The sequence below is a fragment of the Sus scrofa genome, chromosome 15 (assembly GCF_054392235.1).
Source record: "Sus scrofa isolate SSC_HxYL_T2T_F1_AM1 chromosome 15, Sscrofa_HxYL_maternal_Yorkshire_Landrace_v2.0, whole genome shotgun sequence".
NCBI classification, from domain to species: Eukaryota; Metazoa; Chordata; class Mammalia; order Artiodactyla; family Suidae; genus Sus; species Sus scrofa.
This window is the reverse complement of record NC_139397.1, coordinates 68,447,030-68,690,958: the sequence shown is the minus strand read 5'-3', so window position 1 is coordinate 68,690,958 and position 243,929 is coordinate 68,447,030. Positions and strand designations below refer to the sequence as shown.

At 39.9% G+C, this 243,929-nt stretch overlaps 4 protein-coding genes and 1 long non-coding RNA gene across 26 annotated transcripts; 2 read left to right on the top strand and 3 right to left on the bottom strand.

The window, feature by feature from the left end:
- Window positions 1-776: 776 nt before the first annotated feature.
- GSR (glutathione-disulfide reductase) lies at window positions 777-52,230 on the bottom strand. 3 transcript variants are annotated; one of them, XM_085000181.1, is made up of 13 exons: window positions 51,983-52,230; window positions 36,581-36,607; window positions 31,751-31,839; window positions 28,744-28,813; window positions 23,749-23,896; window positions 20,396-20,450; window positions 17,964-18,063; window positions 10,608-10,694; window positions 8,835-8,993; window positions 7,538-7,649; window positions 4,437-4,568; window positions 3,305-3,438; window positions 777-1,687 (listed from the first exon to the last, which is right to left on the bottom strand). In XM_085000181.1, exons 3-13 carry the CDS (start codon window positions 31,834-31,836, stop codon window positions 1,538-1,540), a joined length of 1,233 nt encoding a protein of 410 aa, XP_084856307.1. In that variant the 5' UTR covers window positions 31,837-31,839; window positions 36,581-36,607; window positions 51,983-52,230; the 3' UTR covers window positions 777-1,537. The 3 variants fall into 3 exon arrangements, with proteins under 3 accessions (XP_084856307.1, XP_003483683.3, XP_084856308.1); XM_003483635.5 differs by lacking the exon at window positions 51,983-52,230 and adding an exon at window positions 51,424-51,734; XM_085000182.1 differs by lacking the exons at window positions 28,744-28,813; window positions 31,751-31,839; window positions 36,581-36,607; window positions 51,983-52,230 and adding an exon at window positions 26,431-26,544.
- Window positions 51,160-92,135, top strand: UBXN8 (UBX domain protein 8). 18 transcript variants are annotated; one of them, XM_084998108.1, is made up of 9 exons: window positions 51,160-51,528; window positions 52,113-52,326; window positions 69,051-69,173; window positions 73,012-73,085; window positions 76,958-77,080; window positions 80,911-81,048; window positions 84,161-84,202; window positions 87,767-87,841; window positions 91,522-92,135. In XM_084998108.1, exons 5-9 carry the CDS (start codon window positions 77,000-77,002, stop codon window positions 91,687-91,689), a joined length of 504 nt encoding a protein of 167 aa, XP_084854234.1. In that variant the 5' UTR covers window positions 51,160-51,528; window positions 52,113-52,326; window positions 69,051-69,173; window positions 73,012-73,085; window positions 76,958-76,999; the 3' UTR covers window positions 91,690-92,135. The 18 variants fall into 18 exon arrangements, 12 of the variants coding, with proteins under 12 accessions (XP_084854234.1, XP_084854232.1, XP_084854240.1 ...); XM_084998106.1 differs by lacking the exon at window positions 52,113-52,326 and adding an exon at window positions 63,067-63,182 and having other exon boundaries at window positions 51,316-51,528; XM_084998110.1 differs by lacking the exons at window positions 51,160-51,528; window positions 52,113-52,326 and adding exons at window positions 67,582-67,685; window positions 68,422-68,459.
- A 5,537-nt stretch (window positions 92,136-97,672) lies between these two features.
- LOC146395889 (uncharacterized) lies at window positions 97,673-129,513 on the top strand. 2 transcript variants are annotated; one of them, XR_014829950.1, is made up of 4 exons: window positions 97,673-97,964; window positions 101,286-101,519; window positions 101,681-101,865; window positions 126,843-129,513. It is a non-coding gene; the product is annotated as an uncharacterized LOC146395889 (long non-coding RNA). The 2 variants fall into 2 exon arrangements; XR_014829949.1 differs by lacking the exon at window positions 126,843-129,513 and having other exon boundaries at window positions 97,737-97,964; window positions 101,681-103,798.
- PPP2CB (protein phosphatase 2 catalytic subunit beta) lies at window positions 109,215-138,323 on the bottom strand. The gene is made up of 7 exons (NM_001444823.1): window positions 138,176-138,323; window positions 123,685-123,894; window positions 121,732-121,905; window positions 119,272-119,361; window positions 119,002-119,163; window positions 116,679-116,797; window positions 109,215-109,920 (listed from the first exon to the last, which is right to left on the bottom strand). Exons 1-7 carry the CDS (start codon window positions 138,275-138,277, stop codon window positions 109,848-109,850), a joined length of 930 nt encoding a protein of 309 aa, NP_001431752.1. The 5' UTR covers window positions 138,278-138,323; the 3' UTR covers window positions 109,215-109,847.
- Window positions 138,324-156,817: 18,494 nt separating this feature from the next.
- On the bottom strand, window positions 156,818-224,294 carry TEX15 (testis expressed 15, meiosis and synapsis associated). 2 transcript variants are annotated; one of them, XM_085000171.1, is made up of 12 exons: window positions 223,330-223,559; window positions 223,066-223,140; window positions 209,682-209,757; window positions 198,744-198,894; window positions 188,072-188,237; window positions 184,209-184,446; window positions 181,687-181,833; window positions 179,890-180,052; window positions 168,392-175,758; window positions 165,979-166,037; window positions 162,659-163,932; window positions 156,818-159,133 (listed from the first exon to the last, which is right to left on the bottom strand). In XM_085000171.1, the coding sequence occupies exons 4-12, from the start codon at window positions 198,880-198,882 to the stop codon at window positions 159,096-159,098; spliced, it is 9,591 nt and encodes a 3,196-aa protein (XP_084856297.1). In that variant the 5' UTR covers window positions 198,883-198,894; window positions 209,682-209,757; window positions 223,066-223,140; window positions 223,330-223,559; the 3' UTR covers window positions 156,818-159,095. The 2 variants fall into 2 exon arrangements, with proteins under 2 accessions (XP_084856297.1, XP_005671867.3); XM_005671810.4 differs by lacking the exons at window positions 223,066-223,140; window positions 223,330-223,559 and adding an exon at window positions 224,104-224,294.
- Window positions 224,295-243,929: the final 19,635 nt, after the last annotated feature.

The window sequence follows — 243,929 nt, the reverse complement described above, 5'->3', positions numbered from 1 at the left end:
TAAATTCTTTACCACTCCTTCACTGCTTCTTAAATCCTTCATAACTTGCTTAACTGAATAACACATAGCATTAGTGACATTCTAGAACTTCGGAGAATAGGTCATAAAGCTTGCAGCAGCTGTCTGAGAATCTAGAACAATCTCCAGGAGCCCTGGGCTTCCTTCTATGTAAGTTGGTGAACTTGGAGACCACCATGCTGGAGAGGCCACATGTGTGCACTCTGGCGGGAGTCCCAGCTGAGGCCAGCCTTCAGTCGGTCATCCTTGTCCAAGTGCCCAACTTATGGATGACTGTTTTAGATTCTCTAGACCAGCCCATCTTCTCCTTGAATACCACCAAATGATTTTTATCAATATCAATGACAGGAGAGTCATTCTTGCAAGCTCAGTTTTCCTCCAACTCCTGACCCACAAAATTGTGAGACATAGTAAAATGTCTGCTATTTTAAGTCACTAAGTTTTCAGATGGTCTATCAGGAAGTAATATATAACCAGATTAGAGTTCCTGTTGTGGCTCAGTGGGTTAAGAACATGACATAGGGTCTGTGAGGATGCGGGTTCAGTTCCTGGCCTCGCTCAGTGGGCTAAGGATCCAGTGTTGCCCCAAGCTGTGGTGTATGTCACAGATGTGGCTGGGATCTGGCATTGCTGTGGCTGTATTGCTACAGCTCCAGTTCGACCCCCAACCTGGGAACTTTCGTATGCTTCACATGTGGCTGTAAAAAGGAAAAAAAAAAAAAAAGAAAATGAATAGTCACTAATAAACTCGTAACAAATTTTACAAGAAGACTGTAATTTTATTTTCAGATTTTTAGAAATTTTTTCAAAAAATAAAATGACAAGAACAGATACAAAAGTTGAAATCATTCCTTGAACTATGAACTCTTAGCAGAGATGGGGACTTTTGAAGTATCTGAATCCCCCCCTTCTGAAAGCAAGAATCACTCCTAAAATGTCCCTCACTCCTTAAATCTTTCCCGAATTTGATGTACTTCATCTCATAAAAGTAGCACAAACCATTTTTAATCATTTAGAACAAAAGAAAGTATAAAATATGGGAGGCGGGCCTTTCAAGTTATATGCTTTTAGTGAAAGGTCGCATCCCTGAAGCAGCTTTGCAGTCTTTGCAATCTGCAAAGCACAGTACTGGCTTCAAAGAAATATAACAACTCTGTACTTGGATTATTTAAGTATGAAGAGCTGCTGTCATCTTTGTCTATAAAAATCAGCAAGTGCTATTTGTTCAAGTGCATTCATTTAACTGTACTTCATGTAGTTTTATACTTGGGATGAGGCTAAAACAAAACAAAACGATCACGGAGATATTAATAAGAAAAAATAGTAATTAGTGAGACATGTGAAAATCAATCCTGGATGACAAATTTTCTAACTACATAAATAAATTTACTGAAAATTTCCACTATTGGAAGATCCTGATTACAATAATGAAATACATAAAATGGGAACGGTAAGTAAACGTGACGATCTGGTTCCTTTTTGAAGGTTTACTGGTCCAGCTGCCAGCCATAGGAACTTCTCAACGAAGTGTGACCAGTTCTTCTGAAGAGGTAGGATGAATGGCAACAGTGTTATCAAAGTCAGATTTTGTTGCTCCCATTTTTACTGCGACTGCAAAACCCTGCAGCATTTCATCACACCCAATTCCTTGCATATGGATCCCAACTACCTGCCAAAGGAAAAAGAAAAATTCTTTAAGTAAAAATTTTTACTTCGCAGGAAGGAGTTCCCACGGTGGTGTAGCAGGTTAAGGATCTGCCGTTGTTACTGTGGCAGCTTGAGTCTGATCTCTGGCCTGGGGCAGTGGTTTGAGGATCTGGCATTACTGCAACTGTGGCTTAGATTCAATCCCTGGCCTGGGAACTTCCACGTGCTGTGGGTGCAGGCAAAAAATAAATAAATAAAATAAAAACAGTAAGGAAAAAAAACCCAAAAAACAAACATATTCCAAGGAGTTCCCATTGTGGCTCAGGGTACCAAACCCAACTAGTACCCATGAGGATGTGGGTTCAATCCCTGGCCCTGTTCAGTGTGTTAAGGATCTGGCATTGCCATGAGCTGTGGTGTAAGTAGCAGACTTGGCTCGGCTCTGGCGTTGCTGTGACTGTGGCGTAGGCAGGCAACTGCAGCCCTGATTAGACCCCTAGCCTGGAGCTTCCATGTGCCACAGGTGCGGCTCTAAAAAAGCAAAGCAAACAAACAAAACCTATTCCAAACCAAAATCACAATGAGATACCACTCTGTATCCACTTGGATGGCACAATAAAAAAAGGCAGTAACAAGTGTTGGTGAAAGTGTGGAGGAACTAGAACATATGTTGTTAAAGGGAACATAAGATAGTGCAGCAACTTTATTTATTTGCTTTTTAGGGCCGCATCCACAGCATATGGAAGTTCCCAGTCTAGGGGTCAAATCCGAGCTGCAACTGCCAGCCTACACCACAGCCACAGCAATGCGGGATCCAAGCCATGTCTGGAACCTACACCACAGCTCACAGCAACACTGGATCTCCGACCCATTGAAGGAGGCCAGGGATCAAACCCGTGTTCTCATGGATACTAGTTGGATTTGTTTCTGCTGCACCACAACGGGAACCCCCCAGGTGCAGCCACTTTAGAAAGTAACTTTGCGGTCCTCAAAAAGTTAAACCAAAAATAGATAATTATTTCAGAACATTTTATTAAATAAACCTCCTCTTCCTTGCTGATTGGTTATATTAAATCTAAATGTATCATACATTAAATTCTTTGTGTGTGTGTGTGTGTTTTGTCTTTTTAGGGCCATGCCTGCAGCACATGGAGGTTCCCAGGCTAGGAGGTCTAATTGGAGCTGTTGCTGCTGGCCTACGCCAGAGCCACAGCAATGCCAGATCTGAGGTGCATCCAAGACCTACTCCTCAGTTCATGGCAATACCAGATCCTTAACCCACTCAACAAGGCCAGGGATCGAACCTACAACCTCACGGCTCCTAGTGGAATTCATTTCCGCTGTGCCACGACAGGAACTCCATTATCGTACATTAAATTCTTAAATATTCCTGAGTTGCCTATCTATTTCGGCCTATTAGGTCCATGACAATCTTTCCCTTTTAAAAGCAGTTGGAATCTTCTTTCTACGTGAAGTACTATGAAGAGCCCCAATGTACAGAGACAGATAAAAGTGAGACTGTGCCAGTTGCATCAAAGAAAGCTTAACTACTTGGTCTCTTCCCTTCCCACTTTACCGAAATATCCCCATCCCTGCCAACTTTGAAGACACTCTTAAGCTTGATGGATTTTTCCCATACCTTTTCCTCTTTGTTGGCACACACCATTTTCATCACACATTTTGTTTTCCTTTTGGTAACAGCATGATACATTGGAGTAAAGGTGGTGGAATAAATCTTCACATTTTCTTTTCCATATTTACAAATGGCCTCATCTATAATGCACAGGGGGAAAAAGCATCTATCAAAAACTTAAACAATTCCACTGAGCTGTTAGAGAGCTGACCAGAAATACATAACCTGAGTCAAATCATGAGGAAACATTAAGCAAAAGCACAGTGAGCGGCATTCTACAACACAAATGTCAATGTCATGAAAGACAAAAGACAGGCTGAGGAATTCTGTCTCTTGACTAAAGGAGACCAAAGAAGTATGAAAACTAAATATAATGTGATATCCTGAAATAAATCCTGGAGTTAGAGGGGAGGAATGTTAATAATGAAATTATTTTAGATAACTGGCAAAATTTGAATGAGGTCTAAAGTTTAGATAATATTGTATCAACTTAAGTAGTCTCATTTGAAAATCATATCATGCTTCACTAAGGGGATGTCCTTATTCTTAGGAAATTGATACTGAAGGGTGTGTATGTATAAAGAGAAAATGACAAAGCAAAAATGTTATCAGTAGACAGAAGTCCTCTGTAGTATTTTTGCAACTCTTCTTTAAATTTGAAATTAGTTTAAATAAGGAATTACCATCTCAAAGTATTAGCAGTTGGGGAGGAAACTGGAGCTGTGATAAGAGGCTACTAACTAAAAAGAAATATAACTCAGGGGGCTGAGATAAATTTAGTCAGCTGACAAACATCTAGTTTAAAATTAGCAGAGGAGGGGAGTTCCTGCTGTGGCTCAGTGGTTAACGAATCCGACTAGGAACCATGAGGTTGCGGGTTCGATCCCTGGCCTTGCTCAGTGGATTAAAGATCTGGTATTGCTGTGAGCTGTGGTGTAGGTTGCAGATGCGGCTCAGATCCCACGTTACTGTGGCCCTGGTGTAGGCCAGTGGCTACAGTTTGATTCAACCCCTAGTCCGGAAACCTCCATGTGCCTCGGGTACGGCCCTAGAAAAAGACCAAAAAAAAAAAAAAAAGAAAAAAAATTAGCAGAGGAGGGAAAGAAACCATAAACGACCTTCGTTTTTAAACACCTACCTTCTGTGAGTCCCACTGTCCCAATAGGGGGGTGACTAAATACCACTGTGGGGATGTTGTCATAGTCTAATTTGGAATCTTCTTTGCACTCAAAAAGTCTATGGGCAAGTTTCCGGCCAGCAGCAATCGCAACTACAAAGATATTTTAAAATCAGCGTTTAGCTTAGTGTTCATCATAACACAGCAGAATTGTTTGACTAACCATTTACCCATCCAACTTAACATACATGTTCTGACAATTTTCTGTCCAGGCTCATTACAATAACTTCAATATAATGAAGACCTATCAATGACTTAGTTAATAATACAAAACTACTGGCTTAGGCGACTTCTGTATATTTTATAACGACCACCCCCCCAAAAGACACATTTACAAGTTCCCAACCATCGTGCAGTTACTTCTTAATGAAGATACTAGCTTTTTGGTACAACGTTTATGGAGTAAACAATATTAGTTTTGAGCATCTTCAGTTCTACTTTTTTTTTTTTTTTTGGTATTTTAGGGCCCACACTCTCAGCATATGGAGGTTCACAGGCCAGGGGCTGAATCGGAGCCGTAGCTGCCAGCCTACATCTCAGCCACAGCAACATCAGCTCCGAGCCATATCTGCGATCTACACCACAGCTCACAGCAATACTGGATCCTTAACCCACTGAGAGAGGCCAGGGATCAAACCTGAGTCCTCATGGATACTAGTCAGTTTCTCTTCTGCTCAACCACAACAGGAACTTCCAGTTCTACTTTATAACCACAGCCATTTCACAGAAATATTTTAAAAATTATTTTTCTTGGTAATGTCTTAAAGACTTTATCCTCCTTAGCCTGTTTTTATTCCTAACAGTCTTTTAAGAAAAATGCCTGAGTTCAGCAAATACATGAGTTATTTTGTTGACTTCAAAGGGACAAAGTTTTTTTTCCAACATAAGCTATCAGTAGGCATAAGAAATTTTCCTTAGATGACAAACTTTTCTTCAATTATGTTATGTTTTGTTGTTGTCCGTTTTTTGTCTTTTTTAGAGCTGCATCCAAAGACCTGTGGAATTTCCCAGACTAGGAGTTGAATCCGAGCTACAGCTGCCAGCCTACACCACAGCCACAGCAACATGGGATCTGAGCTGTGTCTGCAACCTACACTACAGCTCACAGTAATGTCAGATCCTTAACCCACTGAGTGGGACCAGGGATCAAACTCACATCCTCATGGTTACTAGTTGGGTTCGTTTCTGCTGAGCCACAACGGGAACTCCAATTATGTTATGTTTTTGAAACTTTGCTTGTTATTTTGCTTTTGTTGAGAGGGCTCCCTAAAGGAACTAAAAGGCTTTGGGTGTATGACTTGATTGGGAGAGTGAGTTTCCATTCTGAGCAAGACCCAGGGCCATTTTGGAAAGGCTGGTAAGGCCCCAGCGAGATACAGAGTAAAAGCAGATAGAGGGGTGTCACTAACAGAAGAGAGACAAAGAGTTTGAAGATGATGCCAGTTAACAAAGGAAGGAGGCGGAAGTATGGGATTCAGAGGTTGGGATTCAATCTTGGATTGCATCAGGACTAAACAGGCTTATAAGAATGCCATTCTAGGGAGTTCCCATGGTGCAGCAGAAATAAATCTGACTAGGAACCATGAGGTTGAGGGTTCCATCCCTGGCCTTACTCAGTGGGTTAAGGATCTGGCATTGCTGTGGCTGTGGTGTAGGCTGGCAGCTATAGCTCTGATTAGACCCCTAGCCTGGGAACCTCCACATGCTGCAGGTATGACCCTAAAAAGCAAAAAAAAAAAAAAAAAAAAAGAATGCCGTTATAAAAAACTTCTTCCAAAGCCACTTCTCTCCACTGTCACCAACATAACAGGGATTCAAATTTAGAGCATTTTTCAGAGGGAGACCATATCATCTATATAAAAATCCCAGAAGGGAGTTCCCGCTGTGGCTCAGCAGGTCAAGAATCCAGCATAGTTTCTGTGAGGATGCGAGTTCCATCATGGGCTTCATGCAGTGGGTTAAGGATCCAGCACTGCCATAAGCTGTGCTGTAGGTTGCAGATGCCACTCAGATCTGGAGTTACTGTGGCTGTGTCATAGGCCTCCACTGAAGTTCCACTGTGACCCCTGGTGCAGGAACTTCCATATGCTGCAGGTGTAGCCATTTAAAGAAAAAAAAAAAAAAAATTCAGGAGTTCCCTGGTGGCTCAGCAGATTAAGGATATGGTTGTCCCTGCTGTGTGTCAGGTTTGATCCCTGGCCCAGGAACTTCCCCATGCCATGGGTACAGCCAAAGGGAAAAAAAGAATCCAGGCTTCACTAAGCATTTTAAAAATCCTTTAAAGGAAAATGAATACAATTCAATGCATTTTCAAAGCAAAAATGATGATTATTTAGAAAATGTCAGGTACCCAACTAACATGTATTTCAACCCATTTTTATCACTTTGATAACATAAAAACACTCATCCTTTTTTTTTTTTTCTTTGTCTTTTGTTTTTTTAGGGCCACACCTGCAGCATATGGAGGTTCCCAGGCTAGGGGTCTAATCCGAGCTGTAGCTGCTGGCCTATGCCACAGCCACAGCCACAGCAACAGCAGATCCAGGCTGTGTCTGTGACCTACACTACAGCTCACGGCAACGCCGGATCCCCAACCCACTAGGCAAGGCTAGGGATCGAACCTGCAACCTCATGGTTCCTAGTCGCATTCGTTTCCACTGTGTCATAGGAACTCCAAGACACACATCCTTTTAACTTTGCTTAAGCTGATTTGACTGTTAGGAGCTGACCGGTTTTATGGTTTTACACAACACAAAGAGCCTCCCTTCTCCTCCCTAAAGAAGAAACCTTAGGAGTTCCGTTGTGGCTCAGCGGAAACAAATCTGTCCAGGAACCATGAGGTTGCGGGTTCCATCCCTGGCCTCACTCAGTGGGTTAAAGATCCGGCATTGCCATGAGCTGTGGTGTAGGTCGCAGATGCGGCTCAGATCCTGTGTTGCTGTGGCTGTGGCATAGGTCAGCAGCTGTAGCTCCGATTAGACCCCTAGCCTGGGAACCTCCATATGCCTCGGTACGGCCCTAGAAAAGACAAAAAAAAAAAAAAGAAGAAGAAGAAACCTTACCTGGAGTAAGAAGCGCTCTTCCACACACGTCCCCAACTGCGTAAATGCCTTTTACATTAGTATTCTGGAATTCATCTACTATGATATGACCTTTGTCATCAGTTTGAATCCCCTAAAATTGTGAAAGGGCATCATATAAGTACTTGGCAAAAATGGCAAAATTTCTACAAATAAGGGCAGCACAAGCGTTTGGATCTACCTCACTTCAGGTACCTCTTCAGCCTCAATCTCCAAGAAACCACAAGACTCAATCACAAAATGAAAAACATCTTAGCAAACTGGCAAGTTTCAAGTCTTTTGCTTAATTTACAAGGTAAGTATTTAATCCAATTTTGAGAAGTTTTAACAGGATTTGAGTTTGCATTGTATGATTCAGCTGGTCAGGTAAGCCTGAAAAGGAATCACTTAACTATTAGACATGGTACTTGCCATCCCTGTGGAGTCCATATAAGACAGTGATTTTCAATTTTTCCCTTGGAAGCACTTCTCCTGAAGCATACAAACTCGCACATTAGAGGGGCGCAGCCAGAAGCAGTTATCAGAAGCAGATTTCTTTGAGGTTTACAGTTTTATCTTTAAAAATCCAAGGAACCCATTCATGGGCATATATCTAGACAAAACTTTCATTCAAAATGACAGATGCACCTCTATGTTCATGGCAGCACTATTCACAATAGCCAAGACATGGAAACAACCTAAATGTTCATCGACAGATAACTGGATTAAGAAGACAGAAGATGTGGTACATGCACACAATGGAATATTACTCAGCCATAAAAAAGAAAAAATAATGCCATTTGCAGCAACATGGATGGAACCAGAACTTCTCATACTAAGTGAAGTCAAAGAGGAAGACAAATACCATATGATATCACTTATATGTGGAATCTAATACACGGCACAAATGAACCTATTTACAGAAAAGAAACTTACGGACATGGAGAACAGATTTGTTGTTGCCAAGGGGAAAGGGTGGGAGTTTGGGGTTAGTAGATGCAAACTATTGTATCTGGAGTGGATAAGCAATGAGATCCTGCTGTACAGCACAGGGAACTATATGCAATCACTTGTGATGGAATATGATGGAAGATAATATGAGAAAAAGAATGTTTATTGTATCTATATAAGACGGATGCTAGGTGAACCTACTATGGCAATCACTGCACAATATATATCAATCAAACCATCATGCTGTACACCTTAAACTCACACAGTGATGTATGTCAATTATTTCTCAATAAAACTGGGAGGGGTGGGGGGAGAAGAAATATCTTAGGCAGACTAGGGGTCAGCTTACCAGTTGGCTTAAATTCAGGCCCCTGGAGTTTGGGTCCCGCCCAATGGCCCAGAGCAAGCAGTCAACACCTGAAATGGTGCTAAAGGTGGGTTTCCTACCAGGAACTGAAGTAACCATGCAGAGTTCCAGGCCGGAAGAAGTTTTTTTGACTTCCTTGACCTGTTATCAAATAAAATTTGTTATTTGGGGGTATGGGCATGGAAAGAGAGCAAATAAAGAGGAAACTAAAATTCTTAACAATAAAAAAAATAAAAAAATCTCCACTGAATCCCATATGAGTCCTACACACTAGCACCTTTACTTCTGCCCAAAGGCCATCAACACTAGAACTCCTTGGAGCCAAGGCGGTACCCTAGGTGGCCCCGAATCAGCCAGCCACGTCAACTCATGTTAAGAACCTAAAGCTTCAGCTTAAAAAACAAAGAGAATATTTTACAGTGTCCTTTTTAAAAACTGATAAAATTTTAAATCACAAATTTAAGCACGGTGATTTGTAACTGGGGTACGGAGAAGAGATAGGCTGTAGCAGCATCAAGTGAGGGGTTTTTTTTGTTTTTGTCTTTTGTCTTTTTAGGGCTGCACCTGCAGTACATGGAGGTTCCCAGGCTAGGGCTCGAATCGGAGCTATTGCTGCCAGCCTACACAAGAGCCACATCGATGCGGGATCCAAGCCGCATCTGCAACCTATACCACAGCTCATGGCAACGCCAGATCCTTAACCCACTGAGCTAGGCCAGGGATCCCAGGGATCAAACCTGCAACCTCATGGTTCATAGTAGGATTCGTTTCCACTGCGCCACGACAGGAACTCAAGTGAGTTTTTTAAACTACATGATCCTTGCTTCTTCCTGAACATTATTAATCAGGGTGGGGATGGGGCTGAGATCAGTGCAGGAGAGTGAAGTTACCCATAGTTTACTAAAGATTCTCAGGTGATTCTGATATTGACCTCCACCATCAGTCCAGCTCTTTGGCATTCACAAAGCAGGTTGACACTTCTTTCACTTATGATATAGCCTATGTAGGAAAGACAAAACTCTGGGGGGAAAAAAAATCTTTTTTTTTTTTTTTGGTCTTTTTAGGGTCACATCTGTGGCATACGGAAGTTCCCAGGCTAGGGGCTGAATTGGAGCTACAGCTGCCAGCCTATACCACAGCCATAGCAATGCCATATCTGAGCTGCATCTGCGATCTACACCACGGTCACAGCAATGCCAGATCCTTAACCCACTGAGGAAGGCAAGAGATAGAACCTACATCATCATGGATACTAGTTGGGTTCTTAACCCACTAAGCCACAATGGGAACGCCAAAAAAAATCATTTTTGTAAGACTAATGCTCCAGGAAGAATCTGACATGTAGGTGATTCTTTGAGAATAAAAAGAATACAAAGTAAAGTGCTTTGTCATTCTTTCCATCTACAAAACCTGAAATGGTATAATTTCAGTATAGATTCCGTAATAATATTTCCTGAAAATAAATATAAACCTGAAAAAATAGGATGTTCAATGAGGCCTTTGTGCACAAAAGTTACAGTGTTAGTTTTAATTAAACTAAATTCAGCTAACAGATTTCTAATCTTTTATATCTTGACAACATTCAACCATTAATGTGAAACACAGCTTCTTTGAATAAAGAAAAGAATTGATATACTCGAGAAAGGAAATAAATAAGTTGACCAGGGGAGATGTAAGGTCTGTGTTTGTTAAACTAGTGGGGTTCACGACAGATGGATGACCGTGGGCGGTAAGCTCGCCTGGGCTGGCTCTTACCTGTGAGTACTTCAGCACCTCTATGCCAGCATTCTCCAGCTCTTCAGTACAGTTGGAGCTGATGATTGAATCAAAACTCCTAAGCACCTGTATACAAGCAGCCGAGGGAAAGAATAAGAATTAATTAAATACATGCTATAGGAGTTCCCACTGTGGCGCAGCAGAAACGAATCCGACTAGGAACCATGAGGTTGTGGTTTGATCACTGGCCCTGGTCAGTGGCTTAAGGATCTGGCATTGCCGTGAGCTGTGGTGTAGGTTGCAGACTCGGCTTGGATCCCAAATTGCCATGGCTGTGGTGTCCAGTTAGACCCCTTGACTGGGAACCTCCATATGCCACAAGTGCGGTCCTAAAAAGCAAAACAAATAAATGTTACAAACCTGGGAGGGAAATTTCAGTATCAGGCCCCTCTCTGACCTCCTTCTTTATTCATGGCCTCTCTTTAAGTGGAGGGTTTTTTGGGTTTCTTTTTTTGGCTTTTTGTATTTTTAGGGCCGCACCCACAGCATATGGAGGTTTCCAGGCAAGGGCTCGAGTTGGAGCTACAGCTGCTGGCCTACGCCGGAGCCACAGCAACGCCAGATCCGAGCCGAGTCTGTGACCTTCACCACAAGTAATGGCAACACAGGATCCTTAACCCACTAAGCGAGGCAGGGATGGAACTCACAACCTCATGGTTCCTAGCCAGATTCGTTTCTGCCGTGCTACAATGGGAACTCCTGTGAGTGGAGTTTTAAATCTATTTTATTACTACACTGCCACACTATACCCAACATCACCAACTTCTGTTCTCAAGTTAAATCCCCAGGCAACCAAGGCCTTGACTATCTCTGCCATGCTCCTCTCCTCTAAAGCTCTTCTCTTTTCCATAAGTCAAGGGACCAGATATTCTTTCCCCTTTTAATATTTCAGGGCCAGCTTTCCTGCTGATATGATTTAAGGGAAGATGCTCTAAGAAAACAAACAAACAAAAAAACCTCTTTATCTAGGCTGAAAAGTCAACAGCCTGGCATTGGAGATTTCTTTCTTTCTTTTTTGCTTTTTAAGGCCGCACCTGTGGCATATGGAAGTTCCCAGGCTAGGGGTCAAATTGGAGCTACAGCTGCCAGCCTACGTCACAGCCACAGCAATGTCAGATCCGAGCCACATCTGTGACCTACAACACAACTCACAGCAACACCGGATCCTTAATTCACTGAGCAAGGCCAGGAATTGAACCCACATCCTCATGGCTCCTAGTTGGGTTCACTGACTGCCGAGCCATGAAGGGGACTCTGAGATTTCTCTCTTTTGTTCCTTCTTTCTTTCCTTCTTTTTTTTTTTTTTTTTTTGTCTTTTTGCTATTTCTTGGGCCGCTCCCGCGGCATATGGAGGTTCCCAGGTTAGGGGTCCAATCGGAGCCGTAGCCACCAGCCTACGCCAGAGCCACAGCAATGCAGGATCTGAGCCGCATCTGCAGCCTACACCACAGCTCATGGCAACGCCAGATCGTTAACCCACTGAGCAAGGGCAGGGACCGAACCTGCAACCTCATGGTTCCTAGTCAGATTTGTTAACTACTGCGCCACGACGGGAACTCCCTTTCTTTCTTTTTTGCTACGTTTTGCCATACCCATAGCAAATAAAAGTTCCTGGAATAGGGATCAAACCCACACCACAGCAGTGACAATGCTACATCCTTAACCCACTGAGCCACCAGGGAATTCCCCCTTCTTCTTCTACTTTTTTTTTTTAATACTAGTCTTACTATTTAAGATTTCAGGAGTTCCCGTCATGGCGCAGTTGTTAACGAATCCGACTAGGAACCATGAGGTTGCGGGTTCGGTCCCTGCCCTTGCTCAGTGGGTTAACGATCCAGCGTTGCCGTGAGCTGTGGTGTAGGTCGCAGATGCGGCTGGGATCCCGCGTTGCTGTGGCTCTAGCGTAGGCCGGTGGCTACAGCTCCGATTAGACCCCTAGCCTGGGAACCTCCATGTGCCGTGGAAGTGGCCCAAGAGATAGCAACGATAGCAACAACAACAACAACAACAAAAAGAGACAAAAAAAAAAAAAAAAAGATTTCAAACTACATACTTTCGGGTTCTATTGGGTATATATGGGATCCATTCTAATTATGGTTCCTGATAAGGCTGAAAACACTATGTATTTTTTTTTTCCTGGAATGATAGATGTTCTAAAGACTGTCTGTCTATCCATCTACTTATCTTTAAATCCTCCTAATGGTCTTATGGGGTAGAGTGTTATCCCCATTTTTTTTTTTTTTTTTTTTTCAGATGAGGAAGCTGAGACTCAAAGAAGTAGAGTGACTTTTAGAAAGTTCTAGAGCCCAGGACTCAAACTGACATTGGTCCAATTCATCTAATCAGGTTCTCTCCAGGACACTGTGAACTTCTTCCCACCTCCTGATCGTAGACACCACCAAAAGGCACCACTGGGGCCATTAAGAAGTGACCAGTGAGAGTCTACCAGGGCAGACAACTATAGACTCCAGAAGGCAGAGAGGACACAAGAGGACAAGGTGGAGAAAGCCATTCTCCTCCCACACCTCTCAGATCAGTTTATACTCGTCACTAAATGGGAAACAAAGAGCTATGTCCTCTTCCTACTCTCAGAACCAAGGCTCATTAGTGCCCCTTCCATACATATGGGGGTACTGTATTTTTTCTTCCTTGAGTTTAGGAGGCCAAGTTGAGGTGGGAAGTTCAGGGCAATTGATGGGTTAAGGTTAAAAGTCATTTATAACAAGAACAATAATAAAAAAGTCAGTTACATTTTTTGGGACATTTCTGCTATAAAAATATTCTTATATTTCACCTTTTTCACAGCAATCATTCATTTAGTCCATGTCAGAATACTATATTGTAAATTAGCCGCTATGCAGTGAGTGTCTGTTTTGTGGGATTTACCCTAAAGGGTACCAAGAGGATATAAATACACCTAGTGACACTTTTCTCTTTCCAGTGGGGAAGAAAGACAAGTAACTTCTGAAAGCTGAATGGAGAGCAACACTATAAATGTGCTTATTCATTTACTCCAAATATTTATGAAGCTCTACTCTGTGGAAGACCAAAAATATTAGCATAGGGAGTTCCCACCATGGCACAGTGGATTAAGAATCCAACTGCAGCAGCTCAGGTCACTTGGAGATGCAGGTTCAATCCCTGGCCTGGGAGAGTGGGTTAAAGGATGCGGTGTTGCCACAGATGCAGTGTAGTTTGCACCTGCAGGTGGGATTCAATTCTTGGCCCAGGAATTTCTATATGCTGTGCATGCAGCCATTTAAAAAAAATTAGTATAAAGAGCATATTGATAATTAACTTGAAGGATGTGCCAATAAAATGGTTTGGAAGGGACAGAAATTACAAAGAGAGCAGAGAAAATCTCAAGCAAAATTCAACATTTGCAATGGATCTTGGTAACTTGGGAAGAAAAAGCAACTTAGGTAGAGGAAATCTGCACAAATACACAGATATGGGACCAAGTCACAGAAGGGGAACAGCAAACAGGTAAGTCTGAATGGAAAAATTCTGAAGAAAAGAAATGGAGGAGTTCCTGATGTGGCCCACTGGGTTAAGGATCCTACTTGCGGTGGCCTCAGTGGTCATGGAGGCGCACATTCAATCACTGACCCTGTGCAGTGGGTTAAGTATTCAGCATTGCTGCGGCTGTAGCATAGGTTGCAGCTGCAGTTTGTATTTGATCCATGGTCTGTAGCTTCCATATGCCATAGGTGCAACAAAAAAATGTAGGTGATAAAGCTAGGGATGGTTAAATTCCTTCTGAAAGACAGGGACCATGTCTGACAAGATTGCTTTATGAGATCGCTTTATGAAGCCCTCATAAACCTCACAAATCACAAGAGTAGACGAAGAGGCCAGAAAATATATTTGTGGAGGACCTGGTGGTGATGACAGAGGGGATGATGACTATGGTGATGTGGTATGACAAGGGTGATGGAGCAGGAAGACGATACCTAGTAAAAAGGCAGATTGTTAAGAGTTCCCGTCGTGGCGCAGTGGTTAACGAATCTGACTAGGAAACATGAGGCTGCAGGTTCGATCCCTGGCCCCACTCAGTGGGTTAAGGATCTGGCATTACCGTGAGCTGTGGTGTAGGTTGCAGATGTGGCTCTGGCCCTAGCCTGGGAACCTCCATATGCCACAGAAGTGGCCCTAGAAAAGACAAAAAGACCAAAACAAAAAACAAACAAACAAAAGGCAGATTGTTAGAAAAGGAATAAAAACCACACATTTTTCCTATTCCATGTTATTGACAAAAGTTAACCCTAATTCTACTTAAGGAATACAGGGTCAAAGATAGTATTAGGTATAAGGGACATGATGGAATTTATAACAGTAGATTTAAGAGTCAGCTTAACTAAAGAAAGAAATGAATCTAATGAGTGATCAGGCCTCTTTCAAACAGAAAACCCAATTAAAGACAAGTAAAACTGGTAAGAAATAATCTAAGATATATAATAAACCTGTAAAACTTAGTGTCACAAGGTAAAATTAATGGATAGCATTAATTTAAATAGGACTCTAAGATTTAAAAAGCATTTGGGGAGTAGCAGTTCTGGCTCAGTGGGTTAAGAAACTGACTAGTATCCATGAGGATGCAGGTTCAATCCCTGGCCTCACTCAGTAGGTTAAAGGTCCAGTGTTGCCACAAGCTATGGTGGAGACTGCAGATGCAGCTAGGATCCAATATGGCTGTGGCTGTTGCACAGGCTGGCAGCTGTAGCTCCAACCTGACCCCTAGCCTGGGAACTCCCACATGCCGTCAGTACAGCTATTTTTTTAAAAAACAAAAAACAATGGAGTTACATCAGGACAGGGAGAAGATGGTGAATGAGCCTGATGCACTGGAGTTTGGGGAGGGCAGGAAGCCCAGATACATGTGGTTCTCTGCAACCAAGCATTTTCCAAATGCAGGAATTATCCACTCTATTGAGAAACTGATGTGGTTTACTTATTTGTTAGATTCAGTAGATTAAGAAGATGTGGTACATATATACAATGGAATACTACTCAGCCATAAAAAGAGCAAAATAGCATGTGCAACAACATGGATGCAACTAAAGATTATCATTCTAAAGTGAAGTAAGGCAAAAAGACAAAATAAAATAAAATTAAGTGAAGTAAGTCAGAAAGAGAAAGACTGATACCTTATGTGTTGAATCTGAAACATGGCACAAATAAACCTATCTACAGAACAGAAAGAGACTTACAAAACACGGGAAACAGACTTGTGGTTGCCAAGCGGGAGTGGGAAGGAGAAGGATGGACTGGGGGTTTGGAGTTAATAGATGCAAACTATTACATTTAGAATGGATAGACAATGAGATTCTACTGTATAGCACAGGGAACTATATCCAACTCCTGGGTCAAACCATAATGAAAAGGAATATTAAAAAGAAGAATGTATATATGTATATAACTAAGTCACTTTGCTATTCAGCAGAAATTAGCAAGCACAACACTGTAAATGAAATATAGTTTAATTAAAAAAATATATATATACATACATTTTCTTTTTATATGGAGGTTCTCAGGCTAGGGGTCCAATCGGAGCTGTAGCTGCCGGCTGTGCCAGAGCCACAGCAACAAAGGATCCAAGCCGCTTCTGTGACCTATACCACAGCTCACAGCAACGCCAGATCCTTAACCCACTGAGAGAGGCCAGGGATTGAACCCATGTCCTCATGGTTGCTAGTTGGGTTTGTTAACCACTAAGCCACAATGGGAACTCCTACATATATTTTTATATATGTGTTAGATTCAGACTACCTATCCCTCTGCTTTTCTCCTGCCATCCAATTTGATGGACATATTCTAGCAATGCAGAATAACACTAATGTATGAAAAACATTCTTTTTTTTTTGGTCTTTTTGCTATTTCTTGGGCCGCTCCCGTGGCATATGGAGGTTCCCAGGCTAGGGGTCCAATTGGAGCTGTAGCCTCCGGCCTACGCCAGAGCCACAGCAACTCGGGATCTGAGCCGAGTCTGCAACTTACACCACAGCTCACGGCAACGCTGGATAGTTAACCCACTGAGCAAGGGCAGGGACCGAACCTGCAACCTCATGGTTCCTAGTCGGATTCGTTAAGCACTGCGCCACGATGGGAACTCCTGAAAAACATTCTTTAGGACATAAATCTCCTGAGGGTTAATTACAGAACAGGTTTCAAAGCTGAAGAGAAAGTTCTCTGGAGTACACACTGACCAGGATTATCAGTTTCCCCCTTCTCTCTCCATTTGCTCAAATAATCAAGAATTCAAGTCATAGCTTATGAGTGGTCAGGCATCTGATAAATGTCCCTAGTAATGCCTAGTCCCAAAGGCATTAATGACTTGCCCAAGTCATACACTTGTTGGGGACAGCCAGATTCACAGGGACCAGATTCTTAGGCCAACACTCTTATTACTGCCCCATACCCTATCTCTGAAAGTCCCAATCCTGTGCCACAACCTAGGGGTGCTCAGTCACAATTAATCAATGAAAAATATAAAGCAATACTTCATCAACTAATAGGAAACATGGAGGCTAAGGTGTTTTTGGGGTTTTTTTTTTTTTCTTTTTTCTTTTTAGGGCCATACCTGTGGCATGTGGAAGTTCCCTGGCTAGGGGTCAAATCCGAGCTATAGCTGCTGGCCTATGCCACAGCCACAACAATGCCAGATCAGAGCCGCCTCTGTGACCTATACCACAGCTCACGGCAATGCCAGATCCTTAACCCACTGAGCAAGGCCAGGGATCGAACCTGTGTCCTCATGGATACTAGTCAGATTCATTTCAGATTCATGACAGGAACTCCTCATCTTTTAACTCTTACATATGTCTTATTAAGACATCTGATACAGGGAGTACCCGTCGTAGCTCAGTGGTAACAAATCCAACTAGCATCCATAAGGATAAGGGTTCCATCCCCAGCCTCGCTCAGTGGGTTAAGGATCCAGCATTGCCATGAGTTGTGGTGTAGGTCACAGACACAGCTCAGATCCCACATTGCTATGGCTGTGGTGTAGGCCAGTAGGTGCAGCTCCAATTGGACCCCTAACCTGCGGACTTCCATATGCCACAAGCTCAGCCCTAAAAAACAAACAAAAAAAAGATATCTGATACTATCTACCACTTCATGATGGAAATGCCAACCAGTCTGATCAAATGAAAATCATTTTTATCCACTAGCAGCTAACTCAGACAGCTTCTCTGCAGCTCCAGGTGGAACAGACCAACCAACGCCACATGCCCTGCACCCTGGTATTTAATGACAACGTAAGAGAAAATTCTCCCTGTGGATTTTTCAAAAGATTAATATCAAGGAAAGGGAAGGGAAAAGGACAGAATTTACCTTATCATGTCGTATCATCAGTGACGTCTTAGAGCCCAGGGCAGAAAGGATTCCAGCTATCTCCACAGCAATGTAACCGGCCCCAACAATGACACTGCGGCTACATGAGAGCAGAGGGTTACAACTGTTAAATACACTTACTTTAGAATAATTTTAGACTTACAGAAAAGTTACAAAGATAGTACTGATAGTACACCCATGACCAGTTTTTCCTGAGGTTAATGTCTTATGAACCAGGGCACCGTGGTCCAAACTAAGAAACTGACATTGGTACATGACTGCTGCCTAAGCTCCCAACTTTACTCAGATTTCACCTGCTTTCCATTCATCCCCTTTTGCTGTGCCAAGATCCAGTCCAGAATAACCTAGCAATTTTAAACAGAAATAATATCTTTTTGTAGAAGGGAAATATATAAGTTAGCTGTTTTAAAAAGTCTTTGGTTTCATTTCTTCAGAAGGGAAATAAAAAGCCTTTGAAACCAGGGATAATTCTTTTGTTTTGGCTGCCCTAAGGCATATAGAGGTCCTGGACCAGGGATTAGATCCAAGCCGCAGTTGAGACCTAAACTGCAACTGTGGCAACGCTGGATCCTTAACCCACTGTGCTGGGCCAGGGATTGAACCCGAGTCCCAGCATTTCCAAGATGCCACCAATCCCACTGCACCACACTGTGAACTCAAGGGAGATTTTTTTTTTTTTGCTTTTTAGGGCCACACCTGTAGCATATAGAAGTTCCCAGGTTAGGGGTCGAATCGGAGCTACAGCTGCTGGCCTAAACCACAGCCTCATCAATGCTGGATCTGAGCTAAGTCTGTGACCTACACCACAGCTTGTGGCAACACCAGATCCCTAATCCACTGAGAAAGGACAGGCAACAAACCAACCCACTGAGCCACAGTAGGAACTTCCTAGAATAAAGCTTCATTGAGGGCGAGTCTAGATTGAATTCTATCATTTAAACATGATGATTCATGACCACATTTCTGGATATTATCTCACACGTCTCGAATCCTTCACCCCTAAAAAAAACAGATCATGAAGAAAGAAAGGCTGTCTCTAACAAGCTGCCATGGCTTCCAGACAACAAATCTAAAAAGGCTGTTTGCAGAAGTTCCCTCGTGGTGCAATGGTTTAAGTGGCATCATCACTGCAGTGGCCTGAGTCTCTGCTGTGGCACAGATTCAATCCCTGGCCTGGGGACTTCCACGTGCTGCAGGCACAGCTAAAAAAAAAACAAAAAACAAAAAAACAAAACCAGTTTGCTTTTCTCAGAGTCATAAGATTACCTGGTCTGAATATTACAAGACATTTTCACAGCAGCCACAGAAATGCAAAGACACCCTCCTGTCCCTGATTAACTGTCTGCAGGGCCAGGTGAATTAAGGTAAAGGTAGGAGCAGGGATTATTAGTCACCCTTCCGTAAAGCCTTTATGTAAAAGCACCGGATTAAGACCTCACAGTGGATTGGCAGTGCCTGCTGAGGGAGCAGCGAAATTGAGCAAGGATGACTCTACAGTGAGCTAAACTCCCAAGGAAATAAAGGCCAGTCTCCAGTAAACAGCCCCTCCCCCACTTCCCAGGTGCCATCTCTTATGAGTGAAGGGAAGGGCCCTCTAATCCAGGAAGCCTGCAATTGGCAGCTTCTTTAAATTAGAGACAATCCTCATCATCCCTTTTCCTCTGTGTGTATCTAAATCCAGGGCAGAAGTTTAGTGTTATTTGAACACACACCTACAAAAGACAATTTCAGACATTCCTGTCGGGGTGCAGCAGAAACGAATTCAACTAGGAACCATGAGGTTGCGGGTTCGATCCCTGGCCTCGCTCAGTGGGTTAAGAATCTGGTGTTGCTCTGCGATGTGGTGTAGGTCGCAGACACGGCTCGGATCTGGCATGGCTGTGGCTGTGGCGTAGGCCGGCAGCTACAGCTCTGATCAGACCCTTAGCCTGGGAACCTCCACATGCTGCAAGTGCAGCCATAAAAAGACCAAAAAAAGAGACAAAACAAACAAAAAACAACAAAGGGCAATTTCAGAAAACCTATTTCTGTAAAACTGACACAGTGTTCATTTATTCAGTTGCCTCTGCACTAGGTGCTTGGAAAACCAAAATCCCAGTTGCTTCAGACACATTATCAGTGGATGCTCTAGCAAGCTGTGGAAATAAGGTAATTATAGGTCTCTAGTGTTTATTCTCAAAACTACCCAGCATTTGACTCTGTTTCTAAAAATTTTACAATGGCCTTTGACCACAAGCATGAAAGATCTGAGTCATGTACTGCGGGCTACTCGTGGCTGAGAGACCTAAGGTCATCAAAAGAGAAGAGGTGAGAAAACATAATTCAAGAAATGCCTATATTTAGTGGGAAGGAGAGGTGGAAGAAATGTTTGCATGGGGCAAACATGAGGGTAAGGAAGGAAAGCAGCTTACCTGGGCAATTCTTCCAGCTGAAAAAACCCATCACTGGTAATTCCTAGGCTGGCACCTACGTAGGAAAATGCAACATAGGTCACACAGATGGAGCTTTCTCTTGTAATCACATTTTAGGCACAAACCAAACACTTTCTTAGCTTTTCGTGTGTGTGTGTGTGTGTGTGTGTGTGTGTGTGTTTAGGGCCGCACATGTAGCACATGGAAGTTCCCAGGCTAGGGATCGAATCACAGCTGTGGCTCCTGGCCTGCACCGAAGCTCATGGCAATGCCGGATCCTTAACCCACTGAGAGAGGCCAGGGATCGAACCCAAATCCTCATGGATACTATTTGGATTTGATATCACTGAGCCACAACAGGAACTCTCTCAGCTCTCATTTCTGACAACTTTTAGAAAAGTCTCCACTTGGGAAGCTGACAATCAAATCTTCCCTGAGTCAATATTTTTATTTCCTCCCTAGAAATAAGAGCAGTGACAACTAAATAACAGTTAAATTTCTCTGAGTAACTAAGATCTCAGCTCTCATAGTGAGACTCCTTGCTGGCTCTGCTTCACGCTCCCACCCTCAAAAGGAGGTGGGAACCTCTGCCCTCACCATTGATTCTCTTTGCTATTTTCCTTCAAAGGTTTCATCCAACTCTCCCTTCATCATGGGAGGCTTCCAAACACACAGTTCCAGTTCTGACCTCCCCAGGTTCTAGTTTCATATTTCTAACTGTCCTGCTACACAATCCTACTCTGCTTCAAACTCAGGATATTTAGAGTTGAACCTTAATGTATTTTTTTGGCTCACAGCATATGGAAGTTCCCCCGGCCAGGGACCAAACCGTTGCCACAGCAGCAACCCGAGCCACTGCAGGGACAATTTCAAATCCTTAACCCGCTGTGCCACCAGAGAACTCTGAATTGAACCTTTTCTCCCAAACCACATCCCTCTCTCAGGTTTACCGCTTCAGCTGAAAAGACTACCTTCTACCAAGAATTCTAAGTCTTTGAGTTGTCAGTCCATGGTTCCTTCTATCAACAACCCCATCTCATCAGTTACAAAAACCATTGCATTTCATCAAACTGAACGCACCGTTACGGACACATCCTGACTTCAGAAATGTTGAATATCTTTTTAAAAAAGGTGTCTTGGAATCAGTGAAATACAGTAACTGACTCTCCCTTCTGTGTCTCTTATGTCTGTTCTCTTCTCCTAGCACCCAGCACATAGCAATGGCTCAGTTCCTGTCTGTAGAGCTGAACTGAGTTTTTCCAACACATTTCAGATGCTTACACTGCACTTAAGAACTTATCATCATCTCCTATACATTCTACTGTAACAACTTCCTTTTTTTTCTTTCTTTTTTTCTTTTTTTAGGGCCACAAAATGGAAGTTGCAAGGCTAGGGGTCAAATCTAAGTTGCAGCTACACACCTACACCATAGCCACAGCAACGCCAGATCTGAGCCACATCTTCCACCTCTGCCACACCTTCTGGCAACACCAGATCCTTAACCCACTGAGTGAGGCCAGGGATAGAACCTGAATCCTTATGGATACTATGGATTTCTAACACACTGAGCCACAATGGAACTCCTGCAACAACTTTCTAACTGGACTTTCTCCTCTGTAAGTCACTGTCAGATGTCTCTCAGCAGTTTACAGGTGTTCTCTTACAGGAGTTCCTGTGGTGGCGCAGCAAAAACAAATCCGACTAGGAACCATGACGCTGTAGGTTCCATCCCTGGCCTTGCTCAGTGGATTAAGGATCTGGCATTGCCGTGAACTGTGGTGTGGGTCACAGACATGGCTCAGATCCAGCGTTGCTGTGGCTATGGTGTAGGCCAGCAGCTACAGCTCTGATTGGACCCCTAGCCTGGGAACCTCCATACACCCCGGACGCAGCCCTAAAAAGACAAAAATATAAATAAATACATAAATAAATAAAAGCTGGTGAAATTTTAAGGCTCTTCTCTTCTAGAAAGAAAAAAATTCATAAATAAATACACATATTTTTCCGTATAAATTCAGGTTTGTCGTGGATTTAAGAAACCAATCCATCGAGAAAATAAAAGATATATAAAATGTGATTGCCATCCACAAAGATCTTAAAAGCCAGTTGAGGAAAAAGATATGGACAATATTTCCTGCCTGAGAACAAGGTGGTAGATTGTGATTCATCCCCACATATGCAATACAAAGGCAGACATGACTGTTTCAGACTCATTACTGCTTTATGATCAGCCACAGAAACACCAGATCCAAGCTGCGTCTGTGTCTACACCCCAGCTCATGGCAACACCAGATCCTTAACCCACTGAGTGGGGCTGGGGATCAAACCTGTGTCCCCACGGATACTAGTTGGGTTTGTTACCGCTGAGCCACGACGAGAACTCTGCTTTAATGTTCTAATTCTTTATATGAGAGAAAATTATGCATATAAAGAAGGTTTAATTAGCTGATGAAGTTATATCTACAAGATGTCTCTGATTTATTATTTTTAAAAGTACTTTATTTTTCATTTTATTTTATTTACTTTATGATGGCACCCTCAGCATAAGACTGAATCCGACCCACAGCTGTGGCAATGCCAGATCCTTTAACCCACTGCATCTGGCCAGGGATTGAATCTGTGCCTCTGTAGTGATCTGAGCTGCTGCAGTCAGATTCTTATACCACTGTGCTATGCTGGGAACTCCAAGAAGTGTCTCCTTTAAACAATACAGTAAATAGATGCCTCACATATCTTATACATAATGACCCACCTGATGAAGTGACACTGGAAGTAATCTCCACTGTGCTGAGAAGGGAATGGTGTGGCTTCTGCTCATTCTTTTTTTTTTTTTTTTTTTTTTGTCTTTTCTAAGGCCACACTTGCGGCATATGGAGGTTCCCAGGCTAGGGGTCTAATCGGAGCTGTAGCCACCGGCCTACACCAGAGCCACAGCAACACGGGATCCGAGCCACGTCTGCGACCTACACCACAGCTCACAGCAACACTGGATCCTTAACCCATTGAGCAAGGCCAGGGATCAAACCCGCAACCTCATGGTTCCTAGTCAGATTCGTTAACCACTGAGCCATGACGGGAACTCCTTTATTCTTTATTCTTATTTTTTGTCTTTGCTGATTTTCTCCTTGTGTCACCTGCAGTTATGTCTGCACCTGGAACTGGACAATATACTTTCCTCTGCCCCATCAGCAGGCACTGCTTAAGCAAAATACCTTTAGGTCTGCAGAGACCTTCAACTAAGTGTCCAAGACAAAGAACTGGTAGAGGGCAAATCCCCTGGCAAGGCTTGTAAAGCTGGAAACAATGGTGGATTCCTTCTGTTCCTAACAAGGGTCTGCCTTTGCAAGACTCACCAGGGATCTGGCTCTCCGGGGGGACCGAGGGTACGCCGCCTGTGGCAATCAGGATGTGAGGAGCTGTGTACTTCTTCCCGTTGACCTCTACTGTAGGCTGGGGGTCGCTCGTGAATGCTGCATGGCCGTGGATGATTTCTATGTGGGACTGGAGGAGGGAGCATGGCAACGTTAGCTTGTTTTTTGTTTTTAATTAATAATTTAAATTTTGGGAGTTCCCATCATGGCTCAGTGGAAACAAATCTGACTAGCCTCCATGAGGACACAGGTTCAATCCCTGGCCTCGATTAGTGGGTTAAGGATTTGGAATTGCCATGAGCTGTGGTGTAGGTCACAGACATGGCTTAGATCCAGTGTTGCTGGGGCTATGGTGTAGGCCAGCGGCGGCAGCTCCAATACGACCCCTAGCCTGGGAACCTCCATGTGCTATGGGTGCAGCCCTAAAAAGACAAAAAATTAAAAATTTAAATTTTTATTCATTTATTTTTTTGCTTGCAGTTCTGGGAGAGGAAGTTAGGGGCATACCAAAGAAGAGGAGGGAAGAGTTAGAATCAGGATCAGGAGGAAATCCCCTTAAAATGGGAAAATTTACAAAATAATCAAATTGTCTTTTTTCTTTTTTTTGTCTTTTTAGGGCCACACCAGCAGCATATGGAGGTTTCCAGGCTAGGGGTCAAATCGGTGCTGCAGCCACTGGCCTATGCCACAGCCACAGAAATGCAGGATCCGAGCCACGTCTGCAACCTACACCACAGCTCACGGCAAAGCCAGATCCTTAACCCACTAAGTGAGGCCAGGGAACGAACCTGCAACCTCATGGTCCCTAGTTGGATTCATTAACCACTGAGCCACAACGGGAACTCCCAAATTAAGTCTTTTAAGATGAAATCCATGTTGTTCATATCAATAGTGAGTATGGCATGGTATAACTGTTGCATTTTTGGAAATTAACCTCTTTGTATAATTAATATCCATATATTTCAGTAAATATAACAGTTAAATAATATTAGATTTCAAAATGTCTTCTGTTTTCTTTCCATATTAGAGTTTTTTTTTATTTTTATTGTTTTGCTTTTTTTTAGGGCCATACCTGAGGCATATGGAGGTTCCCAGGAGAGTGGTCAAATCAGAGCTTCAGCTGCCTGCCTATGCCCCAGCCCCAGCAGATCCGAGCCGCATCTGTGACCTACACCACAGCTCACGGCAAGGCTAGATCCATAACCCACTGAGTGAGACCAGGGATCGAAACCGTAACCTCATGGTTCCTAGTTGGATTCATTTCCACTGTGCCACAATGAGAACTCCAGATGAGAGATGATTTTAAATGCTTGGGTGTAAATCGTTAATTTTTTTTTTCTTTTTTGGAGTTCCTGGGCCAGGGATCAGGTCCAAGACCCAGTTTCAGCTTATGACACAGCTACAGCAGTGCTAAATCCTTAACCCACTCTGCTGGGCCAGGGACTGAACCTGTGTTCCAGTGCTGCAGAGACGCTGCCTATCCTTTGAGTCAGAGCCAGACGTCCAAATTTTTATTGTAGTTGATTAATGTGTTAATTTCTGTACAGCTAAGTGATTCAGTTATATATATGCAAGAGCTATGCAATAGGCTTTTGCTGTTTATCCCCTCCATGTGTAATAGCTTACATCTGCTAACTCCAACCTCCCACTCCATCCCTCTCCCAACACCCTCCCCCTAAACATAAGCCTGTTCTTGGGTTTTTTTTTTTTGCCTTTTTAGAGCTGCACCCAAAGCACATGGAAGTTGCCAGGCTAGGGGTGGAATCAGAACTGTAGCTGCCAGCCTATGCCACAGCCACAGCCACAGCAAGGCCGGATCTTTAACCCACTGAGCAAGGCCAGGGATTGAACCTGTGTCCTCATGGATACCAGTCAGGTTTGTTACTGCTGAGCCAGGATGGGAACTCCAACATAAGCCTGATCTTAAGATCAAAAACAAAACAAAGGAGCTCCCGTCGTGGTGCAGCAGAAATGAATCCAATTAGAAACTATAAGGTTGTGGGTTCGATCCCTGGCCTCACTCAGTGGGTTAAGGATCCGGCGTTGCCATGAGCTGTGGTGTAGATCACAGACGCAGTTCAGATCCCGAGTTGCTGTGGCTGCAATGTAGGCTGGAAGCTGTAGCTCCATTTAGACCCCTAGCCTGAAAATGTCCATATGCCTCCAGTGTGGCCCTAAAAAGCAAAACAAACAAACAAAATAAAACTTGCTGTGACTTCTCAGATCTTTCCATGTCTCTATCGAGGACTATGATTTTTGGTTTGCTGATGCCAGGACAACTTTCTGAGGTTCCAGTCTCTGCAGAACTTGTGATTGTTAACTGATACTTAGGTAAGGAGGTTGTCCTTTGATGCTGGAAGCGTAGAGTAAGAAGAAATAAAGGTGCTCTTTGGGGCCCAAACCCAGAGGTTAAAGAGATATAGATGCAAGTCACTCTCACAAGGAAGAAGATTCCATCTTTATCCCCATGAGTTGAAGGAGAAAGCCTCCCTCATTTAAAAGGAAACACATTGAAGAATGATGTATCTGGCAGAAAGAAGTCTGAGAAAAACAAAAGGATGAAGATGTCGGGAGTGGAGGCAAAAGAGAAAAACTCTGACCAAGGGAAGAAAATGCAATGCTTCTGTTTTCTTAACCAAAAGGGGAAGAATACTAGAAAATTACCTACTATGAAGTTCTCAGCTAGAGGTGTGAGAACTCAGATGTGATCTGCTCTTACTGGCAGCCTCTGTGCCTGGGCTTCAGTGTCAGGATCGCTGGAAAGCTCCTGTCAGCTACCAGACCTGCACCAGCACACAAATGCAGGTGTCTCAAAGACTGTGGAACCCTGTAGGCACCATTACAGAATGGAATGTTTTAACATTTTGGGACACGCCTGGTTCTGAATTGAGCCATTTCTTCCTTTTTAATCAGCCCTCCAGGCCTGTTCTGCAGATGCCCTGATTAATCATGTTGACTTGAGATTGATGCCAAGGAGTTCCCTGGTGGCCTAGGGGTTAAGGATCTGGTGTTGCAACTGCTGTGGCTCAGGTCACTGCTGTGGCATGGGTTCGATCCCTGGCCAGGGAATGTTTGCATGCCATGAGCACGGCCAAAAAAAAAAAAAAAAAAATCCATGCCAAAAGCCATGAGGCTTCTGAAAAACCTTTTTCAGGAGGTAATGATTTCCTACGGGTTTCCAGATAAAAAAGGAAATGAGTCAAGTGGCAATAACATAGGTAATCATCTGGGGAAAGAACTGATGAAATTTTTATTTTCATTTCCTAGGATTTTGACAGAAAGTTTCCTATTCTGAATTTCTGGATCAAGTATAAGTGACTCTTCCCATAAGGTCAGAGTAAATTCTACAATACACCAAGATTTGTCAGTATTTTTTTTTAAAAATGCTATTTCCTTAGTAATTTTCCTATCTCTTTGGCAAAAAGTATTTTAAGCCAGCGCTACTAAAAAATTTTTTTTGACTTAGGTGTTTTAGCACAGCAAATGGCATCTCGTGTTCATGCCTAGCAGCTTTAAAATCTTTTTTTTTTTTTTCTTTTTATGGCCATACCTACTGCATATGCAAGTTCCCAGGCTAGGGGCCAAATGGGAGCTATAGCTACTAGCCTATGCCACAGCCACAGCAATTCAGGATTCAGGCCATATCTGCGACTACACCACAGCTTGTGGCAAAACCAGATCCTTAACCCACTGAGCGAAGCCAGGGATTGAACCCGCATCCTCACAGGGACTATGTCCAGTTCTTAACCTGCTGAGCCACAACAGGAACCCCAGCTTTAAAATCTCTTGAACTCAGTACATAGGGGTCCTAAGAACCCAAAATATTTTCCCTTTGAATTGGAGGTTAAAATAAAAAAATAAAATAAACCTAATGAATGACAGAAATCAATATAAAAATACATGAGGTTCAGAGTTCTTTGTGATGCAGCAAGTTAAAGATCCAGCGTTGTCACTGCAGCAGCTTGGGTTGCTGCTGTGGTGTGGTTTTGATCCCTGGCCCAGGAAGTTCTGTATGTCCATATACATATTAGCCATCTGCAGAAGTAACTTACCCTAAAAAGTGTTTTTTGTTTTTGTTTTGCTTTTTAGGGCCGAATGTGCAGCATATGGAAGTTCCCAGGCTAGGGGTTGAATCAGAGCTGCAGCTGCTGACCTATTCCACAGCCACAGCAATGCCTGATACTTAACCCACTGATCAAGGCCAGGGATCAAACCCTCATCCTCATGGATCCTAGATGGGTTCATTAACCACTTAGCCAGGAAGGGAACTCCTAAAAAGTGGTTTTAAACATGCTGCTAATGAGATTATAGTATCCCCAATATCACCCCAAATATACAGATCTAACATAACCTAGGCTATGCTGAAATCTTAGAAACAACCACGTGAGACCACAATGACAAATGAAGAGTCAGGGGAGGCAAGCTGGCAAGAAAAGGGATAGTCGGATGGCACACAATTTGTCAGTGTCCCCAGCACAGTCCCGTTGGAAGGGGAAAAAGTCTCAGATAGCAAAGAACAACATGTTTGCTAAAGGCAAACACACCTTTGCCCAATTTTCTTAATCAAACTTTATCCACAAAAACAGCCTTCTGAACCATGACATGGTGTCCTGAGCAATCTAGCCAAGCATCAGATGAGCAATGGTAGGTTTCCAGCCAGATTATGGTCTGGTTTAAATCCATCAACTGACACATTGTGATTTCTGGAACTAAGTGGAGGACCATACAGGTGCAGGCTGGCATCAGGTGAGACCTGGTACACCGACTTTGGCACATAGTGCCCACTCTCTGTGGAACTAGAAACTAGATTGGCCTATGGAATTAAATTTGGGCTCTGCCACATCAATATCAAAACCACTAATCACAAAAGAAGTAAAAGAAACAAGAAAGAAATAAAGGCTGTGTTTCAGTCCATCCAGACTTGGCTCTCCAGCAGAGAACAGCTCCTTCTCCAAATTCGAAACCCTGCACACTCACCTTGGTCAGATTATTTTGATAGATGGTGTTCAGTCGGCTCACGTAGGCATCGCGCTTTTCCTTTATAACCCTGCAAGGAAACCAGAGTCACGGCTGAGGGCCAGGGGTCTCCTCTTTCAGATGTAACTAGGGCCTCTGTCCCTGAACATCATTCAGTGGAGAATCAGACTGTCACTGAGAGCCCCAGGAGTGAATGTCTGTAAAGCAGGCACCCCTTCCCCTGGGTTCGTCTGCTTTCCCGTATGTAGAAAATCCTTATTCTATTGCATGGAGAATGTTCAGTTGGCATGTACGGGACATAACTTTCTTTCTGCAGAGAACACAAGGAGAGGTGTTTTGCCACAGTGCCAAGTATGTGATGGACACTTATTAGCTGCTGAATAAATGAATAAACTTGCTGAGTTTTTTTTTTTAATTTGATGGCTTCAGAAAGTTTATGGCAATTCCTTAAAAAGTTCAAACATAGGCTGGAGCTCCCTAGTGGCTCAGTGCATTAAGAATCTGATGTTGTCTGCTGTAGAGAAGGTTTGATCCCTGGCCCAGGAACCTTCCCATGCTATGGGCACAGACAAAAAAGAAAAAGTTAAGGGATCCCCATTGTGGTGCAGTGGTGACAAACCCAACTAGTATCCATGAAGATCCCTGGCCTCGCTCAGTGGGTTAAGTATTTAATGCTGCCATGAGTCACGGTGTAGGTCACAGATGAGACTCGGATTCAGTGTTGCTGTGGTGTATGCCGACACTGCAGCTCCAATTCGACCCCTAGCCTGGGAACTTCCACAGGCCACAGGTGCTGCCCTAAAAAGCAAAAAAAAAAAAAAAAAAAAGTTAAATATAGGAGATTAAAAGGTACAAACTATTATACATAAAACAGATAAGCTGCAAGGACATATTGTGCAGCACAGGGAATATAGCCAATGTTTTATAATGGCTATAAATGAAGTACAACCTTTAAAGAGTATGAATCACTAGGCTGTACATCTGAAACATATAATATTGTACATCAACTATACCTCATTAAAAAAATTAAAGGTAGGAGTTCCCATTGTGGCGCAGTGAAATGAATCCAACTAGAAACCATGAGGTTGTGGGTTTGATCCCTGGCCTCGTTCAGTGGATTAAGGATCCGGTGTTGCCGTGAGCTGTGGTGTAGGTTGCAGACGTGGCTCGGATCCTGCATTGTGGCTGTGGCTTACGCCAGAGGCTACAGCTCCAATTAGACCCCTAGCCTGGGAACCTCCATATGCCGTGGGTACAGCCCTGAAAAGACAAAAAAAAAAAATTAAAGTTATAAAAGCTTCCAAAAAAGGGTTAAACATAAATTGCCAGAGTTTCCACTGTGGCACAATGAGATTGGGTCTTGGAAGTGCTGGGACACAGGTTCCACCCCCGGCCCGGCACAGTGGGTTAAGGATCCAGCATTGCCACAGCTGTGGCTTAGGTCTTGACTGTGACTCAGATCTGATCCCTTGCCTGAGAACTCTATATGCTGTGGATTGGCCAAAAAAAGAAAAAAATAATCAAAACATAAACTGCCATATGAACCAGCAATTCCACTTCTAGGTATAGATTCAAAAGAATTGTAAATAGGCACTTTAGACCAATATTCATAACATCATTATTCACAACAGACAAAAGATGCAAAAAACCCAGAGGTCCACTGAAGGATGAACAAATGAAATGTGATATATAAATATTAGGAAATACTACTCCACCTTAAAAAGGAATGAAATTCTGACTTATGTCACAGCATGGATGAATTCGGAAAATGTTATACAAAGTGAAATAAGCCAGGCATAAAAGAACAAATGTTGTATAAAGTAGCTAGAATAGGAAAATTCAGAGACAGAAAGTCAAATAGAGATATTAGGAGTTGAGGGAGGAAAGACTTTAACAGGTACATCAATTCTGTTCAGGAAGGTGGAAAAATTCTGGAAATGGACACAGTGATGGTTGCACAATGCTATGAATATTCTTAATGCCATTGAATTGGCAGCTTCAAAATATACAGATGCAGCTCAGATCTGGCATTGCTGCAGTTGTGGCGTAGGCTGGCAGTTGTAGCCCAATTCAACCACTAGCCTGGGAACTTTTATATACCACAGGTGCAGCCCGGGAAAAAAAAAAAAAAGGCTAAAATGGACCTTTTTGGTGGGTGTGTGTGCATTTTTTTTTTCTGTGATCTACACCATAGCTCACAGCAATGCCAGATCCTTTAACCTACTCAGCAAGGCCAGGGATCGAACCCCCATTGTCATGGATACTAGTTGGGCTTGTTACCACTGAGCCACAATGGGCACCTGCATATGTGCGTGTGTATTTTGTTTTTGTTTTTGTTTTTTGTCTTTTTGCCTTCTCTTGAGCCGCTCCCACGGCATATGGAGATTCCCAGGCTAGGGGTCGAATTGGAGCTATAGCCGCCGGCCGACACCAGAGCCACAACAACATGGGATCCGAGCTGCGTCTGTGACCTGCACCACAGCTCATGGCAACGCCGGATCCTTAACCCCCTGAGCAAGGCCAGGGACCGAACCCACAACCTCATGGTTCCTAGTCGGATTCATTAACTACTGAGCCACGACGGGAACTCCTGCGTGTGTATTTTAAAACTACTTTATTGAGGTATGATTAATACACAAAAAGATATACAGGAGTTCCCAATGTGTCTAGAGAGTTAAAGATCAGCATTGCCACAGCTGCGATACGGTTCACAGCTATTACTCAGATTCAATACCTGGCCCAGGAACTTCCATACGCCTCAGGTGTGGCCAAAAAAGAAAAAAAAAAAAGGTGTACATATTTAATGTATACAATCTGATGAGTTTAGAGGTAAGTATACACCTGTGAAACCATCACTAAAATCAGTGCCATAAACATCCATTACCTCCAAAAGTTTATGTTGTATATATTTTACCATTAATAATACATCCTCTAAAAGTTTACAGTTCATTTCATTAAGAAAACTATTTACATTGGTAAATAGAACCCTCTCAAGATTAACACTTACCGCCAATTGAATTTACTCTCACAACTCTGAAAGCCATAGTCAACATGATCATGCATAAACTCAGAGTGGACAGCTGTGTTCCACATCACCTATTAAAAAAAAAAAAAAGTACCCCAAAAAGTAGTGCATGAGTCCCATGAGAAAATAATTTTTTTTCTACAAAATGGTAAGTATACAATAGCAGATAAAAACACTGACCTTTAAATTACAAACAAAACTTTTTTTTTTTTTTTTTTTTTTTTTTGGCTTTTTAGGGCTGTAGCCACAGCATGTGGAGGTTCCCAGGCCAGGGGTTGAATCAGAGCAGTAGCTGCTGGCCACAGCCACAGCAACACAGGATCCGAGCCATGGCAATGCCGGATCCTTAACCCAGTGAGCAAGGCCAGGGATCAAACCTGAATCCTCATGGATACTAGTCAGATTCGTTAACCGTTGAGCCACAACAGGAACTCCAAAAACTAAACATTTTAGAAGAGAAAATTCAGAAATATGATCAAATAGATTTTATGGTGAGGCTTCTGAAATGTTGGAGGAAATTATTTCTACTTTTGAATTCCCTAGTTTACAAGCTCCATAAAAGCAGAGTATCATATGCCTCACAGTTCTTCCATTAAAATGTAGTATTGCTTCAGATTCCTTTAAATCTTGCCTTTTGTGCTTAGTTCAGGGAAAAGGAATTACATTTGTAACTTTAGCTATTTATTTTTCCTGTTTGGGTTGCCTGCAGCATACGGAGTTCCCAGGCCAGGGATCAGATCCAAGCTGTAGTTGTGACCTACATCTCCTCTATGGCAATACTGGATCCTTAACCCACTGTGCCATGGATGAACATGCATCCTGGTGCTGCAGAGATGCCATTGATCCTATTGCGCCACAGCAGGAAGTCCTGCATCTGCAACTTTAAAGTGATTTAGAAAGAAGCTATTAGATCAAGTTGAGGACTGGAAACTTTAAGAGAATGGATTACTTGCGTTCCTGTTTGCTTCAGCAGTAATGAACCCAACTAGTATCCATGAGGATGCAGGTTCAATCTCTGGCCTTGACCAGTGGGTTAAGACCTGGCGTTGCTATGGCTGTGGCGTAGGCTAGCAGCTGCAGCTCCAACTCGACCCCTAGCCTGGGAACTTCGAAATGCCATGGATGCCGCCTTAAAAAGAAAAAAAAAAGAATAGATTCCTCTTATTGTATTCAGTAACTACAAACAAGTCCCTCTAAAGATACATGTAATCAGATATCTGAGAACTTTTTTTTTTTCTTTTTAGGCCTGCACCCACAGCGTATGGAGGTTCCCAGGCTAGGGGTCCAGTCAGCTGCTGGCCTATACCACAGCTCATGGCAACGCCAAATCCTTAACACACTGAACAAGATCAGGGATCGAATCCGCCATCTCATGGTTCCTAGTCGGATTCATTTCCACTGCACCACAATGGGAACTCCTGTAATCAGATATCTGGAACTCAAAGGCTGGATGCATCTCCTGTGGAATGTAATCTACACTGTGTAAAGGCTTTTTATGCCAACAGATCATCATGATAACTGAAACTGGCATCCAGAACTCTAGATGACAGACAAATTACTATTTTTTTTCTCAGATGTGCCCAAGACTCCTTTTTTTTTTTTCTTTTTTCATTTTGACCACGCCCAAGGCATGTAGAAATTCCCAAGCCAGAAATTCCCTTGCCACAGCACTGATAATGCTGGATCCTTAACCGCTCCCAGAGCAGGAACTCCTGAGACTCCATTTCTGACAAGCTTTTGATTCCTTCTTTGCACTTTTCACCCTTTATGCCTAAGGATGACTAAACTGATGACTGATTCTGCTGGATTCTTTTTTTCTTTTTGTCAAGGTAACTTTCTTATAGAATTAGCCTTTTTTTATCTGCTAGATTCTTTATTTTAAATAACACAAATGAAAGATTTATCAATAGCACAAATAAATTATGTTATTTAAGAAACAACTTGGAGTTCCCATGATGGTGCAGCAGTAACGAACCCAACCAGTATCCACGAGGATTCGGGTTCAATCCCTGGCCTTGCTCAGTGGGTTAAGGATCTAGCTTTGCCGTGAACTGTGGTGTAAGTTACAGATGCAGCTCAGAGCCCATCTTGCTGTGGTGTAGGCTGGCAGCTACAGCTACAATTTGACCCCTAGCCTGGGAACTTCCATATGCCAAGGGGGCAGCCCTAAAAAGAGAAACACTATACCTCATATCATCCTGAGGTACCCTACTTATTTACTTCCAATTCGTATGGTGTACGATGCTATGGCATCAAACATCCCCTGGGGAGGGTGTCTCTATGTGAACTGCATTAGGCTTTAGGCTCAGACCTAATAAGCGTGGCATCAGACTCAGCCATCTAGTTCCTTCCCTACGGCTGCTCCACTCTACCCCTGTTGAGAGGGCTCCACTCTAGGCTTCGGGATTGTTCTACAAAACAAGAGGCAAGGAGTTCTCTTGTGGCTCAACGGGTTAAGGATCTGGTACTGTTACTGCAGCTGCTGGGTCACTAATGTGTAGGTTCAATTCCCAGCCTGTGAACTTCCACAAGCTTCGGGCAAGGACAATTTAAAAAAAAAACAAAAAACAAAAAAACCCACAAGACACAATTACTAACTGATTTTCAAGAATGCAAAAGCATTCTGAAATCATTAGAACCATATAAAAATATCAGGTAAATATCTATCACAAGTGATCAAAACAGAAGAAGTAAATGAAACAAGATATATAGGAACAAAACATTACAAAGTCAGGGAACTATGCAGTATTAGCTCAAAAGGTAGTTTAAAATAATGAGGCAGCTCTGATCAATACCAGATTGACTACCATGATTGGTTTAAGCAACTTAAAACCACGTTCTAATTTATATATTTCATAAATTCATAATTGTATGATTACGAGTAGAAGAGATTCCAAAATCCAGAACTAAAAGGAAAGAAAATAATTGAAGAAAAATGTCTCACAGGAAAAAAGTTTCCTAAGACCAAAAAAAAACATACACACACACTAGAGAATTTTTTTTGACTCAAAAAAAAAAAATAAAAGTTCTTAAACTCAGGTGTGTCACTGATGCGATTAGGATATTTGCTTACATCACACCAAAGAGCTGCCAATTTAAAATGTAATCTCAATAACAAAAGGTTGTAAATTTGGGATTATAACATGTTTTGAAAGTACATTCATATTAGGAGTAAAATTACTTGCAAGTATAAGCAAGAGGTAGCTGTGGAAACAAATGCTGCCCACATTTGTAAAAAGATGAGCTCATTCAATGTGACCTACACCATAGATATTAGGGCCGAAAATTAATTACTACGGTAACCAAGAGAATCCATGAGGCTACAAAACTGAATGGAAATACCTGGGAAGATTCTATTCAATGATTTGGATTTCCAGCTGGGATCTCTCTACTGAAAACAAGCTACCCTATGCAGATGACCAGTCCTAATTACTAGGCCCAGATAAAACTTCACTCTAATAAATTAATGTATCGCTTTGTAACACAATCCCTTGTGATACCAGGTAATCAATTTAATAGTCTGATCACTCCTGAGTGATGCAACAGATCCTGGCTGGATCTCCCAGTAGAGAAAAAGTTATCCTGTGCAGATGGAAAGTGCTTTTCTTTTATGCCATGACTATAGATACTTTGTTGGTCTTGGGTCCTTCTAGACCATCAGAAGTTTGAGGCCAGACACTACATTCCATTCCTGGTTGCCTCCCCACTATGTCCTTGCAGGAATTCTGTCACTAGGAGAACTTAACCCTAAGGCCAATGGCCAAGATGAATGTCCCTTGTATGTATGATGCAATTAATATCCAGGAGCTAATATTTCTGTGGTTCTCTCTCCAGCAGCCCCTCCCTCCCCCTCTTGCTAGCTGAAAATGCCACTCACTTGCTCAGTGTCCCCTGCAAGGGCAGCTGACTCCTGGCCAGGAGAATCTGAATCAATCTGCAGGGACAGTGCTAAGTGAGAACATCCTGCCTGGGGCTCCACAAGCCATCTTGTGGCCCATAAGGCAGGGTGCGGGTTGGGGGTGGGGGTGGGGTTATTGTCCAGGATACCCGAAGGAGAGAAGCCAGGGTTCTTTCAGATACCCTTAGGTTCTAAGCCCATCTCAGAAGCTGCCTATCTCTAGGCATTTTGTTTGTTTCCTCTGAGCCTCTTATTTAAAAACACAAATAGGGAGTTCCTGTTGTGGCACAGGGAAAATCAATCTGACTAGTATCCATGAGGATACAGGTTTGATCCCTGGCCTCGATTAGTGGGCTGGGGATCTGGCTGTGCCGTGAGCAGCTGTAGCTCCAATCTGACCCTTAGCCTCAGCCTGGGAACTTCCATATGCCACGGGTTTAGCCCTAAAAAGCAAAAAATAAATAAAAAATAAAATAAAAACACAAATAATGGAGTTCCTGCTGTGGTTCAGTGGGTTAAGAACCTGACTAGTATCCATGAGGATGCGGGTTCAATCCCTGGCCTTGCTCAGTGGGTTATGGATCTGGTGTTGTTGTGAGCTGCAATGCAGGTCGCAGATGTGGCTCAGCTCTGGAGTTGCTATGGCTGTGGCGTAGGCCAGCAGCTACAGCTCCGATTCAACCCCTAGCCCAGGAACCTCATATGCTACAGGGTACGGCCCTAAAAATGAAGGAAAAAAAGGAAAAATAAAAACACAAAAACTATCTTATTGTTTAAACCACTTTTAGTAGGTTTCTCAGTTATTTTTTGCAGCTAGATTTTAACTGGCATCTTTTTCTGATATACATCCTACTGATCATGATTTATCAAATATGTCAGAGGAATGTGGAAGGAAGGAAAAATAAAAATTCTACCTTTTTGGGTACACATCCGACATTCACCTAGAGAAAAAATAAAAAAGGACAGATTTTAACAATATTTAACTCAAACCAGCAAACAAACTTGCAAGAAATGAACCTCAAGCATCAACCCAGGAGACTTACTTGAGTTCTAGATCACAATTTGCAGCTATTTCATTTTTTTCTATTAGAGTTGGAAAAGATACGAACATGATTTTTCCTGTGTGACGAGGCAGAGAATTTTACTCATCAGCATCTTCTCAAGAAAAGCAGTTGAGAGAGAGAGAGACTAATTCCATTTCCAGAGCGGGAGGGGGTGGGGGGGGTGGGCAGGCGCTGCCAGAATGGTACAGGTCAGGAGGCAGCCGAAGCCTGAGCTCACAGAGAGCCCAGAGGGACAAAGCAGAAGAGAAATAGCACGAGGTGAGAAGACACACTAGCTGAATAAAGGCAACTGAACAATTTGAGCAGCTATCTTGGAGGATTTCTGGGAAACTTAACTACACCCAGAATGTCTCCTCTGAGAAAATCGCTAGTGGAAAACTACATTATTTTTCAAGATCAAAGGACAGTGATGAATCAAGCAATCAAGATCATCCACACTATTATCTCTCTCTCCATGCTTATAGATACTTGTTAAAGAACACAAACTTGACTCTTAGCCTTCCAGCAGCCAACACACAAAGGAAAACATTTACGAGATTTCAGAGCTCCCATCGTGGCGCAGCAGAAACGAATCTGACTGGGAACCATGAGGTTTGGGGTTCGATCCCTGGCCTCGTTCAATGGGTTATGGATCTGGCGTTGCCGTGGGCTGTGGTGTAGATCACAGATGCAGCTTGGACCTGGCGTTGCTGTGGCTGTGGCCTAGGCTGGCGGCTGTAGCTCTGATTAGACCCCTAGCCCGAGAACCTCCATATGCCACCGCTGTGGCCCTAAAAAGGACACACACACACACACCCAAAAAAGATTTCATATGAAAACTAGTTGTTTAAGAAGGTAACTACTCATACCCCACAGACTAGAGCGAAATCCCTCCCAACAGCCCTTGTAAACTCTGATGTTTATGTTTACACACACATTTTTGTTGACATGTATTGATTTCCTTTCAATCACATCCTAAAATATAAGAAACACTGGCGTTAAGAATAAAATTAATTAATTAGAATTTAGACAATAATATTGTACTATATATATGCAACTTGATAAACATCTCTACATGGGCAATCATTATTAACATTTGCGTCACTTAAAAATGTATCAGGGAGTTCCCATCCTGGCTCAGTGGTTAACAAACCCAACTAGTATCAATGAGGACTCAGGTTCAATTCCTGCCCTCACTCAGTGGGTTAAAGATCCAGCATTGGGGAGTTCCCGTTGTGGCTCAGTGGTTAACGAATCCAACTAGGAACCATGAGGTTGCGGGTTCGGTCCCTGCCCTTGCTCAGTGGGTTAACAATCCGGCGTTGCTGTGAGCTGTGGTGTAGGTGGCAGACGCGGCTCAGATCCCGCATTGCTGTGGCTCTGGTGTAGGCCGGTGGCTGCAGCTCCGATTCGACCCCTAGCCTGGTAACCTCCATATGCCTCGGGAGCGGCCCAAGAAATAGCAAAAAGAAAAAAAAAAAAAAAAAGATCCAGCATTGCCCATTAGCTGTGGTGGCAGACACGGCTCAGATCCCAAGTTGCTGTGGCTATGGCGTAGGCCAGCGGCTACATCTTGGATTCAAACCCTAGTCTGGAAACCTCCATAATGCCATGGGTGTGGCCCTCAAAAAAAAATTTTTTTTTAAAGAGTAAGACTATTAAAATTGTACATACCATTTAAACTTAGCAATTATAAATTTAGGAATGTATTGCACAGAAATAATCACATATTATGTTCAAGTGTCCAAAGATGTGCATTCACTGTCTCAGTAACTGGAAACATCAGTAGGGAAACATTCCCATGAGTAGGGAAACATTATTTTTCTTTCTTTTTTTTGTCGTTTTAGGGCCACACCACATCATTATGGAGGTTCCCAGGCAAGGGGTTGAATTGGAGCTGTAGCCGCTGGCCCACGCCACAGCCACAGCCACACCAGATCCAAGCCATGTCTGTGACCTACACCACAGCTCACGGCAATGCCAGATCCTTAACCCACTGAGTGAGGCCAGGGGTCAAACCTACTCCTCATGGATACTAGTTGAATTCATTTCCACTGAGCCATGACAGGAACTCCCTGGAAACATTGCTATAGGGAAATTATTGTACATCGAGCCTATGGAATACTCTGCAGCTGTTAAAAGGGATACAGTAGATTTCTATACACTGTTACAGAAAGAGTTCTATGACAATATTAAGTGACAAAAAAGAAAGTTACAGAACATTCAAATTTGCATTTGCATATATTTGCAAATGCAAACATACTTTTAAAACAGTTTTGAGCAAATACTCCATATTATTAATGGTAGTCATCTCTGGAAAGGGAGAAAACTTTCATATTTTACTCTATGTACTTTTTATGTCATTTATTACTTACGTACTTCATTTACACAATGAAATAAACCAAAATAATTTTTTTTCTGGGTAATGGAATTTTCTGGGGAGTGGTAGATGAGTGATTCTTTGATCTCTTGTCTATTTTCAGTTATCTTCTTTAATATAGTTATTTTTCTTGCTAGACATAAGTTAAATGTTTATAAGCTCTGCTGATCATGACCATAAGGAACTAGGCTGGCTCTCTTGGTCTCAGAGAACAGAAGTCTGGTGCCAAGGAATGACTGACTGATTTATTTTTTAGAAGTTTCTGCCTTTTTGGTTGCTAAATTTTTAAATTTGTAATCATTCATTCATTCAGAAGCAGGAACTGAGGGCTCACTCACTAGTGCCAAGGATTCTGCAAAGCAAAACACTTAAAGGACTCAGTTCCTGCTCTCATGGAGTCTGTGGTCTTGACCAGAAAGAGGCACTCAGCTTATCCAAGATGCTGACTCAAGTGGAGGCAACAGAATCACTACATTCCTTAAAACTGCAGTCTTGGGCTGGAAACCAAAGGAGGTGGTAGAAAACCACAAGCTTAGGGGTCCAGAGAATCTGTATTCCAACACAGCACACTTTGGGCCCTGGGGCTATCTATGGCTGAATGGAAGCCCAAGACCTTGAAATACTCCTCCTATTTCGGCAGCTCCCAGTGATATGCCTCCAAGGGCTTCACAGGCTTCTGCTGGTTTTAGAAACACTTGAGTGCCAACACTAGTAATGATCAGATGCTGCTCTGACTTGGAAGGGAAGAAAAGAATTCGCTACCTGCAAAGCTGAGGGAGTCAGGGTTGAAAAGCTCTGTGCAGCGGAGCCTGCATCAGGTTGTCAGAGAGATAGAGCACAGGCCTAGCATCAGACAGACATAAGTTTGAATCCCAACTCTTCCACTTCCTGGCAGTTGGTGGGTATAAGTGTCTAAATCCCTCTGAGCTCAGTTTCCTATAGCATGGGAAGGGTAATACTCATAGGACAGAGGTTTTGAGATTGGTCTTAGGGGGAAACTCTGGACAACAAAGCAGCCATAAAAGTGTCACCATGAGCTACAGATCTGCTCCAGCCCGGACTTGTCACCACCTCAGAACACTGTCAGACATTTCTGTTTAATCTTTGGCCGGCTAAAGATTAAACCTAACACCTGGAAGTGACTCCAACCACCATCCCATGACTATGTGACCCCTGCCCTATAAAACTGAACTCTCCCTAAACGGGGGCGTGGGGGGGGGCAGCTGAGTTCTCCTTTCTCAGTGCTCTTGGCCATCTTTTCTGATCAGTAAAACCTGCTTGGGACTTCACTGCTCCAGCTGACTGCCTTTACTTCTCTCCTGCGTGCTAACATTTGGACAAAATGTATACAAAGCACCTATTTTCCAATTCATAATGGGTCTGACAGTGCCACTGACCCCTCTGAAATATTGCTGCAGTCCACTGGATCCCTGGGAGTTCCTGTCGTGGCTCAGTAGAAACAAATCTGACTAGGATCCATGAGGACACAGGTTCGATCCCTGGCCTTCCTCAGTGAGTTAAGGATCTGGCGTTGCCATGAGCTGTGGTGTACGTCGCAGACATGGCTCGGATCCTGAGTTGCTGTGGCTGTGGTGTAGGCTGGAGCTGCAACTCCAATTCGACCCCTACGTGGGAACTTCCATATGCCACGGGTGCGGCCATAAAAAGCAAGAGAAAAAAAATTGTTGCTCTAGGGCATCCAGGGAACTCAGCCATGTGAGACAAGCTCTTCTAGAATGTCAGTTTCCTCTAGCACCTGACAGCCACTGAATGATACTCGGCTCTCTGTCTCTTGCTCCCCATCCTTTAAAGAAAATGGATCTGGGATCCCACACCCTTTTTAATAGCTTCATGTTGTAATATCCAGTGAATAAATTATTAATTATGGGAGTAAATGATTATTAATTGCTGTCTCCACTTACAAATGTGAATGGTCAATAGCATTTCTATAAAATTTCTTCAATTGCACACTACCAGAAAAATTCTCTGATACTACTTGTTCAAGAGACCTTTTACAGGAGTTCCCTTAGTGGCTTAGGGGTTAATGAACCAAACTAGGATCCATGAGAATGCAGGTTCGATCCCTGGCCTCGCTCAGTGGGTTAAGGATCTGGCATTGCCATGAGCTGTGGTGTAGGTTATATACGTGGCTCGGGTCCTGTGTTGCTGTGGCTGTGGTGTAGGTTGGTAGTTGTAACTCCAATTCAACCCCTAGCCTGGGAACTTCCATATGCCTCAGGTACGACCCTAAAAAGCAAAAAAAAAAAGACACCTTTTACAAAGAAACAGGAACTCAGTGATTAAGAGGCAGCCTTTCTTCTTCTGGCCCTGCAGATTTAGTGGGTTCTGAAGCAGATGGCAAAGTAATATTATTACTAAGGCTGGTGCAAAGGATTAAACAACCAACAAGGTAAATCAAAACACAAATTTCAACAACAGGATATGCCTGCCTCAACTAACCCCACCTGTTCTGATCACTCCTTTCTTGGCACTTATGAACATAGGCGTGCCACATTTTATGAAACTCTCAACCCACAAAACTATTAAGATAATTTTGTTTGGGGGAGATTCTTGTCAAGCTGAAAGAACTGAGGGCAGGGCTCCGCAAAGTGCAATCTCCTTTTAGCAGATGTAAATTTTAAAAATGCACTGTTGGGACTTTCAGTAGTGGCTCAGCAGTAACAAACCCAACTAATATCCATGAGGCGGCAGATTTAATCCGTGGCCTAGTTCAGTGGGTTAAGGATCTGTCACTGCCATGAGCTGAGGTGTAGGTTGCAGATGCAGCTTAGATCCCAAATTGCTGTGGCTGTGGTGTATGCTGGCAGCTACAGCTCGGATTCGACCCCTGGGAACTTCCACATGCCATGGGTATGGCCCTAAAAAGACAAAAATAAATAATTTTTTAAAAAATGCATCATTCAATCCTGCTGTATATCACGGGGAACTATATCTAATCACTTGTGAGAGAACATGATGGAGGATAATGTGAAAAAAAGAATGTACATATATGTGTAACTGGGTCACTCTGCTGTACAGCAGAAATTGACAGAACATTGTAAATCAAGTATAATAAAAAAATTAAAATGAATAAGTAAGACATGTTCAACCTTCAGACATACTCAAATAAGTGACTAAAAAGGCAAAAAAAATAATAATAATGAGTGAAATAAACCAGTTACAGATAAATACTGCATGATTCCACTTACATAAGGTATCTCAAATAGTCAAATTCATAGAGTCAGAGAGTGGAATGGTGGTTGCCTGGGAGGGAGGGTGCAATGGACAACTCCTAATCAGGAGGCTCAAAATCTCAGGTAAGCTGGATAAATTAGACAAAGCTGTTGTACAATGCTGTACCTACAGTCAATAATACCATACTGTGTGCTTAAAAATTTAAGTGGGTAGGTTTCATGTTATGTGTTCTTACCACTGGGAGGGCGGGGGGGAATGTTCAGCCTACTGGGGACATAGACATCGTAATATCGGGGTACACGCTATCACCGCCATGATTTACACTTTGCTGAGTAACTGTTTTCAGCCTAGATGAATACAAACAACTCTCTACCAAGTGGCCTTTCTCTTAGGCCTCTTTTAAAACTCCCAGTTCTGGAGTTCACATTGTGGCTCAACGGTAACAAACCCTGCTAGTATCCATGAGGATGCAGGTTTGATCCCTGGACTCAATCAGTGGGTTAAGGATCCGGCGCTACCATGAGCTGTGGTGTAGGTTGCAGATGCAGACTGGATCCAGTGTTGCTGTTGCTATGGCTGTGGTGTAGGCCAACAGCTGCTGCTCTGATTTGACCCTTAGCCTGGTAACCTCTATATGCTGCAGGTGCAGCCTTAAAAATTAATAAATAAATAAGACCCCTGGTTCTCCTACAGGCCTCTCCAACTGTGTAGGGCACCGTTCCCAGTGACATTCATGGTCAAGAAGACTTTTGCTAGGTACAAACTCACAGTTACACTATAAATAAGTCATGCGGATGTGATGCACAACATGGTGACTCATTACCTGCAGGAGTTCCTGTTGTGGCTCAGTGGTTAACAAATCCGACTAGGAACCATGAAGTTGCAGGTTCGATCCCCGGCCTTGCTCAGTGGGTTGGGGATCCGGCATTGCCGTGAGCTGTGGTGTAGGTCACAGACGTGGCTCGGATCTGGCGTGGCTGTGGCGTAGGCCGGTGGCTACAGCTCCAATTCGACCCCTAGCCTGGGAACCTCCATATGCCCCGGGAGCGGCTCAAGAAATGGCAAAAGGACAAAAATAAATAAATAAATAACACTACTGCATATTTGAAAACTGCTAAGAGGGTAGATCTTAAAAAGTTCTCATCACAAGAAAAATTTGTAACTATGTATGGGGAGAGATGTTGACCACATTTATGGTGGGGCTCATTTTGTAACATATACAAACATCAAATCATTATGCTGCACACCCAAAAGTAACACAATGTTATATGTCACATAAACCTCAATTTGAATTAAAAAAAAAAAAAAGTTCTGGAGTTCTGGTCGTAGCTCAGTGGTTAACGAATCTGACTAGGAACCAGGAGGTTGCAGGCTTGATCCCTGGCTATGCTCAGTGGGTTAAGGATCTGGCGTTGCTGTGAGCTGTGGTGTGGGTCACGGGTGCGGCTTGGATCTGGCATGGTTGTGGCTGTTGCATAGGCTGGCGGCTACAGCTCCGATTAGACCCCTAGCCTGGGAACCTCCACATGCCGCAGGTGTGGCCCTAGAAAAGACAAAAAAGTTTTGTCCTGTGATCAACCCTTACTAACCAATCCTCACTGGCAAGAACCTCACGCCTACACCACAAGAACCAGGTTAGTCTTTATCATGGAATCAGTACACTCAGCAAGAATGGGAGCCCATGCTCCCACAGGCCCTGGGGCAAAGTGAACAGTAAGCCAGAAAGAAATTTTTCCTCAAGCTGACTCTTTCCACATCTGTGTGGGCAGAGAACTGAACCGCAGAGACAAAGCTCCCAGGAGACTCTAATTCACCTTGGCTTTGGGCATCGGTGCATTTCCCTCTCATTATCCTTGATCATGAGAGAAGCATATACAGGCAGACCTTGAAGACAGGGCATTTTGGGCTCCAGACCACTAAAATAAAGTGAATATCGAAAAAGAGTCACACAATTTTTTTTTTGGGGGGGTCTTTTGAGGACCAAACCCAAGGCATATGGAGATTCCCAGGCTAGGGATCTAATCAGAGCTGTAGCCGCTGGCCTACGCCACAGCCACAGCAACGCAGGATCCGAGCCACGTCTGCGACCTACACCACAGCTCATGGCAATGCTGGATCCTTAACCCAATGAGCAAGGCCAGGGATCAAACCCAAAATCTCATGGTTCCTAGTCAGATTTGTTTCTGCTGAGCCACGACGGGAACTCCATTTTTTTTTTTTTTTTTTTTTTTTTTTTGTCTTTTTAGGGCTGAACCCAAGGCATATGGAAGGTCCTTCCTGGGCTAGGGGTCAAACTGGAGCTGCAAGTGCCTGGCTATGCCACAGCCACAGCCACATCAGTCCCGAGTCACATCTGCAAACTACACCATAGCTCACGGCAATGCCGGATCCTTAACTCACTGAGTGGGGCCAGGGATCGAACCCGCATCCTCATGGATACAAGTTGGGTTTGTTTCTACTGAGTCAAAACGGGAACTCCACAAGAGTCACACAATTTTTTTCGTTTCCTAGTGCATATAAAAGTTTTATTTACACTATGCTGTAATCTATTAAGTGTGTAATAGCATTATGTCCAAGAAAATGCACATGCCTTTTAAGAAACACTTTTTTTTTTGGTCTTTTTGCCTTTTCTAGGGCTGCTCCCGTGGCATATGGAGGTTCCCATACTAGGGGTCTAATTGGAGCTATAGTTGCTGGCATACACCACAGCCACAGCAACACGGGATCCAAGCCGTGTCTGTGACCTACACCACAGCTTACGGCAACACCAGATCCTTAATCCACTCAGCGAGGCTAGGGATCGAACCCGCAACCTCATGGTTCCAAGTTGGATTCATTAACCACTGAACCATAATGGGAACTCCAGGTAACACTTTATTGCTAAAAAATGCTAACACCTTCAGCAAGTCGTAGAAGTAACATCAAAGGTCACTGATGAAGACCACCATAACATAGTAATAATGAAAAAGTTTGCGATATTGTGAGAACTACAAAAATGGGACACAGAGACATGAAGTGAGCAAATGTTATTGGAAAAATGGAGCCAAAAGAGTTACTCAATGCCGCGTTGCCACAGACCTTCAATTTATAAAACATGCAGTATCTGCAAAGTGCTTTATAAAACGAGTTATGCCTGTATTTACCTTTTGGAGACTGCAAAAACTCATCTCAAAAATTATTTCACGTGCAGCTCCCATTGTGGCTCATTGGAAATGAACCTGACTAGTAACCATAAGGACACAGGTTTAATCCCTGGCCCCACTCAGTGGGTTAAGTAAGGATCTGGCACTGCCGTGAGCTGTGGTGTAGGTCACAGACGCAGCTCGGATTCCTGCATTGCTAAGGCTGTGGCGTAGGCCTGCAGCTACAGCTCTGATTAGACCCTTTGGAACATCCATATGCCTTGGTTCACCCCTAAAAAGACAAAAAAAAAAATTATCTCATGTATTTTTCTGCCCTCAGAAATGACTTAATCATAGCAGGCAATCAAAGATTACTTTTTTTTGTCTTTTTAGGGCCACACCCGTGGCATATGGAGGTTCCCAGGCTAGGGGTCCAATCAGGGCTGTAGCCGCTGGCCTACACCAGAGCGACAGCAACGCCAGATCCAAGCCGCATCTGCGACCTACACCACAGCTCATAGCAATGCTGGATCCTTAACCCACTGACCAGGACCAGGGATTGAACCCGAGTCCTCATGGATGCTAGTTGGGTTTGTTAACCACTGAGCCAGTGACCTACACCACAGCTCACAGCAATGCTGGATCCTTAACCCACTGACCAGGACCAGGGATTGAACCCGAGTCCTCATGGATGCTAGTTGGGTTTGTTAACCACTGAGCCAGTGACCTACACCACAGCTCACAGCAACGCTGGATCCTTAACCCCCTGAGGAAGGCCAGGGATTGAACCTGCAACCTCATGGTTCCTAGTCAGATTCATTTCCACTGCACCACGATGGGAACTCCAGTTTCCCAGTTTTTTTGTTTGTTTTTAGCTTTTAGGGCCACACCAGTGGCATATGGAGTTTCCCAGGCCAGGGATTGAACCTGCATCTTCATGAATGCTAGTCAGATTCATTAACCTCTGATCCATAATGGGAACTCCCAGTTTCCCAGTTTTAAGGTCTAACGTAATACTACTATTTCAGTTTTTTGCCCAATGCAGAAAAATAAAGACTAATTTAAGAGTAAAATCATGTTATTAGAGCTATAGATGACTCCTTTTTTTTTTTTTTTGCTTTTTAGGGCACATGGAAGTGTCCAGGCTAAGGTTCGAACCAGAGCTGCAGATGCTGGTCTACACCACAGCCACAGCAACACCAGATCTGAGCCGTGTCTGCAACCTACACCACAGCTCATGACAACGCTGGATCCTTGACCCACTGAGCAAGGCCATGGATTGAACCTGTGTCCTCATGAATAATATTTGGGTTCATTACTACCGAGTCAAAACTACTGAGCCACTACGTGAACTCCCTAGAGCTACAAATGACTCTTGACCTAGTTATCCATAGAAATTCAATAGGAGTACTGGCTCCCATTGCTTTTTTCACTTTGAACTTGAGAGGATCAGAATACATTACCCCGAAATATGCTACTTTGGCATAAGGATTATTTTGAGGTTAAGACAATGAAGAAACAGCAGACACAAGAGGAACGCTGCTCCACCTCTTTCTGCCTAAAAGCAAAACTGACCTGTATAACTGTAGGTTCACCAGATTTACCCTAATGTTTCCAGAAGGTTAAAGTCTTTGCATAGTTCCCACTTCCCATGAAGCTGCCACTGCTATGTTTGGCTCATGTAAACCAGAATAAGAATGGGGCTCTTTAAAAATACACAGGCTGGAAGTTCCCTTCATGGCTCAGGAACCCGACTAGGATCCATGAGGATGCAGGTTCTATCCCAGGCATCACTCAGTGGGTTAAGGATCCTATGTTGCTGTGAACTGTGGTGTAGGTCACAGACGCAGCTAGGATCCTGTGTTTCTGTGGCCGTGGCATAGGCCAGCAGCTGTAGCTCTGATCCCACCGCTAGCCTAGGAACCTCCATATGCCACAGATGCAGCCCTAAAGAGCAAAAAATAAAAAAAATTAAAATACACCTGTTGGGGCTTCCCTCCAGATCTGCTAAACACGTGGCAAATTCTAAACCAAGTGTTTTTACTTTTTTTGGCCACACCCACAGCATGTGGAAATCCTGAGCCAGAGATCAAACCCACACCACAGCAGCAACTCAAGCTGCTGGAGTGACAACACCAGATGTTGAACCCGCTGTGCCACAAGAGAACTTCCTAAACAGAGTGTTTTTAAAGTAAATGATGTCTTGTTCCTAAGAGGCAGGAGTAAGAAGGTTCCTACACTGCAGTTGAGAATAATGCTTAACAATGTTCATTAAGTTATAAATTATCCCACACAACTACACCAAGCTATGGTTTCTGATGGCTGGGTGGCTAATTCCATAGGTTATTCTACTCCTGGTTTGTTTTCAACCACATTTTTTTTCCTTTGTCTTTTTTAGGGCCGAATCCTCAGCTTATGGGGGTTCCCAAGCTAGGGGTCAAATCGGAGCTGCAGCCACCGGCCTACACCACAGCCACACCAACTCAGGATCCAAGCCGTGTCTGTGACCTATACCACAGCTCACAGCAATGCAAGATCCTAACCCACTGAGCAAGGCCAGGGATCAAACCCTCGAATTCATGGATAACAGTCAGGTTTGTTAACCACTGAGCCACGATGGGAACTCCTGTTTTCAACCACATTTTAGTTGCCACTCAATTTGTTCCTTGGTAAAAATGAGGGTCCTGGGTTAGAACAAACACTGCCTAAATTTCTGTAAGGATCTGAATCCGATCCTTAATGAAATGAAAGCAATGGGGCCCATGCAGTGTTTCATAATGCTAAGTATTTGATTTAAGGAATTGTCCTTTACTTCAAATTATAAGCTTCCTACTTTTTAGTCAAAGAAAAATTCTTGATAAAAATGATAGTGACAGAAGAATTTTTCAACAGTCATAACTCTAGAGACGTTAATTCAGCAAGCTTACGTTAGTGCACCCTATTAAAAAGAAACAAAACAAAACTATAATCAGATTGGATTAGTAGATCTCCAAAAATCACTTCCAACCCTATCACTGCTTGAGTCTAAACTTGCATGGAGAAAGGCTAAAAACAAAAACTTGTAATTTTCTTATTCGTTAAAAACACTGCATGGAAAATTGAGAAACTACAGATAACAAGTACAATGTAAGCTCCATGAAGATGGGGGTTTTTATCTGCTTTGTTTGCTGCAGTGACCCCATCATCTACGAATATACCTATATAGGAATTCCCATTGTGGCTGAGTAGGTTAAGAACCCAACACAGTCTCAGTGAGGATTCAGGTTCAAGCCCTGGCCTGGCTCAGCAGATTAAGGATTTGGTGTTGCCATAAGCTGGCATAGGTCACAGATGCAGCTTGGATCTGGTGTTGCCATGGTTGTGGTGTAGGCTGGAAGCTGCAGCTCTGATTCAGCCCCTAGCCTGGGAACTTACGTATGCCATAGGTGCAGCTGTAAAAAGGAAAAAACAGAAAAATTTTGAAAGTAAATTAAAATGTACCTATATACCTGGCATATTAATGAGTGAGCAAATAATAGTAAAACAATTAAAAACAAAACATAACCCCACTCCCTGGAAATAACCACTGCTACCAGAAGGCTTTAATTTGAAACTTCCATGTAAATTCATTCACGACAACTTAAAAAACTTATCAAGATTTACAATCAACATATTTTATCTAGGGAAAAAAAATTGATTGGAGTCAATAGTAAAGAAACTTCTGTTTGACTTTCCCAAGGACTCTCTCAAGACTATCATGATGATAAAACCACTTTTACTGTGTCACTCACCTGTCCCAAACAATTCCGCAGTTCACTGTGCTTCCAGAAACTCTCCATTTTGACTACTACCTGGCTATTGGCTTCCATCCCTCATAGGAGACTCCCTCTGTGCCAATCAAATTGAATTACATGATATGCCCTGTCTCTGTGCCTCTGCCCCTGATGTTCCCTGTCAAAAAAGTGATATTCATCCAGCTCAAGTTCATAAAGATACCATCTCCTTCATCAGCCATCTAATATGGCCAGACAGAAGTGATAGTTATAATTCTTCTCTCAATGACAGTAATTCGTTATTATCCACAGCAATTAATACAGACTGCCCCACTCTGGGGTTGACTGTCTACATTCTGTTCTCCCATCATGTTATAAATTTCCTGAGGGAAGGGATCTTAGTCTTACAAATGTTGATATCTACCCTCTCCTCTCTGCCAGCCCCAATCCAAACACTTAGCATTTAGAGAATTAAGGACACAAACTAATGAAGTGCTTTGTTCAGAATGCCTCAAGTGTCCCCATACCTGCTTAGAAATCTCTGCACATAAGAAGTTTATTATCACACCAGTGGACAGCCCAGATAACTAGAAACCTGGAACAAATCTCAACTCAGGTCTTATCAATTAGTTATATCTTCTGATATTCAACGCATACCACGCCCTTCCTCGCAGTTCAAAACCAAAATGGAGTTGAAGAGCCCAAATGGAATGTCATAAAAATGTTAGAGGATTTTCCCCAAGAGATCAATGTTTACTAAAAAATAAAAGTTGCTGCAGCAGAATGAGATAAGCAAGACCATGCACTATAAGGAAGCAGGAAATGGCTGATTCTCCTGAGCTTTTCTTTGCCCGCATTCTCCTCTGGGAAGCAGTTTATCTCATAATGTTAACGTATTCACATTTCTAGCAGGAACCTAAGAACAGGGTGAACCCCTTCTTGACTAGTATCAGTGGAACTAGGCAATGACCATGGATGCCACAAACTGATTATGACATACATGGGGAAGGAGGAAAACAGAGGAAAGTAGAGAGGGACAAAGACAAGAGGTTGTCAAGTGATCTCACCAGTTGTGGGGGGTGGGGCACACTTAGTGGTATCCCTCCACCTGCCTTCTGCAGAGACAGACTTCTAAGAGTCTGTCTAAAGTGTCAAGGTGTTAAGTTGATAATTAACAGTCTTTTCTTTCCTCGTTCCTACTTTCATTTTGAACTTAAAAACCGAGCACTGGACACTAGAGTCAGCCCTTTCACAGCTGTTAATTGTGAGCTTAATTCACATACGGTTACAGAGTAAGGTCTTTGTTAAGTGGTAAGAGATTGCAAACATATGAACATGTCTGCCCTTAAGGGGACATGTAGTGTAATTTAAGCATCCACCCCCACAGGAACGCATCCCCAGTGCCAGGTTACTTTTGTATACAATATTTTAATATTAACAGAGCAAGTACCTCACCCAACTCTTATGATATAAAAGGCCACACCAATAACTTGGGAACGAAACCTGTTCTTGAAAAGTTTATCAACTGCAGGATTTACAACCCTCTTTTTTGGGGGGTGGGGGATAATTTTAAAATCTCCCCTCCAACGAGACAGGACAAACAAAAGATCTGAGAACTCCTTTAATAGTATATCCTAAATCAATGCAGCCTGTAATCAGTGGTTCTCAACCTTAATTGCAATTCAGAATCACCCTAGGCCGAGGCTACCCACAGGCAGAACTTTTTCAACTCCTCAGGTGATCCGAATGTGCAGCCGAAAGTGTGAACCGCTGCTGTAAATCATTCTGCCCTTGAAAATGAAAGGAGAGGACCGCAAGTCAATGACATAGGCTCCATCCTCCCTTTCCCCCCTTCCCAGAGACGCAGGCAAGCTGCAGTTATTCCAGGTGCAGTTTTGGGTTCATAGATTTGGTAATGAGATAGAGCATGGACTACAATACCCTTCCGCCTTGAGGACTGAGGATGCAGGAAAGTTACGTTAGATTTAACCACCTCCTGCCAGCGTTATTATTGCACCTGCGCTGGAACAGGCGCAGGCTTAGCTTCGGGGGCCGCGGAAAAAAAACTGTACACTTCTCTCATCTAAACTTGCTGGGATCCCGCCTCTGACTCGGGTGGGAAAGCGGAAAGGGCAGCGCCAGAGCTCACTAGGAAGGAGCACAGAACGTTTCTGCAGAGAGAGGAGGAAAGAAAGCGGGGCCTCGGGCGCGGTGCTGCAGGGGCCGAGGCGCAAGGAGCAGCACCGGGAGAGCGCGGGTACTCACGCAAGTGCCGCCCAGCTTGTGGCTCTCCACCACCGCGGCCCGAGCGCCCAGCTCCGCCGCCCGGCGCGCGCTGGCCAGCCCGCCGGAGCCGCCCCCGATCACCAGGTAGTCGAAGGAGGTCGCGACGCTGCGGGCTGGGGGCCAGCACTGTGGCTGCGACTCCTGCCTGCTCGCCATGGCTCGGGGGAAGACGCTGGCGGGTCGGGTTGGAGGCGGCGCGAAGCGGGAGAAGGCGCGCGCCGCCTGCCGCCAGCTGGGGCCCGCGCTGGCGCTCAGGGTCCGGACCAGCAGGGCCATGCACGCGGAAGTGTGCGCCGCGGGGGTGCGGCCCGGGGGCGGGCCCCGGGGAAGAAGGGGGGCCGCGCGGGCACCCGGCCGGCGCAGCCTCACGGTGACTAAGCACCCGACCCGAGCGAAGGGGGAGGGGGAACGGGGTGGGGGCGGGGCTCGCTGACCGAGGCTTGGCGGGACTGGGGTGGGCAGGCGCGGAGGGGCGGTGTTGCCCGCCCCCCGTGCCCCTGGGTGCAAACCAGCCCGCTCTGCCCCAAATGGGGGTCACCTTTCCTGGATCTCTCCGCCTGGGTCTTCACCCCAGCACGAGTCCGCGAGCCCGAGTGGCATCAGCCGGATGTTGGTTTCTGAAGTCCCAAGGGGCCAAGGAGGATGAACACCTTCTTTTGTTCCCCCAGCCTTTTCTGAGCGGGCCCCTTGGGAGATGCCAGGGGCAACGAATTCTCAGGGAAGGGAGATTTGTCCACCATCGTTTTTGAGGGCGCTGTTTCTCACGGTTTGAGCAACAGACCACCTGAACCCTGGGTCTTAACCCGGATCTACTAAATCGGAAGCTCTAGGTCAGGACCTCAGTAATCTACATTTTAAACACCCCTTCTTTCCAGCTCTCAGGTGAGTTCTAAACATACTCTGTGAGACATTGGGACAGAAGTTTTTGTGATCCATGGATGAAGCATAAAGATAACAAACGTAGAGATAGAGACACAAAGAGTTCCCCCTATAGCGCAACCGGATGGGCGGCGTCTTGCGAGCCCAGGGACGAAGGTTTGATCTCTGGCCCAGGGCAGTGGGTTAAGGATCCCATGTTTCCCTGCAGCGTAAGTCACCAATGCGACTCAGATCTGATCCCTGGCCCCGGGAACCCCATTATGCCACTGGGCAGACAAAAAAGAAAAAAACACCCAGCACTTTGCTCCCAAACTGTCGAGACTGGGATGTCATTTTACAGTGTTTGGACTACCAGTTGGTAGTTGTAAATGAAGTTGGAGCCGTCAGTGAAGTAGTAAGTAAATAAATCTGTGTGGCCTGAGCCTATCACCCACAAGGCTGAGAGCACTGCAGTCAGAGGACTAAAAGTTCAGGTTGAATCACAGAGAAGCTAGGCCCAGCACCCTGAAGAGGAGTGGGAACTAAGCACTCTCCAGTTAGAATGGTATCCAGTTATTTTAAGGTGTTTTGTTTTGTTTTTTTCCTGATTAAAATGTAATGGAGGGAGTTCCCGTTGTGGCTCAGCAAGTTATGGATCTTTCCTTCTCTCTGTGAGGATGTGGGTTTGATCCCTGACCTGGCTCAATGGATTAAGGAGCCAGTGTTGCTGCAGTAAGTCAGAGATGCTACTCCAGTATTGCAGGGGCTGTGGCATAGGCTTCAGCTGCAGTGACAGTTCAAACCCTAACCTCAGGTGCAGCCCTAAAAAGAAAAAAAAATGTAATAGAGGGAAAGGAAGGAAAGTTCCTCCTTCCACCAGGCTGCCACATAATAAATGTACACAAAACAACAGAGTTAGAAAAATCCCATTTTAGGAGTTCCCATTGTGGCTCCAAGGGTTAAGACCCTACATAGTGTCCATGAGGTTCAGTCCCTGGCCTCACTCAGTGGGTTAAAGATTGGCATTGCTGCAAGCTGCAGCATAGGTTGCAGATTCTGCTCAGATCTGGCATGGTTGTGGCGTAGGCTAGCAGCTGCAGCTCCAATTTGACCCCTAGCCCGGGAACTTCCATATGCTGCAGGTTCAGCCCTAAAAAGAAAAGGAAAGAAGAAAAAAAATCACCATTTTACAGCTGTCATAGTTATCATTATGTCATTAGATATCAGTGAATATTAAAACCACTGGATGCAAGTTTGACAAGGGAAGGTGTATTTACACAATCAGAATATGTCCCCACAGATTGCTTATTAATGACGAAAGGGAAAATGGTGACTTTACAGTGGGCCAGATACCACCTTATACAAGTGATCAAAATTGAGCATTGCCAGTCATGAGACAGCCGTCATTGTGTGCCTGGTGATGTGTGACAGAGTTAGCAGTACACAATTTATGTGATATTCCTACTAGAAATCCATAACCTGAATCTTATCTTGAGTTAGCACTCAGAAAAGGACACATTGAGGGAAATTTTACAAATAACTAGCTTATACTCTTCAAAAGCTGTCAATGTCTTAAAAACAAAGGCTATGGAATTTTTCCAGGCTAAAAAAGTTGAAGAATTATGAGGACTAAGGGCAAGGTTTGATCCTGGATGGGATTCTAGATTGGGGAAATTTTCATATAAAGGATGATTGGTGACATTTGAATATGACTTGTATAATATGTCATGATACTACAACAGTGTTAAGTTTCTGGGCTTGAGAACTGTACTGTGGTAAAAGAAATTGCACACATGTATTTAGGAGTAAAGAGTCTGAGTCAGAGTAGCTTGGTTTCATATCCCCCCACAGGCACTGTCATAGTCACATAATCCCTCTGAGAGTTAGTTTCTTCTTCCATGAAGTAGGAAGGCTGACAAAAAGGAGATGGGCATATCAAAATAGGGGAGGAATGAGCTAGCAATAACTGGAAGTAGTAAGTAGTAAGCAGAGTGGTGCCGATTGGCTGGATGGTAGGCAGCTCGAAGAGGGTAGTGGGAGATGGGTGGAGTCCTGGAAAGCCTTGCTAGTAACCAGGCTCAGGCATTTAGACCTTATTCCATGGGCAATATGGAGTCTCTGGAGATTTTTCAGAGATGTCTTTCTCTGGAATTAGATGAAATGGATTGAAAATAGTGAAACAGGCAGTGTAGGAGGCAAAGGTAATAGATGGTTGTATTGAGAACAGACTGAAAGAAACAGATTGGACACATTTAAGGAAGTGAAATTGACAGATTGGGGGAAGGGTACAAGAGTCAAAGATGCCAAGTCTTTTTCTTTCTGTTTTTTTTTTTTAGGGCCACCTGCAGCATATGGAAGTTCCCAGGCCGTGGGTGGAATCGGAGCTGTAGCTGCCAGACTATGCCACAGCCACAGCAACACAGGATCCTAGCTGTGTCTGCGACTTAACACCACAGCTCATGGCAGCGGGGATCCATCCTTAAACCAATGAGAGAGGCCAGGGCCTGAACCTGCATCCTCATGGATCCTAGTTGGGTTTGTTAACTGCTGAGCCAAGAGGGACCTCCCAAAGATGACAAGTCTTGAACCAGGAAATATGGGAGGAAAGTGGTGCCTTAAAGCAAACATAAAAACGATAAAAGGAGATAAAGGTCGACATCCTGCTAGTTTTATGCAGGAAAGAACTTTTTATTGCATAAGTGCATAATCCCATGCAATATGTTGAAACTAAAGATAAGGTGTTATTTGGGACTATAATATTTTATGTTTATATAAATGCTTTTCCTTTTTACTTCTGACTTGGGTGGGAAGAGGAACAGGTAGCCATATCCTCAAGCCTTGAAGATTTCAAAATGTATTTAAGTTCTCTTTTTTGAGCAAAGAAGTATGAGCTAAAGTAAAATTTTAGTCAATGTCGTTAATAAGAGGTTATTTTCAGGATGATATTAAATGCTGAGAATGAAAATCAACTTAGTTACCATTCAAGTGTGGCAGTCTTACGACATCATTATAAACTAACATAATTTGTGGGGAACAGCAGAGCCCCAAGCAGACATTTCACATTTTAATAATTTCATCATTAAAATCTTCTTTTGAACACTAGACAAACTTAAGTGATTTCCACAAAGACACTGTGGATTATTTGTCAAAATAATAAGCCAGTGATTAATATGTGTTGGACTAAGCACTGTGCTTAAGAGCTTTATTAGGCACAATGCTAAGGGCTTTCTGTTGTGCCCTCCTCAACTCAATAAATAAATACCGTTTTTATCTCCATTTTATAAATGAAGATACTGAGACTCAGAGAGTAAATAACTTACATAAGATTGGAGTTCCCATCGTGGCTCAGTGGTTAACGAATCCGACTAGGAACCATGAAGTTGCGGGTTCGATCCCTGCCCTTGCTCAGTGGGTTAACGATCCGGCATTGCCGTGAGCTGTGGTGTAGGTTGCAGACGCGGTTCGGATCCCGAGTTGCTGTGGCTCGGCGTAGGCCAGTGGCTACAGCTCCAATTCGACCCCTAGCCTGGGAACCTCCATATGCCACAGGTGCGGCCCAAGAAATGGCAAGAAGACAAAAAAAAAAAGGATTACATAGCTAGTGAATGGCAGAGCTGGGACTCAAATCCAAGGTCTGACTCTGAAGCCTCTTCTTTTAACCCTTAACTGGAATGAAACTATCATATATACTGTCCTATGGTGAAAATACAAGATTCAAGTGTTTTTGCTTGTTTGTTTGTTTTATGGCTGCACTAGAAGCATTTGTAAGTTCCTGGGCCAGGGATTGATTGAATCTGAGCTGCAGTTGCAACCTACACCACAGCTGTGGGAACACTGGATCCTTTAACCCACTGACCTGGTGGGGGATTGAACCTGCATCTCTGCAGCGACTGGAGTCTAATTGGCCGTAAAAGATTTTGTGCAGCGAAGGAAACCACTGACAAAACAAAAAGACAACCTACTGAATGGGAGAAGATATTTGCTAATGATATGACAGATAACAGGTTAATATCCAAAAACACAAAGAAAGAGCTCTGACAATTCAATATCAAAAATACAAACAAACAAAAAGATTACGAAATGAGAGTTCCTGTCGTGGCTCAGCAGAAATGAATCTGACTAGCATCCATGAGAATGCAGCTTCAATCCCTGGCCTCGCTCAGTGGGTTAAGGATCCCGCGTTGTTGTGAGCTGTGGTGTAGGTCGCAGACATGGCTCAGGTCTGGCATTGTGATGTAGGCCAGCGGCTACAGCTCCGATTTGACCCCTAACCTGGCTACCTCCATATGCCGCAGAAGCGGCCCTAAAAAAAAAAAAAAAAAAAAAAGTTGGGCAGAATAGAGTTCTCTTGTGACACAGTGGGTTAAGGACCCAGTGCTGCACTGCAGCAGTGTGGGTTTGATCCCTGGCCTGGGAACTTCCATATGCCAAGGGCAAAAGACCTGAGTAGATATTTTTCCAAAGAAGTCAGACAGAAGGCCAACAGGCACAAGATGCTGAGAAATGCAAATTAAAATCACAATGAGATATCACCTCACACACCTGTCAGAATGGCTATTATCAAGAAGACCACAGATAACAAATGCTGACAATGATGTGGAAAAATAAGGGAACTGTATTAAACTGTTGGTGTGAATGTAAATTGGTGCAGCCACTGTGGAAAAAAGTATGGAGATTTCTCACAATACTAGAAATAGAATTACTGTATGACCCAGCAGTTCCACTCCTGGGTGTATAGATGGAAAAAAAAATGAAAACAGTAATTCAAAAAGATACCTGCACCCCAAAGTTCAGAGCAGTGTATTTCGCAGTTGCCACAGTATGGAAGCAACCTAAGTGTCTATCAACAGATGAATAAAGGAGATGTGGTAGGAATTCCCACTGTGATGCAGTGGATTGTTGGCATCTTGGAAGCTCTAGGACACAGGTTTAAGTCCCTGGCCCAGCACAGTGGATTAAGGATCCAGCATTGCCGCAGCTGCAACTTAGGTCATAACTGTGGCTCAGATATGATCCCTGGCCCTGGGGACTCCATATGCAATAGAGCAGCCAAAAAAGAAAAGAAAAAAAGATGTATATATCATATATATATAAATATTTATCATATGTATATATAACGGAATAACTACTCAGCCATGAAAAAGAGTGAACTTCTGCCATTGCCACAATATGGATGTACTTGGAGAGTATTGTTCTAAGTGAAATAAATTAGATAAAGACAAATACTATATGAGGGCACTTATATATGGAATCTAAAAAAATAAACTAGTGAATATAACAAAAAGGAATCAGACTCACAGATATAGAGAACAAACTAATGGTTACCAGTGGGAAGAGGGAAGTGGAGAGGGGCAAGATAAGAGCAAGGGATTAAGAAGTACAAACTGTTGTGTATACACCATAAGTAAGCTATGAGTTCCTATGGTGTAGGCAGCTGCAGCTCTGATTCAACCCCTAGTCTGGGAACTTCCATTTGTCACAGGTGGGGGCCTAAAAAGAGAAGAAAAAGGAAGAAAAAAAAAAGCTACAAGGGTCCATTGAACAACACAGAGAAAGTAGCCAATATTTTATAATACTATAAATGGAGTATAACTTTTAAAAATTGTGACTAGGAGCTCCAGTCTTACCTCAGTGGAAATGAATCCAACTAGTATCCAAAAGGATTCGGGTTCAATCCCTGGCCTCACTCAGTGGGTCAAGGATTCAGTGTTGCCATGAGCTGTGGTATAGGTTGCAGATGTGGCTTGGATCTGGCAAAAAAAAAAAAAAAAAGTGAACAACTGTGTTGTACATCTGTAACATAATATTTATTGTACATCAGCTATATCTCAATTTTTCTTAAAGGAGGAAAAGAATAATACAGTGGGAGTTCCTGTTGTGGCGCAGTGGAAACAAATCCAGCTAGGAACCGTGAGGTTGTGGATTTGATACCTGGCCTCACTCAGTGGGTTAAGGATCCGGTGTTGCTGTGAGCTGCGGTGTAGGTCACAGAGGTGGCTCACATCTAGCGTTGCTGTGGCGTAGGCCGGCAGCTATAGCTCCGATTAGACCCCTAGCCTGGGAACCTCCATATGCCAAGGGTGTGGCCCTAGAAAAGGCATAAAGATGAAAAAAAAAAAAAAAAAAAGACACACACAAAAAGACTAATACAGTGAACATCCACATCTTTCAGCTTAAGAAATGAAGTCTTATCACACTGTATAGCTCCAGTTATCATCCTTTCTCCTTCCTCTCCTAAGAGGTAATCAGTATCCTAAATTTGTTCTATATCATTTCTCTTTTCTTGGAAATAAATGTCCATCATCAGAAAAAAGAGATATTCTCGTTTTTATAATAGAATATTATGCAGAAATGAAAATAAACTAGAGCTAAACAAATTAACTTGGAATAATAGTGTTAACTGAGAAAAGAATATGATATTTATGTGACATTTTAAAATATGCTAAAAATATTACATTACACAGAGATACATAATATGTTAACATTTAAAACTTTATACATTCATAAATTTTAAAAAAAAATCATAATTTAACCCCTCTGATGTATCCACTTTTCCTTGTTTGCCTATTTTATTTCTTCACAGCATATGTAATATCCCAGACCAGGGATTGAATCCAAGCTGCATCTGCAATGTCGGCACGGGGATCAACTGGCAATACAGTTAAAGAGCCATATCATTAACCCACTGCACCACTGTGGCAACAACCCTTGTCCTATTTTATTTTTTAATTTTATTTATTTATTTATTTACTTATTTATTTTGCTTTTTAGGGCTGCACCTTTGTCATATGGAAGTTCCCAGGCTAGGGGTTGAATCAGAGCTATGGCCATTAGCCTACACCACAGCCACAGCAACACCAGATCTTTAACCCACTGAGTGAGGCCAGGGTTAGAACCTGCATCCTCATGGATTCTAGTAGAGGTCTTAACCCCCTGAGCCACAAGGGGAACGAACTCCCTGTTGGCCTATTTCAAAGTCACGTCTGCTAATTCAGTCTAATTCAGTCATCTCTGTCATTTCTGAGCCTGTTTTCATTGATTCTGTTTCTTCTACTTATGTGTCATACTTTCTGCTTCTTCACATGCCTAGTAATTTTTTAATTTAATAGTGGGCATTGTAATATTGCATGTCTGAATTTTTTTTTTTTTTGTCTTTTTGCTATTTCTTGGGCTGCTCCTGCGGCACATGGAGGTTCCCAGACTAGGGGTCGAATCGGAGCTGTAGCCACCGGCCTACGCCAGAGCCATAGCAACGCGGGATCCGAGACGCGTCTGCAACGTACACCACAGCTCACGGCAACGCGGGATCGTTAACCCACTGAGCAAGGGCAGGGACCGAACCCTCAACCTCATGGTTCCTAGTCGGATTCCTTAACTACTGCGCCACGACGGGAACTCCCTGAGCTTTTATTTTAAGTGTTTTTGCAGGAAGTTGTTACTTATGTATCAGCTTGAGCCTTTTGTGACTTGTTTTCTAAAATGTTGTTAGAGCAGGTCTAAAGAAGTTTTCGGGGATAGTTTAGCACCTAAAGTATGACTTTTTTTTTTTTTTTTTGCCTTTTCTAGGGCCCCTCCCAGGCATATGGTGGTTCCCAGGCTAGGGGTCTAATCGGAGCTCTAGCCCCTGGCCTACGCCAGAGCCACAGCAACTCGGGATCTGAGCTGTGTCTGTGATCTCTACCGTAGCTCGTGGCAACGGTGGAGGGATTGAGCAAGGCCAGGGATCGAACCTGCAACCTCACGGTTCCTAGCTGTATTCATTAACCACTGCCCACGGCGGGAACTCCTAAAGTATGACTCTTTTGTGGGTCTCTTAAATGCCTCAGATAAAGGGTCAGAAAACTATGGTCTATAGGCCATATCCAGCTCATGGACTATTTTTGTAAATAAAGTTTTATTGGAACACAGCCATAACCATTTGTTTATTTATTGTGTAAGACTGCAAGCAATTGTGTCCTTGGGCATTCAACCCAAAGAAATGAAAACTTAAGGTCCTACAAGAACTTATAAACAAATGTTTATAGCATCTTTATTCATAATAGCCAAATCTGGAAGCAACCTAGATGTCCTTCAAAGAGAGTGGTTAGTCAAACTATGGTGTATTCATACCGAGGGATCCTATCTAGCAATAAAAAGAATACATAAATAACGATACATATAACTCGTATGGATCTCAAGGGGATTGTATGGAGTAAGAAAAAAGTCTCAAAAGCCAGTCTTAATAATTTTAATACACCCCAGGAGTTCCCCTTATGGCTCAGTGGTAATGAACCAGACTAGTAGCCGTGAGGATTCGGGTTTGATCCCTTGCCCTGTTCAGTGGGTTAAGGATCCGGCATTGCCATGATCCGTGGTGTAGGTCACAGACGTGGCTCAGATCCTGAGTTGCTGTGGTGTAGGCTGGCAGTTGCAGCTCTGATTCAACCTTAGCCTGGGAACTTCCATATGCAGAGGATGTGGCCCTAAAAAGACACACACACACACACAAAATGTTTAGTAAATCTCAGTTTATCTTTTAACAGTGCTTATATTGGAACTCAAGGAATGGTACAGTTACAATGCATGCATTTCACTGTAGGTAATGAATGCTGTATGATTCCACTTACGTAACATTCTTGAAATGACAAACTTAGATGCAGAACAGATTAGTGGTTACCTAGGGTTTGGTGGTGGTGAAGGATAGAAAATGAGGTGACTATGGATATAAAAGGGTAGCATGGGTGATTCTTGTGATGGAACGATTCTGTACCTTGATTGGGGTGGTCACATGAATCAACACAGGTGATAATATTGAGTACAACTAAATACACACACACACACTGTGAGTATATGTAAAACTGGTAAAATCCAGTCTGTTTCAATATAAATTTCTTATTTATGATAACATACTATAGTTATGCATGAATTTGCCACTGGGGGAAACTGAGGATGCACATGATCTCTCTGTATTATTTCCCGTAACTCTATATGAACCTATAATTACCTCAAAATAAAAAGTTTAAAAAATTACAATGTGGACTTCCCACTGTGGATCAGCAGGTTAAAAGCACAACATGGTGTCCGTGAGGATGCAGGCTTGATACCTGGCCTCACTCAGTAGGTTATGGGTATGGCATCACCTCAAGCTTCAGTGTAGTTCGCAGATGTGACTTGGATCTGATGTTGCCATGGCTGTGATGTGGGCCTCAGCTACAGCCCTGGTTTAACCCCCAGCCTCAGAATTTCCTTGTGCCTCAGGTATGGCTGTGAAAAAAAAAAACAATTATGATGTGTACACAAAGCCTAATCCAAGAGTATTTTTTTTTTTTTTTTTTTTTTTTGGCACTGCCTAAGGTATGCAGAAGTTCCTGGGCCAGGGATCAAACCCATACCACAGCAGTAAACTGAGCTACAGCGGTGACAGCACCAGATCCAGGGAACTCCCAAACAGTACATTTGGCATAATTCTATTTATAGAAGTCCTAGAGGAGGCAAAATAATCTATTATGGGGGAAAAAATCAGAACAGTGGTTACTTTCTGGGCAAAATTTTGTATCTTGTTAGGGTTGCATTGGTAAATGCTGTAAGGAGACAAGACCAGAGGTTCAAAATGGAGTTGCTTATGGTAAGCCACATCACCAAATGGAGAATTTGGCTCTCCCAGAAATTGAGTCACCTGACCAGCACTAGTTAGCTAATCTGCTTGTTGGATCCCTGCCATCACTACAGGAAAGTAACCTTGTAATTACCAACCCACTTTTTTGCCTAGAATAACTTCCTTGTTTCTGTTCCCTTCTGGGTAGAAAAGTCTTTCTTTATGTACAGATCCTCAGAGCTCCTTTTTTTCCTTTGTCTTTTTTTTTTAGGGCCATACCTGAGGCACTTGGAGGTGCCCAGGCTAGGGGCTCAATTGAAGCTGCAGCCGCTGGCCTACACCAGAGCCACAGCAACACAGGATCCAAGCTGTGTCTACGACCCACACCACAGCTCACAGCAATGCGGGATCCTCAACCAACTGAGTGAGGCCAGGGATCAAACCTCGTCCTCATAGATGCTATTTGGGTTTGTTAATTGCTGAGCCATGACAGGAATTCCTCAGAGCTCCTTTTTATCCACTACATTGGATGCTGCCTGATTTGAATCACTTTTTGCTCAAATAAACTCCAAATTTTTTAGCATTCCTCAGTTGATATTTTAAAAGTGCTAGTATTAGGAGTTCTCATAGTGGCTCAGCAGTAACGAACCCAACTATTAGCCATGGGGAATAGGGTTCAATCCCTGGCCTTGCTCAGTGGGTTAAGGATCCAGCATTGCCCTGAGCTGTGTATAGGTCACAGGTGTGGCTCAGATCCCAAATTGCTGTGGCTGTGGTGTAGGCTGGCATCTACAGCTCCAATTCAACTTCTAGCCTGGGAACTTCCATAGGCCTTGGGTGCGGTCCTAAAAAGACAAAAAAAAAAAAAGTGCTTGTATTGGAACTTAAGGGATGGTAGAGTTAAGATGTGTGCATTTCAGGGAGCCCTGGTGGCTCAGGGGGTTAAGGATCTGATGTTGTTACTGCTGTGGCATGGGTTCAATCCCTAGCCCAGGAATTTCCACATGCTGCATGCACAGCCAAAAAAAAAAAAAGAAAAGATATGTGTATTTCATTGTAGTTAATGATATGCATGCTGAAGTATATATATCATATAAAGTATGTATATGCATATGATATCATTAATGATATGCACATTGAAGTATTTTGAGGGAAGTATACTAAAGTCTCTAACTTTGAAATTCATCAAGGAGCTCCCATTGTGACTCAGTGGATTAAGGATGTGACGTAGTCTCCTTAAGAATGTGGGTTCAAGCCCTGGCCTTACTCAGTGGATTAAGGATCTGGCGTTGCCACAAACTGCAGAGTAAGTCATAGATTTGGTGTGGATCTGTTGTTGCTGTGGCTGTGGCATAGGTCTCAGTTGCAGCTCTGAATTGACCCCTAGCCTGAGAACTTCCATATGCTGCAAGTGTGGCCATAAAAAGAAAAAAAAAAGTTACATGCATCAAAATAAGAAAAGAGTAGAGTTCCTGCTGCGTAACAGTGGGTTGAGGATCTGACTTGTCTCTGAGGAGGTGCTGGTTCTATCCCTGGTCTGGCACAGTGGAGCAAGAATCTGGCCTTGCGGAAGCTGCAGTATAAATCAAAGCTGTGGCTTGAAGTTGAGCCCTGACCCAGGAACTTCCATATGCTGCAGGAGCAGAGAAAAAAGAAAAAAAATGTGGTGCTGAGTATATGGATAATTATTGTGAAGTTTTTTCATGTTTTTACCTTAAAATTTTCATAATTTGATATCAAAAAACTTAACTAAAAAAAATTTTTTTTTTGGCTTCTCCTGTGGTATGTGGAAGTTCCTGGGCCAGGGATTGAACCTGAACCACAGGAGTGAACCAAGCCACAGCAATGATGCTAGACACTTAACCCAGTAGGCCACCAGGGAACTCCACTAGTTGATTTTTTTTTTAATGCAAAAATTCCAAATGGTAGGTTACAAAAGCACTTTGGATACACTTAATCAATTTCAGGCTACATTTTAATAAACATTTGTCACCTCCTAACCAAATATAAGTATATATAATTTTAAAATGTGTTGACAATCCTACTTTTCCTATACATAAAGAAAACAGGAGTTCCCGTTGTGGCCCAGAGGAAATGAATCCGACTAGGAACAATGAGGTTGTGGGTTCAATCCCTGGCCTCGATCAGCGAGTTAAGGATCTGGCATTGCCGTGAGCTGTGGTGTAGGCCAGCAGCTGCAGCTCTGATTTGATCCTTGACCTGGGAACCTCCATATGCCTCTGCTGTGGCCCTAAAAAGACAAAAAAAAAAAAAAAAAGAAAGGAGGAAAGAAAGAAAGAAAACAAGTAGCTCTACTTGTTAAATAAGAAAAATGTGAAATTTATGTCTTAAGAATGTTAATAAAGGAGTTCTCTTGTGGCACAGTGGGTTAAGGACCCAATGCTGTCATCGCAGCAGCTGGGCTCGGGGCTGTGGAGGCAGGTTCAATCCCTAGGCCAGGAAATTACACATGCCATGGGCACAACCAAAAAAAAAGAAAGAAAGAAAAAAAACCAATGTTTATAATAGAGTATGGCTTAATATAAACTATCAAGATTTAAAAATCCCTTCTTATTTAATAAGGGTATTCCAAAAGACTTTATTGTGAGAACTGAGATGTATAGCCATAGCTTAATTATCATTAAAAACTACGACATGATGGAGTTCCCTTTTGGCATAGCAGGTTGAGGATCTGCAGCAGCTGGGGGTTGCTGCTATGGCACGTGGAAGTCCCTGGCCTGGGAACTTCCACATGCCACAGGTGCAGCCAAAAAAACAAAAACAAACAAAACTGCTTGATCTTACCTCAATCAACATGACTTTATTATTTGTTTTAGGGTATTCTTACCAACGAGGATAGGCTATAAATCAGTATGTTTCTTCATTGTTAGCTTTAGAAACTTCCTGAAAATCCATTTATCTGAACAACAGGTTGCTCATCCTCTCCAGGCACTGAGAAGTTGGATTGATCACGCAACTGGGCAAATCACCTTATCAAAAAGGGACCACACCTGCCTTCAAGTCCCACCTCTTGCTGCATCCACCATCCCTAAACTATTATACCACACACTATGTCTAATCCCAACCAATGACATCCCCACATCAAAAAGGCCACCTTAAACTATTCCAATGGAGACTCCAAAAAGCCTATAAAAATCACTCTTGACTTCCCAAAAAAAAAGAAAGAAAAAAAACCAATGTTTATAATAGAGTATGGCTTAATATAAACTATCAAGATTTAAAAATCCCTTCTTATTTAATAAGGGTATTCCAAAAGACTTTATTGTGAGAACTGAGATGTATAGCCATAGCTTAATTATCATTAAAAACTACGACATGATGGAGACACTACAAAGATTTTGTCACAAAAGTGTTCTTTAATGTAGTAAGTGGAAATGTGATTTTGCTTTAATAGGTTATTCTAATGGTCTTGGGTGTCGGGTGGAGGTTGAAAGTAGACAATTGTAGTGAAGAGACTTCATAATCAATAAAGTTTTGGGAAATGTTTATGGCCCTAAGCAAATCTAGAGTATGTGGGAGCCTCTACTTTACTGTCCTGATATTGGTGCCATCAACAGATTCAATTAGGAATATAAAAAGAGGAAGAAAAATACCTAAAGAAGGAAATCATACCAAAATGAAGATGGTAACCGCTGTAGAACTCTTTCCTGTCTTCATGTGGACAGCAAATGAAAACGTTTTAATGAGTCAATGTAATTAATTGTTTAATTGGTATGTCACATTATAATTTATAGTACTTTACCCAGATCGATTTTGAGATTGTGCACTCATATTCTTCACCTTGAATTCTAGGATAACGTTCTTAGCCTATATACCAAGCCAAGCTCCCTTGGTCCTGGCTCCAACCTACTTCTACACTCTTCCATTCAAAGTTGAAATTGCAATATTTTAACTGTTGGTAGTTCCTATACATTCATAGTTTGTCAAACTTCAAATCTCTTGCCCTTTTCCCCAATTCCTAACCTTTACAAAATAATTTAGACACGATTTCCTTTGGGAAAGCCTTTCCCCAAGCCCTCACTTGGGTACATAGCTCCCTGTGTACCTCTCACAGCACACAAGCGCTGTATTTTTCTCTTTACAGGGCTGTCTTTCCCATGAAACTGAGTTTCTCAAGGACAAAACTTACACATACTTGAGTCTCTATGAGTTCTACAGTGCCAGGCAAATTGTGGAGCTAAATAAATGTTAGCTGAACTAAATTGAAGGGTGAGGCAGAACTGATGGAAGGGTCAGAAAACGAACTTTCAAAGCACGAAAACTTTTATTTTATTTTAGGGCTGCGTCCCAGGCACATGGAAGTTCCCACGCTAGGGGTTCCAATTGGAGCTACAGCTGCTGGCCTACACCACAGCCACAGCAACGCAGGATCCCAGCCAGGTCTGCGACCTACACCAAAGCTCAAGGGAAGGCTGGATTCCTGACCCACTGAGTGAGGCCAGGGATCTGAACCAGATACTAGTCGGATGGCAACTCCCACGAAATCTTTTTTTTTTTGTCTTTTTGCTATTTCTTTGGGCCGCTTCTGCGGCATATGGAGGTTCCCAGGCTAGGGGTCTAATTGGAGCGGATCCGAACCGCGTCTGCAACCTACACCACAGCTCACGGCAACGCGGGATCGTTAACCCACTGAGCAAGGGCAGGGACCGAACCCGCAACTTCATGGTTCCTAGTCGGATTCGTTAACCACTGCGCCACGACGGGAACTCCCTCACAAAATCTTTTAAGAGATCTCCGTAGCTTACACGCATCGGGGTTGGCAGAAACGCCAAAGAGATGAGTCATAGGATGGCAATGAGGTCACAGAACTGGGAGGCCGTGTTAAGTCATTAACAGTAACACCTGCTAGCAAAACTGATAAGGAGCGGAGCAAGGGGTAGCGGGTCTCCATAATTAGGTGCCAGGCCTCACTTTTGAGTCATCTTCCCGCCGGAACCAGAGACCGAGGAAGGTGCCGGGGACCGTTTGGAAGATAAGGAAGGTTCTTCGGCAGAAAGTGGTGCTCAACAGCTCTGACTCAAAAGTCCACAGTCACCCACTACAGACATAGGCCAAGGGCCCAGGCTGCCTCCTTGTAGTATCAGCTGCCCCTATCCTTTCTCCTCTGTTTCATTTTACTCTTTAGAGTTCTTTCTTACAATCTCTAGAGTCTGACAGCCGAAGGGGCAGGGGCTGCCCGCCTCGAAGGAGCCCAAGTTTTGCTTTCACAGGACTTGGCTGGGCGGGTGCCAGCGAGGCCGTCTCCCCTGGACCTCACGTGACGTCGGGAGGTGACCTACACTTGTTTTCAGGTTACAGATTATGAGTTCAAAAGCCTGGGTTTATCTCAGTCTGACCAACGAAACAGCTTTAGGGTCCAGCGCTTTCCTGGAATTCCTCCCTTAGAAAGAGATCCACTCCACCTTCCAAGGGAGGCGTAACCAGAAGGGGCGGAGCTTCCGCCAGGAAGCAGCGCTTCCGCCGCTATGGTTTCTCTTGGGGTGGTTGGCATTTTCCTCCTCTCTGCTCTCCCCCTCTTGTGTCTGGAGCTCCGGCGTGGGGTCCCAGATCTAGGTAAGTGCTGGCTTTTGCCTCCTGGCGTTCACACCTGGTAACAGTCTCACGAACACTACGTGCAATTTCCCGTCCGCGTCTCCTCTGGGCGGCTTTGACTACGATGCCCAGGCTGCACCGCGCCTGCCTTCCTCTTCCCCCGCGGGGTCCCTGGTGGAGCGAGACTTTTGCCGTCCTGGGGAGGCAAACTCTCTTGGCGGAAAAGTGCCCCTCCAGATCTGGTGAAGTTTTGCGGGTAATGGGACAGAGGCCGAAAGCACAGGAGCAAGCATATACTTGACTTTCACATTGTGTTGAGTGCTCAAAAGGAAATAAACAAGCTGATGTAGGCCTTCTGAAGAATTTAAGAGACTTAAATGATAAGGAGCCACTCGTTTGAAAAGCGAGGGCGGGAGGTGGAGGGAGCGGGATGACATTCCAGACAAAAGGAATTGTGACTTGAAGGAAAAGGATGAAGACCTTTGAGGCTGGATTAAAGAGACTAGTAGGGAGAGTGGCGCATGATAATAGCATTCATTGAACGCTTATTGTAAACTAGACTCTTAAGTCGTGGTTATTATCTCCTCTAAATTGGTTTACAAACTTTGAGGATGCGTACTGCTCTAACCTGTTTTACAGTGGAAACAGATATAGGGAGGTTAAGGGACTTCCCTAAGGTTTTTAAAAAGTCTGGATTCTTTGTGGACAAGTGTTTTGCAAGGAAGGTATAGCGGAAGCAGTGAGGCAAATTAGGTTTCTGTTGTTCTTGGCAGATTTGACTATAGGGTGTCTCTCTTCTCTCTCCCCTTTTTTTTTTCTTTTTTTCCTTTCTGGGGCTACACCTGTGGCTTTAGTAAGTTCTTGGGCTAGGGGTCAAATCGAAGGTACAGCAACTGTTGGCATACCTCTACCTGGTGTCTTTTGAGAATTATAAAATAAAACTAAAAATTCCTAGAGGATAGAAACCATTTTTATTCCAACTTCTTATCCAGGATCCCTCATCATTAACAAATTGTATTACACACAGTAGGTACTTGTTACATTTTTTGCTGATTAATTTTCATCTTGGCTCTCAAAATCATACAAAACCAAGTACTGAATTTTCCCTTTTTTGGGCAGATATGTATATAGTAATTTTATTTACAAATGACAGAATAAACATTGAGAACTAGAGAAGTACACAGTTGCATAACTTAACTGTGAGAAATAAGAATTTGTGTTCAGTGGGAGTGACTGATTTTAAATAGAATTTGATAAGATGATACATACCATCATGATTTAGTTCCCAATTAATGTGGATAATTTTCTTTCCTTCTTGGGGCAGAAGGAAAACCAAGATTTCTGCATTATTGATAGTCATATATTTATAATGTAGCCATTCACTTATATTCCTGAAAGATGTTCTAGAATCATTTTTTGAAAACTTGTTCTGGTAATGACAGTCGTGATGAATTTTGGCACCACAGGAAAATTATATGAAATATTATAAGACAGTTGCATACCTTAACTTTTATTATTATATTGTTCTGGTACAAATAATCTGCTAATATATTAGTACTTATTATTAGTTCCAAGAAAAATTGTTTTAAATTTTAATTGTAATTTTTTTAACCTTGTTAAGGAATCAAAGATCTTATTTTGCTATGTGGCCGGATTTTCTTACTGCTTGCTCTTCTTACATTAATTATTTCGGTGGCTACCTCATGGATTAACTCGTTTAAATCTACCCAAGTTTATCTGAAAGGTAAGTTTATAGTTTATGCTACTCTTTTAGAGTTTTCTACTGAAATTTCTTTCCTTTATTTATTCTAGAACTTTGCAAAATGAGAACTATTTTACCATTACTTTTTGCTGTGTAATTTCAAGGATAGTAGTCATTACTTTAGTTACGATTTCAAATGGGCTATAAATTGCAATATTATGAGAAATTGTACATTTTTATTATATATACATTTGAAACTATCATTTCTAACTGATATTCTGCAAATTCTCTTGTTTGTTTTTGTTTTTGTTTTCTTTTTTTGGCCACCCCGAGGCACATGGAGTTCCTGGGCCAGGGATCAGGTCTAGGCCACAGTTGCAATCTATACTGCAGATGAGGCAATGCCAGATCCTTGAACCCACTATGCCGGCCAGGGATCAAACCCGAGACTTGGTGCTGCAGAGACACTGCTGACCCCATTGCACCACAGCAGGAACTCCAAATTCTCTAATTTTAAATTGCCTCTGTGTTAATGGAGCACTAACTGCTATTTGGTACTTAGAGCTTATAAACTATTCGACAGATGGTAAATGTATCTACTGTTAAGAGTTAAAGAAAATTTGGAGTACTTTTGTAGTGTAGTGGGTTAAGGATCAGGCCACTGCTGTGGTGCAGGTTTGATCCCTGGTCCAGGATCTTCCATATGCTGCTGGCACACCAGGAAAAAAAAAAGAGTTAAAGATAATTTATTTTTTATTACATTCTGGTAGTTTTTATTTTCACACTTAATATATAGTTAAGCATTCTTAATTTTAGGAAATCATGCTTGTTCTTATTTTCATTTTGTTTTTTGTAAGTAAAAGTTTGTGTTACAGACCTTTTAAAACAATATTGTAATTCACCTCAGGACAGATAAATCTTAAAAGTAATGACTACATTCTTATATCCTATTAGAAAGAAGGGAGTTCCTGTCGTGGCTCAGCGATTCACAAACCTGACTAGCATATGTGAGAACGCAGGTTTGACTCCTGGCCTCGCTCAGTGGGTTAAGGATCCAGCATTGCCATGAGCTGTGGTGTAGGTTGCAGATGTGGCTTGGATCCCCCCCTTGCTGTGGCTGTGGCATAGGTCAGAGCTGTAGCTCTGATTCGACCCCTAGCCTGGGAACCTCCATATGCTGCAGGTGTGGCCCTAAAAAGACAAAAGACAAAAGACAAAAAAAAAAAAAAAAGTTTGTCAGTAGTGAATTTGGTGCATTATGTTTTGTTTTACTGTTTATTTAAATGTAAATAAATGAAAGGAAAATCAGCAGTGTTTAATTTATAGCCCTTTCAAACTAACTGTGAATGAAAACATAATCCTAAAAGGTTACACTATTCAACCCAAACATAAATGACAGTGTGGATGTTTCAGGGTCTCCCAATCATAGATTTTTGGAAATTTTTTTCTTCTTTTAGTATATTATTTGATCTTTTATACTTCAAAGTACTCAGTTGGAAGATTTAAATGACTCGTTGTAACTTCTCTTAAAAACTTTGTATTAAGTGTATTTTGGTATGGGGAAGATATTTGCTGCATAGATTAGACTATGGGCAAATATTCTGTGTTTTATTTTGTTTTGTTTTTCTTTTTATGCCTGCATATGGAAGATCCCAGGCCAGGGGTTGAATTGGAGCTGCAACTGTGGCCACAGCCATGGCAACAGAGGATCTGAGCCATGTTTGCAACCTGTGCTGCTGTTTATGGCAATGCCAGATCCTTAACCAATTGAGCCAGGCCAGGGATCGAACCTGCATCCTTACAAAGATAATGTCGGGTCCTTGATTTGCTAACCACAACAAGAACTCCATTCTGTGTTTTACAAATAAGGGAAATATGCACTTGCCATAGTTTTCATACTTTAAGTTGTACCTTTATATTGAAGTGCAAGTCATTTCGGAAACATTTATGGTTTGATAATTTTGAGATGTAATCATCATTGAAGACAAAAACTGTCTAATAAGTAATTAAGACTGTACATAATGCCTAATTATTGTCAGATTTTCCACCGTCTCTGCGGCGTTGCCAGTTTGACCCCTGGCCCAACACAGTGGGTTAAAGATCCCGTGTTGCCACAGCTGTGGCGTGGGTCACAGCTGTGGCGTGGGTGTGATCCCTGGCCTGGGAGGTTCCTTATGCCTTGAATGTGGCTGAAAAGGGGGGGGGGGGAGAAACAAACTCATAGAAAAAGATAAGATTTGTGATTACCAAAGGCAAGTGATGAGGGGAGGGGGGAATTGGATGAAAGCAGTCAAAAGATGCAAACTTAGGAAGTTCCCTTATGGTGCAGTGGGTTAAGGATCCGGTGTTGTCATTGCAGCGGCTTTGAGTAGTTGCTGTGGTGTGGGTTTGATCTCTGGCCTGGAAACTTCCACATGCCATGGGTGCAACCCCCCCAAAAAACAAACTAAATTAGTAGTACTAATTTAGTACTTAATCCCTAGTGCTAATTAATTTAGTAATCAGTCCATAGTAGGGATATAAGGTACAATATGATAAATATTAGTGACACTGCTGTACATTATATATGAAAGTTGTTAAGAGAATAAATCCTAAGAATTTTCATCACAAGGAAAAAAATTGTTTTTATTTCTTTAATGTTGTGTCTATATGAGATCTTGGATCTTCACTAAACCTACTGTGGTAAACATTTCATGATGTATGTAAATCACATCGTTATGCTGTACACCTTCAACTTACACAGTGATGACTGTTAATTATATCATTAAAACTGGAAGAAAAAAATATGTATATATTCTTTGATTCAGATCACTAAGTTTGATCACCTAGCAAGTTAGAGGCCAGACTGGACCTTCTGATTTTCTTTGTGCTTTACTGCCCTAACTTTTCCTTAATAATCTTGAGGAAATATCTGCTGCCAAGAAACAAGTAAAGCTGTTGACAGAAAGGAATGCTCCTATTCAAGGATTGAATTGATTGATTTTTTTTTTTTTTTTGGTCTTTTGTCTTTTTAGGGCCGCACCTGCAGCATATGGAGGGTGCCAGGCTAGGGGTCTATTTAGAGCTGTTGTTGCTGGCCTACTCCAGAGCCACAGCAACGCCAGCTCTGAGCTGCGTCTTCGACCTATACCACAGCTCACAGCCATGCCCGATCCTTAACCTACTGAGCAAGGCCAGGGATCCAACCCCCAACCTCATGGTTCCTAGTCAGATTCATTTCTGCTGCACCAAGACAAGAACTCTTTAGGGATATATTTAAAAGATTCATAATTCTTTGGGAGAATACAATTAAATGAAATTAACTTAAATGAAATTTATTCTACCCCCGCCCTCCACAAAAGGTCTATACAACAGCAGAAATCCCTTCTCTTGACATTCAGTAGATTATAAACTAATATTGGTTCAGTTACTATAGGAGTTGCCAGCCACACCCTGTCTTTGGGATCTAGGCATGTTGCTTTTACTGTCATTTCCAGGGGTGACCAGTGGCTGCAGCATAGCATACCGCACCTCGTGTGAGAATGGGCTTCCATGCTTTATCTTGGAGCTGCTGAAATGCTGTAGGTGGCTGCAGGAAAAAAATCCACATCATTATTCTTGAAGCCTCCTCACCAAAGCTGTAACACAATATTACTACATGTCAGAGAATTTTCATCTCAGAACAGACCTTTTCTTTACAGATCTTGCTTGTGGATTTCTTTGTTTCAACTGTCTGTGTGTATTTCATTTTCATTATTTGAAAAATGCAGCATATTTTTTTTTAAGGCTTGTTTCCCCCAAAATGTTAAGATCTACAGAGTACTTTCAGAGAAGATAGCATTCAACTTTACCAATACTGAGGAATTAAAAAAAAAAGCACTTTTATGTTTTGGTGTCTTAGAAGAAGAAGAAGAGAAGAATGAGAAAAAGCAAAAACTTGTGAGGAAAAAACAACAAGAGGCACAAGGTGAAAAGGTAAAGCTACTTTTGGGGGAATAGAGAATACAGACATTTCAAATTTAGGTCTGTTGGTTTATGTGTTTGTGTTCAGATTTTTATTGTTATTATTTTAATTTTTAAATTTTTGCATTGTAGAACTACACCTGTGGCATATGAAAGTTCCCAGGCTTGGGGTCCAGTTGGAGCTATAGCTGCTGGCCTATCCCACAGCCACAGCAACTTGAGATCCAAACTACATCTGCGACTTACACCACAGCTCACGGCAACACCGGATCCTTTCACCCACTGAGCAAGGCCAGGGATCGAACCTGCCTCCTCATGGATGCTAGTCAGATTCATTAACGACTGAGCCACAACGGGAACTCCCAGCTTTTTTATATCAACGAGGTCAAATTCACATGACATAAAATTAACCATCTTAAATTGTATGATTCAGAATATTCACAATCTTGTACAATCATTACCTCTGTCTAGTTCCAAAACATTTTCTTCACCCCAGAAGAAAACCCTGTACCCATTAAACAATTACTTCTCCTTTCCCCATTTCTTCCATCTCATCCTCTGCTTTCTGTTTGGATGGATCTATTCTGGATAATTCATATAAATGGAATCATACAACATGTGACATATTGTGTCTGGCTTCTTTCACTTGCATGATGTTTTCCAGGGTTCATTCATGTAGCATGTATCACTACTTCATTCCTTTTCATGGATGAATGATATTTCACTGTATCCATGGGTCATAATTTGTTTATCCTTCATTGATGGACATTTAGGTTATTTCCACCTTTTGGCTATTAATAGTGCTGCTCTGAATATTTGTGTGCAGATACTTGAGTACTGTTTTCAGTTCTTTTGGGTGTATACATAGAATGGAATTGCAAGGTAACATGTTAATTCTATGTATTAATTTTCTGAGGAATTGCCAAACTATTTTGCACATAAGCTATACCATTTTATATTCCCACCAGTAGTTTCTGAGGGTCTGAGTTTCTACTTCCTCAACAGCATTTGTTATTTCCACGCTCCTCACCCCCCGCATACTCGTCGTAAAGCATATGAAATGGTATTACGTGGTTTTGACTTGCATTTCCCTAATGACTAATAATGTTGAACAAATTTTCATGTGCATGTTGGACATTTGTATATCTTCTCTGGAAAAATATCTAAGGTCTTTGCCCATTTTTAAATTGGGTTGTCTTCTTTTTGTTGAACTATAGGAGTTTTTTTATGTATTCTGGGTATTGAATTCTTATCAGATACCTGATTTGCAAGTATTTTCTCCTAGTCTTTGGATTGCTTTGTAGTCTTTTTATAATGGCCTTTGATGCACAGAAATTTTTAATTTTGATGGAAGTCTAGTTTTCATATCTTTTGTTACTCATGCTTTTGGTGTCATAATCTCAGAATCCATTGCCAAATCTAAATTCATGAAAATTTACCTCTATATTCCAATTGTTGTATAGTTTTAGCTTTTTTTTTTTTTTTTTAAATCTTTTTCTGGGGCCACACCCGCGGCACATGGAGGTTCCCAGGCTAGGGGTCAAATTGGAGCTGTTGCTGCCGGCCTATGCCAGAGCCACAGCAACTCCAGATCCAAGCCTCCTCTGCAATCTACACAACAGCTCACGGCAACGCCGGATCCTTAACCTCCTGAGCGAGGCCAGGATCAAACCGGAAACCACATGGTTTGTAGTTGGATTCATTTCTGCTTCCGCCCTGATGGGAACTCCTTTAGTAAGTTTTGAAATCAGGAAGTATGCGTCCTCCTACTTTGTTCTTCTTTTTCAGTAGTTTTGTCTATGGGGACCCTTTCCAATTCTGTTTGAGTTTACGGATTGGCCTTTTCATTTCTGCAAAAAAGGGCTTAGGGATTTTGTGAAGGATTGCACTGAAATCTGTAGATTGCTTTGAGTAGTATTTTTTTTTTTTTTTGTCTTTTTGTCCTTTTTTGTTGTTGTTGTTGTTGTTATTGTTGCTATTTCTTGGGCCGCTCCCGCGGCATATGGAGGTTCCCAGGCTAGGGGTTGAATCGGAGCTGTAGCCACCGGCCTACGCCAGAGCCACAGCAACGCTGGATCCGAGCCGCGTCTGCAACCTACACCACAGCTCACGGCAACGCCGGATCGTTAACCCACTGAGCAAGGGCAGGGATCGAACCCGCAACCTCATGGTTCCTAGTCGGATTCGCCACTGCGCCACGACGGGAACTCCAGCTTTGAGTAGTATTGATATCTTATTTAGTAATTCTTCCAGTCTGTAAACACGCAGTGTCTTTCCATTTATTTATGTCTTTAATTTCTTTCAGCAGTGTTTTGTAGTTTTCAGTGTATATAACTTTCACTTTCTTGGCTAAATTTATTCCCAAGTATTTTATTCTTTTAGATGCTATTATAAATGGATTATTTTCTTAATTTTCTTTTTTGATTTTTTCATTACTAGAATATAGAAACACAAATGTTTTGGGTTTTTTTTTTTTTTTTTTTTTTTTTTGCTTTTTAGGGCCATACCCATGGCATATGGAACTTCCCAGGCGAGGGGTTGAATCAGAGCTACAGCTGCCAGCCACAGCCACAGCAATGCCAGATTCAAGCCACTTCTGTGATCTACACCACAGCTCAGGGTAATGCTGAATCCTTGACTCACTGAGTAAGGCCAGGGATTGAACCTACATCCTCATGTATCCTAGTCAGGTCCATTAACCACTGAGCCATTTGTGGGAACTCCAAAACACAAATAATTTTTGTATTGATCTTGTATACAGCAGCTTTGCTTATTGTTTATTAGCTCTAGTTGTTTTTGTGTGTGGATTCCTTGGATTTTCTATGTATAAAATCGTATCATTTGAGAGTAGGTATAGTTTTATTTCCTCCTTTCCAAAATGGATATCATTTATCTCTTTTTCTTGCCCTGTTGCTCTAAAACTTCTAAACAATGTTAAATAGCAGTGGTGAAAGCAGAAATCCTTGTCTTGTTTCTGCTGTTAGAAAACTTTTAATGTTTAATCATTAAGTATGATGTTAGGTATAGATTTTTTTTTGTAGGTTCCTTTTATTATATTTTTTTTTGTCTTTTTACCCACACCATATGGAGTTTCCCAGGCTAGGATTCGAATCGGAGCTGTAGCCGCTGGCCTACACCACAGCCACAGCAACTCAAGACCCGACCCGAATCTGCAACCTACACATAGCTCACGGCAACACTGGGTCCCCATCCCACTGAGTGAGATGAGGTTTTGAACCTGTGTCCTCTTTGGATACTAATCAGATTTGTTTCTGCTGAGCCACGATGGTAATGCTGGTGCGTGTTATGTTTATCAAGTTCTCTTACTCATTTCTGAATAGTTTTATCATGAAAGTGGGTTGAATTTTGTCACATGCTTTTTATCCATCAATTGAGATGATCATGTGCTTTTTTCTCCTTTGTTTATTAATGTGTTTACATTGACTGATTTTCTTATGTTGAACTATTTTGTATTCTTGGCCTAAACCACACTTGGCATTGACATATAATCCTTTCAATATGCTCTTCAACTCAGTTTGCTAGTATTTTGTTGAGGATTTTTACATCTATATTCATAAGGATTATTGGTCATAGTTTTCTTTTTTTTGGGCACACCTGCAGCATATGGAAATTCCCCGGGGTGAAATCAGCGCTGCAGCTGCCAGCGTGCACCACAGCTCATAGCTACACCAGATCCATAATCCACTGAGCGAGGCAGGAATTGAACCTAGAATCCTTATGGATACTAACTAGTAGGATTTGTTTCTGCTGCACCACAATGGGAACTGCTCTTACGTAGTTCTTATTTGCAACCTTATAGAAAATGTAAAATCATAAGGTTGTTAATGGATGGTAACAACACCTAATTTATTTTTTTGAAACAGGCCAGCAGATACATAGAGAATGTTCTAAAACCTTACCAGGAAATGAAATTGAAAAGGCTGGAAGAACGCTTTTATCAGATGACGGGTGAAACCTGGAAGTTAAGCAACGGACATAAACTTGGGGTTAGAAAATACTCTCATTTTATATTTTGGATTCTGCTATTATTTGCATTTCCTTTAACATATATTGATTTTTTTTAATTGCAAATGATTAGTCCACTCTTTTTTAGGGGTCTTTATTAATAATGATTGTACATCAGTTTTTGTTTAGCATATTTGCATGTTGAATGGTTAGGGTGGCTTTTGGTGCCTAAAAAGCATATATAACTTAGATCCTAAAAAACCTCTAACATAGGGCAGTTTTTGAGAAAACTGTTGACTAAATCACATCTTTTGTATGAGAGAATTCAGATCTCTAAGGTATTAAGAGCTGCCATTATATTCATTCTGTTTGGCTCTTTTTTTGTAAAGCCAAATTGACCTTTGACTCTTTTTTCCTTTGGCATTGAGTATAATTTTGTCATTTGCTAGCAGAAGTTTGCAACATTAAGTTTTCTTCTTTCTTTTTCTTTTTTTGCTTTTCAGGGCCTCACCTGCAGCATATGGAGGTTCCTAGGCTAGGGGTCCAATCGGAGCTACAGCTGTTGGCCACAGCCACAGCAATGCCAAATCCGAGCTGCGTCTGTGACCTACGCCAAAGCTCACGGTGACACTGGATCCTTAACCCACTGAGTGAGGCCAAGGATCAAACCTGAAACCTCATGGTTCCTAGTCGGATTCACTTCTACTGCGCCCATGACGGGAACTCCTTTTTTTGTCTTTTTTTAGGGCCGTACCTGCAGCATATGGAAGTTCCCAGGCTCCAATTGGAGCTGTCCAATTGGAGCTGTAGCCGCTGGCCTACAACCACAGCCACAGCAACACCAGATCTGAGCCGTACCTGCGACCTACACCACAGCTCACAGCAGCACTGGATCCTTAGCCCCCTGAGCGAGGCCAGGGATCGAACCTGCCTCATGGACACTAGTCAGATTCGTTTCCACTGAGCCATGACAGGAACTCTGCAACATTAAGTTTTCTTACAGAGAAAAAAGGATATTCATAAAGGAACTCAGTTTCACAGAGAAACTGGCCATACATTTTTTTGTGTAAGATCCTTTCTGTCTCAGATGGTTTTTTGTTTTTATGTGTTTGTTTTTGCTTTTTAGGGCCACACACAATGTATGGAAGTTCCCAGGCTAAGGATCAAATCAGAGCTGCAGCTTCTGGCCTACCCCTGACGCAGAAATGCAGGATGTGAGTCACATCTGTGACCTGCACCACAGCTCTTGGAAACACTGGCTCCTTAACCCACTGAGGGAGGCCAGGGATCGAACTTACATCCTTATGGATACTAGTTGGATTTGTTTCCACTGCACCACAATGAGAACTCCCCAAAGACTTGTTTATTTATTTATTTATTTATTTTTCCTGTTTATACTGCATCTTTGCAGTATACAAAGAAAATGATCATTTTCATTTACAAGAAAATGATCCGGTAGTGGTAAACAGGATTCTGACAGTGAAGCAGAATTCGTTTATATTCATTTCATAATGGTAAATATGTTGTAAAACAACAAGGGTGGGCAAGAAAATTATCATGAAAGTTGGCCCCATAAAGTGCAACTACTCTGTGTAGTGACTTCACTTCTGAGTTGTATGTCTTTTGTTAGTTTTGTATGTTAGATGTTGATAGTCTGATCTCAGCTGGCCACATCTCTTTCTTTCTTTCTTTCTTTTTTTTTTTTTTTTGTCTTTTTGCTATTTCTTGGGCTGCTCCTGCGGCATATGGAGGTTCCCAGGCTAGGGGTCCAATCGGAGCTGTAGCCACCGGCCTACGCCAGAGACACAGCAACGAGGGATCCAAGCCACGTCTGCAACCTACACCGCAGCTCACGGCAACGCCAGATCCTTAACCCACTGAGCAAGGCCAGGGACCGAACCCGCAACCTCATGGTTCCTAGTCGGATTCGTTAACCACTGCGCCACGACGGGAACTCCGACATCTCCTTCTGAAGTGATCACGGCGTGAATCATTCTGCACCTTGCTTTTAGGCTATGTCTCCATGGTACAACTAGTGTATATTTTAACCTAATTAGTGGGGACAACAGAGTCAGGGAGAAGGTAGACTATTGGTGTTACAAATTGAGACTCTTAGGACTGTGGAAGAACATGAGAACTGGAATGTTAGAGTGGAAGGAGAAGTGGTCCAACCCGTTGTTTGCAGTGAGGCAGCCCCAGTTTGGCCAGTAATGTTCAGCATCACTATCTTTTGACTCCATTCCCCATGCTCCTTCCACCACATTCTCAGGTAGAGTAAAAGAATGGGGAAAACAACTCCAAAATGGTGGCTGTGTTTAGTCTGATAAAAAGAACTTTTTGGAGTTTGTGCTATGGCACAATGGGATCGTTGGCATCTCTGAAGCAGCAGGATGCAGGTTCAATTCCCAACCTGGCACAGTGGGTTAAGCATCTGGCATTGCTGCAGCTGTGGTTTAGGTCACAACTGTGACTCGGATCTAATCCCTGGCCAGGGGACTTGCATATGTCACAGGGTGGCCAAAAAAGAAAGGAAAAGAGAGAGAGAACTTTTCTAAGGTCAGTAGAAATGTAGAAGAAGGGCATTATTGAGCTAATTAGTATGTATTTGAGAATATATTTAAGTGAATTATCTTGCTAAGGAAAAGGTTTTAATAGATAATATTAATAAAAAGTAGTCTTTGTGATTTCTGGAATGAAATCTTCTCCCTCCTAAAGTGATTAATTCAAGTGAAAGATCAACATTTGAATTTGAGAGCTGTAGTATGTATAATGTATGACAGGATACTAGGGCCACAGTCAAGTGTAGAAGTATTGTCTGGTAACACATATTGCCCTGTGTTTTACAGACATGTTCTATTTTCACAGCCTTTTAAGGCATAATCCCTTGCACTGCTTTGCCTCCTTTACTGAAGGGGGGAAAGCATATCATTCAGGTTTTCTTCTCTCTTCTACTGAGAATCTTAGGGGTCAGTTAAAATGGAATGTTCGCTCTTAGCCTTATACTTTCAGAGGGAGCTCCAGAGCTGGATAAGGGTAGTTTCTAAAAGACATTAGTCAAGGAGTTCCCTTGTGGCACGGCAAGTTAAGGATTTGGCATTGTCAGTGTAGCGGTTCAGGTTCCTGCTATGGCACATGTTCAGTCCCTGGCCTGAGAACTTTGGCATGCCGAAGAAGTGGCCACAAAATAAATAAATAAAAGATGTTAGTTAAGCTCCATGGGTTGTTTGTTTATTTTATTTTATTTTATTTATTTTTGTCTTTTTGCCATTTCTTGGGCCGCTCCCGTGGCATATGGAGGTTCCCAGGCTAAGGGTCTAATCGGAGCTATAGCTGCCAGTCTACGCCAGAGCCACAGCAACGTGGGATCCGAGCCGAGTCTGCGACCTACACCACAGCTCACGGAAACTCCGGATCATTAACCCACTGAGCAAGGGCAGGGATCGAACCCGCAACCTCATGGTTCCTAGTCAGATTCGTTAACCACTGCACCACGATGGGAACTCCTGTTTTGTTTTTTTGACCACCTTACAGCACATAGAGTTCCCTGGGCCAGGGAATGAATCTGAGTTGGAGCTGTGGCCCATGTCGCAGCTGTGGCAATATCAAATCCTTAACCTGCTGGGCGGGGCTGGGGATCAAACTCAGGTCCTGCCGCTGCAGAGACACTGCTGATCCTGTTGTGCCACAGCAGGAACTCCTGGGTTTGTTTTGTTTTTTGTCTAAGGAGATAATGCTTTACATTTCTGAGTCTAATAATGACTTTATTGTATTTTCTACTGAAATGCCACCAGGGTAAAAGAAATAACCATTGTAAATAGAATTAGGTAAAAAAAGAGCATCTCTTTAGAAATTGTCTGTTGTTTTTCACCAGGGCGATGAAGATTTGGTGCTTGAAAGTGAGAGTCATACATCTTCTGAAACATCAAACAGAGAAGCAGCAAAGAGACGAAACTTGCCTAAGCTTTTAACCAGAGTTTCACCACCTGCTGCACAGCCCACGCAGAAGAAGGTTCACTGCTTAATGCCTACTCACTGAGCTATATCTGTGTGCAGTAAGAATATTGTTCTGTGGGTGAAATGATATGTGGAGGGAAGATTAGGACTGTCTATTAATCCAAATAGTGTCTTCCCACTTCCTTACAAAGTTATCAACTTCATTAAGAATCACCTTGCCTGTTTAATATTCATATTAATGTTCTGAACCAAACTTAGAAGGTATCTAGGAAGATAAATGATGATGAATTTAGAAAATACTCTTTTGCTTTTTTAGGGCATCACCCACAGCATATGGAGGTTCCCAGGCGAGGGGTCGAATTGGAGCTATATAGCTGCCGGCCTACACCACAGCTCGTGGCAATGCCAGATCCTTAACCCACTGAGTGAGGCCAGGGATTGAACCTGTGTCCTCATGGATCCTAGTCAGATTTGTTTATGCTGGGCCACAATGGGAACTCCGAATATACTCAGTTCTTTCTGAGGAAGTAATTTAATTATGTAGAAACAAAAAATGAAATGTTTACTAAGGGAAACATACCCATGGGTACCTAAGGCATGATGAAGCCATATTGAGTGAGTGGCTAATATTATTAACATGAGTGGATCATTGTTCTCAGTGGCCCTTCCAGGGGATGGGTTAGCAACTATTCACTTTGGAACAATGCCCAGGTTTGTTATTCCTTCTTTACATCTTTAATCCCTGAGTTGACTATGATTTGGAGCTGGTTAAAGTTGAAATCAGTCTTTTTACTGACTCTTGGGGAAATCTGGTAAGCTATCAATTTCTTGAAAGTATTTTCTAATGTACTGCCTTTCAGTCTACAATTTCCTGATCACTTCATGGAGCTTGAGTATAGGAAACAGGTCATTGATCTATTTCTAATCTTTCAAAAAGATCTAGTGAACTCTATGGAATAATTAAAAATTCAAGATTCTTATCTTTTGGTTAATAGTATAAATTATCTTATGCTAATGGTAAATTTTAGTTGACTGTCACAGATGCTTTTGATACCAAAGAAAAACAACTAATTTGTTTTTTTTTAATTTTGTTATTATCATTGAGTTACAATGTTCTGTCAATTTTTACTGTACAGTGAAGTGACCCAGTTATACATATATTCTTTTTCTCACATTGTCCTCCATCATGTTCCATCACAAGTGATTAGATATAGTTCCCTGTGCTATACAGCAGGATCTCATTGCTTATCCACTCCAAATGCTATTGTTTATATCTACTAACCCCAAACTCCCAGTCCTCCCACTCCCTCCTCTGCTCCCTTGGCAACCACAAGTCTATTCTCCATGTCCATGAGTTTGTTTCTTTTCTGTAGGTAGGTAGGTTCATTTGTGCCATATATTACATTCTAGATATAAGTGATATCATGTGGTATTTGTCTTTCTCTTTCTGACTTCCTTCTCTTAGTATGAGAGTCTTGGTTCCATCCATGTTGCTGTAGATGGCATTTTGTTCTTTTTTATGGCTGACTAGTATTCCATTGTGAACAACTGATTTGTTTGATAAATGCAATTTATTTATTTACTTATTTTTTGGTCTTTTTTTTTAGGGCTGCACCCACAGCACGTGGAGGTTCCCAGGCTAGGGGTTGAATTGGAGCTGTACCCGCCAACCTAGCTGCATCTGCGACCTGCACCATAGCTCCCGGCAAAGCTGGATCCTTAATCCACTGAGCAAGGCCAGGGATCAAACCCGCATCCTCATGGATCCTAATCGGGTTTGTTAACCGCTGAGCCATGAAGGGAACTCCAATAAATGCAATTTAATGTTTGTTAGATGAAATGTTATAAAACATGGAATCTCTGGTAGTGAAAAAATAAGCCTTCCTGGCGGTGAAATTGTTGATAACAAGTGCTTTTTTTTTTTGTCTTTTTAGGGCTGCACCTGCAGCACATGGAAGTTCCCAGGCTAGGGGTCGAATCAGAGCTGTAGCTGCCGGCTACACCATAGCTACGGCAATGCCAGATCCGAGCTGCATCTGCAACCTACACCACAGCTCACGGGAATGCCAGATCCTTAACCCATGGAGTAAGGCCAAGGATTGAACCTGCAACCTCAGATAACAAGTGCTTTAATGAGAGAAAATGGTCTGAACATTTGTTTCTTTAATAGATTAACAGGAACAGGGAAACGTGAGTAAATCATGAAAGCAACCAAAGTGGATGGTTGTTATCCTGTCCTCTAGAAGATGCTGATGAAGGAAAATATTTATGTGCTCATCTCTAATTTTTCTACATATGACCCTAAATTATTTGGAGGTCTTATTGAACTTAAATATTCTCTGCTTCCTTAAAAAAAAGAAAAAAAGTTCCCGCTGTGGCACAATGGGATTGGCGGTGTCTTGGGAGCACTGTGATGCAGGTTCAGTCCCTGGCCTTGTTCAGTTGGTTAAGGATCTGGTGTTGCTGCAGCTGTGGCTTAGGTCTCCACTGTGGCATGGATCTGATCCCTGGCCCAGGAACTCCATATGCCACAGGGCAGCCAAAAATGGAAAAAAAAATGTAGTTTATCCATTTTTGTATACTGTCTTGTAACATCATAAACCCACAGTTCTTTAAATGTGTGCTGATTGGTAGCTGTCATCTCAAATCCCACTTTTATGTCCTATTGTTAGCATAAAGTTGCTTACCCAGAAATGTTTATTGACTCTTATTCTCATTGTAAACTTTTAATACATTTATATTAAAAGAATTCATTCAGGGAGTTCCCATCGTGGCTCAGTGGTTAACGAATCCGACGAGGAACCATGGGTTGCAGGTTTGATCCCTGGCCTTGCTCAGTGGGTTAAGGATCCGGCATTGCCGTAAGCTGTTGCGTAGGTTGCAGATGTGGCTCGGATCCTATGTTGCTGTGGCTGTGGTATAGGCTGGCAGCTACAGCTCTGATTCAACCCCTAGCCTGGGAACCTCCATATGCTGTGGGAGCAGCCCAAGAAATGGCAGAAAAGACAAAAAAATAAAAAAAATAAAAATAAATAAAAATAAAAGAATTCATTCATTAAGCTTAGATATGTCCAAACTCCATATTGAAAGAAACTTTCTTAGTGAGATTATATTTTTCTCCTTCAAACTGTTCACATACTTATTACTAAATACTTACTTTTCTTTAGGTTCTCGATTTACCTGAAGAACCTCATGAAACAGCTGAAGAAGTAAGCTTTTTCTTTTTCTTTGAAAAGTATATTTTCTGTTTTCATTAACATTACATAAATATGTCTTACCTGAATTTGGTTTCAGGAAGAAGATAGTATAGTGTTTATGTGATTGTACTGTGATTTGGTCTTGCTTTGAATTTGGCTCCTCAGCTTGAGTCCTGTTTTGAAAGCCTGCTGTCTGCTGAGCTTGTATTTTAAAGCCCCTCCCACTTCATCAAGACAGAGATAGGATATGTGGGCTTTCTAAAACTTTGGTCAGGGAGTTCCCCATCCTGGCTCAGCCTTAATGAACCCAACTAGTATCCATGAGGACACAGGTTCAATCCCTGGCCCTGCTCAGTGGGTTAAGGATCTGGCATTGCCACAAGCTGTGGTATAGATTGAAGCTGTGGCCTGGATCCCATTGAAGCCTTCTTGGATTTAGAGCAGACTAATATAGATGAGTGAACTAATGGCTGGCATGGACTTTTGTGTGTGTGTGTGTGTGTCTTTTAGGGCTGCACCTGTGCAATATGGAGGTTCCCAGGCTAAGGGTTGAATTAGAGCCGTAGCTGCTGGTATGCCACAGCCACAGCAATGCTGGATCTGGCCTGAGTCTGTGACCTACACCACAGCTCACAGCAACACTGGATCCTTAACCCACTGGGTGAGCCCAGGGCTTGAACCTGTGTCCTTGTGGATGCTAGTCAGATTTTTTTCCGCTGAGCCACAACAGGAATTCCTAGGATGGACTTCTGATAGAGGAGGGAGGATCTGAGACATAATCAGTACAATTCTTAAGCATTATACCTTGAATTTTTTTTCTTTTTTGGCTGTCCCACAGCATATGGAAGTTCCTGGGCCAGGGATTAGATCCAAACTGTAATTGCAGCCTATACCACAACTGTGGAAACATCTGGTCCTTTAACCCACTTTGTTGGGCTAGGGATCGAACCTGCCTCCTGGTGCTGCAGAGATGCTGCTGATCTTTTTGCTCCATAGTGGGAACTCCTTAACATAGGACTCTTTATGAAAATAACTGTGGAAGAAAACAGTGCTTTCTATTATTTAAAAAAATCTGGAGCCTCGAGCAAAATGAAAGTAGAAGCTTTTTAAACATATCCTTCAACTCATTACTGCTGGGTCTACTGAGGTTTTCATGTCCTCAGGAGAAGCACTCACTGGGATTGTTGGCAGTCTTTCTTTTTTGTCTTCTAAGGGGCTGGCTTGTGATTTTGATCCCATTACACCAAAGTGGGAACTCCTATACCTTGATTTTTTTTAAGTGCCTGTTAGGTATTTTGTATTATAACCAGCCACAGAGTAAGATTTTTTAATTGAGAGAAGGAACTAACTCATGGTACTCTAGAATTCACGATAGCATAGTCATCATATGTTACTGTCCTACTTTTAAATTGAAAAGACTGTAGAATTTAAGATAATTTGAAAACAATTTTGTACATCATCACAGCATCTCTTTTCATTATCGTACGCTGTCTTATTTCATTCTAAGGAGTACCTGGGAACCAAAATTTAATTATTGCTGCTACTTTTCATTTAGATTTCATTTAACAATCTGTTAGGGATAGTGATTTATTTTTTAGTTTGCATTGTGTCCCAAGCCTTTTACCCATTCATATGGCATTCTGCTAGACTGTCAGCAATATTAGGAGAATTTGCATACCCACCTTTCACACTGATTGTAATAACAGAACAATAGCTAGCATACAAGCAATGATAATGTATTTCTCTCAAGTATTTATCTAATCATAATAGACATTAATTCACTGTATTTAACCCTAGTTTCTCTTAACATATTTGGCTTTAATTCCCCTATTAGGTTGAACATAACCTTTCTGTAAAAGTTGTTTTATTGTTTCTAAAAATAAGCAAAATTGGCTTTTCATCTGTGATTGTTGTTTTGTGATTTCTTTATTATAAAACTTTTCTTTAGTAGAAATAATGACAGCTCAACATTTCACTGATTTGGATATGAGTCAAATACCTTACCTACCCAAATGAAAATATTTTCTAGGGAGTTCCTGTTGTGGCGCAGCAGCATATGAATCCAACTGGTATCCCTGAGGATGTGGATTCAATCCCTGGCCTTACTCAGTGGATTGGGGATCTGGAGTTGCCATGAGCTGTGGTGTAGGTCGCAGACTCTCAGCTCAGGTCCTGAGTTGCTGTGGGTAGGCAACTACAGCTCCGATTTGACCCCTAGCCTGGGAACTTCTGTATTTCACATGTGCGGCACTAAAAAGCCAGAAGAAAAAAAAGGGAAAAATTTTCTAGCATGGCTTTCCTGAAGGGGGTAGGTAGTGCCATAAAACCCCATTTCTGCAAACTGCAAGGTCAACAGGAACAAAGGTCCCAGGACAGTTAGGATAATGTTGACCATTGCAAAGGGTTTTCTGACAGTAAATAATGAACATCAGAATAAATTACTAACTCCTCTTCTTTATATTTTTGAATTTATTTATTTTTTTTGGCTGCCCCTGTGTCATATGGAGTTGCTGGGCCATGAATCAGATCCGAGCCACGGTTGTGACCTACACCACAGCTGGGGCAGCTCCAGATTCTTTAACCCACTGGCCAGGCCCAGGATTAAACCTGCGTCCTGGTGCTGCAGAGACATCACAGATCCCATTGCGCCATAGGGGAACTCCTCACCATTTTTTCTTTTTAGAATGATGTTTCATATGCTAATAGGTTGCAAGGTCTTTTTAGCTGTTTAACTGTTTTATCAGAGGAATGATTGTGGGGAAACACAATACGTAAAGCAGACAAAGCAAGAGCCACTTGCAAGAGAGGATCCCCTAGAGCCTCAGCATCCAGCGCCAAGTCCAGGCTAATCTCTCATTTGTGAGCATGATGCAGGCATGGCACCCAGCCTGCAGTGATGGAGTGGGCTGGGTAACTTGTGTTTCCTTTCAGTCTGGTGTCGGTCTTGTCTGCAGACTTGGAGGTAGCCCTGGATTGTCTTGGTTTGGTGGGTCACTTCCAACGCCCAGCCACAGTCTTGATACTGTCTTGGCAGACAGACACCTTCCGTCTCTGGTGTCTTCTCTGGAAGGCTCTGCCACGGGTCTCCTTAGTCAGAAGATGTTTTTCAGGTTCAGCAGAATTATTTCTGTGGTCAGGGTGAATTTTATATGGACCTTAGCGGTGGCTTACACCTTTCATAGCTATATTCCTAAAAACCCAGTGCAAGCGCTTAGAATTATGAACAGGTGGAAATTCTCTTGTGACACAGCGGTAGCAAACCCAACTAATATCCATGAGGATTCAGGTTTGATCCTTGGCCTTGCTCAGTGGATTATGGATCTGGTGTTGCCATGAGCTGCAGTGTAGGTCACAGAAGCAGCTGGGATCTGGCATTGCTGTGGTTGTGGTGTAGGTTGGCCGCTGTAGCTCCAATTTGACCCCTAGCCTGGGAACTTCCATATGCCACAAGTATGACCCTAAAAAACAAACAAACAAACAAAAAAGAATTATGAACAGGTGTCTCCTAGCAGTTGTGGTTTAGAATTGCAAAGATCAATGGGTTGGAATTCTCATCTGCACACTTGTATTCCTCAGGTCGTGACTGTCGCTCTCCGATGTCCCAGTGGGCGTGTCCTGAGGAGAAGGTTTTTTAAGTCTTGCAGTTCACAGGTGAGGGAAATTATATTTGGAGAAATATTTTTGTTGAATTTGGCTACAGTTTATCCCCATGCAGGGAGGGGGTGCTGTCTGTTTTCTGTCTCCCATCAGGGGAGGGTAAATGGTATTTATAGGTATCCTGCGTGGCAGAAATTTGGATAATTAGTCATGCTGAGCCTTTGAAAACTGTGATGTCTGCTTTCAATTTTTTTCAGTTCTTCCTTTGTTTCTTTTCTTTTTTCTTTTTTTTAAATTATACTTTCATAGCTTGTGGGTAAGATGCTTTCAAATCTTTAGAAAGCAACTGGTATTAACTTTGTTCTTATTATCCCTGATGGAGTATTAAGCTAAGCCCTATAGTTTATGTGTAGTTTTCAGATTATTCTTTAGAGCTTGATTCTTTTTGTCCTAATAGACTTTTTTTTTTTTTTTTTTTTTTGTCTTTTTGTCTTTTTAGAGCTGTACCCCTGACACATGGAAGTTCCCAGGCTAGGGTCCAATCGGAGCTGTAGCTGCCAGCCTACTCCAGAGCCAGAGTAACTCATGATCCGAGTCGAGTCTATGACCTACACCACAGCTTACAGCAATGCCCCATCCTTAACCCGCTGAGCCAGGCCAGGGATTGAACCCTTGTCCTCATGGATGCTAGTTGGATTCGCTAACTGCTGTGCCACAACGGGAACTCCTAGACTCTTTTTTTCTTTTTGAAAACAAAACTGCGTTTATTAACAATAATTTGGAAAATGTGTAAATGTAAGAAAACAATTTCAACCTGCAGTCTGACACCAAAACCAATTACTAATATTTTGGCATATTTCTACTTTTTTTTTTTTTTTGCCTTTTTAGGGCTGCACGAGTGGCATATGGAGGTTTCCAGGCTAGGGGTCGAATTGGAGCTGCATATTCCGGCCTATGCTACAGCCACAGCCACACAGGATGTGTGGCTGTGTCTGTGACCTACACCACAACTCACAGCATTGCTGGATCCTTAACCCACTGAGGAAGGCCAAGGATCGGACCCACATTGTCATGGATACTAGTAGGGTTTGTTAACTGCTGAACCACGACAGGAACTCTGTGCATTTCTACTATTAAGTTTGACTCCTAGCCTGGAAACTTCCATGTGCCACGGATGCAGCATTAAAATATATATATATTATATATTTAAAATATTTAAAATATATATCTAAATGGGAGATCCCCTGGTGGCATAGCAGCTTAGGGATCCAGCATTGTAACTGCTGTGGTTCTGGTGCAGCTGTGGCATGGGTTCAGTTCCTGGCCCAGGAACTCCTGCATTGCCATGGGCATATCCAAAAAGAAACAAAAAATGTATATCTAAGTAATTTTCTATCCTGATTGTTGTATATAGCCCTCTATGTCAAGAATGCTATAAACCAGGGAGTTCCCTTGTGGTCTAGTGGTTAGGATTCACTGCTTTCACTGCTGTGGCCTGGGTTCAATCCCTGGTCTGTGAACTGAGATCAGTCCCACATCAAGTTGCAGCATACTGCAGCCACCCACCACCAAAAGAATGCTATAAACCATAATAGAGAATACTGGTAGATTTGACTGCATAAAATTTTTAAATTCTGTAAAGGAAATTTTCATCAAGTTAAAAATTCAGAAAAATTATTTTTTATAAGGAGCTTATTACAAATCAAAGAAAAATACCTCAGTGGAATGGCAGATAAAAACAAAACATGAAGGATCTCCTATAGAAGAAAAACTAAGTTAGAAAAAAATGTTTGGCCTTACTTAGAATCAAGGAAGTGCAGATTAAAATGGATACCATTTTCTACCTATTAGATTATCAAATATTAAAAAGACTAGTACCCAGTTTGGGGCAGTGTGTGGGATAATAGGGATTCTTTTTTTTGGGGGGGTGCACCCACAGCCTATGGAAGTTCCTGGGCCAGAAATCGATCCAAACCCCAGCTGCAACCTACACCACAGTTGTGGCAATGCCAGATCCTTAACCCACTGTGCTGGGCTGTAGGTTGAACCCGTGCCTCAGCAGCAACCTGAGCCATCACAGAAACAGTTTCAGATCCTAAACCCACTGTGCCACAGCAGAAACTCAACAGGGATTCTTATTAATTGTTCATGTGAATATAATTTGAATCACAGTTCCTGTGGAACAATTAACCAGGAATCAAACCCACACCACAGCAGTGACAACACCAGATTCTTACTTCTAGGCCATCTGGAAACTCTTACCGGTATATATTTAAATATCTTTTGACTAAATAATTTCATTTATATGAGAATTTATTCTTTGGAAACAAGACAGATGATTAACGGCCCAAGTGTTTAGGGATTGGTTAAATTAAGGCATATACATATATTGGAAGATTACGGTTGCTATATGACATAATGTATGTTTATTACAAGGAATAACAGTAGGTTTAGGGATGATGGTAGAAGTCAGGAATTACCTATCACTGATACACCAGCATCTTCGGAGAACATTCTTTCGTTCAGCTTTCTTCCTAAAGCCAAGAACCATCCTTTGGCTGGCATTATTTTTAGGAAATAATAGGTAGAAATCTGGACAATTACTATAAGAATCTTCATGACAGGAAATGCTGTACATTTATAGGGAAGGCTCATTGAAAATTGGGTTGTCGGAGTTCCCGTCGTGGCGCAGTGGTTAAAGAATCCGACTAGGAACCATGAGGTTGTGGGTTCGGTCCCTGCCCTTGCTCAGTGGGTTAACGATCCGGCGTTGCCGTGAGCTGCGGTGTAGGTTGCAGACGCGGCTCGGATCCCATGTTGCTGTGGCTCTGGCGTAGGCTGGTGGCTACAGCTCCGATTCAACCCCTAGCCTGGGAACCTCCATATGCCGCGGAAGCGGCCCAAGAAATAGCAACAACAACAACAAAAAAGACAAAAAGACAAAAAAAAAGAAAATTGGGTTGTTGTAAGGCAGAGTCTCTGGGAGCTGGACAGGTCTGTTGTGACAGTTCCTGGGTGATTTTGATGTGGACTTTGGCTTAGATTCTATTCTAAGTAACTTTTTTCCTGGAGTTTCCGTTGTGGTGCAGTGAAAGCGAATCCAACTAGTATCCATGAGGATGTGGGTTCAATCCCTGGGCTTGCTCAGTGGGTGGGAAATTTGGTGCAGCTGTAGCTGTGGCATAGGCCAGCAACTGCAGCTCTAATTTGACCCCTAGCCTGGGAACTCCATATGCTGCAGGTGGGGCCCTAAAAATCAAATAAATAAGTAACTTCTTTCCCAAATACTAATGTTTTGTTCTTAACTTATTTATTTGTTTATTTATTTTTTTGCCTGTGGTGTGTGGAAATTCCTAGCCAGGTATCTCACCCTAGCCACAGCAGTGATAACACCAGATCTTGAACCACTAGGCCACCATCCTTGTTATTGAATAATCTTTCCATTCCCTGTGGTTGGAGCTTTCATAATTGTTAAATATTCCGCTGTCTGTAGGAGCTGATAGGCCCTAGACCTTCTCTGAAATAAAAGGTATTAAAGGTCATTCACATCTTAAAATTCATGGTATGCTATTTCCCTCTAAACCCTGGAAGTTTCCTTTGAAAGGTCTGAAAGTTCTGTTTCATGACTCTGAGAGGTGTAATTTAACAATGAAACAGTCATGAAGTAGCATCGTCATCTAGAGATGACACACCGTTGTGCACAGTTTTTGATAACTAAGCTTTTTGTCTTTTAGGTCTTGTTTGACTGGATGATGAAAATTGGGTACCACCCATCCCTATACAGCCTTGCCACCTCCTTTCCCAGAAGGCTTCTGGAAGTGGAGGAAGGCTGGTCCCTGCAGGACCTAGGAATAACCGTGGATACCATACTCAACGTGGAAGAGAAGGAGCAGAGCAGCTAGTTAAGAAATGCAGACCATCAGTTCTGCATGAAATCAGTTGTGCTGTGGCCTTACAGGACAATAAAGGATTCACATTAAAATTGTGCCATACCTTGACTTAGCTCAAGGCAGTAAACACTTTTTTTTTTTCATTCTTTTTTTGGCCATCCTTGAAGCATACGGAGTTACCAGGCTAGGGGTCAGATCTGAGCCGCAGTTGTGACCTACATACAGTAGCTGTGGCAACGAGATCCTTTAACGCACCACGCCAGGCCGGGGATCAAAACTGCATCCTGGCACTGCAGAGATGCTGCCTCTCCTGTTGCGCCCCAGTGGGAATTCCCTTAAACACTTTAGTGTTGATCTCCATGGGAACATAAATGGACATAAAGAATTAGAAGAGGATTGCTCTCTTGATATGATCATTTTGCCATCTTATAATAAACCAAATGAGAACTTGGTAGAAATGTATACAGTGTCATTAATTTATATTTTTCTTAGCTGATGCCATTTATCAGTTTGTTGAAAAAGTCATAAGACTGTTTCCTGCCTCATCAGTCTGTCTTGCCACGCTGAACATTTGACAATTCAGTCAAACTCTTTTCAGTCTCATAAGCAGGAATGCTTATTCTGCTGTATTTCTAGAAATTTAAAGACTTTTCAACGCTCTTTTAAGGCTTTAAAGTCTTTTTTTTTTTTGTATTTTTTAGGGCCGCTCCTGTGGCATATGGAAGTTCCCAGGCCAGGGGTGGACTTGGAGTTGGTAGCTGCAGGCCACAGCCACAGCAGTGCGGGATCCAAGCTGTGTCTTCGACCTACACCATAGCTCACAGTAATGCCAGATCCTTAACCCACTGAGAGGCCAGGGATCAAATCCACGTCCTCATGGATACTAGTTGGCTTGTTGCTGCTGAGCTGCAGTGGGAACTCCTGAAGTCATTTTCAATAGTAAACATTGTATTAAAGTTTACTTAACTAATATTTAAGATTTATTTCATTTGCCTTGCATTGAATTGTAACATTTACATTCCAGATGGGTCAATATTTTAAAAAATAAGATAAGGAAAACGCTAAAGTGTAGGTGAATATTTTAAACATGTCTGTCATTTCATTTTCCAGTTTATACTCCTATAATGGTGCATTCATGCAATATTATGCCAAGTCCAAACTCCAGGTTTGATATAAAAGGCTCTTTGTTCTAGCCACTCCCTTTCTCTTTCTTAAGGAATTGGTTTAACTTGGCTCCTCTGTGTATTGCCCTTTACTTAATGTTCCTTTATTTCTATTCTGTAGAATTTATTACACTCTATTACAGCTATGTCTGGAGTTCCCATAGTGGCTCAGCAGGTTAAGAACCCGAGGGTTAAGGATCCAGCATTGCCATGAACTGTGGTAGTTCACACAGACGAGGCTCAGATCTGGCATTGCTGTGGCTGTGGCGTAGGCCGGCAGCTGCACCTCTGATTCAACCCCTAGCCTGGGAACTTCCATATGCTGCAGGTGTGACCCTAAAAATGAATAAAGCTATGTTTTTGTTTTCTCAAATAAATATTTCCTTAAAAACAAGGATTGTATCTCTTTTTTTGTCCCCCTAGAAGTTCCTAATATCTAGTAGCGCTTAATACAAAATGTTTGAGAATAAATTATCTCAATCTTTAACTTTTTTATCTCAGGAATACTTCACATTGAAAAAAACTTTTCTTATTGTAAATCATAAAAAAAAAAATTTATTTATTTATTTTTTTGGTCTTTTTTAGGGCTGTACCTGTTGCATACCAAAGTTCCCAGGCTGGGGGTTGAATGAGATGGATCGCCGCCAGCCTTGGCCATAACAGTATCCGAGATCTGAGCTGAATCTGCTGCAGGTTGTGGCAACGCCAGATCCTTAACCCACTGAACAAGGCCAGGGATTCACCCCGTATTCTCCTGGATACTAGTCAGGTTCTTAACCTGCTGAGGCACAACAGTAACTCTTGAAAAAGTACTTTGAAACAGTTACAAAAACAAAAATCACCCATGATCTCAGTATCAAGAAATGAATATGACTAACATCATGGCAGACTTTTCTATGCGTATATGCTATAGATTAAAAAAACAAAAGACCTCATTTTTAGATGCTTTAAAAAAACTGATTATTGTGAAAGTTACAAAGTAACTATGCTACTTAGGAAATGTGGTGGCAGCCCCCAGGTGGTCCCCAGTGACCCCTATGCCCTGGCTGTCACACCTCAGCATGGTCTTCTCCTACATGTACCAGAATTGGTCTGTGTGGCTGTAAAATTCAACACAAGTGATGTGTTCTGAGATGGGTTACGTAGACTGTGGCTTCTGTCTTGTCTCTTCAACTGCTCACATGGAGGAAGAAGCCCTGGTCTGGGCAGCCTCATGGAGAGGCCTACGTGGCAAGGAACTATAGTCTGACAGCAGTGACAGGAGCAAGCTTGGAGCTGGACCTCCAGCCCCACTTAAGTCTTCAGAGACTGCAGCTCTGGCCAACAGCTTGATTGATTGCAACTTCACGAGAGCCCTGAGCCAGAACCACCTTCCAGGTTCTTGACCGTCACGATTTGGGGTTTTTTGGTTTTTTGTTTCCTTTTTCTATTTTGGCTGTCCCAGGGCATATAGAGTTCCCAGCCAGGGATCAGACCTGAGCTGCAGTTTCAACTTATGCTGCAGCTGCAGCAACACTGGATCTGTAACCCACCGTGCCGGGCAGGGGTTCTAACCTGTGCCCCTGTGCTTCAGAGAGGCCACTGATCCCGTGGGCCACACAGATTTTGGAAACTGGAAGTGAGGTGCTGCCATAGCTAGCCTGAAACTTGGGGTGACTTTGGAACCCAGCAGTAGGCTTTGAGGAGAGTGTTGGTGAATAGCTTAAAGTGCCTTGAAATTGTTGATAAAAAGCTTGTAGTCTTTTGTTTAAAATTTTTTTTCATTGAAGTATAGTTAATTTACAATATTTCAGGTGTATAGCAAAGTGATTTCAGTTATGAATATATATATATATTCTTTTCCATTATATTTAGATTCTTTTCCATTATACATTATTACAAGATACTGAATTTAGTTCCCTGTGCTATACAGTAGTTGCTTGTTTATCACATATATAGTAGTGTGTATCTGTTAATCCCATGTCTCCAATTTATCACTCCCCTTCTTCCCTTTTGGTAACCATAAATTTGTTTTCTATGTATGTGAGTCTATTTCTGTTTTGTAAATAAGTTCGTGTGTATCAATTATTTATTTATTTATTTGTCTATTGGCTTTTTCCAGGGCCACTCCTGCAGCATATAGAGGTTCCCAGGCTAGGGGTCTAATCGGAGCTGTAGCCTCTGGCATACGCCAGAGCCACAGCAACTCGGGATCCGAGCCATGTCTGCGACCTACACCACAGCTCACATCAACACTGGATCCTTAACCCACTGAGTGAGGCCAGGGATCAAACCCTCGAATTCATGGATAATAGGTTTGTTAACCACTGAGCCACGATGGGAACTCCTGTATCAATTTTTTGGATTCTACATATGTTATATACAGTATTTGTCTTTCTCTTACTTAGTATGATCATCTCTAGGTCCAACCATATTGTTGCAAATGACATTATTTTGTTCTTTTTATGGCTGAGTAGTAGTCTACTGTATGTATATACCACATATTCTTTATCCATTCTTCTGTTGATGGACATTTAGGTTGTTTCCAAGTCCTGGCTATTGTGAATAGTGCTACAGTGAGCATAGGGGTGTATCTATCTTTTTGAATTAGAGTTTTCATCATTTCCAAATATATGCCCAGGAATGGGATTGCTGGATCATATGGTAACTCTATTTTTCGTTTTTTGGCTTTTGTTTCAGGGCTGTGCCTGTGGCATATGGAAGTTCCCAGAGGGGTTAACTCAGAGCTACAGCTGCTGGCCTACACCACAGCTCACAGCAACACCGAATCCTTAACCACTGAGCGGGGCCAAAGATTGAACACACATCCTCACGGATACCAATGAGCCACAAAAGGAATGCCTGTTTTTATTTTTTTTAATCTTTTTTTTGGGGTCTTTTTTGTCTGTTTAGGGCCTCACCTTCAGCATATGGAGGTTTCCAGGCTAGAGGTCTAATTAGAGCTATGGCCACTGGCCTACTCCATAGCCATAGCGACGTCTGATCAGAGCTGTATCTGTGACCTACACCACAGCTCACAGCAATGCCAGATCTTTGACCCGCTGAGCAAGGCCAGGGATCGAACCTGCAACTTCATACTGTTCTCCATAATGGTTGCACCAATTCACATCCCGCCAACAGATTAGGAGGATTCCCTTTTCTCCACACTCTTTCCAACATTTGCCATTTGTAGACTTTTGATGATGGCCATTCTGACTGGTGTGAGTTGGTACCTCATTGTAGTTTTGATTTGCATTTCTCTAATAATTGATGATGTTGATCTTTTCATGTGCCTGTTGGCTATCTGTATGCCTTCTTTGGAGAAATGTCTGTTTAGGGCTTCTGTGTAGTCTTTGATAGAACAGCAGCTGAAGGAGTCCCGTTGTGGCTCAGCAGAAATGAATCTGACTAGTATCCATGAGGACACATGTTCAACCCCTGACCTTGTTCAGTGGGTTGGGGATCCCGGGTTGCTGTGAGCTGTGGTATAGGTCACAGTCACAGCTCAAATCTGGTGTTTCTGTGGCTGTGGCATAGGCTGGCAGCTGCAGCTCTGATTCCACCCCTGAATTTCATATGCCACTGGTGTGGCCATAAAAAAAAATAATAGTAAAATCTGGAGTTCCTATTGTGGCACAGTGGAAACAAATCCGTCTTGGAACCATGAGGTTGCAGGTTCAATCCCTGGCCTGGCCCAGTGGGTTGGGGATCCGGCGTTGCCGTGAGCTGTGGTGTAGCTTTTGGATAAGGCTCGGATCCTGCGTTGCTGTGGTTGTGGTGTAGGGCAGCAGTTATAGCTCCAATTGGACCTCTAGCCTGAGAACCTCCATATGCCGTGGGTGCAGCCCTGAAAAGACAAAAAAGAATAAAATCCTTTGTTAAGGGCTGAGAAAGATCAAAGGCAATGCTTCAGAGTAAGACTCACAGAAGACTGAAAGTTTTAAAAACAATCATATCAGCAGTAACCTCATCAGCTTGGACCGAAAGAGGCAGAGAAGTGAACATTAAAAGAGGACTTTGGGAGTTCTCTTTGTGGCTCAGGAGTTAATGAACCCGACTAGGATCCATGAGGTTGCGGGCTCGATCCCTGACCTTGCTTGGTGGGTTGGGGATCTGGTGTTGCCATGAGCTGTGGTGTAGGTCGAAGACGCGGCTCGGATCCCGAGTTGCTGTGGCTGTGGCATAGGCCAGCGGGTGTAGCTCTGATTTGACCCCTAGCCTGGGAACTTCCATATGCCGTGGGTGTGGCCCTAAAAAGCAAAAAAATAAAAGAGTTCTTTGGACCCCACAAATTCTATAGGCGGGAAGCAAGCTGAGAAAAAGCACTAAAGTCAACATGAGCCACCTTTTTTTTCCTGAGCCACCTTTCTTATAAAAGAGTGACTCAGAAGGTGAGGCAAGGCCTCCGAGGGTCAAGTCAAGAGTCATTGGAAAGTCATTTCCTGGTAGGAGCACAGAGCTCTAGTCAAGGATTTTCGAACACTGGCCCAGCTGGATTTAAAAACACGGACCAGTAACTTCTGTGTGCCGTTCACTTTCAGTCCTGCTGAGCAGGACTCCTCCTGATCATCATTTATGTTGGGTATGGGCAGGAGCAATAATATTTCTGTCCCCAGGCCACCAGACCAGAAAGAACTATGCTTGGGAGCTGTGCTAAGAATTACACACACCCTAATCGTCTCACCTGCACCTAGACCTGATTTAGCTAAGATGCTGGATTTGGAGCTGATGCCTTCGTGGGAGGGAATGGATTCTGGGGGGCTAGAGGGTAGGCTATGGGAGCCAGCCGCCCAAATGGCCCTAGTGGTCCTTCTGCCCTAGTATTCACACTTTCGTGCTGTTCCCACCCACAGTGTACCAGCGTCGATCAGCAGGATCAGTAGAATTAACCGGAAGTAATCCTGTGTCCCTTCTTAGACATTATGAAGAACAGCTGCTTCTCTCTTGGTTCTCTCTCTGGCTCCCATCAGTGTCCTCTGATGGAAACACTACAATCCATACCCTGGTAGAGATGACTACGTGTCCAGGAATTGGAGCCTCCAGCCAACAGCTGTGTAAGGGAGCTTGAAGGGAATCCTCCAGCCCCAGTTGTATCCAAAGACCACAGGCCTGGCCAACACCTCAGCTGAAAGCCAACCAGAGACCGTGAGTCAGAACCACCAGCTAAGCTGCTGCCAGCTTCCTGACCCAGAGAAATGGTGGGATGTAACATATGTTTTAGGCTATAACGTTTTGAGGGATTTTTTTTTTTTTTTGTGGCACTAAATAACCAGTACAAGAAATATTCAGATTTCCCCCAACAATATAAAGACGTCCTTAGGAATGACTTTTACTTTTCTGGATTCTTTGGTTCTTCTAGCTGCTGATAGCGCTTCATCCAGGTTCCTTTCAAAGACTTAGTAAGCATCCATTATTCTTTGAAATAGACTCAAACACAAATAGAAATGCAAAAGGAAAAACCCAAACATGTCTATATGTTTTTTATTTTTATTTATTTTTTTCTTTTTTGGCTACCTCGTGGCATATGGAGTTCCAGGGACAGGGGTCAGATCCGAGCTGCAGCAACACGGGATCCTTAACCCACTGAGCGAGGCCAGGGATCAAACCCACATCCTCACCGAGCTTCTGTCAGGTCCTTAACCCCCTGAGCCACAACCAGAACTCCCATATTTACCTGTTTTTATCATAGACTTTTATAGCCTTTATCTTCAGTTTTCTACCCACACACATTTCCAAGGATATCGACTACAGAAAAGAATTACTACCCTTTAAAAAAGATCTTTGTTGGAGTTCCCTTCGTGGCTCAGTGGTTAACGAATCTGACTAGGAATCATGAGGTTGCAGGTTTGATCCCTGGCCTTGCTCAGTGGGTTAAGGATCTGGCATTGCTGTGAGCTGTGGTGTAGGTCGCAGAAGCAGCTCGGATCCCGAGTTGCTGTGGCTCTGGCATAGGTTGGCGGCTACATCTCCAATTAGACCCCTAGCCTGGGAACCTCCATATGCCGCAGACACAGCCCTAGGAAAAGGACAAAAAGACCCCCCCCCCCAAAAAAAAAAAGTTCTTTGTAAGATTTAAGCCAAAATTTCTGTCATTAACAAATAGATCCTAAAATTTGTGGACTAAATATTCCTTCAGTCCCCCACCACTCAATTTCTAACACAGAAACATTAGGGCTATTTCTTTGTGTGGTGGTATTTTTTTCACACAAAGAAAAAACACTATCAGTTGCATGTAAAGCTAAAGGGCTAAAAATAGTTAATTGTTTCCTTGGTTACAAAAGCTAATTCTTCCTCTGAATTTAGGGAAACTACAGATGCCTTAAATCTTTAGATGCTTGGTTAATAATACTATTTTATACTGTAGTCCTCTTGTAGTGAGTTGGTAAAATTAATAATATAGATTAAGGAATTATTTTTCCAGGTGTGGTCATGCTGTTGTGGTTAGAGGGGACGAAGACTGCTTATCTCTAAGTCACATACTACAAGAGTTCTCCTGTTGCTGGCATGGGTTTGATCCCTGTCTGGGAACTTCCACATGCCGCAGGTGCAAAAAAAAAAATCTTTAGGTTTTTAAAAAGAGTATCCCCAGGGCAAACTAACTTGAATCCTATTTCAACTTAGTCTGTTTATTGTTGTTTTTAATAATATCCTTCAGGAGTTCCTGCTGTGGTGCATTGGGTTAAGAATCTGACTGCAGCAGCTTGGGTTGCTGCAAAGGCACAGGTTCAATCCCTACCCTAGCTCAGTGGGTTAAAGAGTCCAGCATTGCCAAGGCTGCAGCAAAGGTTGCACCTGGGTCTCGGATTCAATTCCTGACTTGGGAACTTCCATATGCCATGGGTGCAGCCACTAAAAAATAAAATAATAAGCTTGGAGTGCCCATTGTGGCTCAATGGGTTAATAACCCGACTAGTCTCTGTGAGGATGGGGGTTTGATCCCTGGCCTCACTCACTGGGTTAAGGATCTGTCATTGCCACAAGCTGTGGCATAAGTTGCAGATGTGGCTCAGATCCAGCGCAGCTGTGGCTGTGGTATAGGCTGGCAGCTACAGCTCTGATTCAACCCCTAGCCTGGGAACTTCCATATGCTGCAGGAGCAGCCATAAAAAAGAAAAAAGAAAAAAAAAATCCTTCAGAGAAGGAGTGATACTGAAAAATTTGGGAGACTGACATCTTAGGTATACTAAAGAATATTCCAAATATTAAAATATATCCATATGTATATATACATATATATATTATACATATATATGTATAATATATATATAATGCAGTCAGCATAATTAGGAGTACATTATATAGCAGCTTATTTATCTCCAGCACACAAGCCACAGATCCGTATTTAGAGAATTTCTCCTAATTTTATTACTCTCTCTAGTCACTTTGTAACTTTCTCCCTTACTGTAATGGACTGATGTAGGGAGACCAGTTGAGAAATTGAGTTTAATAATGTAGTAGCTGTCTTGTATCAAAACCCATACATATATGTGTCTTTTTAGGTTGTTGTACTATTATGACATAGACACTCTGGGATATTTTGTTGTGGGGAGAAAAGAAAATTAAAAACATGAGGCCACCTTTTTTCTGAAGGAAATTTTAAAAGAAATGTGACATTCCCCTTCAAAAGGGGGTGGGAGGAGGAAAAAATAAACTTGATCAGTTAATTGTGATCCTAAAAATACCAAAATTTAAACCGTACCGCAGTTTTGGACTTCCATTTAGGATGTAGAAAGTTTCAGAAAAATGTTTCCCCCACCCTAACAGGGGATAGTTGGATGATATCCAAAATTGTAACATTTTTGAGCCCTCAGACCACTGAGGCTCTGAGGGATTCACAGCAACCGAATTTGAGAGTCAGGACACACCAACTGTCTTCCTTTTGGGTTTGATAGGAGAAAAGGCGGCAGCTATGTAAGCAGACAAGAACAATTCAGCCAAGATATTAAATTTCTAAAGGCCAAGTGTGGGCTACTACATCACTTTGAAATGGGATTGACTACTTAATTTGTGTGTCTTAGTGCAAAATGAAAATATGAGAGCCCTCACTCAAAAATGAAGAATTCAAGGAATTCCCATTGTGGCTTAGCAGGTTAAGCATCTGACTAGTGTCCATGAGACTGTGGGTTTTTATCCCTGGCCTCGCTCAGTGGGCTAACAATCTGGCTTGCAGCAAGCTGCAGTGTAGGTTGCAGATCCAGCGTTGCTGTAGCTGTGGTGTAGGCTGGCAGCTGCAGCTCCAATTCGACCCCTAGCCTGGAAACTTCCATATGCTGCAGGATCAACCCTAAAAAAAGAAAGAAAGAAAGAAAAAAAAAAAAAAACCCAAAGGATTCAAGATGGTGCCAGCAGAGCAGGAAACCAGGCACAGAACTTTCTAAGTATGGGCTGTTGCGCATTCAACCCAGTTCTCAGATATAAAGGGAGGTGCCCCTCACCTGAAAGTCCTTTGCCATTCACCTTCACCAGGTGTCCATGAGGAGAGAGGGAGTGCTGACCTCCATGCAAATGAGGAGGTGATCGGTGGTTGTGGAGGAACAAGCTCAAAACCTCACTAGCTTCACAGCTCCTTCTCTGCAGAGCTGAAGTCTTAGCCCACTGTGGGCAGCACAGCAGCTACTATGGCCACAGGACACTGGCAAAGATTGACTGTTTCTGGAGAAGCAGTGGAAGACAAATCTATCTGCTTCTCTCAGGACTCAGGTAAAGATTTATTGGTGTGGGGGGAAGGGGAGAAGCAACAAGTCTCTGCTCCTGATGGAGGGGCCAATACAGATACCAGATGTTTGCTACACTGCTGAGGGGTGGTGCAGAAAACAACCACCCCAGATCAGCTGTTTACAAGGCCGAATTTGGGGCCGCAGGTAGGAAGAACAAGAATGCCAAGGAATCCTCACCTCTGGAGCCAAAGCTGCCTGAGATTGAGGCTGAACTGGGATAAGGGATCTCACCTGCTCCTACCACAAGTTCAGCACCAAGTCACAAGGAATACCAGTCTTCAGCTGGGGAAGAGGAAAGAGCATGGAGAAAGACCCTCTCTCTAACACAGGTATGTGGGGACAATGGAAAGCAGGGGCACAAGAAAACCTAACATTCAACCCTACCCTAAGCACAAGGTAACAGCAGCCAGCCCACAGTTAGTGAAATTTGAGGCCTGTAGGTCCTGAGACCATGATTAATAGAATTTGATATCTGGTGAGAATAACTTTCAAAAAATGAAACATGAACTATTTTTTAAGTCATACAAAAGCTGAAGGAATTCATCACCAGCAGACTTGCACTATAAGAAATATTTAACTAAGTCTTGGATTTCCCATCGTGGCTCAGTGGAAACGAATCTGACTAGCATTCATGAGGATACAGGTTTGATCCCTGGCCTTGCTCAGTGGGTTAAGTATCTGGTGTTGCTGTGGCTGTGGTGTAGGCCGGCAGCTACAGCTCTGTTTTGACCCCCTAGCCTGGAACCTTCATATGCCGCAGGTGCGGCCCTGAAATAAAAGACACACACACACACAGACACACAAAAAACAAGAAATATTCAAGTAAGTTTTTAAGGCAGAAAAACAGTTATACCAGATGGAAATATGAATCTAGGGGAAGGCATGAAGAGCACTGGGAATAGTATATACTTATGCAAGTAAATATATAAAAGTTTTTATTTAGATCCCTTTAATAATCTACTGCTTAAACACAAGTAATAGTGTTATATGGGATTTTTAATATATGTAAAAACAACAGGTATAATAATAGCACAATGTTGGGGTAGTTATAAATGGAAGTACATTATAAAGTCCTTGTACTATATGTGGAGTGGTGTAATATCTTATTTATTTAGTCTTTTTAGGGCTGCACTTATGGCATATGGAGGTTCCTAGGCTAGGGATTGAATCAGAGCTACAGCTGCCACTCTACACCACAGCCGCAGCAATGCAGGATCTAAGCCACGTCTGCGACCTACAACACAGCTCACAGCAATGCTGGATCCTTAACCCACTGAGTAAAGCCAGGAATTGAACCCACGTCCTCCTGGATACTAGTTGGGCTTGTTAACTGCTGCTGAGCCATGATGGAAACTTCTGGAGTGGTGTAATATTAACTGAAGATAGACTGGGTTAAATGTATACCACAGATCCTAAAGCAACCACTTAGAGTAACAAAATAAGCTAACAAGCCACTAAAAAGATAAATGGAATTAAAAGTATTGAATTAATTCAGAAGAATCAAGGAAAAAAAGAATGTATGGAACAAATAGAAAATAAATAGCAAGATGATAAACTGAAATCTAATTATACTGATAATCACATTAAATGTAAATGGCCTAAATAGACCCACTTAAAGATAAGGGTATTAAAATAGATTTTAAAAATAGTGCCCAATTGTATGCTGCCTAAAAGAAATGGTGGTAGATAAACACCCTCCGAAAAATGTTCAGCTAATAGGAAATACTGGTTGCCTTAGCTAAGATGATATGGAAGGTGTAAGAAAAATCATGAAGATTAGAAAGAAAAAAAGCTTTGTAATCACAGACAACATGATTTATAAAAAAAATCCAAAGTAATTTCAGCGCCAGTGTAGGAACTGTGCCTTTAGAATGCATACTGGATACAAGCATGATACTTGAAACATCACTTTTGTTTTATCATCAGTCAACAATTAGAAATTAAAGTAGAAATGTGTGTTTTACAACAGCAAAGTCAGATATGATTAGATGGAAAGATTTATATACTGCATATTATTATACACCAAATAATAAAATACGATGTTGAGAGAAATTAAGGCAGACTTAAAGGAGGTATATGCCATCTCCATGGACTGGAAGACTCAGTGCGAAAACATCTATCCTCCCCATAGTGATAGTTACAATCCTGGTCAAAATCCTAACAGGCTTTTCCCGCACTGTGTGTGTGACTCTACAAGCTGATTCTAAGATTTTTTCTTATTGTGGTAAAATAGATATAATAAAATTTGCCATTTTAACTATTGTAAAGTGTGCAATTCAGTGGCATTCAGTACATTCACAATGGTGTGCAACCATCATCACTGTCTATTTCCAGAACTTTTTCGTCATCCCAAACAACAGTACCCATTTAATAGTAACTGCTCATTCCCTCCTTCCCCAAACCCCTGGTAATCTCTATTCGACTTTCTGTATCTATGAATTTGTCTATTCTAAGTACCTCATATAAGTGGAATCAAAGAATATTTTCCTTTTTGTGTCTGGTTTGTGGCACTTAGCATGTTTTTAAGAGTCATCCATGTATCAGAATTTCTGTCCTTTTTAAGGTTGTATAATATTCCATTGTATGTATATAGCATATTTTATTTATCCATTTGTGGGTTGATGGACATTTGGGTTGTGTTCACCTTTTGGCTACTGTGAATAATAACACTAGTGTGAACATTTGGTACCTTATAAAGATTTAAATGAGTGATTGTTTCTTTAATGGTAACAGTAGTATTTAGATTGCATGAGTCTGTTTGATAAGGTCAAAATACTCCAGCAATTTGCTCATTATTTCTGTTTTTGATTTTTTTTTCTTTTTTTAGGGCTGCACCCACAACATATGGAGGTTCCCAGGCTAGGGGTAAAATTGGATCTGTACCTGCCAGCCTATGCCATAGCCACAGCAACGCTAGATCCTTAACCCACTGAGTGAGGTCAGAGATTGATCCTGCATGCTCATGGATCCTAGATGGGATCGTTAACCGCTGAGCCACAAAGGGAACTCCCGTTTTCAAATTTATTGACAAATAATCATGCATAGTACCCTCTAAACTTTTTGATCACTTCATTTTGCAAATTCATGTTTTTGTTTGTGCCTCTTAAATGTTTTTGTTCATTTTATTAATCTTTTCAAGTACTGACTTTGGTTCTGTTGATCTTTTCTTTTGAATCATTTCTTTTGATATTTGCTCTTTTAACTTTTATGGACAGTGAAGACTTAACTCATTAATTTTCAGCTTTTCCTCTATTACAGTAAAAACATTTAGTTATAAACTTCCCTGTAGGAGTTCTCATTGTGGATCAGTGGTTAATGAATCCGACTAGGAACCATGAGGTTGCGGGTTCTATCCCTGGCCTTGCTCAGTGGGTTAAGGATCCGGCGTTGCCATGAGCTGCGGTGTAGGTTGCAGACGAGGCTCGGATCCCGTGTTGCTGTGGCTCTGGCGTAGGCTGGTGGCTACAGCTCTGATTAGACCCCTAGCCTGGGAACTTCCATATGCCACGGGTGCGGCCCTAGAAAAGGCAAAAAGACAAAAAAATAAAATAAAAAAATAAACCTCCCTGTAAATCCTGGTTTGGTTGCATTGTGCAAGTTTTGTTTCTGTAAACAGCTTCATTAAGTATACTTTACTTATGAAACTTCCCCATTTCAAGGGTACAATTAAAAGCTATTTGGTAAATTTACCAAAAAAAAGGAGCAGTCATGACCATAAACCAGTTTTAGAACATTTTCATTATTCTAACCAGAACCTTCATGCCTGTTTACAGTTAATTCCCATCCTACTTGCCAGTCCCTGGCAACCACTCATCTACTTCTTTCTCCATATATTTGCCTTATTCTGGACATCTCATAGAAGTGGAATCATATGTGTACTTTTTCATGTCTGGCTTCTTTTACTACTATGTTTTTAAAAATCTTTTTAGGGCCAAACCTGTGGCATATGGACATTCCCAGGCTCGGGGTTGAATCAGAGCTGCAGCTGCCAGCCTACGCCACAGCCACAGCAATGCCAGATCCAAGCCCCATCTGCAACCTACACCACAGCTCACAGCCATGCCGGATCCTTAACCCACTGACCAAGGCCAGGGATCGAACCTCCAACCTCATGGTTCCTAGTCATATTCATTTCCACTGCGCCACAACAGGAACTCCTGAGTTCACTCTTTTTTATTAGTGGCAGTTTACCATTGTGTAACATTTTCGCCTATCTATTCAACAGTTAATGGACATTTAGGATGTTTCCAGCTTTTGGCTATTATAATTGATGTTGCTATGAACATCTGCATGAATGTCTTTGTGTGAACATGTGTTTTAATTTTTTTTGGGTAGATACGTAGGAGTGCAATTGCTGGGTCATGACTTAATTTACTTTTTTTTTTTTTTTTTTTTTTTGCTTTTTAGGGCTGCACTCATGGCATATGGGAGTTCCCAGGCTAGGGGTCAAGTCAGAGATGCAGCTGCCAGCCTATACCACAGCCACAGCAATGCCAGATCCAAGCCGTGTCTGTGACCTACACAAACAGCTCATGGCAACGCCAGATCCTTAACTCACTGAGCGAGGCCAGGATTCAAACCTGAATCCTCCTGAATCCTAGTCGGGTTTGTTAACCGCTGAGCCATGAAGGGAACTCCATAAGTTAATTTACATTTAAAAAGCTGCCTTTCCCAAAGTGGCTGCACTATTTTACATTTATCAGTAGCAATGTGTGAGGTCTCCAGATTCTCTACTCTGACCAACATTTGTTCATAAGTAAGGAGAGCTTACTTATTATACCTTTTTTGATGGGTGTGAAATGATCTCAATTGTGGTTTTAATTTACATTTTCCTAATGACTAATGTTGATCTTTTCATGTACTCTTAGCTATTTGCTTGTCTTTGATGAAATGTCTGTTCACATCTTCTGCCCAGGTTCTGACTGGGTTGTCTTATTGAGTGGTAAAAGAGTTCTTGTTAAAGTTTGTTTGATCCACTTTCTAGAGAAATGTGTATGATGAGAGGTAAGCATCTAAGCTGATCCTTTTGCATGTGGATATACAATTTTCCTAATACCATACGCTGAACATAACAATTCTTCCTTTCCTAAGTGAATTGCCTTGCTAATTTTTTTTTGAAAAATATTTGACTACAAATGCAAAGATTTCTGGACTCTCAATTTTGTTGATCTCTATGTCTATCCTCAATTCCCATACCACACCGTTTTTTTTTGTCTTTTTAGGGTCACATCTGTGTCACATGGAAGTTCCCAGGCTAGGGGTCAAATTGGGTCTACAGCTGCCAGCCACAGCAATGCCAGATCTGAGCCACGTCTGCAACCTACAGCACAGCTGACGGCAACGCCTGATCCTTAACTCACCGAGTGAGGCCAGGGATCGAACTTGTGTCCTCATGGATACTAGTCAGGTTCGTTACCCCTGAGCCACGTAGGGAATTCTACACTGTCTTGAAAACTGTACTTTTATAGTTAAAGTTTTGACATAGGGACATGAAGGTACTTTTCATTATTTTTTAGAATTGTTTTGGCTATTTCTGGATAGTTTGTCCACATATTATATGTATTTTCATAACCAGTTTCTCCAAGTTTTTAGATTTCCTTTCCTTCATTTTTGACCCTTGAGTTATTATTTAAGCTTTAAAATATATTTTTCTTCTTTTTGGACGCCCCACAGCATTTGGAGTTCTCAGGCCAGGAATTAGATCTGAGCCACAATTGGCAATTTAAGCCACAGCTTTGGCAATGCCACATCTTTTAACCCCACCCCCCACCCCCCGCCGTGTCAGGCCAGGATCGAACCTGCATTCTGGCACTGCAGAGATGCTGCTGATCCCATTGTGCCACATTGGGAACTCCTATATATTTTAATAAATTTTGGTGATTATCCTCTAAGTTAATTGTATCATAATCAGAGAAATTGGTGTTATGTACCAATTTTTTTGTAAGTTTTGGAGACATGCCATATTGCCTAATAGCCAATTTTTATAAATGTCTCATATAAAATTGACATGACTATGTATTCTTTGTTGGGACACAGAGGTGTATATGTTTATTATATCAATTTTATTCAAATATACTGTGCTGTTTAAATCTTCTATATATTTTTCTGTTTTACTTTATAACAAGAGAAGTTGTAATCTGCCACTGTGTCAACTTGTCTGCATTTCTAAGGATTTTTGTTTTTAACTTACTGAGGCTATTTTGGTATATGCATGACAGGTTTAGAATTGTGAGTTAATTCTATTTATACTTAACCTATGTTCTTAAACTTTGTCTCAATGTCCATGTAATATTTATATATCTATTCCAGATTTCCCTTGTTTAGTATATTTTTTTGGTCTATCCTATCCTTTTATTTCCACTCTATCCAAGTCGCTTTGCTTTTTGTTGTGTCTTGTAATGTTATGTAGCTGGATTTTTTTCTTTAAATCAAATTTGAGATCTTTTAACTAGAGAATACAGTTCATTTACACTGATTATAATTTTTTTTGGGGGGGGGGGCTTTTTAGGGCTACATGAACAGCACTTGTGGAGGTTCCCAGGTTAGGGTCGAATTGGAGTTGTAGCTGCCGGCCTACACTACAGCCACAGCCACAGCCACAGGCGATCCAAGCTGAGTCTGCAACCTACATCACAGCTCACGGTAACGCCAGATCCTCAACCCACTGAGTGAGGCCAGGGATCGAACCCACAACTTCATGGTTCCTAGTCAGATGCATTTCCACTGTGCCATGATGGGAACTCCACACTGATTATAATTTTGAGATATTTATATCTATTCTTACCACCTCATTTTCTTACAGATTTAAAAATTTAGTTTTTCTCTGTGTCTTCCATCCCCATTCCCCACAATGACTCTGTATTTTCCCTTCTACTAATTGGAATTTATGTTATACATTTGAATAGTACTACTTTAAAAAAATTGTATTGGGGTATAGGTGACTTACAATGTTGTATTAGTTTCAGGTTTACACAAAATGATTCAGTTACACATTTATCTATTCCTTTTCCCCCATATAGGTTATTACAGACTACTGAGTAGATTTCCTTGCACTGTCCAGTAGGTTCTTGTTAATTATCTATTTTATATACACTGTGTGTCTATGTTATACCCATTCTCCCAATTTATCTCCACCCCCGCCCCCATGGTTTCCCCTATGGTAACCGAGAGTTTGATTTTTATTTTGAAATCTGAGTTTTTTTGTTTTATAAATAAGTTTTTAAAAATCATTTAAAAAATCAGATTCCACATATAAGTGATATCATATTTGTCTGACTTCACTTAGCATGATAATTTAATAGTAGTACTTTTATTAAACCTTCCTCTGGAGATTAATTATTCTCATTTTTAGATCAAAAGTTAGAGAGAAAACAACATTTTGGTTTCTAAGAGTCTACTCAGCTATAGGATGTCTTGCATTTCAGCATATAATCCATAGTTTAAAATGTGACTACATTAATACAAATTACCTAATGAAACGATGTTTAGAAATTAAAATGTCTTTTATAGCCTAAAAGTTATTATAGGTACTATTAAAATTTTTCTTCTTCTGAAATTAAGTCCTTTAAAAGAACACTATATTTAAAATACCTCAACACAACTATTTATTACAGATAAAGAGGTTTTTATATGAAATTTCAAAACTTAGTAAAACTTAGTGCACCACAGTAAATCAATGTATTTTTGTTTAAAGTGGAAAGTTTATTTGCTCAATACACCAAATAGAATGCAAGCACTGTCATGACAAATATACAGAAATATGCAGATCAACATAAAACAGTAATTTAGTTTAAATGAAGGGAAATCTCTATATGTTATGACAACGTACTCCCAAGAAGAATCCTTTTTTCAGTTAATTACACATTTCGATAAAATAAAGGGTAATGAATTAAGTGGAAGATAGCTTGTGAATTTTTCTTAAAAATAAAAACCCAACTCTATTAATCCATGCCAGTTAAACGCTCTAACTAAAATTTCCAAGTAAGTGCAAAAGGAGATGGAATTAGTTACCTTTTTTGTTTGAGCAGTCCCAAGAAAAATGGTTACTACATATACAGCAGGCAAACTGTTAAGACCGACGAATCTAGAACATAGTGTTGTACTAAAAATTTAGTCTCATATTGTGCTAAATGCTCATCATTAGATTAGTATGGCACATTTTGGTCCATGATATGGTTTAATGCCAAGACAGATCCCAATGTGCTACAGAAACACATAGATTACTGTTGCTTTTTGTTTTGTTTTGAAATATATATATTTTAAAAAGCCAGGTATACTTCCACATATAAAGGTAGGTTTTCCCAGGAAGAATTTACAGGAAGTAGTCTGGGGTGCGCCGGGTCACATGAGGCTCTCCACGACGAGGTGCTGGGTCAAATTGAAGGCTATAAATGGCAAAAAAAAAGAAAGCAGATAATGAAAAGATTTGACTTTGCACGCAAACAAATCAACAGAGAACAGGCCACTGAAGTAGAAAGAGCAGTCCTGTCTTCTACCTCTTCAGCGTTATGACTACAGTGGAGACCAGGTCAGATAACACGTCTGGTTCATGGACTAAATGGTCTGTAGTATTACTACCAGGTGAATAGAAGTAATGGGAACAGATGCGCTTGTTCTAGATTTTAGGGGAGAGTATTGAGTCCTTCACTATTAAGAAAGACGTAATTAGCTGTGAGGATTTGTAGATGATCTTTATTAGGATGAGCGAGTTCCTTTTGATCAGCTGACTACAGTTAACCCTTGAACAATGCTGGGGTCCTGACCTTCTGCAGTTGAAAATCTGAGTACAACTTATAGCCAGACCTCTGTATACAGTTCCTCCCTACTTGTGGTTTCAAGGATCCTGTGGTGCTGCAGTATTTAAAGTACTTAAAAAAAAAAAAAAAAATCCATGTATGAGTGAGCCCACTCAATTCAAAGCTGTGTTGTTGAAGGTTCAATTGTATTTTTATTGTGAAGGGTGCTGGATTTTGACAAATGCCTCTTCTGGCTGTACTGAGATGATCAGATGGTTTTTGTCCTTCATTACCATAGTTTATTAGAGTAATTTTCATATTTTGAACCAACTCTTCATTCCTAGGATATATCCCCCTTGGTCATAGTGCATAATCCTTTTTAGTACTGCTAGGTTCAGTTTATTAATATTTTACTGCAGATTTTTGCATCTATATGGATAGAGTATTAGTTTGTAGTTTTCTTTTTTGTAGGGCCACACCCGCAGCATATGGAGGTTCCCAGGCTAGAGGTCTAATCGGAGCTGTAGTTGCTGGCCTATAGCGATGCTGGATACGAGCTGAGTCTGTGACCTGCACCATAGTTCATGGCAACGCCGGATCCCTAACCCACTGAGTGAGGCCTGGGATCGAACCTCATAGTGGTTGACAACCTAGTCGGATTTGTTAACCACTGAGCCATGATGGGAACTCCAGTCTCTCACAGTTCTGAAGCTGGAAGTCAGACATGAAGGTGCCAACATGGATGGGTGAGTGATGGTGCGAACCCTCTTCTGGGTTGCAGACTGTCAATTTCTAATTCTATTTTTTCAATACAGTTATAAATTTCCCTGCAAACATTGCTTTCCTGTATCCCATAAGTTTTAATACACTGTGTTTCATTTCCACTCAAATATTTTCTTGCTTCCCTTGTGATTTCTTGACACCTCCCCCACTGCCCTGCAGATTATTTAGGAGCATGTTAATTTCCAAATATTTATACATGTCTCAGTTTTTCTTGTTATTGATTTCTAATTTCATCTCACTGTGTCTGAAGAACATACTCTGTATGACTCTAATCTGAAGCTTGGTTGGTAAACTGGCATACAGTCTCTTGGATGTTCCGTGTGTGTCTGAGTAGCCATGTTCCGCTGCTGCTGGGTAGAGTGTTCTGCAGACATCAGAGTGTTTCTCAAGTCTTCTATCTCCTTGCTGATCTTCTGCCTAGTTCTATTACTGCAAATGGCTTAATGAAGTCTCACAAATATTATTGCTGAATTCTCTATTACTCCCTTCACTTCTGTTCACTCTTGCTCCATACATTCTAGGGCTCCACTGTTAAGTGTATGTATTTGTGATATCTGCCTAGCTGTCCATTTTTTGGGGGGTGTGTGTCAAGGAGTAAAAGATAGCTTTCACTGCTTTGCCAGGCAAAGGAGGCCACAGCAGGGTAATGCCTTAAACACTGTACTCCCTAGTCTGACTTTTTATCACTCTGAAATGTCCTTTTTTATGTCTAATGATAATTTTTGTTTTGAAATCTACTTGGTCTGATATTAATATATACAGTGCAGCACTTCTATGGTTACTGTTTATTTGCGTGGTATATCTTTTTTCACCATTTCAATTTATTTTTAATTTATTTTTTAGGGCTGCACCAGCAGCATATGGAGGTTCCCAGGCTAGGGGTCAAATCGAGCTGTAGCTGCTAGCCTACGCCACACTCACAGCAATGCCAGATCTGAGCCATGTCTGCAACCTACACCACAGCTCGTGGATCCTTACCCCACTGAGCAAGGCCAGGGATCAAACCTTCATCCTCATGAATGCTATTCAGATTCGTTTCCTCTGAGCCACAAAAGGAACTCCAATCTATTTGTGTTTTTGAATCTAAATTATGTTCCCTATAGACATTATATAGATCTTTAAAAAAAAATCAACTTGATAAACTCTGCCTCTTAATTGCATTGCTTAGATGACTCTTTAGTGTTATTGATATGAATGGGTTTATTCCTGCCATTTTCTTTTCCTTTTTAAAAAACATGCCTTTGTTTCTTGGTTCCTGCTTTAACTGCTTTTTAAGTAAAATGTTACTTTCTCTTTCTTAAAAATTTTTATACTTGATTTACAATGTTCTATTAATTTCTGCTGTACAGCAAAGTGACCTGATTATACAAAAATATACATTCCTTTTGTCATATTATCATCTATCACGTTCTGTCACAGGTGATTGGACATAGTTCCCTGTGCTGTACAGGAGGATCTCATTGCTTAACCATTCTAAATGCTCCCCCCTGGCAACCACAAGTCTATTCTCTATATCTTGAGTCTGTTTCTGTTCTGTAGAAAGGTTCATTTGTGCCATATTTTAGATTCCACATCTAAGTGATATCATATGGTATTTGTCTCTTTCTGACTTACTTCACTTAGTATGAGAATCTTGAACTGCATCCATGTTGCTGCAAATAGCATTATTTTGTTCTTTTCTTTGGCTGAGTAGTATTCCATTGCGTATATGCATGTCTTAATCCATTCATCTGTCAAGGGACATTTAGATTGTTTCCATGTCTTCCCTATTGTGAACAGTGCTGCAATGAATGTAAGGGTGCGTGTATCTTTTTGAATGAAAGTTTTGCCCAGATATATGCCCAGGAGTGGGACTGCTGGGTCATGTGGAAGTTCTTTCTATATTTAGCTTTCTGAAGAACCTCCATACTGTTTTCCATAATGGTTACACCAATTTACATTTCCGCCAACAGTGTAGGAGGGTTCCCTTTTCTCCACACCCTCTCCAGCATTCGTTATTTGTGGACTTTTTTTTCACGTGCCTATTGGCTGTCCATCTATCTTCTTTGGAGAAATGTCTATTTGGATTTTCTGCCCATTTTTCAATTGGCTTGTTTTGTCTTTTCATGTATTTTTTTTTTTTTTTGTCTTTTGTCTTTTTGTTGTTGTTGTTGTTGCTATTTCTTGGGCCGCTCCCGCGGCATATGGAGGTTCCCAGGCTAGGGGTTGAATCGGAGCTGTAGCCACCAGCCTACGCCAGAGCCACAGCAACGCGGGATCCGAGCCGCGTCTGCAACCTACACCACAGCTCACGGCAACGCCAGATCGTTAACCCACTGAGCAAGGGCAGGGACCGAACCCGCAACCTCATGGTTCCTAGTCGGATTCGTTAACCACTGCGCCACAACGGGAACTCCATTTTTTTTTTTTTTTTTTTTTTTAATGATTTCCTTTGCTGTGCAAAAGCTTATGAGTTTGATTAGGTCCCATTGGTTTATTTTTGTTTTCATTTCTATTGCCTTGGGCGACTGACCTAAGAAAACATTTGGAGGGTTGATGTCAGAGAACATTTCGCCTGTGTTCTCTTCTAAGTTGTTTTATGGTATCTTATGTCCAAGTCTTTAAGTCATTTTGAGTTTACTTTTGCACATGGTGAGGGGGTGTGTTCTAGTTTCACTGATTTACATGCAGCTGTCCAGTTTTCCCAACACCACTCGCTGAAGAGACTTTTTCCCATTTTTATTCTTGCCTCATTTGTTGAAGATCAATTGACCATAGGTGTCTGGGTTTATTACTGGGTTTTCTATTCTGTTCCATTGGGTTTTCTATTCTGTTCCATTGTTCTGTATGTCTGTTTTGGTACCAGTACCACACTGTCTCGATTACTGTAGCTTTGTAATATTGTATGAAGTTCAGAGAGTTATGCCTCCTGCTTGCTTTTTTTTCCCCCCTCAGCATTGCTTTGGCAATTCTGGGTCATTAATGGCTCCATATACATTTTTGGACTGTTTGTTCTAGTTCTGTGAAAAATGTCATGGGTTGCACTGAACCTGTAGATTGCTTTGGGTAGTACAGCCATTTTAACATTATTAATTCTCCCAACCTGGGAGCATGGTATATGTTTCCATTTCTTTGAATCCTCTTTAATTTTCTTGATTAATGTTTTATAGTTCTCAGCACATAAGTCTTTCACCTCCTTGGTGATGTTTATTCCTAGGTATTTAACTTTTTTGGGTACAATTTAAAAAAAATATTTTTCAATAGTCCTTTTCTAGTATTTCCTTGTTAGTATATAGAAATGCAACTGATTTCTGAATAAAATGTTGTTTTCTAACATGCTATTTAAATTCGTTCAGTAGGTTTAAAGTTACTTTATTAGTGGTTGCTCTAGAATGTACGATACACAGCTTTTGAGATTCTACTTTAGGTTTATAAATTCTAGTGAATTAAAAGATTATTTACTCCTAGATAATTTATAGCTCCTTTCCATTTCCATTCCCTTTTTGCTATTGATTTTATACATATACATAAGTTACAAACTCAAAAATACATTATAATTACTATTTTATATACTCTTCTGACCTTAAAGCTGAGAAAAGAAAGAAATGAGGGCTTACCTATAGGTTTTGTTATGCTAACCTTCTTACTTTTGTTTTCTTCATATTCTTCCTTTAATTCAAATTACCATCTGGTGTCACTTCCTTACTTTAGTACAGCTTTATTGCCACCCACCTTCTTTGTGCTGTTACTGTCAAATCTATGACTACATTTTTATAGACTACATTTCTTACAAGACCAATTATACTACAAATAGATCCATAATGTGTCAAGCAACTGGTTTTTAAATCAGTTAAGAAGGTGCAATTCCACTGTCTTTTACAATTACTATCTTATGTGCATAAACGATTTACTTTCTGGTGTCACTGGCTTTCAGTCTGTAGTACTCCCTCTAGTATTTCTTGTATGGCAGGTCTGCTAGCACTGAATTCTTTCAATTTTTGTTTAGCTGGGTATGTCTTTCTTTTGAATTCATTTTTGAAGTTGTGCTGGATATGACTTTGGTTGAGTTTTTTATTTTTATTTTTTTTTAGGGCCGCACTAGCAGCATATGGAGGTTCCCAGGCTAGGGGTCCAATTGGAGCTGTAGCCACAGGCCTACACCACAGTCACAAAAATGCATCTGAGCCATGTCTGCGACCTAAACCATAGCTCATAGCAACACTGGATCCTTAACTCACTGAGCGAGGTCAGGGATTGAACCCATGTCCTCATGGATGCTAGTCCAGTTCGTTAACTGCTGAGCCACAATGGGAACTCCAAGTTTTTTATTTTCAGCAGTATGTTTTAGTGCCTTTCTGAGATGTCAGCTGATTATGCTAAGATTCCCTTTTGTAAGTTATTTTTCTTATTGTTTTCAAGATTTTTTCTTTCGGATCATTGGCATTTTGTGTTTCTTCTAAGGAAACCATTAGATTGAATCTAGGGCTCACCCTAATCCTGGATGACCTTATCTTAGCTAATAATACCTGCAAAGACTCTACTTCCAAATAATATCACATTATGAGGTCCTGGCTGGACATGGATTTGGGGGGTAAACCAGCCAACCCAGTACAATTTATGTGTGGCTTGAAATGTTTTCAAGAATGCCCTAAACACTATTCTGATTGCTCCTATGTGGCTACAGCCTAATATATGTGCTTGTCTCCCAGTGCTGACTGTGATGATCCCAGGAAAGCTCTTCTCAGTTATCTCTTTCTCTGGTTTTATCTGTTAAATGTTTCCTTGCTCTGCTCTTTAGCTTGTTACTACTAGTATTTTGGTAGCTATGAGAGCTTTCTTCATTGGTCTCTACCATAATACCCACTGTCTTAAACAAAATACTTAGGTTTGCAATTCCTGACCCTCTATTCTGAGTAAGGTCAGTTCCCTCAAGCAGGGGTAAGGAACTTTTTGTTCTGTGTTCCCCTCTGAATAGAACTTCCAGGTCAGCGTTCCAGAGTTGCAGGCAGGTATGGGGGCCCCCTTATAAGTGACAACCCCTATTCTAGAGCAAGTGCTGGGGCAAGAGCTGGGGGTACCACATTCTGTGTCTGCCATGCATGCCTGGAAGAGGGGCTCCACCCTAGGAGCCAGGCAGGGGAAAGGAGTCTTAGTCTGACTGCCCACACCCACTGGGAGTAGAGCTTCTGTACCTAGGACTAGGGTAGGTGAGATATGCTTGCACCTGCCTGCTGAGGGAGAAACCACAGCCTCAGACTGAGAGCTGGGGAGGAGGGAAACCCCATCTTCTTGACCACACCCACCCAGGGTAGAATGACTATGCAGAACAGTTTCTGTACAAGGAATCTAGAAATGGGAGGGAACACATTATGGCTTAAATTCCACAAGCTCTGGTGTTATACTGAGAGTTAGTAGATTTTCTAGCATAAGCGTTTCTATATTTGCTGTGTGCCTTTAGGACAATTTCCAAAAACTGGAAATAACTGTTTCAAATAACCTTCTCCAATCCAATGGCTGTTCCTGTTTGCCATGTACTTCACTTCATCACTCCACAAGCAGAAATTCCCTACCTCTAATTTTAACAAATACATTAAAATGTTCCTTCTAAAAATGATTAACTACAATTAAAATTTCAAGTTACTTACAAGGAATATTTCAAAGTGTCATCTAATTCCATGATAGCAGCCTGGTTCCCACAACGATAACAGTAATTGGGTGCACTGAAAATGGTAACAACGTTCCGGTCATGACACCAGTTGTATCCCTGCAGCATTTAAAAATGTGTATTGTCAGTATTTCACCATAAACTGTGTCGACAAAGGTTAAGCTTAGAAAACTATACTCAAAACTGTTTACAAGTTTTCTCTGGAAATATAGTCTCCTGTCTTACCTTATATGGTGTTCATCTGCACTGAACACTCAACTTTGGGCAGAGGGTTCTGTTACATGGAGCTCAGTAACTGTTTTTATGCTTAGTCTATGCTTGAGATCTGGGCTAGGATGTGTATTCAAATTTCTCCCACAATGATGTTTTTTCCTCATAAATTGTGTCAGTTTTTGTTTTATATATTTTGACTCTGTTACTATGTAAATAGAAATTTAGAATTATCTCCTCCTAGGAAACTGGACCAATTTTAATCAGCAAAGCTCTCTTTTTATTTCTAAACATACTTTTGCCTTATATAGCCTTTACTGATTCATATTATTAGCTATATTTTGGATATTTTAATCTAATTGATATACTGATATACCATTTTCCATCTAATTCTAGTCTGTAGCATATTTAAAAAAAATTCCAAATAACAGGTGAATTCTGATTATTTACCCAATTTGAGAACCCTAGGAAGCAGGGTAGTAAAATTTTTCATCCAAATTTCTTATGATTATTTGATATAATTATATTTGTCTTTAACATACAAAGATACAGCTTTTTTCTTTTTTTTTGCTTTTTAGGGCTGCACCCACGGCACATGGAGGTTCCCAGGTTAGGGGTCAAATCAGAACTGCAGCTGCCAGCCTACACCACAGCCACAGCAATGCAGGATCCAAGCCAAGTCTGCAACCTACACCACATCTCATGGAAACGCTGGGTTGGTGACCCACTGAGTGAGGCCAGGGATCAAACTGGCATCCTCATGGATACCAGCCAGATTCGTTTCAGCTGCGCCACAATGGGAACTCCAATGAAGATATATTCTTGATTTACCATGCTGCCACCCCCTCCTGCCTCAATTGGCTTAGTGACGTGTTCTCTAACATCTTGAAGGCACTCCCTGCTGGTTTGGAAGGATCATATTCTATTTAAATTCTTTTCCTGTTTAAAAAATAGTAACATCGAAGTAGAGAAGTCTAGTACGCATCACCTTAACTAAGTGATCCAAGTTAACACCACGAGCAGTGGGATAGCCCTCACGACCTGATATGATACAACGAGAAGGACACAACATTGAGCTGTGGCATGCCGCTCAAAATGCACACCCTGATCAGAAGGATACATCAGCCAAGGCACAAATTAAGACATTTCTACAAAGTAAAATGGCTTGTAGTCTTCAAAAAGTCAAGATTATGCAAAACTAAGATCTGCGGAATTATTTCCACATCAAAAGGGACTGAATACAACATGATCCTGGATTAAACACCCACATATACAATTAAATTTTTCTATAAAGGACATCAGTGAGATAATAAAAATGTGAATAAGGTATTTAGATAATAGTAGCATAGCAATGAAATTTTCCTGTGACAACTATATAGAGTGGTTGTGCAAGAGGATGTCCTTAGTTTACAAAATACACATGGAAATTTGAATATAAAGGGGCATCTCCCTTGCAACTGACATTCAAACAGTTCAAAAAAAGTAATGTGGGGTAGGAGGAACAGGAAGGGAGAGACAGAATGATAAAGCAAATATTAAAATATCTATCTTTGTGGAATCTGAGTGTAGGATACAAGGAAATGTTTTGTTACTATTTTTTCAATTTTCCTCTAATTCTAAATTAACTTCAAAAGTGAATTATAATTTTACTTTGGCCAACTAGTCCTTTCATATTTGCTTAAACCAGCAAAATTTTTTCTCCTTTCATTTAGGTAATGAGGAGGAATGTTTCTGACATTTTAATTCACTTTTTTTTAAAGCATTGGTTTTATTTTATTTGCATTTTAGGGCTGCACTCACGTCACGTGGAGGTTTTCAGGCTAGGGGTCAAATCAGAGCTACAGCTGCTGGCCTATGCCACAGCAACAGCAGCGTGGGATCCAAGCTGTGTCTGCGACCTACACCACAGCTCACAGCAATGCCAGATCCTTAACCCACTGAGCAAAGCCAGGGATTGAACCCACAACCTCATGGTTCCCAGTTGGATTTGTTCCCGCTGCGCCACGACAGAACTACCGACATTTTAATTCATGAACCCTTACTATGGATACGTTTACTTGAAATAGAGATCATCTTATAGGAAAAGGACATACCTCCATTACCAGTTGGTGAGCACGAGAAACCAGTGTGAGGCCATTGGCATGGTTAAATGTTTCAGAAATATCTTGTCCAAATGTGTAGCCAGCACCACGTGGTGAGATGCCCCACCCACCACGATCATCCGGATCCGACCATAAGAGATCACACATTGGGCCCTAACCAAGAAAATGAAGTACGTGGTACAAATTATTAGTAGTCATGTTTAACTAATCTAGCTGTACCACAATGTGGTTGTATTTCTCTCTTATTAAAACTAAGTTTACCTCATGTGGCACTTCTTGTAAACGATCCAGGGCTCTTATATGATCCAGTGTATCTATGGATGGAGAGAGGCCACCATGGAGGCAGAATATCTGTTTATGAATTTAAAATGAACTTATTTTATTAAATGCTAAAAGACAATAGAGTAAAAATAATGGCTACATGTCAATACCAGTGGCTTTTCTTTACAAAATAATGTTTAATAAACTTATAAAATACAATACAAAAACACATTATTAGAGAGAGCTATTAACATTTAAATATACTTCTTTTTTCTTTATAATCCTAGGTATTTTCTATAGTGTATTTCCCCCTTTCCTGTTACTGGTTCCAACAGTTCAATTTTCTAGAATTTTCTAAGTACATAATCATGTTGCTTGCAAAGAATATTTTCTTCTCAATGTTTATACCTTTTAGTTCTTTTTATTGCTTAGTGCACTGGCTAGGACTTCCCAAAACAAAACTGAATAATACTTTTTTCTTCTAGGGTGGGGGGAATATATATATTCCTCCATGGATTCTATGTTAAGAGATAATACAAGTTTTAGAAGGCAATTTTCTCTTGATTTTGATGAGTTTTTTTTCTCCCTCTTTTTATGGTTGTACCTGTGGCAAATGGAAGTTTCTGGGCCAAGGACTGAATTGGAGCCACAGCTGTGGCTCATGCCACAGTCACAGCAACATGAGTTCCAAACCACATCTGTGACCTACACTGAAGCTTGTGGCAATGCCAGATCCTTAACCCACTGAGCAAAGCCAGGGTTTGAACCTGTATCCTCAGGAGACTGTCAGGTTCTTAACCCTCTGAGCCACAATGGGAACTCCTAATAATTAATATAATTAATTTATAATTAATATAAATTAATAAATAATATTTATTATATTTTATTATAAAATAATTTCATCTATTCCCCCCAAATTTACTGGAATAAAGCTGTAACTGTTAACTGTGACATGTAAATGCCTCCAAACTTACAGCAATACCTTCTTAATCCTAGTGTTTTATGTGGCCTTTTTCTCTTTTTTTTTTTTTTTTTTTTTTTTGTCTTTTGTTGTTGCTATTTCTTGGGCCGCTCCCGCGGCATATGGAGGTTCCCAGGCTAGGGGTCGAATCGGAGCTGTAGCCACCGGCCTACGCCAGAGCCACAGCAACGCGGGATCCGAGCCGCGTCTGCAACCTACACCACAGCTCACGGCAACACCGGATCGTTAACCCACTGAGCAAGCGCAGGGATCAAACCCGCAACCTCATGGTTCCTAGTCGGATTCGTTAACCACTGCGCCACGACGGGAACTCCTATGTGGCCTTTTTCTACATCAGTTTTGGGTATTGAATTTCTTTATTAGACTTTCAGAAACTGCTTCTGGCCATATTGTTCAACTGCATTTCTTGGTATCCATTTTTGTTTTTATCTTTTTTTAAGTTTATTTTACTGTTTCATTCCTTCCTTTTGCTTTCTAGGGCTGCACCCAAGGCATATGGAAGTTCCCAGGCTAGGAGTCAAATTGGAGCTACAGCTGCTGGCCTAAGTCACAGCCACAGGAATGGGATTCAAACCACATCTGTGACCTACACCACACCATAGCTCATGGCAAAATCAGATCCCCAAACCCTTGAGCGAGGTCAGGGATTGAACCTACATCCTCATGGATACTAATCGGATTTGTTTCCACTGTATCACAACAGGAACTCCAACTGTTTCATTCTTTAAATATTCATTTCACATTTCTATTTTTCTACAAAATAATCTATAAATAAATGCATTTCCTCGCATTTCATTCCTTATTTACATCCAAAAGTTTTGGTTTACATCATACTTTTTGGTCCAGTCATTTAGAAGTGATTTTTGTGTTAGTATCAGGTTGTGAAAGTTCCCAAGGAGGTCGATTTTTCATTTTCATTTATCCTTTTCTATTTAATTTCTCCTTCTCCCCCTGTCTTTTTAAGGGCCGCACCTTAGGCATATGGAAGTTCCCAGCCTACAGGTTGAATCAGAGCTGCAGCTGCCGGCCTACGACACAGCCACAGCAATGTGGGATCCAAACTGTGTCTGGGACCTACACTGTAGCTCACAGCAACTTAACCCACTGAGCAAGGCCTGGGATCGAACCCGCATCCTCAGGACAGCAGTCAGGTTTGTAAAGCCACAACAGGAAGTCCTCTCTTTAATTTCTAACTTAAGTTTTGTTCTACTACTTAGAGTCAGAGATCTTCATTTAACACATGATATATAAACAGATGGAAAGGAGAAAAGTGAAAGGAAAATGGGAAGGTGGAGAAGGAGGAAAGGAAGAACTTGCTGGTCTCAATGTACATAAAACTAACCCAATTCCTTGTTCTGAAACTTTAAGGGAAAGAGAGAGAAAAGTCCAAGGAGATGCAGAAAGAATGCCATGTAAACCCAGACTACAAATTACTAATCAAAATCCTTTCCTACTTTTATCCACCCTCACATACACACCTGTCCATCTACTAAAGCTGTAAGTGGAAGATAATCAAATAGATCTGTAAAATATTTCCAAACATTGGCATTTCCATACTTCCGCAGACATTCGTCATAAAAGCCATATACTTGGGTAATTTGTCGGCTCTCGTGGTTTCCTCTCAATATTGTAATGCGTTCTGGATACCGCACCTTGAGGAAAAGCAAAAGAAACCCATGGTACATATTTTTATTAGTGTTATGTTTTGCCCATTATCTTCAGACCCATTTCTTTCTTTTCTTTTGTTTTTTTAGGGCCACCCCATAGCATATGGAGGTTCCCAGGCTAGTGGTCAAATTGGAGCTACAGCTGCCGGCCCACACCACAGCAACCAGGGGTCTAAGCTGCGTCTGCAACCTACACCACAGCTCATGGCAACACCAGATCCTTAACCCACTGAGCGAGGCCAGGGATCGAACTTGTGTCCTCATGGATGCTAGTCGGACTCGCTACCACTGAGCCACAATGGGAACTCCTAACCTCAGGCCCCATTTCTTTAAATGGCTCTTTCTTCTTCTTCTTTTTTTTAAAATGGCTTTCTTTAAATGCTATTTCATTAAATGTTAATTCTTTTTCAGAATAAAAAATTTTTTCATTCGCCACCAGGTCCTCTTTAATCTTTAAAATAATTTTTAATAGTCATTCTTCATCATGTACTCACACTCCCCTCACTGAAATCCTTATTAACTGATACCTATATTACTATAATAAAATTGTATCTGATTGTCTCTAACATCTTTTTCATCCTCAGACTACCACTAGTCAGTCTTTCCAGAACACTGACGTTTTAATGTTGAAGGGACACAGATCACAAATCTGGACCCAAGACAAACTCTCTACAGACCAACTTCTCCCTTCCTCTTATTTCCACAGGAAGAGTGTATTTGCCAACAAAACACAAAAACAGGCCCTGACAAATCTGGGCAAGATTATAAATGTATTTAGTCTCTTTTTCATAACAAAACATACAGACATACTTTATGGTATACTATTTAGTTAGGAATGTGTCTGATAAGAAGTATGGAAATGCATCAGATTTTGTAAACCAAAAAGCTGCAAATGCATACTTCATAAATATTTTACTAAGCATCCATCATGGGTCCAATACTAAACTCAGTGTTCAAAACTAGGTGCCAGGTCTGCACAAATACAATACATGAATTCTGCTGGTTAGAGACTAATTTCATTAGGAGGTACGAGAAGTAAATAATACGAGGCAATACACCACTATGTAACATAAATAAAGGATGGGAGAATGAGTTTCACAATCATTTAGAATAGAAGGAGTAAAACTAAAATGGCTTTATGGGAGAAGGAGGACTTGAGCTGAGTCCTGGCAGAAGTGGAAAGAAATCAGACAGAGTAATCTTTTGGAGAAGCCAGAGAAGGAAATATTTGGAGACAGGCAAGAGCACTGAAACTCTTTGATTTGAGGCAAGGGGTTTATGCTACCACCTATTAGCAGCAAATTCAGGCTAGATGGTAGAGGTCCAGCCAAAGAATGTGAGCTTGACTCTACAGGGAACATGGAATCATTGGGAACATTGAAATAACAAGATGCAAGTGTTTAATGAGAGAAATTTAATCCCGTAGTACATGCAAGGTAGATTTGGAGGGGTCAGATCTTGGAGACAGAAATATTAATTACCACACTATTGCACTAATTAAAGTATGAAGTGATAAAGATATGCATTGTATGACAGCAAAGAGAGACACAGGAATGACAAACTTTTCAAGGCAAGAATTAAAAAAAACCTTGTTAAATGACTCTATACAAGGGAATAAATGGCTAGATGTAAAATCAACTCTTAATTTAAAGGCTATAAAATAAGTGGATCATAAACTAGAACAGATAATACGCAATGCCACCACTCTTGCCTTTTGCCAGCTTAAAGATCAAATAAAGGAAAACTGAATTTCATTAATCATACCTTTAATGCCACAAGAAGAGTCACAGTCTCCACCGAATAATAACCTCTGTCTACATAGTCACCCATGAATAGATAGTTTGTGTCTGGTGATTTTCCACCGATTCTAAAGAGTTCCATAAGATCATGGAATTGACCATGCACATCTCCACAGACCGTAACTGGACAACGAACCTCTTGCACATTTGATTCTTTTGTTAGAATTTCCTTAGCCTGTTTAAAAAAAATGAACAATTAGAAAGTATCACAGATTTGAAGGCATCGTTTCTTGTCTATTAAAAGAAAATCTGGAGGGAAAAACCACCTGAAATGTACATTTTAAAATCATAAAACTAAAACCAAAAGAAGATATCACTTTATACCTACTAGGGTGGTTAAATAAAAAATTATAAGTTTCTTTTTTCTTTTTCTTTTTCGGGCTGCACCTGCAACATATGCAAGTTCCCTGGCTAGGGGTCAAATGAGAGCCACAGCTGCTGGCTTATGCCACAGCAATGTGGGATCCAAGCTCCATCTACAACCTACTGATCTACTAACCAGTGTCAGTACAGACTGATACAACGTGAATTTTAAGAGCTAACTTGTCAAATCCCTTGAAAATCTGCAGATTTTGACTTAAACTGCACTGAATTTACACACTTGGAGCAAAAAGCACTTTAATCAGCCTTTCCATTGATGTATATGATACTGATCACCATTTATGCAGGAGTTCCCTCTCTGGTGCATTGGATTAAAAATCAGACTGCAGCAGCTTGGGTCGCTGTAGAAGCTTGGGTTTGATCTCTGGCCTGGTGCAGTAGGTTAAAGGATCCAGCACTGCTGCACCTGTGGCTCAGATTCAGTCCCTGGCCCCCAGGGACTTCCATATGCCACAGATGCAGCTATTAAAAAAAAAAAAAAAACCCAAAAAACCCCACAAAGCTCTGTACCATTTATTCAGATTTCCTTTATTTGTTAATCAACTTGCATAACTAAGAATGTCTACTTGTTGTTGCTTATAGGGTGTAATTCAAGATAATTTATATCTGATATTATGCTGGGATTTTAAACAATTACTTGTTCACATAATACTCTTGCAACTTGAAAACTTTAATAATTCAGAATCTGAGTTCCCACTGTGGCTCAGTGGTAACGAACCTAACTAGTATCCATGAGGACTTGGGTTGGATCCCTAGTCCCATTCAGTAGGTTAAGGATCTGTCGTTGCCTCGAGCTGTGGTGTAGGCTGGCCAGCTGCAGCTCTGATTCAATCCCTAGCCTGGGAACTTCCACATGTTCATAGATTCTCCTGGATTTTCCATATATGAAAATATATTTTCCAAATATAAAATGACAATTTTTTTTCTTTTATGAATCTTATAGTCACTAGTATATTAAATCTATTCAGGCTGCTATAACAAAAATACCACAGCGGCCAAATTTCTAACAGTTCTTGAGGCCAGAAACCTAAGATCAAGATCTCCTAAAACCCAGTAAATTCTTCTGATCTATAAATGCCATAATTCCTTAAATTCTGGGGACTTCTGTCCAAAGATGGATTACTTTATTTGTTGAATTTCCTATTTCAGATACGATTACTTGTTTTTTAAAAATCGTGTTTGTCTGTTCTTTTTGGTTTCAATTGCATCCCTTCTGATTATAGTAAGTCCTTCCTTTCTAGAGACAGTTATATTTTGTCATGTCTAATTATTTCTCTCATCATTAATTTTCACTATGAATTTTGCCCTCAATTTGTTTCCTAAATCTCTATTCATCTCATTGTGCCATGCTATTGTTTTGAGCTTCTTTTATTTAAGTCACAGTGTGTTGTTCTATAACTTGAGCATATGTGAGTAATTTTCTCCTGTTCCTTGGATGAGGTTTGCTTTCTTATTTTGGGTTCTTGGTATCTTATTTCCAAGCTACGTTCCTTTTTTGCTTGCTGGAACCTGTCTGCCATGCTGTTCTGTGTTGCTGAGCTTTCAATGGAAAGCTTCTACCTACTCCAAGAGGGAGAGTGAACTCTAACGTGCTTACCAAGTGCATTCATTTCTGAGGTTTGCTGGGGCTTCTCCTGTTCTCAGAGGGGAATACTCTCAGGTTCTGACCATGTTCCCTAATCAATGAGCAGTCCTGATGCAGTCAGCTACCTCAATGGCAGGTCCGACTGCTCACTCTCCATTTCTATGATTTCTCTAACAAAAGAAGGAAGGAGACAAAGATCCCACTTAGCTTTCTTTCTCCAGAGATCTGAGGAAATGATGAAAACCCTCTGGGTTTTGTTGACTCAACCGCATGGCTTGGAGTGGTGGAGTACAGTGAGGAGGGGTGCCACTTTATGATCACCCTTTGTGTCAGCAATGCTACAGGCAGGAATGCACATTTTCTTCAGAAAACACTTGTCTACAGATAATGAAATGTAAACTGATCTGAGGAGTTCCCGTAGTGGCTCAGCAGTTAAAGAACCCAACTAGCATCCATGAAGATGCAGGTTCGATCCCTGGCCTTGAGCTCAGTGGGTTAAGGATCTGGCGTTGTTGTGAGCTGTGGTGTAGGTCGCAGACACAGCTCAGATCCAGCATTGCTGTGGCTCTGGAGTAAGCCGGCGGCTATAGCTGATTAAACCCCTAGCCTGGGAACGTTTGTATGCCGTGGCTGTGGCCCTAAAAGACAAATAGACCAAAAAAAAGATCACTATAAACTGATCTGAGGCAGAAACTGCCTAACCTCAATATCCACTCACCTCTTTTTCTCAATAATTTAAATATATTCAAGATAGCCATGTTCCCAGATAAAAGACTACATTTCCCAGCTATCTTAGTACAGGTTGCTAGAACAAATACCAGACTAAGGGAGTTCCCGTCGTGGGGCAGTGGTTAATGAATCCGACTAGGAACCATGAGGTTGAAGGTTTGGTCCCTGGCCTTGCTCAGTGGGTTAAGGATCCAGGGTTGCCGTGAGCTGCGGTGTAGGTTACAGACGTGGCTTGGATCCCGCATTGCTGTGGCTGTGGCGTAGGCCGGCGCCTACAGCTCCAATTCAACCCCTAGCTCGGGAATCTCCATATACCGCAGGAACGGAACGGCCCTGGAAAAGGCAAAAAGACAAAACAAACAAACAAAAAAACAAAAACCAACCAGACTAATAAGGTGGCTTAAACAGCAAATATTTATTCTTCACAGGTCTGAAGATAAGGAAGTACAAGATGCAGGAGCCGGGTGATCCAGTTCCTGGGGAGGACCCTCATCCTGGTTTGCCAAGGAACGCCTTCTTGCTTTATCTTCACAGGGTGTTGAGAAAAAGGTTCTCTCTATAGTGTCTCTTCTTATAAAGGGCAATAATCCCATTCCTGAGGGGGTCTACCCTCATGACCTAATTACCTACCAAAGGCCCCATCTCCAAATACCATCACACTGGCGACTAAGCATCACATAAGGATTTGGGGGAGGACACAAATATTCAGTCCACAGCACCAGCCCCTCATGCAGCTATGAATGGCGATAAAACTAAGTTCTGGTCAGTGAGATGTAAGGAGTGTTCTGTGGGAACAGGAAAGTTTCCTTAAGGAGGGTGTGTGCCCTTCATCACCCTCCCTCCTGTTTCCTGGAATGTATATGGACTCTAGGAGCCACCACTGACCGTAAAGACGAGGGCTGCTCCCTATAACCTCTGGACTGCTTGCCTCGGGATTTTCCTGTACACAGGAGAAATGCTGAGACCTTGGTCAAGCCTTTATTATATTGGATTTTCTGTTATATAAACCACACTGACCATTAACTGATACACAGTTACACTACTGTACCAAGCAGCTCCACTGCCAGACATCTACACTATGAATAAAATCAGATAAATATGTATGGATATAAGGAATGACTGGCTTTTCAGAAAAAAAAAAAAACCTGGAAATTATAAATGTACTGAATAATTAATAAAACAAATATGATACATATATAGAATGGGATACTAAGTAGACTTTCAGAATGTTATAGAAGTATATTTGACATATAAATAAAGGCAAGTCATAAAACCATAAGGTCACTTGTTTAGTAAGGAAAACTATACAGGAGTTCTACACCAAGAAGCCGCTCTAGTAATTTTTTTTCTTTTTAGGGCTGCACCTGCAGCATTTGCAAGTTCCCAGGCTAGGGGTTGAATTGCAGCTACAGCTGCCGGCCTAACACCACAGCCACAACACTGCCAGATGCGAGTATCATCTGTGACCTACACTGCAGCTCACAGCAATGCCTGATCTTTAACCCATAAGCAAGGCCAGGGATTGAACCTGCATCTTCATGGATACTAGTCAAGTTCTTAACCTGGTGAGGCACAAGGGGAACTCTGTTTTAGTAATTTTTAGATATAATCAATCATATTAGGTTCTTCAAATAGCTGGTTCAGATTGCAGGGCCAGAGTATTTACAGCCAAGGCAGTTGAGTCAAGCCAAAGAATTATGCATTGGGGCACAGAAAAGTCCTTAATATAAGAACCAATTTACAAAAGCCAAAACCCAAAGTGAAAAGGATCCTACATAAAAGCTGAAGACAGAGAGAACAATTAGCAGAGGTCTTTTTCTGCAATGGAACTAACAACTGGAAAAAAGTCATGGCGAAAAGCTTAAAAAAACTATGTCATCTGCCTAGCAAGCATCAAGTAATTTGTTTTTCAAGTCAAATGGGGGCAAATAACCAACACTTTGCAGAAATATTTAAAAGAGAATCTTCAAGTCAAGTAACGTTAAGAATTTAACAAGCTAATCCTACTAAAGAAAAATTACCAAAAACAGAACAAAGATTATTTAATATGTAATATCCTTACGGACAACAGTTAGCAGGCTGATAAACCCGTTCACCCTGATGTACAACATACACAATCACTTGATATATCCAAATATTCCTGAAGAGTAAGGTTCAGGTCTTCACATAAGAAATCTGTGCCATGTGTCCGTGATAAGCCAGACACCAGAGGTAGAAAGAGGATCAGGTTAACTCTCTCAAACATACTGGCTTTGACCAGCTCAACTAAACACAAACTTCTGTATATAGAAGGAGATAAAAGAAAAATCCAGGAAAATATTTACAGCCCACAAGATACAATTACTGACATCTTCAATACAAATATATTTGTAGAATAAATTATAATATGACTCAAAAAAATAACTGATTTGGTCAATCCTAATTTAGAAGTCAGAGTTTTGAGAAGACCAAGAAACTATTTATATAAAAGCATTTGAAAATATAAAGCTCTGAATTAGCCTTGTTTAAACGGTTAAATGACAGAAAGGTTTTAACTATTTTTTATACCAGTTGATTTAAATTGTAATTTAAAGTTCTATTTTTCTATGTTTTAACACCAAAAAGTTAGTTTTTAAGTCTAGATAAGGAGATTGTCACATTGTAACAATAAGACTAAGTTTTGTTGAAAAACTTTTTTTTTTTTTAAAGCAAGGTCAGGGATTGAACCCACGACTTCATAGTTCCTAGTCAGATTAATTTCCACTGTGCCACGCCAGGAACTCCGAAAAACTGCTTTTATTCACTTACTGTGAATTAATGTAGCAGTTCTCAAGGTGTGATCCATGGGCATGTTCAAACATAATGGACTAGTTATTGCTGTTTTTAAGAAATAAATATGGTTTGGGACTGGCATATGCACACTGAGGTATAGAGAATGACTGGTCAATGGGGACTTGCTGTACAGCACAGGGAACTCTACCCAATAATCTACAAGGGAAAATAATCTAAGAAAGAATGGTATGTATATGTATAACTGAATCACTTTGTTGTACAACAAATTATCACAACATTGTAAATCAACTATACGTCAATAAAAATTAAAAAATATTAAAAAATAAATGTTTTAAATTGCAGTTTTAATTAAATGTCAATAATATAATCCACATAAATAAAAGCTCTTAGCAGTCCTTAAATTTTAAGAGTATCATAAAGGGGTTTTGAGACAAAAAAGCTTGAAAATCAGTTATACAAATGTATCTGTTCTGTTCACTTACATGTAACATGAAAGATAAGAGTAAGCTGGTTCGCATTACTGCAAAGATATGAATCCTATTCACTTCAACTTGTTTTCAGTGATTATTTTGTCCTATTACACCAATCCAAAATACTCATGTTAGAATATGTAAATCAAAATCACAATGAAAATCTCTATACACATTGTAGGAATCACAAAAAATGTTAGTTTATCTCCAGAGTCATCTATGCCAACTGGATGCACCTAGCTCATACCTTTAACCTGAAGTGACTCTAAGCAGTAAGGACAATGGCAAGTTCTATTTCCACACAGGTGTTCTAGAATTCCAGAATGCTTTTTTCTGGCCCCACCCATGGTATGTACAAGTTGCTGGGCTAGGGATCAAACCTGTGCCTCATCTGTCATCTGAGCTGCCAGAGACACACCGGTTCCTTAACCCACTCTGCTACAGTGGGAACTCTCCAGCTTGCCCCTTTTTTTTCTTTTTAGGGCCATACCCTCAACATATGGAGGTTCCTAGGGTAACAGTCGAGTTATAGCTGTAGCTGCTGGCCTACTCCACAGCCACAGCAATGTCAGATCCTTAACCCACTGAGCGAGGCCAGAGATCGGACCCAACTCTTCATGGATACTAGTCGGGTCCATTACCACTCAGCCACGACAGGAACTCCTCCCCAGCTTGCTTTTGATTCTCGGCTGCTAAATATTCTTCAAACAAATGACATTTCTGCTTAAATTAGCCTGGTAGACTTCCAAGAGCTATGAACAGTGTAGTCTATATATTTTCTCTTTGCCTATAATTAGAATGTCTTCCAAAAAAATGAGTTCTCCTCTCAATTTAAATCTAATTGTATAACCCTAAGACCTATCTTCCCTTCAATTTATTCATTCAGACTAGGTGTCTAAGAGTCTGTATTTCTCTAAAAATGTGAAATCTTTCACATATGTAATCTGAAAATAGCTGTTCTTTTCCAAATTCGAATTCTCTAAGGGTTGATTCTTAGTTGTGTAACAAAATATATTATTTTATTATCATTTTACTGAAATATTCTTTTTTTTTGATAGTGGTGGGGAAAGGAGACAAACTGGATTTCTTTTTCTCACATAACAAAAAGCCTAGATGTAGGCAGTGCTGGGCTGGTGTAGCTTCTCAAGCACCATGGGACAGGCAGACTCTTTCCCCCTGCTTTCTCTCATCATTCATAAACAGAATTGCCGTCTCATGGTCACAAAATGGTTGTGTGTCTCTGGGCACTGCATCTGGTATCTTAGTGAGAAGGGAGAAGGGACAAAGAGCCAAAAGGGCACGTGCCAATCTAGTCCAGATGTCTCACTGGCCAGCTGAGACACATGCTCTCTGGTGCCCCAATCAGTCACTGGGATGAGGGCAGAGCTGCTCCAGGGTGAAATTCCAATCAGAACTGCGGGAATTTTAGAGATTATCAAGCATCTTCTATAGGGTCTGTCAAACAGCTCAGAAATGTCCAAGATCGCAATGAAACAACACTTTTACTAAGTTTATTCCATAAGATACTTTCCCAATTTTGTTCAGAAAACAAAAACAAAAACTGAGAAGCACACAAATCATTAGGGTTCAGCTGGACCTGATGTCTTCTATTTATTATTAAAGAAACCCCACAACACTCACCTGATGGTTTCAAACCTGCTTCATATAGGACCATTATTATCATTACTGTCTTACTTTAAATATAGAAATAAAAAGCACCAAAATGCAAATATTATCCAATTCAATTGTTCTTTTAAGGATATATGGTTATCTTCCCAACAGTGGTTTTACAAAACTATGAGGATGAGTTAAGACAGATGATATACAATGTACTTGTGTGTGTGTGTGTGTGTGTGTGTTTGCTTACAGGAATACTTGCTGAGCGCTTATCTACATAGCAGTGAAGAAAGTGCTTTGTCAGGCCAGAGCCACCCCCCTCACATTTTTATCTTTACTGTACAGATCCTGATGTTTTTAAACACGTGATTTATAGCCTACACTCTTTACTGTAATATGATCTTACTGTGAGATCACGTTCCCTCAAGGAAAAATGTGCTGGACTGGCATACCTAATGGAATTCTCAATGTAAAAGCCTTTGTGTGTCAGGGTCCCCAAGACCATCCACAGGTCTGGTGGTGATCCACAAAAGAAAACCAAAGAACTCAGTAGAGCTGTATTCCTGGCTATGACTTATTCCAGCAAAGGATACAAAGCAAATTCAGCAAAAGGAAAAGGTGCATTGGGCATGGCACAGTCTTGTGTAAGTTGCTAGCCCTCGCCCAGAAGAGGTGCACAGAATGCACCTACCGCCTGCCTGCAGCAAGGAACTGTGATTACACGTGTGAAACCAGTCAGTTACAGGGAAGCTCATTAGAGACTCAGTGCCCAAGATTTGTAACTGGGAACTGCTCACATAGGTACCCTCTGCCTAGCATGTACCAAAATCCCAGACCCCAGAAGGCAGGAACGTGTTCAGCATAAATCTCATTGTTCACATCAACAATTTAAGCCCAGTTAGCCATTCTTGACAGGGAACGAGGGGAAGCCTCGTCAAATCCTAGTTTCCAGACAAAGGCAACCTTAAAACGAGGCCTTTCTGTGGACAGTGGTCTTAGGACCGCTATGCTCTACCCTCTGCAATTCTATTTCTATATGTAGTTCTCATTAGTGGGTTTTTTTTGGCCATGCTTTCTGGGCCAGGGATCGAACCCGATTCACAGCAGCAACCTGAGCCGCTGCAATGACAAAGCCAGATCCTTAACCTGCGGTGCCACAAGAGAACTCCTCATAAGTTTTTTTTTTTTTTTGCTTTTTGCTGAGGGCCACACTCTCAGTATATGGAGGTTCCCAGGCCAGGGGTCCAATCAGAGCTACAGCTGCCAGCCTATGCCACAGCCACAGCAATGCCAGATCCGAGCCACATCTGCAACTTATACCACAGCTCACGGCAATGCTGGATCCTTAATCCAGTGAGCAAGGCCAGGGATCAAACCTGCAACCTTATGGTTTCTAGTCATATTCGCTTCCACTGCGCCACAAAGGGAACTCCTCCTCCTAAGGGTTTTTTATCGTGACTTAGCCCCCAAAGTTTAATTATCTCTAAAGCTCTGGTAGACCAAGTTTAAACTATAAAGTGAAGGACTGTGGTGATGGCAAATGCCACGTGGCACAGATGCAACCAGGCAGAAAGCTGTTATTACTGCACGCACTGCTGTATGCCTATCCGTTCAAACTTAGTTCCTTCTCACCCATTTAAAACATATTCTTTCTTGGTGCTATCAAGTCAAATCTAGCTTAGGAAGAGAACTGAAAAAATGAAGCTTTGGGAATGACATTCACATAAAACATTTTCCCTCTACCCATGTTTTAAGAATCAGAATACATAAATGTCAAGTCTCCCCTGCCTCTCAACAGGTGACATTCTATTTCTATTTTTGTGTTGGTGCCCACTGCCAGAGCCATAATACCAAAGGCTACTTATTTGGTTCTGGCAGAGTCAGTATACAAACATTTTTCTTCCCCCCTCTATTTACCTATAAATAATCTGCTATAAAACATTACAGGTTGGTAGATGCAAACTATTACTTTTAGAATGAATAAGGATAATGCTATCCTACTGCACAGCTCTGGGAAATATATCCAATCACTTATGACAGAAGATAATATGAGAAAAAGAGTGTGTATATACATATGTATACTTGGAGACTCCGCTGTGTAGCAGAAACCGACAGAACACTGTAAATCAACTGTAATAAAAAAATGAACTTTTTTTTTATAAAAATAGGTTATTGATATTGACATAAAAAAAAAATCCTACAAGGAGAGGAAAATATAAGTAGCGTGGCCTGTCCTATAGTTATAAGGTTCTTCCATGAATGAAAATTGACATTTTTGGCTGCACCCACAGAACATGGACGTTCCTGGGCCAGGGACTGAATTTGAGCAGCAGCTGCAACAACACCAGATCCTTTAAACCACTGCACCTGGCTGGGGATGGAACCTGAGTCCCTGTTGCTTCAGAGACACCACTGATCCTGTGGGATTCCCACAGTGGGAAATTCTGAGGTGCCCACATATTAAAAAAACAAGTATGTATTACTTTTTCAATCTAAAAAATAACTTTTTAAACTTCAAAACAAATTCCAGATGGCAATAGCTTAGTTATAAAAACAACCACAATGGTATATTCATATAAGGGAATTTTACTCAGCCAGGTAAAGGAATGAATTACTGGTACATGCTATAACATAGATGAATCTTTAGTCAGACATAAAAGATTACGCAGTAATTCCATTTATATAAAATGTCTACTAGAAGAGGCAAATCCACAGAGACAGAAAATACATCAGTGACTGCCAGAGGATGGGGAGAATGAGGAGTGACTGCTGATGGGCACAGGGTGATGGAGATGTTCTGGAATTATATGGTGGCAATAGTTGCAAAACTTTATGAATATACCAAAACCACTGAATTGTACACTTTACAGGGTGACTTTTATGTATGTAAATTATATCTCAACTTAAAAATCTATATGAGGGAGTTCCTGTCGTGGCGCAGTGGTTAACGAATCCGACTAGGAACCATGAGGTTGCGGGTTCGATCCCTGCGCTCAAAATTTTTCTAATTAGGCACTTTTTAATCATCAGAATAAAGATCTGCTAGCACACAAATAGGCTCAATTTTCCTTTCTACATATCATAACCAATTCTTCAGTATAAAAGTTTATCACGTTGAGTCAAAAAACTTCTCTTCCTGAGACTCTACCAAGAATTAAATATAGTTCTGGTCACCAAATGTCCCGTTCGGTGCCAACCCGGCTCTCCGGGCACACCACCTTTCTAAATTACTGTGCACACTGCTGTTGCAGGAACAAATCGCAGATATAATCTCTCTACGCACAGAAGAGGTGTCAAGTGCACAATCAGCTTCAAAAGCTGGACTGCTAACTTAAATTCATTCAGAGCTAGTAGTCTTCTTGGAAGGCATGTCTTAACCATCTTATGCAAACATTTTTTCTCTAGACAGAAATTCACCTAGATGACCAAACATAAAATGCTACTCAAACCCATATTTTTGGTAGTTATTCTCCAACTGGCATTAGAATGGGTTTTACTTTTGCCACTACCTAAAAATAAGGCTTTTTTTTCCCCAGTACCATTCTGGTCTCAATTTCAGCTGACTTCTCTGAGTTAGCTTCTGAGATAACTTTTGTTCCGTTCACTGCTGTATCTCCAGAACATAATAAACACTCAGTAAAGAGCTGTTTGAAAAAATAAATGAAGGCATTCCTGCTGTGGTGCAAGGGGATTGGTGGTGTCTTGGGAGGGTTAGAACGTAGGTTCCATCCCTTGCCCAGCTCACTGAGTTTAGGATCAAGCGTTGCCACAGATGCCGTGTAGATCTCGACTAAGGCTCAGATCTGATCTCTGGCCCCGGAATTCCATATGCCAAGGGGTGGCCAAAAAAGAAAAAAAAAAAGAAAAAAGAAAAAAGATGAATTCTCCTGTGGTGCAGCTGATTAAGGATATGGTGTTGTCACTGCAGCAGCTTGGGTCACTGCTGTGGCTCAAGTTTGACCCCTGGAGTGGGAATTTCCACGTGCCAAGGGCATGGACAAAAGAAAAAAAAAAGGAATTTAATTTTGAGGGAGAAATCACCACCATACGATGTTAACTTTCTATACAATAATATTGCTAATAGATTCCACAAAATCATATTAAAAAACCCCTAAAATCTAGTCACAAAGAATTAAAAAGATATTTGTAATTAAGTATGACCTTTAATTTTTTCTTATATTCTTTCTACATGCCTATCATTCTTGACCTGGAAGGGTAGAGCAAATATTAAGTAGACCAAGTGAGAAAGACAGTTACTTCACAAAATTACTTTGTGCTTCTGTCTGTCTTACAGGTAGGAGTCAGAGGTGCCAAAAGACTGGCAGCTATTAAGTTGCAGAGCTAGGATTTGAACTTGGCTGGCTACTAGAGTTCATTATTAACAAACGCTGCACTTGGCAGGAAAAAGGAGGGCAGAAGTAGGGATATAAAATGGAACTCTAGACTAAGGGAGAAGACAGAATACATGTACCACAGAGATTCGCCACAGTTGCCAAGGGGCTGCCACCGTCACACTTCTCCAGTCCACTGGCAATCCATCAAGGTGGTGGAGGACCAAGACAAATGACTGGGAATTTTCACTTAAAAATTCATGCTTAGTGGGCAAGTACAAATATTCAAAGAAAAAAAGTAAGACATAAGGTTAGATATATCTCAAAGGTCCTAGGGATTGGTAGTTCAATTCAGGAGCTAAAGTTAAAATAATCTCTCTGGACAAACACAGAAAGCTTCCTCAAGTGATTAGGATTCAAGTGTGGTTGAGGGGTAGAATATTCTTCTCCAGAAGACATCTTAAATTTATTAGAGAATTAAAGGGAAAAACTGATTCAACTGCCAACTTTGTCCATAACTTCAAGTCTTTATCTACTGTTCACAGTGAGGTGAACTGACTCAGCTAATTTCAGAACTGAATGTTTCACCTGACACTGGAGCCTAAGAGAGCGTGAATTAAAATGTAAATTCTAAGACATGAAATTACAGGTTATCACACAAGAAAACTGAATGTGGAACTTGAAGTGGTAAGTAAACAGCCTGTTTCAGGGAAACAAAAATACCATTTGCTTGGCAGTTCTATTTACAGAAATACACTCCTGTGTTAACAAATAGTTATTTAACAGACTCACAGATACAGAAAACAAACTTATAGTTACTAAAGAGGATAGCGGGGGAAGGGGGTGAAGAGGTAAGTTAGGAGTTTGGGATGAGCACACAAACACACGACTATATATAAAACAGGTAAAAACAAAAATGTGCTGTACAGCTCAGGGAACTTTATTCAATATTTTTGTAATAGCCTATAATGGAAAAAAAATCTGAAAAAGAATACACATATATGTGTGTAACTGAGTGACTGCTGTATACCTGAAACTAACACAACATTGTAAATTAACTATACCTCAATTCTAAAAAGTTACATATGTATGTAGACCCTAAGCAACAATACATGTAACTAAAAACACTATTCTTGGGAGTTCCCACAATGGTGCAGTGGGTTAAGAATCTGACAGCAGCAGCTCAGGTCTTTGCAGAGGTCCAGGTTTGATCTCTGGCCCACTCAATGTGTTAAAGGATTTAACTCCACAGCTACAGTTTAGATTTAACCCCTGGCCCAGGGAACTTCTATATGCTTGGATGCGGCCATAAAAAGGAAAACAACAACAACAAAACAGCTATTACTCCTCCATTCCTAAGATGCTTAATTTTAAGGGTGTGCTATAAACAACATTGACAAAATCTTTCCTTCTTCAATGCTTTTCGGAGGCATCCCGGCTTACAAACACAATGATCAAGAAAGTCTTATGGGTCATGGCTTAAAAATACAAACCAATCAAAAGCATTAAAGAATAAATAACTTTGTTACTCCTTCATATTGAACCTTTTTACATAAAAATGTATTAATATTATTTAGGCCAAAAAAAAGGTGGAATGAGAAAAATAAACTGTAAAATCTGAAATAATTCGAGGTTAAGAAAACAACGAATATAGGACTCAGAAAGTGGCCTAAAATCACACAATCAACAGCGACTGTAAACAGTTAATTGCCTGCATATTTTACTACTTTTTGGAAAAAAACAACTTAAATATGTAATAGAAATAACTTTCTGAAAAGTGTTACCCTGCACGTAAAACACGTACCCATTGATCATTTCATGCAAGCAGTGTTGCCAAACTTAAGACTAGCCGTCCTGTTTCTGAAAATCAACATTTTTGCTTCCAGAGAGCTTCTCAATTGAAGAAGACCAGTCACCATCTGTCTCAACCAAAGTCAACTTCTATTTTAAAAATCACAGTCCGCCATCACACCCACCTCTCTATAAACAAATGCTTGATACATTTCAACTCGATGATTTCTGAAGGACCGAGTCACCTGAGAAAACGGCTACGTTTATTATATCAAGGGCCTTGAGATTCACAACGTCCAGGTTCATTTTCAACTACGAGATTGCCTAGATTACCCTGCCAGCCAGCTAAAGCGCGGATTGCTAGTCCGCACGGAAATACTGGAGTGTCAGCAAAACCCAGAAAACAGTCGGCGCCCCAATCACTCCAGGAGTGGATTCCGGGTGCCACGTTGCCCCCGCCCACCTACCCCGGACCCCTTAGGCCAGGACTGGGAGCTTCCAACCCCAGCCGGGTGCTGGGTCTCCAGGGGGTCCAGGAACAGCCCGGCTCCTCCCGGGGGAGGCTGCCCGAGTGGGAGACGCAGCCCCGCAGGTCCCAGACGGACGCGCCGGACAAGGGACAAGCAGGCCAGGAGAAGAGGTGGGGAGGGGAGGGGGGGGGAGGAGAAAGGGGGAGGGGAAGGAGGGGGGAGGGGAGAGGAGGGAGAGGGGAGAGGATAGGTCCCAGCCCCCACCCAGCCTGTCGCACGCCGGCCGCATCTCGCCAATTTTCTCTCTTACCTTTTCGCATAGGGTCCGCACTTGGTTCTCATTAAGCTGTTTACACTCGTTCAGCTGCTCGACCCACTGGTCCAGCTCCTTGGTGAACGCCTTGTCGTCCATGGCGACCCGAGCCCCTCCCCCGCCGTCTCCCGCCCCCCTCCCCGCCCGCCCTCGCCCCTCGCGCCGCTCCCCTCGCCCGCCGCCGCCAGCTCCCAGTGGGAGAGGAAGGAGTGGGGGAGCGCGGCCCCGGACCCCGCGCCCCGCCCGAGCCCCGCGGGCGGCTCCTGGCGCGCGGCCTTCGGGAGACCCCCGCCCGCCCTGGCCCGCCGGGCCGCGCGCCCTGGGCGTCACTGGAGGGCGCGGGGAGGTGCGGGACTTCCGCGCAGCTCCCGCCGGATTATGGCCACTTGCCGCCGCCGCCGCCTCCCGCCCGCCCGCTGCTCTGGATTCCCTTGCCCCTTCTCTCTCGCTCTTTCTTTCCCCTCCCTCTGGGTTTCCGTCATCGCCCGGGCATTTCCGCCGGGAAAAGGTTAGCAGGCGGTGCCGCCGGAGCCCGGGACTCGAGGAGGGGTACAGCGCCCCCGTGTGGCTCGGCGGAGAAACGGTCCCTTTCCCTTCCATCTTGCACTTTATCGACCAAGCTCTCCCAGTTCTTTCTTTACATAATTTTACGCGTTTGTACCCACTATAGTTTCCTGCAGTGCTTTTTTTCCCCTTTTTTTCTTCTTTTTATTTTAGCGTTCTGTAGAGGGGATTGGAAAGCTTGTCCCCCTCCTTGACAACATTGTCTCCTCAGAATCTATCACTCTCCCATAGCAGGTGGTCAACATTTGTTGAGAAAAAAAATAAATTCTTTCTAGTCTTACCTCTGTTATGAACTAGCTGTGAGGCACTGACATCTCGAATCCCCCCTTTCAGCATCAGAAAGATGAGATGACAGCTCTGTGTTTTACCAATCAGTGTCCCAGCTCCCTCATCCTCCACGGAGTTGACTGCAGTGTTTACTGAATTCTCATGATTTGTTCATGCAACAGATACTTAATGAGCAACTGCTAACTGCCAGATCTCTTGAACAGCTAATGCTTACCAAGTTGACTTCCTATATTATAGTTGCAGATTATTGCCACTGAACCCAAATGGGAGGCAGCCTCTTGTATCTGAAGGCAAGAACTCCCTCCAGCTCCCTCTTGGCATTGCTAGCCTCCCAGCCAGGTCCTTGGACAATCACCAAAGCTCCCCCAGCCTCAAGTTCATCATCTGTTAAAAGGGGGCAATAAGCCCTTTTCAGGTTATCATGATTAAATTCTACAAGTGCTTATCCAACAGTAGAGTTTGGGAGCCATGTTCCTCTGTTTCTTGCCTTATCCCTCCTAGGCAATAGCTACAGAAAACTTTAGAAGGGTGGCATTTTTTTTCTTTTCCTTTTGCAGTGGTTTGCTGCGGGGTCTCAGTTCTCAGACCAGAGACTAAACCCCAGCAGCATCAGCGAAAGGGCCGAGTCTTAACCACTGGACCACTAGGGAAACCCTGAGAGAGGTGGCATTTCAACTGAATTTTGAACCTTCTCCCTAAGCAACACTTTGGAGTTCCCTGGAAAAGAGGAAAGGAGTTCTCAGGATTTTGGGTTTTTTTTTTGGAAAGTGGCGGAGAACAAATGTGTGCAAGACCATGGTCTCTTTGGAAAGCTACAAATACTCCTAATAACCGAAATAGGTCCTATGGTGGAAAATAAGGCTGGAAGAGCTCCTGTTCTCAAGTGTCTTGTAAACAGCAGCAAACCAACTGCAAGACAGAACATGAAAAGGTGGTAAAACAATACGTACAGAATAGGAGGGGTATCTGTAAGATTGCAATAGATTTGCAGTCTCTGAGGAGGCTAGTCTACAAAGGTTGAAAGGAGGCTGTTTCAGCTACACCTGGTAAGTTCAGAATGAAAATGAGAGTAAGAACATATTTTCAAAGTTCCCAGAGAAGATGGATTGAGAATAGAAAATATGTCTTGAGAAGAAATGGGAACTATGGATAGTGTTGGGGGTGGGTGTCCCTCGACATAGAAGCAGATGTATTTGGAATTAACATGAGAGAATGTTTTTAGACTTGAGAGTAGGGAGGTGTTTGTGAGAATAGTGGTTCTGAAAAGTTTAGTCAAGTTATGCTATAGAGCAAATAAGAGTGTTTTCTGAGTGCTTCCTGTCTAAGTGTTTTTTTTTTTTTTTTTTTTTTTTGTCGTTTGTTTTTTAATGGCCGCACCTGCGGCATATGGAAGTTCCCAGGTGAGGGGTCGAATCGGAACCCTAGGCCACAGCCACAGCAACACCAGATCCTTAATCCACTGAGTGAGGCCAGGGATTGAACCCACATCCTCACAGAGGCTACATCAAGTTTGTAACCCTCTGAGCCACAATGGGAACTCCTAAGTGTTTTTTCTTAAATATTTCTTTTTTTTTATTAAATTATAGTTGATTTATAATGTTGTGTCATTTTCTGCTGTACAGCAAAGTGACCCAGTCATATATATATATACTTTTGCTGAGACCAGCTCAGCAGCTGAGGGTAGGTGAGGGCTGAAGAACGGGTGCTGTGAAACTTAAGAGAAAGTTAACGTAAAACAAGACACAGTGGAGTTCCCGTCGTGGCGCAGTGGTTAACGAATCCGACTAGGAACCATGAGGTTGTGGGTTCGGTCCCTGCCCTTGCTCAGTGGGTTAACGATCCGGCGTTGCCGTGAGCTGTGGTGTAGGTTGCAGACGCGGCTCGGATCCCGTGTTGCTGTGGCTCTGGCGTAGGCTGGCAGCTACAGTTCCGATTCAACCCCTAGCCTGGGAACCTCCATATGCCGCGGGAGCGGCCCAAGAAATAGCAACAACAACAACAACAATGACAAAAAGACAAAAGACAAAAGACAAAAAAAAAAAAAAAAAAAAAAAAAAGACACAGAGACATTTACCTTAATTAAAGGTGGGAACCAGGGGACTCAAGGTCTCAGGGACCAAGAGTGCTGCCTCAAGAAACCACACTGCTTTTATTGTGCTCTTTAGGCTTACATCAAGTGATGAGGGGGTTGTAGGTGCAGGATATAGTTTTTTACCATTTTAAAAGTCACATAGCCTGTAGCTGGTTAAGCTTTTATTCTGACCTTTAGGCATTTAACAATCATTAGCATTGACGAAGCTTGGCATCAACTATCTATGCATAGCATCTAGAGAATCACCATTGTGCTTCTGCAGACAGTGTGCCTATCTGCAGCAACCCAGCTACCTAGGTTTGCACCTTGGTTCTCCTTGCTAATGCATATCCTGTTAACAACCCCTCATAAACCCCTTGGGGCCATGAGGTTCATTTTCCTCTTGTTCTTTAGAGGACATATGCTGTGCAAATGGTGTGCCTATCTGCGCAGGTCCGGCATGCCTAGACCAACACATTGTGTCCTCATTCAGCTGACCATATGAATAACTTATGCCTTTAGGTCTTTGTTCTTAAGCTTAACTCATTTGCCAGCACTGTGACTGTTTTTCAAGCAGGAATATGGGGTAAAGTAAAGCAGGACAAGATGTAATTTTCAGCAAAAAGGTTAAGAAAGTATTGTAGAAACGTGTCTCCCGACATACTTTTTCTCATATTCCATCATGTTCTGTCACAAGAGATAGGATACGGTTCCCTGTGCTATACAGTAGGTCTAAGTGTTTTAAATGTATTTAATCCTTCAATAATCTTATGACACAGGTGCCATTATTACCCACCATTTTACAGATGAGGAAACAGACCCATAAAGATTTAAAAATGTGTTCACATCTCACAGTAACTGGTGGAGCATGGATTAACACCTGAGTATGACTTCCACTCTCATGGTTAATGTTATATGACCTTAGCGGTCTGCAGCAGGGAAAGCATCCAGTCTTCTCAACCCTTCAGATGGCTCAAGCCCCAGGTTCTTTCCACTCCAGCCTCAGGTCTCCTTATTCAGGGTTAAATTCACACTTTTTTTTGTTTTTTTTTTAATCTGTGGAGACCTATCTTATCTTTGCAAGACTATGGAAGCCTCGAAAAACATCTCCTGTCCTGGGTATAGTTGTTTTGGAGCAGACAGTTTTGAGTTCTCCTGTGGTGCAGCAGTTTAAAGATCTGGCATGGTTGCTGCGGTGGCATGGGTTCGATCCCTGGCCTGGGAACTTCTCCGTGTTGCAGGTGCAGCCAAAAGGAAAAAAAAAAAAAGGACTGGAAGAGGCAGTTCTCTTAGAGCTCCTGAAAGTGAGAGTCCTGTTTTAAATAGTTATAAATTTGTACATTCATGTTGATACTTTTCTCTCTGTGTGATAGGTTTTCAAAATAATCTCCACCAAAAGTTTTTTAAAAAGCTGAGATCCACAATATTTTCAGGACTGACACAGCTCAGGTACTGATTTCTCAGTCACAGCAGAGCCTCTAACTCTCTCTCTCTTTTTAAAGTTTTTATTGAAATAGTTGATTTACAATGTTCTGTTAGTTTCAGGTGTGCGGCAAAGATTCCTCTTCTGAAACCTGGTATACTTTCAAAAATAACCACTGGAGAATCAGCTTCAGCCACCTGAATGCTAAGAGCCACTTTACTGCCTCATAATAACAACTTCTGGCAGTGGCTTTTCAGTTACTGTTCTCTCACTTGCTCCACATTTTTCTTGGCTCTTCGTCTTCATTCATGCTTTTCATCCACATGAAGTACTTTTCTTCCTCCTCTGTGCATGTGTAAACCTGCCTCGACCTTTAATGACATGTGTCAGAATGATGTTTCTACATGGAGTCCTTTTTCTTAACAATACCAGTGCAATTCATTGCTCTGAACTTTAAAAGGTCATATCTTTGGGTCAGTCTTTTTTTCATTCCATATACTTCCTAAGTCATGTCAGTTCTTGTATGAATTTTTTCTTTCCTATTAGACTATAAGATTCTCGACCACATGATCCACGTGTATATTATATTTGTAACACTGAGAACGGAGTACAAGGCATTGCAGAGAAGGTGCTGAGTATGTGTTGAGGAAATCTGAAGAAAGTAGCAGCAGCCATAAGGATAGAGGAGAACCAGGAGTCCTAAAAGGATTATCTTCAGTATTTAGGATGGGTCCACATTAGGGAAAGCCTTGATAATCTGCTTTGTTTTCTCAAAATTTACAACTGTATCTATGCTTTCATTTTGATTTTGAAACCATATTTTTCATTTGAGCCAACATTAATATAGCAGAAATTTCTAGTTGTCAGGCCAATATCCACTGGACATCCTGTAACAATTCTGTTTGCAGTGAAAAATGCCCAGCCTGGAAAGTACCTAGAGTAACTATTAGGTATGAATCTGGCAAAAGAGATGGGGAGAAGTAGCTAAGTGAAGCTCCATGGGAAATCTTGTCAGCCACCCCAGTTTGGGCCAGGGATCAAACCTGCACCACAGCAGTGACAATGCCAGATCCTTAACCCACTGTGCCACCAGGGAATTGCAGGATAGCTTGTTAAAGGATGTAAACTCAAATACTCTTACCTGGAACTCACTGCTGGAAATGGAAGAGGCATTTTGTAGCCACTAGGAAAGAAGGAAGAGGCTAAGTCAATGTGTTACAGATGGTTAAGAAGAAAGATAAAAACAGACAGGATTAAGATGGCTGAATAGAAGGACTGGAGCTCACCTTCTCTCAGGAAAACAACAAAATTACAACCAAATGCTGAACCACCTTCAACCAAATGGACTGGAAACTTTCAAAAAGATGTCTTACTCCAGAAGACAAAGAGGAGACCACATCAACAGGTAGGAGGGACGATTACATGATATAAGCAACCCCATACCTGCTGGGTGGGAAGCCCACAGACTGGAAAGTAACTGTATCACAGAGACTCACCTGTGGGAGTGAAAGTTCTGAGCCCCATGTCAGGCCCCCATGTCAGGGATCTGGCATTGGGAGAAAGAGCCCCTGGAGCATTTGGCATTGAAGGCCAGTGGGGCTTGTGCACAGGAGCTCCATGGGACTGGGAGAAATAGAGGCTCCATCCTTGAAAGAAGCACACAGATTTTATGTGCACTGGGTCCCAGGGCAAAGCAAAGGCTCTGGGTCGGACCTGACTGCAGTTCTTGGAGGATCTCCTGGGAAAACAGGGGGTGACTGTGGCTCATTGTGGGGGAAGGACATTGGAGGCAAAGCTCTTGGGAATATTCCTGGCACTTGTTCCTCTAGAGATGGCCATTTTGGGAAAACCTGGCCCCACCCATCAGCACCGAGAAGCCCCAGGCCAAACAATAATCCAGGTGGGATAGCAGCCCCACCCATCAGTAAACAGGCTGCCTAAAGAGGACCCCCCCAGGTGCAGTGCCTCTAATCTCACCCAGAGACAAAGCCCCACCCACCAGAGGGAGAGGAGTCAGCCTGCCTACCAGTGAGCAGGCACCAGTCCCTCCCATCAGGAAACCTACATCAAGCCCCCATACCAACTTCAGGCACAAGGGGGGCATACATCAGAAGTAAGAGAGGCTACAACTCTATTGTCTGTAAAAAGGAGGCCACTCCAAAAACCTGTAAAAATGAATAGGCAGAGAACTATAACTCAGACAAGGGCAAGAAAAAATCCCAGAAAAACAGCTAAGTCATCTGGAGATTATCAGCCTCCAGGAAAAAGGCTTTAGACTGATGATGATGAAGATGATGCAAGACACTGGAAATAAACTAGGGGCGAAGATTGATAATTTACAGCAAACACTGAGCAAAGAAATACGATTTAAAACTTGAGCAAGCAGAGGTGCAAAATACGGTAACTGAAATAAAAAATTCATTAGAAGCAAACAACATCAAAATACAGGAAGCAGAAGAACGAATAAGGAGGTGGAGGACAAACTGGTGGAAATCATTGATGTGGAACAGAAAAGAGAAAAAAGATTGAAAAGAAATGAAGAGAGTCTCAGAGAACTCTGGGACAACATTAAACACACCAACATCCATATTACAGGGGTGCCAGAAGGAGAAGAGAGAGAGAAGGGGACAGAAAAAATATTCCAAGAGATAATAGCCGAAAACTTCCCTCACATGGGAAAGGAACCACTCACTCAAATCCAGGAAGCACAACGAGTACCATATAAAATAAACCCAAGGAGGAATACCCTGAGACACATATTAATCAAACTGACCAAAATTAAAGACAAAGAGAAAATCTTGAAAGCAGCTAGGGAAAAGAAACAAATAACATACAAGGGAACCTGATAAGGTTATCGGCAGATTTTTCAGCAGAAACTCTGCAGGCCAGAAGGGAGTGGCATGATATACTTAAAGTGATGAAAGGAAAAAACCTCCAACCAAGATTACTTTACCCAGCAAGGCTCTCATTCAGATTTGAAGACCCCACAGATAAGCAAAAGTTGAGAGAATTAAGCAACACTAAACCAGCCTTACAACAAATACTAAAGGAACTTCTCTAGGCAGCAAAGAAAAGGCCACAACTAGAAACAAAAATACCACAAATGACAAGGCTCACCAGTAAAGGCATATGTATAGTAAAGGTAGGAAATCATCCACACACAAATACGCTACCAAAATCAGAAATTGTAAGAAGAGGAGGATACGAATGCACAACACTGGAGATGCACTTGCAATTAAGAGACCAACAACTTAAAACTCCTATATCAAAACTTCAGGGTAACTGCAAACCAAAAATCCTCAATTGATATATACGCAAAGAAGAAAAATCAACTCAAATACAACACTAAAGATAGTCATCAAACCACAAGAGGAGAGAAAAAGAGAAGAAGGGAAGAAAAAAGAGCAACAAAAACAAATCCAAAACAGTTAATAAAATGGCAATAAGAACATACACATCAGAGTTCCCATCATAGCTCAGTGGTTAACAAAATCTGACTAGGAACCATGAGGTTGTGGGTTTGATGTGGCCTTGCTCAGCAGGCTAAGGATCCAGCGTTGCCATGAGCTGTGGCGTAGGTTGCAGACGTGGCTCGGATCCCCCATAGCTGTGGCCCTGGTGTAGGCTGGCAGCTGCAGCTCCCATTATTCCCCTAGCCTGGGAACCTCCATATGCTATGTGTCCAGCCCTAGAAAAGGAAAAAAAAATACAAAAAAAATACATATCAATAATTACCTTAAATGTAAATGGACAAAATGCCCCAACCAAAAGGTATAGACTGGCTGAATGGATGCAAAAACAAGATCCACATATTTGCTGTCATCAAGATATCCAACTCACTTCTAGGGACACATACAAATTGAAAGTGAGAGGATGGAAGAAAATATTCCATGCAAATGGGAATCAAAGCTGGAGTATCAATACTTATATCAGAAAAAATATACCTTAAAATAAGTATTTTAAGACACAAGGAAGGACATTGCAAAATGATCAAAGGATCAATCCAAGAGGAAGATATAACAATTGTAAATATATATGCACCCAACATAGGATCACCTTATTAGTCAACTGCTAACAACCATAAAAGGAGAAGTTGAGAATAACACAATAATAGCAGGGGACTTTAACAACCCACTTACAGCAGTGGACATATCATCCAGACGTAAAATCAACAAGTAAACACAGGCTTTAAATGAAGCATTAGACCAGATGGACTTAACAGATATTCATAGGACATTCCATCCAAAAGCAACAGAATACACATTCTTCTCAAGTACCTGTGGACCATTCTCTAGGATTGATCACATTCTGGTCTACAAATCAAACGTTGGTAACTTTAAAAAAACTGAAATCATATCAAGCATCTCTTCTGACCACAACACTACATGACTGGAAATCAACAACAAGAAAAAAACTGCAAAAAACACAAACACATGGAGACTAAACAACATTCTAATAAACAACCAATGGATCACAGAAGAAATCAAAGAGGAAATTAAAAAATACCAAGAAGCAAATGACCACAAAGATACGACACTCCAAAACCTATGGGATGCAGCAAAAGCCGTTCTAAGAGGGAAGTTTATAGCAATACAAGCCCACCTCAGGAAACAAGGAAAAGCTCAAATAAACAAGCTAACTTTACACCTAAAGCAGCTAGAGAGAGAAGAACAAACAAAACCTAAAGTTAGCAGAAGGAAAGAAATCATAAAGATCAGAGCAGAAAATAATGAAATAGAAATGAAGAAAACCATAGAAAAGATCAATGAAACTAAAAGCTGGTTCTTTGAAAAGATCAACAAAATTGATAAACCCTTAGTCAGACTTATCAGAAAAAAAAGAGAGGACTTAAATCAATAAAATCAGAATGAAAAAGTAGAAGTTATAATGGACATCACAGAAATACCAAGGATCATAAGAGACTACTACATGCAACTATATGCCAATAAAATGGAAAACCTAGAAGAAATGGACAAATTCTTAGAAAAGTACAATCTTCAAGACTAAACCAAGATGAAATAGAAAAGATGAACAGACCAATCACAAGTACTGAAATTGAAACTGTGATTTAAAAACTTCCAACAAACAAAAGTCCAGGACCAGATGGCTTCACAAGTGAATTCTATCAAACATTTAGAGAAGAGCTAACACTTATCATTCCAAAAAACTGCAGAGGAAGGAATACTCCCAAACTCATTCTAGGAGGCCACCATCACCTGATACCAAAACCAGACAAAGATACCACACACACACAAAAAAAATTTACAGGCCAATTTCACTGATAAACATACATGCAAAAATCCTCAACAAAATATTAGCAAATTAAATCCAACAATACATTAAAAGGATTGTACCTTATGATCAAGTGGGATTTATCCCAGGGATGCAAGGATTTTTCAATATCTGAAAACTAATCAGTGTGACACACCACATTAACAAACTGAAGAATAAAGCCATATGATCCTTGTGACAGATGCAGAAAAAACCTTTGACAAAATCCAATACCTATTTCTGATAAAAACCCTTCAGAAAGTGAGCATAGAGGGAACCTATGTCAACATAATAAAGGACATATATGACAAACCCAGAGCTAACATCATTCTCAATGTTGAAAACTGAAAGAATTCTTGCTGAGATCGGGAACAAGATAAAGATGTCTGCTCTTGCCACTACTCTTCAACATAGTTTTGGAAGTCCTAACCATGGTGATCAGAGAAGAAAAAGAAATAAAAGGAATCCAAATTTGAAAGGAAGAAGTAAAACTATCACTACTTCACTATTTGCAGATGACATGACACAAAGATCAGAGAAGAAAAAGAAATAAAAGGAATCCAAATTTGAAAGGAAGAAGTAAAACTATCACTATTTCACTATTTGCAGATGACATGACACAATACCTAGAAAATCCTAAAGATGCTACCAGAAAATTGTTAGAGGTCATCAATGAATTTGGCAAAGTTGCAGGATACAAAATTAATACACAGAAATCAACTGTATTTTTATATACCAACAAAAAGAGATTAGAAAGAGAAATTAGGGAAATGATCCCATTTACCATTGCATCAAAAGAATAAAATACTTAGGAATAAACTTACCTAAAGAGACAAAAGACCTGTACTCTGAAAACTATAGGACACTGAGGAAAGAAATCAAAGACGACACAAACAGATGGAAAGACATCTCATGCCCTTGGATGGGAAGAGTCAATATTATTAAAATGACTATACTACCCAAGGCAATCTACAGATTCAATGCAATCCCTATCAAATTATCAAGGACATTTTTCACAGAACTAAAACAAAATATTTTAAAGTTTAGAAGCACAAAAGACCAGAAGAGCCAAAGACATCCTGAAAAAGAAAAATGGAGCTGGGAAAACTGGATAGCCACATGTGAAAGAATGAAATTAGAACACTCCCTAACACCATACACAAAAATAAACTCCAAATGGATTAAAGACCTAGATATAAGACCAGATACTATAAAACTCTTAGAGCAAAACATAGGCCAAACACTCTCTGACATAAATGACAGCAACATTTTCTCAGATCTACCTCTTAGAGTAATGACAGTAAAAACAAAAATAAACAAGTGGGACTTAATTAAACTTAAAAGTTTCTGCACAGCAAAGGAAACCCTAAACAAAACAAAAAGACAACCTATAGAATGGGAGAAAATATTTGCAAATGAAGCGACTGACAAGGGATTCATCTCCAAAATTTATAAACACCTTCTGTAGCTCAATACCAAAAAAATGAAAAACCCCATCAAAAAATGGGCAGAAGATCTAAATAGACAATTTTCCAAAGAAGACATACAGATAGCCAAAAAACACAAGAGAAGATGTTCAACGTCACTCATTATTAGAGAAATGCAAATCAAAGCCACTATGAGGTACCACCTTACACTGGCCAGAATGGCCATCATGGAAAAGTCTACAAACAATAAGTGCTAGAGAGGGTGTGGAGAAAAAGGAACCCTATTACACTGTTGGTGGGAATGTAACCTGGTGCAACTACTGTGGAAAACAGTATGGAGATGCCTCAGAAAACTAAAAATAGAATTACCATTTGATCCAACCATCCCACTCCTGGGCATCTATCTAGAGAAAACCATGACTTGAAAAGACACAAGTACTCCAGTGTTCATTGCAGCATTATATACAATAGCCAAGACATGGAAACAACCTAAATGTCCATCGACAGAGAAGTGGGTAAAGATGTGGTACATATACACAATGGAGTATTACTCATCCCTTAAAAAGAAATAATGGCATTTGCAGCAACATGGATGGACCTAGAAACTATCATGCTAAGGGAAGTCAGTCAGACAATGAGACATCAACATCAAATGCTATCACTTACATGTGAAATCTAAAAAAAGACACACAACTTCTTTGCAGAACAGATACTGACTCACAGACTTTGAGTCATATGGTTTCCAAATGAGATATGTTGGGGGGTGGGGAGATGCACTGGGGGTTTGGGATAGAAATGCTATAAAGTTTGGTTGTGATGATTGTTGTACAACTATAAATGTAATAAAATTCATTGAAAAAAAAAAGAAAGATAAAAAGAAGCTGGTTTCCTAGTGGCACTGTGAAACCAGAAGAGCAGTTCTGCTACTACCTACCTTCACATGTACTGTGAATGAAAAAGAAAACTCATAATTTGCTTAAGCTACTTTTTTTACTTACATTGAAACACAAACCTGGCATCCAGATACTATTAAGTTTTGACTGAATGATAGGTGAAAATTCAAGTAATATTTGAACAATGAGGTTGAGCAATTTTTCATATTTTGAGTGTTCCATCATTTTATTAGCTTTTTCATGTCCTTATTATTGATTTGTCAACTGCTTGACATGTATGTTTAAAAAATTTTACATAATATGTTATTTGGATTTTATAATTGTTTATAAAGTCTTGCCATACAGAAGTTTTGAAATTTTTTTGTCATAATAAGGGTATTTATGTCAAGCACTAATCTAAGTACTTGGATTATTACCTTATTCACTTCATTACAACCCTATGAAGCAGGAACTATTATTATAGTTCCAATTAATTTTTGGGGGGGGTTCTCTCTCACAGCATATGGAAGTTCCCCAGAGCAGTGACAACACTGGTTCCTTAACAATGCATGGCATATGCAGTTTCCCAGGGGTCAAATTGGAGCTGTAGCTGCAGGTCCATGCTACATACACAGCAACGCCAGATCCAAACCTTGTCTGTGACGTACACCACAGCTCATGGCAACACTGGATCCTTAACCCACTGAGCAAGGCCAGGGATCAAACCTGTATTCTCATGGATACTAGCCACGGGAACTCCAGTTCCAATTAATTAAATGAGGATATGAAGAAAAAAATGAGTGACTGGCCCAAAGTCATTCATTTGGAGTTTGGAAATGAAGCCAGGTACACAGCCTGTGGTCTCCAACCTCCCTGTTATACTCTGCCCACAATCCTGTCAATAATTTTGCTTAAGGCTGTTTAAAAATGCTCTTCTACCCCAAGATTACACAGATATTTTATGTACTTTATATACAAATTATATATATATTTATAGAAATATATAAATTACATATATAAATGACCTATAGAATTTACTGCAAATTTTCTACTAAAATCTCCTTTTTTTTTTTTTTTTGTTTGTTTTTTGTCTTTTTGTTATTTCTTGGGCCGCTCCCGTGGCATATGGAGGTTCCCAGGCTAGGGGTCCAATCGGAGCCGCAGCCACCGGCCTATGCCAGAGCCACAGCAACACAGGATCCGAGCCACGTCTGCAACCTACACCACAGCTCATGGCAACGCCGGATCGTTAACCCGCTGAGCAAGGGCAGGGACCGAACCCGCAACCTCATGGTTTCTAGTCGGATTCATTAACCACTGCACCACGGACGGGACCTCCTTTTTTTTTTTTTTTTGTCTTAAAATCTCCTTGAAATGCAATTGGGGGGTTGTATTGTGGTAAAATATACAATTTACAATTTTAACCATTTATTTATTTTTTGTCTTTTGTCTTTTTAGGGCTGCACCAGAGGTATAGGGAGGTTCCCAGGCTAGAGTTTGAATCAGAGCTGTAGCTGCTGGCCTACAACGCAGCCACAGCAATGCTGGATCCCAGCTGCTACTGTGACCTACACCACAGCTTGAGGGAACGACAGATCCCCAACCCACTATGCAAGGCCAGGGATCAAACCCGAGTCTTCATGGACACCAGTTGGGTTCGCTAGCCACTGAGCCACAATTGGAACTCCTTTTTTTTTTTTTTTTTTTTTGCTTGGAACTCCTTTTTAAACCATTTTAAAACATACAATTCGATAGCATTAGGAACATTCACAATGATGAACAACCCTCACCATTATCACGTCCAGAACTTTTTCATTCAAAAGAAACTCGGTACCCATTAAACAATAATTGTCATTCCCTATAATAGCATACACATTTATATGTTATTTACAGTAAACTTCAGAAGAGGTTAACAGCAAAGAAATGCATTAGTGACTATGGATAATGGTCGTTGGGTAAGCAAAGAAGGGTGTGTCACAAACACACAAGTTTATCTACTCAAAGCTCACATACCCATGTGTTCTCACCTGACTATTCAAGGAAATTAAGGTGAAAAATCCAATGAGTAATTAAGATTGCTACTGCAGTGGCAATTCAAATTTTGTACTGTAGCCTTTTCAATAAAGGTTTGTAAAACTAAACAAAACCAAAAATGAAACACCTTGGTGCGTTTATTCATGTGGTCTGGCAAGATAGGTAGTAAATGTCAAGAACCGGATGGGTTATTATTCAATTAAAAATAATAAAATTATTATTTAAAAATTAGGCTTGAGGAGTTGCCTGGTGGGGCAGCAGGTTAAGGATCTGGCATCGTCACTGCTGTGGCTCTGTGCTGTGGTGGAAGTTCGATCCCTGACCCTGAAACTTCCACATGCCACAGGCTCACACCCCCATAAATTAGGCTTGAGTCAAAATCTGAAAGCTAAGTTCTTGGAAATGGGAAACTGGAAGTACCTTGAAAAAAACCAAACAGAAGCACTGGATACAAGTAACCAAAAAGTGGTAACCAAAGTGGAAGAGAATAATGTGGGGATTCTGATTACAACTGTGAGCATCGTAAAGCAAGATATCATGGATAAGAATTAAATACAGGAAATAAATATATTAAATATTGGCAGAAGCAAAAGATGCTTTGCTTGAGATTCTGATTCTGAGAGCTGCTTCTGGGGAAACAGGTAAAAAACAAAAACACACATTTGAAAAGAGTATTCGGCAACAATCTGAGTCAAGGGATACTGAGATGAAATCACCTGACACTGTTCCACGATTCTGTGCATGAATGCATTGATCATAACACTGAAATGCTAGAACAACAGAAGTTACTCTGTGCTTAACTGTTTTTATATATTGTCATTTTTTTTTCTGTAGCCTTAATTAAATCCACTAAATCTGTCATAGGCCCATAATAATATTATTTGTCCATTTCTGGCTTTTTAAAATTTTCTGGCACATTTTTTTTTTTCCAATTTTAAAATCATGGGTTCCTAGAGAGTTTCAGGATCGGGGCTGGTCACCTCAAAGGCCAACCTCATGACCAGTCAGCCAACTGTGGGCCAGCCTGACCTCAGGGGAGGGGACAGGGCTGGACATCGAACTCATCCATGCCACCAAAGATTTAGTAACACGTGCTTATGTAATGAAACCCCAATAAAAACTCTGGTCACCCAAGCTCTGTGGAGCTTCCAAGGTGGTGAACATATCAATGTGCTGGGTGAGTGAGGTGCCTGGATCCTACAGGGAGAGAGGGCACGGAACCTCTGCATATTTCTCCACTCCCAGAGTATTTCTTAGTTGCTCCTGACCTGTATTCTTTATGATAAAGATAGTGTTGCAGTGAAATCAAACAGAAGCACTGGATAAAAGTAACCAGCTGAGTATGGCCATGGATGGAACCCAAAACTTCATGGTTCCTAGTTGGATTCATTTCCGCTGCACCACAATGGGAACTCCACCTTCTGTTTCTTTTCATTAGCAGTAATAGTTAAGAATTTGCAGTCATTGCTTAGAATTGTATTCAACAAGTCTAACTTTTTTCTTTTTTTCTTTGGCTGCTCTGTTGCATATGGAGTTCCTGAGCCAGGGATCAGAGCAACAGTTTTGACCTAGGCTGCAGGATCTCTTAACACAGTGTGCTGGGTTGGTTGGGAACCTGTGTCCTGGCACTGCAGAGACACTGCCAATTCTGTTGGGCAACAGCAGGAACTCCTCAATTGATCTGATTTAAAGAACGCTTGTCTTGTAATAATAATTTAATTTTCTTCTTGCACAATCCTTTTTTTCAAACTGAAGGGATAACTGGGACTTTAACATGGTACTCAAAGCACTATCAATATGGTATGCATTGAAATCAATCTATGCCTGTAAAAAAAGATTTAATAGCTTTAAAATACATCTACCTGAATATAAGTTAATTTTTCTTCTAAAATTACTCCCATTGAAAAGAATATGGGGGAGTTCCCGTTCTGGCGCAGTGGTTAACGAATCCGACTAGGAACCATGAGGTTGCGGGTTCAGTCCCTGGCCTTGCTCTGTGGGTTAACGATCCGGCGTTGCCATGAGCTGTGGTGTAGGTTGCAGACACGGCTCGGATCATGCGTTGCTGTGGCTCTGGTGTAGGCTGGTGGCTACGGCTCCGATGAGACCCCTAGCCTGGGAATCTCCATATGCCGAGGGATCGGCCCAAAAAATAGCAAAAAAAAAAAAGACAAAAAAAAAAAATACAAAAAAAAAAAAAAAGAAAAGAATGTGGGGAGTTCCTGTTGTAGCTCAGTGGAAACGAACCTGACTACTATCCATGAGGATGCCGGTTCTATCTCTAGCCTTGCTCAGTGGGTGAAGGGTCCAGCGTTGCAATGATTTGTGGTGTAGGCTGCAGACATGGCTCGGATCCTGAGTTGCTGTGGCTGTGGTGTAGGCTGGCAGCTGTAGCTCTGATTCGACCCCTAGCCTGTGATTTCCACATGCCTTGAATGTGGCCATAAAAGGCAAAAAGAAAAGAAAAATAAGAATATAGAACCTTACTCTATTTTGAGGACTTAAGCCATTGAATTTTTTTAAAATTATTTTTTATTTCTAGGGTTACACCTATGGCATATGGAAGTTCCCAGGCTAGGGGTTGAACAGAGCTGCAGCAGCCACCTACACCATAGCCACAGCATCTTCAGTCCAAGCCACATCTACGACCTACACCACAGCTCACTGCAACCCTGGATCCTTAACCCATTGAGTGGGGCCAGGGATCAAACCAACACCCTCATGGATACTAGTTGGGTTCTTTTTGTTGTTGTTGTTTGTTTGCTTTTTGTCTTTTTGCCTTTTCTAGGGCTGCTTCCCTCGGCACATGGAGGTTCCCAGGCTAGGGATTGAATTGAAGCTGTAGCCACCGGCCTATGCCAGAGCCACAGCAACGCAGGATCTGAGTTGCGTCTGCAATCTACACCACAGCTCACGGCAACGCCGCACCATTAACCCACTGAGCAAGGGCAGGGACTGAACCCGCAACCTCATGGTTCCTAGTTGGATTCATTAACCACTGAGCCACAGTGGGAACTCCCCACTAGCTGGGTTCTTAACCGACTGAGACAAAACAGAAACTCAAACACAAACCCACATCCTCACAGACTATGACCCACCAGGCCATGATGGGAACTCCTAAGCCATCACTTTAAAAGATAGTCTTCATGGAGGATGAAGTTAGCTTGAAATGACTTCAACCAAAGTAGTTTTGGACATGTATACAAGTTTAAAAAGCATGTCTCTCTTTGCAGAACAGATACTGACCACAGACTTTGAAAAACTTTTCGTCTCCAAAGAAGACAGTTTGGGGGCAGGGAGGTGCGCTGGGGTTGTGGGATGAAAATCCTATAAAATTGGATTGTGATGATCATTGTACAACTACAAATGTAATAAATTCATTGACTAATTAAAAAAATAAAAAGAAATAAAAAGCATGTGTCTCAAACAATTTAGAATTGAGGATGACATGCTCTGGAAAACTGTCATAAGGCTCAAAAAAGCTCCAATGATGTCAAAGATGCGTGAGAACACACTGAATGAAAACTATTCTATGAGTTGAAAAAAGCATTTAAAGTACTTTTACATAACATACAATTGACACTTAAATACTTCATTTCTATCTCTAAAAGTTTATGGTTTTAAGTTTACCAAAAAACTTTTGAGGAATTTTCTCATAGCCTTATATTCAGCTATATTCAGAATTCAAGTTTTAGAGGCACTTTTCCATTCTGTGCATTAACTGAAGGCAGAGTCATATAGTTAAAATATATGAATATGAAAGTTAGTTTGATTATCTCCTCAAAGAGTCCCCCCAAACATCTCTGTTCATGGATCATCCAGTTATTCTCTACTCCATCACCTTGTTTTGTGTATGTCACCTCTCGCAATGTGAAACAGATTACTTACATATTTATTACTTGTTTCTCTTTGTAAGCAGCTTTTGGCAGGAAGAATGATCTTTGCAGGCAAGATCTCTCTGCAGGGGAACTCCTCTGTCTTGTCACCAACCTTAAACCATATATCCCCATGCTCTACTCATCTCCGGCCCTAGCACACCTTTCAAATCTTTTGATCACACAATGCCTTCTCTAATCTGCTGGTTCTTTCCATAGGTCAAAAAAGTAGAAATGAAGAATAAGTAATGAACGGATCTCTTCCCTATTTTCCCCTTAAACAGATCCGTGAACAAACTGTGTGAACAGATAGAATCTAAGGAAAGATGAAGTCAACAGCTTGCACACAAGGCTGCACAAGGAGGATGGCGACGACTCTGACCTATCTCAATGATTAACTGACATCACTTCCCTTTTTCCCCTTAATAGCTTTCATAGCCAAGCAGAATCTTCAGAGATAGTTTTTGAGTCCATCTTCCCAGTCTAATTAAAAGCAACTTTTCTATCAACATTTCTGAGTACAGATTTTGGAACAGGATGCAGTGGGATGTCTGATAACATCTTGACTAGAATGAGAACTGCCCAAGGGTAGGGCCTTTGACCGGTGAAACTCCAGTCAGGAAAGAAATCTGTCAGAATCAGGGGACTGGGAGGAAGGAGATGCTGCTGGAGTGGAAGGTGTGCTCCAGCAATTTATCTAGTCATCTAATTCAGTCTGTTCTTTATGGGCTCTTCTTCTTGTTATGAATGTATGTATAAACTAAGGACTATCCATATACTTGCTCATTAGTCAAACAAAAAAAGAAACTAGAAGGACTAGGAAGAATTCAGTTTATTCAGATAGTTCTTCATGTTCCAAAACAGTAATATTGACAAACAAGCAAGGCTTTTTTATGTTTGCTCAAATTTTAATTTGCTCTTTTATTTTAAGAACCAAAACATATACTTGAGGGGAAAATACTCCATTTTCCCATTCTTTTTCAAAGTGCAGATTTAAAAATGTAACTAAATATTTATATAAGTTTTTTTCATTATTTTTTTGAGAAATTAAAACTCATGAAATAAAAATATTACAAAAACAATATCAACAGAATCTGAGTTGTTTAAAGAAAGCATCCTTAATTAGAATATTTAACTTTTGGTTTACCTAATAGAAACATTTTTAACAATAAGTATGTAACATCTTTCTATAACCGAACATAAAACAAATGGCTGAGGCAAAGTCATTCTTTAAATGACAGTTAATATTTCTGCTTTAATACCTGTTCAGGAGTTCTGATTTTTACAGAATATTCCCAAATAAAACTATTTGGACAGAAAAAAATACACATTATTTTGATACTGCTTTAACTCTATAGTATTTTTTTCTAATCCCTATTTATTTCAGTTGCAGTTCCTTGCTTGACTTCCCCTTTTAAAATGTTAGAGAAGAACCCTAAAGTACTCTGAATTCCATCCTATTTGGTTAAAATAGGTGACTAAAAAGGCTTATCCTGGGGGATCTCAGTGTTTTTCTAAGTTGAAAAATTAGCTACTTTAGAGTATATTTGGCTGAATCACACTCTTTTTTTTGGATGCCTGTACAAGATGTCAGAAATAGTTTGCTAACACAAACTGACACTTTGCTAGGTAGAGTTTAGAGTTAGCCAGTGCCAAGCCTCTTGTCACATTTTAGGGACACAAGCACTTAGGAAAAGTCTACCCAGCTCTGATGGGTCTCACTTGGATCTCACACAAACTGGCAAAGTTTGCTGGTGGGCAGTGAGGCTGCTGAAGACTATGGTTATACACTACAGCCCTGTTGCTCAATGCTGATTATTACTAAGACAGTTTTAACTTCTGCAGAATGTCGAAAAAAAAAAGAACTATGATGACAGCATTCAAAAAACATGTATTTGTGATGCATTATTTAAATTACTGAAATATGACTAAACTAATGGCATAAGCTAAAGACATTATTCTCTATTATTTGCTATGAAATTATCAAAAGAACAGTTGACACTGTAAAATACAAATACAAAAGATACAATCTTGTAGAAAAGGCTTTTATGAAAAAAGGTGTTAAATGTGCTTTAACTTCAATATAATGAACTAAAACTGCTTCAAAATTTTAAAAATCTCTACTCAAGAACAAACACTGAAAATATGCAAACCCAGCTCTCTACTAAAGTATCTTTTGCAAGTAAAAATTAGAAAATACTGATTTTAAAGGTATTTGTCTCATTAGACACAGAACAGAACTGTAAATTACATAAAGTGTTAAGAATTATAAAATTATTGATCTAATGACCAATCCAAATTTTAAAAAAATCCTACTTTAAATAAGTTGAATGGTACAACGCTATCATAAACAATGTATCAAAAAAGATCAGAAATAACAGCCTTGTTTTAAAGATTTTTCTTCTATTGCTTATCTTTAATCATATTAGCTGTTACATTTACTCTCCTTATTCCATTAGAATAATCCTAAAGAAAATCTTTGAGTTTTTTTGTTTTGTCTTTTTGTCTATTTAGGGCCGCACCCTCGGCATATGGAGGTTCCCAGGCTAGGGGTCGAATCGGAGCTGTAGCCACTGGCCTACACCACAGCCCCAGCAATGGCAGATCTGAGCCACATCTGCAACCTACACCACAGCTCATGGCAAGGCCGGATCCTCAACCCACTGAGCGAGACGAGGGATCGAACCCGCAACCTCATGGTTCCTAGTCGGATTCGTTTCTGCTTCACCATGACGGGAACTCCGAAAAGAAAATCTTTACATAACTGTAATAGCTGTGACAGCAACATTTCAAAAAATAAATTTCACAATATTGTTAATGTTTCTGAAGGCTAGGTGGGCACTGAAAATAGCCTAGAAAAGAGTTCACCGAAATAATTGCATGGAAATTATTTTGGCATTTTAGATGTCACGAAGTGATTCCTATTGCATTGTATGATACACTGTTGCATTTAAACATTTGACCTAGGGCCATAAGGTTTGTATTTCCTACCACATTTACATATATTTTTAAAAGTTAAAAAAATATGTAAGTAAAAAACACTTGGAAAAACTTGTTAAATCTCCTTTATTTCAGCAGATAGAAGACCATTTTCAATGTCCTCGCTGAAAGGGTTCTTGTTGCCATGGAACTAGAAGAAAAAAAAGCATAAAAATTTCAGATGAGTTAATGATGCAGAAGAATAGTATATAATAGGATAGTGGAAAGAACCCAGGTAAGTTAGAGCCAAGGAGATCAGAGTTCAAAAGCACATCAAATGCACATCTGCTCTGCACTGGTCCTGAGATCCTGAGAAAGTTACAGTATTTAAAGCTTGCCAAGGAATAGTTTCCTCATCTGTAAAAGAGCAATAATACATCTGCATCTCTCTCAGGCAACATGACAATTAAATAAAATAAAAGATGTAATACGGCCCCAGCACAGGGCTCTCCCAGCCCTTCCTTAAGTTTCGATTACGATGTTGAACATAAACATCCCGAACACCACAGCAGGAAGTGGGTCATACAGATTTTCACATCTTCAGAGGATGTAATTCCTTGTGAGTGTGAGGATTATTTGTACTCATTAAAACTAAAAGATGTGCTTATTGCTTCCAAATTGTTCTAGAGTTACTTTTGGATACTATAATAAGTAGGTGATTGTTTCTTTTCCTTTTCCTTTCACTTGATTAATACAACCAAGGACTGACAACATTTTAAAGAATCAAAGCTGGACTTGATTCCAGAGATAGCTTCCTCGGCATCACAAACAGCTTAATTATTAAGAACGCAAGAAAGCTCAAACTATGAGTATCTTTACGAAACAGTTACATTCAAGATTTTCTATTTCAAAAATTAAAATGTTTACTTCAATTCAGAGGTTTGCTGCATCTACTATGCTTGGTGGGTTTATCACTAAAGCAGCAACAGCAATGTATCAAATGAATCAAAAAGGAAAAAGCAGCGGAGTTCCCGTCATGGCTCAGCGGAAACGAATCTGACGGTATCCATGAGGACACAGATTCGATCTCTGGCCTCACTCAGTAGATTAAGAATCCGGCGTTGCCATAAACTGTGGTGTAGATCACAGATGAAGCTCCGATCTGGCATTGCTGTGGCTGTAGCATATGCCAGTGGCCACAGCTCCAATTTGACCCCTAGCCTGGGAACCTCCATATGCCGAAAGTGTAGCCCTAGAAAAGAGGCCAAAAAAGAAAAAAAAGTTATATCCCCAACCCCCACCCCCACGCCTGCTTCTTTCTTTCCTTCCTTATAGTTTTCCTTCAGGTTCTGATTTAGGTGAATATTTTCTAGTCCTGTTTAAATTCATTTGCTGAGAAGCAGGAAAGGAAGGAGAGGATACAAAAACAATGACAACAACACAAATGCAAACAAAAAGTATTCTTGTACAAGAGGTAAAAGAGGAATTATCCCATGGGAGAACAGTAAGAAGTTGAACGTGGCTTGAATACAGAGGTGGAAGTGGTGGGAGATGAAGCTGAATATGTTGGGCTGCCAAGGGCCCTGCTGCATTCCAAGGTAAAGTATCTGAATTTACCCTATAGGTTACAGGGCACTAGTGGTAACTCCAATTAGAGGTGCTGCTGTGATGAAGTTCTTAGAAACAGAATTATGCTAACAGGCTGCTTATTGTTCAATTCAGACGAATGAATAAACAAATTCAATTAATTTTTTCTACTTATTAGCTTCTAAGAGAATCCAGGATGGAGAAACAACATTTTTTGTTTTTGTTTTTGGCTATGCCCGCTACATGCTGCAGGTTCTGGGGCTAGGCATTAAACCTGTGCCACAGCAGTGACCTGAGCCACAGCGGTGACAACACCAGAGCCTTAACCCACTGAGCCTCCAGGGAATTCCCACAATTAAAAAAAAAATACAATTCAGCTCATGTTTATTGAACTCTCTAAATGTTTTAACAAATACAAAACCTTTGTTGGTTTTAACAGATCTTTTTCCTTCTTTTATGGCTTAGTTAACACCAAATTGAGGTAAAAAGCCAAATCAAAGCTTGAAAAATATTTTTGGCCTAATTTGCAAGTGGTATTTTTCACCTTATTTAATCACAATCCATAGACACAAACAACTTACAAGACTATGATATATTTTTTAAATCTTTTTAGGGCTGCACCCACGGCATATGGAGGTTCCCAGGCTAGGGGTCCAGTTGGAGCTACAGCTGCCAGCCACAGCCACAGCCACATCAGATCCGGGCTGCCTCTGCAATCTACCCCACAGCTCACTGCAACGCCAGATCCTTAACCCACTTATCGAGGTCAGGGATTGAACCCACAACCTCATGGTTCCTAGTCAGATTCATTTCTGCTGCACCACAAAAGGAACTCCAAGACTATGATGTTTTTTGAGAGGATAATTACAGGTTTTGCAGAATTATTAATAATAGTTTTAAAATGTTGCTTTAACTATGGTAAAGATACATTCCAATTTAATTAAAAATCTATACTCTAAACATGATATTTTGTGTTGAAGAGAAAAAATTTATTTATTTATTAATTTATTATTTATTTTTGTTAGGGCCGCACATGGAAGTTCCTAGGCTAGGGATCCAGTCAGAGATGCAGTTGTTGGCCTATACCATAGCCGCAGCAACTTGGGGTCCAAGCCACATCTGTGACCTACACTGCAGCTCATGGCAATGCCAGAATCTTAATCCACTAAGCAGAGCCAGGGATCAAACATACATCCTCATGAATACTAGTCAGGCTCCTTACTCCGAGCCGCAATGGGAACTCCTGAACAGAAAAAATGTAAAGGTCCAGCAGCAAACTATGAAGTTTTTTTTTGGGGGGGGGGCTGCACTTGCAGCATATGGAAGTTTCCAGTCTAGGGGTCCAATCAGAGCTATAGCTGCTGGCCTACACCATGGTCACAAGCAATGCCAGATCTGAGCTGTGTCTGTGACCTACACCAGGGTTCACAGAAACGCCAGATTCTTAATCCACTAAGAGAGGCCAGGGATTGAACCTGCGTCATCATGGATCCTAGTTGGGTTCGTTAACCGCTGAGCTACAATTGGAACTCCTATCAACACGTTTCAATTAACTCTATTCACTTATGCCAAGATACAACATTAAAATACCAAGAGAAAGGTTGCTTTATCTGATTTAAGGTTTTTTCCACCTGATTTTTTTTACTCTATTTTCCCCATTCATCAAAAAATGTATGTCCCCAATAGGAAATCTAGAAAATAAAGAACAACAGTCTCTATACACCCCAAATTTTATTACTCAGAGTGTGACAGGCTGAAGGGTTATTTTATTTAGCTTTTCTATGAATTTATTTTTTTTTACAAAGGTAAATTTATATGATAAAGTTTCAAAACTGTCACTAAAAACTTTTATAACCTGTTTAATGGTTGCTTCCTATTTCATTATCTATAATTTACTTAACTATTTTTCCTTGAAGTTGGTTACTGAAGGACATATTACTGATATTACCAATTCTTTTTTTTCCCCAATCTTTGACACCTACATCCACTGACAACATAATTCAACTCTGTCTGATATTTAAATAATTCTACAAGTCTGCATGGAAAAACAAGCTATATATCTTCATTTGTTGTAAATTCCACTTACATAAATGTACGCAGATAAAAGTGAAAACTCTATGAAGCAAGCATTAAAACTTGTGAAACTCACCATAAGCCCAAGGAACTTCCGGAAGCACACCAGAATCAGGAGAGTAAGGATATGCAGTTTGTGGTACTGGCTGATGGGAAACATACTGTGAAAAAACTGGCTGCTGACAACTGTAAACAGGCATTTGAGAATGAAAATAGCCATTCACTGGCACAAAGTCATTTGCTTGTGGTTCCCCAGCACAGTAACTGAAATATTGAGAGTACAAAATATTAGAATATGTATTCTCTACGGTACTTGCAATTGCAGTCAACATCCCAGGAGGAGGTGGCTGTGCTCCATATGATGTTATCCCCTGGTAAGTCTGGGTAATGGAACTGCCATTGCTGCTGCTGCTGTAATGATAAACATACCAAGCATAGTAAGGATATGAGGTTCCAAACGAGTGCTCAGAAGAATGATATACTGGAGTACACGCAGACTGGGGATGTTCATTCCAATATGTGGAAGCATTCTGGGTTAAGACGTTTGAATTTTCACTTTTCTGTATCTGTGGTTCAGAAAAAGAGTAGTCTACTGTCTGATCCACATTAAGGGTCATGTTCTCAAATGTTTCAACAGCTAGAGTATTGGGATTCCATGTATCCTTCATATATTTTTCTTTTGACTCAGTTTTTGCAAGTTGTGTTTTATTTACTTGCGGAACTGGAATTTTGTTCTGAGTAAGTGTGGGTTCTGGAGAACTGGCGCATGTAGAATTTTTAATAGTTGAGTTTAACATTTCATTATCTTGAAGTTCAAAGTCAGTGACATTTATTTCTAAATTGGCATGGATATCCTTTACAAAATGGAAAATAGGCTTTGCGAGCACTGATGGTCCATCAGGCAGGAGAGTAGCATCAGCTCCTGGTTTTAGGTCTGAGGAACAGGATTTCTCTGCAGGATCTGGGGAATTCTTGAATTTCTGTGAAGGTGTCTCAGAGTCTTTTGAAAATGTGCCATCTACACTTTTTTGGTCAGAAATTGCCAAAGGAGAACAATCTTTCTTATCACTTTTTGTTTCAGCAGCACTAACATTTACATTTCTTTTCTTCATACTATTTAAGTCTTTCTGTTGTCCAGTGAAATCTTCTGAAGTAGTAGATGAAATACTGGTTAAACCTGTTTTACCCTCTGACTTCAATGTGCAAGTGTCTTTTAGGTTCTTTAATGGTAAAAGTGAGCCAGGTAGTGATCTCTGAATTTCAACTTTCTTTGGAGAGACATGGTTTCTCAGACTGTCAGATGAACCTGGTCCTATTTCATTTTCACTTTTGGGATGAGATCTTGTAGTCCTATTAAGTGTAACACATACATAAAAACAACTTTAAATATACAGAGTCACAAAATTTTAATATATATATATTTGAAAATTTTTTTCAGGATAAGAACTCTTAAGATTCACATTTTCCTCTTTGTATGGGTACTATAAAAGGAACACATTTCCCCAGGTGTACTGCCTTGGTTGGAATTTACACATTTTTCCTGCTGAAGGTGATATATTCCACATTTCAAATATATTTCTAACACATATGAAATAACAGAGGGCTACCAATATTGTAATAAATTATTTTACACTTTGGACATTTCCTGATTTCAATTTTTTCTAATCAATATACCTCCAACCTATTGACAATTTTCTTTACTTGTAAATGGCCATGTAAAGATGGTGAAACCAGCAGCTGCGATCTCCCAAAAGATCATCTTGTCACAAAATACTGATATATACTGTCTGTTCAGGGTCAAGAAAAAGAAAAGCAGACTTCCCAAATTTCTTGCCAATTTAATATCCCTGGCACTCCTATCTAAATTTAGACAGTCTCAATCAGGTTGAAGGAAGCATTCATTATGGAATGCCTATAGTCAGAGAGTTAATACAAGTCCCCAGGGTAATTCTATTTTTTAGCGTCCCATCAAATTCTTCAAATTACATGGGGAAAAGAACACGTTGAAAAAAGTAACCACTCCTCCACAATGAAGAGAAATTAATCTTTGGCCTTGAATACGTATGCCCCATTCATGACACTAAAGGCTCCTTATTTTACTTAATCTAGCCTCCTTAAAAGGTCTTAAATGACAAACCTACACTGTCATTCTACCTGATATAATACTTTGACAGAGTTTTCAGAAAGTATAACTTTGACTTTATCACATTTCCAGTGATGTTTCAGTGATGTCTCAATTTTATAGACTGACTGCCGCTGGTATGGTCTGTCCTTTTACGCATTCTCTTAGAGGAAATTCTTCTGTGAAGATGGTATGCTATGTCAACTTAATGTTAGAATTCATTTTCCTGCTCAGTGAGGCAGAGTTTCATTCTTTGAGTAGCAAATACTACCTATACTTGGTTACAAAACTAAGATGATTACAGAACTGGTTTATGTTATGCTTCTGGTAGTCTATTCATCTTTATGGCACTACAACAATTATTCACAGAGTCTTCTGTGTCAGGAAAAACGCACTAGAAATGTAGTAATAAAAGATTGCATTTAGAGAAGCAAAACCAACTAAGACAGAAATGACAGTGCTTATATATTTTTTAATTCATTTTCCTTCAAAGAATGGAAATAAACATGGTAAAAAATGAAGCTTGTCATAAACTGAAAATCTTAGAGTTGAATGAAGTAAGACATGGTTATCCAGTCCAGTGGATCCACATCAAAACGAGAAAAATATAAACAATGTAGTGGGTTTTTAATAAAAATAACTAATTCAGTTTAAAGAACCACCCTTTATTTTGAAATCATGTTCTTTCTACATGGTGCTATTAAAACATCCTTTCATGAAAGAGTTGTATACTTAATATGTGTATATCTGACTAAATTCCCACTTAGTAATATAACTTGTCAATTTATATATTTTTAATCAATCTTGAAATTTGGCAGGTCTGTAAAATCCACAAGTTTAAAAAACTCAATTTAATCACTTGCTCCATTCTCTGCCCTTTTTAGTAAACCAGTCAGCTAAGCCCCATCAATTCATAAAGTAATGTCTGTCAAATAGGAGTTTTATTTTTAAGCATCACTCTTTTCTAAGCCCTGGGTGATTTACTACTAACTATTCTTAAAAATATCCTTACTCTTTAAATCACCGCAAAAACACATTTCACAGGACATTACCTTTTAATACTTACGGGATGAAACTCAAACTTTCTCCTTAGGCTTTATCTAAAACATGGTATAATCTGAAACAATCTTTTTCTCTCTCCTTAGCTCACTCTTGTCGCCTAAAGTTACATGTATAATCCAATAGAGGTATATAAATAAATGTTTTAGTTGTTTCTTAATATGTGATCAATTTTGCTTAGTTTTTCTTCAGATAGAGTTGATAGCAACTCCTACCTTGGATGCTTGAATGTTGCCTTTCCTCTGTTGATTTTTGTGACATCTTTCATGTTAACCTATATTTAAAAGGTACAAAGAAAGCCTACATTGTTAATGGTTTAAAGTAAAATACATTATTTTAATTATCAGACATTTGCAATTGCTTGTTCAGACATTATCTAAAATGCACTGTTTGAAACTATATTCATTAATGATCCTTTCCTTCAAAAATCAGTGACTCTACTGGACTTACCATAATTCATAAATGTTTGGAGAAGCATTTTATTTAGTTTTATTTTTTGTTTCTTAGGGGCCAAACCCATAGCTTATAGAAGTTTCCAGGGTAAGGGTTGAATGGGAGCTACAGCTGCCAGCCTACACCACAGCCACAGTAACTTGGGATCTGAGCCATGTCTGCAACCTACACCACAGCTCATGGCAACGCCAGATCCCCAACCCACTGAGAGAGGCCAGGGATCGAACCCACATCCTTATGGATATCAGTCGGATTCAATTCCACTGAACCATAACAGGAACTCCCTGGAGAAGATTTTTAAAAAAGCAATTTGCAATATGCTTTTTACCCATAACAAGTCTACTTTATGACTGCTCCCTCTTTTATATTCTTTTTAGTAAACCAGTCACTGAGCCCCATTGTAAGTAATGTTCATCAAACACAGATTTTCCTTTCTTATTCTGCAAAACAGCACTTTTTCTAGGCTTGGGATGATTTACTACTTCTAACTATACTCAAAATTTCTACTTAAAAAACCAATGAAAAGAGATAGTTCACAGGATACTACCCTTCTATATGTACAGAACAAAGTTCAAACTCCTCAGGCCTATATTTAAGACATTCTATTACCTGAAACAATATTCTCCAATCATAGGTTACTTCTGTTCACTAAGTTAATTTTTTTGTTTCAGACTTAATTTTAAACTCGTTTCCCAAATAATGTCAATAGGCCTTGCTCATATTTTCCAAAGTTTAGACACCTTCTTCATTTTTATCTTCATATGATAACGTTTTTTCCTTTAAGGCAAAGATTTCATTTATTTATTTTTTTTATAAAATCAATAAACTTCTTTTTAAAATTTTTCTTTTCTTCTCAATATATAACACCTTTTAAGTATCACTCTCATTTTACAATTGCGTTCTATGTTTTGGAAGTATGTTTTACAAACTGGTTGTTTATTAAGCATTTTCCCACAAACAGTGCAATAAATGATTTGTGTTTTAGTCTCTGGAACTAGTTTAACTAACAACTATAATTAGAATAAAGCTGAGAAAGAATCCAACTTTTCATTTTGCACATAGGTGTCTCTTTACCTCTGAACTGAGAAATTCTCAAAAAATTTCAAGAGAAGTCTCTGAGGGTAGAGTAGGGGCAATTGTTACTATGGATTCTGGAGCTAGCCTGCCTGGTTTTACACCTGGGCTCTCTCATTTACTAACTCTGTGACCTTGGGAAAGCCATTTAACCTTTCTATGACTCAGTCTCCATGCTTTTTAATAAAATAGCAATAGTGCCTACACCATAAGCATTTTGTGAAGAACAAGAAGTTAATGCTTGTACAATCCCTAGAATACTGCCAAGTATTTAATAAATGCTGTATAAATCTTGTTAAATAAAAGGTACTTATGTAGGACTTCTAATTCATTATAATCTATTTTAAAATATCTGTATATCTGTACTATTTCTCTATATGGATGATAACAGTCAAGAACACAGACTCTACTGTCAATTTTAATATTTGCAACATTAAATATAGTCTTGTTATACAAAAGCTACTCAATAAACTATCTGGTCACTCACGTAACTCACATTCATAATACTGGACTTTCCCTAAGATGTTATTAAAATTCACATCCTTCAAGAAATGTTTCCTAAATAAAATAATGTGTAGTTTAAAAGTAGATATTTGCAAGGTATCTCTCATATAAATAATCATTCATATAACTATACCAATAATAAGAATCATTTAACCCAATAGTTTAATTCATTTTGCAAGGCAATATTTAAAGGATTCTCAATTTTTTACAGTTCTGCAAACTATGTACTTGTTTGCATATAGACTGTTATCAAAAAAGAACATTTACTGGAGTTCTCGTCGTCATGGCTCAGTGGTTAACCAATCTGACTAAGAACCATGAGGTTGTGGGTTCGATCCCTGGCCTTGCTCAGTGGGTTAAGGATCCAGCGTTGCTGTGAGCTGTGGTGTAGGTTGCAGACACGGCTTGGATCCTGCGTTGCTGTGGCTCTGGCGTAGGCCAGTGGCTATAGCTCTGATTCAACCCCTAGCCTGGGAACCTCCATATGCTGTGGAAGCGGCCCAAGAAATGGCAAAAGACAAAAAGACAAAAAGCCAAAAAGCCAAAAAAAAAAAAAAAAGAACACTTACATAGGTTTTGTTTTAAAACATTTGTTACCTTTTGTTTTTTACAACTGGAAACAGTAGTATTTTTCTCTTGTTCCTGAGAATCCTCATATTTTTCTAGAGTAATAGGTCGTTTTTTTGAGGAATTTGAAGTGTTATCCATTATGCACTCTGAAATTGAGGACACCTTCACACAAGTACTAGACTTGATACTCTTCCTAGGTTCTACATGAGCATTCATTTTTTCCCCTCTCTTTGGTTCAATAGTCTTCTTTCTGTTATGTAGCATTTGGCATAGGATAAAGGAAATGGTTAATTTAGTATTTTTAACACATATCATCTTCATGTGTTCAATAGTTTTCATGACTTTCATAATATGGGCCATTTTCCCTAAATCCTTCCGAGGGGCAGCCATTATATTCTTGAGCAGTGTGGAAAACTGATTGTAGTTGTGTTCTAAATCTGTCACAGTGCTTCCATAATTTATGGATGCTATACATGGCACAAAGTCAACATATGTGGAAATGGAATACTTAGATTTCTTTAGAAGTTTTTTTATTTCTGAAAGTTCTTCAAGTTCTCTTGAGAGCAAATGAAGAGCATAGGAGCAATTAACAGCTTCATTATATTTGTAAATAATATCCAGATCTTTGTTAAGTTCAGAAATAGCAGTCTCTATCACTTTCCAAAGGCAATCTGTTGAATTACTTTTAAGAAATGAGAAAGACGACATTTTTTCTTGGCATTGAACCAGTTCAGGAAGAAGTGACAAATCAAACCAAAGCATACCTCGAAACCTCTGTTTGTCTAGTTTCTTTGCCATTGAGTTTTTAAGGAAATGAACTGTTTCTGAGAGCATGACAATTTCAATATATATTTCAATGGCTGCAGGTTTTAAAATTACAGCTTCATGGCTGTGGTTTTTCACCATGTCCAAAACATTATCTTCTGTGATGAAAATATTATCTACGTTATCTTCTTGCAGCAACTGAAAATATTTTTTTAAAATGTCTAAGTGACTGGTACATCTCAAAGTGAGTTCCTGTAATTTTTTTAAGTCCGCAAATTCAGCTTGATCTAGTATTTCACTAATACAACAGATATCTGGATGTGAAAGCAAAGTACTGTTAAACCTTGAGCTAACTGTTGTTTTGTTTACTAGAGCATTTGACTTTCTGGAAGCAATCATAGTATTCTTCTCAAGCCCAATACTGGAAATTTGTTCACTGCTTAAATCTTTAGACAACGTATCATATATTTTCTGCAACTTAGAAAAAGCATGTTGATTCATTTTGAGTAGTATTTCTTTGTTCTTCTTTCCTGAGTATTTTTTGCAGAAAGACTGTCTCTTCTCTTTCCAAATGAGACTTTTTGCTGCATCAAAAAAGATATGTTCCAGACCATAAAGAGATATTTTAATACTTACTGCTTCACTGCTCTTGATAAAATTAACTTTTGAGGAGATCATTTCTATGATAATCCATAGGTGGTCTTGTTTTCCTGGATAGGAATTAATTAGAGGAGAGTCCCCATACATACTGATCAGTTTTAATGTAGTTTTTCTTATGGCTTCTAGGTCTCCTAAACTATCTCCAAAGTTAACTCCACAGGCAAATGGAACAGAAAGAGAAAAGTCAAAGCAATCAGAACAATGCTTCATAATTGCTTCACATTCATTAATCTGTCGTTTGTATTTCAAGAATGCATAGTATAAATTGTTTTCCCTTTTGGTTTTTTCAAACAGTTCAATTAATTGATCATGATAGTCCTGCAATTCACAGAATGCATTATATTTTAATCTTCCTTGAAAAGCAGGATAGAAATTCGACTGTTGTTGAAATCCACGTGGTCTGCCAAGCAGCTCACTGTACAATGTCTCATCATACCAAAGCAAGCTGCGGAATGTCGGTTCACCTCCTAAGAGCCTTTTTTTGTTTTCAATGAATTGAATGGTTTCCATCATCATTTGGAGTTCTACCAAGGAGTCAATGGCACATGGTTTTAATTTGTGTCTGCAATTATTCCACAGGTTTTGTTCCACCAACAGGTCTCTTGAAATCAAGATTTGTTCAAATGAACATTCTTGTTTTCTTTCAAAAGCTTTGACAAATAAAGGGAGAATAGTTTGACAAACTTTAGTTTCTTCCTGTAGAATCTGCAAAGATGATGCTTCATCTGCCCTCCTCAAAATTTGAGCTAGCCTAGCTATCAGAGCTGAACGATTAGCTGAACAATGTTTTTCTTTTAATTCATTCATGTATGATGTTGGCTTCCTCTGAGGAGTAGAGGCCTTGAAGGTTTCAGAGTAGGCATGTGAAAGAGGCATATGATTCATTCCTATAACATCTGGTTTGGAATGACAGGCTATTTCTGGATGCAATGTGGAGTCAGACTGAGAGTCATGACTAACTTTAATTCCCTCCTCTTTCTCTCTTTTTTTGAGCTGATTGGAAACCATGTTATTCATAGACACTGCCTCAGTAGCATTTTTAATGCTTAAATGAGAATCAGTCAAGTTATTTTTAATTGTTTTCGCAATTAAGTAAGAAGAATCTTCTAATACCTTATTCTTTTGATTTTTGTACTCAATCTTAACAGCTGATCCTTCAGTCATATTTTTGTGAACTGAATATTCTGTTTTTTCTGCTTGTTTATCTTCCCCAATTTTTCTGTCCTCAATGTCTTTCTTGGCAATACATTTTTTTGAAGAAGAACCCTTCATGTTATATTTTAAGAGCAGAGAACTATCACTGGAAGATAGTTTCTTCATCATATTTTCCCCGTAACTTTTACTTTCTTCAGATACAGGTGTGAAATCCAACTTAGAACTGTCAATAACATTTGTTTCATTCTCATCTATATGGGAGCAATTATTGGAAGAGCATTGTTCTGTGTTTAGAAGCTCCTTTCCACCACATCTTTGCTGACAGTGTGGTGCAGTGGTAGATGCTGCTGAAGAATCTACAGCAAAAGTGCTCTGTTTATCCAGGTAAGATTTCGAAGATTCTTTCTCACTGTCTGTCACTAGGGTGGTTGATAACAACTGAGGAATACTGTTACACTTTCTGCTTGTTATTAGAGTCAGATTTAATGGGTCCATAAGGAAATTTCCTGTAGTAATGCCTGATTTGGACCTTTCATTAGGAGCTGTCCAACTTTCCATGGGAAAATTTACTTCCAGATTTCTTTTATCACATAAAATAAGGTTATCTGGTTTGTAAATATCAAGATTAAAAAAGCGCTTCACACTTGATTCTAAGACTGAAATAACTATATGAGTTTTCGTCTTTGTATGACCTATACAAGTTGCATCATAATTTTTGTTCATGCTAAAACTTACATTATTTTCTTTTATGCAATTTAGAGACAGTGAATTCCTTTTATTTATCACTTCATTAGCCTCAGAAATATTTTCTTTTGTTGTATCCTTAATATTACTACATGCTGAATGGTTTTCAAGATTTTCATATTTACCCATGTTAGACAACTTTGTATCACTTTGATTTTCTTTTTCAGTTAGTTTCTCATCTGGGCAGTCTGAGGAAAAGAGACACTCAGTTTTTCCAGAAAAGGGCTGAAGTTCTGATGATCTGGGATTTCTCACAGTGCTCTCACTATCAGCTAACTGACTTGTACTTTGGGAAGGGGAACACAGGGCTAACTGTGATTCAGGATATGCTTGATCACAAAACTCTCTCATGAGAATAGTGGTGTGACTTCTGGAGACACTAGACACATTTTTCTTAGAAAGGCACTTTGCGATTTTCTCTCCGCTTGTTTTATAAGATTTGTGCTTTGATATATGAGTTAATGATTCATTAACTTCAAATCGCAAAACTCTTTTCTCTTCAGCTTTATCATGTTTTCTTTTTGACAGAAAATGTTTAGTGGAATAATATCTTCTTTCAGACACAGAGCTATAACCGTGAAGGTCACAACTTTCCCAGAAATTATTGCATATTATTGCATATGCTTTTGGTAAAGGGCCCTTTCTTTTTTCTCCCACTTTAGCTATAAGCTGCAAAGACGTGTGAACTCTCCTATGAGCTTTTTTTAAGTGTAGAACAGCTCTATCAAGTTTTCTGGAAAGACGTCTGCTTTTGCATAAAGATGCTTCACTATTCAAAATTTCCAGGACACTCCTAATGTGTTTTTCTGACTGTGAAAAGGTCTTAATTCGGCCTTGGGACAACGAAGAAAAACATTCTGATGAGTCTTGCCTGGTTAGCCTCTTCTTCCCACAAATTTCGTGATGTCTTAAATCTTTATGTGGCATGTTCTGGTCCCTAAAAGGTGTATATGGCTTTCTTTTGCTAATTCTTGATTCTGTGTTATTTTTATTTCTGGTATCATTACAATCAGCTTTTGACTTTGTCAAGGAATATCTGCTTTCATTATTTACTGTTGTGACATTAGAAGGTTCAGTAAGCAAAGGTCCACTGTTTTTTTTTTCTTCAGACATGTGATTCATGTGTGTATTATGACTCAAGTCAAAAGAAAGTGAGATTTCAGATTTACTCACTAGTCCTGATTCTTCCCTTACATTACCAAATTCACCTTCAGAAGGATGATCTGAATTTTCACCAGAACACTGGGAATGAATTTTAAATCCTAGAGCTTCCCCCTCTTCCTTATTTATTTCTGATTTTGTGGCTTCATTTATACATTTGCAGAAATTATCTTTCAATGCAAGGGATTCAACAGTGGGACTGAATCCTTGCATAAATACATTAGCAATCTTAATTTGCAGGTCGGGGAGTAAAATTGAGTTGAATAGCTCTGCTTCATTTTTTTGTGTAGAGGAATAAAAACAATTACTTTCCTCAGAGCAATGCTGATCGATATTCTCTCTTACATTTTCTACAACTTCCACCTCCCCATTTTTGCTTCCTAACAGACCTTCCCAATCAATACGAGACTTCAGAGCCTCATATGAGGCCCCAAGTTCTTCATAGAGTACATTTCCATGGTTATGAGTATCTTGTTGAAACAGAAAAGCATCATCATTCTGTTCTGATTCTATTTCAATCTCATTATCCACTTTGAAACTTTGAGGAATTGAGGTGTCACTTACTGATTGATGAAATGAGTTGTGTAATTGATTTTTATCCATATCCATTTCATGATCAGAAACCTTATGTTTTAATAACAAATCAAAATCTGGACTCTGAGAAGAACAAGTTTCTTTACACTGGTATCTATGGTGAATGTCACAATTTGTGCCTAATGCAGGCACTGTGGTGCCAGCTACCTGTAATGCAGTATGAGGGGATACATGCACCGAAGAAACTGAACTTTTGGGAAATGTTGTGGAAACCAAATGCTCTATAGTCCTTCCAGGGTTATGAAGATCTTTTTCTCCTACGGCACTAACAGTATCTTCATTTTCTAATAATGCGGATTCTGTGGATACATATTTTGTGCCCCAGGTCAAATTAAATGTAGCAGAAAATTCTTTGGAACTCAGAATTTCCATGCTACTATAATTTTTATTCTCCCTTCTTTCTTCTGTATTGGTAAAATTTTTGTTTGTGTGAAAAGTCTTCTTCTCATCTCCATATATATTCTCTATGTTATTTTCTGTAGATGATGCAACACCTTCCATTTGAACCTCCTTTTGGTTTTCTTTATTATCTCTTTGTTCTTTAAAATTAGTATTCATGTAGACATCATTGTTCATATGTGTATTACAGAACTGAGTATGAACTTGATATTTACTGTTAATTTGAGGAGTTTCTTTGCAGTCTGTTTGAATGTTCTCTAATGACACGGGGTAATTTTCATTTCTCTTTGGAACATATATATGTTCTTTAGGTATGCTGCAATTTGCATTATCATGAGCTATTTTAATGTCATGAGAAGAAGTATCAGCTGGCAGTTGTCTGGCCTGAGGAATGTCTTTTGCTTCCTGGAAGGCATCAGTCATAATGCTAACACAGTTTTGATCTGGTTTTTCCAATGTCAGTTCCGTTAGTTTTTGAGAAATGGAAAAACCTGTATGAATGTTATCTTCATACACATAAGAGTGTCGAGGACGCTTCTGAGGAAGGCTCTCCACTCCTGAAGCATGATTATCTTCTACTTCCAATGCTAGATGATCTAGCTCATATTTATTCTCAAGGTTAGATGCAGAAGATTTTGGTTTTTCTAACTCCTGAGTAATTAATGTTTGATCACAATTTCCCCCCAAATAGTGAAGACTCTTATCCTTTTTGTAGTCCTGGTGCAAAGAAATGTAATTATCTACCTGACTGACTCTTGTTTTATTAGTAAAAGAATTATCACTTTCTTTCCAAAAATTTTGCTTTTCTTCATGTTTAGTATCACTTTCTGGCCCAGTGAAGTTTCTCATATTTCCACTATTTTGAATGTACTCACGTACACTTTCTTTGCTTTGGAGTGGAAAAACTGTAGACATTTGGTGAGCAGTCTGATACATAGTGTTAAAATTAGAAGACTGTGATTCTGGAGAGATGTGACTGTACCCTTTTGTACAAGTATTTACTGATTCATAAGAGTCATGTGGCTCACTGTTTTGTTCAATTAAAAGTGGGAGGTTGCTTCTCTTTCGGGATCCCTGAGGTTTTTCCTTGCCATGTTTTTGGATCTCAACTTCTGACACCACATTTGGCACACACTTTGTGAAGGAAAAATTATCCTGGCTCTTATATTGTTCTGTCATAGTAATTTTATTGGAAGCTGTATAATCATAGGTCTTAGAACTCAGGTTGAGACCCTGGGTTTGTGAATCATCAAAAGAGCTGCTGCAACAAGGGACATCCAAATAATTCGTAAGAACAGTGTCGTCACCTGGCATAACTTCAGATGAAGAGGCAGAATTAGCTGGTAAAGATGACAGGTTTATTTCTGAGTTATCAAAATCTAAACTCTTCTCTAACGGCAAAATCTCATTTAAACCTGTAACAGTATTATGTTTTCCCATGCTTTCTTCTCTCTTCATCAGTCTTGGGTCTTTGATGAGTTTTGAAGTAACAACTGTGCTTGAGCCAATATTGTTATGAACAGGGAAAGCAGCAGCAAGACCACTTAAAATATCTTTAAGTTGTGTCAAATTTAAGAGGTCACCATTATTAACACTTTCCCTGGTATCACTGGGAATCAATGAAAGACTTGAATTATATGCATGTACTTGAGAAGTGTCTCTACATTCTTCTAAATTGTGCTCATTCTGTCCACTGTATGTTTCAAGTATAGAAATGTTTCCATTTTGCACATTTCCACAGGAATTAGAAATATGTGAGTTGGAAGAATTTATCGCTGAATTTAGTGCATTGCACGAACAGTTTTCCTGAACAAATGGATCTACAGGTTTCCTGAAATGCTCAAAGATGACAGTAGCATCTTTTCCTTTTCCAATTCTTTTGGCCACTGTACAGTTATTCAGAGAGCATATTCTTTCTGTGGAGATAATAAGAAAATAAGGAAAAATAGCAAAAAAAGTGTTTCTACAGGCAACTCTATTAATGCAAAGAAACTATGTCACAAGTGATTTCTTTTTTTTTGTTGTTTTTTGGTTTTTAGGGCTGCACCTTCAGCATATGGATGTTCCCAGGCTAGTGGTTAAATCAGAGCTGCAGCTGTCAGCCTACACCACAGCCACGGCAACACAGAATCTGAGCTGCGTCTGCGACCTACACCACAGTTCACGGCAATGCCAGATCCTTAACCCACTGAGCAAGGCCAGGGATTAAACCCGTATCCTCATGGATACAAGGTAGTGTTTGTTACCCATGAGTGATTTTAACTGAAAGTTCATCAAATAACCTAGTGATGATAAAAGTACGTTCTAAGCAGAAAAAGCAGGAGGATGCATAACCAATCAATAAAGTATAAATGACACGGCATGAAATTCTTGTCCTATAGACTCCTTACTAAAAAAAAAATTTACCATGAAAAATTTGAATTCTGACAAACACTAACAAATAGAAAAATTAAACAGGAATAATAACATGCTTCTCACAGACTAGGTATTCTTATATTAACTTCTTATATTCATATATTTAATCACAGAATGTACATATTACTAGGTAAAATTGTCTCCCTCTATCTACTGTTCCTTTGCTTCTCTTCCCTCTACCACAGGAGAAGAAAGACAGAAAGGAAAGGGGAATGAGGTGTAGAAACAGTGGGTAAAAAATCAAAAAGGTTTGCACAAAGTCTTTCCCAGGAGCCAAAGAAAACCACTATCCTTGTTTCATTATGAAATAATTATTCCTGCAAATAATACATTTAAATAAAGATCTGGAAAACAGAAGCAAATTTTCTTTTATAATTTACAGAGATCTATTCCTAAAATTCCATAAAGAACTTCACCTAATAGCAGAGAAACATAAAATGCATATTTAGCAAGTAAAATGTTGACAAAGCATTTGTAGCTAGGTAATACCATAAAAATAGCTTTTTAAAAAGATTAATGATGAGAAATTTCTCAAGCTACGACATATATGAAGTTTAACGTCACTGGGAACATACCATGAAGTTCTTTTTCACAATATGTTAAGAGGTAGTTTTGTTGAAGATTTCTAAATTATACAACTTTGTGGTTATACTTTTTTTTTTTTTTTCCTTTTTCGGCTGCCCCACGGCATATGGAGTTCCCGGGCCAGGGATCTGATCCAAGGCACAGTTTCAACCTAATCTGCAGCTGTGGCAATGCCAGATCCTTAACCCACTATGCTGGGCAGGGGATGGAACTTGGGTCCCAGCGCTCTAAGACGATCCCATTGCGCCATAGCGGGAACTCCTATACTTTAATTATAGTAAGCTATATTGGAAATATGTCCAAAAACAGAGATGTAGTACTTAAACTGTAGTGGACAAAGACAGGAAGGTGGATCCCTATATCTCCTCATACCAAAGTAAAATGAAATTCATTAAAAAATAAAACCATAGAGATTCTGTTGTATGTAGCACATGGAAGTGTATCTAGTTACTTGTGATTGAACATGATGGAGGATAATGTGAGAAAAAGGAATATATATATATATATATATTCATATATATATGAATGACTGACTGGGTCACTTTGCTGTACAGCAGAAATTGACAAAACATTGTAAATCAACTATAATAGAAAAAATAAAAATCTTAAAAAAACCCTATAAAAGTAATGGAAGAAAACATAGAGGAATAGTTTTATAATCTTGGGGGTAGGAAAGTGTTTTTTAAACTTGACTAGAAATCAGAAAACCAAAAATATAAAATGATGTCAGTTACATATAAATTAAATATTTTAGAGTTCCCTTTTGGCACAGCAGGTTAAGGATCTGGCATTGTTACTGCAGTGGCTTGGGTCACTGCTGTGGCATGTGTTCGATCCCTGGCCTGGGAACTTACACATGTCAAAGGTATGGCCAAAAAAAAAAAAGGGGGGAGTTCCCGTTGTGGTGCAGTGGTTAACGAATCCAACTAGGAACCATGAGGTTGCGGGTTCGGTCCCTGCCCTTGCTCAGTGGGTTGACAATCCGGTGTTGCCGTGAGCTGTGGTGTAGGTCGCAGACGCGGCTCGGATCCCGAGTTGCTGTGGCTCTGGCGTAGGCCAGAGGCTACAGCTCCGATTAGACCCCTAGCCTGGGAACCTCCATATGCCGCGGGAGCAGCCCAAGAAATAGCAAAAAGACAAAAAAAAAAAAAAAAAAAAAAAAAAGGAACTTCCTCAACATGGTAAAAGACACCAAAAAAAAAAAAAAAAAAAAAAAAGAAAAACCTCACAGCTAATATCATACTTACTGGGGAAAGATGGACACTTTCCCTTAAGTTCAGGAACAAGACAAAGATGCCCACTCTCACCACTTCTATTTAACTTTCACTGGAGGTCTTAGCCAGGCCACTTAGGTAAGAAAAAGAAATAAAAGGCATCCAGACTGGAAAGGAAGAAGTAAAACTATCTCTGTTTGCGCATGATCTGATCTTGTGTGTAGAAGATCCCAAGGGAACTACTAAAAAAATTATTAGAATAATGAAATGAGCAAGGTTGTAAAATACAAGACCAATACACAAAAATCAAAAGCATTTCTAGGAGTTCCTATCATGGCGCAGCGGAAACAAATCCGACTACGAACCATGAGGTGGCAGGTTTGATCCCTGGTCTTACTCAGTGGATTAAGGATCCAGCGTTGCCATGAGCTGTGGTGTAGGTGGCAGACGCGGCTCAGATCTGGCGTAGGTCGGCAGCAACAGCTCCGATTAGACCCCTAGCCTGGGAACCTCCATATGCCGAAGGTGCGGTCCTAAAAAGAAAAAAGACAAAAAAAAAAAAAAAAGGCATTTCTATTTATTTGCAATGAATGAATGATACAAAAATGAAATTGAGAAAATAACTCCATTTACAACAGGATCAAAAAGAATACAATACTTAGGAATAAATTTAACAAAGAAAGTATAAAACTTACATCCTGAAAACTTCACTTTACACCCACAAGAATGGCTTTAATCAAAAAGTCAGATAACAAGTGTTAATAAGGAAGTGGAGAAATCCTAACCCTCATCCACTATTGATATGAATGTAAATGGTGCAGTCACTTTGTAAAAGTCTGGCAGTTCCTTATATGGTTAACATAGAGCTGCCATATGACCATGACTCCTAGCTATATACCTAAAAGCAGTGAAAATACATGTGTACATCACAACTTGTAAAATAATTTTCTTACCAGAATTATTCATAAATGCTAAAAGGTGGACCACCCAAATGGCCATGAACTGATGAATGGATAAATATAATGTAGTGTATCTATGTAACAGAATATTATTCCCTAAAAAGAAAGGAAGTACTGATACATGCTGAGATATGCAAGAACTCTGAAACATTGTTAAGTGAAAGTTACCAGTTACATATTTATGACCTCACTTATATGAAATGGCCAGGATAGGCAAATATATAATGACAGAAAACAGACTAGAGACTGTTTAGGGGTGGAGGACATGAAGGCGAAAAGACACAATAGCTTTTAAAGGGTAAAGAGTCTCTTTTTGAGGTGATAATGATAACATGTCATCCTCACTAGACTGGCAGAAACAAACGTTTTTAAAAAAGTATATGTGCTGACAAGGATGTAGAATAATTATGAAAACTGATGCAACCACTTTTGAAAAATATTTGACACTGTCTTTGGATTAAGTTGCACATAATGATGTAGATATACTCTATAGAAAAACTCTTGTACGTATGCACTGAGACACTTACATGAATGATTAAAACAGCAATGTTAAGAATATGAAGAAAACTACAAAATGTCCAAATATCCCCAGAGAAATTGTGTATAGTCACAAAATTGAATATGTGTTTGCTACACATATATATGAGTGAAGGTGCAGAAACTATAGTTATACATATCAACATAAAAGAATCACAAACATAATACTGAGCAAAATAAGTCACAAAATAGCTGCATGTAATTCTAGATATGTAAAATTGAAAGCATGTAAAGCACAAGAATTTTGCATAGAGATTCTTAATATATTAGAAAATAGTATCCAGAAGTTGTAAGACCAGTACAAATGCTACTGAAGTAGAAAAAATAGCTATCTTACCAGCCCTCTTAGGAAATCCTGTTGACAGGCATCTCAAAGATGTCATAAAGTGTCCATTATCTACTTTTTGACCAATAAATTTTACTGTTACTACAGCATATGGAAGACATTGCCTAGGTTTATCTACTGGCTTTGAAAGAACATTGTATTCATAGAAGTATACCTAAAAGATAAAGTAGAAAAAATGTTTATGTTGATTAATTTTTGCAGACTTGAATAAGCTCATATTTTAAAAAATCTATATAACTGCATGGAATTATTTATTCATCAGCTTCCATATATTCCCCTTCTCCCAGCCTTCTTCAACCCTAGTTTTCTTGAAGATGAATTTTTTCTCCACAACATTTTTTTCTTTGATAGGCTTTTAGTGTGAACAGAGGCAAACACAATCTGTTTTTAAATAAAAAAGTATCTTTCCATTAAAACTTCAATGATTTGCATATGCTGGTAACCACTACACTGTATTTTATTTCGGCAGAAAAGCCAATTAGGAAAGTAACAATAGCTTAATATATTTTAAATGTGGGAGCATATATATACTTCTAAAATATTTCTCAATGTAATCATATTATAAAATGTATTAAATAATTTAATCTTCTCTAAAAGATAAAGGTCTATCTACTGTCTCAAAACAGACGATGGAGGAGTTCCCGTCGTGGCGCAGTGGTTAACGAATCCGACTAGGAACCATGAGGTTGTGGGTTCGATCCCTGCCCTTGTTCAGTGGGTTAACGATCCGGCGTTGCCGTGAGCTGTGGTGTAGGTTGCAGACGCGGCTCGGATCCTGCATTGCTGTGGCTCTGGCGTAGGCTGGCAGCTACAGCTCTGATTAGTCCCCTAGCCTGGGAACCTCCATATGCCGCGGAAGCGGCCCAAGAAATGGCAAAAAGACAAAAAATAAAAAATAAAATAAAATCACAGTGGTTGAATTCATATGGAATTTGAGAATAACTAATTGATTCTATACCATCAATTCTAAAAAATGGCTAGATTCTTAAAGAAATAAGTCAAATTCTAGACCTTAAAAAAAAAAAACAAAAAAAAAAAACAGATGATGGAAAATCACTGTTTAGGAGTTCCTGTTCTGGTGCAGCAGAAATGAATACGACTAGGAACCATGAGGTTGCAGGTTCGATCCCTGGCCTCGGTCGGTGGCTTAAGGATCTGGCGTTGCCACGAGCTGTGGTGTAGGCCAGCGGCTACAGCTCTGATTAGACCTGTAGCCTGGGAACCTCCATATGCCGAGGGTGCAGCCATATAAAGACAAAAGACAAAAAAATTTACTGTTTAATAAGTAGTCTATCATGTAATGACTAATACCTAATCTCCTTTGGCTAAGTATAAAGGATTAATAACATTATTTCAAAGTAGCTTTGTTTGTTTTGCAGGTTAGGAATTAATCTATGGAACATTAAATAAAGGCAGGCACTGTACTTTGAAGTTAAATGTAAATTTGGAAACAACTGTTTTTTTTTTTTTTGGGCCACATCTGTGGCATGTGAAAGTTCCAGACCAACGACTGAACTCGAGTTGCAGTTGTAGCCTCTGCCACAGCTGTGGCAATGCCAGATCCTTAACCCGCTGCACCACAAGGGAAATTCCTGGAAACTTCTTTATTAATGTTCTCAATAGCAAATATTAAAACAGCTTCTACTATTTATTTATTTAGGTCATATTATATTGAATGAAGTAAGAGACTTCCATTTAATACTTTGGGCAGCTATTTGAAGTCTTGTATCATACAATGCAAAGCATGTTACTTTCAAGTAGTCCAAATGAGCCAAAAAGTTAACATACTGCTGAACTGTAGGCTTGAAGTTCAATGGTATCTTTCAGAGAAGGTGTACTTCTCGACATATGGCAGTCAAAATTAGGTGAAGGATCCAAAGAAACTTTGTTTTTATCCATGGAAGGCTGAATTTTCTTCACTTTTCCAAAAAGAACCTGGGGCAAAAAGCACAAAAAGGTCCATAAAAATAAACCAAAAACACTTTTAAAGTCTCATACCAGGAAAGTAAGGCTAACTTATTTTGAATGGAGAGATAATTCATGTCCCAAATGAATGGGATGCCTTATTGTAATTACATCAATTCCTCTCTAAATTAAAATCTCAGACTAATTTCAATAAAAATTTTAAAAAATCCATTTGTAGAAATGAGTTTTAGTTTAAAAACTTATCTGGAAGACTAAACAAATAAGAACAGCCTAGAAAACTTTGGTAAATATTTTTGAAAAAAAATTTGGGTCATGTATAGAGAATGATGGAAGAGGAAATGTGACTTGCACTTCCAGATATTAAATTGCTTTTTAAAGAATGGTACCAACACAAAAAAGGCAGAGAGGGAAAAAAACTATACAAAAATAAAAAGCCCAAGTGAGTCCAAACATCTATAAAAGTATATTTTAATATTGAAAGCATCATTTGAAGTAAGTGAGGCAAGAATAGATTATTCAATAAACGCTATGGAACTGAAAAAAATTAAATTCCTTTCTTAACCTATAAGCCAAAATAAATACCAAACACTTAAGTAATACAAACACTCTAGAAATATAAGCAAATATTTATCAAATCTCAAAGTGAAAATTCTTTTCTAAATACACTGCCAAAACCCCATAAACCAAAAACAGACTTCACTGTAAAATATTCTAAAACTTCTGTACATCAAAAATAAATGTATAACAAACTTTGAAAAGCCATGAATATAAGTGACAAGATGTGGGGGGAGAATGCGAGTAATACGAAAAGAGAAACACAACTTTTATTTAGGTCAGAAATTCTATTACTTTTACTTTATTATTATTTTCGGCCCTACCTGAGGTATGCAAAAGTTGCTGGGCCAGGGATCAACCTGCACCACAACAGTAACCCAAGCAACAGCAGTGATAAAACAGGCTCCTTAACCACAAGACTACCAGGGAACTCCACATTAATTAATTTATTATTATTCTTTTTAATTTTTTTTTTTTTTTGCCTTTTCTAGGTCCGCTCCTGCAGCATATGGAGATTCCCAGGCTAGGGGTCCAATCGTAGCCACAGCAATGCGGGATCCAAACCGGGTCTGCAACCTATACCACAGCTCATGGCAATGCCGGATCCTTAAGCCACTGAGCAAGGCCAGGGATCGAACCCACAACCTCATGGTTCCTAGTCGGATTCGTTAACCACTCAGCCACGACGGGAACTCACATTTATTTATTTATTGGTCTTTTTAGGGTCACACCTGTGGCATATGGAGGCTCCCAGGCTAGGGGTTGAATAGGAGCTGTAGCCGCCAGTCTATGCCACAGACTCAGCAATGCCAGATCTGGGCTGTGTTTGTGATCTACACCACAGCTCACAGCAATGGCGGGTCTTTTTTTTTTTTTTTAAAGAATAAAAAAAAACAAACCCTTGTGTCAAGGGCTGACCTTCAATAGATCACAGCAAGGGAGCTGCTCTGCTACCTAAGAAACCCCGAATTGCCGGGTCTTTAACCCACTGAGTGAGGCCAGGGATTGAACCTGCATCCTCAAGGATGCTAGTCAGATTTGTTTAATACAAAAATGTTTTAATATAAAAATGAAAAATAAATTATGCTTTATTAATTTGATAATATCTGATGTCTAAAATAATGAAATTATAAAAAATGAACCACTGGTTTTATGTGGACATACACATATCCAAAGTTTGACAACTGAAGACCCTGCCTACTTATTTTGATTTTAGTAGTCCTGGCAAAGATGCAATTAACCAAAAAGTATATTTTAACCAATTCACTGATGCTTATGATTCGACTATAAGGTTTTTTTAAATTTTGAGTCATTTGCAAAAGTTGCAAAACAGTTCAGAGGTCCCACACACTTTCACCCAGTTTATCCTAATGCTAACATTTTATATAAGCATGGCAAAATTATAAAACAGGGAAATTAATGCTATATAACACTATTAACCAAAAAAACACTAAGAGTTTAATAACTTTAGCTTAAACCAGATTATTATAACAAATGCTTTGGGGAAGACACTCTTAAAACATTCTGATATAGATCATAGTTTGAACAAGAGAGAAAGAACAGAGGGTCAATTAGGACAGAAAAAATACATATTGGGAAAACCAAGATGATAAATGTTGTCTTTGTTTTATTAAAGCTTCTCATGCTGCACACCTGAACTAGAGTCCAAAATAGTGAAAAATTTCAAATGATTATGATGATAGTAATAAATAATTATTTTATATAATGAAAATTTAAAACACTAATAATTCATACTGAAAGTAAAATACATTTAGATCATTTTAAAGCAAAATGAATGTAATATTTAATATTTGTTTTATGCTACCCACCTTGAAAATTATAATACTTTCTACAGTAATGCTCCTACTATGAGCATAATTCAAGGCAACATCAACATGTCTAAATATATAAATTCCAAGAAGAGGATTTCCTAGTATCTTCAGTGAGGATGCTTTGGTACTTATTCCATTCTGATATATCTCAGCCACATCACTCTGGGGAAGTGCTAAAAAGCAGAAATGTTCTTCAAGTTCTCTGCCATGTCTTCCACTCTCACGCATCTCTGATCTAAAGTAAAACAAAGAGCGTGTTAAATGAGAACATCAACAGAATTTTCAAGGAGAAGATAAATAATTTAGTTTGCTACAGTTAAAAAACAAAATAGTTATTGATAATTTCAGAGGCATCACTATCCTATGGTAAAAAGGGTGAAAATCATCTAAGAAAAGAATTCAGGAAGTTGTTCAATAATTACTTGTCTAGGATTATGGTCTACATAGGCCAATGGGAATAAGGGCTAACAGGTCCTGAATACTAATGTCCCCAGTACTGTTAAGATTTAACACACATTTTGTCATTTTGTTTTCAAATCCTCAAGAATCGAGCTATTCTTTTTATTATTATTATTTTTGTTGTTGTTGCTACTATACACATTTTAAAAATGAGAAATACGAGGTTCAGAGGGTTAAAACTTGTCAAGGTAGTAAAGTGACAGAGTTGGAGATATATATGCCAATTCTTGACCATTAAGTTTTGGTGGTCAAGATCTTATTTGTGTTATAGAAGGAAGGACATGCATTACTTAAACATATATATAGCGATACACACATGTACACTTATACATGGGCCAGTCTCTAGTCTTCAGGGATCTAGATAACAGCTGGGGAAAAACAAGTTGGGTTTATTTTTTTTTTTTCTTTTTTGGGCTGCACCCATGGCATATGGAAGTTCCTAGGCCAGGGGCTGAATCAGAGCTGTAGCTGCCAGCCTACGCCACAGCCACAGGAACTCGGGATCCGAGCCACATCTGCGACCTACACCACAGCTCATGGCAAAGCTGGATCCCCGACCCACAGCGAGGCCAGGGATTGAACCTGCACCCTCATGGATAATAGTCAGATTGTTTCTGCTGCGCCACAATGGGAACTCCACAACTTAGGATTTGATTGCAGATTTCTATCTCAGCATTAAGAAAATTATGACTCATCCTCAGGAAAGATTATAATCTAAAGTACAGATACTCTTAAAACTTTTCCTATATTCCACAACAAGGACACACATATATGTTATATATAATACATACATTCCTCCTCTCAAATTGGCAGTTTAGGGAGGAAGTTCTATATGGCTTGCTAAGGGTTAGTAGCAGCAGCAACTGCCACACCAGGTGATACAACAGAGAGGTTCAATTATGACAACAGAAGTATGATTCCAGAAGGCTGCCAGCAATGGAGAAACTACAGCATCCAGAAAGTAATGTGAATACCAAAAAAGGAAATTGCTCTTGAAAACCATGCTACTAATATGTTATTTCCTAGAACACCACTTACAGAATTTGTATAAAGTATACTATGCACATTAGTGTGTTGATATTTACTTGCAAGAATAATTCACCTTTAACAGTAGACAGGGCCATGCAACAATTATAAGCCAGACTAACCCGATGAGATCAAGACCACTTCTCTCTCAGTTCTTGGAAATGCCAGCCTTAACTTTCAACTCCACTGTCATTATTTTCTTGCTTTCAGCTTGACATCGGACTCTGTAAACCACTAAGATCTCTACGTTGACTGTTAAGGTTTAAGTCTCACAGAATTACAATGTTTCCCTGTTTTCCTAATTTCTCATTTTGTTTTTCTTTTTTCTTTTCTTTTTTTGGTCTTTTTGCCATTTTCTTGGGCCGCTCTCGCGGCATATGGAGGTTCCCAGGCTAGGGGTTGAATCGGAGCTGTAGCCACTGGCCTATGCCAGAGCCACAGCAACACAGGATCCTTAACCCACTGAGCAAAGGCCAGGGATCGAACCTGCAAACTCATGGTTCCTAGTCGGATTCGTTAACCACTGCAGCACGACAGGAACTCCCCCATTTTGTTTTTCCTAAGATCTGGAAAACGTTAACTTTCTGAGCAATGCCTGGAAGAACACCCATAATAGCCAAAAGGATGGGAAGGAGGGAGAAAATAAAAATATACTATTGTAAGGTTCTTACACCACACATGAATCACATTATGTGACGGTGTGTTGTGATAAAGATATATAGAGGCATACCTTGTTTTACTGTACTTTATTGCATTGTGCTTCACAGATTTTGCATTTTTTATGAACTGAAGATTTGTGGCAACCTTGCATTAAGCAAGTCTATTGCTGTCATTTTTCCAAAAGCATTTGCTTACTTTGTGTACCTTTTACTATTTCAAACTTCTTCATTATTATTAATTTGTTATGGTCATACCTGTGATCAGTGATATTTGATGTTACAACCATGACTCACTAAAGGCTCAGACAGTGGTTAGCATTTTTATTCTTATTTATTTATTTGCTTTTTAGGGCCACACCTGTGGCACAGGGAAGTTCCCAGGCTAGAGCTTGATTCAGAGCCATGCCTGTGACCTACACCACAGCTCACTGCAACACTGGATCCTTAACCCACTAAGTGAGACCAGGGATCGAACCTGCATCCTCATGGTTGCTAGTTGGGTTCGTTACTGCTGAGCTATGATGGAAATTCCAATGCAGGAATTTCTGATTGAACTATTACTTCAATTTGGAAGGGGCATGATATATCTAGTCTATTCCGATTTGTTCAAAATGGTGGGTTTTTTTTTAGATCAAAGACTATGCCATCAACTAACTGTGTCATTCTTATCAATTCTCCCAAACTGACACCAAGTGGGGCAGTATGTATGTTTGAGTCAAGAGGAACTGATTCTAAAACAAAAAAAGAGACTTGAAACATTCCAAAACAAGTTCTAAGTGTGGATCCATCAAGCTACAGTTAGGGTTTTGTTTGTTTGTTTTTTAGGGCTGCACCTGCGGCATACGGAAGTTCCCAGGCTAGGGGGGGATCTGGAGCTACAGCTGATGGCCTACACCACAGCCACAGTAAAGCAGGATTCGAGCCGCATCTGTAGCCGATACTGCAGCTCACGGCAACGCTGGATCCTTAACCCACTGAACGAGGCCAGGGATCGAACTGCTGTCCTCATGGATACTAGTCGGGTTTGTTAACCACTGAACCAAGAAGGGAACTCCCTACAGTGAGGTTTTATGCTAAAAAATGCAAAATGGTGAGGGAGGTAGGTTCAGAAAATGGAAATGCTGAACTGTGTTCACACAAGAGCTATACTTATAAATACAAAATGTTTACAATGAGAACTTTGTATGTGCTCTTATTTTTTTTTATCAAAATAACAATGGAATGTGCCTTCCAAAAAAAGTAGAAGGGGTACTTTTTAAAAGTTAAGTGTCAGAAAGAGTGGCTCTAGTGGAAGTTGGAAATAGCCAGATACAACTCTGCCAAATTAAAACATCAACTCAGTTTTTGAAGGATTGAGTTATGAAAAAAAGTTACTTTGGAATAAACTGCTATTTCATATTATGCAGGAGGCACAAGGGATTTATGAAATGGCTGCTTGTATGCTTCTGAAAAATTTACCAAGATTAAAAAATCAGAAGGAAGTATATCAAATCTGGCTACATTAATGTGTAAAAATTACTAATCAAATCTCACACTTAGCTTTTTACCATTACAAAAGGCTATGAGATGCCAACAAAAGAATGAATAAAACATTTCTGTATTTATTTTCTTAGTAATATTTATCAAATCTCAAATAGTAGGAATAACAAATTCATATAAGCTCCCGCAGCAAAAACAAACAAAATCTCAAACTTCTTAAAGGTCATAGTAACTTACCTCTTAGAAGTAAAATTTTTTTCCAGATCCTCATTGTGAACCAGTTTTGTGTCCCCAAACTGCCATGAAGACTGTAGATCACAGCTTACATCAAGCCGGCACTGGTTAAGAGTATTGTGAATGAAACTATATTCTCTAGTATTTGTGCAACAAGATGACAAGGAAACTAAAAATAAAGAAAAAGGCAAGGGGTTATTTGTATTTAAAATGACATCATTGTACATCTGTACAATGACAACTGTATACTTATATAAGACACAAAATAACCAAGTATTTGGAATTTTCACTAACATCTGGAGACGTATTAAAAGTTCTCTAACAGTAATATAGACTTTCTTTACCTTTGGGTACAAATGGAAAAAACATTATTTTTTTCCACATACCCACTGGGAGTTCTTAAAAATTGACTCATTGTATACTAGATAGTACCAGAATGCATGTGACTCATTTTCAACTTAAGATGTATACTGACTCTAAAACATACATTGTCACACAAACCTGGTAGCTACTGTTAGCACATGAATATTCCTGTATTTCCTCAAAATAAGGCAACCTATATACTGGTAAGCTATTTGGTTATTCTGACTTGCAAAAATATCAGAACATCTCTGTAAACTCTTTATTTATTTATTTTGTCTTTTTAGGTCTGTAGCATACGAAGGTTCTCAGGCTAGGAGTCAAATCAGGGCTGTAGCTGCTGGCATACGCCACAGCCACAGCCACAGCCACAGCCCCAGCAACGCAGGATGCAAGCCATGTCTGAGACCAAAACCACAGCTTGTGGTAACACCAGATCCTTAACCCACTGAGCGAGGCCAGGGACTGAATCCATGTCCTCATGGGTACTAGTCAGGTTCATTAACCACCAAGCCACGATGGGAACTCCTATAAACTCTTGACATAGTGGCATGAGAAAGAGGCTCAGACTTTCTCAGGACAATGCACTATATTTTAAGCACAGCTCTATTAAGTAGATGTATAAAAGAATCAAAACCCTTAATGAAGAGGACTTGGAGGAAATTAGGGAACAAATACAGTTGATTCTTGTTATTTGTGGAAGTTAGTCTATTAAAGTCACTGCCAACACTGAATTAGTGAATACTGAGCTATTAATCTTAGAAGAAATACAGGGTTAGGTTCCTGTGAGCCTCTGGTCACATTTTTGACAACTGAAATGCCATTTGCAGTAACTTTATTTACCAGCATGCCTATAAAACCACCCTGTTTCATCAGGGTTGAAAACTTGGCACATAACCTTTTCCTGTATAACACTTACCATTTATTTTAAAAATTCTTTACCAACCTCTCATTCTACAGAAGCTACCTACCTGAAAGTCTTAACATTTTTCATGCCTTATTGCCTCTTGAAATGTGGGAGCTGGCCAGCACTTGCCAAGAAAGGCTTAACAGTCATTCACATGTTAAGTTTCTTTGGCTTTTTGTCTTACAACAATGCTGCCTGTGAGCTTTTTATTGATAGTTATGAATCTATTATGTAGATTCCATTATTGGTGGTCATCTTATTGGTGAATCTATATAGGTAGGTATCTTTTCCACAGCTTCATCAGGCACTACAGGTGTAGTACTTTAACACTTTCTGGAGATGCTTGATATACAAATTGGGGAACTTCCTCTTCCTTTTTCTGAATATACCATATTGCTGGCCAGTAGCACTATAACTTATTTTACAGCATAGATCATGTAACACATGTTTTTTCTTTGTAAAAGACTTCTTGAACCAGGAACACTGGATAGCATTTCAGTATTACAAGGTGGAGGTCATTTTAAATGATGATATCACCAACAAAAATGCAAACAACTTAGCACTAAACAGGTGATGAAATGGACACATTTATATTATGAGTGCTTTCTCATCTGACCTCATCTGGGAATGTGTTTCAAGTGACTCAAAAATGTCACTGTTCTGTGTATGTCCACAAATGACTGTTAAAGCACTTCTGCTGAGTAGTGACCTTGGGGTTATAAACAAATTTTAGCAAGTAGGAGAATTTGCAAATATGGAATCTGTGAATAATAAGTGTCAATGATATATACAGTTTAAGGCAATTTCCATATACATGAATCTAATTAACACAGACAACAGTCCTTTGTACTTAATAATCAACAGAATGAGTTCAGACAATGGCAGAATACAAAATATTACAACATGCTGTTTTTCAAAATCAACTCATTCTTCATCCCCTTCCCATTTTAATTCTATTGTTGATTTAAATAAAATTTTCACTTTAATATTTGTAACAATTTCTAATTGCTACAAAATTTGATCATTTTATAAGATAGGAGATGATTCTGTGCATATGTGTTTGCGGTTTAACTTTTTTTATTTTGAAGTGAATATAGTTTTGTACATTCTAAAAGTAATAGAGGTTCTGTATTGTAAAATATTAAAGCCAGTAACATTGGTATTATCCACAGATTTCAGTAATATTTTACTTGTTTTTTGTGCAGTTAAGTGAGTAGTTCTATGCAATTTTATCGCATGTTTAGATTCACGTAACAACTACAATCAAGACACAAAAGTGTTCCATCACCACAAAGATCTCTCTTAAGCTAATCCTTTACATGCAGTCATACTGATAACCACATTCCTCTTCTCTGCTTCTAAATTCTGGAAACTACTAATCTACTCTCTATCTTTATACTTTTATCATTTCAATAATGTTTTATAAATGGAATTTTGTATTTGCAATCTGTGGAGATTGGCTTTTTTCATTTAGCATATTCCCTTGAGATCCAACAAAGCTCTTGTTTCAGTAGTTGGGTTTGTGTTTTCTGTTTTTGTTTTTTTAAACTGCTAAGTATCCCATGGTATGGATACACCATACTTTAACCACTCACTAGAAATTTGGGTGATTACCAATTTTTGGCTATTACAAACAAAGCTGCTATCAACACTGGTGTATAGGTTTTTGTGTGGACTTGTTTCCATTTCACTGGGCTAAATACCCCAAAGTGCAATTGCTGAGTCATATCACAGCCGTGCATTTAGTTTAAGAAACCTTCAAACTGTTTCTCAAAAAGTAGCTGAGCTATGTTACATTCCCACTGAGTGTGTGAATAATTTGGCTTCTCTAGTTCTTCCTAGCTTTTGGCATTACTATTCTTACTTTTGCTGTTTTTACAAGCATAATGACACCTCATTGTGGTTTTCATAAGCATTTCTTTAATGACTATATTAAATATCTTTTTATGTGCTGATTTGCCATCCGTACATTTGCCTACTGAATATCTTTTTATGTGCTCATTTGCCATCCGTACATCCTCTTTAGTGAAATGGCTGTTCCTTTTTCCTGGTTTCTAGTTGGAAAGATTTTTTTTTTTTCTCGAGTTTTAAAAGTTCTTGGAAGTTCCTGCTGTGGTGCAGCACGTTAAGGATCTGAATGTAGGGGCTTGGGTCACTACTGAGGCACAGGTTTGATTCCCAGCTGGGCGCAGTGGGTTTAGGATCTGGTGTTGCCACAGTTGTGGCACAGGTTGCAGCTGTGGCTCAGATTTGGTCCTTGGCCTGGGAACTTCCGTATGCTGCAGGTGTGGTAAAAAATAAGTGCTTTATATGTTATAGATATGAGAGTCCTTGGTCAGATTGATGATTTATAGATGTTTCCTCCCACTCATAGCTTGTCTTTTCACCTAACAGAGTCTTTCACAGAATAAAAGTTTTAAAATCTAATCAAGTCCAATTTATCACTTTTTTTGGGGGTGGGGTTATGCTTTTGCCATCACGCCAAGGACTCTTCATCTCACCCTGGATCCTGGAGATGTTCTCTCATGTTTTCTTGTAAAAATCTTACACTTTCACATTTCCCATTTACACCCAGGATTCATTGTGAACTAATTTTTGTGTAAAGTTAGGGTAAATCTCATTTTTTCCCCCTATGGATAATGTCCGATTGCTCCAGCAACATTTGATGAAAATTATACCTTTCTTCCACTCAATGTACCCTTATTAAAAATCAACTGCAAGGAAATCAATTGAGCATGTTTATATAGGTCTCCTTCTGGAATCTCTGTTCCATTTCACCAATTTTAGCTTCTCTCCCTTTGCCAAGGTTACACTATTTTGATTATTGTAGCTACACAACAGGCCTTAGTACTAGCTAGTATAATTCTAAACATTTCAAATTTCAACACCTCTAATTTCTTTGTCTTCTCATGTAAATTTGAGAAGCTTGTTTATTTACAAAAGATCTTGCTGAGATTTTGACAGAAACTGCAATAAATCTAGACAGATAAATCTGTGCAGAACTGACATCTTCATTATGTTTAGTCTTCTAATCAATAAACACAGTATACCTCTCCATTAACCTAGATTTTCTTTGATTTCTTTCATTAGCATTTTGTGGCTTAAAGCATAAAAATCCTGTGTATCTTTTATTAGATTTATACAAAAGCATTTCATGTTTTGAGTTATTACAAATGGTTTTTTCCTTTTCTTTTTTTTCTTTTTTGTAGATTCTTTGGGATTTTCTATGTAGACCATTATGTGATCTTCAAATAGAAACTGTTTTATTTCTTCTTTTCTAATTTCTATGTTCTATGTTTTTCAATTCACTTCCCTGACTTTTTGTGCAGGCTAGAATTTCCAGGACTATGTTGATAAGGGTAGTGAAAGAGAACATTCTTGCCTTCCTTTCCATCTTACAGAGAAAAAAAATTCAGTTGTTCATCATTAAATACGATATACTCTTTATCAAGATGACGAAGTTCTCTATTCCTAGTTTGGTGAGTCTTTATCATGAGTGTTGATTTTTGGCAAATGCTTTTTCTGCATAAATTGATGTAATCATGTGATTATTCTTTATCCTGTGAATATAGATTTTTTTTTAGGGCCGCACCTGTGGCATATGGAAATTCCCAGGCTAGAGGCTGAATCAGAGCTGTAGCTGCCAGCCTATGCCACAGCCACAAGCAATGCAGGATCGAAGCCACATCTGTGACCTACACCACACTCATGGCAATGCCGGATCCCCAACCCACTGAGTGAAACCAGGGATTGAATCCACATCCTAATGGCTACTAGTCGGGTTCTTAACCCACTGAGCCACAACGGGAACTCCCTGTGAATACAGACTGACTTCCAAATACTGAACGAGACTTGCATCTCTTTGAATAAAACTCCCTTGGTTGTCGTATATAATTCATTTTATACATTACTGAATTCAATTTTCTTATATTTTATACAGGATTTCTGTGTCAAGGTTCATGATAGATATTGATTATAGTTATCTTTTATCTAGCTTTATGACTGTCCTCATAAACTTATTTTCTATTCTTTTACTTTGCGGAGTAACTGCAGAATGTGTATTAGCTCTTGCAATGTAGAGTAGAATTTTCTACGGAAAACATCTGGGCCTGGAGATTTCTTTTCCAACAGTTTTTTTCAACCATGAATTCAATTTCCATAATACAGGCATAGCTTGGAGATGTTGTAGGCCATCACAAGAAAGTTAAATATTGCAATAAAACAAGTCACACTTATTTTTTGCTTTCTCAGGGTATATAAATGTATTTACACTGTAGTCTACTAAGTGTACAATAGCACTATGCTCAAAAAACAACATATATACCCATTAATTAAAAACTACCTTATTGTTGGGAGTTCCCATTGTGGCACAGCAGAAATGAACCCAACTAGTATCCATGAGGACATGAGCTCATTCCCTGGCAGCTTAGGTCACAACTGCAGCTTGAATCTGGTCTCTGACCTGGGAACTCCATACAGCATATTAAAAGAGAAAAAAAAAAAACTTTGTTACAAACTGCTAACAATCATCTGAGCCTTCAGTAAATCATATTCTTTTTGCAACGGTAACATCAAAGACCACCGATCATCCTAACAAATATAATGAAAAAGTTTGATATATAGTGAGAATTATCAAAATGTGACAGAGACATGAAGTGAGCAAATGCTGCTGAAAATTGGCACCAATAGACTTACTTGATCCAGGGCTGCCACAAACATTCAATTTGTAAAAAATGCATTATCTGTGACATGCAACAAAATAAGGTATGCCTGCAGTTATAAAACTATTTATATAGGAGTCTAATATACAGCACAGATGAACCTTTCCACAGAAAAGAAACTCATGGACTAGGAGAACAGACTTGTGGTTGCCAAGTGGGATGGACTGAGAATCTGGGTTTAATAGATATAAACTATTGCCTTTGTAATGGATAAGCAATGAGATCCTGCACTGGGAACTATAGTCATTTATGATGGAGCATGATAATGTGAGAAAAAAGAATGTATACATGTATGTGTAACTGGCTCACCATGCTGTACAGTAGGAAAAAAAACTGTATTGGGGAAGTAACAATAAAAAAATTAAAAAAAACTATTTATATAAAGCTTAATGATGTATTTAGTATTATGTGAGTTTTGGTAATCTGTACTTTTTACCAAACTGGTCCATTTCATCTAAGTTGCAAAGTTTATCTATGTAGAGCTGTACATGGTTTTCCCTTCTTATGCTTTCAGTGCTGTAGTGTCTGCAGTGATATCCCATCTGATTCCTGAGAGTGGTAAGTTGTGGCTTCTATCTTTTTTTTGTCAGTCTTACTAAAGATTTGTCAATTTTTTCTATTTTTACAACTAGCTTTTTAGTTACACAGATTTTTTTTCCTTTCTTCTGCTTCTTCTGGACTTACGTAGTTACTCTTTTTTCTAGTTTTTTAAGGTGGAGGTTTAGGCTACTGATTTGAATCCCTATCTTTTTTTTCTATTTACAGCCACACCTGCAGCATATGGAAGTTCCCAGGAGAGAAGTCAAACCAGAGCTGCAGCTGCCAGCCTGCACCACGGCCACAACGCCAGATCAGAGCCATATCTGTGACCTGAGCTACATCTGTGACCCACAGTGCAACGTGCAGCAATGCTGGATCATTAACCTGCTGAGGCCAGGGATTGAACCTACATCTTCATGGAAATAATTCTGGGTTCTTAACCTGATGAGCCGAAACATGAACTCCTTGAAACCATATTTTCTAATGTAAGTATTTAGTGCTATAAATTTTTTCTTTTTTGGTCTTTCTTGGGCTGCTTCCGTGGCATATGGAGGTTCCCAGACTAGGGGTCTAATCGGAGCTGTAGCTGCCAGTCTACGCCAGAGCCACAGCAACGCAGGATCTGAGCTGCGTCTGCAACCTACACCAGAGCTCACAGCAACGCGGAATGGGAACTCCGCGTATTTAGTGCTATAAATTTATTAGCATTGATTTAGCTTTTTCCCTCAAATTTTGATGTTACATTTTCCTTTTTATTCGATTCATATATTTTTAAATATCCCCTAAACCCCATGAATGTTGTTCATTCATGTGTTGTTTACCTTCTGTGTGTTCAGAGACTAATCTATTGCTTTCTATTATTACTTTCTAGTTTATATGTCTTCAGTTCTTTCAAATACATTGAAATGTGTTTGAAGGCCCAAAACACTATCTTGATGAGTGTCAAGGAATTTAATTGTCTTAAATACCTCTTCTTTGAGCTCTTAAAAAGAATGCCTATTCTGCTGTTTTGGATAGAATGTAATATTTTAATAATATATCAATGTCAGTTAGATCCTGTTAGTTGACAACATTAAGTTCTTCAATATCTTCGTTGATTTTATGTCTCAGTAGTTCTATCAATTTTGGAGAGAGGTGTGCTGAAGTCACCAACTACAGTCCAGATTTGACCATTTTTCCTTTCAGTTCTATCAATATTGCTTCATATATTCTGAAACTCCATTGTTTAGGGATACACATTTGGGACTGTTGCATCTTACTGGTGGATTTATGTTCTATCCCCCTTTGTTCCAGATATTTTTCCTTCCTCTGAGGTCCACTATATCTGATATTAATATAGCCACTTTGCTTTGTTTTGATTGTTTGCATGGCTTATCTTTCTATGTTTACTTTCAACCAACTTATGTCACTATATTTTAAGTGAATTTATTGACAGTATATAGTTGGATCATGTCTACCTATTGTGTAAACCACTGTCTTTTAATTGGTATGTTGAGATCAGTTATATTTAATATAATTGATACATTAGTGCTTAAGCCTGCTGTCTTACTGTTTCTTAGTTGTTCAATTCTGTATTTTACTTCTCCTGCCTTCCTGTTGGTTACTTGAACATTTAAAAAAATTCATTTTGATTTATCTATAGTTTTTATAAAAAATTTAATTCCCAGATAACTGTAGGTTCATATGAAATTGTGATATACAGTAAAGAGAGAGCTTATATGCTATTTCCCGGGTTTCCTTCAATGGTAACATATCACTTTATAATTGTCTTAGATACTTCTATAGACACTGAGAATCACATTGAACAATGTTGTAATTTTTGTTCCCAACTGTCAAACAATATTAGAACAATCAATAAGAGGACTCTCTATATTTATATTTATATTTGTATTTATATTTATATGTATGTGTGTGTGTATGTATACTTTTTTTGGCCATTCCCTATGGCATGTGTAAGTTCCTGGGTCAGGGATTGAACCTGAGCCACAGGAGCGACAACACCAAATTCTTAACTACCAAGCCATTGGGGAACTCCCTATTTTCTTCTTTTTCTTGGCCATGCCTACGGCACACGGAGGTTCCCAGGCTAAGGGTCGAATCCAAGCTGCAGCTTTGACCTACGCCAAAGCTGCGGCAAAACTGGATCCTTAACCCACTACACTGGGCTGGGGATTGAACTCTCACCTCTGCAACAACAGAAGCCACTGCAGTTGGATCCTTAACCCAACTGTGCCACAGTGGGAAGTCTTCGTCTCCTTCTATTTTCACTCTTTGTCTTTCCTTCATTCCTAATGTTCCCAGCTTTTTTTTTGAAATTTTTTATTTGAAGAACTTTGTTTAGCCATTCTAAACTAAGACCTACTGATGAAAAACTCTTAATTGTACTTTATTTGAGTACATCTATTTCAGTTCTGTTCCCGAAGAATATTTTTTCTGGGGACAGTTCTTTTCTTCCTACACTTAAAATGTGCCACTTCCTCTGGGCTCCATGGTTTCTCTCCCCCCACCCCATTTCCAATCTGAAATCTTTTCATTTATCCCCCTAAAAATAACATTTAGTTGCTTACAAGTGTTTTTCTGTTTTAAGTTTTCACAAGTTTGATTATGATGTGCCTTGTCACAGACTTCTCCGGGTTTGTCCTGCTTAGGGTTTATTCAACCTTTTAACTATACAGCTTTATGTCTTTTGCCAAGTTTGGGGAATTTTTAGCCAGTATTTCTTCAAATATTCTCTCAGCTCTATGCTATCTTCTACTTCTGGAGCTCTGAGGACAAAAACATGTCTTTCATTATTTATTCCACAGGTCCTTGAGGCTCTGTTAATTTGATGTTTTCTCTGTTGTTTATTCTTCCCTGGAACCCATTCAACTAGTTTTTATTTCTATTACTGTATTTTTCAGTTCCAAAACTCCCACTTAGTTATTACATTTTGAATTTATTGAGATTTTCCATTTTTTGTTTCAAGAGTGTCTGCTGAAACACCATTACAATAGTTTCTTTAAAAACCCTGTCAGATAATTCCAACATCTGTTTTATCATGGTATTGGCATCTGTCAATTAGTCTTTTCTAATCTGAGTTGAGTATTCCTGGTTGGTGATACAAGTGATTTTTTTTTTAATCTTGCTCATCTGGGGTATTGTTAAGAGCATGTAGATCATATTCAATCTAGTGTTTTAACAAGCCTCTACTAAGACTAAGCCAGCAGGGGTAACTGTGTCAATAGGGAAATGGGGCATGGGGAACACCAACTCTTTACCACCAGGCAGAGCTGATGTCCTGGCTCTCCATCAGGTCTCCATTGACACCCTGGTGGCTAGGGAAGGGCTGTCTTGTTACCATGAGAAAGGGGTAGAAGTCCATGCTCCTGACTCAGCTTCCATTTACACTGTAGGAGGGGGACAGATGCCTTGTCACCAGTGTGTGTAACGGAAGTCTAGGCTCCCTACTTGGTCTTTACTGGCTCTACTCCCACTGAGAAGAGGATCTATCACCTTAGGACAGGAGTGGAAAGCCACTGACACTGCAAGGGCAAGGGACAGCAGAGAGCGGAACATTTTATGAAGTTCCAAGAGGAGGAGAGGCATATGTGGAAGCGGGGAGGCACAGGTGGACGTCTAGGCCCTCCACTTACCCTTTGCTGACAAAGGTTTAGGGGCTATGTCCTTTTTCCCCCTCTAGTGTTTTGCAGGTGACCTAGGGTGTTCATTCTCAAATGGTTTCTAGACTACCCCTTTCCCTTGGCAAGACAGAACAGACTTTTCCTAGGACTTTTTCTGTCTGTACAAGCTGGCATTCCTGAGTTGTGGGAATCCAATCTGGAACATGGAGAAAACAAAAAGATAATCCAAAGAACTTAATGCTGTGTCACTCCTTGACTCCCAGGGTACCACAATGATCCATCTTCTTCTCTCCACCTTTTAAAATTCTTATGTTTACGATGATGTCCAGTGTTTTTAGGTGTACTTAGTGGGAGAGACGTGTCTATTTAATTTTATGTGGAACCAAAAATACATGTGTGTTTAAGGGATTAAAGGCCTGACTTAACATAATTTTATGTACACTCAAAACAGGAGATGAACATAAACTAAGAATCAGAGAAATGCACTAATAGTTATGAAATAATCCCATCTTCCATAGAAATATTACCTTTCCCAGCTGTCCTCCTGATCTTGGGAATGGTGAATTTTTTCAAAGGATTGACTTCTATACCAGTAACAAATAAAGGTTCACTGGTTGAGTTCATTTTCCATAGTGTCTTCTGTTTAGCCATCTCTGTCATTTCCATTTTGTTGGTGGCCTAAAATGCAGTTATTAAACAGAAGGTCAATAAATATGTAAGAGGCAATGGCAGTAAAACTGTTCAAAGTTCTTACATGGAACTGAGTAAGGATACATTTTTGGTCACGGTCACAACAGGTTTCAATCTCAGTTTGCCAGGTCACCCAAAATAGAAAATGAATTAATAATTTTGAGTTTTATATAATATTAAAATATTTATTTTGTAGTTTCTTCCTTTTTGACCACCCCAAGGCATATGGAGTTCCTGGGCCAGGGATAAGATCTAAGCCACAGATGCCATCTATATGTCACACTTGCAGCAATGCTGGATCCATAACCCACTGTGCCGAGCCTGGGGCTACAGAGACACTACCGATCTTGTTGTACCACAGCAGGAACTCCTATTCTATAGTTTCTAATAGACATCTTCCTTCTGGTTTAAGGCTCTGTGTTCCCAAAAAGCTTAATAACTTCCAAACAACAATTTTTATTAACATTTGGTAAATTTCTTGCCAAGTACCTATTTTTCAGTGTTTTTCCTATACACTTATATGAAATGAATGGTATTCTTTAAGTCAGAATCTTTGGCTTTGAGGGAAACTTATGAAAGTTATTAACCAACCATTGCATGGCTATCCTATAACTGATGGCCTAAAACAGTCAATCACTCATTGACTACTATTCCATAGATCACTCTACAAGTGAATTAAGACATCATATATTGTCATACCATCAATAACATATTCCTTTTCCTTCCTCCTCCCTTCAACCTCTTTCCCTAAACATACACACACATTTTTTGGGGGGCCGTGCCTACAGCATATGGAAGTTCCCAGGCCAAGGATTGAACCTATGCCAGAGCAGCAACCCAGGCCACTGCAGTGACAATGCCAGATCCCTAACCCACTGTACCAGAAGGAGACTCCACACGCACACTGATTAACCTTTCCAAGTAGTACTCATGCTGGATATCAGGAAAGCTACAGTGGCCACACACGATACATGCAAAGATACATTTTTCATTCCATTTCATAATACAGTTTGTGGGCCTCCTCATAACTATTAACTGCTTAGTTCGAACATTAGATCACAATCTGAATTAAGAGTTGCCAAAATTCTACAGAGGGATCACAAAGGATAAGATTCTACAGAAGGTTCACAAAGAATTACTCCCTCCAATACCCACTCCTTCGACCTTTATGAAAGGTGAACTTTCAATCTCTCAACCAAACATGGACCTGAACAGGGAATGGACTGAGACCTCTAGAAAGAGAAGAAAATCTGCCTTTCTCTCATCTAGTCACAGGGACAGACACTAGTGATGTTACCTACTAGCAAGAATCCCCTTAAGATATACAGCTCCAGGAGTTTCCCCAGGGCTCAGCAGATTAAGGATCTGGCATTGTCACTGCTGTGGCTCTGGTTACTGCTGAGGTATGGGTTTGATCCTTGGCCTGGGGAACTTCCACATGCTGTGGGCATGGCCAAAAGATAAAGATACATCTTTTTTATCTTTTTGTAGCTCCAGAGATAATTGTCAAGGCTGCCAGGTTCACGTGGAAGCTTAGTAAGGCCAAAAAAAAAGGGAGAAAAATTTACTTAGAATAACTTATTGTACCAAAACTCAATTAATCACAATCTATACCTATGCCCACAAAGGTATACAACCATCAGTTGAACATACTTTACTTGAAGAGCCTTGTGCTGTGACAATCACAACCTTAAATATTTTACTATAGTCAAATTATATTTTCAGTTAAGATGGGTGTATGGTTTCTTACACAATATTTTTCTAGTAGAATTTACTAATAAATATTTTTGAAATTCACTGATTTTGTTCCTCAGTGCTTAGGATAATATTTGGTCACAAAGTAGTTAAGTTAAAAACAGATGAAAGCTGAATATTCAGGGAACAGTAGTATTCAACATCCTTCCTTAAGTGAGTTGCACCCGGCAAGTTTTCAAGTACAGTCTTTGAAATCTTAATAATACCCCTTTAACTTCGGTCCAAACAAATCAGCCATATTATAGTGATAACAAATTTCTACATTTCCTCTTGCTCATCTATCACAGTCCCATAACCATTTATTTATCATGTTTATTTTTATATACATATGCAAAAACATATCATGTTATACATTGCAATACATATATAATAGTCCTATAACCATTATCTATGCTTTACATATATTATTTATTTTTCTATATGTAAGAATAAAATCAGGAAGTTTGAATACAAAGGGTTCATACTATGGCTGTCCTATGGGGTCCTGGGTTATTCTAGGTGAAAGTATAGAGAAAAATCAATTCTAAAAACTTCAAGAATAGTTAATGCACAAGACACTGTAAGTCCTTAAAAGACACCAAAACTAATGAATGAACTAAAGATCAAACAAAAGAAGCTTTTTTTACAGAAAGCTTCCCCAACAACTAAAACATCTATTCATATAGGTCCTAAGAGTATGTATATCATGAACAACTTTAAGCCAATACATTTAAAGATTACACAAAACAATAAAACTCCAGGAAAAAATTTACTAAAGTTGATTCAAGAAGTTGAAATAATACATCACCCTGTTGCATTAAATATTAAAGAGAAGTTAAGTCTGTAGTTACAAATTTATTCTAAAAATAAAAATGGCATTAATATACCATAAACAAGCCAAGTTCATTCCAGAAATGCAAGGGAGATTTAATGATAGGAAATTATATATTTCATTTACTACATATGCCTATTAAAGAGAAAAAAATAGTGATTATCTCCATAGATGAAGAGAAAGCATCAAATTCAAAATTTACTCATGATTAAAAAAAGTCTTGGTAAAGGAAACATTAATAACTTGATGACAGATATCTGCCTAAAATTTATAGCACATTGGTGAATGTCACTACCTTTTAATTAAGAATAAAACAATACCACTTCCACTGCTTCCTTTTAACAGTGTGCTAGAAGTGCTCACAAAGGCAGAAGACAAGAAAGAAGTAAAAGGCATAAAGAAACCAAAAAGCTAAAGGGGTAAAGGAAAAAGGCTTGGGAATTTCCAGGAGTGAAAAAGAATGAGTCTTAGCTCATTAGAGAAAGCTCAGACTGAAATAACAGACAGATTTAAAAATAAATTTTACTTAGGCCAAAAAGCATACAGGTTCAAATTTTGGTTCTACTATTAATTAACAATGTTATGTTAGGCAAAATGCCTAACTTCTCTGAGACTAGTAGTATCAATACCTCACATGGTTGCAGAACCTGGTACAAAATACCTCACACTATGAACTGTTAGTGGTATACTGAAGCCTATAACATGGAACCAACTTACAGAGTTTCTCAAGAAGCAATACTGTAAGACAGCTAGAAGTCAAATGATACTGGTTCTAATTCATGATCTGTAATTAACCAATTAACCTCTCAGTTAATTAACATGTCACTAACTTCCTTTGCAGTGCATTACTCTACAAGCATTATAAATGATAATACATTCTTAAAAGACAAGTAAGTGGCAAGGGAATAAATCCTTTTTATGTCAAGTAATCAGTCTAAAGACTTAACCCTCTCAAAGTCTATTTTAAAAAAATATTTGGGGAGTTCCCATTGTGGCACAGTGGAAATGAAACCGACTAGTATCCAAGAGCATATGCGTTTGATCCCTTGGCCTCGCTCAGTGGGTCCGTGATCTGGCACTGCTGTGAGCTGCAGTGTAGGTCACAGAAGTGGCTTGGATCCTAAGTTGTTGTGGCTGTGGTATAGGCTGGCAGCTACAGCTCTGATTTGACCCCTAGCCTAAGAACTTCCATATGCCGCAGGTGAGGCCCTAAAAAGCAAAAAAAAAAAAAAAAAAAAGAGGAATATTTGTACTGAGTTTCCTAAGACTTTCATTAAAAATTAAAGACTTGAATTCTTGAGAGCACTGCTTTTGGATTAGAGGTTGGTGAATAAACCCGTAAAACCTTTTACCTACTATCAAAAAAATCTTTAATAACAGAACTTGGTGTTTCAACTGAACTACTTAGTCAGAGAGCCTTAGAATTTTTCTAAGCCTCAATTGCTCTCAGTTATGAAAAAGTTTCCTCATACAAGGCAACTCAGGATGATTGTAACTATATGAAGCATTAGTGATCATTTTTTTTTTAGTTCTCTTTTAAACTTTCACATTAATGAGCTTGTTGTTAACTTACCTTTGAATCTCTAAAAGTTTACTAATCTCTTTTTTTTTTTGGCCACACCTGCCATGCAGAAGTTCCCCAGGGCCAGGGACTGAACCTGTGCCACTGCAGTGACAACTGCTGGATCTTTAACCCATAGAGCCACCAGGGAACTCCTAAGTTTACTAATCTCTTTCTAACAAAAGGAAACAACGCCTCGCCTCGGTTTCAGGATTTTCTGGCAAATGACACGGTTCTGTTTTAACCTACTTTTTATAATTACCTTTCATTTGTGCCAAATAATACTAACTTGCTACTTACTTTCCATCACAAAACATACTTAAGCAAAAAATGTCAATTATAAAATATTAAAGACATTATTGTAATGGTGATATGCAGATATGGCAAAGATCATCCCTCTTCCAGCAGTATCAGGAAAGAACTTGGAACTTGAGTCACAAACACAGAGTTCTTCAGCAGAGTTCTAGTTGAGAGCAAGAATTACTTCTGATAAAAGGTTAAATCAGATCATACATATGATAACCTACATACACATTAAGTGAGATTAAGTCAAGAATCCCCAGTTAGGACAATATGATGTCAAGATGACATATATTTTAGTCCAACTTTTCATTTCACAAATCAGGGGTTGGCAAACTACAGCCTGGGTGTCAAAACCAGCCCACTACTGGTTTTTGTAGGGTCCACAGCTAATGACTTAAAAAAAAAGAAATCAAGAATAGTATTTCATGTTGCTTGAAAAATTATATGAAATTCAAATTTAAGGGTCCACAGTAAATTTTACTGGAATATAACCACATATATTTATTTCTCCATTGTCTATGGCTGCTTTCCTATTAGAATAGCATAGTTGAGTAAATATAAGAGGGACCCTATGCCACACAAAGACTAAGGGATTTACCATCTAGCCCTTTACAGAGAAAGTTCGCCAGCTCCTCAGAGATGATGCAACTAAGTATTGAAGTCTTGGGACAATAAAAATTAGGTCTCATGATTTCCATTTTGGGGCTTTTTCTCCTACGCTCCCATTGTCTCAATTATCTCTCCACTATGTTTTATTTCATTCCTACACACTCTGCTTTTCTGCATGTAGCCCCACAACATTTAAACAGGCTGACACATGATCAAGTAAAAAGCGAAACAGACAAAACCTTCCAGGGTTAGATTTGCCCTTATCTAGATCACTTTTTACTTCCTCCTCAATCTACTTTGATTTCCATCTCCATTACTCTACCTGAACAGAAATCTTCAGTCACCAACGATTTCCATGTCAGCTTCTACCCACATTAGGCATTTCTAGCTCAAAACTTAATTTGGCCTCTCTACTTTTGAAACTCTTTGACTAATCTCTTCTTGAAATAATACAATGACTTGAAATAATGCCCTGACTTCTGTGACTTCATAATCCTGATTTTACAGCTACTTCTCAGGTGGTGTTTTCTTAGTCTCTTAGCAACTCATCTGTCCTTATCTGGCCTTTTTTGTTTTAATTAATTTATACTTGTATAAGATAAATTTTCAAATATTTTCTAAAAATATTTTTTAGTTGTCAAACAAATCTTTGTAAATACTAAAAAGAGAACTCCGTGGTTTTAATTTGCATTTCTTTCAATATTAATAAGATAAGTCATCCTGTTTATTTTTTCTGTGAATCACTTTTTCTCCTTAGGTTTTTTTCAGATAAAAGTCTTTTAATGACTTACCATACCCAAGGCAATCTACAGATTCAATGCAATCCCTATCAAATTAACAATGTCATTTTTCTCAGAATTGGAACAAAAAAAGTTTAAATTTGTTTGGAAACACAAAAAACCCTGCATAGCCAAAGCAATCTTAAGAAAAAAGGAGCTGGAGGAATCATACTCCCTGATTTCAGACTATTTACAAAGCTATAGTATGGTACTGGCACAAAAACAGACACATAGATCCATGGAACAGGATAGAAAGCTCAGAAGTAAACCCAAGCACATGTGGTCAATTAATTTATGACAAAGGAGGCAAGAATATATAATGTAGAATAGACACTTCAATAAGTGGTGCTGGGATAACTGGACAGCTACATGCAAAAGAATGAAATTAGAATATTCTCTAACACCATTAAAATGGATTAAAGACTAAATGTAAGACCAGATACTATAAAACTATAGAGTAAAACTTAGGCAAGACACTATTTTTTCTTTTCTTGTTTTTTTTGGCCACCCCATGGCATATAGAGTTCCTGGGCCAGGGATCACATATAAGCAACATTTGCAACCTAAATGTGACTGCAGCAACACTGGATCCTTAACCCACTGTGCTGGGCCGGAAATTGAACGTGAGTCTCAGCACTCCCAAGGCACTGTCAATCCTGCTGCACCACAGTAAGAACTCCTGCAGGAAACTCTCTGATATAAATTGCAGCAATATTTTTTTGGATCCATCTCCTGGAGTAATATAAACAAACCCCAAAATAAATGGGACCTAATTAAACTAAAAAGGTCTTGCACAGCAAGAAAATCATGAACAAAATAAAAAGAGGCTGTTCCCGTTATGGCTCAGCAGGAACGAACCTGACCATGAGGATGTGGGTTCAATCCCTGGCCTTGCTCAGTGGGTTACGGATCTGGCACGTTGCTGTGAGCTGTAGTGTAGGTCGTAGACGTGGCCTGGATCTGGCATTGCTGTGGCTGTGGCATAGCCAGCAGCTATAGCTCCAACTGACCCCTAGCCTGGGAACTTTCATATGCTGCAAGTGCGGCCCTAAAAAGCAAAAAAAAAAAAAAAAAAAAAAAGATGTAAAAATTCACGCAGAAGAATAAATGACTGAGAATAGCAATATCCTTAACCATTATTAAAATTTATTGTAATGTTACTATAATCAAAATGATAAAGTATTGGCTCAGGACATACATAGGTAGCAGGACCAGAAGAGATCCAGAAATAAATCTAAGTTTCTATGAAAAATTAATACATGATAAAGGTATACTGTCAATTTATCAGGAAAGAGTTTATTTATTAAATGGTGCCAACATAAATAGTTATTTGTAAGAAAACAAGACTTGATCCCTAACTGAAAACATAATATAAAAAAGTTCAAGTCAGATACAGCAGTATTAATCTTGATACTCTCTCTAGCAATGCTAAGCATTTCAGGGGAAAGGAAAGCTAGACTGTCAGGATATTATCAAATGAGTGACCATGGACAAATCCCAGTTTCAATAATGATACAAAGTATGCCAAAAGAGGCTGATAAAAAATACAGTGGCAAGGGGTTTCTGCCTAGGGGGTTAAGTATCTGACTGTAGTGGCTCAGGTCACTGTGCAGGGATAGGTTCAATCCCTTGCCCAGGGCAGTGGGTTAAAGGATTCAGGCATTGTCACAACTGTGGTTCAGATTCAGTTCCTGGCCTGAGAACATCCATATGCCATTCCCAGCCATAAATATATATATATATTTATATATATTTAAATATATACATACATATAGTGTGAGAGAGGCAGAGATTACAGTGATGCTAAAGGCACAAGGGGAGAGATGGAACGGGAGGCATGGAAAAAGAGATCGTGGGTTTTTTGTTTTGTTTTTAAAGGGCCATATCCATGGCATATGGAGGTTCCCAGGCTAGGGGTCTAATCAGAGCTGAAGCTGCCAGCCTATGCCACAGGCACAGCAACTTGGGATCCGAGCCACGTCTGCAAACCTACACCACAGCTCATGGCAACACTGCATCTTAACCCACTGAGCAAGGCCGGGGAATGAATCCAAGTCCTCATGGATGTTAGTTGGGTTCCCGAACCACTGAGCCACAACCGGAACTCTGAGATTGTGTTTTTTTTTTTTTTTTTTTTTTTTTAAGTATAGAGTATCTGCAATCCCAGAACAGTGGCAGTTTCTGGTAATGTTTCCTTGTAGAAATGAGGCATTACATTGAGGAGGCCAAGAGCAAAAAGATCCAGGCCCATGGAAAGGAATAGGATAATGACAGAAAACTGGAAGGAGAAATTCCTTGTGATGTCACAATAAACAAACAGAGCACTAAGGAAAAATATGAATTGGAATATTTTTATAAGATCTCCAATAGGTCAGGCTGAACTGATCATAAGAGAGCTAAAGATTAAGAGCTGTATGATAAGAAAGGAAAAGACTCAGATAAAAAAATGTACAGCTTAATAACTCAAAGTTTAACATCTAACTGTATGCAAATAGATTTTCAATAAATGTCTCTTAAATTGGGAAGGGGGTACTGAAGAAGTAAACAATACATTGCTTTTCATTGGTCAAGAGGCTTGAAACCAAACTTTGTTGAAGAGGGAGAGAATGCCCTTAAGCTGCTTACTTAAAAACCATCTGTTAAATAATTCTTTCACTTAAGAATGTTATTTACCTTTATTTCTCCATTAATTTGGGCAGGAACACCTGGCTGAGCATCAGATCATCTTTTTCTTTCTTTCTTTCTTTCTTTTTTTTTTTTTTTTTACTGATTTCAGATACAATATTCATGAAACCATTATTACGTGTCATATATCCCATTAGATATATTTAGAGGTTATTCAAAAGGTTTAAATGTCAACACTTTCTGAACACATACATTTAAAGAAAGCTCAATGTCACTCAGTGACTTAGAAAGTTCTATCATTTATTCTCTCTCAAGTTCTTTAACTTGAGGTTTGGCTATGAGTGACTTGGAGCTTGGGAAGAGAGAGGGCATATGAAATGCTTTAATGCAGAATAATGACAATCAAAGTTGTTTTTGTTTTAAACTGCCCTTCAGTCTCACACACAGAACGCAGAAGTTATTAAACAAAAACTGTTTCTAGATCATCTCCACCTTCTTCATACAAAGTTAACAGAAAACTGGAAATAAAATAGCAAAAGAGGTTCAAGAATAGTTTCATTTTGCTTTGAATTTTATTAAAAATGACCATCAAGACTATCTTATTTCTTCTCACTCATCATGTTTACTTTGCTACTGTCTCAAAATGTTTTAGAAAGAGCCCCATGTGGAGATTATCAAATCCTTTTGGAGAAGATGAGCCATCTGTTGAGTCTTACTTCCCTGGAGGGCATTATTATAAATCAAAGACAAGGGTTTATAACAACTACGAAGTAATTCTAGTAGCTACCTGGACTCACTACAGAAAATAACAAGGAAGATTTTTAAAAAGCCAACATAACTCCCAAGAGAACAGCTCTGTTCTTCTGATACTTGTTTCCCTTAGGTTTAAAAGATTTAGAAACACAAAGAATTTGTGTACTTCTGAAAATCAGCACCCACATCAACCACTTCCCCAGAAAGACATACTCCATTAAAAGAAAATACCATATATAGAATGCACTGTATCTATATCCTAAAAATTTACATTAAAACTTCACTAATTTGAACTACTTAGGGAGAATAAAATCTCACTACCTTGGAGTGAATTTAATAAATATATTATGGAATGTTACCCAAAAAAATTATGAGAGAAGCTCTCAGAATTGTTTTGAAGACTTTACTAAGATTGAAAAAGCAATTTTTTTCTCAAATGCAGAAAAGTCTAGAACTAATCACCATAACCAGTTAAAATAAGAGGGAGAAGATCTAAATTGTCAGGCCTAGTTACAAGTAGCTGAAGGGAACCTGGCCAGAAAGCTCATACTCTTATGAGTTACTTATCCAATTTCTCATTTTTTAAAGTTTTATGAAACTGGTTTGAAAAAGAATTTTTCGCAAGTATTTATGATATAGTATACAAGACATCAGTAGACATGGATTTCCTGTCCTGATTCTGCCATTCAATAAAGTCTGTTCCTAAGCTTTACTCTTCTCATCTGTGATTCAGAAAGGCTTAATATTGTATTATAAACTCTTACCCATTCTCAATCGCTTTCAGACTCTATTTATTTACATTTTCTCTGTAGTTCCATGTATATGCAAGAAATTGTATACAAGTTGATGCTATTAGAGTTTGATAGCTTCATAAATTAAACAGTCTCGATCCCTCCTGTAATTTTCAAGTGACTTAGAAAATGTATTTGCCTGTAGTATTTCTGACTATGGGACTTTGGTTTTTTGAATGTCAACAGCTGGTCCAATTTCCATCTTCTGAGACGTTTTGTTTTTAGAATCAACCAAATATCATTTAAAACCCATCCAATTAATATGTGGGTGACCTAATGTGGTAATACTACTTTTGACTAAAAATATGTAAAAATGAAAAACTCCAGATACAAAATAACTAAGTTTAAAAAAATTTTTTTATTCTGATTATGTACTGGTTCAAATGGTAATTCAGAATACCACAAATGTTCTAAGCAATATTTTCATATACCGGCCTGACTTTCCAACTTAGCTGTTCAAAAATTCAATACTTATACTAAACTAAGGTCAGTTTTGTATGGGCCAGTCTTCCCCACTGGACTGTAATTTACCCATATTTCTACCTCCAGAACCATAGTTGCTTATAAAATGCCCAGTAAATATTTATTGCAAAGGATAAATATGCACATACTTTAAAGTACTCCAGTAAGTGAAAAAATACACACTTTCTTCAGGTATCTTTTTAACTTGTTAATTATTTATAAGTCAATTGCAAAGTAGAAGAGTTTACCCAAAGTAGATTTAAAAAAAAGGTCAATACGTTATTTTAAGTAATAGCAGTAGCAAAGTCATTATTTGAAATACTTACCACTCTTCAATGGAATCTACCATCATATAGTTATGATCAGGACTCAGTCCATTCATGAAAAATGACAAAGGAATATCTACAAAAAATAAAAAGGCAGAAATATGTAGAAATTATGGACAGAAGCTCCCTCTGGGATAATCTCTTCATTACCATCTTCATTCATTTTTTTCTCTCTTGATTTCTGCTTGCCTTTCACTCCTGTTTTATTTAGGAGGAAGGACTGATTTTCTGCATGTCTCAGGGCTTCTTTCACACCCCTGCATTCTTTTCTCCTCTCTCATTCCTCTTTTCATCTGCTATTCAGAATCAGCTCACCACTGGCCATCCAGTAGAGAAAACAACACTGTGACATAGTGGATGAGTTGGCTCTTGGATTTTTATATACAGCACAAAATGCTAAGTAATACTGCTAGTTTTACACCAAAATTTTCATTAAGAGTCATTGTAAACAGTTGTGATATATGCTATGCTCTATGTAGGTACGTTATATACAGTATCTCATTTAATCTTCACTGACTGTAGAACTATTCCCATTTCCCAGATGAGAAAACAGAGACTTAGAAAGTTCAAAATACTTGCCTAAGGTTATTCAACTGCTAAGTTGGTTTTCAAGTCCAGGATTGATGTCTAGATTCTAAAGCACCATACTATTCCAAGCAGAGGTTTTTTTTTTTTTTTTTTTTGGTGGGGGGCCATACCTGCAGCACATGGAAGTTCCCGGGCTGAGGATCAAATACACATCTCTACAGCGACCCAAGCTGCTGCAGTTGGGAGTCTTAACCCACTGTGTCAGAGCAGAAACTCCTCAACCAGTTCTTAAGTTTCTTTCTAGAGTCATTTAAACGTTAACTGACTATATGCATCATTACAGTTAGGCCAAATCTTGACGACCTATTACAATTAGCTTCATGTTTATGTCTTAATTTTAGCATGATACTACTCGCTATATGGTAATATTTAAATGTTTCTAATCACAGATTAAAATGCTATGCATTCTTTAAAACATTTTTTTATTAGTGAAACATCCAGCAAAACTTTGGACTTAAATTCTAGACTTTTTCTTTTCTCCAGGTTAAATATTCAAGAATGTAAAAAAAGTATTTAAAATAGATATTATAGATCCATTTCAGAAAATATCATTACCACACATTTTTGGGGGGCCAGGCCTGCAGCATACAGAAGTTCCTGGGCCAGGGATCCCACCCACACCACAGCCAGACCCTTTATACACTCAGTCAACAGGGAACTCCCTACTACACATTTTAAAAGTCAGTGTATAAACAAAAGAAAATCTTAGGCTTTATTGATTTATTATTTTACCCATGTTTTACTCAAGTGCTTTAATGATGTTTCATTGCCCAAGAGACCCAAATAAATACAAGGAAAGAATATAAAGAGACAATTGAAGGTAATATAGCCATGCAGTATCAAGGTAAAAAGGATGAGAGACTGATGCATACAAATGAAATGCCAGTAAGTAGAAGTTTTGGGCAATTTGATAGTGATGGTGAGCGGGCGGTCATGTAAGAATATCAATAACAGTATGAAATATTTAGTAATACTTATATGCACATTTAGAAGTTAATGATCAGTGGCATTTGTAGTCTACTATAATTACAGTGAGTTAAAATACAACTTTTAAGTCAGTACAGCAATAAAAATCTGAAGCAAACTTTCATTTAAAAATTTTTTTTTGTCTTTTTAGGGGCACACCCATGGCATATGGAGGTTCCAAGGCTAGGGGTCGAATCAGAGCTACAGCTGATGGCCCACGCCACATCCACAGCAACTCAGGATCTGAGTGGCATCTGCGACCTAAACCATAGCTCACAGCAATGCCAGGTCTTTAACCCACTGAATGAGGCCAGGGATCGAACCTGCATCCTCAAGGATACTAGTCAGATTCGTTTCCGCTGAGCCATGACAGGAGTTATCAAAATTTTTATTTAAAAAAAATTTTTTTTGTCTTTCTGTCTTTTCTAGGGCCACACCCTTGGCAGGTAGAGGTTTCTAGGCTGGGGTCTAAACGGAGCTGTAGCCACTGGCCTATGCCACAGCCATGCTAAATCCGAGCCACATTTGTGACTTATACCACAGCTCATGGCAATGCCGGATCCTTAACCCACTGAGTGAGGCCAGGGATTGAACCCACAATCTCATGGTTCCTAGTCAGATTTGTTAACTACCAAGCCATGACAGGAACTCCCAAAACTTTTAAATTAGTATGACTGGTATGTCTAAAAAACAAATATGAGGATATATATAAAAGTTACCAATTTTGGGGAGTTCCCGTCGTGGCGCAGTGGTTAACGAATCCAACTAGGAACCATGAGGTTGCGGGTTCGGTCCCTGCCCTTGCTCAGTAGGTTAACGATCCGGCATTGCCGTGAGCTGTGGTGTAGGTTGCAGATGTGGCCCTGGCGTAGGCCGGTGGCTACAGCTCCGATTCAACCCCTAGCCTGGGAACCTCCATATGCCACGGGAGCGGCCCAAGAAATAGCAAAAAGACCAAAAAAAAAAAAAAAAAGTTACCAATTTTCATTTAGTTTGATCATAAAAGTTGCTCGAGGAAGGATATTAACATAAAAGACACTTGCACAGAGCCATTCCAGACTTTCTGGAATGGCAAAATGGTGGCAAACAAAACCACTGGAATAGGAAAAAACTGGAATGGGGACATTGAAATCACAGAGAAACATCAACCACAAGTTTAAACAAAGCAAGTACTGATTTAGTAAGCCTTTCCACAAAATCATGGGAGATAATCCATTAAGACAAAAATTAAAACTATCTTAGTGACTTTTTTTCTCTAATAGAACCTATCTAGTAAAGAAACTTTGACTTGAATCTGCAGAGAATGTATGCATTTGATGTATGGGTATGGCTGAGACATTTAACTAAAGTTTCTATTAAATTTAAGAATTCTGTATTCATCGACATATTTCAGATTTCCTTCTTCAGAACTAACTAGCAAGAAAAAGATGGCTTATAAAAGAGTCAGAGGAAAAAAGCCTCAGTTTCACCTCATTTTAACCTGTTTCAGGAGATGCTAAGAATGTGTTAAGAATTCAAGTGACAAGGAATCAAGTCTAGAAAACTGTGTTGTACAAAAAAAATACAGAGAAATGTCAACTTTCCCATTCTTTAGGATTTTGATGTACTAGAACAGAAAATAGAAAAAGAAATACCAACTTTAGAAGATAAATAAGGCATGTTTGGGTATAAAACTTTTTTGGAAAATTAAGTAAGTTTTTAATTCATCAAATTAACACTTATGAAGTAAAGCACAAGGTGTCAGGTGGTTAGCCAAGGTTCAACAATAGACCACAAGAGGAAATGAGGAGTTCCCAGAGTCGCTCAGTGGGTTAAGGACCAGATGGTTGTCTCTGTGTGGAAGTGGGTTTGACCTCTGGCCTGGCTCAGTGTGTTAAGGATCTGGCATTGCTGTGGTGTAGGTTGCAGATGCAGCTTGGATCCAGCATTACTGCGGCTGTGGCACAGGCCTCAGCTGCATCTCCAATTCGACCTCAGCCCTGGACCATATGCCATGGGTATAACCATAAAAAGAAAAAAAAAAAAAAAAAACTGAAATAAAGAAATTCATTATTCACAGGTCCTGAAGGAAGTATTTGATACACCTCATGAGACCACATGGGGAGGTCAAGGCAGAGTGCAGGGGCAGGACCTAAGGCACATACCTTTATTAGGGTCTCTGTGTGAAATGCTTTAGGCTTAGGCTGGATTGATGAACTCAAACCAAAAGAGCAGGGTTTTGGTAAGTCACACAGGCATAGAAGGGGATGGCTGTGGGAGGGAGGGGGGACAGCTGACTCTCAGGATAGTTGTGCTTGTGATTCTAAGGGCTACTACCTAGGGCATGAATGTGCATGAGGGGATTAGTTTCAGTTTAAGGTCACTACCAGGTGCTTGGCCAAACAAAATGAATACTGAGGCAGCAAAACCATGGAGTGGCTTAGCTAAACTCCTGACAAAGCTTATGTTTCAGCAGAGAAATGAAGTCATCAGTGTGGCAAGATTTGGGTAAAGAATTTACTCCACTCAATTAAGTTCAACTATTATTATATATTATATGCAATTATTTAAGCAGGTGACTTTTAAATCAGTTTTTAAAGAGGTCTGAAAAAAAAGTCTTATGTTGGAAAAGAAGATCTTAACACAGACACATCTGAGAAAAAATACTATTCAGTAAGTTTCTTATCCAGGTACATACACTTTCCAATTACAGATCACTGGCTATGGAAGCACTAGGAACTAATATTCATGTAAATGAAATTACCTATATTCTGGGTCTTAGTGAACCAAGGGCAATGGTTCTCAAATTACAATCCCTAGACCAGCAGCATCAGAATCACCTGCAAACTTGTTGGCAAAGAAACCCTTCTGGCTGATCCCAGACCTACTGAATCAGAAACTCTTAGAGTTGGGCTCAGCAATCATGACTGGGCAAGTTCTCCAGGTGATTCTGATGTAAGCTAAGTTTGAGATCTACTGGTACACAATGCTGAGGAAAGTGATCATAGGAACCATTTCTTTTTTTCTCTTCTTTTTTATTTTCAGTATTAGCAATCTCTTTCAACCAGTGTCACTAATTAGGAGAAAGAAATGTTCTTAACCGGGAACCTCACTTTCCAACTTCTACAGAGAGTGAATCTAAAATAAGTTTTAAAAGAATGTCCTTTTGCTTTCTGGGGAGGGAAGGGAGGCAGTTACTTAATTCGTGTAACAAGTATTTATCAAGCAGCTACCTTGTTCCAGGCATTCAACAAGAAGGAAAGACAAGGAAGCAGAAAAGAAAATCACCAACAACTTTATCTTGGATACCATTCTATGTAACACTAATAACACAGATTGCCTATTTCTGGAGTACACATAGGCAGTAACACGCATACGAGTAACATGTATTTACACTGAAGCAATCGACTAGCAAAGCAAAAAACCATGGTAATCTAGTGCTAGTGTCAGTGATTCTCAAACTTTTAAGATATATCAGAGTCACCCAGAGGGCTTATTAAAACACAGATTCCTGGGTTCCTGGGTTCCATCTCCAGAGTTTCCAATTCAGTCTGAGTTTCCAATTAATGTCTGAGCTAAGACCCAAGAATTTTTCTTTCTTTCTTTTTTTAAGGGCCGCATCAGCAGCATATGGAGGTTCCCAGGCTAGGCGTCGAAATGGAGCTACAGCTGCCAGCCTACACCACAGCCACAGCAATGCCAGATTCAAGCCGCATCTGTAACCTATACCACAGCTCACGGCAACAATGGATCGATCCTTAACCCACTGAGCGAGGCCAGGAACCAAACCCTCAACCTCATAGTCCCTAGTCGCATTCGTTTCTGCTGCGCCACAATAGGAACTCCAATAATTTTTATTTCTAATAAACTCCCAGGTAATGCTGATGGTCTAGGACCACATTTTGCAAACCACCAATGTAGATGATCAGGCACAATTTGGGCATTTCACAAAGGAAAAGTCTAAGAATTAATAGCACATTTCTCAAGACTTATTCATTTATATTTATTGCTTGGGTTTAGTCTACTGCCCTTGGGGCAAAGAGAATAGACAAGAGAGAGATTACTTTTTAAACTATTTGGTTTAACAAACTTTATCACAGTAACTCATGGCCAGTTGTCTGTCAGATCAGTGAATTTCCAATATGAATGACTGCCTAAGCTAGAAGCAAAAACCAGTTCTCAAACATTTACGTTATTCTGTGGTGACTCAGAAATCCGAATTTTGTTTTGATATCCTGTACTACATGGATGGACTTCTCAAAAGTTTGGGGCAGTCTTTCCCTCCAGGCCTAAGGAACATTCTATATCTACCTAATTATACATGGTCAAATGAGAGCAAAGTTAAAAGTAATTTACATGCTTTAAAGACTATCCCAAAGGCTTAGGCTACAGGAAAGAGTACTTCTAGTCTAGCTGCTTTTCCACAGGAGAATAATTAAAGTTAAGGGGCCCCCAAGGGTTAGGGCTCTCTTGGTTCCTTTCTCTTTAGAGTTTAGAAACTTTGGTAAAAATAGATCAAATTCCACAAAGAGGCCAAGGTCATTCTGGCTATAGACAAAGGTAAGAAAACAGATCAACTCTTCACTACTCAATCCTCCAGCCCTAGTCCTTCCTTCAACCTTCTCAAATGCACAAGTTCTGACTGCCTCGACCTAAACAGAACCACTCAATCATATAATCAATTAGCAAAGTACAACTTGGAACCTATTCCATAACAAGAAAGACAACTTGGATTACCTATCCTTCTCCTCCATGTCAACCTTGTTTTGTAATATTTGTAGGTGAACAGAAATGAGAATAACTGTTACTATTAGTGAGCTCAAGTATTAAATATAACGCCTTCCTCTAAGTTATTGAAACACACTGTACTGAAAACAGAGTGAAAAGCAAATGACAACAGCAAGAAAGCCGCCATTCTGCCTGATTAAAGTCACTTCTGGTGCTCCCTACACAGATATAAACAGAGAGATGATTGCTTGGCCAAAGTCCTGGAAATTAGATGTGCTGCTGGAGGGGTGTAAAATATGGAAGTTAATTGTGCTATGAGGCTGTGAAAGATGAAGAATAGATCAGTCAATCAATGTAACCTCAAGCTGAGTGCGTTCTCTGCTCAGCAGATGGAAATTACATTTAAAAGGAGTTAGGGAATTGTTGTAAAAGCACAGGGATAAAATTAGTACCTAATCTATTATAGCTATGAGACTTTTTAAAAGACATTAGGGAAATACAAAGGAATAATCAGATGATTATAGATAATGACATACAATTTTCAAGGGGGTTAAAAACATAAAACTCTTAGAAGAGAAAGAATAATAAGAACATATTTAATCCTTGCAGAAAGTTTATGTTACTTTCTCTAACAACAAATTTCTAAAATTGGTCAGATCTAAAAATCTACCCAATTCCTTTTTATTTATGTACGAAAAATAACTATACAGGTAATACATGAGACATCACTTGATACATTTCTAACTAGGACTGAACCAAAGCTGAATCTACTTTTCTTCCTGCACTGCATTGCTTTCTAGTTAAAAACCAAGGTATTCCTCAGACTGCCCTCCAAGATCAATGAACTGTGTGCTGAATCTCAAGATGTTCTTCTTGTTTAAGAATATTGAGCTATCTTTCTGTATTGGTCCAAAGAATTCAAAAGTAGTTTCATTTTCTACATATCTCGGTATGGAAAATACAGCTATAAATCATTACTTACCTATTATGGTCTGCTGAACCATGGTCTGATTGAGGCCAGAAAAGGTAAAAAAATTTTTTAATGTAATATTGAACCATTCCTATTTGTATCAGAGTCATGCTCCCCAAAAGCTAATACACAATTATGATTCCTAAATAAATGTATCAAATTATACATTCTTCTCATAAAAGAGGCAGAATATTCATTTTAAAAGTAATCTTTCAGAGTTTCCTGGTGGCCTAGCAGGTTAAGGATCCAGCATTGTCATTGCTTTGGCATGGGTTTGATCCCTGGTCCTGGAACTTCTGCATGCCATGGGCATGGCCAAAAAAAAGGTAATCTTTTTCCCCCATATTTAATTTTAAATTTGAGAAGGTAACAACTGGCAATTTTCTAATCTTCTTTTATATTAGCAACAAACAAATAATAAGCATCCTCACTAACATGAGAATAGATCTTAATACACAAAGAACAAACTAGTAGTTGCAAGTGGGGGGGGGGAGATGCATTATGGGGGGGGACTAAGAGGTACAAACTATTAAGTATAAAATAAGTTAAAAGGATATACTGTACAACACAGGGAATATTCCCAGTATTTTATAATAACTATAACTGAAGCATAACCTTTAAAAGTCATGAATCACTATACTGTATACCTGTAACATATAACATTGAACATCAACTATACTTTAATTTAAAAAGTTTTAATATAATTTGTCTATTTATAACATCTTGTTCATTTTAAGATTCTACCTGACTTGTAACAAACAGGCTTCTCAAAATTCTATAGAAGCAGTTTCATCACGCAAAGTCTAAAATACTAAAATACACCTGGTGGATGTAACACCAAGTAGATAGGCTGGAGACTTAAAGGACTTCGAAGAAACCTATGAGCAATCCTTGACTATTTCTGGGTTCTCAGATAAAAAGGAACTGGAATATGGGTCATAACACCCCAGGCCAAGAAATGAACTTGGATCAATTTCTTGCCTTTTGTTATGTTATTCTTTTGTGAGACAAAAAATTTCAGTCCCACTTTAGAATAGTTCATAAATATCAACGTGACCAAAACAGAATAATGTGCCATTAGCTTTTTTCTCAGACTCAGCAAATTTGTAGCAAATGATTTTTCTTTAAAAATTAGCGTAAGTAGTTCTTGTTTTTAAAAGAGAATTATTTAACTTATGCCATAGATCAGAAATAATTTTTTTTTTTTTTTTTGTCTTTTGTGTTTTGTTGTTGTTGATATTTCTTGGGCCGCTCCCGCGGCATATGGAGGTTCCCAGGCTAGGGGTTGAATCCGAGCTGTAGCCACCGGCCTACGCCAGAGCCACAGCAACTCGGGATCCGAGCCGCGTCTGCAATCTACACCACAGCTCACGGCAATGCCGGATTGTTAACCCACTGAGCAAGGGCAGGGACCGAACCCGCAACCTCATGGTTCCTAGTCGGATTCGTTAACCACTGCGCCACGACGGGAACTCCAAAGAAATAAATATTTTTAGTTGTAATTTGGTAAAGCTAGATCACTCGGTTCCAAATCCTGTTCTGCCTCTTACTGACTGGGCAACTTACCCAATTTCTCCATGCCTTGGTTTCTTTATATATAAAAATATAAATTAATATATATTTACTCAGTAAGTTAATTCAGTAAATTGACACTCTTCTGCTGTACTGGTTAACCGAATTAATATACACAGCAAGAAAAATGGCTGATTTATAGTAAAGCACTATATAAGTGTTGGCTATTTTGGTGCATTTTTGTGTTTTCTTTTTAGGGTTGTACCTGTGGCATACGGAAGTTCCTGGGCCAGGAGTCAACTGCTACAGCGGATCTGAGCTACATCTGTGACCTGTTGCAGCTTACGGCAATGCCGAATCCTTAACCCACTGAGCCAGGCCAGGGATCGAACCTGCACCCTCACGGAGATAACACTGGGTCCTTAACCTGCTGAACCACAACAGGAACTTCTGGTGCATGTTTAATCACATAAGGAGATGTAATTTATCCTTACAGTTTAATATTAATCACAATATTCCTCCATCCTTTTTCAACTAGTTATACTATTTATTGACCTGTAAAAGCTTATTCTCTTTTTAGCCTTAAGAGAAAACAAGCATTTGTAAAGTGCTTGACTTTGTATGGACTAAACACCTCAGATGGGTAGGCACACAATACATTTGGAGAAACTAAAATACTAGGTTTAACTGATTGGAAAGGGCCTGAAAGACACCTGTAAACATACAAACTGGGTCTTCTAGAGAGAGAGAGAGAGATGAATTTTGTGGAACTTTTAAAACCTTTTCTTTTGCTGTTCATTGAAGTTGCTTCCTAATCCTTGGCTAAAACTTATGTCACACAAACGAACCTCGCAGAACGTATAGTTTGTATAAACCTTAAGTAAGATTATCATTCCAAGCTCAAAGGACTCATAGACTTCCCTGACCACCACAAGACGTAACTCTACTAACAAAGAATCTGAATTTATAAAAGTGTTGTCCCTTTTGGATTTGTCCTATTATATTAATGACACAAAATCATAGTAATGTTTTTAATGTTTTCATCTATTAATATTAGGAAATATTTGTTCATATCTCCATTTACAAATAATTCGATTTTTACTCAGTTTCTGCTAATATCTGGCATTTAATGCTCCCGCATTAAAGATCTCTCTAAACAAGACTTTACTTGTAAGCCACAGGATACATAACACTGCCTTGTCAAAAATTACAGGTCATTACAAGGTGCAAAAATGTGGATTAATGGAAAAAGCAAAAGACTGGCAGTTAAAAACATAGACTTGAGGTCCTAGCTCTGCTATTAACTAGCTATTTCAGTTTATAAAACTGAAAATGTGTTCCTCTGAAAACAACCTCTCTCAAGTTTACTGCTAAATTTATTTTGGGGGGAGGGAGCCTTATACCCTCTGGAAGAGTCTGATAAAGTCATATAACTTTTTAATCAACAAAAATAACACAGCCCACTCTTTTTTTTCCAAAGAATTAGGGGCTTCAAGTAATCACTGAAGTCCATGTATCCCAAGTTGAGAACATCTAAATGAGAGAATTACAATGGTTTCTGATGATTTCATAGAAAATATGTCATTCTTATCCCCTCCCTCCACTTTGCAGTCTTGTTCAACCTGTAAAAATACCAGCGCCAACAAGCTTATGCTTATAAAAGTGTAAAGGAAATGTCATTTTATCTTCATTGACAAAAAGAAAGTACTCCCCCCAGCACCCCTTCAGGTCTGCTCATGTAGCATAGGTGGTGTTGATTTGAATCCTGATAAGGCAGACATTCAAATCAGTTATGTTCTCTATTGCATTACTGTCCTCAAATCCTCAAGCTGACTTACAGTAAACCTCTCAGAGAAACTTATGACTTCAATGACAGAGTACTGAATATGTCTCTAAATACTGATTTCACTCTTCTGGTCCCCTTGGGTCTCAAACGTCAAAAATCAAAATATTTTTTGTATATTTAAGGTCTAATAAGCACTACCAAAGCTATGTGAAAACAAAAGTTAGGTTCTAATAAGGATTTAATTGTTCACATAAATTTACAGCCACACTGCTAAAAGCAGGAGCTGCAGCTTTTGCCAGTCTCAGCTGTTGTAATTAAAGACAGATGCTCAGGAGCTGCTATCATTAGTTTTGGAGAGCAGTAATTACAAAGGCTTTACATTATGTGAATTACACTCTCCAAGAACACAGAGTTGTTACTAGTCTTCAGGGATTATCTTAATAGGCAAAGTTGCTTATTAAAGCAATCATCAAATTTACTCTATACATAAGTTTAAATTTTTCTAAACTTTGTTTAGAAGTTTCTAGTTTGCTCTACTTCACCTTGTAAAAGACAGATATTTTTTAAAAATTAAGTTCTGACAACCAAACCCTACTACTAGACTAACTTTATAAAACAAAGTATTACGAAGTAAAAACCAACCATCCTAGAATATCACTTATAAATGTATTAAAACAATGAATAATACACTGGTGCTCTAGAAATACTTGTTGAACAAAAAAAAGACAGTTTTTGATAAATAAGGATAACGTAACAAAATACGAATAGAAAAAAAGTAGTATTTCAAAGAAAACCAACTCCAAGTGTGAAACACAATCATGATTTGTAAAGTTGATCAGATTCCATCACATCTAACAGAACACCATCAGGCACTTCAAATGCCCTAAAGCATCCTTCATGAAAGCAGAGATATTTTTAAATAAACAAGAAAGGAAATAGGAACACATCAAAAGCAAACCAAAGTAATACATTTACCAAAAATCGTAATTGACAGTTTTTCTAAAATTAATCCCTGGTATTGTGAAAACAGTTATTGTTTTCCCTAATTTAAAAGTTTTGCAATCCAAGCATAATGTCATCCTTCAGTATAATAAAACATAGCTTTATGATTTAAGTGCCCAGTATACTAATCAGTGTACAGAGAGAAAAAGTGATCCTCAAGTCGCCTGCAATTGAGTAAAAGCACAATAATGATTTATTATTAATGCAAGTACTATAATTATATTTTACTGGTTATATAAAACAATTTTTATATAAGTGACATGTATTGAGATATAATTGTTATATAATAGATTCAGGTGTACAACATAATGATTTCATATGTATATACTGTGAAATGGTGAAAACATTCAATGTATTAAACTATAAAAATAAAATTAGGCTGAAAAATATACTAAAACTGAAATTATCACTAGCCATTAGAGTTAAAATTCCAGAAAATGTAAATAAAATTATGCTATTTTTCCTATTGTTCGACAACTGACATTTACAGATATTCCTATATTTTTCCCTCAACATATCAATTCAATACATTTTTATTTTATTTTACTAATTTATTTATTTGCCTTTTGTCTTTTTAGAACCACACCTTCGGCATATGGAGGTTCCCAGGCCAGGGGTCTAATCGCAGCTGTTGCTGCCGGCTTACGCCAGAGCCACAGCAACGCCAGATCCCAGCGCGTCTGCGACCTACACGAGAGCTTAAGGCAACACCGGATCCTTAACCCACTGAGCAAGACAAGGGATTGAACCCGCAACCTCACAATTCCTACTCGGATTCGTTTTCGCTGCGCCACGATGGGAACTCCTTCAATATATTTTTGAGAAGAAAATGCGCAAGGGTATTCAAGACACTAAGGCAAGTCTGTCCAAATTTTGATATTTTTATGATTGGGTAAGGTTCAGATTTTTAAGTATCTGGGCAATAAGGTAGAGTTTTCTTTTGTTTTAATTAGAACCTTTAAGAAAGTAAGCAGAGTATTGAATATGTCTCTAAATACGATTTCACTCCTCCAGTCCCCTTGGGTCTCAGATGTTAAAATGTTCCCTCCTTTCCAATCAGCAGTATCTTCTGAATGAAAAGAAATTTTTTTTTTTCCCGTCTGCACCCGCGACATTATGGAGGTTCCCAAGCTAGGGGTCCAACTGGAGCTGTAGCCACCGGCCTACCGCCACAGCCACGCCAGTTCTGAGCCCGTCTAAGACCTACACCACAGCTCAAGGCATCATCCTTAACCCACTGAGCGAGGCCAGGGATTGAACCTGCGTCTTTATGAACACTGGTCAGATTCGTTTCCCCTGAGCCACGATGGAAGCGCCCTGAAACCTTTTTAGAATACCTAATAAATAAAATTAGCCATTTTCTAAATGTAAACTCAATGAACTCAATGACACTTTCTTAGAGCCTCTACTACTTCTGTTCCCTCTACACACACAATACACTGTCAAAACGGAATTGAAACCCTTAAATTAGCGAATTATCACTTTGCGTCTCTTGGATTTTATACCTTGAAATAGTGCCGTATTTATCTGTCACCCCTCCCAAGGCAAATAATGCACTTAGGGTGTTGGGATGCTTCACACTGCACTTGGAAGCCATAGTTTTTAAAACTTCAGGGGAACTGTGGTATCTTTTAAAGCTTTGCAGTTACCAATAAATAACCTCAGCCTTTACATTTTCTATAACATCATTATTAAATAGTTTTTTTTCCCACACGGCCACCACAGCGGCCAGGTACCCCAAACTGAGCATTCTAAATAAATGTAGTAAATTCAACCACAATATGCAAAGTATAGAAACTGCCTTATAAGATCTGAGTAGGCGTGGGCTTAGGAAGTGGCGCATATTAAACTACCTGACAGCCAGGACACTTTCTGCACCCACACCACCGTGGGACCCGAAAAGTTTCACGATGTGCGAAGAGTTGAATCTGGAAGCAGCAAGGCGAAGCAGTCTCGCAAACCCTCCATTCAGCCCTTACAACTGCCAAAGCACCCGGGACACGCGGCGGCCGCATTCCCAGGCGCGTTAGGTCCGCCCGCCCGCCCGCCGGGGGATGCTAACCCCTCATCGGAGCCCGAACACCCCCTACGCCCCACTCCCGAGCCGCCCTGCCTACTCGAGCGCTCCCATGTCCACCCGCTCCTGCAGCGAGACAGCGGTCGGCCAGGGCCGGCGGGCATCATCCAAGCGCGGGTTCTGCTTGGTGGCGATGCGCCGCGCGGACGCCCCGGGGGGCGGAGGGCTTAGCGCCTCATGGCGCCGCGAAATCAGCCGTCACTCGGTCGGTGTGGCCAGGATCTGCGCTTCGAAGCGGCGGGTCACTAGTGAGCCCAAACCGCTGTCCCCGGGTGGGCGGTACCCGTGGAAGCCACGCCCCTCATGAGCGGCCCAGGCCCCGCCCCCAGACAGCCGCCCCTCAGCAGCCCCCGCCCGGAAGGAACGCGAATGGAACACTGGACACCCGAGGCTCCCTACCGCGGAAGCGACGGTTCCGTGCGCTCCCTTCTGCTTTCGGGCGACTGGGAGCTGAGGATCCAGGGGATGAACCGGGGCGAGACGCCCAACCTGTGGTGCTTTCCCTCCCGGTGTCTCAGCGTCCTCAGCTGTTAACGGAGGCTTCGCGGTTCCTCAGTGACTCTAGGAGCCGGGCCTGAGGTTGAGCGTGCGTGGGAACAAGCTCATCTGAGGAAAGCTAAAATTTAACTTTCGCCTAAATTCTCACTTTTTCAGAAGTAAAATTTCACTTTCCACGCCCCTCGGAGGCCTTATATTTGAGTCCAAATTAAGAATTCCTGAACTTTATGATAATTAACATTCCCCCTTTAAATTCAACCTGTAACCTCGCTAGCTTCTATATCGACTGGCCACACCCGCCACTTTCCCCACAAACCTTGAGTATTCTTTTTCGCTCGTCCAATATTCAGAACCTAAATTTTCTAGGCGAAACAGAACTTCTTCACCTGCACCTGCAGAAACTTCGGGAACGTCTGCCCAGGAAGGCGGCGCTGCTCAAGCACGTGCGCAAGCGGAGGCGGCTGTGCAGGAAGAAGTCGCAACTGCGCCTGCGCAGTGGGCGGAGCCAGAGGCCCTGCAGGGGGCAACCTGAGGGGCATTGGGGAAGGGTAAGGGGGGGAGTTTGGGGAGGGGGTTTTAAGCGGAAACGAATACCCGGGTTCAGCGTCGCAATATGAAAAGTGTATTCAGCGCATACTCCATTTGCTCATAGTAGGCCTCGAATGACTAAATAAATTGATCTATTTCTCATTTTCTCCTTTATTGACCTGATTCCTCCAAAATTTTAAACTTAAGAATTAGGGTAGCCAGCAATTGTACTCCTAGGAATTTACACCCAAGAGACAAGTGTAAGAATTTCGTACCAACACTATTCATAGCAGCCATATTAGCCTTTATAGCTATACACTCATCATAGTACTGGAAATAATCCAAATATCCATCAACAGGAATTATAGTATATTCACCTACTGGTTTATTTAACAACAGTGAAAACAGAACTACACTTACACGCAGCAACAACGCAGATCAATTTCACAATGTGGAAGGAACAGAGTCAGGCAAAAAAGAATATATATTGAGAATTTCTATTTATATGCAGTTCGAAAACAAGTAAAACCAAAGATATTTAGGGATGCATGCTTACATAGTTAAAGAATACAGAAAAGCAAAATGTGATTTCTAAGAAAGAGTTACAGGATTACAGGTGATTTTTTACTTTCTTCATTATGCTTTTCTTTAACTTCAGAGTTTCATACAATGAACGTTTGTAATCAGTAGGGGGGAAATAGATGTTTATAATAGTAAATAGGAAGGACAAAGGTAGGAATTTCTCTTGTGGCACAGTGGGTTAGGGATCCAGCATTGCTGCAGCTGTGGCACACATTGCAATTGCAGCTCAGTTTCCATCCCTGGCCTGGAAACTTCCACATGCCAGAAGTGTGGAAAAAAAAAAAAAAAAAAAAAAAAGAGGAAGGAGACAAAGGTAAAATGCCATACTGAAACTGAAAAAAATAATGATCTTGTGAAAAACGTAACTATATCAAATCTACAACTTTAGTTTCTGGTTCCTCTATTCCCATTTTTGTTTCCTTTTTGAAATCTGAAGAATTTCAAGTTCTGAAGAAAAAAATAATCTACCATTTTTATTACCTAAGAATTAATTTTTGTTTTATAGCTTATAATTTTCTTAGGTTTATATTCTATTATTCTTCTTGGGTTGGTTAGTTTATTTTCATTTTTTTTCATATTAAGAAAACCTTTTTAAGACTATGAATCTGCCTCTGAGGCCATACATTGGCCTCATCCTATGAGTTTTTATATCTAATGTTTTCATTATTATTTTCAAAATTAAATTTGCATTTATATTTTTAATTTCTTATGTCAACAGTTATTTTGGAACAGGCTTTATAATTCCTAAGCAATTTAGAAGTTGTTTACTCTTATTTCCCAGTTTAATAACAGCACAGTCAGAAAATGTGATCTGTGCAATTTTGCTTTTGGGAATTCATTTTTTTGGTAGTCTAAAATGTGTTAATAAAGTTCCCATTGCTATTTTCTGTAGTGTATAAAGTTTAACATACACATATTATGTATGTCATTAAATCACATTATTCAGAACATTAAAATCTTTACTTTTTTTTTGGTCTTTTTAGGGAGGTTCCCAGACTAGGGGCCGAATCGGAGCTATAGCTGCCAGCCTACACCACAGCACAGCAACGCCAGATCCTTAACCCACTGAGGGATGCCAGGGATTGAACTTGCATCCTCATAGATACTAGTCAGATTAGTTTCCACTGAGCCATGATGGGAACTCCTGAAATCTTTACTTTTTTAAAATCAACTTAATGTTTTTGCCTTTTGATTTCTCCAAGAAATCAGAGAAATATGCACTCAGAGAAATGTGCTTCTATCAATTTCTCCTTGAATTTGTGGCCATTTTTCTTCATATGTGTAGAGCTATATTATTTAGTATGTAAAGCTTTATGTAGATGATATTTTGTGCATATTGGATCTTTTCTCAAAACAAGACAAAATCTGATATATTTGTTTCCTCAAGTTCTACTTTAACTGGTATTATTATTGCTACCTCATTTCTGTTTACATTTATATATTATTTATTTTACTTTTCTGTGTTATTTAGTTCACCTTTTTAAAATAAACTATAATTAGATTTTATTCCTTGTCAATTTCTTTTTAAAAAGGGATACAAAATCTTTATGACTGATTTAATCATCTTTAAAAAATATTAATTTTCCTGCATTTTTTGTTATTATTTGTTTGATTTACATATTTTGATACATGGACTACATTTTATTTTGTTGTCCTCTAGAGTTTTGGCAGGTACAGATACTTTGGTTAACTAAATAATAGTGGAATTTCTTTTTTTTAATGGCCAGACCCATGGCATATAGAAGTTCCCGGCCAGGGATTGAATCTGAGCCACAGCCGCATTGCAGAGCAACACTGGATCATTTAACCCACTGTGCCAGGCTAGGGATTGAACCCATGCCTCTGCAGTGACTTGAGCCGATGCAGTTATATTTTTATCCCACTGCACCACAGCAGGAACTCCAGAAAGTATTCACAGATGAAAACAGTAACTATTGATTTCCCCATTCACTACAGAAATTAACATAATTTTCTTTCTTTTTTTCTTTTTTCTTGTCTTTTTAGGGTTGCACCTGTGGGATATGGAGGTTCCCAGGCTAGGGTTTGAATCGGAGCTGTGGCCATTGGCCTATGCCACAACCACAGCAAAGCCGGATCGGAGCTGTGTCTATGACCTGCATCACAGCTCAAGGCAACACCAGATCCTTAACCCACTGAACAAGGCCAGGTATTGAATCTGTATCCTCATGGATCCTAGCCAGATTTGTTTCCACTGAGCCACGATGGGTACTCCCAACATAATTTTCATCACAATTGTTGATGTCATCTGGAATTTTAGACCCAGAGTTTATGTATGAAATAATTTCTTATGTATTTGTCATTTCAAGGCTTATTTTTTTCTTCAGTTTTTAATTATAGTTAAAACTGTTACTCAGAATTAATTCTGTATTTTCAAATCTTTCAGAATGTTTGGATATTGGTTTTTTTTTAATTAATTCTGCAGAGTACTTGATGGACCATTTTGCCTGCAGACTAAGGGCTTTCCTACAATTAGGTTTTTTTCCTATGACAGTATTTATTTTTTAAATTGTATTTATTTATTCACTTGCTTTTTAGGGCCACACCAGAGGCATATGGAGGTTCCCAGGCTAGAGGTCCAATTGGAGCTATACCTGCTGGCCCATGCCACAGCTACAGCAACTTGGGATCAGATCTGAGAACTACACCACAGCTCAAGGCAATGCCAGATCCCTCACCCACTGAACGAGGCCAGGGATTGAACCTCAAATCTCATGGTTCCTAGTCGGATTTGTTTCCACTGCGCCATGACGGGATTTGTTCTTTCTTTCTTTCTTTTGCAATCTGTGAGCTCTTTTCAAAACACTTCTATATGTCATTAATTCAGCTTTTATTTTATTTTGAATTTTCTATTTTGAATAAGATTTTCAAAAGTCACCTGGATTCACCAGTTGTTAACATTTCAATATATTTGCTTTATTAGGATATCTATCTATAAACACATTATTTTCCTTTCTCAATATAAATTATATGGGTTATAATTACCATTGCAGAATCATGTGAGAATAATTACATATGTTGTGACTCTTTACCCTTCAGCTTCTATCTCCTCAAAGCAAGGACTCTCTTTTACATAACCACAGTACAATGATTAAATTAGGGAGCTTAACATTGTTATAATAGTATTATCTTATAATACACTCTATATTCAAAGTTCATCATTTGTTCCAATAATGCTCAATTTTTTTTCTGATGCAGTAACCAGTATATAACTACACATTACATTTATTTGTCATGTTTCTTTAGTTTCCTTAAATCCAGAAGGTTTTCTCAGCCTTGCTTTGTATTTTATGACCTTGATATTTTTTGAGAAGTTACAGGTCAGTTATTATTAGATTCTGGTTATTCATTTCTGCAAGATCACCGCATAAGTGATGTTGGTTTTTTTTGATGTATCACATCAGGCAGAATATGATGTCAGTTTTTCTCATTACTGGTGATTTTAATTTTGTTACTTTAAGGTAGTGTCCACCCTATCTCTCCACTATAAAGTTACTCTTTTCCTTTGTAATGAATATGCAATATGTAGGGAAACACCTTGGGACTGTGTACATTTCCTGTTCCCCATCAAACTTTCATCAAATAATTTTAGCATCATTTTTTTGGGGTCTGAATCAATTTTTACCATGATGAGTGCCAAATGATGATTTTTCTAACTCTGCCATTTTTTTTTCTGCTTGGTACCTAATCCCATTTCCATTTCTACCTGCTCCCTTTTTAATAACAGTCTATTGGTTTATAATCTTATCTTTCATCCCTTGGCTAACCTATATTTTCTGAGTTTTCCAAGTACAAAGAGGATGTTTTCTAAAATTATGTCTTCCTGGAGTTCCCGTTGTGGTGCAGTGGAAGCGAATCCAACTAGGAACCATGAGGTTGTGGGTTTGATTCTTGGCCTCACTCAGTGGGTTAAGGATCTTGCGTTGCGTGAGCTGTGGTGTAGGTGGCAGACGTGGCTTGGATCCTGTGTTGCTGTGCCTGAGGTGTAGGCCAGTGGCTACAGCTCAGATTCAACCCTTTCCCTGGGAAATTCCATATGCCGCAGGTGTGGCCCTAACAGGCAAGAAAAAAACCTATGTCTTCCTTCTATCAGCTTTTCTTTCAAAAGTATACATTTCCCTTGAATCTAAAATGTTACTCCTCTTTGAATCACAGGATCTTTCCTTGGGTTCCATATAGGAATACAGCTGTCTCTCAGAATCTGCAGGGGATTGGTTCTAGGACCACCATGGACGCCAAAAACTTGAGGATGCTCAAGTCCCTCATATAAAATACTCATAGGTAGTATTTGACATAACCCCCATACATCCTGCCTAATACTTTGTCACCTCTAGATTACTTATAATGCCTCATACTATATAAATGCTATAAAAATGGTTGTAAATACAATGTAAATGCTGTGTAAATAGTTGCCCTTGAGTGACAAATTCAAGTTTTGCTTTTTGGAACGTTCAGGATTTTTCTTTTTTTTTAATACTTTCTATCTGCAGTTGGTTGAATCTGAGGATGCAGAACCCACGAATAGGGAGGGTGCACTGTATTCAGCTATTTCATTTGTAGAATTCTTCTCTCCCTCTACCCATCTATTGTTTCTATAATTCCCACATCCTTTCAAACACCATGCTCTACGCACAAAACCGAGTCTATTCCTGTTTTGCTTATGTCTGTTATCGCCAGACCCCGTACTATGTGCTCTGTACCTGACACACAGTAAATGCTCCATAAATATTTATCATAAAGGAATGGTTTCAGTGTATGCCATTGGTGTCTTTGAAGCTTGCTTTTATGCCCAGGAAAGATTGCTCTAGGGTTCTTTGCTTTTGTAAAATTAATGTGCTCTTTATTAAGGTTGCACATTTTTTTTAGCGTTTTGCATTTTAAAACTTGGTTCTTCCTTAAGCTTTTAAATCTGCCTAACAAATCTTATTATTTGATTTACAAATATAGTAAATTATTACATTACTTTAAAGAGCATTTGTTAAACATCTGGTCCCATTTATAAACTTATATAAGTGAACTTATTTTTTGTGTTGCACTTATAAATTTAAGGCTCTCAATATTTTCTTTCCATGTATTAGTTATCTGACATACTTTCCATTATTAAATAATTCTTTTAATGCTAAAAAACTTAAACATAAATATGGTGATTCATAAGATCTTTTAAGGGTTCTAACACTCCAAGAGGTAAGAGTTAAGATTGAAATCACAGTCTACCTAGACAATTTGGTTATAAAAATTTCAACTAGATTCCTAAGATTAATCATATTAAAATGCCAAAATTCTCTTTAATACTTTTATAATTACTTCTAAATCTCTTGGTTTTGAAAAATGTTTTACCTGCAGAGGAAACGATGATATCAACACAATTTTGGGTTTATTTCTCCATGTAACGTTTGGGGTCAGTTTTTCAGCTTTCCGCTCTTTAGCAGAGAATCTGCTGGCCCAGACACCAAGTGGATTCTTCTCTATGACCCAGATTGTCAGGTGAGCCTTCAAAGCAACAAATATCCTGTTGAATTTTTTTCCTACCTGAATTTCACTGGATATAGGTGAGGATTTCATGTTTTCTTCCAGTCTGAATTGTCCTCCCTGGAGTCAACAGCTTTCTCACATCCTGAGTTGGTATGCTGATTGACATCTGCTCTGTCGGGGAACTCTTCAAACACATTCGACTCATTCTTTCTCTCTTGTTACCTGAATACAAATTTTCTTTATTCTACACCTTTCATCTTAAATGTGGAAATCTTATTCTATTCTAAAATTCTATTCTAATTTTAAATATGGTGCTTTAAAAATAACTTCCAGGAGTTCTCCTTTGCCACAGAGGGTTAAAGATCCTGCGTCATCAGGGGCTTGAGTTGCTGCCGTGGTGCAAGTTTGATCTCTGGCCTGGGTGATCTTTGTCATGGGCGTGGCCAAAAATAAATTAATTAATTAATAAAAAAGAATTTCTGAAGTTAACTGATTCCTTTTTCTAGACATGACTAGATGTGACTAGCCACCAGGTGTCACCAATGTGAATGCTTTTATTTATTTTTTAATCAAAGGCTGCAGGGTTAGCAATAACAGTAGCAATAAATTTCACGAAAGTGATGGTGAACTTTAAGGGTAATCGATAACCCAGGCATTCAAAGTCCCATTTTTAAGAGTTAAGAAAGACTTTAGAGATTCTAGACGCTGAGGTCCACAGATGTTAAGTAAGTTGCCCAAAGTCACATAACTTTATTTAATATTTATAAGTAAATAATATTCTTGTCTATCAAGTAATCCCTGGAGTTCCCTGATGGCTCAATGGGTTAAGAATCTGGTGTTATCATTGCTGATGTGGCTCTGGTTACTGATGTGGTACAGGTTCAATCCCTGGCCCCAGAACTGCTGTATGCTTTGGGCGTGGCAAGAAAGAAAGAAAGGGGGAAGGAGGGAGGAAGGAAGGCAAGAAGGAAGGGAGGAAGGAAGGGAGAAAAGAAAGAAAGGGAGAAATCCTTTACTCCCCACACTCTGTACTCCATTTGAAATGAGATTGAAGAGGAATAGTTATTGAAAGAATCAGTGTCTTTCTAAATGGAAAGACAATGTCAAGTTTTGGACATATTTCATGGTTAGTGTGTTTGTCTAACTGGATTTTTTTTCTTTTTAATGATTTTTATTTTTTTCCATTATAGCTGGTTTACAGTGTTTTATCAATTTTCTTCTGTACAGCAAAGTGACTCAGTCACACATTCTTTTTTCTCACATTATCATGCTCCATCATAAGTGACTAGATATAGTTCCCAGTGCTATACAGCATTGCTTATCCATTCCAAAGGCAATAGTTTGCATCTGTTACCCCCAAATTCCCAATCTATCCCACTCCCTCTCCCTCCCCCTCCCCCTTGGCAACCACGAGTCTATTCTCCATGTCCATGATTTTCTTTTCTGTGGGAAGATTCATTTATGCCATATATTAGATTCCAGATATAAGTGATATCTTATGGTATTTGTCTTTCTCTTTCTGACTGACTTCACTTAGTATGAGAGTCTCCAGTTTCATCCATGTTGCTGCAAATGGCATGATTTTGTTATTTTTTTATAGCTGAGTAGTATCCCATTGTATATATATATACCACATCTTCTTAATCCATTCATCTGCTGATGGACATTTAGGTTGTTTCCATGTCTTGGCTATTGTGAATAGTGCTGCAGTGAACATGCGGGTGCATGTGTCATTTTCAAGGAAAGTTTTGTCCGGATATATGCCCAAGAGTGGGATTGGGGGGTCATATGGTAGTTCTACATATAATTTTCTAAGGTCCTCTATACTGTTTTCCATAGTGGTTGTACCAATTTACATTCCTATCCACAGTGCAAGAGGGTTCCCTTTTCTCCACACCCTCTCCAGCATTTGTTATTTGTGGACTTATTAATGATGGCCGTTCTGACAGGTGTGAGTTGGTACCTCATGGTAGTTTTGATTTGCATTTCTCTAATGATCAGTGATGTTGAACATTTTTTCATGTGCTTATTGGCCATCTGTATATCTTTGGAGAAATGTCTCTTCAGGTCTTTTGCCCATTTTTCAATTGCATTGTTGGCTTTTTTTGCTGTTGAGTTGTATAAGCTGTTTGTATATTTTAGAGATTAAGCTCTTGTCAATTGCATCCTTTGAAACTATTTTCTCCCATTCTATAAGTTGCCTTTTTGTTGTTGTTGTTGTTGTTTTTTATGGTTTTCTTTGCTGTGCATAAGCTTGTTGATTTGATTAGGTCCCAATGGTTTATTTTTGCTTTTATTTCTGTTGCCTTGGGAGACTGACCTGAGAAAACGCTTGTACGGTTGCTGTCAGAGAATGTTTTGCCTATGTTCTCTTCCAGGAGTTTGATGGTGTCTTGTCTTACATTTAAGTCTTTAAGCTATTTTGAGTTTCTTTTTGAGCATGGTGTGAGGGTGTGTTCCAGTTTCATTTTCATGCAGCTGTCCAGTTTTCCCAGCACTCCTTGCTGAAAAGACTGTCTTTTTCCCATTTTATATTCTTGCCTTCTTTGTCAAAGATTAATTGACCATAGGTGTCTGGGTTTATTTCTGGGTTCTCTATTCTGTTCCACTGGTCTGTATGTCTGTTTTGGTACCAGTACCACACTGTCTTAATTACTGTGGCTTTGTAATATTGCCTGAAGTCTGGGAGAGTTACGCCTACTGCTTGGTTTTTGTTCCTCAGGATCGCTTTGGCAATTCTGGGTCTTTTGTAGTTCCATATAAATGTTTGAATTGTTTGTTCTAGTTCTGTGAAGTCAAACTGGATTTTAACTCAAAACATCCTTGCATTAAGACATGCTGGTCTCTTCTCTTCTCTCTCTCTCTCCCCAACAGAGAGATAAGATTAATTTATTAAATTTTCAAAGTGGATCAAGCTGATTTTCTGTTGAATATTTTCTAGCCCTTAAGGGCTTCAGAAATGTTTTTGGAGAGACACCACCACTTTGCCCTTTGTATATACTCTCATGTAATCCTCACAATGCTCATGAAAAGTTGTATTACTTTTATTTTACATTTGGAGAATCTGAGACTCAGACAAAATAATTTCCTAAGCACATGTAGCTAATAAGCAATAGAGCAAGAATTCAAATCTAAGAGCTTTGGCTCTAAAATCCATTCCTTTCCTTTGTACTTCACTGGGTGGAAATTTGAAAAGAACAGGTAATCTTGTTTTTTTTTTTTTTTTTTTTTTTGTCTTTTTGTCTTTTTGCCATTTCTTAGGCCGCTCTCGCGGCATATGGAAGTTCCCAGGCTAGGGGTCCAATCAGAGCTGTAGCTGCCGGCCTACGCCAGAGCCACAGCAATGCGGGATCCGAGCCGCATCTGCGACCTACACCACAGCTCACGTCAACGCCGGATCGTTAACCCACTGAGCAAGGGCAGGGACCGAACCCGCAACCTCATGGTTCCTAGTCGGATTCGTTAACCACTGCACCACGACGGGAACTCCAAGAACAGGTAATCTTGTTACCAAATTCCAGAAGTACAAGTAGTTTATTTATCAAAGGTTTAAGCTCCAACAATGTTATAACCTTCATAAATTCAAGTATTTGACATTTTGTAAGCTAATTACTGTAGTTTTAAGGCAGTGCTAGGCACTTGAAAGAGCTGCTCAAAAATGCTGTTGACTTAAATACAAATAAATGATATTTTCCCTTGAAAGATTCATTATTAATCTACTTGCAAGAAAGTTACCATGTAAAAGTTTCCAGCATCCTCTCCGTATAGTAAATGATCTAGGAAGAGTCACTTGAGTAGTTATGTAATTGCAAAGCAAATATGCATCCAATTTCCTAGGGAAAGAGTATAGTGGTAAATTTTTCATGACTTAAAAATGGCTGCATCTCCTAATACCCTTTTGGTGTGAATACCCTTTTGGTGTGAAAACCTTTTTTTTTTCCTTTTATGCATCTGTGCCATGTGGAAATTCTCAGGCCAGGGATAGAAACCCAGCCACAGCAGCAACCCGAGCCACTGCAGTAACAATACCACATCCTTAACCCTGAGCCACAAGGGAACCCTTGGTGTGAAAATCTTGATATTGGGTAGAAAGTGTGCAAATTTAGTCTGGAACCAATGAGCTGTTTGAGAGCAAAGAGAGGGAGGTCTTGACAAACTTTAGGGTCATGCTGGCAGGAAGGATAGCTCCCTGAAGTATCCCTAAGGATGAGCACAGTACAAAGGAAGAGTAATGACAATGGCCAGCATCCATAATCAGCTTGGGCTGAGTCGGGAAACTCTTCCAGACAGTATGGGATTACCCCGGAGCTATACTGCTTGGAACACAAAACTAGAGAAAAGGTCTCTTTTCTTTTAAAGAATCTCTGCAGCCTCTGCAAGAAACTAGATGATCCATGGCTCTGTGACAAACATAAGCAAGGGTGCAGAGGTGACGCAGGAACTGCTGTTTCGTTGGTACAGTGAAGTGACATGAATGGCACTGGCAGTGATAGATGCATCGACTGCAGGAGAGAACAGTCCACTAATGGACTGATCACTCACTTCTTTCTGCACACAGCCTTCCCAAATCAAAAGTGGTCCCTCTGTACTTACTAAGTTCCTAGAGGTCTTGGGCAAATCATGGTCGGGGAGGTGGTCAGATTTAGCAATAAAATAAAAAAATAAAAACACAAGATGCCCAGTTAAATTTGAATTTCAGATAAACAACAAGCAGTTTTTCAGTATAAGTATGTTCTATGTAATATTTACCTAAAATTCAAATTTAAATAGGTACCCTGTATTTTTGTCTGTCAACACCATTTCCCAAGTAAAAATTATAGCATTTCTGGGTAATTTTGTCAGATAAAGCTTTAAATAAGGGTCATAACAGTCAATAAGCCAAAGTATATTACAAATAGTATTTTGTCTGTAATCTAAGAGTATCTGTGCCTATTGCTATTATAGCACTTAACACTGTACTACAAATCACTGATTTTCTTATGAGTCTCCCCCAATTTTCTCTGAGCTATGTAAGGGAAGGCACTGTGTTTTTCCCATGTCTGTATCCCTGAAGCTCAACACAAAACCTAAGATAGCCACATCTGTTAAATGCTAAATGAATACCTGAGAAATGAACTCCAGTTTCAGTGAACTTGGGCAAATTGTCATTCCATCCTGTAGAGGGCAGCTGTGCACACAGTCTGTACAGAGCAAAGCCCAAGAAAGGTTGAGCAAGCCAGCCTTCTGAACAAAAAAAATTCCATACTTGTTCTCTGATTACAGCCACTCTCCCACTCCCACTCAACCCCATTCTTGTGTCGCTGCATGCAGAATCCAGATGTGACTGTGGGAAAGGCTCACACATCCTGCACAATTCTTATTACTCTGTTGAAAATCTTAAAATCTCAACCCATCCTTCCTTTTCTTTAGAAATGCAGGACTCCTCTACCTGGAAACATTTGGGGGGAACATCCACATAAGTGATCTCTTCTTTAAACAATAGCAGTTTTATACATTTACATAAAATTCTAAATATTCTGATCTTGTTATCACCCTTTAACATATTACATTAGCATAATTTAAAAAATTATTCCATATGCCTCATATAATATACCAAGCTATCAGAGAAAAATATAGAAGTAAATGTGTTATAATAATGGTGTTATATATCTCTTAAAGCTTTACATAGTATATAGAAAAACAAAGCATGATTACTCCTGTTTTTTCCGTTAGGAAAAAGACATACCCAATGGGATGTACTAATTCCCATGACAATAGAAAGGAAGTATTCCAGTGTGATTGGGACTTTATAAAGCACTGTGTAAAACAAACCTGAATAGTTAGTATGTTATGTTGTTAATCCTCACAACTATTCTATGAAATAGGCTAAGGAAACTTAAGTTTCATAATCCTCACTTGCACAACCCCTCCCAAGATCCAGAAAGGGTTGCAGCAATATCTTTGCACGGCCATGTGCCCTTCACCTTCGGGTAGTGTTGCAAAGACTGTGGGCAATTTTAGAATATGACAGTGGGGATCTTGAATTGGGGATACCTTTAGTTTGAGTTTATGTGATATACATAAGACTCACAGTCTCTCCTGGGTATAGTATAGTATACAGTGAAAAGTTGTATCATGATTAATCATGTACTATTGTGCCCCTGACCAACATTTATCAGAATTCCTGTGTTTGTAGGTAACAAACCTGTAATAGAGCTTCAAACAGCAAGTATATGTGTATGAATTCACTTTTTTTTTTCTTTTTATGCCTGCACCTGTGGCATATGGAAGTTCCTGTGCTAGGGGTCAAACTAGAGCTGCAGCTGAGGCCTATGCCACAGCCACGGCAACACCAGATCTGAGCCGCATCTGCAACCTATGCCACAGCTTGTGGCAACATTGGATCCTTAACTCACTGAGTGAGGCCAGGGATTGAACTCGCAGAGACAGTGTTGGGTTTTTAACCTACTGAGCCACAATGGGAACTCCTGAGTTCACATTTTTAAATATTTCAACTATCAATGATAAAATAATTAGCAAACCAAGCTAGAAAACTAAATTATTTTCCCAATCTCACTATAGAAAATGGTAGTACAACATTTATATTACACAAAGAGGCATTCAGAGAGAATTAAGCCCACAACATGGAGGGGAAAATGTATTAGAGGTGTGTCAGGTAGTTAATAAAACGTCGTGTTATTTTCCTGGATTTTGTGATTTTGTGATTGTACTTGTCAACTGTTTAAATTTATACTTTGTTATAGCTTTTTCATTCATACCTAATTTTGTATTCCTAATTTTTAAATTATTTTCATTAGATCTGGGCCTCAAAACTGTAAGATTCAGGACCCCAAATCCTGGCTCCAATTCTGGAAAAAAGAATTATTATTATCATAATAAGGAAGTAAAACTGAGGTTCAGAGAGTTTAACAACTTAAGTCACAGAGCTTTGCTGGATTCAAACTCAAATCTGTAATTACAAAATCAGTTTGAACATCAGTTTGACTCTCTTCCAACGAGCTTGGGTTCATTATTTCCAAATCCTGTTTTTATAAGCATTATAGTATATACCTGCTTTGCATGATCATAGTTTCAGATCTTGTCTTAAGTTTATATCTAACACATATAAAGTTAAATTTCTTAGCCAAAAAATAAATAAATAAATAAACCAGATGAAACAAATATTAGTGAAGATGTGAAGAAATTAGTAAATTTATACATTGCTGGTGGGAATGTAAAAGAGTGCAGCTGCTGTGGAAATGGACAGGCAATTCCTCAAGAAAGTACCATATAATCCAGCAGTTTTATGCTAGGTATATAACTGAGATAAGTGAAAATACATGTCTAGTCAAAACTTGTAATTAATGTTCATAGCGGCATTACGGATAATGGCCACAAAATAAATAACTTAAATATCTGTTAAATGATGAGTGCATGAACAGAATGTAGTCTATCTATACAGTTTTATCACTCAGGCATAAAGGGAAGCGAAGTTCTGATACCTGCTATGACATGCATGAACCTGTAAAATATCATACTAAATGAAAGCAGTTATAACAAAAGGTCACAAGTTATGTGATTCCATGTAATCATATATGGCGACAGGTAGTAGAAAATTCATGGTGACAGGTAGTAGAAAATTCCTGGCGACAGGAAGTAGATTAGCGGTTGCCAGCGGCTGAGAGGAGATGGGAGAAGGTGGACTGCTAATGGATATGGGTTTCTTTGGTGGAGCAATGAAAAATGTTCTGGAATTAGGTATTGGTACTGGTTGTACAACAAGGTGAATATACTAAAAGCCACTGATGTATACAGTTTAAAGGGTGAATTTTATGATATATGTATGTGAATTTAAAAATTAGGCAAAAAACCCTTAAATTTCTTACTCTGAGGCATCATTTTACCCTCAAAATCATGACAAAGTAACACAAAAGGTTATAGTTTAAGCTACAGGTTTCTTTTTCCAGAGGGCTGTTCATTTTTTGGAAAGAGATGTATTTGTATTGGTGCTGTTAGTTGAATAATTTTTTTTTTTTTTTTAGGTCCACACTTGCAGGAACCCCTAGGTTCCCAGGCTAGGGGTCAAAGCTACAGCTGCTGGCCTATGCCACAGCAATGCCAGATTGGAGCCATCTCTGCAACCTACACCATAGCTTTAGCCAACACCAGATCCTTAACCCACTGAGTAAGGCCAGGGATCAAACCTGAATTCTCATGGATACTAGTCAGGTTCATTTCCTCTGAGCCTCAAGGGACACTCCTAGTTGAATAATTTTTGATACCTGGAGTTCTGGGCATTTACTTGGCATCAATAACTATTTTGTTTTATTGACTGATTTTTCAAGCCTTAGTCTAAGTTACTAAGAAATGTATCAGACCTTATGACTAAGAAGAGAAGGAAGAAACAAGAAATAAATCTGAGACTAAGGAGAAGGTGACCCATACACCCACCAATAGATCCTTCTCTGATCATCTAGCTCTGCTCTGGTACAAATTTTCCAAGTTCAAGGTGGAATTTGGAGGCAGAATCTCTAAAATGAAACTCTCAAGTCTCTCACAAAACTTCTTAGGAGTTATTTCTGTACCTCTTCTGAAAAGCAATTCTATTTGCCTAGCTCCAGTTTCTCTTACTCAGAGTTTGGATTCTTACCCTTAAATTCAGAATAACATACTCAGATTTTATCTCTGCCCAGGTGTTATAAGACAGGTACAAATTGGTGTGTCTCATCCTTTTATCTCCTCAATATTTCTTTTGGTGACAATAATAAGACTATGAAATAATATATGAGATCAAAACCCGTATTCCCATACCCAAATCTGCAAATCCCCAACTCCCAGTCCATCCCACTTCTTCCCTCCTCCCCCTTGGCAACCACAAATCTGTTCTCTATGTCAGTGAGTCTGTTTCTGTTTTGTAAATAGGCTCGCTTGCGCCATATTTTAGATTCCATGTAGAACTGGTATCATATGTCTTTCTCATTCTAACTTACTTCACTTAGAATTATAATCTCTAGTTGCATCCATGTTTGCTGCAAATGGCATTATTTCGTTCTCTTTTATTGCTGAGTAGTATTCTATTATATGTATGTACTACAACTTTTTAATCCATTCAGAAAAGATCATCAAGACTGATATAAATAGGATCTTACGAATCCCTGGTGGTTCTCGATCCAGAGCAATTGTGACCTCTACAGGACATCTGGCAATGTCTGCAGACCTTTTTGATTGTCACTACTGGGTCGGGAGAGGACCACTGGGAGTACTGATGGCATCTGATGTGTTGGGGGCCACAGATGGTGCTAAGCATCCTATAATGCACAGGACAGCCCCCAACAAAGAATTATCCATCCCCAAATGTCAACATGATTGAGGTTGGGAAACCCCAATCTACATGATCATACTTTATATTCAGCTTTGTAATCATCCTTAATAATGTATTGTGGACATGTTCTCATGGAAAAACATAGAGTTTTACCTTATCTATGTGTTCTTAATTCAATAATAAATTTTAAAATGAGAAATGCATTTTGAATTTTATCTAAATACATTCCTATCTATTGAGATAAACATGTTTCTTTCCTTTAATATATTAATAGTATACTATGAAGACATTTTCTAAGGTCAAGTCATTCTTATAATTCTAAGATAAGCCTTTGTGATAAACATTTATAATTTCTAAGAACTCTTACCCTTCTCAACTGCCTTTATACTTTTTTATGGCAGTTTGTATCTTTTGCATGGCTCAAATCTCTCTAAGGCCAATAATCAGAAGTTTTGAGATGGTCTCTCCTATTTATGAAATATCTGCTTCTTCTAGAGTGGGTTGTTCTGCTTGTTTATCTTAAAGCTTTTCTTCAGGCCCTTATTTTGCTTTGGATATCTAGGGACTGTAATTTGTTCATGCATGTTTTTCAGTGAAAGACTTGATTGTACAGCATCCAAGCTGGCTCGAGTACCCCAGGGTACCTCCACAGTCCTAAAGGTCTGTTCCACAATAGCTTTTTCCCGCCAATAGGAGGGCGGACAGGAACATGCTGACTAGATAGGATTCCCTTCCAAGTGAGTGCAGATTGGACAGGTGGGAAAAGCCCCACTGAGCTCAGGCCCCTTATCGGCTGCAGTGAGAAAGACCTAATGTAGCAGCAGAGCGCTACTGTGTATTTCACTGCACTGGTGTTGCTCCACTTCCTTTTTCCTTTGTGTCTGCTGTGGGGTTGCAAAGATGCTCTGGGTTTCTCTCTCCTTCTCTCTTGGATTCCAGTGCTCTCCCTGGCAGTATTCCCCTTTTATTTAGAAATTTGATCCCATCATACTGAACTTGGATGCCAATGCCTTCACTAGGTATTCTGTCTACAAACTGTACAATTAGTTATCCCATTCCATGACCCACTCCAACTCCAACTCACCTTGCACTTGGAGTTCCTCCTAGAAATCTCTGGGGAGAATGGTGCTCAGCTGTGTATCAGGCCTCCATTTTGGACAGCAGGTTTCTTAGTTATGGTTTCTTCATCAGGCAAAGAACTTCCTTTTATGTATTTTTCTTTCCCTTCGATGAGATTTTGAACAAATTAACACGCAAGTTTAAAAAAAAAATCTTATGTGATTTATTATGTAAGATTTTCTTTCTTTCCCTTTTTTTTTTTTTTTTTTGTCTTTGTCTTTTTAGATCTGCACCCATGGCATATGAAGGTTCCTAGGTTAGGGGTCAAATTGGAGCTGTAGCTCCTGGCCTACACCACAGTCACAGCAACACCAGATCCAAGGCTCGTCTTCGACCTACACCACAGCTCATGGCAACGATGGATCCTTAACCCAATGAGCAAGGCCAGGGATCAAACCAGTGTCCTCATGGATGCTAGTCAGATTCGTTTCCACTGAGCAATGATGGGAACTCCCAAGAGTTTTTTATTTAAAACCATATTGTCAAAATCGACCCTCTAAAATAAAAATTTCACCAGTTTACACATCTATCAGCAGTAGACAAGAATGTCCAAACTTCCCATTCCCATTCCAGCTCCTGGCAAAATCTCCACTTTAAATTCTTTTTATCTTTGTAGATTCAAAATAGTTTCTTTTTGAGTTGTATTTTTTTGTCAGTGGATTTAATATCTTTTCATCTTGACATCTTAGTTGCTGTGCATTACCAGTTTGACCCCCATTTATTGTTCTATTGAAGTGTTTACTGATTTTAATTGATTTGAAAGATATTTGTATATACCAAGAATATTGTTTCTGCCCTATGTTGCATATATTTTTCCCAGTTTGTCACTTGTATTTTATTTTCATGTATGGTATATTTTCCTGATGTTTAAAAATAAGTCTTGTAGGATTTCCCTTGTGGTGCAGCAGCTTAAGAATCCTGTGTTGAAACTGCAATGGCTCTGGTTGCTCCTGTGGTACAGGTTTGATCCCTGGTCCAGGAACTTCTACATCCTGTGGATGTAGCCAAAAATAAGTTAATTTTTTTAAAAATAAGTTTGGCAGTCAAACCTGTCAATATTTATGGTTTCCAGAGTTCCTGCTGTGGTGCAGTGGGTTAAGGATCTAATTGCAGCAACTCAGGTTACTGTGGAGGTGCAGTTTCGATCCCTATAGCCCAGGTGCAATGGGTTAAGGATCCTGCAGGTGTGGCTCAGATTCAGTCCCTGGCCTGGGACCTTCCATATGGCGTGGGTATAGCCATAAAAAGAAAAAAAAATATGGTTTTTGATTTTAGTGTAAATGCTTAGAGCACTTTTAACCTTTCTTTTGATTTTTTTTAATTAAAAAAAATTTTTGTTATTTATTTATTTACTCTTTTTCCATTTCTTGGGCCACTCCCGCGGCATATGGAGGTTCCCAGGCTAGGGGTCTAATTGGAGGTGTAGCTGCCAGCGTGCGCCAGAGCCACAGCAATGCAGGATCCGAGCCGTGTCTGCAACCTACACCACAGCTCACGGCAATGCCGGATTCTTAACCCACTGAGCAAGGCCAGGGATCGAACCCACAACCTCATGGTTCCTAGTCGGATTTGTTAACCACTGTGCAACGACGGGAACTCCCCTGATTACTTTTTTGTTTCTTCAGATAAATGCATAATTGATCAATATATTATTTATTAATATATATATTTTTTGTCTTTTGTCTTTTTAGGGCTGCACCCATGGCTTATGGCGGTTCCCAGGCTAGGGGTCGAATCAGAGCTAGAGCTGCTGGCCTACGCCTTAGCCACAGCAATGCCAGATCTGAGCCGAGTCAGCAACCTACACCACAGCTCACAGCAATACTGGATCCTTAACCCACTGAGCGAGGCCAGGGATCGAACCACAACCTCATGGTTCCTAGTCAGATTTGTTTCTGCTGCACCATGACAGGAACTTCTATTAATACAAATATTTATAGTATTGATTTTTCTCTCTGAATTTGGTTTTAGCTATATCCCAAAAGTTTTGATAAGTAATATGACAATTGTTACTATATTCTAAATAATCTGCACTTTCAGGGTCTTTTTTTTCAGTTTTATTGTGTAATTTCAGTTTTAATAGATTTTTTTTTTGTCTAAGAGTTATTTAGAGGTGTCATTTAATATTTCCAGGTAATTCCTTTTTGAAAAGTTATCTTTTTAATGATACCTTCTATTTTTAATTTTGTTCAGAGATTTCTTTGTAGAATTTATTATTTATTGACAATATGATCCCTTAATCTCTATGCAATTTCATTTATTCTGAAAAACTCATCTCTAACCATCCTCATGAGATCACTCACACCAGTCATTACTCTATTAATGGAGCAGGTCTTTCCCAGTCTTACCCAAACCACTGTAATTTGATTCTCAGTGGCTTCTCTCTCTTCCAAATGACTCTTCCTTTATACTTTCTCTCCATTACTAGAAACAAGTCTGAAATTTTCTGAGGTATGTATAGAAAGGTTTTTGAGCATTTGAAAGTCTCATTATGAATGTAGATTACAGCCAGAGGGAGGTTTTGCAGACCCTGAACTAGACCTGAAAGGTAGTAAAGACCGTCCAGGAACAGATGCAACAGCATCTGCTGGGTGGTTGAGAAAAAGCAGACCAAGCAGGCAGAACAAAGTGTTTAAGAGATCTGGAAAATCCAACAAAATAGATCTCAGACTAGTCCAGGGTAGCAAGAGCTTTAAGAGGCTTGTGGAATAAACAAAGGTGAATTCTGGAGGCAATAGAAATCGGAGATCAAATAGCAGCCAGAAAGACCAATCACTGAAATCAACAAATGAGAAGAATTCAAGTCTCCAATCCTAAAAAGATTGATGACCTGGAAAGATTAACAAGAATTAGAACATGGAGCAAGGTGGAAGGATGTTATCACTGTAACTCAAGTAAAGTATCAGAGGTGTGAAATAATAAGTGCGATGGTAGCCAGTCCAGTATTTGGCGGTTAGAACCCCTTTAGTGCCTTCTTCTAAAGACTGCAATTGGCCCTAGTGCTAAGTATCTTTTTGCTTAGGGTAGGGAGTTGATGGGGCAGGAAGGAATGACTTTAGGCACAATTTGACATAGAATATGTACAATTCAATTATCCCACTATAAATATCCCTCTCTAAGTG

What these genes read in the sequence shown, in the direction of transcription:
- UBXN8 (XM_084998105.1), top strand. Translation starts at nt 67,554, where the DNA reads ATGCCCAGGCTGCACCGCGCCTGCCTTCCTCTTCCCCCGCGGGGTCCC. An exon ending in AAAGTGCCCCTCCAGATCTG is followed by an intron (nt 67,672 to 69,050) that starts GTGAAGTTTTGC and finishes AACCTTGTTAAG; the next exon opens with GAATCAAAGATCTTATTTTG. An exon ending in AAGAGGCACAAGGTGAAAAG is followed by an intron (nt 73,086 to 76,957) that starts GTAAAGCTACTT and finishes TTTTTGAAACAG; the next exon opens with GCCAGCAGATACATAGAGAA.
- PPP2CB (NM_001444823.1), bottom strand. Translation starts at nt 138,277, where the DNA reads ATGGACGACAAGGCGTTCACCAAGGAGCTGGACCAGTGGGTCGAGCAG. An exon ending in CTCTTCTTGTGGCATTAAAG is followed by an intron (nt 121,906 to 123,684) that starts GTATGATTAATG and finishes CTTTTCCTCAAG; the next exon opens with GTGCGGTATCCAGAACGCAT. An exon ending in CAGCTTTAGTAGATGGACAG is followed by an intron (nt 119,362 to 121,731) that starts GTGTGTATGTGA and finishes ATTCATAAACAG; the next exon opens with ATATTCTGCCTCCATGGTGG.
- GSR (XM_003483635.5), bottom strand. Translation starts at nt 51,720, where the DNA reads ATGGCCCTGCTGGTCCGGACCCTGAGCGCCAGCGCGGGCCCCAGCTGG. An exon ending in TCGGATGTGTACCCAAAAAG is followed by an intron (nt 31,840 to 36,580) that starts GTAGAATTTTTA and finishes TTTTTTTAATAG; the next exon opens with GTGATGTGGAACACAGCTGT. An exon ending in ATCAAAATAATCTGACCAAG is followed by an intron (nt 23,897 to 28,743) that starts GTGAGTGTGCAG and finishes TCCCTCCTCCAG; the next exon opens with TCCCACATAGAAATCATCCA.
- TEX15 (XM_005671810.4), bottom strand. Translation starts at nt 198,882, where the DNA reads ATGGAAATGACAGAGATGGCTAAACAGAAGACACTATGGAAAATGAAC. An exon ending in AGGATTTCCTAAGAGGGCTG is followed by an intron (nt 175,759 to 179,889) that starts GTAAGATAGCTA and finishes TTATCTCCACAG; the next exon opens with AAAGAATATGCTCTCTGAAT. An exon ending in GGAAGTTCCTTGGGCTTATG is followed by an intron (nt 159,134 to 162,658) that starts GTGAGTTTCACA and finishes TTTTTCTTCTAG; the next exon opens with TTCCATGGCAACAAGAACCC.